This window comes from Bos mutus, chromosome 10, assembly GCF_027580195.1.
Source record: "Bos mutus isolate GX-2022 chromosome 10, NWIPB_WYAK_1.1, whole genome shotgun sequence".
Classification (NCBI taxonomy): Eukaryota; Metazoa; Chordata; class Mammalia; order Artiodactyla; family Bovidae; genus Bos; species Bos mutus.
In genome coordinates, this window is record NC_091626.1 from 56,289,999 (window position 1) to 56,552,214 (window position 262,216).

Consider the following 262,216-nt stretch of genomic DNA (forward strand, 5'->3'; position numbering starts at 1 on the left):
TTACTGACTCCCCTCCTACCCCTCACTGTAATGTTAATCTCTAAGAGGATAGACATTTTTGCCTGTTTTATTCACAGCTAATCTCCTGTACCAGGCAAATAGCCAGAACTCAGCAACTTTGTTTAAAAATGATAAATCTCACATGCCACTCTGTGATCATTTGGTTATGGCTACCTGAAGTCCTGTGTTAGTAAAAAGATTGTCTGAGTTGAGTAGGAAGAAGGCTGCAATCAATTAGTGATGCCTGCTAAGTGTGTAAAGAGTCGTGGAGGCAACATGTTCACCATGCATTTGCCATCCTTGCTCTACCCCTGCATCTTTTCTCCAGGCACAGTTCATACCCAGTTAGCCAGTATCAATGATAACAAAGTTTATGTGTTCTCAGTGCATTCAGAGAAAGCAACTTGCTCTACAATTTAACATCCATAATGTTTAGGAAAATTATTTCTCTCCTAACTCTCCATACAAATGCCAAGATTCAGTCTGTCTGCTGGCTCTTGACTACCTTCTGGGGAGGCAAAGAATAATCTGCTACCATTATCTTTCAACAAACTCTACAAAAAACATAGAATATAACCACTAAGAAATGAAAATTATATGACTTACTGTGGGGGAATTTTAACCTTGAAAACTGTCCAACAATAGAATTCAGAGTTTATACAGGAGTTTGAGAGCAATTTTCAAAATGGATAAAATATTTATGTAGCCCACAAAAATACCACCAACTCTGTTATGAATCGGAGGATGGAATGCCATCTTCGTGAAAACCAAATCTGCAGCATTTATTACGGACCTAATGAACCTCTTTGACATTACTCTCCTATATTCAGTCAAAAATATCTTCTAACCTCTTATTATGTTCTTGATATGGCTTTATGTAAGGTGAATTAAACAGAGTCCCTGCCTCAAACATTTCACATTCTCTTCCTCAAGTAGCATAATTTTCTGACTGGCCCTGTTGACTCCAGTTAGATAGTCAGAACTCAAGGGCCTAAGAGATCACTATGTTTAGCATCAGCTCTTTGTTCCTTATCACATGGAATGCAAGACATTAGTGTTTGCATTAATGCACAGATGCAGGGCTAGAGCAAGGATGGCACATACATGGTGAACATGTTGCCACCACTACTCTTAACACACTTAGCAGGCGTCACTAATTGATTGCAGCCTTCTTCCTACTCAACTCAGTGTCTTTATCACATGGAATGCAAGACGTTAGTGAAACTCCCCCTGGAGTTGCACTCAGCCTGCCCATTTTTAGTTAGTTATCCTCAAATCCAGAACCTTTTTTCTTTCATGAGGCAGAATTTCAGTTCCATCTTCTTAAGTCCAAGTATCACTCTGAAAGGATTCTGGGTACTTTTAAGATAATGACTGTCCAGGTTCCTTCTGGGAAGAGGAGAGAAGTCTGGTATGGGAGGCATCATGGACACTAGGTCTGGTCAAGACCCATCCGCCAGACTGTACCTTGCATGCATCACAGGCATGTGAGGTAGGTCTGGGTAGGGGTTGTGGGTAATGCAATGGACTTCCAACTTATTGGCTGTAAGATAACTTTGGAAGATCCAAGCAGACAGACCTGTTAGGTAGTAAAAAATACAGCCAATAAATTAGTCACTCGGCAGTCCATCATTGTATTGGTGACAGCTTACATGCAGGGACTACAGAACAAGAGAAGAGGATTGCGGATGGAGTTCTAGGGCACATCAACATTTTACATACCTTATCTCATTTGATACTCACTGTAACCACTGTGGTAGGGAGAATGCAGATTGTTTTGATTTTATTTTATAGATGAGAGGTGAGAAGCTCTGGAAGATCGGGTTTCACTCAAGATCTCATGGAAGAAAGGGCCTTGTGGGGCCCCTTCTGCAATATCATGACTCTGTGACATGGCCTTCCAGAGAGAAAGTATTAGTATTATTCAAATCATGTAGTTTTTTCACTTTTGATGATCACTCCGCCATTCCCTCCTTATATATGGGAAAGCAAGAAAAGGTTGCAACAGTTTGATTTCCTTTACATGCTGCAGATGGAACACAGGACTAGAGTCGAAGGATCTTAGATGATTCCCATCACCCTGCCTGTAGCTGACTGCTTTCCATCTCCAAACATATCTCTTTTTTTCCACTAAAATGAGCCAAAGAAATGTAGCTGGAACTCTGATAATTTTTATATTTTTTTGTAACTCAGTTGTTTAGACAAAGATGAACAGATTTAAGCAAAACAAGTTAAAAGTAATTTCTTCTTTGCAAATGCCAAACTTCACCTTTATGTGCCTTGAAATTCCTTGGCAAAACATTGAATTCTGGGGAATCTGAGTTTATTTGAGGAATGTTAGGAGGAAGCAGGATACCTACCCTCCCAGCTCATTGTTAGATTTAGCCATGAGAGGGTTTGCTCTGATTCGCTTGAGGTGCTGTAACTATGAGACACAGCGATGGTTTGAAACCCTCCCTTGTCTACCTGCTGGGAGGAGTAGGGTGTTTGCTTGGCTCTGTTTTAGAGCAACAACCAGGCAGTGGACAAGCAGGTCCTGAATTACAGTGCTTTCTGAGAACCGCATGAGCTTATCCTATCCTCCCAACCTCTAACAAATCTCCAGGAACTTTAAGGAAACAAGACAAGCCTCGGAATGCCCAGTGGGCTGGGTCTTCTTGATGGGGCAATTCCCATGGAAGTGTGATTTAAAAAAGAAAGAGACCTCACGAGCAGAGTAATAAGAACTGTTCTTACCATTACATCAAGCAATTTACCTGGGCACTGTGCTAGCAATGTTATTGCATCATCTCATTGAATATTTGCATTGTTCTAGTAGGAGGTATCATTTCCTCCATTTTACAGATGAATAAACTGATTCTCAGAGATATCATATAGCTTGCTAAGGATCACAAAGATGTTAGGAGGTGGGGCAATGAGCGCCTGACTCCAATATCGGAAGTATGATATGACACCTCTTCTACCCAGGTAGGGACTTTGTCCCTTGGGTAGGGAGTTTATTCCTCATCTACCTGGCTGCTTTCTGGGTCACCCTTCTCTCCTGGACAGGGCTCACACAGTCCTAGATCACACCGTGGTGCTGTGAGGCTGGAGGGCTAGCAACAAACGGAGGCAGGGTCGCCAAATTTAGCAAACAAAAAAACAAGATGCCCAGTTAGGACTGAATTTCAGATAAACAAAAGCAAATATTGCATGGGACATACCTATACTAAAGTTTTTGGGTGGTTCATTTGAAACTGAAGTTTAACTGGGTGCCCTGTGCTGAGTTTGGTAATGTCAGATGGGAGGAGACCATTCCAGGCTTCAACCAGCACAGTGCTGGTCTCTGCACTCCTTCCCAAGCTGGTTCTTCAAACAAACATCCTTCTCCCAAATTTCCCAAATCTCCAGAGACTCAGCCCACTTTTCTTTTTATGGATCCCTCTGCCCAGTCTTGGAGCTTCCCTAATGGCTCATTAGGTAACGAATCCACTTGCAATGCAAGAGACATAGGAGATGTGAGTTCGATCCCTGGGTTAGGAATATCCCCTGGAGGAGGAAATGGCAACCCACTCCAGTATTCTTGCCTGAAGAATCCCGTGGACAGAGGACCCTGGCAGGCTAGGGTCCAGGGGGTTGCAAAGAGCTGGAAATGACTGAAGCAACTGAGCCCTCGCTGCCCAGTCCCAAAGGAAAAAGTTACCTAGAGTTCTCATGGTTCCCAGCTTCCTTTTCTGATCCCCAAAATAAACATGCATGCCCTCTCTTTTTTATGGGTGTTTCATCTAACCATTACAAGAACATGGACAGGGGTGGTAACAGGATTAATAAGCACAGAGACATCATGACGCTTCCAAAATGATTACAAAGCTCTGTTGGTATTTATTTCCTGCTTTCTTGCAGCAACCCTCCCCCCAACTCTTTCTTAGTGGGTTCTAGAAGTCGCCTCGGAGTGGTGCTGGAAATCCCTCAGCCCCACAGCCTCCAGGCTGTATCCTTTCATTTGAAGGGTGAGGCTCATTCATCTGTCACCTCCCTCCCCTGCCCCTTAACCTAAAAAGGGCCACGTTCGGCCTTTGCCCCACATCACTGCACCGAATGGAACTGTAGCCAGAGGGCAGAGGTGCCTACTGCATTGACCTGCCTTCACACCTGAAAATCAGCTGTCTCAGAAAACACTCCTTCCTCTACCTTATTGAGTCCTTCCCTCATGGCTCAGATGGTAAAGAATCCGCCTGCAACGCGGGGGTCCTGGGTTTGATCCCTGGGTCAGGTAGATCCCCTGGAGAAGTGAATGGCTACACACTGCAGTATTCTTACCTGGGAAATCCCATGGACAGAGGAGCCTAGTGGGCTAATAGTCCATGGGTTTCAAAGAGTTGGACACAAATAAGCAACTTCCATTTTCATTTTTCTCTTTAAATCCAGGTAACAGCAAATATGCTCTGCCTTTAAACTTTTCATTCTCTGTGCACCATCATGAGCCTGACTCCCAGCACAGCCAGTATTATTATTACAATGGTTCTGTTTCTCTTGATTTCTAGTGCTCTGGCTCCTCACACTGCTGCCCAGCTGCCATCACCCAGCTGCCTACTGGCTGACTCTGGACCGTAGACTGGGGAGTGAGGAGCTAAGGGGAGATTGTACAATGATTAAAAATTAGCTAAAAAAATTAGCTGGATTTCCCTGGTATTCCACTGGTTAAGAATCTTATTGTCAATGCAGGGGACACGGTTGAATCCTTGGTCTGGGAAGATCCCACATGCTGAGGGATGACTAAGTCCATGCCGCACAAGTACTTAAGCCTACGCATCTAGACCCCAAGCTCTGCAAGAAGAGAAGCCACCGCAATGAGAAGCCTGAGCACCGCGAGAGCAGCCCCTGTTCACCATAACTAGAGAAAGCCTGCAGTGGCAATGAAAACCTAGCATGAAATAAAGTGAAGTGAAGTGAAGTGAAGTAAAGTAAAAGGCGCTCAGTGGTGTCCGATGCTTTGTGACCCCATGGACTACACAGTGCATGGAATTCTCCAGGCCAGAATACTGGAGTGGGTAGCCTTTCCCTTCTCCGGGGGATCTTCCTAACCCAGGATGGAACCCAGGTCTCCACATTGCAGGCGAATTCTTTACCCACTGAGCCACAAGGGAAGCCCCAGAATACTGGAGTGGGTAGCCTATCCCTTCTCCAGAAGATCCCTGACCCAGGGATCTAACCGGGGTCTCCCTCATCATAGGCGGATTCTTTACCAACTGAGCTATCAGGGAAGCCAAACCTAGCATAACCAATAATAATAATAATAATGAAATACAAAATAAATAATTAGCTGACCATAAATTTTTCTCCTTCTCATGCTTCTGGCTTCTCTTTACACTTGAAAGGCTCAGAGCCACTAGGCCCTCATTCCTGCACATCTACGGTGTCTGCAAGTCTGGGTCCCCACCTGACTCCTCTAGTTTCCAACCAGGCCCTGTCGGGATTGACAGCCAGCCCCTCACTGGAGAATACAGGCCTCCCTACGAGAAAGGCAGACGATGAATGGACTCCCGATAAACATATTGCATAAGTAACATATTTATATTACTATAAATTACAGTGTTTAAAAAATGGGTAGTTAAAACAGCTCTACAGGAAATAATTTATTTTTGCTTATGACTGTATATGCCAATCTGAGGAATACTGAAGTATATACATATGGTTATGTTGATGATTCTTACAGGTTGAGAACTGATTTGATTTAGTACTGTAAAATATATAGACATAGTAAAATTGTGTCTTATTAAATTTAAAGGAAATGTTTATTGTTAAATAACCATAAATTTGCTTATTGAATTTAGCTCAAAGTACTTTTAATGTGGTTGCAAATGGACCTACAACCTACCAAATTCTACAGAATCCAGTGTCTCTTCACTTTTGCCAATATATGAGTATACAGGCAAGAAACGTTGACAAATGAACAGAATATGAAACTCTCTCCATCTGCTAAGACTCAGAAGAAAGGAACATGTTTACTAGAATCTAGGTTAAAACACCACAAGCAAAGATAATACTGGTTCTCCTCAATACTCCTAGAAGCAGACTTTTGAGAAAAGTATTGCTTGTGCTCGGAGTTAAGGAGTTGAATCAACATTTGATATCATTGATTATTTTACCTAAAAAGCTATCTTATTGAATAATTTAAGAAATAGCTTTTCTTTCACACCTTTGATAGTCACTTTGGGAAATAAAGCTCCCTAATATATTTATCACAGAAAGATACACGAAATATCAACATGTCCATCAAATAATTATTATATTCATCACATTATAAAGTACATCTTAATGCAGAAAACTTTTCTTTCTTCTTATTTTTGTCAGAAAAATCAGAGAATTTTTGCTCCACTTGACCAAATTTGGCTCGTGTACTTAGAAGCAAACCACAAAACTATGGAGTCACAGATTTTTAAATTTCAAAGTGTCTTGGTGCCATGAGGGATACAGTTCAATCTTTTTACATCATCAGATTTAATTGGAGGAAATGCAGAACAATATTAGCTCACAGAGAGGGTGCTGGAAGCGGGTCACACCTGGCAGAACGTATGTCTAAATTTTGTCTGAATTTGCACGTGAAGAAGCTGAGACCAAAGAGGGGAAATGATCAGGAAAGTCTCCTGGCTGGTGAGTAGAATGGAGGAAGGGAGGGAGGGAGGGAAGAAGGGAGGAAGAAAGGACGGACCTGGGGCAAGATCTTCTGGTTTAGTGTTCTTTCCAGCACTCTCTCCTTACAAAGTGCAAAATGACTGTGAGGGTCCTCTGTATAAGAAGTCCAGAGGGTGCATTAACATATTTTCATGAAAATGATGAAATACGCAATGTTTTTACTTAAAGAAAGAAAAATATATCCATATATGTGACTAGAAGAATATATACCCTGATGTTGATGTTTGGCAGAAATCAACACAATATTGTAAAGCAATTATCCTTCAATTAAAAATAAACTTAATTATAAAAAAAGAAGAATATATACCCTGATGTTAGCTGTAGTCAATATTAACACTAGAATATAAACTACACAAGAGCAGAGTTTTGCCTTTTTGCTCTCTGCTATCTTCATGGAACCCATAACAATTTAGGGCGCAGTTGTTAAGCCTGTTAGGCTACAGTCCATGGGGTCGAAAGAGTCGGACACGACTTTGCAACTAAGGAGAGAGGAGAGAGCTGTTTGATGAATAAGGTGGCTATGTATGCTGGTTAGCTCAGGACAGCCCCATTTATGCCTACCGTCTGGGAGTTGACCCCTTAGTGCTTCTTTCTAAAGTGTCACTCTAAATATTACTAAGTAATATAAATATATTTTTGAATAAGTGATTTATGAAAGATGGAAATATAGATTTGTTATTTTCTTCTATTGGTTTATCTGTATTTTCTAAACATTGTATAATGAACATGTATATTTGTGTAACAGGAAAAACAGATTTTTTTTTAGATTAAAAAAATTTGACTTGATCAAACCAGCTCAACTGTTCAAATACTTAATTATATGAATCATCCTGATAATAGAATAAATATTATAATAAACCTCCAGAACAGAATAAAAACACACAAATATGATTTATATACATAAAGTTAAAATACTCTGAAACACTGGACAAAACTGAAAATTACAATTTTTTTAAACTTCCATCATAGCAGAGTATGGTTTTCAAATCAAGCCATATCTCTGTAAAACTATTTGGCTACTGGGCCCTATAATTGATAAGAGGTTCTTTAAATGTGTTAATTTGCTTAGGTTCTGAAAAATAATGTTTTGTTACTTTTTCTCCAGCGATGTTTTGTCACTATACTGTATTAAGTATGCCCACTTATCTCCATTTTCATGAAAAGGTATGCATTCATAAAAATGTACTGAATAGTTTTAAGAAAACTATGTTAACTCTTTCTTATTCTATCCAACTGAGGAGATAAACATTTTTAAAAAAACAATAAACTTGATATTGCAGGAATACACTTCAAAATTTGGGTGGGGAGTAGAAAAGAATAGGGGATGGGGAATGCTGAGGAAAATAAAAGAGGAAAAGAGGAAGAGCCCACCTCACCCTCTTCCAACAGAGAAACTAAACAGAGCTGGGGAGTAAGAGCTGCAGGTCTTCTCACAGCAAGAAAGACGCCTTTGAGCACTGATGCCCACAACAGTCCTTCCTTCCTGACACTCCCACTTCTTGGCTCCCAGGGTACCATACTCTGACTCTAAAACTCTTCCCACTGGGCTTCTCTTTCACCATCCTTGGGGCTCAGTCCTTAGTATTCTGCTGTGGCTCCCTTCAAAGGCACCTCCCTCACCGTGGTGTTGGCCTCCCACTATATCAAGAAATCTCCATCTCATCGAGCTTCACCCTAAGATTGCCACAAGTTCACTGGCTTTCTGATTCCTTTCCTTGAGATGCACTGCCATCTCTGAAATATAAATGAATAAGCAACTACTATGTGCAAACCGCCATGGGGATGCATTTTAATCTTTTTACATCATCAGAGTTAATTGGAAGAAATGCAGAACAATATCGGCTCACAGAGAAGGAGCTGGAGGTGGACCCCACCTGGGCAGAACGTATGTGCATGGGACCTATTTACTGCTTTCATCACTTGCCTTCATGGGACGGAGCCACATCTGGATCCCATTACAATTATGAAAGGTGCAGGCTTCATGCTTGCTCCAAAGCCCAGCTCTGATTTCACAACCAGCCTGGAGAAGCAGGAGGCAAGTAAATACTTCCTGTTCCATTTGTAATCAACATGCACTTGACATCAATAAACTGGGATAATTACATTATCATTATCATTACCATCATTATTATTGGACACAATTGAGGAGACGTTAATAGAGGTTTCTGCAGGATCCCCTTGGGATAGATAGGGCTAACATTGGAGTAGAGGATGAAGGCGGTGCCATTTGTCTCTTTCCTTAACCAAGGAGATGAGACAATTCTTTAGATGCTCTCAAAAGATTTGAAGGTTTGACCAATGGAATAGTAATTGATCACTTCCATTGTTTCTTCCACACAAAACATCAAGATATCTAGGCCTTGAGCATTTTCTGAGACCCTAGAACATTATAGTAAAGATAAGCAAGTCCAGTCTTTCTCTCTCCCTCTCTTTATTTTATCTTCTATTTGCTATTGAGAAAATGGAAGCCAACAGACTCGTGAGCATGTTACTTCGTGGAACTCAAACTAGAACCCTGGCCTGTCCACTTCCTTAAGAAGAGTTTAACCAGGGGTCCTTCACGTTCAAAGGGCAATTTCCTAACCAGGAATTAGGCTTTCTAATGGCTCAAGGGTCTTCACTTTAGCCCTTAGGCCTTCTATAGTCCATTATCTAATGTAATATAAATATTTGGAAAACAGCTACTTGGCCTCTCCCCTGAATACAGAATTGGGAGGAGTGAACTTTACAGCAGATTAGTTCTGCTATAAACCCTCTGGGTAGTGTGGGCTGTTAGACATTGGCAAGAATTGTGGAGAGACAATTCTTTTGGGAAAAAGAGACAATTCTCTTTTGGGAAAAAAACTCTATATTGGAGAATTATATATAGTTCCTTCTTTTTTTGGATTGTTTCTTTATCATCAGATGAAATCCAAGGGAGTAGGGAGGGTGGTGGAGAGAGACAAGCAGATAATTTTGTGTTCTCCATTATTTTGCATGATACCATGCCTACAATCCTGCTGTGTTTTGGAAATTATTCATTTGAACAGTCAGTAAGTCACCTAGTTAGTGAAAGTACCTGGTATGTCCTCACTCACAAATGTGCATAAGTGTACACAGACACACACTACTTTCTCATCTTCATTACTTTTTGCTCCATCACCAAAAATGTGCAAAGAGAAACAAAACCACCCAGGTTGTGTATACACACAGCAGTCCCAGTGTGTGAATGGGAACCATGCAATGGGGTCATCCCTGAATCTGTCTCCAGCCCTTGGAGTCTCAATTAATACACAAAGTTGATACTAAAATTATTTTAATTGTCATTTTATAATATATAAATAATAAGTAAGTATTTACCCACAAGTGCCTCTTAAGTCACTTCTTCAATGAGCATTTTAAAAGAGATAAATTATGGGACATATCTTAGCAGCAATCACCAATCATCTCACAGGGACCCTTGTTTAAGGCAGCTTTACTGTGAAGAAAAAGGGGCAATGGAGCCCGTCCAGGGTGGCTGTTGTGAAGAACTGGGTGGGCAAATGCAGAGAGGTGTCCTCCTCCAAATTTGGCTCTGGCTCATTTCCTTCAATTTGCTCACCTTTCTTGTATGAAATGACCTGATTTTCCTCAACATCTCGATGATTTATTGTACATAAGGGTTATTTATAAGAAATCTTCCTGGAGGAATAGCAGAATTATGTAATGGCTTCCCAGGAGGCCAGTTGAGCACTGTAACACCCCTTCCTCCAATTCAGGGCAGAAATGAGAAAATAAAACCTCGTTTAACTGTTTATTCAACCAAAACAAACCTAACTCCAGGGCTTGCCAAGATTTTACTGTGCCAGAGGCAAGGGGGCGAGAAACCAGAACGGGAATGGAGGAAAGATCTGTAAAGCATGGGCAAGTCAGGGAAGAAAACAACTCACGCAGCATGAGTTTCCTGCCTCCTCAGACCCTGTTTATGAAATTTGAGCTGCTGCACCCCCGGCATATGGAGCCAGGATACAGAACGGATGGAAAATGAGAAAACTTCAAGCCATTTCCTGACTTCTCCAGTGTGTTCTCACCTTTTACCAGTTGGGCCCCAGACTGGACAGGTGCAGACAACATTTCCCTCACACTATGTTCTCATTCTCCAGTCCTTGTTCCTGGGAGTTCAGAGGGGCTGTGTGCTGGAAGGGACCTCTAAAGGTCATGTAGTTAATCCTGCTGCCGTCAGACAACAATGGCTCACTGGTGAAGACCACATACTTTATTCTGAAATATTCCACTATCCCTACTGGTCATCTGTTTCAAGGTTGAACCATTCTATTTCCAAAATGCTTTCTACTTAGAAGTAAGGGAGAAGGGAGAACTTTGTGAAAAACAAACTCTGTCTTATAGTCCTTCCCCAGGTCTGAAAATGACTTCTTGAGCTCCCACAACTTTTGACCAGCATGACTGAAGCCAGAAACCAGGCCATGTGATTCTAAGAACAATTCTCTATGTCATCAAAGTATTGAAAATGGATGGAAGGTTAAAATGCACAAACAGGGGGTACAGAGAACAAGTTTCAAAATACTAACTGAGAAGGGAGGCACATTCCATGAAAAGATGTTCAAGAACCAAGAGAGGCTCTTTATTTACTTAATTTTGACATAGAAGATACATGACTGTGTTTACAGGGTAAGAAAGTGGAGACAGTGAAGAGGGTGAGGCAGAATAAATAGGACGAAATTTTAAATAGAGGAAGTGATAAAGCAAGAACCTGGAGGAGGTAGGAGGTTTTGTGGTACACAATTCAGGTGGAGAAATTAACCCTGAATGTCAGAAGGACATTGCCTCCTCTGAGACTGAAGGAAAGAGGTGAAGGTCGTGGTGGATTCACAGAGATTCTAGATGGAAATATAGAGAACCTACCTGATAGGTCAAAGTCATCTGCTAAGTGAGAGGGGCAAGGCTTAGTAGGAAGTTTGAGGAAGACAGTGAGGATTTTAGTGGCCACTGTAGGAATGGGAGAGAGCATTACTAGGGAATGAGAAGCTTTGTAGAGCAGAGGGTAAGGCAGTAAACGAGAAGTGACTTCCAGTCAAAGCCAAGAGATGTCTTTCTAGCATCACTCATAAGCTCAGGTTCAGGAAAGGAATCCAGGGTGGTTGGGATAACCCAGAGTTGGAGGTCTGTTGAAAGGAGTGTAGAAGGATGAGGTGAAAAAGTTGAAGTTACTCATAATAATGATCTTGACTAGGGGAGGAAGAAACAGAGCTAGGAGGAGACTGAACGATGGGGATGGGGAGAAGTGCAGGAACAGGGAAGCTGGATGTCAAGAACAAGTTGAAGAGTCAAAGGCCTGGAAGTGTGGATGCTGGGATCAGAAACTGAGATCTTAGAGGTAGAACAGTCGACCAGGTAGAGAAGTGGCTTTGAAAATGGGTAGCTAGAGATGAGAATAATATGAGACCAAAGGATCATACTCTGTTCTTTGGGTAGGGAAACTGGGGACCCTTCTCAGATACCCATTTGGTGGTGGTAGGGAACATAATGCCTTGACTCCTTATTCCTCTTTTCTGACCATAATTCAAACTCAAAACTTCTATCATGAATGTTATCCTGAAGGTCCTAAGAAATAAGCTGACAGTTAACACAGCTACTGCAAGTACTATATTTACCATATTCCTGGATTAGCTCTGCATGGAGTGTTGACCCAGGCCCCATCCAACCATACTAGATTGAGCCTTTTCCAGCCAACCCTCTTCTCTGACAGAGGCACTGACAAAGTTTCTTTGTTCAGTCAAGCTTTAGTCAGGCTCCTGAACATTCTCCTAGGTCCATCTGTGTACTTTCTTATAAAATCCAGTTCTAGTAAGAATCATGCTAAGTCAATAACCAGAACCTCCCACCCTTGATACCTGATTAAGTTCCACATCCTCTGCCCTCTCTCAGGTGTCTGACCACCCTGGCCTGTCTTCAGCAAGAATCCTGTTAGGTCAGTTTAGTCAGAATCCCCGTAACTCCTGATGTTTCCTCTTAGTCATCTCCCATCCAGACACTGCTACACTGTTCCTTGGCTATAAATTTCCACTTGCCTGTGCAATATTCAGAGTTGAGCCTGGTTCAAGTCTGGGGTCTCCTATCCCCTATTGCAACAGTCCTAAATAAAATCTGTTTTTACCACTTTAACTACTGTCCAGCTCTGGATTTTCTTTGTAGCACTAAGGGGTTTTGAAGAATCTTCTTGATTTTAACCTTGAAAACTTAGGGGTATGACTCAAAGAGTTGTAGTATCTCTTAATGACTATTATCTGTCATTTAATTGTCTGTAATTTAATGTCAGTTTTTTGGAACCCATTTATGTTTTCAGTGTGTACCACACCCTGGGATAATGTGTTACATAATTACCATTCATTCATAAAGTAATAGTTTCTTACTTGCCTTGAATTTATCCTTTTAAGCATCAAAAAATAAAGTGTTTGGATTCACCTACTTTATAACTTTAGAGACTGTTTTTTCCCCAACCTTTGTAAGGTTGAGTTCTAATCTGTTTGTTTATATCTAGTCCCACTTCCTTCACCATATATCCTTCTCTAAGAGTCTTGTTGGTCAAGATAGTGATGACTATTTGATTAGCTTTATAGCTTTCAAGTGGAGAGTGAAAAAGTTGGCTTAAAGCTCAACATTCAGAAAACGAAGATCATGGCATCCGGTCCCATCACTTCATGGGAAATAGATGGGGAAACAGTGAAAACAGTGTCAGACTTTATTTTTCTGGGCTCCAAAATCACTGCAGATGGTGACTGCAGCCATGAAATTAAAAGACGCTTACTCCTTGGAAGGAAAATTATGACCAACCTAGATAGCATATTGAAAAGCAGAGACATTACTTTGCCAACAAAGGTCCATCTAGTCAAGGCTGTGGTTTTTCCTGTGGTCATGTATGGATGTGAGAATTGGACTGTGAAGAAGGCTGAGTGCCAAAGAATTGATGCTTTTGAAGTGTGGTGTTGGAGAAGACTCTTGAGAGTCCCTTGGACTGCAAGGAGGTCCAACCAGTCCATTCTGAAGGAGATCAGCCTTGGGATTTCTTTGGAAGGAATGATGCTAAAGCTGAAACTCCCATACTTTGGCCACCTCATGCGAAGAGTTGACTCATTGGAAAAGACTCTGATGCTGGGAGGGATTGAGGGCAGGAGGAGAAGGGGACGACAGAGGATGAGATGGCTGGATGGCATCACTGACTCGATGGACGTGAGTCTGAGTGAACTCCCGGAGTTGGTGATGGACAGGGAGGCCTGGTGTGCTGCGATTCATGGGGTCGCAAACAGTCGGACATGACTGAGCGACTAATCTGATCTGATCTGATGGCTTTCAAAGTAGTGTCTCATAACTCATCTCATTTGATCCCCACTGTAATCATAAGAGTAGGGAAGAACATCTTTCCCATCACACAAATCAAAGAGAGGTTGACTTGTCCAAGGACACACTTGACTTATCACTCCAAATTCTGGGCTTTCTCCCTACTAGAGGCAATATAGGAGCATGACTTTTCAGGTTCTAGGTTCAAATTTTCACCTGTCACTTTCTATGAACTTGGACAAATTATTTAATTTCTGCAAGTCTGAATATTTTTGTAATTAAAACCAAGATAGATGTTCTTATCCTGAAAGACTGTCAAGTGGAATAAATGAGATAATATCTATGAGCACTCAGTCTATGGTAACTACAATTCCAAATGCTTTATGTCTTTCTTGAGAATAAAATTCCTGGTCCTTTTCCTGAATCATAACAGAGATCTTGACATTCACAATTTATAATTATAGTTTGGAAATTTCTTCCATTATTACACTACTTAATATTTTGCCAGACATAAACTCATATGTCACTGAAACCGTCCCACAACAGCAGAATACACATTCTTTCTAAGTGCATATGGACTATTCACCAAGATAGACCATATTTTGGGCCATGAATCAAGTTTCCATCAATTTGAAAAGATTAAAGTCATACAAAGTTTATCCACTGACCACAATGAAATTAATGAGAAATAACAAATATTTATTCCTGTAAATCAATGTTTATAGGAAATTTGCATGCTAATATTTTAAGCTAACATTCATACACTGTAAGAAAAAAAAGGTCTCAAACAAATGACCTAAACTTCTATATTAAGAAACTAAAAATAATAAAGAATAGAAATCAATTATACAGAAAAGAGAAAAATCAATAAAGCAAAAACTGGTTCCTTAAGAAGATCAATAAAATTACTAAATGTCTACTCTGATTGATTAAAATAAAAACATTATGTCATAGAATATCAGGAATGAAGAAATTAAGAATAATAGGAATGAAGGAGGCATCATCACTACTGGTACTAATGACATTGTAAGGATAGGAAGATAACTTGAACAAATTTACATTAACACATTTAACGACTTCGAAGAAATGGACAAATTTCTTGAAGAACACAACCAAAGCTCACTCGAGAAGCAGAGAGCTTGGAAATCCCAATACATACATTAAAGAGGCAGAATCTGAAGTTATAAACCTTCCTATCACATGAACAGACAAATACATCAAGTCCCAGATGGATTTACTGCTGAATTCTATGAAATATGTAAGGATGAAATAATACAAATTCTATGTATGTTTTTCAAGAAAATTGAAGAGGAGGGACCATTTTCCAACTTAATCTATTAGAACAGCATTATTATGATGTGAAAGCTAGATGAAGACAGTGAAAAATTACAGACTAAACTCATAAACACAGATGTAAAATCCTTAACAAAATTTTAACAGATTGAATCCAAGAAAAAAGATAATGGATCATGAATAAAATAAGGTTTATTTTAAGAATGCAAGACTGGTTTAAAATTTAAAAATCAATGTAATTAAGCATAGTGACAAAGTAAAAAAGAAAAATATGATCATGTCAAAAGATCAAAAAAATGGACAAAATACAATATTCATTTATGATTAAATAAAAACTACCAGAGAACTAGGAACAGAAGGTAACTTATTCCACCTGATGAAGGCCATTGATGGAAAACCAACAGCTAATATCTTACTTAGTAGTAAAAGAATGCTTTCCCCCTAAGATTAGGAACAAGACGTGTATATCGGCTTCTAACACCTCATTCAAATTGTCCTGGAGGTGCCCTAAGGCAAAAAAATAAATAAAAGGAATCTAGATACAAAACTGTCTTTATTTTAAGATGACATAATTGTTTACTTAGAAGATGCTAAGAAAGTTTTTAAAAGCCAGGAGAGCTAATGAGGGGGCTTTATAGTAGTATAAAACACATGAACTATTTATGTATAAATCTTACAAAATATGTGTAATATTTTTATTACAAACATACCAAAAAAAGTTATAAACCATATCAAAAAAGAACTACAAAATACTGATGAAGAAAATCAAAGATCTAAAAAATAATGGAGAGATGGTAATATGATATTCTTGGATTAGATGCTAAGTTATTACAGATAAATCTATAGGTTCAATATAATTCTTCAATTTAAGTCTGAATCCTGCAATAAGGAGTTCATGATCTGAGACACAGTCAGCTCCTGGTCTTGTTTTTGCTGACTGTATACAGCTTCTCCATCTTCAACTGCAAAGAATATAATCAACCCAATTTCAATAGTGACCATCTGGTGATTTCCAGGTGTAGAGTCATCTCTTATATTGTTGGAAGAGGGTGTTTGCTATGACCAGAGTGTTCTCTTGGAAAAATTCTGTTAGTCTTTGCCCTGCTTCATTGTACTCCAAGGCCAAAGTTGCCTGTCACTCCAGGTATCTCTTGACTTCCTGCTTTTGCATTTCAGTCCGCTATGATGAAAAGGACATCTTTTTTTTTTTTTTTTTTTTTGGTGTTGGTTCTAGAAGGTCTTGTAGATCATCATAGAACCGATCAACTTCAGCTTCTTCAGCATTAGTGGTTGGGGCATAGACTTGGATTACTGTGATACTGAATGGTTTGTCTTGGAATCAAACAGAGATCATTCAGTCATTGTTTGAGACTGCATTTTGGACTCTTTTGTTGACTATGAGGGCTACTCCATTTCTTCTAAGGGATTCTTGCCCACAGTAGTAGATATAATAGTCATCTGAATTAAAATCAACTCATCTCACACTCTAGCAAAGTAATGATCAAAATTCTCCAAGCTAGGCTTCAACAATACATGAATCGAGAATGTCCAGATGTTCAAACTGAATTTAGAAAAGGCAGAGGAACCAGAGATCAAATTGCCACCATCCATTGGATCATAGCAAAAGCAAGAGCATTACAGAAAACATCTACTTCTGCTTTATTGACTACGCCAAAGCCTTTGACTGTGTGGATCACAAAAACATTGTGGAAAATTCTTCAAGAGATGGGAACACCAGACCACCTTATCTGTCTCCTCAGAAATCTGTATGCAGGTCAAGAAGCAACAAAACTGGACATGGAACGATGGACTGGTTCCAAATTTGGAAAGGAATATGACAAGGCTGTATATTGTCACTCTGCTTATTTAACCTTTATGCAGAGTATATCATGAGAAATGCCAGGCTGGATGAAGCACAAGCTGGGATCAAGATGGCTGGGAGAAATATCAATAACCACAGATTTGCAGATGATACCATTCTATGGCAGAAAGTGAAGAGGAACTAAAGAGCCTCTTGATGAAAGAGAAAGAGGAGAGTGAAAAAGCTGGCTTAAAGCTCAACACTCTAAAAACAAAGATCATAGAATCTGGTCCCAACACCTCATGGCAAATAGATGGGGAAACAATGGAAACAGTGACAGACTTTATTTCCTTGGGCTCCAAAATCACTGCAGATGGTGACTGCAGCCATGAAATTAAAAGATGTTTGCTCCTTGGAAGAAAAGCTATGACAAAGAAGAAGAATTGATACTTTTGAATTGTGGTGCTGGGGAAGACTCTCTAGAGTCTCTTGGACTGCAAGGAGATCAAACCAGTCAATCCTAAAGGAAATCAGTCCTAAATATTCATTGGAAGGACTGATGCTGAAGCTGAAACTCCAGTACTTTGGTCACCTGATATGAAGAACTGACTCATTGGAAAAGACCCTGATGCTGGGAAAGATTGAAGGCAGGAGGAGAAGGGGACGACAGAGGATGAGATGGCTGGATGGCATCACCAACTCGATGGACATGAGTTTGAGCAAACTCTGGGAGTTGGCGATGGACAGAGAAGCCTGGAGTGCTGCAGTCCATGGGGTCATAAAGAATCAGACACAACTGAGAGACTGAACTGGACTGAATATAATCTAATAAAAATCTATCTCACCAAAAAAACTTTTGTGAAAATCTACAAGTTCATTAAAAAAAAATTTATGAACAAAGGAACAATTTTTAAATAGAAAAACAATGTTGGATACTCACACTGATTTTGAGACTTTCCAAAAAGATACAATAATCAATAGTATGGTGGTATTGATGTAAGAATAGACATAGACCAGTGGAACAGAACAAATAAACCATAAACAGATGCACACATTTACATCAACTGATTTTTGTTAAAAGTGCAAAGGCAATTTAATTGGCAAAGAAGGCAATTCAATGTTTTCAACAAATAGTACTGAACCAAATGGATAGCTATATGGAAAGCTAAAAGCTAAAAACTCAGACCTATTAAAAGATACAAAAATTAGCTCAAAATTGTTGTCATAAATATAACACTTAAAACTATAAAACTTTTAGAAGAAAACTTAGAATAAAACATTTGCTAGGTTTAACTTCCTCAAAACATCAGCAATAGCATGATTTACCTAAGGAAAAAAAACTGATATACTGAAATTCAGTAACAGGAGAATGAAAATACAAGTCAAAAGTTGAAAGAAAATATTTGTAAATCACATATTCGATAAAGAACTTGAATCCACATATATAGAGAACTCTCAAAAATTAATGAGAAAAGAAACAAAGTAAAGGTTTAAACAGACACTTCACTAAGAAATCCAGTGACAATAAGCACATAAAAAGATGCTCAGCATCATAAATTACTTTGGGAAATATTGAAACCATAATGTGATAGAATTACTCACATATTCAACAGACAACTAGACAGCAAAAAACCCCGTTAATTACTAAGCCTGAAATTCTCATACATTTCTCATGGGAATGCAAAATGGTATGGCCCCTTTGAAAAACAGTTCGGCAATTTCTGTTAATGGCAGATATATACTTGAGTTACCCAGCAATCTGTCTCCTAGATATTTACCCAAGTGAAATGATAGCTCACATTCACACAATAATCTGTACACAAACGTTTACAGCCATTTTACACATAATTGGCAAAACTGGAACCGAATGTCCCTCAATTGATGAATGGGTAAACTGTGGTGCATCCATACAAAGGAACACTACTCAGCAATAAAAAGTAATACGCTACTAATGCATATAAAGACGTGGAAGGATCTCAGGTACGTTAAGCTAAGTCAGACTCAAATTCTATGTATTGTATTATTCCATTTAAATGACCTTCTTACAAAGGCAAACTATAAAGACAGGAAACAGATCAGTGGTAATTAGAAGCTGGATTAGGAGATGTCAACTACAACATGAAATGGAGGTTTTGGTGAGGGGGCTGGGAATGGTTGTGAAACTGTTCCATTTTTAAATTGCAGTGGTAGTTATCCAGCTATACTTATTTACTGAAACTTACAGAACTGTACACTAAATAAGGTTAATTAATTATGTGTGTGTGTGTATATATGTGTATATGCTGCTAAGTTGCGTCAGTCGTGTCTGACTCTGTGTGACCCCATAGACAGCAGCCCACCAGGCCCCCCCATCCCTGGGATTCTCCAGGCAAGAACACTGGAGTGGGTTGCCATTTCCTTCTCCAGTGCATGAAAGTGAAAAGTGAAAGTGAAGTCGCTCAGTCGTGTCTGACCCTCAGCAACCCCATGGACTGTAGCCTACCAGGCTCCTCCACCCATGGGATTTTCCAGGCAAGAGTACTGGAGTGGGGTGCCAATTGCCTTCTCCGATTATATATATATAATTCATAACAACTGTAGCAGAGACAGGGCATTCACATGCCCAATTCCTCAGTCTTTCCCTTGTTATGATAGCTAAGGAGACTATGTGTATTCCACATGATCCACCACAAAACAATGGAGCCTCTATGACTATTTGAAATATAAGTTTTTGCTGTTAACACACAGATGGTGGAGCTGTTTGTTACTACAGCATGACATGTCCTGTTCTGACTTGTACAACCACTGACTGATAGAACCACTATGCCACACTCCCCAGTAGCTTCCTTTTGCAAGACCTGAGGATCTGTGTAAGAATGTTAGGTTATATCCCGGAAACGGCAGAGAGCAGAAAGCTGTTGAGGGTCTTGAATCCCAAACATAGAATATAGACTCTACTGAATAGGTGACTAGATCTCCCACATAGCTGAACATCCTGGATTCAATCTTAAACAAGAGTAGTATGAAAGAGTAGTGGCCTGGCTGCAGAGCTCTGCTAACTCTGACTTGGCCTTCTATGGCTCTGCCGAGGAGCCATTTTCCTTGGTATTAAAAAGCTAAGTTTCTCACTGGCAGTCTCTCCAAAGACTGAACCCCTTGGGCACCAAGAGTGTCCAGAGCCTTCCTGTTTGGGGATCTAGTGCCCTGGCCGGCTCCTGCACTTACAGGCAATGTTTTCCTGTTCAGGTTGCAATGTTCTGTGGAAAATGTGAAGCAGAAATTGTTGTGATAAGCCCGGAGCTGAGGGGCCTCTGGGGAGCAGCCCTAGTGAGCTGGGTCACCTCATTTCGTGAGGGCCAGCCCTGGGGGAGGCTCCACAGACTTAATTAAAGCCAGCAGGAGCATATTTGAAGCAAGAGAAGCAAAAGAGTAAGGGCAGGAAAGAGCAGGCTAAGCCAAACCCACCTCTTCCCACTAGACCCTAACCTGGGAGTTCTGTAGGCTGGAGCCCAGGTCAAAACCAAGGCACAGGATGTGTGAGGGGCAGCACCAGGGGGAGGGGGAGAGGACTGGAGCAAGAAGGCAAAGTGATCTGAGGAGGCTCAGGGGCGATCACAGCTTTTTTTGGAAAACCAGTTCTCAGGGCTAAGCTGCTCGTGATCACCAGAGTAACCAGCTAGGGTGTAGGGGCTGGAGGACACAGGGATCCCAAACAAAAAGCGCTCATCAAAGGTTCAGGGACGCATTTTAAAGCCAGATCCTGCTACTATACTTTCTTTTGGAAGGTCTACTCACCTGTCCCAGCCCGAGAAACCTCTTCCTCCTGTGGAGGGTCTCCTTTTCTGCCGTTCATGGATCCCTGTGTGGGTAAGTGTGTAGGCAGCAGGAGCTCTGGCTTCTACCCCTAACCACAGCTGCCCCGCAGACCTAACGGGGGCTGCCTCTAGCTTCCGGGGCTACCGGCCCCATATCATGCTTTGGGCTGGAGATGAATGGATTTCTTTTTTATTCCATGCTTTGGAAGTGCTTTTGAGAGGGTAAGGAGATCCAACCAGTCCATTCTGAAGGATATCAGCCTTGGGATTTCTTTGGAAGGAATGATGCTAAAGCTGAAACTCCAGTACTTTGGCCACCTCATGTGAAGAGTTGACTCATTGGAAAAGACTCTGATGCTGGGAGGGATTGAGGGCAGAAGGAGAAGGGGATGACAGAGGATGAGATGGCTGGATGGCATCACTGACTCAATGGACGTGAGTCTGAGTGGACTCCAGGAGTTGGTGATGGACAGGGAGGCCTGGCGTACTGTGATTCATGGGGTCGCAAAGAGTCGGACACGACTGAGCGACTGAACTGAACTGACTGACTTCTAAATAATAAAGGGTTGTCAACAAGCCTGAATGTGAATTTACACAGCAATTTAGAGTTTGCAAAGCCCTTTCACATATCTTGTCTCATTTTCCCTCTGATTAACTGTGAGGTCATTAAAGCAGGAATTTTTATTCCCATGGTACAGATGAGGGAATAGAGGCCCAGGAAAAATTAAATAATTCACCAGTCACAGGGATAGACTCAGGAGCTTTTCCTGCAGCATAAACCAGAATAGTTTTGAGGTCTTTTTCTGTCATATTTGAGACACTGGTAAAATATTTCTCTTGTAAATAAATAGCCATGTGTGTGCATGCTCAGTCACTTCAGTCATGTCTGACTTTGCAATCCCATGGACTGTAGCCTGCCATGCTCCTCTGTTCATGGGATTCTCCAAGCAAGGACATTGGAGTGGGTTGCCATGTCCTCCTCCAGGGGATCTTCCCGACCCAGGGATTGAACCCTTGGCTCCTGAAATTTCTGTATTGCAGGTAGATTCTTTACCCACTGAGCCACCTGGGTTGCCCAATAAATAGCCATAAAAATAAATATATAGCCATCAAAATTTGAAGATTAATACTCTGATTTTTTCTGTTGAAGAAACAAAGACCCAAAGAGGTAAAATTATTTTCCCAAGTAGGCAATGGCACCCCACTCCAGTACTCCTGCCTGGAAAATCCCATGGACAGAGGAGCCTGGTAGGCTGCGGTCCATGGGGTCACTAAGTCGAAGACTGAGCGACTTCACTTTCACTTTTCACTTTCATACATTGGAGAAGGAAATGGCAACCCACTCCAGTGTTCTTGCCTGGAGAATCCCAGGGAAGGTGGAGCCTGATGAGCTGTCGTCTTTGGGGTCGCACAGAGTCAGACACGACTGAAGCGACTTAGCAGCAGCAGCAGCAGCAATGCTAAGTAAGGGTTCAAGGTGAGGCCTGAACCCATTTCTCTTGCTTCCAGGTCAGTTCCCCCAACACTGTTATTTAAAAAAACAGTAAAGCAAATTATGGTTCTGGGTCAGAATTGTGCATGTGTCCTTACTCTCTCCTAAGTCTTTCTTGCCAGGATCCAGACAAAACCTCAGAATTGAGGGCAGAAAGGAGCCTGAGTCCCTGTCTGAGGCACGGGGTCTTACATTCCACTAACAAGGACACCAAGGCCACACAGAAGTGACTTTCTCACATCCTACAGTAAGTTAGAGGCAGAAACAGGAGGAACCAAGACCTCCTGGGTCTCCAGGGCAGCGTTCTTCCACTGTCTCCTCAGGTTGCCCTGACTTCCTACCTCAAAAAATTTCTGACTCTTTAATCACTGACATCCAATTACCTCCCAGCTCCTCATAACCAGGTGAGGACTCTTCTCAACCCACTCCACGTTGATATTAATAGCAGTGGTTTTCCTTCTGCATCCCTGCCCTAGCACTGGGTACAAGACAACTGGGTACAATAAGACCATCTGTGCCCAAGAGGGACTTCCTGGTGTCTCAGATGGTAAAGAATCTGCCTGCAATGCGGGAGACCGGGTTTGAATGCTGGGTCAGGAAGATCCCCTAGAAAAGGAAATGACAACGCACTCCAGCATTCTTGCCTGGAGAATCCCATGGACAGAGGAGCCTAGTGGGCTAAAGTTTGTGGGGTCACAAAGAGTTCGACATGACTGAGCATAGAGTCACAACCTACTGCAGGGTAGAGATGGTGGAGGTGAAGGAGGGAGGTGTCTTTCTGTCTACTTCCCTAATTCTGGAAAGCTTTTCATGCTTTCTCCCTTGGTAGCCCTTGATGTCATCATACTGTTGGCATAGGACTTCAAATCAGCCAACATGGGGGACTGTCAGACCACATCAAGGGAGGCTGATGGTGGGCTTATCTGCTCTCCTCCTGCTCTGGATATCTGACTCTCAACTCTAGTCAACCCTGTCTCTGAGGGTTCATCAGAGACATCCATCCAGCTTCGCATTCCCAACATATATACACAGTACCAGGGACAATGCTGCACCAGATATTTGATATTTATTATATATTATTCTAATATATTATCATATTTATTAATGCAACATATTTGTTATATTTATTTATGTTATATTTATTTATATGATCATATAATATTTATATATAAATGTATGTTTATTAGCACCATATTATATGAATCATTATTATATATAGTATATAATGTATCAGTTCAGTTCAGTTCAGTTTAGTCACTCAGTTGTGTCCAACTCTTTGCTACCCCATGAATCGCAGCACGCCAGGCCTCCCTGTCCATCACCAACTCCCAGAGTTCACTCAAACTCATGTCCATTAAGTCAGTGATGCCATCCAGCCATCTCATCCTCTGTCATCCCTTTCTCCTCCTGCCCCCAATCCCTCCCAGTATCAGAGTCTTTTCCAATGAGTCAACTCTTCACATGAGGTGGCCAAAGTATTGGAGTTTCAGCTTTAGCATCATTCCTTCCAAAGAACACCCAGGACTGATCTCCTTTAGAATGGACTGGTTAGTAATATAAAATATACTGCCATATTATATATTGCATACAATAGTATAATATATGGCATTAACATAATATATAACATAAATGTTATTTAATGCTAATTGATCCATTAATAATTAATACATCCCTGTATACTCATGCAGTACTGAACCCCAAGGGAGACAGAAAGATCCTGAGCAATGTATTTTATTAGTTACAAGAGTGAGAACTAAACCCCAAGTGTGCTTCCCCAAATATTTATCTTACACATTTGCAGTATCTTTAAAGATTTCTTAGGACCCTTGTTCTCATAAGTTTCCGTCTCCCAAACTACTAGTTTTCTAATGCTGAAATGTACTAGCTTCACTTATGCTCCTGACATGCTGTAAAATTACTAAACAGTTATCAACAGAATGCTATGTCCTGGCCAAACCACGCAGCTGCCTGTCTGATGGTCTGGGGTTAGTTGGAAGCATGCAATCTGTGAGTTCTGTAAGATTCTAGATTTGGAAAAGGCCGACAAGTGTCTGAGGGTAGGGAGGATGGATCCATGGTTGTTTCTGCATCTCACATCACCCTTGTCACGTGCCTCAGTTTACTCACCTGCCACAGGGTTGAGTGAGGTCACTGGAATAATTGTCCCTCACAATGGGGCTGTGAGAAACAATTAGAGAAACATTGCAATGTGTTTGAATGAACAAATTCAAATGAAAAGCTACTTGAATGGGTCTCTGGAGAACAACAAACAGACTTTTACAAGTTCACAGTTACTTAGCTAAGATCAGGTGATGATATTTTGTTTGAGAAAAAAGAAAACATTATGTGCTAGCAGAGTTGCCCATGCTTGGGCCAAGAGAGGGCCATCTGTGGGAAGAGAGGGGGTGCTGCCTGCTTTGGGGGCCCATGGGGAATAGTCACCCTTTCCGGTCACACGCTGGCAGAGTCGTCCCTATCGCTTTGGTCCTGCCATCTCCCTGCCCGGATGTTTGGCTTTCCCTGACATCCCTTCCATGGCAGGCTTTCCGCTTTATGTTTTCTTCCTGGGTTTTCATTTTCTCAGCTTTTGTCTTGTTTTAGAAAATTATCAGATAAAAATGCCCCCCTCCAAAGCCCAAGATCTAGCTGTGACATATGGTAGTATCTGTCTTTATCTCCCATTTTCCAGATTATGCTTCAGGAATAAGAGGGTCATAAGTCCTCTCTGGCAAAGATATTTTTTCTTTTTTCCATGTTTATATAGTTATATCTTTTCTTATTTCTTTTCCTTCCTTCCCCTATTTTCTTCTCTCTTTCCTTTAAAAAAAAAGATTTTCAGGATTCTTAGTTCAGTATATAGATGTAGATATCCGTGGGGTGGCATAAGCAGCTTTGTCCATTCCAACAGCTCAGCAGGAAACACTCATGATGCTTTATCTCAAAACTCATATAGACTGCTCTGCTCTAGTACTGAAAAATCACACCTTCATTCTCTTTGGAATGTAAGGGGTCTCTGGGCCTCAATTCCCACATGGAGTAACAGTAGCTCTGAGTCTGGAAGGATAGAGAGAAGCAAATTTACTCCCATCAGCCTCATCTGAGCTGTGGCCCTGCTCCTCCACCTTTGAGGTGGTTCAGTCCCCAGGAAAATTAGCTGGTAGGAGGCTCATAGCTGGGCCGGCTATGCAGTAACTACTGTAGTATTTTGACTCATCACACAATTTCTCTGGAACTCATTTATTTATAAGTAAACAGGAGAAAAGTGAAAGTGAAAGCCACTCAGTGGTGTCCGACTCTTTGTGACCCCATGACTATACAGTCCACAGAATTCTCCAGGCCAGAATACTGGAGTGGGTAGCCATTCCCTTCTCCAGGGGATCTTCCCAAACCAGGGATTGGGAACCTGGGTCTCCTGCATTGCAGGTGGATTCTTTACCAGATGAGCTACTAGGGATGCTTGGACTGAATCAGTGGATTTCAAAATTTTACATTTTTCAGCAGTGGAATGCTTTTCTCAAAATCTTGCATAGGTCCTCATTATAGGAAACAGATAAAAGTGGAGCTACCCTGACTGAAGGTGGATAGAGGGCTCAGTCACTGAATCCAGGGCCCAGGCTGGGGAGCAGCTGAGGAGATGTCCACTGTGGGCCCTTCCAGTTCCAATATGTGATGATTCTTGTGCCATAGCCTCTGACTCCTGCTGAGGATGCAGGAGAGGAGTAAGGAACTACAGTATCCCCCTCTCTCCCTTGTGTCCCAGCATCCCTGCCCACCTTCCTTATTCCACAATAACTGGTTGAAAACAGAATCCTTTGGTTGTGGCCTGACATTAAGGAAAAAACATCCAGGCCCCTCCCAGCCCCCACTCCCAGCCCCCACAGCCTACTGTCGTTTTTCCTTAGCTCCCCAGTTTCCAAGGCCCTGGCAGATGTGAAGGCTGACCTGGGATGAGACCTTGAGAGGAGCTGGTGACCTCACAGAGGAGGAGATCAAAGGAGGCTGAGCTCATTTGACCCACGCTGCAGAGTCCAGGGCCAGGGCCAGCTGTGAGAGCGGAGGGAGGGCACAGGAGCCTTCCAGGCGGGGAGCAGGGAGGATCCTGAACCTTCGCCGACGTCCAGGTGGTACCTGCTCTCCCTCACAGTCATTTTTGTGGCAGAGAGTTGGAGATAGAGAGGGGGCCAGTAGAATCTCTGGTTGTTTTGTTTCTTTTAACTAATTCTTCATCCTCTACTTCCTCCCACCTCTTTAGACTTTATAGGAATTTTTGGTTGTTCAACACACCCTCCTTCCTGTCAGACGATATTTCATTTCTCACATTCCACCCCCGAGGCCTAGGTTAGCAAAGCCCAGCTGCCCCTGTTAACCTAGGTGAGATATTAAACCCCACCCGCCCTGGGAGTCACCCGTCAGCATACCCAAGCCGTGGGTCCTCTCCGTGGTGAAACGGAGGTGATAACAGTTCTCATGGTATTTTCAATTAAAAATTCCTGAAATGTTTCCAACATCAGCCAGCCAGAAAGGAGGGTGATAGAGAACAAATGGTGACAAGGAGAGAAAGAGAGAGGAGAGTGAGAGGGCGGCGGGTGGGGGAGGGGAGCAAATATGCAGGAGCCCGGAGTCAGTGAGGAGGCCAAGGAGGGTGAAACCAGCAACAGAGGCAGGAAAGAAGACGAAGGGCACAAATCAAGCTGCTAAAGTAGACCAGGAGGCCTAAGAGAGGAGCAGAACCTGCCTGTGGAAAAGCTGAAACAAACGAAAGATAAAGTGCTTTGGCTACAAGTCAAAAAACTGCAATCAAGTTAGCTGGCGTTTAGTTGCATTCGTTAGCCAAGTTTTATGTAATGTCTTTAATTATTCTTTAGTATTATTTTTTGCCATGTCCTATATTAAGCTAACCAGAGAACCCATCCCCAAAATGTGCCTGAGGTCACAAGGAAGGGAACTACAGAGATCTAAGCCTTTTCAGGAAGGAGTACAACTTTTGTCCCCAAGTCTCTGGTTATCTTTTGAGCGGTTAGAGAACTCAGCCCAGCCTGACCGCCACGGCAGGTACTTGGCAAACTCTTGTTGAAACCAATGTGGTCACCCATCCTGTTGGGGAGGGAGGTCCACAGACAAAGATAAATATGAGATGGGGAAAGGCCGTTATGTAACATTCCCAAACACACCACTTCAGGGAGTGTGTGGAGGAGGAAATGAGAACCAGTCATTCATTTCAAAAGCATTAAAGCAAAGTAAAAGCCCCATAGGCACCCAGTTCACACAAAGCTGTAAAGCAAAAGCCTCATAGGGACCCAGTCCACACGGAGCTGTGCAGACAAGGGGGATCACTGGATCTACAGGAACCACTGCACTCCAGGAAGCTGCCCGTGAATTCTCTTGAAGAAATAGCCACATAATGCTTTTCTCAAGAGTGTGGGATTCCCCTCCAGGGCCTCTCAGCCCAGGCAGTGGTGTCCCCTGCGATCCAGTCTGTCCATGTCAGAAACCCTGTCCAGTCTACCTCCTCCCCCTCCACTATCATCTATCCCACATCCTGGAAGCTGTAACCACAGCTCAGGCCAGCAGCCCATCTCAGCTGGGGTAGCTCCCCATGGCCTCCCTGCAGCCGCTCTTGCTCCCTCTAATCCACTGTCCACCCTGTAGCCACAATGATCTAAAAAGTGCTGCTTTCGTGGTAGCCTGCATATGGCTTCTCATGGCCCTCAAATCAAGTCCAACTGATGCAGCCTGGGTGACAACATCTGCTGGCATTGGTCTCTGCATCTCTCTAGCACCTCCCTGTAACTCTCCCCAACTACACTGCTGGACACCCCCCCTCCCGACCCCCCGCAGCCTTCTTCCTGTCCTGTGAATACACAAAATTCTTTTCTGCCACAAGGGTTAGCACCTGTAATCTATATGTTGGGGCCTTTCCTTTCTGTGGTACAGGCATTCTCCCTTAGAAAGGGAAGAGAAATATCAACAGAAGGAGTTGTATGGTCTCCCTGGCTTCTAGGGTCCTCTGCTGGTCTGTACTCTCTGTCCCTTTAGTAACTGTAGGATGTGACGAGAGGTCTGGGGAAATTCCCCAGGAACTCCCCTGTCTCCTTACCTGCAACACCACCACATCTGTTCCCACTGACAGACCACATACTAACTCCAAATTAGTCATTAGTAGCTGTTTTCCTGACAGTTTAAAAGAACATCCCTATCTGTACCACCTGGAAGAACAGGGAGTTCTGACCTATCAGGCTAACTTGTCCCTTGGGCTGAGCACGGGTGTAAAGCCTGACCTTTGTCTTTAAATAGATAGTATCCCTATTTCTCCCCCCTTGCTATGCATCTTTGTACCTACTTTTGAGGTCCTCTTTGAACTATCCACATCCAAAACTGTTATGGACTGAATATTTGGGGATCCCAAAAATTCATATGTTGAAGCCCTAACCTCCTAGGGGGTGGTATTAGGAGATGGGGGCCTTTGGGAGATAATTAGATATAGATGAGGTCATGAGGGTGGAGTCCTCACAATCGGAGTAGTGTCCTTAGAAGAGGGAAAAACACCAGAACTTCCTTTCCACATGCACACACAAGAAAGGCCATATGTAGACACAGTGAGAAGATGGCTGACTGATCCAACAAGTTGGCGCTCAGTTCAGTTCACTTAGTCATATCCAACTCTTTGCAACCCCATGGACTGCAGCACACCAGGCTTCTCTGTCCATCACCAACTCCCAAAGCTTGCTCAAACTCATGTCCATCGAGTCAGTGATATCATCCAACCATCTCATCCTCTGTCATCCCCTTCTCCTCCTGCCTTCAATCTTTTCCAGCATCAGTTTTTTTCCAGTGAGTTAGTCCTTCACATCAGGTGGCCAAAGTATTGGAGTTTCAGCTTCAGCATCAGTCCTTCCAATGAATATTCAGGACTGATTTCCTTTATGATTGACTGGTTTGATCTCCTTGCAGTCCAAGGGACTCTCAAGAGTCTTCTTCAACACCACAGTTCAAAAGCATCAATTTTTCAGTGCTCAGCTTTCTTTATGGTCCAACTCTCACATCCATACATGACTACTGGAAAAACCATAGCTTTGACTAGATGGACCTTTGTTGGCAAAGTAATGTCTCTGCTTTTTAATATGCTGTCATGGCCCAGCCCATCAGAACAAGACTCAGATTCCCCCATAGTCAGGAAGCTTCCACAAGCCTCTTATCCTTTTCCATTGGAGGGCAGACAGAATAAAAACCACAATCACAGAAAAATAACCAAACTGATCATATGGATCACTGCCTTGTCTAACTCAATGAAACTATGAGCCATGCCGTGTAGGGCCACCCAAGATGGATGGGTCATGGTGGAGAGTTCTGACAAAATGTGGTCCACTGGAGAAGGGAATGGCAAAGGCACTTCAGTATTCTTGCCTTAAGAACCCCACGAACAGTATGACGTGGCAAAAAGGAGGCACTCACCAGACACTGAATCTCCCAGCAATTTGATCTTGGACTTTTAGCCTCTAGAACTATAAGAAATAAATATCTGTTGTGTAAGCTACTCAGTCTATGGTATTTTGTTATAGCAGCCTGAGCTAAGACACGCCTCAGGATTCTCACCACTTTCAAGAGAAAAGCACAGTGCCCCTGGCTCAAGTGCTGGGAGATGTTAATGGGCCATTTCTCCTCCCAGGCTTCTCCCTTCCTGGAGGGGCAGAGTCCCAGCAATTGCTTCATCTGCATTTTTGTCTTTCTCCCGTGGGGGGAAGCCTATCACTGGTTTCTTCTTGAAACCTACAAGCATATGCCATTGTGGAAACCAACTTTTTTGGGAAGAAAACCCTTTTTTTTTTTCCTATTTACATGACTCTGCCCTTGTGAAATAATCTTTGTCTTTTTATGCCATATGTATATTTGTCTCCTTCCTAAAATAAACTCATTACAAAAAGCCCCTCACCTCAACTTCCATCCCCACATTAACTACATTTCTCTACCCCCATTCAGGATGCAGGGCATGATATTTATACAGTTTCCCCCTGGAAAGTGAAAGAGGGCTCATTTCAGTTCCTCTGCATAGGCATGCTTTACCTTCAGACTAGAATGTTCCTCCCTCTCCAGTTTCTTTATCTGATTGGCTTCTGCTTGTCTTTCACTTCTCAGCTCAAAGTTCCTAAGGGAGTTCATTTGTTCTTTCATTAATTCATTTATTCCTTATTTCCTTGCTCTGTACCAGACCCTGGACCAGATGTTGGTACAATGATGAGCCAAGACCAGCATGCCCCTTATGGATGCTCACAGTCTTGTGGGAGCAGACGGTCCAGTGGGAAGGCATAAGAGTGCCACTGTGGTAAGCTCCAGGAATGCGTCACTGGACAAACTGGACCTATTTAGAGAGAGAAATGAGGGAGCCATATGAGCATTCCAAACAGGGGAACAGCCTGTGGAAAGGTCGTTCATGGGGAGGGAGCAAAGCATGTATTAGGAATTAAAAGAGGCATGAGGTGGCTGGGGCAGAGTGTAGACTGTGTTTCAGTATGAATTTGGGAAAAGAGAAAATGGCAGAATATCAGGACTTTATGGGGTATGCTCTGGAGTTTGTCTTGATCCTAAGAACAAGGAGACATTGAGGTTTTCAGTGTGGGGTTCGGGTAGGGGTGTGGAAGGAACGGGGGTAAGGGTAAGAGTGACATGATCAGGTTTTCCTTGCCGAAGATCACTGTGGCTGTATTGTATAGAATGGCTTGCAAGGGCCCCGGGGATGGGGTCAGATCCAGGAGGTGTACTGTAGGCGAGAGATAACAGTGCTAGAGGAGACAATGCAGTGAGGATACAGACAGGGACAAGATTCTGGAAGACACTGGAGCACAATCAAGGGGATGTGGTGAGGGACTGGGAGTGGGGAGTAGGAGGGTATGAGGGTGATTCCTGGGTTATTGGCTCCACACAGGGCTTGGGAACAGGAGTCCTGATTTCCCAGATAGATGGGACTAAAATAGGACCTGTTTGGGGAGGGCAGATCATGAGTTCTATTATGCCCTCACTGTACAAACTCACACAGCACTCAGCAGTGTTGTCATTAATCATTATCTAGGTAGTTGTGTGTTTATTATATGAATTTCCTACACAATTATTAGTTCCATGAGGGTGGGACTTGGTCTTATTCACCAGGAAATTCACAGGGCCTGACTTGTTGGCTTTCAGCAAATGTTTGCTGAATGGATTAGTGACCATCTGCCTCAGTCTGTCTGCCTATGGGAAATCTCCATTTGAAATATTTGCCATTTCTGTAGCCTCCAAGTACCCTAGCCTGAATTTGTTATTAATGTTACATGTTGGAGTTGAAAAGCACTGGGCCTACAGTCAAAAGATCTGGGTTGAAGTCCCACAAGTTATGTGCTATGCTAGCAAAAGGTCTACAGATGAGTCAGAAATATTCAGAAGGAAGTTCCCTCCGGAATAGAGCAACCTGGAAGCCAAACCAATCAGAATACAAACACGGCAAACAGAGAAGTGGTGAGTATCATTCTGAAGGGGCTAGTTTTAACACATCCTATAATAGCTTATTTTATCATTTCCTTTTTATTATTCTTAAATAGTGGGATCGGAGTAAATCAAGGGTCTCTAAAAAGGGATTGAGATTTCCCCCAACAGTGGGGCTTCCCCAAAAAGAATCTCTTCTGGAGACACTTCTCTAAGAGACCTTGCCTCTTTCATCATTCTTTTCTTGGGAAGAAATCAGAAGTCAGAGGGCTTAGGGTGTAGGCTCTGAGTCACAGGAGGAGGTGGGGACTGAGCCTCAGGAGTCCTGGCTCCAGACCCAATCTGCCATGTGATGATAGATAAGCTAGCCCCACCCCAGAGAGAGCCTGAGTTTCTGCATGTAGAGCATAAAGACCTTGTACTAATTTAATGCCAGTTCCCAGGGTGGCACTAGGTACTGGGGGCATTGTTGCAGAGGCAGGAGAGGTAGTGGCTTACAAGGCTAAAATCAAGGAGACCAGAGTTGGTGGGATGAGGCTGCTGACCTGATACCAGGAGGCACAAGTTCAGATCTCCAGGAGCTGGAGTCAATTCTGTTGGCTCATCATCAGAACCCCAGTCTAAAGTGGGATCCCCATTATTTTCCACCACAGTGCCCTATTTTTGAACTATACAAATTATGCAACTTTAAATATTGTGTGATTATGTTTTAAACATGTCCCTGCCACTGGGCTATAAGTTCTATTAAAAGCCCATTCTGTATGAATAGAACTTAGCACAGTGCCTGACAGGCACAGAGTAAATGGAGATCTTCTGAATGAATGGATGGATGGATGGGTGAATAGATGGGAGGAGGAGTGTATGAGTAAGTGAATATGGAAACAGTGGTTTCTAAGCTTCAACATTCCCTGTTGTGCTGGGACTTCTGCCCTGTTTTTTTTTTTTTTTTAATAAGCTCACTTCCTCTTCCCCAATGACTGCTCCCATCCCCAAACTTAGCAGAGCTCATACTACTGTCCCTGGCCCCAGGAGAAGACCTAGATCTCTTCAGCTCACTTGCCAGGCTCAGCAGTAGGACTCTCTTTACTTCTTCTGTGATTGCTATCCTGGTAATCATTGCTTCTATGACTAGAAGGGTTAGAAATTAGCCCAGTTCTGAAGATTGCTTCACAGAGATTAGCTGCCATTTAATTTCTGGTTTGCCAAGAGTTTACCAATACCTCCAAGATGACTGTGGTTCGGACAATGACAGCAGCTCCATCACTGTGTTCTTATTACTTGGCAAGTTGTGCTGAGTACTTCCTAAACATCATCATTCATTCTCCCAGCAACCCAGTGACACAGATGCTATTCTTACCTCCATTTCAGAGATGGGGGCATGGAGGCACTGGGGTGGGGTGGGGGCTATCCATCATCATGCAAGTAGTAATGGGCTGAGTTTGCTCTTGGATTCAGGCAGTCTGAGTGCAGAGACCATGCCTGTAGTCATACAATAACTTCTTCTTGTTCTAAAAGTGTGTTCCCTTCATCTGAGTTCAGCTCCAGCTGTGAGATTACTATTCTGGGGTTCATATTGGGTCTCCAAGTAATGCCCAATTGCAAAGTGGGCTGGTGTGGAGAGGGCCGCTGTGTCCCTGGGAGAGGAAATATTTTTATTTTGGCATGTCAGTGGTGCATACAAGTTCTGCAGATTGTCCTCCAGGGGCTGCAGGCTGTGCTTTCAGGAAATGCTTGTGTCCACTCTGGATGTGATCAGCTCAGGGAGGAGGGCCAGGTGCCCAGACTCTGAATGCCAAGTGTGGGCCTAGGACAGTAATGATTCTCACACCTTGACTTCCTGATGGCAGGATGCAGAAACTCTGCTGCAGCAGAGCTCATCTTTTTCTCACTGCATTTATTTCCATTTTAAACCACAAGGATTTAAAAAAATCAAATTTTGGAATTAAATCCCGAAGTGTGCCAAATAGCAGACTATAACACATGGAGGATCAATGAGTATTTTGTAAAGCACCATCTTAATGTAACAGAAATGCTCCCAAATTAGTGCTTTTAACCTTTTTTTTTTAATTGCTTGGATTAAAATCAACTCTTAAACAAGCCTGGAACCAATATGCTGTTGTTTCTTCTGTTTGTATCAGTCTTACAGCTGTTGCCTTGCTAGGATTAATTTGTCTCCAAGGGGTTTCAACACTATCCTCCCTAGTGTATTTTCAGAGCCCATAATGTCATATAATCGGGACCATGTTATTTTTGTCTGAATCTCTGGGAGTGATGTAAGAGGAAAAAGGAAACCAGCTAACTCCCAACCATTTGACCAAAGGTTAAATTAGTCTTGGCCTTTCCCCAGCTGGACAGAATGCTGCTCAGTCAAACATTTATTCCACCCTGCAGAATGGAAGTCCTCTTCCTTTCTTCTTGAATTATTTTCCTTATGATATTCTTCCCCTTCATGCCCCCAAATAATGCACCAATGCTCATTTCCCCCTCCTGGGCCCCTACCATCTTTACACTGTTCATTATGGGTCATTAGTGTCAGGTAGAAACATGTAGAAAAAGTCTTATGAGACAGGCAAAGATCCTGACGTGGGAACTGGAGCCATGTTTTCCTGAAGAAAGACTTCAAGCTGCTAAGTGACTGGAATGAGAACACCCTGAGTGGTCCCTTGGTCTTTTCACCAGTGCAGACGCACAGTGCTGCCAGCATCTTGGGAACACCCTGATGGCTCTGAGAGCAGCTTCTTCTGAAGCCAAGCAGGACAAGCCAAAACCCCTGGATGAGCTAGTAGCTGGTCATCTTGTAAGACCCATAGACGTATTGATTTTCACTCCATCAAACTTCTACTTCCTGTAAGTGCAAGATGGAACCTGAGAGCAGGTCTTGAAAAATTAACATCTCTCCATTGACACTCTTTTATATGTGAAGAAACTTCAGGGTGTGAGTTGTGACTATCGAATGAGGTAGCAGGCCTAGTGAAATAGTCCTGTTTCCTTTGGGTGTTTTTCTTCTGTCAGCAAGCAGGTTTACCCACTGGTAAACTAGAGTTTTCTGGGGAAAAAAAAGTGCCCCCCCCTCCCAGGAGTGGGGGACACTGAGGTAGAGGGGAATGAGCTGAGACTTTGGAACTAGAAGGAAAAAAAAAGCAACAGCTGACATCCACGGAAACTTTACCAGGTGTGTGCCAAGCACTCTACGTGGATGATTTCCTTCCGCCTGTGCAGTGATTCCAAGAGGCAGGTATTTTTGTTGTCCCCGTTTTCCAAGAAGGAAACTGAGATTTTGAGAGTTTGGGTAAAAGGCCTAAAGTCACAAAGACAAGAAGTAGGAGCTCAGTCGGATTGTTGGGACAGGTTTCCTAGGCTGCTCCATACTGCTTCCCTGGGAGTGGGCTGTGCATGCAACCTCGGCATCTTCTTCCTTGAAATGGAAACAATAAGACTTGTCTTTCCTACAGACAGGGTGGTTATAAGAGTCTAGGGAGCTACAGATGTGGAAAAATGTGGGCCTGTGAAACCATGTGCAAATGTTTGTTATTTTATGGCTGAGAAGTGAGGAACCCCAGGGACCGGCTGCCTCATGAGCCTCTGTTCATAGCCTGAGCTCTTGTAATTTGTAGAATAGTTTGGGGCAATGGGGATCTATGTGAATGGTGGTGGTGATATTTCAACTCTTAATGGATGATATGTGAAGACAAACAGAAGCAAGAGAACAGGAAAGGGATCCCAGATAACAAGGGCAACACCATGTCACAGAGAGAGGAGAGGAGACCAGATGTTACAATATCAATCCTCGGGTCAGTTACTTTCCGTCTTGCCTCCTAGCCTGAGGTCCATTGGTCTTCACCCAATCAGATTCTGTCAAAGGCACCCTGCAAAGAGCTCTCACATCTGACTTCTCTCTCTGCTCTATATCACTCTTTTGGTTCAAGTGCCCATCACTACTCACCTTGACTTTGTCATAGCCTCTACATGCTTCTCCATGCCTCTACTCTCATCCCCTTCCTCCACCGTGCCATCAGAAATCTTACCCTTCAAAGGCTACACAATTCCTTGAAGAATCATGTATAAATTCTGAGCGTGAGTTACTACCCTTTAGGACCTGGGCATGTAGCCTCAGGTGAACCACATCTCACAGTCCTATATTCCAGCCACATCCAACCGCTGGTCACTACCAATGCATGACATTTCCTCGGTCAACCTTTGTGCTTTTACTACTTCGGAGTCAGGGAAATGCCCTTCCCTTCCTCACCTAGAGAACTCCTATGCAAGGTCCAGCTCATGAATTGTCATTCTGTATATTCTGATTGTATTCACATTATCCAATAGTATTGTTCACCACCTGATGTGAAGAGCCGACTCATTGGAAAAGACCCTGATGCCGGGAAAGATTGAGGCCAGGAGGTGAAGGAGGCAACAGAGGCTGAGACGGTTGGATGGCATCGTTGACTCAATGAATGTGAGTTTGAGTAAACTCCAGGAGATACTGAAGGACAGGGAAGCCTGGTGTGCTGCAGTCCGTGGGGTCACAGAGTGAGACATGACTGAGCAACTGAACAACGACAAATAGTATTGTAATTATTTAATACCTGTCATTCTCACTCAGGGGTTCTCAGCTCTAGGAACTATGTGTTAGTCCCTAGATCTATAATCCCCAGTGTTGCTGGCGGGCACACAGAAGGCACTTGAGAGAGGTTGTATGAAACAACGAATGAGCCTCTAAATTTGGGATTGGGCTCATATGCAAGAAGGGTCTTCTTCTCTTTGTTCAGTTCACCGGCTGTGTTCTACCACAAACTTTCATGTATTTTTCAACAACTGTAGAGACTGTATTCAGGCCTTATGATGTGATATGGCTACTTCTGATTATTCCTGAATTGGGGAGTGGGTGGCATGTAAAATATCTTAAAGCAAATAGGCCCTCCCATAAAAGCTCTTCTTAATTGGAAGAAGAAAAGATTTAGGTTCAGTGCAAGGTTTGAACAAAATCTTTGCCTGTCAATTAATCCAGGAAAATGACCTCCCACACCTCCCTTATCTGCTCTTCTCACTGATTTAACAAAAAGAACTGGAATGTCGCTGACACCACCATGCTATCCAAAGGAGCAAGACTCAGAGCTGTTTTTTCCATCAAAAGGAAGTTATGTAAAGTCTGCAAGCTGAGGCATGTTTCGGTTAGTTTTTCATGAAAACCTATTCTAATTCAGTGGGTTAACCATAGCTATTTTGGAGAAACGCTGTATTAGGTGGATAGTCTCAAAGCCAAAATGTCAGACATTTTAATTAGTCTAGTTGACTAATATTAATTATTTATATATATATATAAATGAATTTATATATGTATAAATTCTGTTCTGAATTTTCCCCACCAACAAGCATATATAATAGCCTAAAAGTAGAAATATATTTCACTTTTAACTGTTGCTAGTCTGATTACAAATGAGAAATCCTCTGTGGTTAAAAGAAACAACTTCAGGCAAATAAAAATGCATAATGACCACAGAAAATCTTTCCTTAGAAATATTTCTTGGGTTTAGCCAGAGTTCTAAATTAAACCAATTTATTTTCTAGGAAGTTGCTATACTGGGAACAGTAATCTGGTTCAGTGGTTCACAAATACTAACCCAATGATGAGTGAAAGGCAGGTGGCAGATGGAACTTGAAGGAGATTTTTAAAGTGCTATTTCTAGATCCCCCTAGATAGATTGATTGACTTCCCTGGTGGCTCAGCTGGTAAAGAATCCACCTGCAATGCGGGTTCAATCCCTGGGTTGGGAAGATTCCCTGGAGGAGGGAATAGCTACCCACTCTAGTATTCTGGCCTGGAGAATTCCATGACCTGTATAGTCCAGGGGGTGGCAAAGAGTTGGACACGACTGAATGACTTTCACTTTTTGGGGCTTCCCTGGTAGCTCAGCTGGTAAAGAATCCACCTGCAATGTGGGAGACTTGGGTTTGATTCAGGGAATGGCTACCCACTCCAGTATTCTGGCCTGGAGAATTCCATGGACTATATAGTCCTTAGGGTCACAAAGAGTTGGACACGACTGAGCAACTTTAACTTCACTAGATAGATAGTGATTTGGTGTGTCTGGGAAGGGGAGCAAAACCCCAGCTAATCTGATGCAAAGCTGGGTTTGGGGTCCACTCCCATTCCATCCTTTACCTTGCATGGGTGCAACTTAAGACAGCACCTTGGTACTTTTTTAAGTGGCACATCTATCTGGAACCTAAACTGTGTGTGGCAGTGCCCTGCATGCTGGTGTTCTATAGCAAGGGCCACAGGCTACATGAAAATGTGTTCACCACTCAAAGAGCCAGAGTTTGGTGTTCCTGGGCAGTCAACAGCCTCTTTATATGTAAGTGATTTGTCACAGATTATTCTGGACTTACTCTATTGTGCAAGAGAAGTGGAATGGCCTAAGTAAAACCACTCCTCAGCAGCCTCTGCTCTCACGAATTCTGAAGTTTTCCTCAGATCAGGATGGGAGGGACCGAATCTTTCAAGCTAGACTCTCCTCTTCACCTGGTACAGATGTGTCCCATGCATCTAAAGGCAAGGGCCTTCCTTCTGAGGTCAACGAAAACCAGATACCTCAGCCTGTTCTCCAAACGGTAGATCAGAGGCCTGACTGAGGGATAAACATTGTGAGGAAGCTTCTCAACGATGTACGGGGGTGCAACTACATGAGAACACCCAGTAATTCTTGGACTCTCTTACCTTGAAAACTGATTATGCAGAAACATAGTGGGTTATTGGAAGATGGCTCATATACAAGGCAGTAGGTGACCACAGGATATCAAACTTCTTTCTTTAATATGAACCACTAAGCATTCTAGACTTCCTTGTCATATTATATATAGCAATGGCACCCCACTCCAGTACTCTTGCCTGGAAAATCCCATGGACGGAGGAGCCTAGTAGGCTGCAGTCCATGGGGTCGAGAAGAGTCAGACATGACTGAGCGACTTCACTTTCACTTTTCACTTTCATGCATTGGAGAAGGAAATGGCAACCCACTCCAGTGTTCTTGCCTGGAGAATCCCAGGGACGGGGGAGCCTGGTGGGCTGCCGTCTATGGGGTCGCACAGAGTCGGACACGACTGAAGCGACTAAGCAGCATATATATATATATACATATATATATATACACACATATATATATACATATATATGTATGTATAAATGAAGTCAAGTGGGCTTTAGAAAGCATCACTGTGAACAAAGTTAGTGGAAGTGATGGAATTCCAGTTGAGCTATTTCAAATCCTGAAAGATGATGCTGTGAAAGTGCTACACTCAATATGCCAGCAAATTTGGAAAACTCAGCAGTGGCCACAGGACTGGAAAAGGTCAGTTTTCATTCCAATCCCAAAGAAAGGCAATGCCAAAGAATGCTCGAACTACTGCACGATTGCACTCATCTCACACACTAGTAAAATAATGCTCAAAATTCTCCAAGCCAGGCTTCAGCAATATGTGAACCGTGAACTTCCTGATGTTCAAGCTGGTTTTAGAAAAGGCAGAGGAACCAGAGATCAAATTGCCAACATCCGCTGGATCATGGAAAAAGCAAGAGAGTTCCAGAAAAACATCTATTTCTGCTTTATTGACTATGCCAAAGCCTTTGACTGTGTGAATCACAATAAACTGTGGAAAATTCTGAAAGAGATGGGAATCCCAGACCACCTGACCTGCCTCTTGAGAAACCTATATGCAGGTCAGGAAGCAACAGTTAGAACTGGACATGGAACAACAGACTGGTTCCAAATAGGAAAAGGAGTATGTCAAGGCTGTATATTGTCACCCTGCTTATTTAACTTATATGCAGAGTACATCATGAGAAATGCTGGGCTGGAAGAAGCACAAGCTGGAATCAAGATTGCCAGGAGAAATATCAATAACCTCAGATATGCAGATGACACCACCCTTAGGGCAGAAAGTGAAGAGGAACTAAAAAGCCTCTTGAGGAAAGTGAAAGACGAGAGTGAAAAAGTTGGCTTAAAGCTCAACATTCAGAAAACGAAGATCATGGCATCTGGTCCCATCACTTCATGGGAAATAGATGGGGAAACAGTGGAAACAGTGTCAGACTTTATTTTTGGAGGCTCCAAAATTACTGCAGATGGTGATTGCAGCCATGAAATTAAAAGATGCTTATTCCTTGGAAGGAAAGTTATGTCCAACCTAGATAGCATATTCAAAAGCAGAGACATTACTTTGCCAACAAAGGTCCATCTAGCAAGGCTTTGGTTTTTCCAGTGGTCATGTATGAATGTGAGAGTTGGACTGTGAAGAAAGCTGTGTGCCAAAGAATTGATGCTTTTGAATTGTGGTGTTGGAGAAGACTCTTGACAGTCCTTTGGACTGAAAGGAGATCTAACCAGTCCATTCTAAAGGAGATCAGTCCTGGGTGTTCTTTGGAAGGAATGATGCTAAAGCTGAAACTCCAGTACTTTGGCCACCTCATGTGAAGAGTTGACTCACTGGAAAAGACTCTGATGCTGAAAGGGATTGGGGGCAGGAGGAGAAGGGGACGAGAGAGGATGAGATGGCTGGATGGCATCACTGACTCGATGGACATGAGTTTGGGTGAACTCTGGGAGTTGGTGATGGACAGGGAGGCCTGGAGTGCTGTAATTCATGGGGTTGCAAAGAGTTGGATGTGACTGAGTGACTGAACTGAACTGAAAATAGATTTTAAAGAATATTTTATATATTTAAATGATGTCCATAAATATGGGAAAAAAAAATTTTAGAAATGACTCCAGCCAACTGTACTATTCCATCTAGGCAAAGAGAGTCATTTACCTTTGGAGAAAGGAGTTGAATCTTCATTTTTCTTTCAGTTAGAAGTTGGAATGAATAGATTTGAATTTCTTAGTTTGATTTTTCTTAGTTTCTTGATTTCTTGTTATAAAATAAATTTCTTCAAAGGAAAGACAATTATCTAAGACAACAGCAGACAAAAGTGTGTTGAGAGAGAATTGTTTTGTATTCTTTTTATTATCTTTGTCTGATATTAACATTTTAACTTTTATGATTTTAAGAGAAAGAGTATTAAGTAACATGGGTCCAAGTGTTCAGGAGATTATCACTAGTAGCAGGGGCTTCCCAGGTGGCAATACTGGTAAAGAATCTGCCTTCCAATGCAGGAGATATAAGGGACGCAGATTCCATCCCTGGGTCAAGAAGATCCCCTGGAGGAGGGCCTGGCAACTCACTCCAGTATTCTTGCCTGGTGAATCCTACGGACAGAGGAGCCTGGGGTCAGTGGACTCACAGAGTTGGACATGACTGAAGTGACTTAGCACGCACCCAGCTCACAAAAGTGGTCATTTCAAAACTCAACACATTTTAAATGTTTCAACCTAAAGGCTGTTCAGTTCAGTTCAGTTCGGTCACACAGTCATGTCCGACTCTGCAACCTCATGGACTGAAGCATGCCAGGCCTCCCTCTCCATTACCAACTCCAAGAGTTTACTCAAACTCATGTCCATTGAGTCGGTGATGCCATCCAGCCATCTCATCCTCTGTCATCCCCTTTTCCTCCTGCCTTCAATCTTTCCCATCATGAAGGTGTTTTCAAATGAGTCAATTATTTGCATCAGGTGGCCAAGTTATTGGAGTTTCAGCTTCAGCATCAGTCCTTTCAGTGAATATTCAGGACTGATTTCCTTTAGGATGGACTGGTTGGATCTCCTTGCAGTCCAAGGGACTCTCAAGAGTCTTCTCCAACACCACAGTTCAAAAGCATCAATTTTTCAGTGCTCAGCTTTCTTTATAGTCCAACTCTCACATCTATACATGACTACTGAAAAACCATAGCTTTGGCTAGATGGGCCTTTGTTGACAAAGTAACATCTCTGCTTTTGAATATGCTGTCTAGGTTGGTCATAACTTTTCTTCCAAGGAGCAAGCATCTTTTAATTTCATGGCTTCAGTGATTTTGGAGCCCCCCAAAATAAAGTCTGTCACCATTTTCATTGTTTCCCCATCTATTTGCCATGCAGTGATGGGACCAGATGCTGTGATCTTAGTTTTCCGAATGTTTAGTTTTAAGCCAACTTTTTCACTTTCTTCTTTCATTTTCATCAAGAGGCTTTTTAGTTCTTCTTCACTTTCTGCCATAAGTGTGGTATCATCTGCATCAGTTCAATTCAGTTGCTCAGTCAGGTCTGACTCTTTGTGATCCCATGAATCGCAGCACGCCAGGCCTCCTTGTCATCATCAACTCCCAGAGTTCACTCAGACTCACGTCCATTGAGTCAGTGATGCCATCTAGCCATCTCATCCTCTGTCGTCCCCTTCTCCTCCTGCCCTCAATCCCTCCCAGCATCAGAGTCTTTTCCAATGAGTCAACTCTTCACATGAGGTGGCCAAAATACTGGAGTTTCAGCTTTAGCATCATTCCTTCCAAAGAAATCCCAAGGCTGATCTCCTTCAGAATGGACTGGTTGGATCTCCTTGCAGTCCAAGGGACTCATAAGAGTCTTCTCCAACACCACAATTCAAAAGCATCAATTCTTTGGCGCTCAGCCTTCTTCACAGTCCAACTCTCACATCCATACATGACCACAGGAAAAACCATAGCCTTGACTAGATGGACCTTTGTTGGCAAGGTAATGTCTCTGCTTTTGAATATGCTATCTAGGTTGGACATAACTTTCCTTCCAAGGAGTAAGCGTCTTTTAATTTCATGGCTGCAATCACCATCTGCAGTAATTTTGGAGCCTCCAAAAATAAAGTCTGACACTGTTTCCACTGTTTCCCCATCTATTTCCCATGAAGTGATGGGACCAGATGCCATGATCTTCGTTTTCTGAATGTTGAGCTTTAAGCCAACTTTTTCACTCTCGTCTTTCACTTTCATCAAGAGGCTTTTTAGTTCCTCTTCACTTTCTGCCCTAAGGGTGGTGTCATCTGCATATCTGAGGTTATTGATATTTCTCCTGGCAATCTTGATTCCAGCTTGTGCTTCTTCCAGCCCAGCATTTCTCATGATGTATTCTGCATGTAAGTTAAATAAGCAGGGTGACAATATACAGCCTTGACATACTCCTTTTCCTATTTGGAACCAGTCTGTTGTTCCATGTCCAGTTCTAACTGTTGCTTCCTGACCTGCATATAGGTTTCTCAAGAGACAGGTCAGGTGGTCTGGGATTCCAATCTCTTTCAGAATTTTCCACAGTTTATTGTGATTCACACAGTCAAAGGCTTTGGCATAGTCAATAAAGCAGAAATAGATGTTTTTCTGGAACTCTCTTGCTTTTTCCATGATCCAGCGGATGTTGGCAATTTGATCTCTGGTTCCTCTGCCTTTTCTAAAACCAGCTTGAACATCAGGAAGTTCACGGTTCACATATTGCTGAAGCCTGGCTTGGAGAATTTTGAGCGTTACTTTACTAGCGTGTGAGATGAGTGCAATTGTGCAGTAGTTCGAGCATTCTTTGGCATTGCCTTTCTTTGGGATTGGAATGAAAACTGACCTTTTCCAGTCCTGTGGCCACTGCTGAGTTTTCCAAATTTGCTGGCATATTGAGTGTAGCACTTTCACAGCATCATCTTTCAGGATTTGAAATAGCTCAACTGGAATTCCATCACCTCCACTAGCTTTGTTTGTAGTGATTCTTCCTAAGGCCCACTTGACTTCACATTCCAGGATGTCTGGCTCTAGGTCAGTGATCACACCATCGTGATTATCTGGTCATGGTGGAGAGATCTGACAGAATGTGGTCCACTGGAGAAGGGAATGGCAAACCACTTCAGTATTCTTGCCTTGAGAACCACATGAACTGTATGAAAAGGCAAAATGATAGGATACTGAAAGAGGAACTCCCCAGGTCCGTAGGTGCCCAATATGCTACTGGAGATCAGTGGAGAAATAACTCCAGAAAGAATGAAGATATGGAGCCAAAGCAAAAACAATACCCAGCTGTGGATGTGACTGGTGATAGAAACAAGGTTCGATGCTGTAAAGAGCAATCATCTGCATATCTGAGGTTACTGATATTTCTCCTGGAAATCTTGACAATTTAAAGGCTTAGCACTGAAGAATTGATGCTTTTGAACTGTGGTGCTGGAGAAGACTCTTGAGAGTCCCTTGGACTGCAAGGAGATCCAACCAGTCCATTCTGAAGGAAATCAACCCTAAATATTCATTGAAAGGACTGATGCTGAAGCTCCAATACTTTGGCCACCTAATATGAAGGGCCGACTCACTGGAAAAGACCATGATGCTGGGAAAGACTGAAGCCAAAAGGATAAGAGGGTGGCAGAGGATAAGATGCTTAGACAGCATCACCAACTCAATGGATATGAGTCTGAGCAAGTTCCGGGAGATGGTGAAGGACAGAGAAGCTGGAGTGCTGCTGCAGTCCATAGAGTTGCAAAGAGTTGGATATGACTTAGCAACGGAAAGAAAACAATAAAACCCAGTTACTTGTTAACTCTAGAATTGTGTAGAGGTGAATTCTAGAATTTTTGGTCCTTCAAAGGTGACATGAACACAGTAAGACCCTTATCCAGTCCTGTGTTTACAGACACAGCATTTAAACCCAGATCAACTGTTCTTGTCTCAGGCCATAGACATGTGGCCATGCCAGCTCTGAAACCTGGGGTTGTGATAAACAGCCAGGCCATAGCCCTTCCTTTCCTGATTCCTGGGATGAGGGATTAAGACCTTGACCAAAGGAAACAATTGTGCTGCTAATATGTGTTTCCTTAATGATGTCAATTGACTCTGTTATTGCGCATTCCTGTTTACAGCATCTCCAGTTTCTCCCCCAAAATAAAAAATCAGCTCTGTTAAAAATCAAAACTGTTCAAAAATCAGCAGTGTTAACATAAGTCCTTTCCCTGTATTATGTTCGAGTATCTGAATGACCAACACATGCTCCATCTTTCTCTTTGGTAGGTGTCAAGAACAGTGTCTGTGAGGATTCATTACCTCTACTTAGCCACTGCTGCCTCTACTGAAGGCTCTACTTGTCCTTCAGATCAGACCAGCTCCTCTGCAGCAGAAAGCATGGTTCTATTGTTTGGCTCTGTGGCAACCCCATGGACTCCTGCAGAGGGGCTGCTACAAAGTGCATGAAAACAAAGTCTCTCATTTCCTCCTCCCTCCTTCCTTTTTTCTTTTTTTATAATTTAACCTAGTCCCAGGTATTAGAAACCTAGGGTGTGCTGAATGAGTCCCATGCCACATGTTAGCAGCTGAAGACTTCTCTCACATTCCCCCATATCGAGTACATTTGCAGTAGAGTCTACACAACCACCAAAAGCAGACTTTGCCATCTGAGTTTCTTTTCTGTTTTAGTAACTTTCAATGCTAATTTGATAAACATTCTACTAACAGTATATTTCCTATTTCTGCAGGATTTGAGATTGATAAGCATAATTTCCCCCTCAAAGCTATTGGTACTACATCCTTTCTTTTCTTTCTTAGCCATCTATCTGTGAGGGCTCCTCTGATGGACATTATCTTGGTATTAGGATCACAGACTCGACAACAATGTGTGTGTAGGTTCTCTCTGCTCAGTGTTATCTGGCAGTCGGAGCGGAAGGGGAGTTTGGGAGAGAATGGATACATGTATATGTATGGCTGAATTGCTCTGCTGTCCACCTGCAGCTACAACGTTGTTAGCTGGCTATGATACAGTATTAAACAAAAGTTGAAAACAAAACAATGTGCAGGTTCTCCACCAACCCCAAAGAGAATTCATTTCATCAACAAGCTTTTAAAATATTAGTTCTTGTTGGTGGCATTCACTGGTGACTATTACAAATTACAGTGGAAGTGAGAAATAGATTTAAGGGATTAGATGGAGGTTCATGACATTGTACAGGAGACAGGGATCAAGACCAACCCCAAGAAAAAAGAAATGCAAAAGCAAAATGGCTGTGTGAGGAGGCCATAAAAATAGCTGTTAAAAGAAGAGAAGTGAAAAGCAAAGAAGAAAAGGAAAGATATAACCATTTTAATGCAGAGTTCCAAAGAATAGCAAGGAGAGATAAGAAAGCCTTCCTCAGTGATTAGTGCAAAGAAATAGAGGAAAACAATAGAATGGGTGTGACTAGAGATCTCTTCAAGAAAATTAGAGATACCAAGCAAATATTTCATGTAAAGATGGGCACAATAAAGGACAGAAATGGTATGGGCTTAACACAAGCAGAAGACATTAAGAAGAACTGGCAAGAATACACAGAACCATACAAAAAAGATCTTCACGACCCAGATAATCATGATGATCACTCATCTAGAAACAGACATCCTGGAATGTGAAGTCAAGTGGGCCTTAGGAAGAATCACTACAAAGCTAGTGGAGGTGATGGAATTCCAGTTGAGCTATTTCAAATCCTGAAAGATGATGCTGTGAAAATGCTACACTCAATATGCCAGCAAATTTGGAAAACTCAGCAGTGGCCACAGGACTGGAAAAGGTCAGTTTTCATTCCAATCCCAAAGAAAGGCAATGCCAAAAATGCTCAAACTACTGCACAATTGCACTCATCTCACACGCTAGTAAAGTAATGCTCAAAGTTCTCCAAGCCAGGCTTCAGCAATATGTGAACCATGAACTTCCTGATGTTCAAGCGGGTTTTAGAAAAGGCAGAGGAACCAGAGATCAAATTGCCAACATCCGCTGGATCATGGAAAAAGCAAGAGAGTTCCAGAAGAACATCTATTTCTGCTTTATTGACTATGCCAAAGCCTTTGACTGTGTGAATCACAATAAACTGTGGAAAATTCTGAAAGAGATGGGAATACCAGACCACCAGACCTGCCTCTTGAGAAACCTATATGCAGGTCAGGAAGCAACAGTTAGAACTGGACATGGAACAATAGACTGGTTCCAAATAGGAAAAGGAGTATGTCAAGGCTGTATATTGTCACCCTGCTTATTTAACTTACATGCAGAGTACATCATGAGAAGCGCTGGACTGGAAGAAGCACAAGCTGGAATCAAGATTGCCGGGGAAAATATCAATAACCTCAGATATGCAGATGACACCACCCTTAGGGCAGAAAGTGAAGAGAAACTCAAAAGCCTCTTGATGAAAGTGAAAGACGAGAGTGAAAAAGTTGGCTTAAAGCTCAACATTCAGAAAACGAAGATCATGGCATCTGGTCCCATCACTTCATGGGAAATAGATGGGGAAACAGTGGAAACAGTGACAGACTTTATTTTTGGGGGCTCCAAAATTACTGCAGATGGTGACTGCAGACATGAAATTAAAAGACACTTACTGCTTGGAAGAAAAGTTATGACCACCTAGATAGCATATTAAAAAGCAGAGACATTACTTTCCCAACAAAGGTCTGTCTAGTCAAAGCTATGGTTTTTCCAGAGACGGCAGCCCACCAGGCTCCTCTGTCCCTGGGATTCTCCAGGCAAGAACACTGGAGTGGGTTGCCATTTCCTTCTCCAGTGCATGAAAATAAAAAGTGAAAGTGAAGTCGCTCAGTCGTGTCCGACCCTCAGCGACCCTATGGACTGTAGCCTACCAGGCTCTTCCATCCATGGGATTTTCCAGGCAAGAGTACTGGAGTGGGGTGCCATTGCCTTCTCCGGTAGTCATGTATAGATGTGAGAGTTCAACTATAAAGAAAGCTGAGAGGTGAAGAACTGATGCTTTTGAACTGTGGTGTTGAAGAAGACTCTTGAGAGTCCCTTGGACTGCAAGGAGATCCAACCAATCCATCTTAAAGGAAATCAGTCCTGAATATTCATTGGAAGGATTGATGCTGAATCTGAAACTCCAATAATTTGGCCATCTGATGTGAAGAACTGACTCATTTGAAAAGACCCCGATCCTGGGAAAGATTGAAGGCAGGAGGTGAAGGGGACAACAGAGGAAGAGATGGTTGGATGGTATCACCGACTCAATGGACATGAGTTTGAGTATACTCTTGGAGTTGGTGATGGACAGGGAGGCCTGGTGTGCTGCAGACCATGGGGTCACAAAGAGTCAGACATGACTGAGTGACTGAACTGAACTGAGTTACAAATTTGTTTAAGTTATTCCTTAGGGTGAAGACCTTTTAAAAAATCTTTTGGCAAGCAGAGAGATATTCACTGACAACTCCTTGCGTAATCAACAAGCACTGAAAATTAAGACCCGACACATAGGAGAAACTTCTGCTGATCAGTAGGTGTATTTCCTACAGTGACAGTGAGAAGAGCAAGCCAGGAGCTGTGAGCCCCATGCCACATACTAGAAAGGACAACCTGGGGACAAAAGGGCTGGATGACCACAACAGGGACAGCAGCTCCTCCCAGGCTCCCAACGCTTAGGGGAGAGAAGCTGAAAGTAAACCCCATGTACTGAGGAGTGTGCTCAATTGCTACAGACATTGGAAAAGGAAGATGAGCCACTAACACCCTCCAGGCTGCATATAAAATATGGTAGGTCTGTATCATAAAAGCAAAGATTCTCAGATGCTACTGTGAGAATCTCATCACCAGAGTGGTCCAGGGGACAGTTGGAGTCTGAAAGCTGGCTAGGCGGAGTACCCATGCTCCATCCATCACCTTCAAAGCAGCAGCCTACTAAGCACTTAGTAGGGTAGGCTCTGCTGAGCAAACAAGTGTCCCATTTGCATTTCTTTGTTGCACTGTTTGCATTTTGCACTTCACCACTTGTCAGTACCCAAAGGTAGAAGTTCATTAAAACACCCTCCAGACTGCACAATGCTTCTTCTCAAGAGATAGGGTTTCCCTTCCCCACAGGAAAAGGTCTTACTTCAGGGAAGTCCAAGGACACCCTTTTTCTTCAAGATAAAGGAACTTGGTGCAAACCCCTTCCTCTTCTCATTTATATCTATAGGGCATGCCTCCATAGATACATCTCTCCCACTCTGATAAGCCTCTCTTGATTAAATTTGCAGGTTAGAGAGAGTTAAGTGCTTGACTCTTATTCACATAAAGTTTCAGATGGACAGTGGGTCTGACTGGATGGAATGGGATCAACCAATACATCTATGCAGACACATGCCCTGTGTTTAAGAACTGAGTATCTTTGTTCCCAAAAGCATCTTCTGGAAGTGATGAGCGCTGATTCCCACAGAGAGTATTTGTCTTTAATATTTCTATGTCATCTCCAGCTACTCTGGATCTGTTGAAAGTTGGCACCTCATGAAGAGGGGGGACCTCACATGGTTCTTGGCATGTTTTGATGAGTTTTTGAAACTTTTCTTAAAAGGTTACTTGGCTCTACTCATGCTTATTTGCCATCCAAAACTAAAAGTGTAACATTAGAAAGTATGATCACTGTTTCATAATTATACTTTTGACCCTTAGTGAATCTTGAGTGAAAATATTGTTTCACTGGATTGGTAACTACTTTTTCTCAGATGGACATCAGTGTGCAAATTCTGTCAATATGGCAAGATATTTGAGTTCTGTTAGAGAATATCTATACAAATATATGTTCTCATGGACTGTGTTTTAACATGTTTATCCCAGCTCTGCAAAAATGACAAAAAAAACCCATATTCCAAAACTTTTTCATTGCTTAGATTAAAAAAAAATTAATTTAAAACATGCCATTTAATTTAGTAGAAAGTTAAATCTTCTTTAAAACTCTTGAGCACACTACTTAAATGCTCTGCATCTCGATTTCCCCCTCTTTAATTGGTGAATAATAACAATACCTGCCTCACTGACTCTTGGAGACCAAATGAGATAATACATGTGAATGTGCTTTGAAATTCAAAGACTAATTAGTGACTTATTTCCCTGGAGCATTGATTTGGAACAGGAGAGTCACCACAACCAGGATGTGTTTCACCTCTGCCCTCAAGCAAAATACTCAGGCCACGAGTTAGGCTTTTACTGGAGTTACATTTTTCCTAAGGAAGTCTGGTAAGATGTCTATAAAAGAAAAAGACATTAACATTTTACAGGCACAGAAATGAAGCTGAGTCCGGGTGTTTTTATGCCTTGGAGAATTTAATTTTGTATTATTAGAGCACTAAGACTTGGGAACCAGAATCTGAATCGGGAGTGTAAAGCTTACTGTATCACTTGGACAAGTCATTGAATCTCTCTGGTCTTAGTTCCCATGTCTATAGAAGGTCACTGGGCTAAATGTGGGCCTTCCTGTCTCCCATATGGGATGACTTTTGCTGCCCCATTATAGGAAGGAGAGCAATGATAGTAAAAACTATATTATTAAGCGTTTCTACATGCCAGGCACTAAGTTGTTCACATGTATTGATTCATCTATCTGCATAACAACTGCCCTTGGCAAATTCTACTATTATGCTTACATCAAGAATGAGGAAACTCAGGCAGGAGACGTTAGACGACTTGGCTAAGCTCAGAGTAAATGGTGGATCCAAGGTATGCATGGGACAGTCCAGGTTCTGAGCTGGAAATGTTAACCATACCTCATGCTGAGATAAATTCTTATATAGATCCTAAATTTTTACTCACTTAATGTACCTATTTAATGTATCCATTGTGAGAGTTGTACTGTAAAGAAGGCTGAACACCGAAGAATTGATGTTTTTGAATTGTGTGCTACAGAAGACTCTTGAGAGTCCTTTGGACTGCAAGGAGATCAAACCAGTCAATTCTAAAGGAAATCAATCCTGAATATTCACTGGAAGGACTGATGCTGAAGCTGAAATTCCAATACTTTGGCAACTTGATGTGACCAGCTGACTCATTGAAAAGACCCTGAGGCTGGGAGGGCAGGAGGAGAAGAAGGTGACAGAGGATGAGATGGTTGGATGGCATCATTGACTCAATGGACATGACTTTGAGCAAATTCCAGGAGATAGTGGAAGACAGAGGAGCCTTGCATGCTGCAGCCCATGGGGTCACAAGAGTTAAACATGACTTAGTGACTTAACAACAACAAGGACTCATTTAAACTAATCTATGAACACATTCTTATAAGAAATTGAAACTTTCCTGATATAGCTAAAGCACCCTTTGACAGTTCCCACTAACCAACCATGGCGGGCCCCTCCATTGAGGTAGCCACTGATAAACATTTGGTGGGAATGTTTTTCAGTCTTTTTCTAGACATTTACAAGAATACAAGTGCACTATGGACTTACAGAGTATGTTTGTGTATGTTTCAATCTGCCTTATATCATGCTTTATGCATTATTCTGCAATAAATTTTCTTCACTTAACATTATGCTTAAAAACACATTATTTTCCCTCTGCCCAGCAGTGGAAAGGAGTCAATAAGTGTAATATATTTTATGGGAAAGCTACACAAAAGTATATTTAACCAATATTAATGGCATCTCATCATTGGGAATCTGCACTGCTGAGATTTCTGCTAAAAATGAGGATATTTTCATATGCTAACTGAACTGGCCTTTATGTTTATTCTTCTATAGAAGAAAACATATTTTTTGGAAGGGGTGATATTGAGTTTATTGAATTAGATTTTTCTATTTACAACTGAGATCACATCTACTTACTATTTTGCGAGTCTACATTGTTTCTAACGTGTTCACACTTATGAATGGGCTCAATCATACAAAAACACACCCAAGTGCTCACATTGTTTTAAAAGAGCAGTGCACACATTATACTCCTCATACAAAGCAACCTTTGATTAAAAACCACTAGTTTCAAAGATCAGTCTGATTTTGAACATGAACCAAGATATATACTGTATGATCCAAAAATCTATTTTAGCTGTTTTGTATAGTTGCTGTCTTACTGCACTATATATAGATATAGATATATATATATTTTTTTTAATAAGGGACACTGATGAGGAACACCATATGGTATTAACTTTAATTAGACAGCTGACTGTCGCCCCCTCCCCTAAAAAATCTTTGGCCAAGAGTGCTCCATTGTGAAGACTGAAAGTATCTGGTGATACTTTAGCAGCAGTCTATTGGCCTGTCTTTTTCTTATTGATTTCCAGAAGCTCTTTATATATTCTGAATACTGATAATTTGACTGTTACATATGTTGCAAATATTTTCTCCTAGTTTGTTGGGTGCATACTTTATAAATCCTCACAGCACTGCAAACTATTTATTATTCTCTCTCCTCAGTTTTATAGGAAAGGAACAGGAGATATAGAGGATATGCATCTTGCCTCAAGTCACAACAGACAGCAGAGCCAGAATTTGAAGGCTACCTGCTTCCACACTCAGTCTTACTATTACTTTTGACTTTGTCTATTCTAACAATCCCACTTGCCTAAGTGCAAGGATTCTTGTAATAGACAATGAATATAAACTCTTTAATTCAAATAGTAAGTTCTCATCCATTTGCATTAATGTCATTTGGTGTGACAATGTGCAAGCAGATCCAAAAAGCATAAATCAAACCAAACCTCTGGAAGGCGGGAGCCAAGTCTGGCTGGTGGTGCTACAGCAGAGCCCACTGCAGTGCCTGGCATGTGGAAGTGCTGGGCACCCATGAGATGAAAGGTCCTGTCTCTAGCAGGTAGGGTTCTACTTGCCTGGTGTTACTGCCCATGGGAGGATTTGTGTTCTTCAGAATACCCTTGGGGTTGATTACATGTTCTTTGGGTTTTCTTTTGTTTGCTTTTATCTGTACTCTTTCTCCCCTAGAAGTCAATGTCCCAGAGTCAGTAAGAAGTTAAGTAAGATTCTGAGCTTTGGATATGCCTCTGAAACTCCTTGCGATGTGCTACTGGGCAAGTAAGAAGTGCCTGATATGTAGTAGGCTATATGATAATTCATCATGTTCTCATTTCTTGATCTCTACCCAGTATTCATCCTTCTAAAATACTTTTGGTAGTAGGGAGGTATTTTAAAAAACTCAAATGTCACCTTCTCTATAAAATATCCCCCCAAAACTCACCCTAGTTCCTGCTCAAATAAAAATGTATCCCTTTCTTCCTCTGCCTTCCCATTGCAACTTTTCTTCTTCCTAGAACAGTATTTATGATATTATGGTGATTTATTTACTTCTCTGTCTCTCACATTAGACTGTGAGCTCCAGATAACCAACACATCTCACTGGCTAGGTATTCCCAGCACCTAGTATACACCTGACATGGAGCACAAGGCAGTCATTCTGCTGAAATGTGTAAGTAAATGACAGAAAGAGAGAGGAAGTCAAGGGATGTGGGGTCGAGTTCTGGGTGGGCGGGGAGTGATCGTCAGTGAGCAGAGTGGGAACAATAACCAAAGGGTGAGCTGGGGTTGGAGGAGGAGAGGAAGGGGAGGATGTGGTGATGGAGACGTGTGGCTGGGCAGAGGCTGGGGGTTAGGGTCCCATCACTTCTCCTGATGCATGGAACAATGCCTGGAACACTAGTCCATACACTGATGCTCACAAGTTCCTCTCAAATCTCATTGCCATCAATCAAACAGAACTCATGTGCCCTCTTCTCAGGGCAGTGATGAGACTAAAGTGGAATGATGAAACATGCGGAAACTGCATGGACGAGAGGCGCTAAGCATGTGCAGAGCAGGAAGCTGGCCCCAAGGGTGTGGAGTCAGCACACAGCTGGGACCAGAACCCAGGTGCCTGGACAGCTAGTCAGGGCCCCTCCCACTGCATAGGGCCGCCCCCCGGGAGCTCTAGAGAGGGGAATGTTGGATTTTAAGTAATGCAAAGGAATTCTTCGTATGCTTGCACACAAAGCCTATACTCACAGCCAGCTCCAAGGCGAGCCAATTGGATGCTGAGAAACAGGAAACAACCAAGCTATGAAGTAAACCGATCCAAGTGTTGAAAAGATAATTTGTCCAAAACCAGACCCCTGGTGAAGCTTCACTGTGTTATTTATTAGCTAAGGGCAGGAGTATGTGGAAACGAAGGGTTGCTGGGACCATTGCTGGAAGATCCTTAAGGCCATTACTAAGTTAAATATCAGGAGTGAAGGCTCTTTACTCTCTAGAATTTCCAGCTCCTTTTCTGGGAAGATTTTCCAGTTATGAAATCAGTCAATCTGGAGAAACATTTCCTGCATTTAACTTTTTGATGCCACCAAAGACAGAGAGAGGAGGGAAAGAGGTGGTGCCTGTAGTGGAGTGCTCATCTTCCCAGGGGCGTGGGAAGGAGATGCATTTTTTCACCTTGCCAGGCTTCCTTCTGAGGCAGCGCCTGGGGGGTCCCATAGTTGTTCATACAGCAATTCTGAAGCCCAGCCTGGTGTTTGGCTCTAAGTGTGGGAGACCTATCCTGGCAAAGTTCCATGCTCGGAGGCAGACACCATAGCCCTTCAGCCCCACACAGCAGTGGCCCTCAGCAAGATAATGACAATAGCAAGCAGAGGCCTTAAGACATGCCAAGCACAGATTCAAGACCACCAGACCTCAGCAGTGCTGTCAGTTCCCAAACACTCCACGAGGAGTGATATTTTAATGTCTCCAAGCTTTATTTCCTTCATCTGCAGTAGGGAAACTCTAGAGCAGACATCCCAAATGCCTGTCTTCAAACCAGCTGTACCATAATCACCTGGGTTACATGTTAAAACCATCAATGACATCTTTGGAAAGATACCAAGAAACTGATATCAAGTCTATTTCAAGAGGGATGGTATATGAGGGCAGAGCATTGGAAAGGAACTTTCCAGTATAGAAATACTTTGTTTTTTTTTTTAACTTTTGAATCCACTGCATGTAATAATTCAAAAACAACAAAATAACTCACTTTTAAAATAAGATGAACCACAAATATAGATTTCCAGGTCCTACCTGAGTCCAGAAAAAATGGGGCAGTGCTTTTAACCCAGTCTCCAAAATGAGTGTGAAACCAGATTCAAGGACTCCTATCCTCCAGGATGACTCCTCCCTCCTGATGGAAGACCCTGTTTTACAGATAAAACTGAGTTCTGAGAATGGTGGGAATGGGGCCAAGTCACACCGTTACTTACCGAACAGTAAGTAAAATTGGGTTTTTCAGTGCCAAGTCTTCAACCTGCTGTTTTTTATGCTCACCCCGCCGTGGCCCCAGCATCTTCTCCTCTCAATTTTACTTCTCTGCACAAGAAAGACTTTTCTTGTCTCAGATCCCTTTCCCTTCAAACCCTGCTTTCTTCAAGGTAATCTGGTAAACGGAGTGATGATGTGTTTAGTGGGTACTAATGGGCCAATGCCCTCTATTAAAAGACACTCATGAACCCTTCTGGAAACATTTGCAATCAATGACTGCATTTCACTTCTGTAAAGTAATATGGGGGATTCAGTATAATGATTTTTCTAAAATTCTATCCCAGGAGGCAGGGGAGAAAAAGCAGCAGACTCAAGTCCTAAGACCTGGGTTGAAAGGTTTACCATGTGGAAGTCATCTCTCTTTTTGGCTCATTTTCTACATGTGTAAAATGAGGGCATTAGATTGAATAATCTCAAAGGTCCTCTTTAATGCTTAACATTCTATTATATAATCCCTGGCTAAATCTGTCCTTTCTGTTTAAATCTGCATGTTCAACCATAGGCTCTAGATGATATAATTGTGCTTTTGGAAAACGAGTTCTCAGTAACTGAGTATTTTGTAACTGAGCTTGAGTAGCATGGTTTTAGCCATTTCAGGATTAAGTGGGTGGCAAGGGGGACCTTGGGGCTTCCCAGGTGGCACAGTGTTGAAGAATCTGTCTGCCAATGCAGGAGACACAGTAGATGCATGTTGGATCCCTTGGTTGAGAAGATCCCCTGGAGGAGCAAACGGCAACCCACTTCAGTGTTCTTGCCTGGGAAATCTCATGGACAGAGGAGCCTGGCAGGCTACAGTCTATGAGGTTGCAAGGAGTCAGACGTGACTGAGCAACTGAGCATTCACACATGCAAAAGGGACCTTTCAGTGCAAATTCAGTCTTAATCACAAAAAAGAGGAATAGCTTGGGATTCATTAAAAAGAAACTGAAACCAAATAAAAGTTAAAGATGGAAAATAGCCTATTAGAATTGGAGAAGACCCAACACGGGAAGTTGCATGTCAGCACAGATACGCTTGACCTCTAGCGATTTCTGCTTCTGCTGAGGGAAGAAAGCCAGGTATGTGTCTGAGAAAGAATGTTCAAGAAGAGATGCTGTCGTTGGCAATGCCTTAAGCTCCCCCTGTACCAGCTGGGATAAAGAGCCTTGATCTAAGGTTTCTTTCCTGCTAAAATGCAAGTGTATTGAGACAATACTACCCACCCCAAGTATATATGAATTTTTTATTAGGCTGCATAGGGTCTTAGTTGCAGCATGTGGGATCTTTCTTTGTGGCACATGGGCTCCAGAGTGTACAGGCTCAGTAGCTGCAACACACGGGCTTAGTTGCTCTGCGGCCACAGGGATTTTAGCTCCCTGTGCGTGCATGCGTGCTCACTGAGCTGTGTCCTACTCTGTGATTGCATGGACTGTAGCCCACTATGCTCTTTCTGTCCATGGAATTTCCCAGGCAATTCCATGGGTTGCCATTTCCTCCTCCAGGGGATCTTCCCTGACCCAGGGATCAAACCCTCATCTCCTGTGTCTCCTGCTCTAGCAGACAGATTCTTTACCACTGAGTCACTTGCTGCTGCTGCTGCTAAGTCGCTTCAGTTGTGTCCGACCTTATGCGACCCCATAGACGGCAGGCCACCAGGTTCCCCCTTCCCTGGGATTCTCCAGGCAAGAACACTGGAGTGGGTTGCCATTTCCTTCTCCAATGCATGAAAGTGAAAAGTGAAAGTGAAGTTGCTCAGTCGTGTCCGACTCTCAGCGACCCCATGGACTGCAGACTACCAGGCTCCTCCGCCCATGGGATTTTCCAAGCAAGAGTACTGGAGTGGGGTGCCATTGCTTCTCTGCTGAGCCACTGGGGGGCCCTTAGTTCCCTGACCAGAAATCAAACCCTGTGCCCTACATTGCCAGGCAGATTCTTAACCACCAGACCACCAGGGAAGTCTCATATATAGGAAGTTATCAAATCTTTTTATAAATAGGGTCTTTTAAATTGTGATAAAATATACATAAAATGTACCATTTTAACCATTTTAAAGTGTATAGTTTTGTGGCAATACATTCATCATTGTGCAACCAACACCATCATTCATCTCCAGAACGTTTTCATCCTTTTCAGCTGAAACTCCACACCGATTAAATAGTAACTCCCCACTTCCTCCTCCCCCACTGCCAGGAACCACTCTTCTACTTTCCATCTCTGTGGATTTGACAATTCTGGTACCTCTTATAAGTGGAATCATGCAATATTTTTCTTTTGTGACTGGCTGATTCACTTAATAAAATGTCTTTAAGTTTCATCTGTGTTGTAGCATATGTCAGAGCATCCTTCCTTTAAGCCTGGGTAAAATTGCATTGTATGTATTGCTGTTGTTCAGTCACTAAGTCCTATCCAACTCTTTGCGACCCTATGGACTGCAGCATGCCAGGCTTGCCTGTCCTTCATTATCTCCCACAGTTTACTCAAACTCACGTCCATTGAGTTTGTGATGCTATCCAACCATCTCATGTTCTGTCCCCCCCTTCTCCTCCTGCCTTCAATCTTTTCCAGCCTCAAGTCCCTTTCCAGTGAGTTGCCTCTTAGTATCAGGTGGCCAAAGTATTGGAGCCTCAGCATCAGTCCTTCCAATGAATATTTAGGGTTTTATAGCACATTTTGTTTATCCATTCAAGGTCACTTGGATTGCTTCTGTTTCTACTGTAAATAACACTACTGTGAACGTAGGTGTACAAATACCTGAGTCCCTGTTACAACCAGGTTTCCGTGGAGTGGGAGGATCAAGCCCCTCCCCTTCAGAGTTTCTCATAACCTTCCCATGGAGTGGGTCCCCCACCCTCATTACTTTAGGTCTGGTCACACCCTGGCATCGACCACAGCAGATGAAGCCCCCCCTCATCAGTGAGCCCTTGCTAGTAGGCAGCTGTGTCCAGCACCCCCAGGCTCCCCTTCCTGACCAGCGAGGCCCTGGAACAGCACAGTTTGGTGGAACGTTTCCTCACAAGCGTGGACCTTCCTGCCTCTTCAGCTGAGGACACGGACTCATGACTCAAAGTCACGTATAAGAATACCTTCCAAAGTCTTAATGACCTTCAAAATAGGAAAAAACTTAATTGAAGGGTATGGGAAACTCTCTCCTAGAGTAGGACTTTAAAGGTTACCAAAACATTTCTGAACAATGTGTTGAATAGACAAGACTAAAATTGTGGTCGAGTTTCCTGAAAAGAACTCCTGACAAACTTATTTATCACAAAGCCCTCGATATCGCTGAGGGTATGTGGAAAAAGAGACAAGCCTTTCCAATATGGATGTGGCTTTCCGCATTAATTTATTTGTTATCTTTGAGAAGGAAAAGGAAAAAAAAAAAGCCAAATCAGAATCCTGGGTCATGATGCCCCAAGCCAGGGTGGTTTTATTTTCCCCAGGTTTTTTAAGGTTATCGATTCTTCTTGTGGGTGAGACTTGTATCCAGTTCATAAGAACAACCGTTTCTTGTGGGAAAGAAACAGAACAAACAGGCAGCAGAAGAATGTGTTCTGGGCGTTTTTCAGGTTTGCCCTCTGCAGTCCTTTGGGTTGAGCTGATTTGATGTAGCTAAACCCTTGGCAGAGGGCTCCTGTTTTCCAGCATCTGGGCCTGAGCTCCGTGGAAAGGGCCAAGAGCTGGTGGAGAGTTCATACTCTGTAACTTTGCGAGAGATCTTTGAGAATGCTATTCCTCCACGGATGACACCGTCCCCTTCCTGAGAATCTCTGCTGGGCTCCCATTTAAATATTCAAACTAGACCAGTGATTCCCCTTCCAGGCAAAAAAAAAAAAAAAAAAAAAAAGCCGCCAAGTTCCTTGAATTAGAGAACAATGATAACAACAATAATAACAATAATATTCTATTATCTTCTTATACATAAAATAGGAAAATAACATCAACACAACTCACATTTATTCAGTACAAGGTGGCAAAACTCTCTTCTACTGACTTCTCTGGTGATTCAGGGGCTTCGACCCCACATTCCCAATGCAGGGGGCCTGGGTTCAATGCGCGGTCAGGGAACTAGCTCCCGCATGCTGCTCCCGTATGCTGCAATGAAGGCTGAAGATCCCATGTGCAGCAACTAAGACCCGGTGTAGCCAATTATTAAAAACAAAGAAACAAAAAACCCTTCTTCTAAATTAACATTGGCTTCCCTAACCCATGTGCCCCTTCTTGCTACCTGTGCTTTTAAACAAATGGGCACCAGGACATCTTCTGGGTAAGAAATTCCTGGATCTTGGTGATTCAGCAAAACTGACTGGGCACAGGTATGGTTTTACATGAGTATTATCCTCTGACCGCCTCGCATGCACCAAGATTCCTGGTGCCCACACCACCCTTGAAGGCCTCCCTCACACAGGTGTCCTCCGCCTGTCCTCTGCATCGGAGACCAGGGCCTCGATGTGCTAGACCAAGGAAGGTAATGTGAGATCAACAGCTCCTCTGGGACTGTGGCTTGCGTGAATACTTACATATTTGTTCATTTCCATCAGTTGCTACCTTTTTTCCAAGCTCTTACAATGCAAATGATTATGTACATGCACTTTCTGGTTCCACACTTCTGACAACGATGAGAGAGGTAGATGATTATATCACCCTTTTTTCCACCTGAGGAAACTTAAGGGTTAGGATGGCAAACTGATTTTCCAAGGGCCCACAGCTGGTGATGCATGAAACACTTTAGGATTCTCTGCCTTTGCCCAGTAGAGAAGTTCTTTATATTACTAACAGGCTTCCCTTTCCAAAATTAGCATGTCAGATCTGAATTTAAAAGACGAACACATGGTGGATGGGCAATTTTCTATACACACACACACACACACACACAAACACACCCCTGGTCCCGTCTTTGCCTGACAAGCTCCTGTCCCCCCCTCCACCCCCTGCCCTTGGCATTTCATTTAGCACACACAATTACGAGATGGAAGAGGATATGACCGCAGGCTCTGAGAGTGTTTTGGGCATTACACCTCCTTCAGGGCCACCAGGGAACATGAGCTAATTGTATTAACAAGTGGCATCTGGAATTTATTCAATTTTACACGAACACTGTGTTGTTTATGAATGAACCTCACTTGGGAAATGGAGACTAGGATCCCAGCTGTTTAACAAACAGACTCTTCCCTTGGGTTTGCCAAACTCTGGCAAACTAACCAACCGCTTGGGTTCACGTTTACTGCTATCCATTGGGTACCCCATGGGAGTCCTGAGAGTTTTTACTCCAGGTTATCAACCAAAAGGACTTGGGCAAAGCTCCTACATTATCCTTCCATAAACTGGATGCATCTGCCTGGAGTCAGAAAGAGAGCAGTCTTCCCAGGGTCCTAGAATCAACATGTTTGGCTCCAGAAGGGGTAGGGATAGGAGGCGTCCCTATTCTTTGCCACTCAGGGGCACCTGGGTTGGTGTGCTTTTTATCCTACTCAGAATATAAAATATGAAACCAGGTGTGCATTTCTGAAAAACAGGCTGGGGAAATGGCCACCATCGAAGCTCACTGGGGTCCCTGGGATAAATAAGATGGAGTCTGGGTGATAAGATAAAGGCTACAATGATCTCCTGCTGCCTTAAATTGTCTGGTATCCTCACTCTCCAAGAGGTTAGAAACCTGGTGGTTGCTCAGGGATGCGAATGGTCAGGGCCAAGGCCTGGGACAGTCAAGCGTACCTGAAGGGGATGGGGAGAAGTCTTGCTCCTCCCCCCGGGGTTCTGATGATGCCCCCAAATCAGCAGGAAATGTTTACAGACTAGGACCTGCGCCCTTGAAAATGAGGATCAGGATAAAAGAAGAGGGAGTTGTCACCAGCAAAGCCCATTAACCATCGCAGGAAAGAAAAACAGGGTGTGGTTAATGAAACAAAGTCTAACTGTTCTTCTCTTCCTTGGTGCTTAGTCTGGTTTCACTTGCTCACAGGCCCCAAGGACAGAGGCCTTGCACCCAGACTTTCAGACCAGAGTTCTGAGTTGAAAGGGCTGCCCAGTATCTCAGCACCAAGCACAGCACTGCTATTCAAGATGGCAGCAGCTAACGAGAGACGCTGCCCGAGGCATTGTGGTCCAGAGCCGGGAACTGGGCCCCAACCCCGCCCGCTCCCAGCTGGCAGGATCTATAAAGCAGCCCCACCTGTCTGAGAGACCGTGGACTCTAGATCCAGAGCTCACATCTTTTGGTTTTTTGATCAAAGAATAGTTTTTTCTTTGCTTCTAAACCAAACTCAGTCTCATTCTGTTGGCTCTAATGACACCAGTCAGGAGGATCCTTATTGGGGACTGACTTGGGAGGGCTGGCAACAAAACTGTGTTATAAAAGAAATTAGTCAGCGCAAGCAGACTTGGTCAGTAACATTTTATTTCCTGATAAGGAGGACGGGGACCTGCTCTTGAGAAACACACTAAAAAAGCTGGGCCAAAAGACCCTGAAGCCATTCAGAGGCGTTCACGCTCCAGCAGGAGTGGGGCCCGGGCCATGCTGGTTTCAAGTTCCTCATTGCTACATAAATGGCCAAAGGAAACATTATCCAAGTTTCACATCAAAGGCTAATGGCAGGCTGATTTTCCTTTTAATCTGTCCAATAAGCAAGTGGGGATTAGACAATGTACATGCTTAGGAAGACGACTTCATGCTGCTCCAGAGTGGACTTGCCCATGCTCTCGTCTCCAGCCTGTCCGCACTAAGGAGCAGGTGTGTGTGAACAGGGTGGCACAGAAAATCTCTATAGAATGTCTGAACAACATACTAAATAAATGGAGCTGAAACCTGGGGAACAGTTGGAGCTGCAATCATCCCCTTTACTCCCAGCTGGCTTTAGGAATTCAGATGAGGTCCACCTCTGGGAAAGGAGGCCTCCCAGAAACCACAGGAAACCTGTCCTAAATACCCAGGGTCTACATGATGGCTCAACACTGCATGAGAAATGATGGCTTCTGACGTCCTGGATTGATCTGCAAAGCAGTGAAGTCTTTTTTTTTTTTTGAGTTTTAGAGTTGTGTGTGTGCAGCCTAGTGTCTCAGACCAGTGGAAGAGATCCATCATCCGTGATGTTTAATTCTCACGCAGTATCGTGTGGTGTGCAGGGCAGGACTGGTCATTTGGATCCTACACAGGAGGAAGTGGAGGCCCGCAGAAGTTATATGACTTACCCCAAGACACACGAATGCAGACTGGCCAGGCTGGGACCCCAGCTGAGGACTTTTGGTCACTTCTCTGACCCTCTGATGCCATGTGCTTTTCACTCTGCCGTGTTGCTAATGGGCTATTTCTCTGTGCAAAGTTGTCACTCTGGGTTACCTAAAGGACCTGGAGAAGGTCTGTTATCCTTCCATAAATTGAAGGTACATGCCTGGCAAGGAGTTACAGTGAGACAGCAGAGAAAACTATCAGCTCTTGGCTGAGTTGCCATATTAGACCGTGAGCTTCACGACGGCAGTTACCAGGCCTGGCTCGCTCTGTATCCCAGGACCTGGCATAGTAAACACCTGCAGAGGGAGGGAAGGGGAGAGAATGGGAGGGACGAAGGGAGGTTAATTTCTTAGGATCACTGGCCTGCTGTGTTGGCTCCTCTCATTAGATTATCACAGGTGCTCGAGATGAGTCCTAGGATAGGACTTTGCATAATATGATTTTTCTGGTCTCATTCTGGCTACATTAGTTTCTCACTTTTTTCTTTACTTCTGCTTTTAACTCATGTGATTTTGTTGTTTTCATTTTTCCTGCTATACTTTAAGCATTCTTGTGGCTGATTAAATATTTCTGGGACATTAGTCCACCAAAAAATTAAAAAAAAAAAACCTAGAAAAGCAAATGAATAGCTATACACACACATAAATGGCAGTGAACATTTCTATTTGTGCCCCCCCAACCAAGAATGCAACCCATTCAATATTAACAAATTCCGGATTTTTTTCCCCAGCAGTGTTGCTATCCTTCCTTTTCATCTTTCCAAATTCTACTCACTCTTTAATACCTATTCCATCAACAGTTTCCTCCCTGACCTCTGCCAGCTAGTCCAGCTCTAGAATCTTCTAACAGAAAGTGGCATGTGCTACTTGTGAGCTCTGAGGTTGGCAGGAGTCTGGGGCAGTGGCAGTGCCATGAAACTCACTGGCCAACCCCCCAACCCCTCGCAATCTGACCGAGTTCCAGCATGTGGTAACTGCTCTTGCCAGTCCATCCCCTACCACAAGAGCATGCCTTGGCCTCCCTCACCTCTGCTGACTCTGAAGGTTTACTGAAATTACTTTCCTACCTCAAGCCTTGTTTAAAATCCATCTCTTCCAACAACTTGTCTCTGTCCTCTTGAATGCCTTCCTATATTAACATTCCAGTAGATCCACTGTTTCTGTTTTTTACTTCCTACATTATATTTTGTCCTTTATTATCTAAAATGTCATGAAAAAGAATATTATCCCTACAAATGCACTGAGGATGATTTGGAGGAAAAGGTACAATGGAAATCTCTGGGGTGAACAAGAAGACTGTAATTATGTAGTGCTGATGACAAAGGACCAATGGGTGTCTCTGTGTTGGTTTCATTAATGACCCCGGTAATGCCATCTGTCTTTGTTTCCTTTATGTCAGGATCATAAACAGATGAGGTTTGAAGGGCTTTATGCTTTGAAGAACTATCAAATTATGTCTTACCTTATTCTGGATTCCTCTTATCTGTAACCTCTACTTGGCATTTAACAAAGCACTTTTACACGACTATTCTGTGTCCATCTTGTTCTCATTTTCTTCTCGACATCTCTAAGTATTGAACACGAGGTAGACTCACAGAGAGCCTACAGCCTACATTTGAGAGTTCACCCCACGCCCGGGGATGGCATTCTCCCATGCTCAATTTGTTCCTCTGAGGAACAAGACGCCAGCAGTCCGAGCATGCAATCCCAGTCCAAGCAACATGTCTCTCCCCGGGACCCACTTCCTTTGTGTCCACGTCATCGGTTTTGGTTTTTGTTGCACTTGTCCAGGACTTGGGTTGGGAAGTGGGGCTGGAGGAGGGGATGTGCTGGTCTGAAGGGTGGAAACCACTCTCCTAAAGCACCACCCTGAGAACACACGGAAAGCAAACAAGCTCTGGCTGGTCCTACAGTCACCATTTACAGCTTCCTTTCTACAGCTGCAAAAATATTGCATCAGGCTGTCAGTTTCTGACTTTTAGTTCAGTAAATAAAAATAAAGCTACTGATAAATGCCATTAGGAAATGTGAGCTCTCGTCCCGTAGTCCACGTTTGTGAGAACAAGGCCTGAAGATTCCTCTACACGTTAACTCTCCCGGAGGCTACTCTGAATGAAAACTGTCATTTCCTATGTTTCATGCAGGATTGGACTGGTTTGCCACACAGAACCGTACGTATACCTGGCTTTATTTATATAGAGTCAGAAATAAGGGTTTCATTTACCTTATGGAAAGAATACCCTCCCAGACTGCTCAGTAACCAGAGCAGGCAACGTGCCTGAAAAGTCCAGCTGCTGAGCCAAAGGCCTAGATGGACTCAGTAAGACAGGAAGACACTGATAAACATAGCCAGAAGATCCCAAGAAGTACACAATATAAATGCTTTATTGCTAGCACAGAGGTTTCTTTTTAAGTAAATTAAAAGAAATAAATCTTCATTTTCACATTCTATATTGCAGTTCAAGGTAACTAGCTGGTTAGTGGATATGTTCATGGGGGACACAGGCTATAGGAGGAGAGCATGACATTCATACGCAAGAACTCAGAAATGTGGCATCTCTCAAGGCATCCAGCCACTGTCCTTTGTCAATAACAGCAAGTAGAGATTTCTTTAAAATATCATGAGTAGACACAAGGGTTATAAATAGACAACCGGCAACGTTAGAAAGCAGAAAACCCTTAAATACAGAAGGCTATATATGTGTCGCCCATCTTTCATACACTCTAGGTTAGGTTTGGTACTTTTAAATACGTGATCTTCATCTAGGTTAGAGATGAATTGGATTCGGCAGCTGGAAGGGAAGCTGACACTGCCCACGTCATGGAGCCTTCACTGGGAAGCAGCAGTGTGGTGCTCAGCTGGGAGGAGAGGGGGAGAGGGGCCGGCCTGTTTCACGCCATGCCCCCCACCCTGCCAGGAGGCCAAGAGGCAAGAAAGGTGTGTGGATGGGCCACGAGCATGACAAGTGGAGCTCTGGTGGGGCGTGGCAATCATGGCACACTGCAACACTACAAATGGAGAAGGAAACCTCCAGGCCTGGCCAGCTCTTCCAAGGTTACCGCCAGCAGATCTAGGGCATGGGAGCCAGAAGTAACACTTGCTGCACCAGGACTAGCAGGTGGTGGGCACAGGGGACTGGGGGGCAGAAGAGGTTGTGGATTCCAACTGCAGGGAGAATTCACTTCATATGAATTGTCTGCAGAACAAGGCACCCAGCCCTACCTTCTTTCCAAATTCTCAAGTCCACTCAGATCACTTTTTGGTTGATTTGAAACATAAACTTTGGAAAAGATCTTACCAATCTATGAAAAACAACCCAGCCCCTGACTTATTCCAGAATAATCAAGAAGGAATTAAATGCATACATGCACGTGTATGCACAAACACACAAACAAACACACACACACACACCCACACACACACACACACACACACCCACCCAAACCATGCAGTGAGCTCCGAGGCTGTGAACTACACAGAATGGTCTCTGGAGCTCCATCTCCTGATCTTTCACTCAAGTTATTTATGGATGTAAGAAAACCAGACTGGGTCAGAAACTTCCTAAGTTCTTTCTCCTTAGTACATCTGCAGTGTACCAGCTCCTGGCATTTTCAATCTGGTCTGGCTCTAACTAAAACCATTTCATGTTTTGCTTTGAAGAAATGGATAACATGAAACGGTAATTTGGCTGCAAAACCTTGGAAAATTGTTCCCGGCCCAAACATCTGCCCCAAATGAGCTCAGCTGAGATCTCCTTGGAGGAGCAGGAGGGGAGCGTGAAGAGAGAGAGCCTGGAAGAGGGAAACGAAGACAATGGAAAGGCTATCTTTGCTCATGAGTGAGGTCCTCTGTGACAGGCATCACACAGTACAGCTCCCTTACTCAGCCCCTCACCCCAGAAAGACACACTGGATGTGCCCACAGCTGCTCCCCAGGCCTTTATCCCATTTCCAATATTTGGTATTATTAAGGTGATCCCTCACAGAGTGCCAAGAAACCACGCCCACTGGCTTGCATTCATTTCACCCAGCGAATGGTCTACATGCTGTCATTTGAATTGTTAAATAAGGACTGAGTATTGGGGATTCCTGAGAGCTGGGCCCCACAGGGAAAGCAGAGAAGGGAATCGTGCAGGCTGGTCTTCACCTTCCTTCTTGGCCATCTTAAGAGTTCTTCTGGGGGATTTTTACTGTCACAGTCTTAACTTCAGAGTACTCTCGCAAACCAAATTCTCCCCTGAAAAATAGAAAAGGGCAGAATCAGGCACCTGAGGCCAAAACATTCCAACGTGGGCTTTCCCCTTGAGGAAATGGGGTAGAAACCCCACTCCTACCACTGGACACCCGGGAGGTGTCTGTGCTCTCTTGGGTCTCCTGGAGATCTACTCCACTTCAACTGAAAGAAAACCATGAGGTTTCCAGGTAACAGTCCTCTCGGCTCGGGATTCTACATTCCTTCTTGTTAGTCCTTGGGTTTAATGTGTGTGTTCAGTCGCTGAGTCCTGTCTCTTTGCGACTCCCTGGACTGCAGCCAGCCAGGATCCTCTGTCAGTGGGATTTCCCAGGCAAGAATACTGGAGTAGGTTGTCATTCCCTTCTCCAGAGGATCTACCTGACCCAGGGATCAAACCCAGGTCTCTTCCATCTCCTGCATTCTTTACCATTGAGCCACCTGGGAGAGTGGAAACAAATACCTAAAGGCCTCCCATGGAGGAGTACAAATCACCTATAATGTCTTAAAGACAGAATCCTAAATAAATACTGTCCACAGTTCTCCACAGAGTTGGGGGAAAGAGTCAAGAAATCAAAATAACTGACTGAAGAGGAACTGGGATGTGGTAGTAAGCTGTTCCCTAAGACCTGCCTTTGGTCACTTCCCCTCCTGGCTCATGGCACTCTCTGGGATCTTGGCCATGGACCAAGGAGTCTGTGTCATTTGGTAGACAAACACTGATGGCACTGCTACCACGGGCAGCACTGGGCTGGGTGCAAGAGAAACGACATAACTGGTCCCAGCCTCTGAGGAGCCCGCAGGTGGTCCGGCCTGAGAGGGAGGGTGGGTGCCAGGTCACCTGCCTAGGTGGCCACAGGAGACAAAGCCCCGCAACCGCTGCTCTAAGGATGCTGGGGTGAGGACAAGCCTCCTTGACACCATGCTCCTTTTCTTCACCTCTTTTCTCAAGTTAACCTTCTCATTTTACCTCTCTTGAAATGCCTCTTTTTCTCTCCTCTATTTCATTGTTATATCAAGTATGTTCTCTTAATTTTTTTCTATAAAATACTCAAACTTTTGTCTTCTTTTCAAGGTCACTCCTCTGTGAAGCTTCTCCTTGTGCTCTCAGGAGTGCGCCCTACTCCTCTGTGTTCAGAGCACCTGTGCCCCCCTCCACTACTGATCGCGCCAGGGGGCAGGGTGCAGGAGGGAGGTGGCCGCTCTGCCTCCCCCACCAACCTGTATCTTACTGATACAGCTTTCCATTCTCCCCCACCTAGTGTGTGGCCCACAGCACCAGGCTCAAAGAAGCCACCTGATAACTCTGGGAGTTATCTGATAGCTTTCCTGGCACCACATAAGGCTCCTCATGCATTTCCAGCAGCTCCTCTGAGCACCAGGACACCTGAGTGGTCATGACCCCCTCCCCCCAGCCCCCAGGACATCAGAGATTGGGGCAGGCATGCTGTCCTCTCATCTGCATTGGCCATCTTGCTCCAGGGATGAGAATAAACTTGGGATTGCCCCACTTGGTATATGGTTCCCTCACTGGCTCCAACCAGGCTGTCTCTTTATTACCAGCTCAGCTCTGGCTCTCAGTGGACTTTTTCCTGCCCTTGGGCAATTGTGCATGTGTCTCTTCATCACGGACATCATCTGCCTCCTGTTTGAAGCGTGGTTACTCCCTTTTTGTTCCCTTGCTTGTGCACGCACTTGGGGCAGACCCTGAACCACTCTCCTCAGATCTCTAACTAGGCTGTGAGAAACGTAAGAAAGCCTTCAGAGACAGGAACTTGCATTCCAGTGTGACTGTCAGATCCCAAACCTCTGGGTGCTCAAAGCAATGGAAAGCCCTGCTGGACTGCGGGTGCTCCTCTCCTGGATCCCAGGCAGCCAGCTGCTGTAAGCGTTCAGACTGCTCTAAGATGGAGAACTGGGTTCATATCTGCCACAAGAGGAAATAATGCCCATGGGCCCAGACCGCAAGGAAAGCCAGTGAGAGGTCTTAGGGCAGTGAGTGGAGCAGAACACTGGGGCAGGGGGTCAGCAGACAGCAGTGCCACCTCGGCTCTGTGTTAACTGGCTGTGTGACTCCAGCCAACTCATCCCCATCTCCTGGTACCCAGCTGTCTTTCTGACATCAGTTCCTGAATGTTAGTATACATATCACTCATGAAGCTTGCTTAAAGTGTAGGTTCCTGACCAATCCCCTCCTAAGACTCTGTTCCAGTAGGTCTGGGGAAAAGCCCAAGAGACCATGAGATGGGTGGTTATTGGACCCAGACTTTGAGCAATACTGCTGTAAGGTCTCTGAAAGCCTTGACATTTTGGTTCTTCAGCTATTTTGCCATCTCCTTCCAGGGTCTTTCTCTCAAATCTACTGAAATTTTTCTTAATCCAGTTAAATTCTGTGGCACAGACAGTTTCACAGTTAAGGAAGAAGCTCACTGCTGCACAAAAGGCAGATGCACCGTTACTGACACGCCCCAATACCTCTACATGGTCATCTGTCCAGCTGGGTCACGGGTCAGGGCACAGGACATTCAGAAGCCTGTATTCCTGCTTCTTGACCAGACTAGGTCAAAGATGAACCAAACTCGGCGTACATATGAGGTAAAGTAAGATGTTGAATTTTGGTGTCTCTCAATCAGCCATTTTAGGAAATCACTCAGACTCACGCATAAAACAAACAAGGGTTTCTGCCTAGGGTGTCTGTTTCCCTGCCCTTTCCTTTGGCTTACAGCAGCATTTCTCAGAGCAGGGTCCCTAGATCACCTGTATCAGAATTATTCCAGAAATTTGTTAAAAATGCAATCCTGGGCCCTAGCCCAGATATACTAAATCAGAACCTCTGAGAGGGGTGTCACCAGATAGGTGTGCTTGGCAAGCCTCTCTCCCAGCCTGCAGGTGACTTTCCCATGCACCCGCCTTCTGTACACACACACACACACACACACACACACACACACACAGAGACTCAGGGCATCCAAACAGCGCTTCTTGTCTTCAAAGCCTGTGTCCTTAGTTTTTAAAATTCTGAGGTTCACAGCTTTCTTTCCATCTTCTAGGTTTGTGACACATATTTTATACCTTGGGCTTTATGACCTCTTGTCTCAGGAGAGCTTAATGAGATGGGAAAAGACAGGAAGACTGAAATAGATGGAACTAGCTGAACAGGCAGAATTGAGAGAAACTCAGCACAAGTCTCTGACCCTAGGAATTAAAGGCCAACCCACTAGGTGAAAAACCAACTCTGAATATTCATTGGAAGAACTGGTGCTGAAGCTGAAGCTCTAATACTTTGGCCACCTGATGCCAAGAGCCGACTCACTGGAGAAGAGCCTGATGCTGGAAAAAACTGAGGTCAGCAGGAGAAGGGGGTGACAGAGGATGAGATGGTTGGATGGCGTCACCAATTCAATGGACATGAGTTTGAGCAAGCTCTGGGAGATAGTGTAGGACAGGTATACCTGGCGTGCTGCAGTCCATGGGGCTGCAAAGAGCTGGAGACAACTTAATGACTGAACAACAGCAATCACCAGGTAACCTGCAGAGGGCAGCCCTCTCCACAGCTCTCTGTAGGGGAGCGATCAGAGGCTCAGACAGCCCTCAGAAAGTGCTACCTCCCTTCTCTGTGCCTCTTAGACGCGGGCAAGGCGATGCCAGGAACCAAAGTTGCATGGAGCCTGCAGGCCTTAAGAGAAACAATTCTGTCTGGCTGGAAGGTGAAGCAGAGTTTCTGGGACTGTATTAAATAAGAAGGAAGAGGGAAGGACCAGGGCAGGGCAGGTTCTTCTATTTGAAGCAGTTCCTACCACTCAGGGTCATTTAAGGAAGAGAAAACATGTTTTGGGGGCAAACAGGGACAAAGACTCATATAATTTGGACAAGATGAAGTGAGTCTCATCAAAGAGCACTGTTTCCTAATTGTTTTTTAACTGCATGGAGAAGGCCAAATCACTGTTAGTGCCCATGAGATGAGTAGAGAGAGAGGCCTCTAGTCTGTGTGGTTCTGACACAGCCAAACTGTTCCCTGGACCTTCCTTCTAGGCAAGGGCACTGTTTCCGACAGAAAGTTCTGCACTGGACAATGTCACAGGCTTGAATCCTGGTAGAAGGCTTGCCCCGTGATGAGCGTCCAGGGCTAGCCTGGGATGAGAAACTGCTAACCAGTGGTTACATATGACATCTATTTTATGCCCATGACACGCAGCCTATTAATGACCTGTAACAGTCTATGTGACTGGCATTTCCAGAGCCAGTGACGGCCCTGACATTTCAGAGGCCAGGAGAGCACAAACACAGGGGCAGGAAATGAAAGAGGTTGAATGCATCTTGAAAAGCAGGAACAGAAAGTTAAGGCAAGTTAAGAAGAGATGAGTACATGGAGACTTTATAAAAGCTGAAGGAATACTAATGACAACAAATACTAATAACAACGAATGGGTTCTGGCTGTAGAGCAAGTGGGAGGTCCTGAAGGCCAGAAGCAAAGGTTCAAGCAAGAGCAGCTTCTCGCTGGTGTCACCACAGACGAAAAGCAGGTCGATGATGATACTAGCTGAAATTTAGGAAAACTTGTGCTGCATTTCTAAAGTAATGCATTTATTAAGAGAAAAATGGATTGTCTACTTGGCAGTCATTTAGTTGATCAATAATGACGATAGTAGCTCACATTTTCTGAAGGTTTGTCAGACACCCTGATGGATATTTGGCATACTTGATTCTCACATTTAATCCTCACAGCAACCCTGTGGGGGAAGTACAATAACAATTCCCATTTTATAGATGAGGAGACTGAAGATTAATGAGATTAAGTAATTTGTCCAAGGTGGCACAGGAATTAAGCAGTAGAGCCAGGGTACATATCTGAGCTGTGTGATTCTAGAAACTCTGCTCTTAGCCTCAAAGCTAAATCTCAAAGCTAAACTTCATTTTCATGGTTTAATGGCTCAGGAGTAGAAATTATTAGCTACAGTATGTACAGATGTAAATCTTCTGTGCTGGTCATGGGGTCTCCTCTTCTCCCTGAACACCACACCTCTCTCCCACGGTGCCTTTGCTCACCCTCCCCTCACTGCCACCTTGTTTTGCCCACCAACCCTAAAAATTATTCCTCTCTCTTCATCTGCTTAAATGTTCCTCTTCCTTCAAGGCCAATTCAAATCCCTGTACATCTAAAGTTGTCATGGACTTCTCTGGCTCACGCCATCTCTATCACCCTTGAATTCCTCTATCACTTCACAGGCTGTTCTGGAATTCTTTTGATTCTTTAAGTGTTGTATATTTAATTTATCCAACAAAATTTTAAGTAATTCAATGAGCTGGACCTTTCCCCACAGACCAAGGATCATGCTTTGCATGAAGTATATGCTCAACAGTTGTTAGCAGATTAATTGTGAGCTGAACATTTGTTTTAAAAAAGGATATATTCAGTAATGCCAGGAAGAGTGGGCATAGAAGATATTTCCTCTTAAGAGTCACAGGATTTAGAAAACATGGATCCAGCTCTTTTCAAAATGAGTGAAAATTCAAGTTTTGGGGATGAGGGGAGGTATCAGCTCAGGAAGACCCTAGCTACCGTTCCTTCTTCAAAGCCATTCTAAGAATCCATCTATATATGAAACTGCAAATACAACCCTTCTAGTGTTCCTCTGCCACAGTCCCATTTTTCACATCCTTAGCATCACAAGAGGGCAGTCCAGCTCTGATCCTGACCCGGAAGAGTCCTTATTAAACCTGATACCCACACTTCCTTGGCCAGACATCACAGAAACTAAGCCACCAAAATTTTGGTTCTAAGCTCAGATCTGCTCTTTACTGGCTGTGTAACTTGGGCAAGCTACTTAACCACTCCAACCCTTAGTTTCTCATCTGAACCATCTATGAGATAAACATAAATGTATCTATTACATAGAATTACTGTGAAAAGCAAATGAGACAAAATCAGACAATGTTAGGTAAGAAGGGAGAATAAAGCTACATGCAGAGCAGGCATCTGATTAATACCTATTACTGTTATTGCAAAATCCTCATAATGGGTCATCTTCCTATAATCTCTACCAAAACATCCTCTCTACACCAAGAATGCTGCCCTTAAAATCTCTGGTATCTTCTCAGCTCCCACATCTGCCCTCTAAAGAGCTTTCAGACTGGGTTTAAAGCAACGTCTCCACTTGCATCTTCAGCAAATCCCCTCCATTCACCCCATGTCCAAGCTCTACAGCCCCAGACTCAAAAGATCCAACAGGCACCGAGCAGGTGACAATGAGCAAACTGGGTATGTGTAAAAATAACAGCAACCAATATTAAGTTCCGTGAACTGCAGAACTCACAGCCGCAACAACTCCACCGTGGGCGAATGAAATAAGCAAGAAATTTAGATTTTATGGAAAGCCTCCTCTTTTTGGATGTCAGGTAAAGATTTTTAAATGTTATGAGGGGAAAAAAAAAAAAAAAAAACCAAAACATTTCTCTAGGCCAGATTTGTCCCTGAGTAGGCAGTTGGTGACCTGTTTTAAATACACCAAATTCTGTCTTCTGTCTGGACTATTCTGTACTTTCTGTGACTTCATGCACAGGGAATGTTCTTGCTATTCCCTCTGCCTGGAATATCTTCTTCTAGAAAAACTGAAATGTTATTCCTTCTGAAACTTCATAGGCAAAATTAATTGATTTTTTCTCTGTATTTAACAAGATATTTAACCTACTTCTATAATAGCACCTATTACATGAGATTATTGGTGCATGAATTTTTCTCCATTCCCACTTAAGGTAAGGGAATTGTTGTGTTTTAGTTATCCTTGTAATGTGTGCTTTGTTTATAGACATGTGTTTTCAACATAGTGTTTGTTTATTGAATGGATGAGAGTAAGAGAATCCACTGATGTGAGTACACTCTATGCTGCTATTTGTAACTCTGTTTCTCTTTGGGCACCAGCAACTTGGGACACTTACATTTCTCTCCCATTTCCAGACATCTTGAATCCCCCAAAGGGGCTCTGGGCATTTAAGGCATTGTAACAATTGATCCTAAAAGAATAAGACATGTACTGTTAGTGTGAGTTCTGTTTACATAGAAATAATCCCACTGGCATGATATTTCTTTTGCAAGTTCTATTTTTAAATTCCTTTTCCCACATGAAAATTTTATAATTTAAGATTTTGTGTTTTTTTAAATTGTTATTGGAGGATAATTGCTTTACACTGTTGTATTCGTTTCTGCTGTACAACAAAGTGAATCAGCTATATGTATACATATATTCCTCTCTTGAGTCTCCCTCCCACACTGTAGATTTCCTGATTTAGCCAATAGGAAGTGTCTCTTCTCAGGATGAAGTCTTTGGTCGGTCTCTCCCATCTTTCCAGAGCTTATGTGCTTATTTCACACAGGCTCTGAAGAATTACAAGGCCCCGCGCCACCCCCAACCCCTGCCCCACAGAATGTGTTATGGCCAGAATGAGACTGGCCCTGATCTTACCAAACAGTCCCGGCTTGCATTGCAGAAGATACTGTGAGGGCCTTGTTGATGTCATTGGTAAAGACAGCTGCTACAAGCCCGAAGTCCGAGTTGTTGGCTCTTTCAATAACTTCATCCATAGTCTTAAACCTCAAAATTTCCTGAACAGGGCCAAAGATCTGCAGCAGAACAGATGGATCCAACATAGGTGCTTTTCCATCCTTTTACCTGTTCTCCAAACTTCTGCCTTCATCATTTAAATGATGTTTAAGTTTAGCAGAACATAACTGTAAAATATCCCAAACTCTCCCAGAGTAAGATTGCGTACATCTACCCTTAGAGTTTAACACCTCCACTCCCCAGCCCTGCCTGGCACCCCTTGATTTCACTGTTTGTTCTAAAGCTGTGTTCTCCACAAGCTCCCAGGCACTGCTCCAGAACTGAGAGCTACTGCTCTGGGCTGCTGGTTGATCTGCAACTGGTCGTTTCCTGCGGAAGTGTGATGATGCTTGTGTGCTTTCTCTTTCCTGGTTAACAGCCTAATGACCCACATTGGGGGGAACTTAACTGTTATCAATGTATTACTGAGACTAGTGATTGATTTTTATGATGAGTCTGTTGGCTGATAACAACTACAATCATAAAGTGCCATCACCTGGCCTCCATCTAGCTCGCTTGCCTTTTTGTCTAGCTTTTTTCTTGAGAAAGTGGGATGTCCACAGCCATGTTTATTGCTATTGTATAATGTATATAAAGTACAAAGAACTAAACCTCTAATACTGTCTACTAGAAATGCCCTGGAAACAACCCCGGGGAAGAAGTGGCTGCTGTTGAGGTCTATGAGCTACCTCCTCCTTGGCAATCCGCATGTCGTCAGTGACATTGGAAAACACTGTGGGCTCGATGAAGAATCCCTTTCGGCCCAGCCCCTTGCCTCCGCACTCGAGCTTGGCGCCCTCAGCCACGCCGCTCTGGATGAGCTCCAGGATCTTGTTGTACTGCTTCTTGTCAATCTATGGAAGAAAGCATCTAATGACTCCAAGTGAAATCTCTGAAAATGGAACAAAATACACTCAAGAATCTCTCATTTGTGATTTTTTTTTCAAAGTTTCAATATACCTAGTCAGATCACATGGAACTGCTGTTAATTAGCCATTTTTGATCTACATAAAGGGAAATTTTATATGGTTCAACCTAAGACATCAAGAATTCCAATAAATGCACTGCTCTGCTGTTACTGACAAATCGTAACTACCAGTTCAAGATTTAAGCAATGTTTCTCAATGATGGAGATATTGGTTGATTGACTATTGACTTTTTACAGAAGTAAAAATTAGCCTTATAGACAGATGAAGAGTGTAGTGACTTGTACTGATACTAAACAGGTGAAACAACAGAGGAGCTAACACACAGCCCCTGCACATGGTGCTGCACATCAAATCCTACTGGGGCAGTATTGTTATGGAACTACAGTCACACCACCAGAGGAAAGGGTTAAGTTTAAAGAGTGAGAGCTAGCATCCTAGTCCATAAAATAAGGCCATTCTTGCCTCCCCCACGAGGCTCCAAGTTATAGAGTTATTGCTCAATTGCTATTGTAAATAAAATAAAAACCTACACTCACCTGGGTTTCAACTGCTGCTAGAATTTTAGTCTTCTCTCAAATGGCCCCCAAACTAAGGAGATGTTGTTTCTTATCAGGAAACCCATGCTCTCATGAGCCAGATGAGATCTGGTCTACACATTCCTTTAAATACTCTCAGTTCAAAACTAGAATTCATCTGGAAATACACATAGATGAGTGGGGAGGACCTGCAGAGCTCAGTCTGCACGGGGTCTGTGGGCCTCCTCCTTCACCACAGTGCATGAAGCATTCAGACTAAGAGAGAACCACATGGCAGAGGAAAAAGCAGACAGCTCTTGTTCCCTACACATTTACAAGCTGCAAGTGGTTTCCCCAGAGTGGGTCAGCTTGGTGGAAAAGAAACCTTGGCAGCCGGTAAAAGGACAAATGGTTTCTGGGAAGGAGAGATACCTGCCCTCCTTGACTGTGGCACCTGTGGGGATGTCTTGAATCCAACAGTTAAGAACTGGGTTCTAGTTAAGATCCATCTTGCCATGCCTTCTTTATAGCCAAGAGACTCCAACTTACCCCCAAAGTTGATGATACCCTTAAGGCAGTCCTAATCCCTTAGTTTTTCAGAGATAAAATTTAGAAACGAAAAGAGAAGTATAAGACACAAGCTAGTAATGCCTTGATGGCTATATTTTCAGCCATGAGACAACTGAGGAGGAAGAATAAGGAGGTTGGTGCTTTGTTGGGTTCTATTACAGTGTCCTATTTCTGTGCTCACCAGGGATTAAGAAAGGACATGTCTATGATTTCTCTACCTGGGGTCCCTGCTCGGTGGTGGGGTCAAAGGGACTCCCCACTATGCGCCTCTTAGCCCGCTCCACACTTCTTCTCACAAATTCTTCATAGATGGACTCCTCCACAAAGATTCGAGACCCTGCAGTGCAGCACTGGCCTTGGTTGAAGAACACACCCTGGTGAGCCTGCTCCACAGCATAGTCCACTACAAGAGGAAACAGCCATGTTCTCAACACCAATCTATGGGACTGCCTCCCTCCCATCCCCAAAGAACCAGGCATAATGTCATGCTCACTGCAGAGCAGAACCGTGAGCAGCCCAGTGAAAAGCACTGGACTGAGAACACAGCTTTTTTCTAGTTCTAACCAGACCCTGACACTATTGGCTATATTAAGCTTGGCAATCTACTCTTGGAATCCCTTTCTTGTTCTATAGAAAAGAGGAAGCAGACCACATTATCTATAAAAGGAGTCTCAAACCCCAATAATCCAAGGGGCTGGGCAAATAATGCAATGGTAGTAAAGCAGTGTGACAGAGACTCAGAACCCCTATGCACAGACATAGCCCAGGGTTGGCAGATTCCAAGTTTTAAGAAAAAACAGAAATCAATATATTTTGTGTAATATTTAGAAGTAAACATAGCTATGGGGCTTCTTAGGTGGTTCTAGTATTAGAAAACAAACCTGCCAATGCAGGAGATGCAGGAGACATGGGTACACTCCCTGGGTCAGGAAGATCCCCTAGAGGAGGGCATGGCAACCCACTCCAGTATTCTTGCCTGGAGAATCCCATGGACAGAGGAGTCTTGTGGGCTATGGCCCATAGGGTTATAAAGAGTCGGACATGACTGAAGCGACTTAGCACACACAGCACAAACATAGCCATACCCTGCATTTGGCCTATAGACTGCCAATTTGCAATCCCTAATCTATAAGACCTTGCAGTTGTGCTTTTAATTAGTGTTTTGGTGAATTAAACTGTAACAGCAATGATTGTCTTTGAAGACACTAAATTTCCTCTATATTTACATGGACTTATATTATAGCATGTGGTAACTCATTTTCTTCTCTTATGTCTTATACTTGAAAACAGTATTAATAAACCTGGTGTCTGCGTGCTTAGTCATATCTGACTCTCCGAGACTCTATGGACTGTAGCCTGCCAGGCTTCTCTGTCCTTGGGATTTCCCAGGCAAGAATACTGGAGTGGGTTGCCATGCCCTCCTCCAGGGATCTTCCCAACCCAGGGATCGAACCTGCATCTCCTACGGCTCCTCCACTGCAGGCAGACTCTTTACCTCTGAGTCACAAGGGAAGCCGGTGTCTGCTAGTTGCTAAATGACTGACTCAATGAATCAATCAATGTACTGTCAGTGGAGTGCCTACTTCTTAATAGGAATTTAGTTATAGAATTCTGATCTCTTTGACAACTAGTATAAAGCTGAATTCTTTGCAAATTCCAAGCTAGGGCTGAAATTCAGGCAATCTGCTTTCTGTTTTCTGACATCTCTAATAGTGAAATTGAGGGAATAGAGCTGTCTGGCAGGACGTGAAAAATAAAAAGGATGCTTGAGAGAAGTTTTGTAATTTCATTCCCTGGGAAGTTTTCCCAAACAGAAGGACCACTCCCATGCAGAGTGGACTACAGAGCAGCCTATCAGGAGACATGGGGTTTCCTAGATTGTAGCTCCAAGCCTCTGTATAGTCTTACTGCCAAGGTGTGATCATCTCCGATTTAGGTCTATTCATACAGAACTGTGGAGAAGGGAATGGTAATCCACTCCAGTATTCTTGCCTGGAGAATTCCATGGACAGAGGAGTCTGGCAGGCTACAGTCCATGGGGTCCCAAAGAGTCGGACATGACTAAGGGACTAACACAACACACAACACACATACAGAACTGACCATAGTGTGTGACCAACCTTACTGAAAGCCACGGGAGCAACACAAAGGGGAGTGGGCAGCTAAACAGAGAAGAGGGTGTGGGTTTGGGACAACGTTGGCAGGGCTGGTGAACTAAAAAATTTTAATGATCTACAAAGCTACCAGGCATACATGAGACGTTTCAGATTTCTTGAATCTGGGCGGAGGCTATATTTCCAGTGTTGAGAGGCTTAAACCACACTGTTCTTTCCACTGTGCAACACTGGCCAAGCCTTCACCTCTTCTATTATATTCTACAACATCGCAAAATCAAAATGGCTTATGATGTCTAGAAAACAAGCTCTATCTGATTATAAGTGGTCCTTCCCAAAAGTGGGGAGAGGTTTTTCTCCTTAGAATGAAGGGTATAGACTTTTCTCCTTGAATGCCACTTAGCTTCAAAGACCTTTCTCTGCATGTTCTGTCTAAAGTGGAGATAACAAAAGTGAGCACCACAGGGTGTGCCAGGACAAGGCAGCACATATGTGGTGGACTTACAGTCAGCATCTGCAAAAATAATGTTGGGACTTTTTCCTCCAAGTTCCAGGGTTACTCGCTTCAAATTGCTTCTTCCAGCTGCTTCTTGGATAAGCTTTCCGACCTGAAAGAAGGGCAATGGAGAGAGGTTTTGCAGGTCTTGCAGTTGAGACCATAAGTGGCCAGAGGCAGCTGTACGCAACAGTGGGACAGGGTAGTAGTGGATCCTGCAGGGCAAAGCACCCGCTGGATACACAGGATCAGCTCCTGTGGTCACCTTGTGTGGACAAGACATGCAGTTTGGGATTCAGTTTCATGTCTGTGCTGAAGGGAGTTGGAAGACAGCTTTAGTTTCATGATGGAAGGAGCAAGGAAAAGGGGGTTAAACCTGATTCTTAATCACTGAACCATTTCTCTAAAGACAACTGGCAAGCAAAATGTAACTAGAGATTTTCCACCACTGCACTGTGGCTTTTAGCTTTGGACTCTGGCCTCTAGAAAAAAGCCAACTGGCTCCACTTGAAAGACTTTTATGAGTATAAAACAAACTCTTCATGTGTCTCCAAAAATGCCAGGTATGACTTTAATCACATGGTCCAAATATGTATATATATATATATATATATATATATATATATATATATACACACACACACACACACACACATATGTAAATACATATAGATAGATAGATAGATAGATAGATAGATGTGATACCTCTGCTTCTGCCTAGGGCTATAGTAAAAGGATTCCAGAAAGCTGAGGACCTGTCTTTATTTGTGCAATTCCCATTAACCTAGAATCCAAGCAAGCGAGAGGTGAGTTTGAAGAAAGCACTTCCCATTGTGTAGACTCACACTGTTAACAACATTGAAAGTATCAAGATAGAAGCATGGATGCAGCACCTAGAGCCTCCATTCAAGAAAGAATGCCTTGCCTCAGTGATAAGGAATGCTGTCAGCTCATTCTGAAAAGAGCCTCCTCACCCAAAGAGACCCCTCCTCAGGGGTCCCACATCCACTGCCTGTCAGTGGCAGTGGTTCCGCCACTAGACAGCTCTGCTTCACCACACCCACGTGCTTGGCTGAGGCCATCAGACCTAAACTGCAGCTACACTTCCCCTGACTCCACTGCCCTTCAGCTGGGATTCCCAATGACATATAACCTGCATGGCAAACTCTACCTCAGCAACTCCTTCCAGGGCACCTGGTCTGCGACAGGTGCTGCTCTACTGGAGGACAGAGGTCACTCCGTGGAAAGCACTGAGCCACCGTATAGTCCTTATAGGCAGTGTGTCCTTGTTGAGATGAAAACAGTTACTCATGACCTGGAATCCTACTGAAAATAATGCATTTTAAAAGTCTAGGGGAAGATAAATACTAAATATATGTTGGACTCCTCTAGTCTCTGATTGAGATCCTGACTGATAACTCCTCAAGCAGGATAGAACAGTTAAAAGGCCCTGGAGCCTGGATTTTTTTTAACTGATTATAACACTTAACAACTGTTTGAGCTTGGGATTTTAAAAAATCTTTTCTGAGCCTCCATTCCCTCCCCCATAAATGGAGCCATTCCCTCCTCCGTAAACACTACCTACATCAGAACTTCACAGCAAACAGAAGGGGAAAAGAATGGAAACAGTGACAGATTTTATTTTCTTGGTCTCCCAAATCACTGCAGACGGTGACTGCAGCCATGAATTTAAAACACACTTGCTTCTTGGAAGAAAAGCTATGACAAACCTAGAAAGCATATTAAATAGAGCAGAGACATCATCACTTTGCCAACAAAGGTCCATATAGTCAAGCTAAGGTTTTTCTAGTAGTCAAGTATGAATGTGAGAGCTGGACCATGAAGAAGGCTGAACACCAAAGACTTGATGCTCTCAAATTGTGGTGCTGGAAAAGACTCTTGACAGTCTCTTGGACAGCAAGGAAATCAAACCAGTCAATCCTAAAGGAAATCAACCCTGAATATCATTGGAAGGGCTGATGATGAAGCTGAAGATCCAATACTTTGGCCACCTGATGTGAAGAGCTGACTCACTGGAAAAAACCTTGATGCTGGGAAAGACCAAAGGCAGGAAGAGAAGGGGATGACAAAGGATGAGATGGTTGGATGGCATCACCGACTCAATGGATATGAGTTTGAGCAAACTATGTGAGATAGTGAAACAGAGCGAAGCCTGGGCGTGGGCACAAAGAGTTGGACACGACTTAGCAACTGAATAACAACAACAACAACAACAACATCCGAACTTACTTGTCTTGAGGATGCAGTGATCTAAGATTGATGGCCCTCAGAACCCAGGCTGGCACACTGTAAGTGCCCATATGAGTTACCCACATCCAGGTGCGAGAGGCCAGCCACCACCTCGCCCCAGAAGAGAAACTGAGATGGTCCGTAAGGGGTGGGGCCTTCCAAAGCCAGTCTCCTCCCAGGGCTCCCAACTATGTATGCATATCAATTACCTTACAAAAACACCAAGGAAACTCTCTGTCATGCCACCAATCTCCAATACTGCTCATTAGCTGGATTAAATGCTTTCTATGTTTTTATTGTTACTCTACCTCCTGGCAAGAAAAATTCAGAAAATATACTCCCATTCTGAGGAAATCTAACCTTGGTAAAAGAGGTAAAATTAAGAGTCTCTCAGATGCAGAACACTATTGCTCATCGAAGATGTAGGAAACTAACATCTGATCCTAAGGATTAATGTGCAGACTAGTCCATGGCCAGACTGCCCTTACCCACTTACTGGCGTGTCTCTCTTCTACTTCCTAGGAATATGGGCTAACAAAGCCCTCATTCTCAAGCAAATGTGCTCTTTCTCTTGCATGAGGGAAGTATGGATACACAAAAGAAAGGAGGGTATGGGCCTCTATGCTGGTCAGAGAACAGCAGGTGGGTGAGATCAGGACTGAAGCCTGAGAGCCCAGTAGAGGTGAACCCACACGAGGGCGATAGGGCTTGGCTCTCTCTGCCCCGAGGAATCCATATTAACCGATGGGGATTCATTTCAAAGTCCAGGAAGATAAAGAGAGAAGAGCTTTCTCAAAGAAGATAATCACTATCACTAGAAGTCATAAACAGTGCTCACTTCGGCAGCACATATACTAAAATTGGAACGATACAGAGTAGATTAGCATGGCCCTTGCACAAGGATGACACGCAAATTCGTGAAGCCTTCCATATTTTTAGAAATCAAAGAGGACACTAATAGATGGAGAAATATACCATGTTCATGGATTGGAAGAATCAATATAGTGAAAATGAGTATACTACCCAAAGCAATTTATAGATTCAATGCAATCCCTATCAAGCTACCAACGGTATTCTTCACAGAGCTAGAACAAATAATTTCACAATTTGTATGGAAATACAAAAAACCTCAAATAGCCAAATCTATCTTGAGAAAGAAGAATGGAACTGGAGGAATCAACCTACCTGACTTCAGGCTCTACTACAAAGCCACAGTCATCAAGACAGTATGGTACTGGCACAAAGACAGAAATATAGATCAACGGAACAAAACAGAAAGCCCAGAGATAAAGCCATGCACATATGGACACCTTATCTTTGACAAAGGAGGCAAGAATATACAATGAATTAAAGACAATCTCTTTAACAAGTGGTGCTGGGAAAACTGGTCAACCACTTGTAAAAGAATGAAACTAGAACACTCTCTAACACCATACACAAAAATAAACTCAAAATGGATTAAATTGCCGGTGCCAGCCGGCAAAGTCAATCAGGTCCCGAGAACGTGCACGGTGAGGCTAAGAAAGAAACTAAAGCAAGAGACTACAACAAAGATGGGGTCGAGAGGTTCAGACACGTCTCCACGAAGGGACGCAGTCTGACACCAACTTTATTCAGCATCTTATATTTATACAGAAAAGCGTGAGAAAGACAAGACAGTTGAGTTTTTTTCTTGGTTGGCCTATACATCTTACAAAAAGTCACAAGAAATCTTGAGAGCATGGGAATGGCACCCTGTTATTATTTCTTACACCAGATAACATTTCTCTGTGTGTGAGAAGTTTGCACAGAACTCCAGGTGCCTGCAGTAAATAAGCGCCTCATCTCTGGGGTGGCGGGACAGAGAGCTATGTTTGCAAGCAAACCCTCAAGGACTGAGGCAGCTCCCAGAGCTGTGTCCTTTGGACGAAGGACCCCATTCTCACGGGCAGCTCCCTGCATTAAATATCTAAACGTAAGACCAGAAACTATAAAACTCCTAGAGGAGAACATAGGCAAAATACTCTCCGACATACATCACAGCAGGATCCTCTATGACCCACTTCCAAGAATATTGGAAATAAAAGCAAAAATAAACAAATGGGACCTAATTAAACTTAAAAGCTTCTGCACAACAAAGGAAACTATTAGCAAGGTGAAAAGGCAGCCTTCAGAATGGGAGAAAATAATAGCAAATGAAGCAACTGACAAACAACTAATCTCAAAAATATACAAGCAATTCCTACAGCTCAATTCCAGAAAAATAAATGACCCAATCAAAAAATGGGCCAAAGAACTAAATAGACATTTCTCCAAAGAAGACATACAGATGGCTAACAAACACATGAAAAGATGCTCAACATCACTCATTATCAGAGAAATGCAAATCAAAACCACTATGAGGTACCATTTCACTCCAGTCAGAATGGCTGCGATCCAAAAGTCTACAAGCAATAAATGCTGGAGAGGGTGTGGAGAAAAGGGAACCCTCTTACACTGTTGGTGGGAATGCAAACTAGTACAGCCACTATGGAGAACAGTGTGGAGATTCCTTAAAAAACTGGAAATAGAACTGCCTTATGATCCAGCAATCCCACTGCTGGGCATATACACTGAGGAAACCAGAAGGGAAAGAGACACATGTATCCCAATGTTCATTGCAGCACTGTTAATAATAGCCAGGACATGGAAGCAACCTAGATGTCCATCAGCAGATGAATGGATAAGAAAGCTGTGGTACATATACACAATGGAGTATGACTCAGCCATTAAAAAGAATACATTTGAATCAGTTCTAATGAGGTGGATGAAACTGGAGCCTATTATACAGAGTGAAGTAAGCCAGAAAGAAAAACACCAATATAGTATACTAACACATATATATGGAATTTAGAAAGATGGTAACAATAACCCTGTATACAAGACAGCAAAAGAGACACTGATGTATAGAACAGTCTTATGGACTCTGTGGGATAGGGAGAGGGTGGGAAGATTTGGGAGAATGGCATTGAAACATGTATACTATCATGTATGAAATGAGTCGCCAGTCCAGGTTCAATGCACGATGCTGGATGCTTGGGGCTGGTGCACTGGGATGACCCAGAGGGATGGCAAGGGGAGGGAGGAGGGAGGGGGGTTCAGGATGGGGAACACGTGTATACCTGTGGTGGATTCATTTCGATGTTTGGCAAAAACAATACAATATTGTAAAGTTTAAAAATAAAATAAAATTAAAAAAAAAGAAGTCATAAACATTATTATTAATTATATTAAAAAAACTAGCATTTACTGAGTGGATTTATATGAGACATTTACATGTATTCATTCATTTAGGCTGGCCTCTCAAAACCCCTACAAGGTAGGTATTATCTCATTTTAAAGAACAGTAAGCTCAAGTTAGAAATCAATGGCTGTTACCAGGTTACCTGGATGGTTACTGCAGAGCCTGTTGGGCTCTGTGCAGGCTGACTTCATGGTCCAAGTGTGGACCACTTCCTCTCCTTCCCTTAACCTCCTCCCAGCACTCTGTCTTCCTTTACATATTTGCTGAACACCTAACACATGCCACATACCACCAAAACCTTGTCCTTGAACTTAGAAGAGAGGAGGAATATCACTTTTTACAGACACAAATAATGATCACAGTTCATCAGCTACAAAACTTATATTTTGCCTTCAGACTGACTTTTGAAAACCAAGCAAAAGGAAGCAGAAACCACAGCTTTTACACACAGGAAGATGCTGAATAAATGTTTGGCATTGGTGAAGAGAGTGCTGGCCTGCTTGCATGACACTTCTGTTAGCTCTGTTCCCTGACAATTCATCAAAGTGCTCTATGGCTTGGTATCTGTTGCACTAAGAATGCTGTCCAATGATTAGTACTTTCATGGCTACAGTAACTATACAAAAATCTTGCTCAGTCAATGGTCATCAGAGAAGAATACCTAAGAGTAATTTTTCCTGTGTCAATGCTTTGCCAACCTTTCCTTAGAAACCAAATTTGTACTAAACACTGCAAGGCAAATCTCAGATTAATAACGCTTTTCCTTTTCATCTTTGGAAGAAGCTCATATTGCAGCCCAGCCTCAAGAAAGAACTGGATGTGTTACCTACACTAAAGGAGAACCACGGCCATCTAGAGTGGCCTCATGACACAATACTCTGAAAAATCCCAGTTTCTCATCAATCCCCTTCATTCAACATGTACTCCTGGTTCTCCTACTATGTGTCAAGCACAATGCTAGGTACTGCTCCTCATCCACAAGGAACTCACAGCTAAGAGGATTCCCATGTAAACCTAACAGGTGTTCAGTAAGTACAAAAAATCTGGGCCTGACTTAATATTAGATCTGAACAGTGGAATTATGATTGTGCAGCATTTTGTTATAATCCAGGGTCAGGCTCCTTTGACCCTCACCCAGAGAAGTGGGTTAGGATGAAACCTTCATTAATTACAGGATTGGGTATCATAAGCCTTCCCATTTTACTCTCAGTTTCCAGGTCAGACTGTCTCTGGAGAATACATTACTACTCAGGAATTCTCCCCACAAATGAAATGAAATTAAGTGACCCTGAAGGGAGGCACTCCTCACTACGCTCAACGGGAAAGAGACAACAGGAAGAATAGATGTGACTCCAAAACAGGGAATTCTTAGCAGGAAAGAGTAATGTTTAAAAATGAAGAGTTCACGTGAGAACTGACTCTTACAAAATATGACACGTCCTGTGCAAAGCAACCTAATATATTACTTGTCCGAATCCCATGCAAAGATTTCCGAAGTTAAAATCTCTGGGATTGGAAAGTCCAGGAAGAAGTGAAATACAGACATCAAATGAAGTACAGACCTGGGATTAAGTAGCTCATGTTAGAAAAGTTCCGTGGGGATATTTATGTGCCACACCAGTCATGTTTATACATGAACAGAAGGGAAAACATACGATGAGCTAAATGAGGCTGCCAGGATGGACAGGCCTTCTGAGTTGTTCAAGTCAAGGCAATGGGGTGGACTTCGTAAAACTAAACCCTATTCTGATAAATAGCCAATCTGTGAGATAAAACAGAGAAATAAACAGTTTGAGAAACTAAATCCTGTATGTGAATACGGATAAAATAGAATAAAGGCACAGAGACCAGATTTTGACCAAATTTATCATCTTTTTTTTTTTTTTTCAAATAAGATTTTCCAATATGAATTGATGCTTTTGAACTGTGGTGTTCGAGAAGACTCTTGAGAGTCCCTTGGACTGCAAGGAGATCCAAGCAGTCCATTCTGAAGGAGATCAGCCCTGGGATTTCTTTGGAAGGACTGATGCTAAAGCTGAAACTCCTGTACTTTGGCCACCTCATGCAAAGAGTTGACTCATTGGAAAGGACCCTGATGCTGGGAGGGATTGGGTGCAGGAGGAGAAGGGGACGACAGAAGAAGAGATGGCTGGATGGCATCAGATGGACGTGAATCTGAGTTGGTGATGAACAGGGAGGCCTGGCGTGCTGCGATTCATGGGGTCGCAAAGAGTCGGACACGACTGAGCGACTGATCTGATCTGATACATTCTGTCCTATTTTTTGACAACCTAGCTAATTATAACCATGACCAGGCTGCTGCTGCTAAGTCACTTCAGTCGTGTCTGACTTTGTGCGACCCCACAGATGGCAGCCCACCAGGCTCCCCCGTCCCTGGGATTCTCCAGGCAGGAACAGTGGAGTGGGGTGCCATTGCCTTCTCTGATGACCAGGCTAACAGACTACAATTTTGCCCACAGGAGTGAGAAGACCTATTCACTGCAAGCTCTGGCTTGGTTTCTAACTAACCTTTGATTTGGGAAAGTCACTTCACCTCCTTGGGCCTCAGTTTCTTCATCTGATGAATGAAGACACCCACCAAGCAGTTAACCTGGCCCTTAGTGCCCCAGTACTGGGCCTCCCCAGTGGCTCAGCAGTAAAGAATCTGCCAGCAATGCAGGAGACCCAGGTTCGATCCCTGGGTTGGGAAGATCACCTGCAGGAGGGCATGGCAACCCACTCCAGTATTCTTGCTGGGAAAATCCCACGGACAGATGAGCCTCGTGGGTTACAGTCCATGGGGTCCCAAAGAGTTGGACACGACAGAGCAACTGAACCCATACACATACAAAGACCCAGTAAGTTGGAAGAGTTAAAAAAGACTCAGGGCCCCTGTTCATTCTGAGGGTCTGTCTACAGTTCTCCTGGATTCTTCTTGTCTTTGAGCAGAACTCAACTTTCATAGAGGTATCACAGCTGCACTGAATGGGAAATAAGCCTGATCTTTTTCAGTTTCCCACAAAGAGTTCATTATGAAAGAGTAAGTGATCTTGTTTCTATCATGTGGTGTCTTAACTTGGCGCTCCCTGCAGAGTCTCTCAGCTGTATCTGTGTCCCCTGAACAGGCAAGGGCGGGGACCTGGGGCTCACCCACACATAATGGAACTGGGCTAACTCTCAGCAGGAATGTTGGCACAAGTCAACTCTGACTCCCATCCTCATTTCAAACAGTCTTCAAGATTGATATCAGGAGTATCCTTGGAAGAGCCACAGTGTACCAGAACCATGCTCATGGCAATGCAGTAGGGTAGGAAATGCAATTTGGAGCTTTGCATGGAAAATAATTTGTTATACAGGACAAAAAAGACCATGAAAGGCTTCCCGTGCCCTCTTTATTTAAGGTTGTTGCTTCCTGAACAGATCTAAAGTCTGGTAACATTTTTTTTTATTCATTTGTTAATCATCCATATTTCTAGGATGGGTTTCTTTTCAGAGATACTTTTTCTTGATTAGTTAAGTACACATGTTGGAGTGGATTCCTTTTAGAGATATGCCACCTTTTTTAAGAAATGGAAAAATCTCTACTAGAGACATCAATAAACAGATTGAAGATGAATGATTTTTACAATATATTTCATTTATTAAACCCCAAACAAACTGTCTCTCTGGTTCATCCCACCTCTCCTTTCTTGATGTTCATTGTGCTCTAGGTTCTGTCAGGATAGAAACAGAAATGCCCCAAATGTGTGTGTACTGTAGTGTTAGTTGCTAAGTTGTGTCTGACTCTTTTGCGACCCCGTGGACTGTAAACTCACGAGGCTCCTCTGTCCATGGGATTCTCCAGGCAGGAATAATGGGGTGGGTTGCCATGCCCAATCCTCCCAACCCAGGGACTGAACCCATGAGTCTTATGTTTCCTGCACTGGCAAGTGGTTCTTTACCACTAGCACCACCAATATGTGTAATTGGACATCTCTTGTCTCTTGGAAATATCCAGAAATAACAGACCAAATCAACCTGTTTGGATCTGTACCAGAAAGTAACAGGACCAAGGCATTAAAGAAGCTCCTTCAATTTAAGGGATAAAAGAATTTCAAAACTTTGTGAAATTCAGACTGTGAAGACCAGTGCAGCCACTGCTCGTGCCTCCAGCCCCTCTCTTCCACCACCGTTCTCACCACACTTATCACTCCAGCACATGAACCACTTGCCCTTCCTGGCATGTGGCTGTGTACCTCTATCAGCTCTCTCCTCTGTTTGAAATGCCTTTCCTCTCCTTGCCTACTCATTTTTCCGGCCCTACCTTTGCTACCTCCTCTGAGAAGCTAGCTTTCTGGATCTGCCCTCACTACAGTGTTTGGTTTTCCCACTTTTCTGATCCCACATAACTCTCATACTCTTCTTGTTGAACTGTTGTCTTCCCTACCAGACTGACAGTAAGCAGAGGGACTCCCGTGCGTGTGCACATGCACGCACGCGTGAGCACACACAGACATTTTCAACAACATCTGATGAGTCAACGGGCCAGACATTACAGTTGCTCTTCAAGTCTCTGGAAATTGGAGAATACGAAGTCTTTAAGGAAATGGAAGTGAGAGACTGGCAGACAGGATGCCTGTGTCCAAGGCTCTGCTTTGCCACCACTGCCACCACTGTCCTTATCTTTGGCTGAAATTTCCACATCTTTAATAAAGGGAATGGCTTCATGGTTCTAACACTGAATGCACATCTATTTTCCTGGAGCTCTTAAAAACTTTTTCTTTGTCTGGGCTCTGACTCCAGAGATTTTGATCATGGTGTCTGCAGTGGAGCCTACAGGCATGGGTATTTTTAATGTGCTGCTAGGGTTAAAAACCATGGGATTAAAGAATCTTTAAGGGCACCTCTCTCATACTGTCTCTAATCTTCCCCTGTTGGTTCTATTTTTCAGTTGTTGAACATTCTCATTTATTGAGCACCTATTCTGAACTGCTTGTTCTTATAAACATTATTTAATCCTCATGGTGATCCTGTGAGGCAAGAATTATTACCTATTTTAGGTTTGAAAGAAAAAACATGACTCAGGTCAAGCAAGCCTGAGTTGCTGACAGGCACCCACTGAGTGGCAGGGCCAGTACAGCTGCTCTTCTCCACATGTTCTCCTGGGATTGGATACCTTCTGCTCTGAGAAGAACCCTGATGGCTAAACACACTCTCCACAACTAACAGCTATTCTAGAGTGACTGTCTTGAACATTCAGCCTCCTTCTGTTACATAAGGCTCTCCTTTTTTAATTTCAAATACATTTTAAAAATTAAGACTTTGGGGAGGTCTCCTTTGATAGGAAGAAGCCACAATCCTCAAGTCAAAGGTTCCCCAAGTCCCACGAACCAGGTGATCTAAAGAGATGGGCTTCTTAGGATCGGTTCCTACTCAGCCTGAGCTCTTGAGGTGAGAGACCTGCTGCAGAATGAATCACGGCATTGCAGGATGGCAGGCAGAGGCTACAGCACACTCTTTTTCTTCAGTAATCATATTTTTCTTCAAGTGTTAAACAAGAAAGGTAATAACTTAAAATCTGTACATCCAAAGGTTTAAAATGCTGGATAGTTTACTAATGGACTCATACAAGCTTAGAAAGATGCTTATAAGCTGTTTTTAAAAAATAACTAAAACTCTGGCAGGCCACTTCCTCCCACCTACAAAGAGGGGTGAGGTTACCCAGAGGGGAGAGCTGACCCAATTCATTACTCAAGCAGCAGAGAGGGTGTCCGTACCATGTACGATGACATTCATCTCACTTAGGAAATGAAAGGAGAACCCTGGCTGCGTAAATTAGAATCAGTGATAATACAGCTGTTAGCTCCAAACATTTGTTTGGCACGAATCAATCTGGACTCTCCTGTAGTTTGCTTTGATGGTCTCTCTGTTATCTTGTTGACTAATGATGAGATCATGGTTTGTTAACCTAACTGAATAAAGAAAACATCATACTAAGCAAAATGCAAACTGTTTTCCTATATTTTACTGAGGTTGTTTATTGCCTCTGTGTTTATAAGAGCCCTTTCATAGTCACATATTAAATATTTACATTCATTGCTTAAGTATTTAGCTGCATAAGGAGAAATTAATCCTATCTTTGAGTAACTTGTTTTCTTTTTAAAGGCCTTTTTCTAAAGTAAAATGGAAAGCAGCCACCTCAAATAAGCTTCTTATTGCTGACTGTTCCAAACGTTTTGTGATACTAGGAAAATCGTTAGTGGAGCCACATTCAAATCCATATTTAAGTGACATGTACCCTCTAGAAGAATCTATACAATTTCTCAAGCAGCCTACAAAATTAAGAGAGGATAGGTAAATAAAGAAGTAAAAAACTACAAGCTGTAAAGGGGTTGGGGATTATGTGATTATTCGACTTGCCTATGAAAGTTCTCCACTTGCCACCATTAATATAATTATAAGCTGGCTTTCATATTCTAGTCAAATACTCTGGTCTTCTATTGGGCTTCCCTTGGTGGCTCACTGGTAAAGAACCCGCCTACCAATGCAAGAGATGTGGGTTCGATCCCTGGATTGGGAAGATCCCCTAGTCCAGTATTCCTGCCTGGGAAAGCCCATGGACAGAGGAGCCTGGTGGGCTGCAGTCCATGAGGTCACAAAAGAGTGGGGCATGACTTAGTGAGTAAACAACTTGGTCTTCTATTACCCATTGATTATATCATCCCAGAGAAGAAACTGGGAGATACTTCAGATGCACAGGGTTGGTTTCCCTCCTAGTGAATACAAATCCCTCCAGAGAAGTATCAATAGACACCACCAGAAAACTTTGGGGGAAACTAGTTAATGCACCCAGCTATACGCTATCTCACTGCATGAATGTTCCTAACAGCAAAATGGTTCATGGGGCCATCTTGTATCTTATTCTCTTCCCCAAACTCTCTATTCTCTCTCAGTTCTCCCTTCGGATATCTGCACTGATGAAGATAACATATTTAGTTTTTAATGTTCTTCCTGTGAAGATAAAGTTTATTGTGTTATATAAAGCAACAGTGAGATAGCACTGTACCCCTATTAGAAAGGTAAAATTATAAAGACTGATTGTACCAAGTGCTAGTGAGGATGTGAAGGAGCTAGAAGTCTTATACATTGCTGGTAAGATGATGCACCCACCTTGAAAAAAAAATTTAGCAGTTTCTGAACCTAATATGATTCAGCCATTCCATTGCTAGACATCTCCCCAAGAGAAAAAAAAAAGAATCAACCAATCTACACACACACACACACACACACACACACATATGAACTGGTGCAGAAAATGTTCATAGGAGCTTTTATCTGTAGTAGTTCCCAAATGAAAACAACCTAAATGTCCTAAATGTACAACAGGCAAACTGTGATGTATCCATACAATTGAATATTACTCAGTAATAAAAAGGTTTTTGATATGTATATGCAAAAATGTGTATGGATCTCAAATAATCATGTTGATTACAAATGGACAACAGAGTATATACTGTATGCTTTTATTCATATAAAATTCTAGAAAATGCAAATGACCTATAACGGCAAAAAGCAGATCAGTGCCTGGGAATGGGAATGGAGGGGAGGGGAAAGAAGGGAGAGAGGTTACAAAGGGGCAGCAGAAAAGGCCTGAGGGTGATGGATGTGTGCACTACCTGAGCTGTAGTGATGGCTTCACAGGTGGATACATCCGTCAAAACTACCAAACTGTACACTTTACATATGTGAAATCCATTGCATATCAATTATACCTCAATAAAGCTGTTAATAAAGACATATTAAGAAGTAAAAATGTTATTTTATTAGAGTAATTATACCATACATCTTTTCATTGTCCTCTGTGAACTGCTGGTAGGGAAATGATATTGAATCCACATGACTATTTCAAATGTGATTTAGTGGTATTAATTAAAGTCAAATGTATTAGAATGAATTAATTAAATTTTAAAATAATTAAAGCCCAAAAGGGAAAAAGAAAAAGTGAAGAGGAAAAAATATATACACTTAAAGGAAAGCAAAAGGTGGTGAAAATAAAGAACAGATTAAAGGCTAATAAAAGAAATTACTAGAAGTAGAAGGGTGACAATTTTTGAGATTATGAATCTAAATAAAAATAAAGCATCATACTCATTATATAAGTTGACCAGTTCTCATTTAACTGCACAGCTGATAGAACAGAATCATTGAGCTAGGAACTCATTGAGTAGATGATGGAAGGGTGGTCATTTCTGTCAGAAAAAAAGGCATGTGCATGGTTACAGTTGAACTGTGAAAGGCAAATCACATTTGAAGATTTGCAAGCAGTCTGGTGAGGCTAGAGAACATGGGAAGGTGCAGGGTTCAGGTCATGAATCAACCTGTTACCTGAAGCAGATTAAATATCCAGGTAGAAGTGTCCACTCCAGAGCTACAAATAGAAGTCTGGAGCTCAAAAGAGAGGTTCATAACTATAAGTGACTTATTTCAGGGAAATATTCCACATGAAATACTGTACCGACTGACTGACTGGATTACTTTCACATTGGTAAATAAAAAACTTAATGAACCAATTAGGTTGCTATGGTAGAAAATCTTTTATACTGATGATCTTATAGGGAAGGAAGAGAGTTGGAGTGGGAAATGGTGGTGAATTTCCATGTTCAGAAACCAACAATTATGACTGAAATAAACCTTGGACCTTCCGTTAGGAATACCGATTTTCTGCAGATAAGGGCTAAATCAACAAAAATTTCTCAAGAAGAAAATCTAACCAGCTAAGCCTATAGGGTAAAGTTTTCTATGAACCCATCAGTTGATTTCTCTGGGCTTCCGTGAGCAACATAAAATTCCTCTTTCATCCAATAAGCGATTGCAGTCTCTCGCATGTCTGCTGCTGCTGCTAAGTCACTTCAGTCATGTCCGACTCTGTGTGACCCCATAGATGGCAGGCCACCAGGCTCCCCCGTCCCTGGGATTCTCCAGGCAAGAACACTGGAGTGGGTTGCCATTTCCTTCTCCAATGCATGAAAGTGAAAAGTGACAGTGAAATCGCTCTTAGCAACCCCATGGACTACAGCCTACCAGGCTTCTCCGTCCATGGGATTTTCCAGGCAAGAGTACTGGAGTGGGGTGCCATTGCCTTTTCCATCTCCCATGTCAGGCACTGGTAAATATTCCCTTAATTCACTCCTTATCTTACAAATGAGGGAATTCTGGGGTTCACCTGGCATACAGAGCATTGAACTGACTCTTGGTAAAATCACCTTAATTCTTTCTGAACTTAATCCTCCCCATCTTCTCTAGTTCTCCTGTGCTCTGGGCATGTTTCCCCAGAGGATGTTGTAAGGTTAGCACAGCTCCAATGCCACCACACAGTATCATTTCACCCCAGGATCATCATGGGCACCTCTTTGTAGGCTGCTTCAAAATATGTGTAAACTAGTGATTCTTGAATGTTAATAGACATAAAAATCACTAGGAAAGCTTATTAAAATAAGAATTCCTGGACCCACTTGAAAGTTTCTAATTTAGAAGATCTTGGGTGGTGCTCAAGAATCTGAATTTAAACAAATTACTCCTCTCTTCCCCAGAGCTCACCTCCCCATTACTATAGGGAAGGTAGTGATACTACTGAAAACAATCGTAACTACATGACAACGAACAACAATGGTAATTACATTATAGTTTGCGACAAAGACATTTCTCCCTACACCAGAACCTAATTCTGGCAGACTTTGGTTGTAGGATTGGCCCCTCATCTAGGCCATAGTAAAATCGTGAGTTCCTTAATAGGTACCAAGTGTCCTCTGACAACACCACTGTCTAAATGGAGTATACTATTCCATTTAAAAAAATAAAAGAAGAATTCATAATCAGTTTATTTAAGCAAGCACCCAGGCGCCCTTCCAAAAAAGTGAACTAGAACAGCAAAACAAACAAAATAAACATTTATTAGAAGACAAAAATATTTGTAAAATATTTATAAAAGCCATAAAACAAACAAAAGGAAAGTAAAATTTCTAGAGCAAAGCAGAGATTAGTTTTTGACAGACATTATCTGCAAATAGATTCAACTAGAATCAATCAGATTTAACTAGTATTCACTGAATTCTCACAGTATGCCAACAACAGGACTGGAACACTAGCTCCATTAATCCAAAAATAAACACGTAAGGAGTTCTTCCTAACCGTCTTAACAGATGAAGAAATGAGAGATGAGAGCCGGGATTTGATCCAAGGTTGGCTGAATCCAGCCCCCTTCTCTATTACACATTTTCCCAAGACTATATTGTTATATAAATTTCATTTAAAAATAAATATAAAACAATAACAGCTAATATTTATCGACACCTTACTAAGAGCCAGACCCTGTGTTAAAAACTTTAGATATACTAGCTTACTTCAACCTTAAAATCGATGAATTAGGTACAATCATCCTTTACCTACAGACATGCATCTGAGCATGGGGAAGATTAAATATTAACATGTACTGTGAACAAAGGCACACCACCATTCAGTTTAGTTCAGTCAGTCGCTCAGTTGTGGCCAACTCTTTGCGACCCCATGAATCGCAGCACGCCAGGCCTCCCTGTCCATCACCAACTCCCGGAGTTCACCCAGACTCACGTCCATCGAGTCAGTGATGCCATCCAGCCATCTCATCCTCTGTCATCCCCTTCTCCTCCTGCCCCCAATCCCTCCCAGCATCAGAGTCTTTTCCAATGAGTCAACTCTTCGCATGAGGTGGCCAAAGTACTGGAGTTTCAGCTTCAGCATCATTCCTTCCAAAGAAATCCCAGGGCTGATCTCCTTTAGAATGGACTGGTTGGATCTCCTTGCACTCCAAGGGACTCTCAAGAGTCTTCTCCAACACCACAGGTCAAAAGCATCAATTCTTCGGCACTCAGCCTTCTTCACAGTCCAACTCTCACATCCATATATGACCACAGGAAAAACCATAGCCTTGACTAGATGAAACTTTGTTGGCAAAGTAATGTCTCTGCTTTTGAATATGCTATCTAGGTTGGTCATAACTTTCCTTCCACCATTAGAGAGGCTTAAATTATGTCTAGTTTTCTAATATAGATCTGATATTTAATCTTGATTGCTTTTGGAATGATTTGAAGACTGTGTTTGGCATACCTTACTGAAAAAAATACCTTCCTCTAGTTTTTTAAGAGGTGGAATGATGCAACATTCTTTCCAGTTTTCATTTCAGCAAAGCCATGAAGAGTATTTTTTTAAGAGACTCTAAAGAAAGGAGTGAAATAAATACACTCAAGGTGAACTACATTAAAGCTCAAAACTCCCTAAATTAATGTAAAATTCTGTGAGGAGGTCTTCTTTGATCACGAGATCGATCAAACAGATTATTAACCTATCAGCTCAGTTACTACGTTTGCTTATTTAGCATAAAACACTGGATAGTTCTGTAGATGGAAATTAACTTGGCCTGAATTTAGGTAAGAGTAATATAATCTGAGAATTAGAAAGATGATTTATGGAAAATGGGTATAGAAGAAAACCTAATATTTTACTTAAGTTTTACACACTTTCGTGTCCCTTAAATATAAAAATAATTCCACTAGAACACTGGAAAATGTGTTCAGCAGTCACTGAACATCTGGTGTCCAGCACTGTCTCACTCTCCCAAGTGTGTTCAAGGCACAAGGAAATCAGACACACACTAACTCCTCAATCTGTCATGATTTAGATTTACAGGGCTATTTTTTCCCCATCTCTATCAGGCTTCTCACTTTAGAAGAGATTTTAATTCCAGAACATTTCATATCCATTAGTAGTCCTTTCCCATTCTCCCCTCTTTTCTGCGCCTGGAAGCTACTAACCTATTTTCTGTCTACAGATCTGCCTATTATTGACACTTTATAGAAACAGTATCACACAATATGTAGCCTTTTGTGACTGGCTTCTTTCATTTAGCATGTTGGTAAGAATCACCCATGGCAAAGCATACATTGGTATTTCCTTTTTTGAGACTGAATAATATTCCACTGGGATGGCTGGCTGGCATCACTGATTCAATGGACCTAAGTTTGCGCAAACTCCAGGAGACAGTGACGAACAGGGAAGCCTGGCATGCTGCCTGTTTGCATGGGGTTGCAAAGAGGCAGACACGACTGAGCAACTGAACAACAACAACATTCCATTGTATGGATATGGACACACCCGCAATTTGCTCATCAACTCATCATCTAATGGATACTCTGACTGTTCCCATTTTTGGCAATTAGGAATAATATTTTTGTATGCTTCTATGTGGTGTTAGATTTTGTCAAATGCTTTTTTCTCTCTACACAGATGACTGTATGGTTTTGTCCTTTGTTCTATCAATGTGGAATATTACACTGACTGATTTTTTGGGTATTAAACTGACCTTCCATTGCTGGGATAAATCCTATTTGGTCATACTATATAATCCTTTAATTTGCTGATTTCTGTTTGATAGTATTTCATTGAGGATTCTTGGGTCTATATTCATAGAGAACATTGGTGTATGATTTTTATATGATGTCTTTTTCTGAGAAGTCTTGTACACTCTGGCCTCAAGTTTTAAACTGAGAATTATTTTCAATGGCTTGATTTGCAACATTACTTTCTAGTTCATCTGCCTCCCAACATTTCTCCCTAAGCCCTCTCTCAATCCCTATTCTCTTCACTAAGACTTTCTGTACTCTTCAGCCTCTAGTTGTTGAAATACTGCTAAGCTAAGTCGATTCAGTCGTATCCGACTCTGTGCGACCCCACTGACGGCAGCCCACCAGGCTCCCCTGTCCCTGAGATTCTCTAGGCAAGAACACTGGAGTGGGTTGCCATTTCCTTCTCCAGTGCATGAAAGTGAAAAGTGAAAGTGAATTTGCTCAGTTGTGTCCGACTCCTAGCGACCCCATGGACTGCAGCGCACCAGGCTCCTCCGTCCATGGGATTTTCCAGGCAAGAGGACTGCAGTGGGGTGCCATTGAACTATTTCTTCCCAATTTACTCTACTTACTCATATCCTACAAGACTAATATTAAATCTCTCTTTCTCTTGAAGCCTTGACAGACCATCCAACCTACAGAACTCTCTCATTTTTTTAGGATGCTAATAACATATTACAAACTAACATGTGCTTGTTGCTTACAACTTATAAAAACTCATTGTGCATTTAATTCTCACAACTCTGAAAAATGTATGCTTACTATTAAGCAAATTTTGTACAGAATTAAGTGGTTCATAATTATATAGCTACAAAGTAAAATATTAATCCCTAAGCTATTAGTGGCGTTCTGAAGAAAGAAAGTGTTCATCACCTTCTAGTTCTGGGATCAAGCTTTTATTTCTCAAATTTAATCTTTCCTCCTTTGTATACCTAACAAATACTTAAAATGATTGCTGACTACACATCAGATGCTACTTGGGGTAGTGAGAATAATGACTAAAGGACAGTGAAAAATAATGCAGCCCCCCAAATCTATGTATATGACCAGAAACTGTAATATTCAAAAATTAAAGCTTAAAAAATCAATACTAAACTAATAATCAAATTATCTCACCCCAGAAGATTAGAAATTAGTTATTTGTAGGATTATAATCCTTTAAGAATATCCTACACCAAAGAAACCAAGGACTTCTAAATCCAAACATCATTAGGATTGTATTCTTATGACTTTAGTTGTATAAACAGAAGTATATAAATTTGTAACCTCATTGAGTATAATATATCTAATTTGAGACAATGGTAAACTGAAAATTTGCCTGAAACCTACCTAACCAAAGGCAATTTAGAATATCCATGGCGATTATGGGAAACTTTTGAAATCCTCAAACTTGAATAGCTCTAAAATTTCCCAAACTGAATGAAACACATATTTCAATTGGTAGTTTGAAGTTTCCATTGTCAGGAGCCTAAAACTGCCTTTCTGCAAAGTAACATTTTAAAATTAAATGCAAAGATAAAATAGGAGAAGTGGCCAAGATGGTGGAGTGGGAAGACATTGAACTCACCCACCTCCCTCAGGCACACCAAAATTATAACTATTTAAAGAGTAATTACTGGTAAGAATGACTGGAAGACTAGCAGAAAAGATCTTCTGTAAGTACATATACAAAGAAGGAACCACAATGAGGTGGATTAGAGAGGCTGAGATGCAATATAATCAAGGCCCATGTTCCTAGACAGGTGACCTGCAAGCAGGAGAATAAGAACAATTGTGGAGATGCTCCCCCAAGGAGCCGGGGTCTGAGCTCCACACCATGCTTCCCAGCCTGGGGACTCTGTACCAGGAAGAGAAGCCCCCAGAACATTTATCTTTGAAGGCCAGTGGGGCTTACCTTCAGGAGACCCAAAGAGCTGTGGGAAATTCCATTCTTAAGGGCACACACAGAACATGTTCTGAGACCCAAGGCAGGAACACTAATTTGAAAGAAGCCTGGGTCATACCCACCAGCTGATCTTAGAGAGTCTATCAAAGAGGAAGGGGGCCACTGGGGCTCCCTCAAAATGAGGTGGCAAAGGAATATGCTCCAAATGCAAGAACAAGATAAAGTACCAGAAGAACTAAGTAAACTGGAGATAGGCAATCTACCACATAAAGTGTTCAAGGTAATAATCATAAATGTGCTCAAAGAACTTGAGAGAAGAACAAATGAACACAATGAGAATTTTAACAAAGAGTTAGAAAATATAAAAACCAAACAGAGCTGAAGAATACAATAACTGAAATAGAAAATACACTGGGAGGCATCAACAGTAGATTGTATGATCCAGAGGAACATTTTAGTGAACCAGTAGACAGAGTAGGGGAAATCATCCAAGCTGAACAAAAAAAATAATTTTTCTAAAATGAGGGCAGTTTAACAGACCTCTGTGACAATATCAGATGTGCTAATATTCACATTATAGGGGTCCCAGAAGAAGAAAGAAAGGGGCAGAGAACACATTTGAAGACATAAGGGCTGAAGACTTGCCTAATTAGGGAAAGGAAATGCAATGTCCCATATAGGGTTAACTCAAAGAGGAATATACCAAAGCATATTGTAATTAAAAAGACAAAAATTGAAGTTAAAGAGAGAATATTAAAAATAGCAAAGGGAAAGCAACTAGTTATATACAAGGGAACTCCCATAAGACTATGAGCTGACATTTTAGCACAAACTCTGCAGGTCATAAGGGAGTAGCATGACACATTTAAAATGATGAAAGGAAGAAAAGCTACAATCAAAAATACCCAGCAAGACTATCATTAATAGTTGAAGGGAAAATCAAGAGTTTCACAGGTAAGTAAAAGCTAAAAGAGTTCAGCAGCACAAAATAGTTTTTACAAGAAATGTTAAAGGGACTTGTCTAAGCAGAAAAGACCACAATTAGAAATATGAAAATTATGAAAGGAGGAATCTCATTGGGAAAGGCAAGTATATGATAAAGATAGTAAATCAACCACCTATAAAGCTAGCAGTGGCACCCCACTCCAGTACTCTTGCCTGGAAAATCCCATGGATGGAGGAGCCTGGTGGGCTGCCGTCTATGGGGTCGCACAGAGTCGGACACGACAGAAGCGACTTAGCAGCAGTAGCAGCAGCATAAAGCTAGCAGGAAAGTTAAAAGACAAAAGTAGTTAAGTTATCTACATCCACAATGAGTAGTTAAGGGATACATAAAACAAAACTTATCAACCTGGTTTCTCTGGTTTACATCTGCTAGTTCATATCCTTCCTGGTGAAGGCCAGGCCCAGTACTGGATGAAAACTGCTAACAAGGAGAATCCTGAAAGGTGTCTAGAATTAAAGCTGGAGATGAGCCCACTAAGTTTTTATATGATCAGACTCAGGCAACTGCTACACAACTTCATCAAGCAATTTCTGGACTTTTCCAAAGCCTGTTGACTGGGACATAATTCAAGCTTGCACACAAAAATCTGCTGAACCTGTTCATGACAATTATATTTGACTTCAGATTGTTAAGGAAAATTTTGGTCTTCCTTCAAATGTTGATCCCACGTGGGGAGCTTTTGATTTTGTGTTTATCAGTGGGCTGAACTGGGACCTTTCCCTTCTAGTAAAAAGGACCAGGATGGGATGGGTAACCCATGGGATGTCCAGTTCAGATGCAGTTAATCTGGTATACCAGCTCTCTCCCACTTTAGAGGAGTCATCTAAAAGGAAGATCAACAAAATTCTTAATCTTCAACTCAAGCAAATGAAGACCCTTAAAACAAAACAAAACACACAAAAAAACCCTCCTAGTTGTTATTACCTTTGCAAAACAGCCAGGACATTGGAAAAGAGACTGTTACAAATACAAACTTCTGGCACCTTCAGGTCTCTTAACTAGTTTTTCCACTGTCCTAATCCTCAAGGAAGTGGCTCTGAGGAACTACAGGGGGCTCCTCCCAACCCTCCCTCTTACTCATCTTAGAGAAATGTTTCTCCAGACTGGGGCTGAATCTCTTCCAGTCCTAACATTAGAGCCACATCTCAGTGCTCAACCCTACTACTATAAAGCAGCACTCTTTCAGAGTCCTGAGACAGTTCAAACAGTGAGGCTCTCTAGTGAACTTCACGAGTTTCTTTCTCTGAATCTATTCCCTTTGGTTTAGACCCTTTGAGAGATAAATACTCTTTTCTTCTCAGCTCCTCCATCCATATCCATTTTCACCTGAGATTTCTTAGGGAAATATAATTCCAGAATTCCTCCAAGAAAGAGGGGGAAATTAATTACTTTTCCCTTCTTTAGTTAAAAAACTGCCACTGCCCTTTTGGTGAAGGCCACCAAAAAAAAAAAAAAACAAAACTGTTATGGGATCCCCTTTAACCACTTTTGTACCTCATGTAGGAAAAGCTCACCTGAATTCTCATCATAGTCAACATTTCTCAGACCCTGCCTCACCTCCTGTAAGTCTTTATGTTAACTGCTCTTCATAGAACTCTTTCACAGAGTAAAGGTAACCCTGCTGCTCTTCTCCCCTCTGTCACTGATGAAGTCCCTCATGACTGCTTAACACTGACAGGTCTCCGCTTGACTCCTTGAGATGATATGCAGGAAAATGCTTTAGGAAACACTGACTTCTCATGGTTCTCTGATGGTTTCTTTTTAAAAAGTGACAATGACAAATACTGTGCTGGGCATGATATTACAACTCCTTTTAATACTGTTGCAGCAGCATCTTTACTTATGGCTACTTGGGCTAAACAGGCTGAATTATATACTCTTACACAGGCTTGTCCTTCAAAGTGCCACTGATAGTAGACATGCTTTCAGAGTAGCTCATGATTTTGGAATGTTGTAGGAGCAACATGGCTTCCTTACATGTGTGCTTAGTCACTCAGTCACGTCTGACTCTTTGCCACCCCATGGGCTGTAGCCCGCCAAGCTCCTCTGTCCATGGGGATTCTCCAGGTAAGAATACTGGAGTGGGTTGCCATGCCCTCCTCCAGGGGATCTTCCCAACTTAGGGATCAAACCTGGGTCTCCCACATTACAGGTGGTTTTTTTACTGTCTGAGTCACCAGGGAAGCCCAAGAATACTGGAGTGGATAGCCTATCCCTTCTCCAGGGGATCTTTCCAACCCAGGAATTGAACTGGGGTCTCCTGCATTGCAGGCAGATTCTTTACCAGTTGAGCTACCAGGGAAGCCAAAATTTTAAATGACCCTTATATTCAAGAATTATTGGATGCAATACTTTTTACCTGCTGCTTTTATTAAGATTTCAGGATATTCTAAACTTTACTTTCTGTAAGCTAAAAGAAATCACCGTGTTGACATTTCCAGAAAGAATGCTGCCCTTAAAGAAATCAACAACAACCAAACCTCTGGCATGGTCCAAAGAGATATTTCCCCAAATGGTGACTTTTAGAAAAAGTATAGAAGCCAAACACTGTTGGCCTCAAAGAAGGGAAAACAAGACTAGAAATTCAACAATTGTTGGTTTGACAAAAAGAGGAAGCTCTGGTTTGGACCAAATAACAACTCAGTCCTAGTGGAGATTCTAAAATTCTCACTCCTAACCACTGTTGGTCTACTGACAAACCATTGGTCTACTGACAAAATGATAGCATTCATGAATCAGCATTGGTGAGGCAACATTACGGCTCCAAGAAGTTATCACTTAACCCATTTGTCTGAAATATATACCCCAAATAAGCCTGTCTGCACTGCTCCTGGACATTTCAAACTGCCTAATGACCATGTGAGGTCTGGAAAAGGATTTCATACAACTTCCTCCATCTCATGAATATAAATATGTTTTAGTTCTGGTCTGTATGTTTTTACACTGGGCTGAAGCCACCTCCTGCAGACAGGCTACTGCCTCTTCTGTGACTAAAGTCCCTTTGAAAAAGATTATCACTACCTGGACAACTCTTTAACTTCATAGTGATCAAGGAACTCATCTTACTAGTCAGTAAGACAACTGTGCACTGTTTGGCCAGTTTCACAAGACTTTGACCATACTTACCACTGTCAACCCTCTAGTTTAGTCAAATGCACTAATGATATTGTTAAGATTCAACAGGAAATTTGTAGAGTCCCTAAAAAACCTTGGCCAAAAGCATCACCACAGCGGTACTTCTAGATCTTAGATCGATATCTTTTGGAACTCATAAACTCTCACACTTTGAAATAGTCATTGAATGCCCAGTGCACTTGGCTCCTGCCTCTTGACTCACTGGTAAGAAAGATTCTGCAATATTGCAAAGGCCAAATTGCTTCTATTAAAAACAATCATGTATACCTATGGCGGATTCATTTTGATATTTGGCAAAACTAATACAATTATGTAAAGTTTAAAAATAAAATAAAATTAAAAAAAAATGAAAGCAATCATGTTTTGGTACAGCAATCTTTTTACAGTGTGCTCTTGGGAGACAAAGACATTGAGCAGCACACCTTACGCTCTGTGAAGATTCTATCTACTGGAAAAAACTTACAGAAAGACTTCCTTCAACCTTGCTGGAAAGATCCCTCTATCTAGTACTGCTAACCAACCCATGTGTCACTGAACTCCAGGGAACAGACTTTGGATTTATGTGATACAGTGAAAGAAAGCACCAAACTCTGGCTGGGCCTGCACGTCATTGGGGACCTGAAAGTAAAGATTCCCTGGAATTGAAGCAGACAATACCTGATGAGACAGCCTTCCCAAGATAATCTGGACCAGGTCTGTTGGAAACTTGCCTGCCAGACCTTTAATGATGACATGATACTTCAGAAGATCTCAGATGTCTATGATCTTGATAACACAAGGGTTTTACATAAAAATGGCCTAAAAGAGTTCTCCCTCCTACACTTCCTTGTTAGTAGAATATGACCTCAATAGGTTTTCAATCTGCATGCTTTCCCTCTGATGTGAGAAACTACACCAAAGGTCCTTCTTGGCACTGAGAGATAAAATGCTGCTGAAACCAGAAAACTGGACTCCTTACCAGCAATGCTTTCAGAGAAAGGTCTTGATCAAAAGGAGAAAATATAAAAAATTAATGAACACAAACCTCAATCAAAATAGACTTGGGAGATCAGAAAAGGGAGCTCTACCACTTATGACAGTAGCAGAGCCCAACAGAAAAAAGAAAAACTTCTTCTTACCTGGCAAGAGTTCACGCAATGAGAGGAGACTGTCACAAGTTAGGCAACAAAAAGCAACTATACTTCAAACTCTCAATTTCTCCAGTGGACTCTGTTTACTACAGCTCTCCAATTTCCTTTTCCCTTCTTTAAAAGAGTACTCTCCTTGCTGTGGAAGGATGTGCATGGGGTTTGCCATGTCTGTAGACCCCAAACTGCAATTCTTTGCTGATTCTGAATAAACTCATTTTGGCTGTAGGAATAACTGGCAGTCTATTTCTCAAAAACTGTCACTGAACTTGCCCTCGCACTGTAAACAACTAGAAAAGTACATGAAATTGCCTCCTTTAAATGGAATATCATGCAGTATGGGACTGTGATTCTAGAGATAAAAGAAACAAGGGAATGAAACCATCACAATATTGTAAAGCAATTATCCTCCAATTAAAAATAAAATTTTTTAAAAATTTAAAAAAAAGAAAAGAAACAAGGGAAGACCTTTTGCATCATGGGATGTTAAGACCAAAGTAGAACGTGCTGATCTCACTGAAATGATGAAATAGATTAGAGTTTAGAGAGAATGAGGTGGTTAAAAAGTAAAAGGCTTAGTACCAGAGAGTACTGACAATGCAGTCAAGGAAACTTATGGGGGTCCCATCAGTTCTCGGGCTGTATACCTGTGGTGACTGGTATACTTCACGAGACGGGATAAAGAACAAAGATCACGGAATTTGTATGCTGAATAATCCTCAGAGCTCATACAGGGTTGGGGACGTCTGAGTTTTGACTAACCAGAGTAGAAAGACCTAGTTGAACACTGAGAATATTCACTACAAAATCCAGAAGGATCCCAACTTAGTAATCTTAATATATTTTATTATCTTAGTAAAAGATAAACTAGTCCTTAATGAAGCTTAAAATTAAGTGTCAAAAGGGTCAACCTGTACTGCAAGTGATTTAATTACCTAACAGAAAAAAGTCCAGCACTCTTAAAAGAAAGAAAACAAAATCTACATGGTCCATAATGTAATGGGCCCAATGTTCAGCATCCTTTCAAAAATTAATAGATAGGAAAAGCATACATATTTGAAAAAACATTATATATAGTAGAACAAAGATAAGAATGACTGCTAACTTATAAAAAACAGAGCAAGTCATTAAAAAAAACAGAATGACATCTTTAAAGTGTTGAAGCAAAATAAAACAAAATAAAAACTGTTGAATCAGAATTTTATATTCACAAAAAATCATAAAAAATGAAAACAAAATAAATATTCAGATAAACAGAAGCTGAGAGAATTTGTCACTAACAGATCCACACTATAAGAAATGCTAAAGAAAGCTCTCTATACAGAAGAAAAATTATATCAGAAAGAAACATAGGCAAAAAAAAAGAGAGAGGGCTAGAAACAGTAAGTATGTGAGTAAATGTAAAATAATTTTGTTTTCTCATGATGGCTCAGATGGTAAAGAATCTGCCTGCAATGCTGGAGATCCAGGTTTGATCCCTGGGTTGGGAAGATACCCTGGAAAAGGGAATGCCTACCCACTCCGATATTCTTGCCTGGAGAATTCCATGGACAGAGGAGCCTGGTGGGCTACAGTCCATGGGGTTGCAAAAAACCAGACACAACTGAGCAACTAACACTTTCACTTTGAAGAGACAGTTGAATTTTTAAAACAAGAAGTGTAGCAATGTACTATGGGCTACATACATACGTTACAGTGAATTCTAGAACAGCTGCAGCATGAAGGATGCAATGAAAAACAGAAGAATTCCGTTGTACTGTTATTACATTACAGTATAACATAATACTTTTAAATAGTAGACTGTGATTAAAACACACATTGTAATTACTAAAGCAACCACTTTAAAAAGAGGCTTAGCTGATAATCCAAAATGAAAGATAAAATGGAGTACTCAATTCATCCGAAATGTGGCAGAAAACGAGGAGAAAGGGGACAAAAAGCAGATGGGACAAGTAGAAAATAAAAGTGAAAATGGGAGATTCAAATCCAATCATATCAATAATTGATTAAATACTGAACAACAAACCCCTCACCAAAAAAACCACCACCACCACCACTAGGCACGGGAGAGTACATATTGTATATTCCATTTATATAAAGGAAGGAAAGAGAGGAAGGAAAATTAACAAAGAGGGTCACTGATTGCCTGGGGCCAATGGTATGAGAAATGTTTCAGGGTATGGAAATATTCTATATCTTAGTTTGGGTGATGGTTATGTGACAGTGTGTATTTGGTACTTAAATGAATGCATTTTATTGTATGTAAATTATACTTCAGTCTTTTTAAAAGTTTAAAAAACTTTTTGAATGGCAAAACAGAGACTTAAACCCAGGCAACTTGGAAACAAGCACTTATGTTCTTATTGATCCACTATGTCACTTCTTGTCTGGCCTAAAAGATTAGGTCATCCTCTCAACATGACTTTCCAACACATAGTATTGGGACTTTAAAAAAAGTGCTCAGTTTTTAAATTGAAATATCCTCGGAAGAAAAAAAAAATCCCTAGAAATTAATTTATCAAGACAAGCCTAAGATGTAAATGATGACATCAGTGAAGAACACTGTAGGGCAGATAACTGAAGAGCTTTACACCATGTTCCTGGATGAGATGTCAGTCTTCTAGAAAGAACACTCATCTTCAATTTAATACAGACAGGTAATGGGATGCCAATCAAAATTCCAATGAGAGATGTGTGGAGGAAGGTAAGGTACTTGGAAAACCAAACTGAAATTTTATCTGAAAGAATGTACAAGAACAGCCTAAAGGTTTTGAAAAACCATATAGGAGGGTATATTGCCTGCCATACTCCAACACATCTTTTAAAATCTTATAATTAAAGCAATCTGGTACTAGTGAAAATACTGAGGAGTGATGTTACCAAGATGGCAACACAGACTGCTCCAGACTTTGCTTTCCTTCACAAGAAGCGTAAGGAACAATTGTTAAAGGACCCTAGAACACAAGGTTAAGCGGGAAGCACTCCCCTGTACCAGAGACCCATGAGAAGGGTTAAGAAAAGCAGCTACATTGTGACTATACTGCCCTCCCAGAGGCCACTGCAGCATCATGGGGAGACATTTCTCTTGACCCTCTGGCTTCTCCAGTGGGAAAGGAGAACTCAGAACTGTGAGCTGACCTGTGGGAGCCACTACTCTGATCTCACACCATGGGAACTGCAGGGGAATCTGCAGAGCTCAACCACCACAGAAATGAGACTGCAACAGAGAGAGGGGGAGGGGTTGCAACACACAAATCCTGGCAGACTGAATTCACATCTGCAGTGACCAAGCAATAATCCCAACCAGTGGCTCTGCTTATCAACAGAACCAAACTAGGGGCACACTCTGACCAGGGAACACAGATGGGTGCAGATCGGCCTGATTCATCTCCTCAAATGAGGACTTCTGCCAGCCCTAGGGCCCAGTCTGCCCTGCCCAAACAAGAAGCTGAACCACAGCACCATTCACTGAAGAGTGTCTTCTAGTCGCATCTGACCAGAATGACTGATAACTCCTGAAAGACATGTGGCCCAGTAGTGCTTGAGCCAAGAAGTGGACAGGCAGGCAGAGCCCACTGACCCCAGAGCAAGGTCAGTATAGGACATGCAGTGCTCGCCTGCAGCTGGGTTCAGTTCATACTATATTACCTATGGCTACTTTGTGCTCCAGGGGCAGAGTTAAGTAGTTTCAATAGAGACCATATTGCCAGGAAAGTCCATAACATTTGCTATCTGGCTGTGTTTTGCAGAAAAAAATTGCTGATCTCTACTCTCTATGACCTTTTAATGCTCATGGTCATAGTTAGCTGCAAATAGCATCTACAGGAGTTGGGGATATATGATAAGACAAAGCTGTGTTTCCATTTTCATCTTGACCAGAGATTAATTTACATCTCCAGTTCTTAATTTGTGTTTTTGATTCAAGAAAGTGTTCAGAACCCCAGCTTCTGGGATAGACTCTTTTGGGACAGTTTGTTAGTTTGTTTTGCCTCTGATATATGTTCCTTTTATTTCAAAATATAATATGGTTTTGTTTTTCTGGGACAGGTCTCATACAAATGGAACACACAAGAATCCAGAGATTTGAGACACAAATAGTCAATGTCCAGCTTTACTTTGTCACCCATCAGTCTTCTAGCTATGATAAGACCTTGTTAAGGTCTTATCTGCTTGTTAAGACCTTGAGTAGCCACTGCTCTTTGGGTGTTCAGTCCATGGGTAACATTTTCAATTTTCTCTCAAACCCTCTACTCATTTGCAGAACTGTTCTTTAAGCTGTGGTTTCTCAGGCACCTACCTCAGTAGACCCTGTGAACGCAATCTTGTCTATGCCAACGTGAGAAGCTATTGCTGCCCCGGCCGTTGGCCCGTATCCTGGCAAAATATTGATGACTCCTGGTGGAAAGCCAGCCTAACAAAACAGAATTGGAGGAAACGTGGCTTGTGAAAGCTGATGAAGCACATTAAATCGGATATGCTCCAGTAGGCCCCAACTGTAAGGAGGGTGGGAGCCACTCCTGAGGTCGGTTTCTCTTACCTCCTTGATGAGGGCTCCCATGTAGAGCGCGCTGAGTGGTGTTTGTTCTGCTGGTTTAATAACTACTGTATTGCCACAGCACAGAGCTGGAGCAATTTTCCAAGCAAACATCAGCAGGGGGAAGTTCCACTGAAAGGCAAAAACTCAGGGTTGATAGATGGAAAAATATTCCTCCATTACTTTGTTTTCAAGCTGTGACTTCTCAGATTTCTCAGACTGGTCCTCAACATAAATCTTGTCCCACCACAGAGTATAGATGTTTGGATTTTTTAATTACTTCATTAAGAAGAGAACAGGATTGACCTTGAAAATCTCCCCTATTCTCTCTCTGGTCAGCAAATTACTATTTTCCAGCTACCCACAAAAAGAAATCTTATCGTAAAAAGGGAGTCTTTGTTTTGTTTCAGCTTTTCATTGTTGTCATTTTATATGTTTTTAAAATTAGCTTTTGGTTCCAGTAAGTTCTTGTGTATGAAAACTTTTTCTTGCATTTGTGATTTTTTATACCAGGGTTTCAGACTGGTATAAAAGCTCTTCAGAGAGGAAGACCTAGAAGTCAGCGTGTATTTCACGGCAGTACCTTTTTCTTTACCTACGTGTATTGTCACAAAACACACAATTACAAAAAATAAAGTACATCTACTGATGAGGATGCAAAAATCTTAGTTCATCTCCTGGCCACTGCAAAATAAACTAATGGAGACTAAAAAATATATGTGTGTATCTGAGACTGGGGCCTAAGATGGTTTAAACCAATTTTAAAAAGGATATTAAGCTTGTATTGTTATAAGTGCAGGCATGAGCCTCAGTACTATCAGGTGTCGTTGATAATTTCATTAAGAAAGAAAACAGAGACCCTGGTGCCCTGGCTCCAGCCCCTGAGCACAATGTGTTTCTGCCTGAAGCATCTCAGCTGCCATCCTTGAAGGATTCTCACTGGCCCTGGCAAGCTTGCAAAAATATACAAGTGTCGTGCCTTCACCAAACACCCAATTTCTTTCCCCCTTAGTTGTTTATAAACTTGGGAGTACACAGTGATGTTTTAATTCCATCTACAGTATATAAATCTTGGGAGCGCAGTAATTGAGCTGAGCTGGCTGACAAGCGGCTCTTGTCCTGTCAGTGAAAGCTGCAGCTAACTGAGTCTGAGGAAGGCAGGAAAAGCAGGTTTGAGTTCCTGCAATTAAGGTGACAGACCTCAACCCGGCTCTGATCTGAGTGGGATTTCCCTAGGTGGTTTAGGGGCAGAAGAACTTAAACCAAATCTCTCATCTTCTCCTTTCATTCTCGAATAAATTTCACAGTAACCCAGGGTTTGGGGACCTTTAAAATAATTCATTAATATGTCTCCCAAATCTTTGGCTCCCAAAGCTGAAGATTATCTTGAGTTATTCTCCTATATTTTGAGAAAACTTCTTGTCTGTACTTTAAGAATTTAAATTGAGGCTCCCCTGAAATCCTTGCCAGAATGATTAGCTAGACTCTCCTGCTGGAAGACTCGATGATGTTTTGTATAGTGCCAAGGCTATGTATGAGGCAGAGGGGGGAAAAAAAGACAATGTTTAATGTTCCAATCCAAACACTAAGCACTACATCCATTTCCCTGTACAAGACACACAACAGCACGGCATGGTTTCAATTATGACTGTGACGTTAATTGTACTGCTGTGTCTTCTGTAGGGTCTTCTATCTAGATTCTTGTGAAAAGAAACAGTGGGAAAGAATGGGATTAAAAGACCATATCAAACAATATGCCTGGAAAAATGGTGAGTCACAGTTCTAAAAAATAAACAAGCAAATATAACAAAGCATTAATTTTCCATAAGCTGAATGGACATCCATAACTGAAGGCAGGTTATTAATACACTGGGCTTTGCTTTGCTTATTTTAATCATGAGAATTCCATAACTTGAGAATTCAACTCCTGGTAACGAAGCTGAAACCCTATTAACCTGTTCAAATAAGCATTTGCAGGGAGGCTGTTAAAGATATGTCAACAACATGAGCTCAGTTTTTTTCTCCCAGTAATGGAAAACACACATTGCTGAAGTCCATGTTTTATGTATCTTTAAGAGAACTGGTTCAAATGAAAATAAATACGGGGCGTGAGGAGATACACTCACCGGGATGATCTGTCCACAAACACCAATGGGTTCATGTCTTGTAAAGGTAAAATAATCTCCATCTGAAAGAAACGAGCACAGTCACTGCCACAGAGTTCAGATGAGAAGAACTGCAGAGGGAGAACACAAGTGGCAGCAAAAAGCAGAAATACAGTTGGAAACACTTTTGGTCATGGTTCCCACTCCACTGTGTGTTAAAGCGAGTAGAAGCTATCACTTGGCAAAGGGTTTCTCCACAGCCGGTTCCCAGACACCCAAACAGAGTACTGGTAGAGGGCCCTGAAGGCAAAATAAAGGATGAGTTTATCACACCAGATGCTGTCCTGGGGGTGGGCAGTGGGGAAGGGACAGAGCGGGGAGTGGCTGGAAACTGGAAAATATTAAATATTATATTAACTATCAAAATGATACTTATATATGGAATAGTTACTTGAGTTAAAAACTGAGGTTCCTCAAAATTTTAAATAGCTTTCTGAAAATATTAAAAAAAAAAAAAAAAGAAACTAAGTAAAATGCTATTGGGTAAATTTAAAATGCCAGGCAACTGGAAAAGGCAAGATTTAAAAGTAAGATCTGTTTTATAACTCAGTCTAGGTGTCCAAATGCACTTCTGGGCACTGGGGGAACCCAGGCATGTCAAGGCCTATTTCAAGAAGGCAAGAGTCCACTTCAAAGAAGATTTCATCAACAACCCAAAGCCTCCACCTTCAAACCAGCCATAAAAATGAGGATGATTTAATGACCTTGTTTTCCCTATAGGAGCAAGCGGCAGTTGGAACAAATACCCAGGAAATCCAAACCAAATTCTTCTTTAGGAAAGTACCATTATGTTTATCTGAATTATTTTAAGTGGCTAAAGGAAAAAAACAAAGAACGTCTGTTTTTAGCATAAAGCTTTTCATTTTTGGTATTGGGTCTTCCCCGCACCCCACCCCCATTAATTGTCAACTCTTTGGCCACTTCACTGACACTTGTTTTCTCTCTCAAAAGACGTTCACTGGGGAAAGTGGAGACCCTCTGTTAATACTCAGGAAGAGCATTACTATTAGAGATGTGGACAAAAGTGGGGACAGGAGGAGATGTTAATTCTTCCCAGAATTAACAGCTATCTGTTGCTGGCACATCTTTTCAAAGAACTTTCCCCCCGACATACATTAGCATCCTTTTATGCATCCTTTTATCCTCTCTCTTTTTCAAAAGAATACAAATGGGACTATATTATACACAGGCTTCTACACTTTGGTTTTTCCCACTTTTTTTCATATAAATCTAACACACTTTTTAAGCTGCTGAATGTTTTGCCACTGGCTCAATAAATAATGGCACTGCTGTAAACTGTCCTGAGGGACTAAAGAGACCGCTTTCAGTGCAAGCTATTACAAATAATGCTGTAACACTATTTTATATATCTCTGCATATTGGTGAAATTTCACAGTCAGAATGTACATGCATTTCACATTTTGATAAATAGTGCCAAATCACCCTTCAGAAAAATTATTCAGTTTATAATTCCAACATGTTTTTTTCCTCCCTATCCTTTAACACTGGGGTTTTTCAAACATTTAAATTTTGGTCAACCTGAAAGAAAATGACAACTTGTTTTGATTTGTGCTTGATGATATATGGATTGAATATGTTTTCATGTTTAATAGCCATTAAAATTTTTTTCTTCAGGTTTATATCCTCTCCCATTTTTCTACCGGTTTATTCTTCTTTTTCCGTCATTTAGAGAACTCTGTATATATTAAGGACATTAGGCCTTTGTCATGTGTATACGCAAAGTTTTCCCCTTTGTCTGCTACTTGTCTCCTAATTTTGTTTGATGTATATACTTTAAATTAAAGACTTTAGGAAGTAGGTAAACTCAGTAACTGTAGGAAAGAAATTATTTTAGAATGTATCTCCACTAAAACAACAAAAAAGAGCCCAAATATGGAAACCATCCACAGGAGGACAATAATAAGTCTAAGTAATATTTAAAAAATCAAGTTAACTATCTCAGCTTTGTATGCAGACAATTCAAGAATTTTCATAGATATCTTTATTTCCAATAGTGCCAGTTACCACCTTTCTTCAATTTATAAATCTCTGAAAAAGTTTTTTTTCCTATTAATACTTTTCACATTTTTTCCTTTAGAAGATATAAATGTTTGTTTCTTCTCCCTGGGAAGATTTTTCATGGGGAGAAAAAAAAATGATCAAGAGGCTAAAGAGTATCATTTGCAAGGAAATTCTCCCCAAATAAATGCTATAATATGGGTAAGGTGATGGATTCAAGTATTAATCACAGACTATAGAAAGAGAGTGTAATGTCAATATGGAGTGCAAAGGGCTAAGAAAAAAACTGGAAGATGAACTGAAGAGCAACACAGGTGTTTATTTTAGCAGCACTAGAATGGTTCAGAAGAATTCACAGGGCACTTGCACAAGCACAGCATGGTAATTCATAAAGCATTGCCCCTCTCTCCATTCTAAATGCTGAAGAATTTAGTTGTACTACGTATATAATTCTGAAAGTTATTGAAGAAACTAGAGAAAAAAAAAATGTAGGGCAATCTTTAAAAGCTGACCTCAAAAGGAAATGAACTTAACTCCATAACTATATCCAAAGGGAAACTGAGTTATGTGGAATAAGAACTTTCCTGGATAAATATTCACAGAATCAAAATTTAGCTAAAGCAGGCACAAGGAAAGAAACTGAAGATTCTTCTAAGTTCCTCTAAACAGTAAATAAATAAAGGGTATTTTGGTGCTTGAGCTCTTCCCAAAAGAGCACTGAATGAGAGAGATAAGGGTCCCAGACCTTTGAGTTCAGTCTGTATTCTAGGATGGTTGGTGGAAGAGGATTCTGAACACCCTTAGTCTGAGCAGGATACCTGGCACATAAGAACTATACCTCCTACATGTAACCCCTGACCAGGGCTGGAGGCATGCCAGAGGTCCCACACAACTAGTATGACACAGCTCTGACTCTCACCAGCTTCTAGACCAGGGTTCCCCAAAGGCCAATCACGTAAGAGCCACCTTCCTGAAATCCAAAACAGAGGGGATATGCATACGTATAGCTGGTTCACTTTGCTGTACAGCAGAAACTAATAAAACATTGTAAAAATACTACATTCCAATACAAATTTTCAAATTGCAAAAAAAGAGCCATCTTAATTTTTACTATATCCAAGTATCACCTACCCTACTACTTTTAATATCTTAAATTAACTCATCTTTTAATGTAAAGTTTAAAAATAAAATAAAATTTTTAAAAAAATTAAAAAATTAAATAAATAAATAAAAGCTATTTGATAGCCTCACCTTCAGGAAAATCTAAGAAATAAAAGATTTCATGAGCTAGCAATATTTTCTTCTAATATTCTTCAAGCCTAATAATTAAAATAAACATGGATTCAGTTCAGTTCAGTTACTCAGTCATCTCCGATTCTTTGCCACCCCATGGACTGCAGCTCACCAGGCCTCCCTGTCCATCACCAACTCCCAAAGTTTACCCAAACTCATGTCCATTGAGTCAGTGATGCCATCCAACCATTTCATCCTCTGTCGTCCCCTTCTCCTCCTGCCTTCAATCTTTCCAGGCACCAGGGTCTTTTCAAATAAGTCAGTTCTTCGCATCAGGTGGCCAAAGTAGTGGAGTTTCAGCTTCAACACCAGTCCTTCCAATGAACACTCAGGACTGATCATCTTTAGGATGGACTGGTTTGATCTCCTTGCAGTCCAAGGGACTCTCAGGAGTCTTCTCCAACACCACAGTTCAAAAATATCAATTCTTTGGCACTTAGCTTTCTTTATAGTCCAACTCTCACATCCATACGTGAGTACTGGAAAAACCATAGCCTTGACTAGACGGACCTTTGCTGGCAAAGTAACGTCTCTGCTTTTGAATATGCTGTCTAGGTCGGTCCTTCCAAGGAGTAAGAGTCTTTTAATTTCATGGCTTCAGTCACCATCTGCAGTGATTTTGGAGCCCAGAAAAATAAAGTCAGCCACTGTTTCTACTGTTTCTCCATCTATTTGCCATGAAGTGATGGGACTGGATGCCATGATCTTAGTTTTCTGAATGTTGAGTTTTAGGCCAACTTTTTCACTCTCCTCTTTGACTTTCATCAAGAGGCTCTTTAGTTCTTCTTCACTTTCTGCCATAAAGGTGATGTCATCTGCATATCTGAGGTTACTGATGTATCTGCCCGCAACCTTGAGTCCAACTGTGCTTCATCCAGTCCAGCGTTTCTCATGATGTATTCTGCATATAAATTAAACAAGCAGGGTGACAATATACAGCTTTGACGTACTTATTTTCCTATTTGGAACTAGTCTGTTGTTCCATGTCCAGTTCTAACTCTTGCTTCCTACCTGCACACAGATTTCTCAAGAGGCAAGTCAGGTGGTCTGGTATTCCCATCTCTTTCAGAATTTTCCACAGTTTATTGTGATCCACACAGTCAAAGGCTTTGGCATAGTCAATAAAGCAGAAATAGATGTTTCCTGGAACTCTCTTGCTTTTTCAATGATCCAGTGGATGTTGGCAATTTGATCTCTGGTTCCTCTACCTTTTCTAAAACCAGCTTGAACATCTGGAAATTCACAGTTCATGTATTGCTGAAAACTGGCTTGGAGAATTTTGAGCATTACTTTGCTAGGGTGTAAGATGAGTACAATTGTGCAGTAGTTTGGGCATTCTTTGGCATTGCCTTTCTTAGGGATTGGAATGAAAACTGACCTTTTCCAGTCCTGTGGCCACTGCTGAGTTTTCCAAATTTGCTAGCATATTGAGTGCAGCACTTTCACAGCATCATCTTCCAGGATTTGAACTAGCTCAACTGGAATTCCATCACCTCCACTAACTTTGTTCGTAGTGATGCTTCCTAAGGCCCACTTGGCTTCACATTCCACATTCCTGGCTCTAGGTGAGTGATCACACCATCATGATTATCTGGGTCATGAAGATCTTTTTTGTATAGTTCTTCAGTGTATTCTTGCCACCTCTTCTTAATATTTTCTGCTTCTGTTATGTCCATACCATTTCTGTCCTTTACTGAGCCCATCTTTGCATGAAACGTTCCCTGGGAATCTCTAATTTTCTTGATGAGATCTCTAATCTTTCCCATTCTATTGTTTTCTTCTATTTCTTTTTTTTTTATTTTATTTTTTAACTTTACAATATTGTATTGGTTTTGCCATATATCAACATGAACCTGCCACAGGTATACATGTGTTCCCCATCCTGAACCCTCCTCCCTCCTCCCTCCCCGTATCATCCCTCTGGGTCGTCCCAGTGCACCAGCCCCAAGCATCCAGTATCGTGCATCGAACCTGAACTGGTGGCTCGTTTCATATATGATATACATGTTTCAATGCCATTCTCCCAAATCATCCCACTCTCTCCCTCTCCCAAAGAGTCCAAAAGAGTCCAAAAGACTGTTCTATACATCAGTGTCTCTTTTGCTGTCTCGTATACAGGGTTATTGTTACCATCTTTCTAAATTCCATATATATGCGTTAGTATACTGTATTGGTGTTTTTCTTTCTGTCTTACTTCACTCTGTATAATAGGCTCCAGTTTCATCCACCTCATTAGAACTGATTCAAATGTATTCTTTTTAATGGCTGGGGGCAGGAGGAGAAGGGGACGACAGAGGATGAGATGGCTGGATGGCATCACTGACTCGATGGACGTGAGTCTCAGTGAACTCCAGGAGTTGGTGATGGACAGGGAGGCCTGGCGTGCTGCAATTCATGGGGTCACAAAGAGTCGGACATGACTGAGTGACTGATCTGATCTGATCTAATACAGGAATATATCTACCTAAAGAAACTAAGGATCTATATATAGAAAACTATAAAACACTGGTGAAAGAAATCAAAGAGGACACTAATAGATGGAGAAATATACCATGTTCATGGATTGGAAGAATCAGTATAGTGAAAATGAGTATACTACCCAAAGCAATTTATAGATTCAATGCAATCCCTATCAAGCTACCAACAGTATTCTTCACAGAGCTAGAACAAATAATTTCACAATTTGTATGGAAATACAAAAAACCTCGAATAGCCAAAGCAATCTTGAGAAAGAAGAATGGAACTGGAGGAATCAACCTGCCTGACTTCAGGCTCTACTACAAAGCCACAGTCATCAAGACACTATGGTACTGGCACAAAGACAGAAATATAGATCAATGGAACAAAATAGAAAGCCCAGAGATAAATCCACACACCTATGGACACCTTATCTTTGACAAAGGAGGCAAAACTATACAATGGATTAAAGACAATCTCTTTAACAAGTGGTGCTGGGAAAACTGGTCAACCACTTGTAAAAGAATGAAACTAGAACACTTTCTAACACCATACACAAAAATAAACTCAAAATGGATGAAAGATCTAAACCTAAGACCAGAAACTATAAAACTAGAGGAGAACATAGGCAAAACACTCTCTGACATACATCACAGCAGGATCCTCTATGACCCACCTCCCAGAATATTGGAAATAAAAGCAAAAATAAACAAATGGGACCTAATGAAACTTAAAAGCTTCTGCACAACAAAGGAAACTATAAGCAAGGTGAAAAGACAGTCTCCTATTTCTTTGCATTGATCATTTAGGAAGGCTTTCTTATCTCTCCTTGCTATTCTCTGGAACTCTGCATGCAGATGGGTATATCTTTCCTTTTCTTCTTTGCCTTTCTTTCACCTCTCTTTTCTCAGCTACCTGTAAGACCTCCCGAGACAACCATTTTGCCTTTTGCATTTATTATATTAAATACAGTTCCTTGTGCTATACAGTAGGTCCTTGCTGTTTATTTGTTTTATATATAGTATTCTACATCTGTTAATCCAAAATCCCAAATTTATCCCTCCCTTACCTTCTCACTTTAGTAACTGTAAGTTTGTTTTCCATGTCTGTGAGTCTATTATGTAAATAAGTTCATTTTTATCATCTTTTAAAGATTCCACATATTAATGATACCATATGATAATTATCCTTGTCTAACTTAATACTCTTAGTATGATAATTTCTAGGTCCATCCATGTTAGTGCAAATGACATTATTTCATTCTTTATATGGCTGAATAATAATACTCCATTATGTGTATACATACACACACATATCTTCTTTATCCACTCATCCATCAAGGGATATTTAGGTTGTTTCCATGTCTTGGCTATTGTAAATAGTGCTGCTATGAACACTGGGTGCATGATTTTTGAGTTAAGAGTTTTCTCCAGATATATGCCCAGGTGTGGACTTGCTGGATCATATGACAACTCTATTTTTAGTTTTTTGTGGAACCTCCATACTGTTCTCATCTGGTTGCACCAATTTATTTTCCCACCATTAGTGTAGGAGGGTTCCCTTTTCTCTACACTCTCTCCAGGATTTACTGTTTATAGACTTTTTGATGATAGCCAGTCTGACCAGGGTGAGGTGATACCTCATTGTGGTTCTGATTTTCATCGTGCCACATAATATGCCACACTGTGCTTCTCAAATTTCAATGTGTACACAAAGCATCTGGAGTTATTAAAATGCAGATTCTGAACCTGTAAATCTAGGGTGGAACCCAAGAGTCTGCATTTCTACGAGCTCTCAGGTTACACCAATGCTTCTGATCCACAGACCACACTCCAAGTACCCGGGTTCAGAGGAACCAAGTGGATAAAGGGAAGTCCCCAGGTATTGCGATGATCTACAGTTGTTGACTTCATTTCTATTTACTTTTGGCCTCTCTGATAACTACTAATTTGCCTGAAAGGAATCTGAAGTGTAGAAGAATCTAAGCAATGTTTTTAACACTTTTAAATTACAATAATAAAAACAAAAACATATATAACTTTTACAAAATATTTTCATATTCTTGCCTCATTTCATGCTCAAAACAATGTATGGAAAAATTAAGGCAAGTATTATTATTTGAAATTTACAAGTAGTGAAAATATGCCACAGAGAGGTTAAGTCTAAAGTAGTATCACTGGTTAAGTTGTGGCTCCTGAACTTGAAACTGGGTGATCAGACTTCAAGTTCACTTCCCTTAGAAACATACCAAAGGCTCTTCTGTGAATAAGGTTTGGATTTGGGTGGATATCACAAACCACAGAATCAGAATGTAATGTCAAGGAATGCAGATGGGGGAAAAAAGGGTGAAGATGATTCTTCAAGGATGTGGTGTGTGGAGAGAGAACTCACATAGACTCCTGTATCTCAAGCTATAAAGGGAATGCTACAGAGCACAGGCTTCCTCTCAGGTTGGGAAGTCTAAGGCTGAGTGCCTCTCTGCATCTGGGAGAAGTGGACTCCAGTGGGCGGCAGTGTTACTTCTCCCTCCTTCTCTTCTGTACCTAAGACGAAGTATGAGTACTCCTCTCTGCCTAGAATAAAAATCACAGCCCATTTCCCATCTTTCATGTTAATATGTTCAGTCACTCAGTCGTGTCTGACTCTTTGTGACTCCATGGACCATAGCCCGCTAGGTTTCTCTATCCATGGCATTTCCCAGGCAAGAATACTGGAGAGGGTTGCCATTTCCTCCTTGAGGAGATCTTTCCAACCCAGAGATAGAACCCACATCTCCTGTATTGGCAGGCAGATTTTTTTTTTTTTTTAAACCACTGAGCCACGCCGGGAAGCCCAAAGTGAAAGGGTTAGTTGCTCAGTCATGTCCTCATGGACATGAACTATATAGCCTCATGGACTATAGCCTGTCAAACTCCTCTGTCCATGGAATTCTCCAGGCAAGAATACTGGAGTATATAGCCATTCCCTTCTCTAGGGAATCTTCTTGACCCAGGATTAGAACCTGGGTCTCCTGCTTTGCAGGCAGATTCTTTACCATCTGAAACACCTTTAGTCTTTTTGCTGTAACACTATTTAAATACAGTAAGATGATTAAAAAGATTGTTTCCATCATTTCTCTAGCTTTGCACTATAAAGCACATCAGCTTGACAGAGGAAAAATTCTCCATCCAAACTCAGATACTCCACTTTAGGCTACAATCATCTTAGGTCTTCTTACAAAATATAAGGCATTACAGAGAGAGCTCAGACTCAGAAAGAATGGACTGCGTTTGATGAAAATAACAAATAAATGTTCTGAATACCATATTCCAAGCCAGGAAGTTAGCACACAACCGTGGTAGAGAAAACTAAAAAAGAGATGAGACACCAAGATGGAAATACTAAATCTCGTGTTTAGAACTTTTTAGCTCTTAGCCTCTTTTCCATTTCATTCAAGAAAGTAAAAACTACTGTTCTTAGAAGGAGTTTAAGACACACCCAGAGACAACATTTCTGATGTGTTTTTACACATCAGTGTTATATACCTTGATGAAGAATTACAATTAAAAGCTTAATCATGAATTTAGTTGAACTACGGATCAAATTTTACCAAGCATGTATAGATTAGGCCATTTCTTAGTTTACAGTTAAACTAAGAAGAGTCTTTGTCCCTAGAGATGAGTAACAGAAAAACTTCTTCCGTATCTGTGAATGTTAAGCCACTGTTCTGTGTTATTTAATGGACATGAGTTATTTAATGGACATGAGTTTGAGCGAGCTCTGGGAGTTGGATAGACAGGGAAGCCTGGCATGCTGCAGACCATGGGGTCACCAAGAGTCAGACATGACGAAGTGACTGAACTGACTGACAGCAAATTACACAGGAAAGATAGAAATTACTTAATTAGAACAACTATGTGGATTATTCCTTCAGGATAAATATTACTCCTTAAAGCAGATTTTACAGCTGCTTAAAAAAAATTAACAAAATTATTATTCTCATAAGAATATTGGACATTGAAACACTCTATACATAAACTAGAATATGATTAGGTAATATGTATGGTAAATAAAATCAGAAGAATCTGAAATGTGCCAGAAATTGAGGAGAAATTTATTAAATATGGACCTCAAGAAGTGGCTCCCAACTACAATACTAAGAGCATTTCAAGAACTGCTACAAAAAAAAAAAAAAGAACTGCTACAATTTTTAGATACCTGCTAACTCTAAAAATGAGTTTATTTAATAGCATCAAAATCGGTTAAATAATTCAACAAATGGATGGCCATCTTCCAATCTCTAATTTGTGTAGGAATTGCCTTTCAAGGAACTAGCAATGACCTTTTGGTGACCCCAGTAATGAACAATTAGACCAACTACACTGAACTAGTTCATTATGTCCTCTAGCAGATTCCTATGTATTCTGAGACTGAGCAGATCTCACTGGACATTTCACAGCTGTAATGATAAACTCCATAGATACCTATACAGACACTGGAGATTCTATAATAATATACAGTGAAGATGACACTATTTCCCCCAGGTGTCAAGTGGTAGCATCTCAGAAGTTTAACCACATGCTCCTGAGTCAATTATAAACATATTTTAGCTCTACCACTACACATTATATGATCTTGGGGAAAAAGCTACTTTACTTCTCTGGACCTTAGTTTCTTTGAAAAATGAGGAGGATGGCCTTAGGGATCCCTGAGTTTTCTTCAACCTGCCTCTCAAAGAGGTTACATGTGAAGCAGACTCCATGATCTGTCACCACCAATTCAGGTAACTCTACCTGCTTTGGGTTTCCCTGATAGCTCAGCTGGTAAAGAATCTGCCTGAAATGCAGGAGACACTGGGTCGGGAAGATCCACTAGAGAAGGTATAGGCTACCCACTCCAGTATTCTTGGGCTTCCCCTGTGCCTCAGCTGGTAAAGAATCTGTCTGCAACGGGAGACCTGGGTTCAATCTCTGGGCTGGGAAGATCCCCTGGAGAAGGGAAAGGCTACCCACTCCAGTATTCTGGCCTGGAGAATTCCATGGGGTCACAAAGAGTCAGACACTTTGTTTGTTTCTATCTGTATACTGGGTTCTGCTTAGGTGAGTAGAGCAAACAGCTCCTCATTCTCATTGATTGAACAAGATCTCACCATATGAGTTCTCCATTGACAACATTAAATCAGATTGAGCTGTTGAAGGCAGAACCTTAGGATTCAAGACAATTTCTGCACATTTTTAGCCTATCCTTTAACTTAACAGGTAAAACTGAAAGAAGGTGAACTGGATAAATAATTACAGGTGGCCTGTGTAGCTTTTTAACCTTTTGATATCATAATGTATCGTAAACTCATTTTTATGTCAGAATTTAGCTAAAGCATGAACTACATTTTCTCTGCTTACATATCACAAAACAACACTGTTACAGAGAAAAATCATCAGTAATGTAAACCAAAACCTCGACTTCTCCCTCAGTGAACTAAAGATAATCTTTGTTCCTTCCTCCAGCACTAAGATTTTGTGGCCATGGGAGGAGCAGAGAATTTTGGCACAGGTTAAAAATGATCAAAATGGAGATAAAACTACTTCCCCTGGAGGGCTGCTATGAGATTAGAGATACTATAATAGGCACTAGGAAACTGTACAATAAATCATAATAATGATTATTATTTATCATCATAATTAGCAGATGTTATAGCAGAAGGGTCAAAGCACAGGATTTATGGTCAGAAAGAATGGTTCCATTGAGTACCATGGCCAGAAATTATAGATAATATTGTAAAGACAAGAACATTAAGACCATTGTGAGTCAAACTAATACTGCATGATTCTGTGAAAACATCCAACTGTGGGCCTTGGTTGGGATGTAACAGAGAGGGATGAGGGAATCTCTCAGTTCAGAGGGCGAAATGGCTGTCCAGTGGAGGCTCAGCAGTGGTCATGCTGTAACCCTTTTCTCCTCCTCCCAGATATTCTAGAGGGAGGCTGCCCTTCTGGGGGAGGGGGGAAAAGTACTTACTTGCTCTCTGCAACTGATTATCCATTATGTCATCAAAATCTCTTTCTAAAACCAATTTTGATCAAGACACTTATTTACTTAAAATAATTCAGTGACTCACCATTACTGTGGGAAAAAACTCGTAGCAGCTTCCCCAGGCCCAGGGCCCCACTGTCTGCTAAAACTGGCCACACTAGCACACATCAGTCTGCTCCCTCTATGCTCTGCAGACTGCTAGCACTGCTGGTGGTCGCCCTGGCTACATCTTCACATACCAGCCCTTGCACAGGTATCAACTGTGTATCTCACTTCCTTCTCCAGGAAGCCTTAATGCTGAGTGATATGCCTTTCCTACAGAGTACCCAGTGAACTTTGTATGTCCATATGTGAACAAGCCACTCTATATTGCACTCGGCTGTCTACCTGCTTGTTTCCCTTACTATTCTATGGGCATCTTACTTGTTTACCTTTGTAACCCCAGTGTTTAACACAGGTGGTTAAAAAATCTGTTGAATGAACGTATGAATGAGGGGATGCCTGAGAGACTGAGGCTGACGCATGGTAGAAGAGGTAAAGGAAGAGCCTGTCCCATTATGAGGCAGAGTGCCCAGCCTTCCTAAATGGGAAGGAGTCCAAGAGACAACAGCATAATTCTTCCCACTCTTTCTGGGTCTTATCCTTCAGTGTCAGGGATACTAAGTTGGATGAACCATGGAGTATGATTCAATGTAATAAAGCAGTCATATATTTAAAAAAAAAACTTTCAGATTTATTTTTACGACTGCTTTCTACCCTTGTATTTCCTCTAGGAACAATGGTTAATGTTAATCTAAAAATCTGCAGAGGATTCAAGACTTCACCAGGTTGACTGGCCTCTTCTTTTCCCACTCCGCTGATAGGTCTCTACCAGAGGGTCTACAATGGCTTACGCAGAGAGAGACCTGGGTTTGAATCTCAGGCCTGCCACTTACTCACATGTGACCTTGTTCAAGTCACTAAACTCTTGCTGTCTCATTTTCTTACCTGCAAAATGTGTACAATACCTTTTAAAAACTGACTTGTTTCATAGGATCACACAGAATCTCACAGATCCTATATGCAAAAGACCTTTTACATGCTCAAACATAAAATACATTATTTCTTTACACTTATCATTTCAAACAAAATTAGGCTGTTTCACAGGAAAATGTGACTCAGCAGTAAAGAATCTGCCTGCAATGCAGGAGCCACAGGAGACCTGGGTTCAATCCCTGGGTTGGGAAGATTCCTTGGAGGAGGAAATGACAACCCACTCCAGTACTCTTGCCTGGAGAATCCCATGGACAGAGAAGCCTAGCAGGCTACAGTCCACAGGATCATGAAGAGTTGGACATGACTGAAGAGATTTGGCACATGGAAACGTATATAACACAATAAAGACAGAGATTTCATTGAAAAAAGCCAAGAACACAGAGACAAAAATCAAGCTGATACTAAATTATAAAGTTACACATGACAATAAAGCACAGATGGACTGACTGAACAAATGTGAGAATAAGTAAATGAACAATAATGACCCTCCCTTTCCCTGGTCTTCTACTATGACCCCCCAGTAGCCTATAGGCATGCCAAAATGTATCCAAAACTGGAACAGAAAGGAAAGTGGCCAACTTCATGTCTGTCTTCATCCTTCCTTCACCTGCCTGAGGCACCACAGTGAAATATCTTATGTCCCAGACCCACAGCTTCTCAGGACCTCTGCCTAACAACCTGAATCCCTGGAGAGTTCTTCATCCTAGTATCCCTCTAAATGCACGTTAGGGGAAATCAGGGAAACAAAAATTACTTAGCATTTTACAGAATTCCTCCTCTTTTTTCCTTCACAGGCTGGACACCAGTTTATGAGTAAAGGTGGGAGAGACTACTGTGCATGCCTTTTCTAAGCCCTGTACTTCTAACTCAGAATCTCTAAAGAGCATCAGATGAAAACAGTGAGGCTTATAAACCAACTACCTCTATTGCCAGATAAAATTATAGTACAGTATCAAATACGATCAAAAATTCCAACAAATCTTTATCTAATCAATCAAGGACTTCTCTCCTAAGGAGGCAAAAGAAAATCAAGACATTGTTAGGCCAAGTAGGCATTTATGTATACATATAGCCTTCGATCTCCGTATATCATTTGAAAAGATGTTGAAATATCCGAAACATTAAAATGGCAGTTGGGGTGGGATGCAAAAAACTGGAGCCTTTGATCCTGATAATTTCCTTTCTGCATTGAAACAGCACAGGTCAGCCTGAAAAGGCTGATGCATGTCCTGTCCTTGACAAGGGTTTTAATTCCCAGGCCCTCCCTTCCCTCCAGGAAGCCTTAATGCTGAGTGATATGCCTTTCCTACAGAGTACCCACTGAATTTTGTATGTCCATATGTGAACAAGCCACTCTATATTACACTCGGCTGTCTACCTGCTTGTTTTCCTTACTATTCTATGGGCATCACATACCAAACTGTGACTCTGTCTCACTTAGGCCATTCTTCAACCCTACATATCCTACAAAGAACAGTGGTCCATAATATCTGAGAGCCAGGACTAAACTAAGATTCTGGCATTCCTTTATCTTCTCCATCCTTCTGAGTCTGAACTTGGGAAATTTCTGAATGGCAGGGAAGAGTCTCTATAACCAGAAAGGCATTTTCTAAAACCAGCATTCCACATGTCACCATCATTCATGGAGATAATTTTAAAATAGTCCTTTGAAGTCTTGTCTCTCTTCTTTGTCACTGTGACTCCTCACTACTTGAGGCAGAGAACCAGCAGCACAGGCATCGCCTGGCAGCTGGTTAGGAACACAGATTCTCAGACCCCATCCTAGACCTGCACTTGAAGACGATTCCAGGTAATACATATGCACATTCAGGTTTGAGAGGCACTGCTCTAAGCCAGCTACCCTATCAGCCATCGGTTTCCTTTTCTGGGAAACCAATTCTCTTCCATTGAGGAAGGCCCACACTGGCACTTGAAGGTCCCCAGCATCACTCTCTACTCTCCCCAATGTGCACACGGAAAGCTGGCTCTTCTCCAAAGAACACAGGTAGAGCACCTGGCACACTGCTTAGCCCATCCAGGAGCCACTCAAACACACGTATTTTGTTTCTGTATACCTATTCACCACTGCCAATATCCTCACCTCTCTTCCAGTTGGCCCCTTTCCTGTCACAATCTTTCTTCCTCCCAGTTTCTAAAACAGATTCTCTAGTGAAGTGATTCACCAGGCTCTAACGCCAAAGTTTTGGCCCTGCAGTTTATTTACTGGGTGAATCAGGAAGACAATTTAACATTTCTAGGCCTCAGTTTTTCCCTCTGGTAATAACAGTGTCTACCCCTCGGGGCTGCTGTGAAAGCACTTTATTTCATATCACTGCAGCACAGTACTCACGCTTGGCCTCCCAGGTGGCACTGGTGGTGAAGCCTGACGATGCAGGAGATGTAAGAGGTGCAGGTTCGATCCCTGGGTCAGAAAGATCCCCTGGAGAAGGAAACGGCAACCCCCTCCAGTATTCTTGCCTGGAAGATCCCTATGGACAGAGAAGCCTGGCGGGCTTGTGTTCATGCTCAGACTGAGACCTTTCCACTGACTTAGTTTGGATGCCTTCCCACTGCTTTAAGGGCCACAGCACTGACAGGCCAAGCCACATGGCTTAGCACCTAATTGCAACTCTCCTGTAGAGATCTTTGTTTTGTCTTACTGGTTTTGTCTCCAAAACTGGATCTTAAAAGACAATGTGTCAGGATGGTGGTTGTTTTTACAGATGGTAAAAGTAGTTCATGGTCTTTATAGGAAATACAGAAAATATAGAGAAATATGAAAAAGAAATAATAAACAATCCATAATCTCACCACTCAGAGAAAACAACTGTTAACATTTTAGAGGATTTCCTTCTAAACAAGAAAATCTTAGGTTTCAGGAGACCAAGGGCCAAGTCTTAATCTTCTCAGAGTTTTCCCTGGCTTTCCCACACCCAATGCTTGTCCCGCCCCCAGCACCTAAGCTAGCACAGTGCAAGGAACTCTGCAGCAGACACACGCTTGTTCCTTAGCTGACTGACGCACTGATGTGGCTTTCTCTGCACCTATGTATGGACTGGCTACATACTGAAATAGGGATACTGTCAGAAGCAGTGACAAAATCTGTTTTGTTCTTTGTTCAGTTCAAGCTGCTGCAAAAGTGTGCTCAGATCTGTACTCCACGTGACTGCTGTCTGTGTTTGGTGACTGCTGTCTGTGTTTGGTGGTGACAGTGTGTTTCTGCTGAGGTCTCATGTTTCCCTTTTCAACGTACTCAGGTCTCACATACCTACAGGAATGGTCATCCCGTGAATTTTATCAGCCCAGCCTGCATAATACCGAAGGGTTTTGATGACTCCTTGCAAATCGACATAAAATGCTTGCAGGAACGGTTTGCCACCATTGAGGGATTCCATGGTCTGTGGGAAAAGAAACAGAGAGAACTTCCCAGTGATACACTAAGTGATTGCTGGAGCAAACAAAGAAAGGAATGGAAAAAATACAAATGAATCTGAATAATGACGCATACCTGGTCAACTCTGATTTCCCAAATGAAAAGATTTTAGTACTGCTTGTCGAGTTTAGTTTCCAGTAAAAGCCACCATGAGTATGTATGTGCGTGTTCTTGTGCTTGGGTATGTGCTTCCAGTAACCACTATTCCAATATATAAACACTACTGGTGATAAAGAAAGTGTTCTGCTTGTCAACCAGCTTCTGTTATATTAATGATCAGAGCTGCGTGGGGATTTTTCAGAGTCTACATCAGTAATCTGAATCCATAAAGAGGAGCAGGGACATGGGCTTTTATGCACTTGATGAGAATATAAAACGTTCTCCACAGCTGCCAAGACCCCTGCTGAGAAATGGAATGGCCACGGTGCACAGCGAGTTTATTTATTACCACCAAATAAACAAGATCTCCTCTAGGGAAGCTCATACTGTAACAACATGAGGGCTGGTTTTCTGTAAATATTTAGCTTAACAACCATTATCTATTAAGAGTGAAGTACTCGGTCCATTTAATAAAAATAGAGTTAGAGTTATTAAGCAGTTTTAGATTATAAATGTTATTATTTTAATGACACATTCCTAAATAGGATAAGTCTGTAATGTAAAGAATTTAAGAAGAATTCACTGGAATGAGAAGAGTATTTTGACTTGAGAAAGAGTAGGTGTTTTTACACATTTAACAAATAATATAAACAAAAACATATGTTTGCAATCTCATGTCCTCTTTCTCAAGGACATTTTACAATATATACTAGTACTAAAATTATCTGAGTACTAACAAAACTAAAATTGAAATACTCTCCATTCAATGACATAAAAATAGTATTTACAGTGTAATTTATTCACATATTATGTGTATAAGATGGAACTCATTTAAAAATATTATGTGACCTATTCACTGTATATTACAAATATACAGCAAAACAAGGTATTTCCCAGTTCTTTTTAGAATATTTATAGGTCTGTGAGATAAGCATTATATTCTCCACACAGAGGGCATAGAGCCAAGGTCTAGACTACACAGACTAAAGTAGAGCTATTCATCAGATTCTAGGCCACCTACGTAGTCCATCCCTATGAGCTGTTGATCACCTGAGAGTTGCCAGCCCTGGGTTTATTCTCAATTGTGTTTACCTGGATGCAATATTAACTTCAGTATTCTGGTCAGGAGCTTCCCTATATTCAAGAGGCTGCTGCTGCTGCTGCTGCTAAGTTGCTTCAGTTGTGTCCGACTCTGTGTAACCCCACAGACAGCAGCCCACCAGGATCCCCCATCCCTGGGATTCTCCAGGCAAGAACACTGGAGTGGGTTGCCATTTCCTTCTCCAACGCATGAAAGTGAAAAGTGAAAATGAAGTCGCTCAGTTGTGTCTGACTCTTAGCGACCCCATGGACTGTAGCCTTCCAGGCTCCTCTGTCCATGGGATTTTCCAGGCAAGAGTACCGGAGTGGGGTGCCATTGCCTTCTCCATTCAAGAGGCTACCTCTTAATAAAATTCATTTGTCACATGGCTTAGGAGTGTTTAAAAGTAGGACTCTCAGTTAAGTGTGATGGGAAAAAGGACTTGACCACAGTGAGACATGTCAGAGAAAGGATGGCATTTGAATGTTATGACATGAAAAGATAACTGCAGAAATGATCTACATCTTCATCTAGTAAGTACTGCTAAGCTAATGTTATGAATACTGTATGGATTTAACTGAAATAGATACTTAGCCATCAATGTGCCCCCATCACACTATTTATGTGCCAAGAACTATACTCGGATTACAACATAAGGAAGTAAAACACACTTTTTACTCTCAAAGAAATCAAAATCCAGTAAAAAGACAGCATACAGACCAGCATTCCCCCAAGGTACGCCAAAGAACTGTTTTGTACGATATTGACAGGTTAGCCAGAAAATTAGTGTTGAGGCTCCAAGAGGGTTGAGACACACTGAGTAGGGCTTGTCAGTCTTTAATATGCCAAGTGTCTTATGAATCTCCATGAAACACCTTTTCCCAATATGTAGAAACATCTCATTGGAAACAGCATTCCTTGAAGTACCAAACCAGAAAATGCTTTTATGGACAAATATGTGTTATGCACAGCAGGAGTTCCAAACCATCTCCATAAAGCATCCATTTTTGTTTCCACACTAGAAACAGATCCATGAAGGGGATGGAAGAAGGGAGCGTGATGGTAGAAGTGACAATGCTGAAGGGACTGATGCTCCCCCAACAAAGGAAACCCAACAGTGATGTGACTTTCCAAGCAGAGGGGAGACCATAGTATTCATGACCTTAATGCACTGACTCGACAAGGATGCCCTCAATATTAAATGATCAACTATGGGTCATGCAGGTGGAGACTACAGGCATTCCAAAATGGTTCCAGTGTCCAAAAGAGTTTGTATTCTCAAAGAAACTGACTTCTATTTTTAAAACAGCATCAACAACAACAAACCACTAGGAAAGGAATGTCCCTTATGTGAGAAAATGATCGTTGTAGCAAAAGAAAGTTGCTGTCTCCTGTCTCTCCTTTCTATTAATTCTACAACGTGACAAAAGAACAAAGGGAGCAGAGGTGTATGAGAGGTCTGCATCACGCCTTCTGCTTCTGAAGGATTCTCTTTGGTCAAGAGGGGCTCACACTGGAGAGGCAAAACTCTTCTGAAAGCCAACAGAGTGGTTTGGCTTCCTGCAGGCAACATGGTCACTTTCCCATGCTGGACTGTTTCTGTTCTTTTTGTTGAGGGTGGGAGGGAGAGGGACAAGGAAAGCAGCAAGGTCTGTACCAGTCATGGGAAGCTATGGGTTTGTTCTTAAAAATTCAGTAAGAAAAGACACTCAGCTGGTCCCCAAAAGCCAAACCTCTCCCCTTTTTCATGAGTTATTATGTACTCCTTCACTTGTTCCCCAGATCTGCATCATATCATGCTTTCAGAAAGACTGAGGAATCTATATTTCAATGGATGGTAAGTTTGGTGGTAAAGACGATGTTTGGTGGTAAAGATGTTTTCTTAGGTTACTTACCGCAAGGACTGCCCTGTCTCGTTCCACCAAATCTGCAAGCTTATCCAACAGACGGCCTCTTTCTGAAGCATCCATCCTTCTCCACACTGAACCCAGAGAGAAAGCCAGGCGGGCTGCCTGCACTGCTTTGTCTATGTCTGCCTGTTATAGACGAAAAGAGAGAATGATACAATAAAGGAAGAAACATTTGCTTTCACACACACGCAAAAAAAAAAAAAAAAAGGTGATAAATAAACATTAGTGGTGATGTCTGGAGAGCATAAGTTTAGTGTTTTGCTGTCTGAAGGTAGTTATTTCATAGCAATTTTTCTTCTCAGATGAACATACCTTGTCTGCTTCTTGAACTTCACACACCTGTTCTCCTGTGGCTGGATTATAGACAGGGAACACTCGCCCACTCTCTGAATTCTGCCACTCGTTGTTAATAAAAATCTAAGGGAATAGACAACAGAATGGCCTCCATGAGACAAGTGACAGAAAGTCAGTCAATGGTGCTGTATTATACAAAAGTACTATAGTAATAATACTTGGTCTGCCAGTATTCTTGGGCTTCCCTGGTGACTCAGACGGTAAAGAATCCACCTGCAATGTGGGAGACCTGGGTTCAGTCCCTGGGTTACCTCCAGGGTTCAATCCCTGGAGGAGGGCATGGTAACCCACTCCACTATTCTTGCCTGGAGAATCCCCATGGACAGAGGAGCCTGGCGGGCTACAGTCCATAGGGTTGCAGAGTTGGACACGACAGTAACTGAGCATAGCACAGCATACTTGCTGGTATATAACTAAAGTACAGAATCTGAAGAGTTACAAGAAAACCTTGATCATTATGCAGTCTAGCCTTACCCTCAATTCATAAATTTCCTTTATGGTATTTTTACCTCAATGTCATCCAAAGATTAAATATAATGCTTACCTTTAGTAAATCTGTCAATTACTAAGACAGTCAAACAAGGAAGGAAGGACAGTCTCACCTACATAGAGAGCATATACTGAGGCTGAGAAAGTATTTATTATAGTCCAGGCTCTGGCCAATACCCCAAAAGGGGTAAATCATGGATCAAACTGACAGTCATCCAGCTTAAGCTACTAGTTTCTCTGTCAGAGGCCTTAAGTGAGTTCACAAGGAAATCTGAATGGTGCTGGAACAAGTATTTGCCTAATTTATAGTCAGAACCAGAACACAGCAATGACTTTGACCAAACCAACTGGTGAGTTGAACAACTTACGCGTGTAAACCCCAGTTAGATCTCTTTCCTTTTGCTGGGTAGGCAAAGGGAAAAGGCCTGTAACTTTCCAATTGGTCTCTCCAGGATTTTTCTTAAGAGCCTTGGTTTCTTTATATAGGAAATGAAGGCTATCTTAAAATGGCAAAGAGACTAATGGTTTAAGAAATTATGCTTTTACCATGTCCCACAGGTTTTGGGTTGTTGTGTTTTCATTTTCATTCGTTTCTATGCAAATTTTGATTTCTTTCTTGATTTCTTCTGTGATTTGTTGGTTATTCAGCAGTGTGTTGTTCAGCCTCCATATGTTGGAATTTTTCATAGTTTTTCTCCTGTAGTTGAGATCTAATCTTACTGCATTGTGGTCAGAAAAGATGCTTGGAATGATTTCTATTCTTTTGAATTTACCAAGGCTAGCTGTATGGCCCAGGATGTGATCTATCCTGGAGAAGGTTCCATGTGCGCTTGAGAAAAAGGTGAAATTCATTGTTTTGGGATGAAATGTCCTATAGATATCAATTAGGTCTAACTGGTCTATTGTATCATTTAAAGTTTGTGTTTCCTTGTTAATTTTCTGTTTAGTTGATCTATCCATAGGTGTGAGTGGGGTAATAAAGTCTCCCATTATTATTGTGTTATTGTTAATGTCTCCTTTCATACTTGTTAGCATTTGTCTTACATACTGTGGTGCTCCCGTGTTGGGTGCATATATATTTATAATTGTTATATCTTCTTCTTGGATTGATCCTTTGATCATTATGTAGTGACCATCTTTGTCTCTTTTCACAGCCTTTGTTTTAAAGTCTATACGGGGAAAGTTCATAGCAATACAGGCACACCTCAAGAAACAAGAAAAAAGTAAAATAAATAACCTAACTCTACACCTAAAGCAACTAGAAAAGGAAGAAATGAAGAACCCCAGGGTTAGTAGAAGGAAAGAAATCTTAAAAATTAGAGCAGAAATAAATGCAAAAGAAACAAAAGAGACCATAGCAAAAATCAACAAAACCAAAAGCTGGTTCTTTGAAAGGATAAATAAAATTGACAAACCACTAGCCAGACTCATCAAGAAACAAAGGAGAAAAATCAAATCAATAAAATTAGAAACGAAAATGGAGAGATCACAACAGACAACACAGAAATACAAAGAATCATAAGAGACTACTATCAACAATTATATGCCAATAAAATGGACAGCGTGGAAGAAATGGACAAATTCTTAGAAAAGTACAACTTTCCAAAACTTGACCAGGAAGAAATAGAAAATCTTAACAGACCCATCACAAGCACGGAAATTGAAACTGTAATCAAAAATCTTACAGCAAGCAAAAGCCCGGTCCAGACGGCTACAGCTGAATTCTACCAAAAATTTAGAGAAGAGCTAACACCTATCCTGCTCAAACTCTTCCAGAAAATTGCAGAGGAAGGTAAACTTCCAAACTCATTCTATGAGGTCACCATCACCCTAATACCAAAACCTGAGAAAGATCCCACAAAAAAAGAAAACTACAGGCCAATATCACTGATGAACATAGATGCAAAAATCCTTAACAAAATTCTAGCAATCAGAATCCAACAACACATTAAAAAGATCATACACCATGATCAAGTGGGCTTTATCCCAGGGATGCAAGGATTCTTCAATATCCGCAAATCAATCAATGTAATACACCACATTAACAAATTGAAAAATAAAAACCATATGATTATCTCAATAGATGCAGAGAAAGCCTTTGACAAAATTCAACACCCATTTATGATAAAAACTCTCAAGAAAGCAGGAATAGAAGGAACATACCTGAACATAATAAAAGCTATATATGACAAACCCACAGCAAACATTATCCTCAATGGTGAAAAATTGAAAGCATTTCCCCTAAAGTCAGGAACAAGACAAGGGTGCCCACTTTCACCATTACTATTCAACATAGTTTTGGAAGTTTTGGCCACAGCAATCAGAGCAGAAAAAGAAATAAAAGGAATCCAAATTGGAAAAGAAGAAGTAAAACTCTCACTATTTGCAGATGACATGATCCTCTACATAGAAAACCCTAAAGACTCCACCAGAAAATTACTAGAGCTAATCAATGACTATAGTAAAGTTGCAGGATATAAAATCAACACACAGAAGTCCCTTGCATTCCTATACACTAATAATGAGAAAACAGAAAGAGAAATTAAGGAAACAATTCCATTCACCATTGCAATGGAAAGAATAAAATACTTAGGAATATATCTACCTAAAGAAACTAAAGACCTATATATAGAAAACTATAAAACACTGGTGAAAGAAATCAAAGAGGACACTAATAGATGGAGAAATATACCATGTTCATGGATCAGAAGAATCAATATAGTGAAAATGAGTATACTACCCAAAGCAATTTACAGATTCAATGCAATCCCTATCAAGCTACCAACAGTATTCTTCACAGAGCTAGAACAAATAATTTCACAATTTGTATGGAAAAACAAAAAACCTCGAATAGCCAAAGCTATCTTGAGAAAGAAGAATGGAACTGGAGGAATCAACCTACCTGACTTCAGGCTCTACTACAAAGCCACAGTTATCAAGACAGTATGGTACTGGCACAAAGACAGAAATATAGATCAATGGAACAAAATAGAAAGCCCAGAGATAAATCCACGCACCTATGGACACCTTATCTTTGACAAAGGAGGCAAGAATATACAATGGATTAAAGACAATCTCTTTAACAAGTGGTGCTGGGAAATCTGGTCAACCACTTGTAAAAGAATGAAACTAGAACACTTTCTAACACCATACACAAAAATAAACTCAAAATGGATTAAAGATCTAAACATAAGACCAGAAACTATAAAACTCCTAGAGGAGAACATAGGCAAAACACTCTCTGACATACATCACAGCAGGATCCTCTATGACCCACCTCCCAGAATATTGGAAATAAAAGCAAAAATAAACAAATGGGACCTAATTAACCTTAAAAGCTTCTGCACATCAAAGGAAACTATAAGCAAGGTGAAAAGACAGCCTTCAGAATGGGAGAAAATAATAGCAAATGAAGCAACTGACAAAACAACTAATCTCAAAAATATACAAGCAACTCCTACAGCTCAACTCCAGAAAAATAAATGACCCAATCAAAAAATGGGCCAAAGAACTAAATAGACATTTCTCCAAAGAAGACATACAGATGGCTAACAAACACATGAAAAGATGCTCAACATCACTCATTATCAGAGAAATGCAAATCAAAACCACTATGAGGTACCATTTCACACCAGTCAGAATGGCTGTGATCCAAAAGTCTACAAATAATAAATGCTGGAGAGGGTGTGGAGAAAAGGGAACTCTCTTACACTGTTGGTGGGAATGCAAACTAGTACAGCCACTATGGAGAACAGTGTGGAGATTCCTTAAAAAACTGGAAATAGAACTGCCTTATGATCCAGCAATCCCACTGCTGGGCATACACACTGAAGAAACCAGAAGGGAAAGAGACACGTGTACCCCAATGTTCATCGCAGCACTGTTTATAATAGCCAGGACATGGAAGCAACCTAGATGTCCATCAGCAGATGAATGGATAAGAAAGCTGTGGTACATATACACAATGGAGTATTACTCAGCCATTAAAAAGAATACATTTGAATCAGTTCTAATGAGGTGGATGAAACTGGAGCCTATTATACAGAGTGAAGTAAGCCAGAAGGAAAAACACCAATACAGTTTACTAACGCATATATATGGAATTTAGAAAGACTGTAACAATAACCCTGTGTACAAGACAGCAAAAGAGACACTGATGTATAGAACAGTCTTATGGACTCTGTGGGATAGGGAGAGGGTGGGAAGATTTGGGAGAATGGCATTGAAACATGTAAAATATCATGTATGAAACGAGATGCCAGTCCAGGTTCGATGCACGATGCTGGATGCTTGGGGCTAGTGCACTGGGACGACCCAGAGGGATAGTATGGGGAGGGAGGAGGGTTCAGGATGGGGAACGCGGGTATACCTGTGGCGGATTCATTTTGATATTTGGGAAAACTAATACAATTATGTAAAGTTTAAAAATAAAATAAAACTAAAACAATTAAAAAAAAAGAAATTATGCAAGTCAATTTCTAAGGAGATTTGTAAGAGATGAGTTAAAGGAGGAGGGAAAATATGGGCAAAAACATTAAATTTTTATTGACATTAAGAAAAAATTCAAACTAATATTTTGGACTATGAAAGCTCAAAGAATACATAAAGATATTTTGCTTCATAAAATTTATGGCACAACAACAAACATTTCTGAACTTATGAACCATTTAGTAGCCAGTCAATTTAGAACAAACACAATGATGAGCTGATTTGCTACTGCCTGGCATTTTAATAATTACAGATGAAGCTAAGTGAGTGTATATCTACAATTTTAAATATTAAGTTCTAGATTATGTCAGATCTTTGCTTTTTCCTTGATTTGATAAAACAATGAGCCTGTGTTAAAGGAGTCTTCTTTTACTGAAGGCTTTTTAAGATAAAAGGAGGGAAAAAATGCCTTAAGCCTATAAACGCACTTAATACAAATGTATTGAGCACAAACACAATGACTTTGTAACAAATTTTAAGTTTTTACTATGAATGTGTAAACATGCTTAATATGCTGTATTCATTTGTATAATGTATTTAATAAATGCAAGGTATTTCTAGACACAGGAGAGGCAAGGATGATTAACAGTTTCAGTCTTTCAGGGTCAACAGTCCCTAGTAGTTTATTAAATACTTACAACAACCCTAATGGCAGGATTTTATTATTTCAACTAAAGATGAAAACATTAAGAGAGGTTAATAGTCAGAAAAAGCAGGTCATCTCTGGGGCTCTGATTTAGTCTGCTGCTCTTCCCACTATACCCTGGTTTCCAGATTTGATCAGACCAAAGAAACACAACTATTTGATAGTTATAAGACTCTTTTCACTCCATTTAACAAATTTCCTAACATTTTACAGCTCATCGAATCTGTATACCCCTTTGAAATGCAGTATGATCTTAAAGGTAACCAAAGAAAAACATTTATTAGAGGTTAGTTTCATTAAACATTCACTTCTAGACTTTATCAGGTTTAAGGGAGAATGCAATGGGTCGTGACAATACTCTTTTTATTCACTGTTTGACTAAAACCTCTTAAATCTTGATGTATCATCAGATCCAATTACAGTTTTTAAGCTTTATTGAACAGTTCTAAATGTATGTGCTGTGGTGGTGGTGGTTTAGTCGCTCAGTCATGTCTGACTGCATGGACTATAGCCCGCCAGGCTGCTCTGTCCATGGAATTCTCCAGGCAAGAATACTGGAGTGGGTTGGCATTTCCTCCTCCAGGGGATCTTCCTGACCCAGGGATCAAACCTGCGTCTCCTGCATTGCAGACATATTCTTTACTGACTGAGTCACCAGGAATGTATGTAAAGATTGATATTCCATGACCTTTTATTGTTTCTCAGAGGTCTACCAAAGATCAAACAGAAAAACTACTTATTTTTTAATAGAATAAAATTCATCCTCTTACTGTTATTTAAGCCCACGGATCATTTTCCCAGTATAAAATATAGTATGGGATCTTTTTTAAAAAATTAATTAATTCATTTTAATTGGAAGCTAGTTACCCTACAATATTGTGGTGGTTTTTGCCATACATTGACATGAATCAGTCACGGGGGTACATGTGTTTCCCCGTCCCAAACCCCCCTCCCACCTCTCTCCCCATCCCATCCCTCTGGGTTGTCCCAGTGCACGAGCTTTGAGTGCCCTGTTTCATGCATCAAGCTTGAACTGGTCATCTATCTCACATATGGTAATATACATGTTTCAATGTTACTCTCTTCCTATTTGGAGCCAGTCTGTTGTTTCATGTCCAGTTCTAACTGTTGCTTCCTGACCTGCATACAGATTTCTCAAGAGGCAGGTCAGGTGGTCTGATATTCCCATCTCTTTCAGAATTTTCCACAGTTTATTGTGATCCACACAAAGGCTTTGGCATAGTCAATAAAGCAGAAACAGATGTTTTTCTGGAACTCTCTTGCTTTTTTGATGATTCAGCAGATGTTGGCAATTTGATCTCTGGTTCTTTTGCCTTTTCCAAAACCAGCTTGAACATCTGAAAGTTCACAGTTCACGTACTGTTGAAGTCTGGCTTGGAGAATTTTGAGCATTACTTTACAAGCATGTGAAAGTGAAGTCACTCAGTCATGTCCAACTCTTTGCGACCCCATGGACTATAGCCCACCAGGCTCCTCCATCCATGAGATTCTCCAGGCAAGAGTACTGGAGTGGGTTGCCATTTCCTTCTCCAACAAGCATGTGAGATGAGTACAACTGTGTGGTAGTTTGAGCATTCTTTGGCATTGCCTTTCTTAGTGATTGGAATGAAAACTGATCTTTTCCAGTCCTGTGGCCACTGCCGAGTTTTCCAAATTTGCTGGAACAACAGACTTGTTCCAAATAGGGAAAGGAGTATGTCAAGGCTGTATATTGTCACTGTGCTTATTTAACTTATATGCAGAGTACATCATGAAAAATGCTGGGCTGGATGAAGCACAAGCTGGAACCAATATTACCAGGAGAAATATCAATAACCTCAGATATGCGGATGACACCACCCTTATGGCAGAAAGCAAGGAAGAACTAAAGAGCCTCTTCATGAAAGTGAAAGAGGAGAGTGAAAAAGTTGGCTTAAAGCTCAACATTCAGAAAACTAAGATCATGGCATCTAGTCCCATCACTTCATGGCAAATAGATGGGGAAACAGTGGAAACAGTGGATGACTATTTTGGGGGGGCTCCAAAATTACTGCAGATGGTGATTGCAGCCATGAAATTAAAGGACGCTTGCTCCTTGGAAGGAAAGTTATGACCAACCTAGACAGCATATTCAAAAGCAGAGACATTACTTTGCCAACAAAGGTCCGTCTAGTCAAGGCTATGGTTTTTACAGTAGTCATGTATGGATGTGAGAGTTGGACTTTAAAGAAAGCTGAGCACCGAAGAATTGATGCTTTTGAACTGTGGTGTTGGAGAAGACTCTTGAGAGTCCCTTGGACTGCAAGGAGATCCAACCAGTCAATCCCAAAGGAAATCAGTCCTGAGTGTTCATTGGAAGGACTGATGCTGAAGCTGAAACTCCAATACTTTGGCCACCTGATGTGAAGAACTGACTCATTTGAAAAGACCCTGATGCTGGGAAAGATTGAAGGCAGGAGGAGAAGGGGATGACAGAGGATGAGATGGTTGGATGGCTGCACCGACTCAATGGACATGAGTTTGTGTAAACTCTGGGAGTTGGTGATGGACAGGGAGGGCTGGCATGCTGCAGTCCATGGGGTCCCAAAGAGTTGGGCATGACTGAGCGACTGAACTGAACTGAATGTTATTCTCTCAAATCATCCCACCCTTGCCTTCTCCCACAGAGTCCAAAAATCTGTTCTTTATATCTGTGTCTCTTTTGCTGTCTCACATATAGGGTCATCGTTACCATCTTTTTAAATTCCATATATATGCATTAATATACTGTTAGTGTTTTTTTCTCTGACTTACTTCACTCTGTATAATAGGCTCCAGTTTCATCCACTGCATAAGAACTGATTCAAAAGTGTTCTTTCTAATAGCTGAGTAATATTCCATTGTGTATACATACCACCACTTTCTTTTTATTTTTTTAACTTATTTTTTTATTGAAGGATGATTGCTTTACAGAATTTTGTTTTCTGAAATTTTATTTTCTGAGGTTTTCTGCAACCTCAACATGAATCAGCTATAAGGTATATATATATCCCCTCCCTTTTGAACCAACCTCCCAACTCCCTCCCCATCCCACCCCTCTAGGTTGATAGAAAGACCTTGTTTGAGTTTCCTGAGCCATACAGCAAATTCCCGTTGGGTAATTTACATACGGCATTTTACATATTGCAATGTAATTTTCCATGTTACTCTTTCCATACATCTCACCCTCTCCTCCCCTCTCCGCATGTCCGTAAGTCTATTCTCTATGTCTGTTTCTCCACTGCTGCCCTTTAAATAAGTTCTTCAGGACCATTCTTCCAGATTCCATATATATGTGTTAGAATACGATATTTATCTTTCTCTGACTCACTTCACTCTGTGTAATAGGTTCTAGGTCCATCCACCTCATCGGACGGACTCAAATACATTCCTTTTTATGGCTGAGTATTCCACTGTGTATATGTACCACAATTTCTTTATCCATTCACCTGTCGATGGACATCTAGGTTGCTTCCATGTCTTAGCTATTGTAAATAGTGCTGCAGTGAACAATGGGATACATGTGTCTTTTTAAATTCTGGTTTCCTCAGGGTATATGCCTAGGAGTGGGATTGTTGGGTCATATGGTGGTTTTAGTCCTAGTTTTTTAAGGAATCTCCATACCATCTTCCATAGTGGCTGTATCAATTTACATTCCCACCAACAGTGCAAGCATTCCCTTTTCTCCACACCCTCTCCAGCATTTATTGTTTGTAGATTTTTTGATGATGGCCATTCTGACCGATGTGGGGTGATATCTCATTGTAGTTTTGATTTGCATTTCTTTAATAATGAGTGATGTTGAGCATCTTGTCATGTGTTTGTTAGCCATCTGTATGTCTTCTTTGGAGAAATGTCTGTTTAGGTCTTTTTCCCACTTTTTGATTGGGTTGTTTGTTTTTCCAGCACTGAGTTGTATGAGCTGCTTGTATATTTTGGAAATTAATCCTTTGTCAGTTGTTTCATTTGCTATTATTTTCTCCCATTCTGAGGGTTGTCTTTTCACCTTGCTTATAGTTTCTTTTGCTGTACAAAAGCTTTTAAGTTTAATCAGGTCCCACTTGTTTACTTTTGTTTATATTTCCATTACTCTAGGAGGTGGGTCATAGAGGATCTTGCTTTGATTTATGTCATCTAGTGTTCTGCCTTTGTTTATCTCTAAGAGTTTTATAGTTTCTGGTCTTACATTTAGGTCTTTAATCCATTTTGAGTTTATCTTTGTGTATGGTGTTAGGAAGTGTTCTAATTTCATTCTTGTGCATGTAGCTGTCCAGTTTTCCCAGCACCATTTATTGAAGAGGCTGTCTTTGCCCCACTGTATATTCTTGCCTCCTTTGTCAAAAATAAGGTACCCATTGGTGCAAGAGTTTATTTCTGGGCTTTCTATCTTGTTCCATTGGTCTATATTTCTGTCTTTGTTCCAGTACCATACAGTCTTGATGACTGTAGCTTTGTAGTATAATCTAAAGTCAGGAAGGTTGATTCCTTCAGCTCCATTCTTCTTTATCAAGACTGCTTTGGCTATTCGGGGTCTTTTGTGTTTCTATATGAATTGTGAATTTTTTTGTTCTAGTTCTGTGAAAAATGCCATTGGTAATTTGATAGGGGTCACATTGAATTTGTAGATTGTGTTTGGTAGTATAATCATTTTCACAATATTGTCTTCCTACCCAGGAACATGGACTATCTCTCCATCTGTTTATGTCATCTTTGATTTCCTTCTTCAGTGTCTTATAATTTTCTGTGTACAGTTCTTTTGTCTCCTTCAGTTCAGTTCACTCAGTTGTGTCCAACTCTTTGTGACCCCATGAATTGCAGCATGCCAGGCCTTCCTGTCCATCACCAACTCCTGGAGTTCACTCAAACTCACGTCCATCGAGTCGGTGATGCCATCCACCCATCTCATCCTCTGTCATCCCCTTCTCCTCCTGCCCCCAATCCCTCCCAGCATCAGAGTCTTTTCCAATGAGTCAACTCTTCGCATGAGGTGGCCAAAGTATTGCAGTTTCAGCTTTAGCATCATTCCTTCCAAAGAAATCCCAGGGCTGATCTCCTTCAGAATGGACTGGTTGGATCTTCTTGCAGTCCAAGGGACTCTCAAGACTCTTTTCCAACACCACACTTCAAAAGCATCAATTCTTTGGTGCTCAGCTTTCTTCACAGTCCAACTCTCACATCTATACATGACCATTGGAAAACCCAGAGCCTTGACTAGACAGACCTTTGTTGGCAAAGTAATGTCTCTGCTTTTGAATATGCTCTCTAGATTGGTCATAACTTTCCTTCCAAGGAGTAAGCGTCTTTTAATTTCATGGCTGCAGTCACCATCCGCAGTGATTTTGGAGCCCCCAAAAATAAAGTCTGACACTGTTTCCACTGTTTCCCCATCTATTTGCCATGAAGTGATGGGACCAGATGCCATGATCTTAGTTTTCTGAATGTTTATTCCTAGATATTTAATTCTTTGGTTGCAATGGTGAATGGGATTGATTCCTTAATTTCTTTTTCTGATTTTTCATTGTTAGTATATTGAAATGCAAATGATTTCTGTATATTGATTTTGTATCCTGCAACTTTGCTAACTGATTAGCTCTATTAATTTTCTGATACTATCTTTAGGGTTTTCTATGTACAGTATCATGTCATCTGCAAACAGTGAGAGTTTTACTTCTTCTTTTCCAACCTGGATTCCTTTTATTTTTCTTCTGTGATTGCTGTAGCTAGGACTTCCAGAACTATGTTGATAATAGTGTGAAAGTGGACACCCTTGTCTTGTTCCTGATCTTAGGGGGAATGCTTTCAGTTTTTTCACCATTGAGAATAATGCTTTCTGTAGGCTTATCATATATGGCCTTTACTATGTTGAGGTATGTTCCTTCTTTGCCCATTTTTAAAAGAATTTTTATCATAAATGGGTGCTGAATTTTGTCAAAGGCTTTTTCTGCATGTATTGAGATTATCATATGATTTTTATCTTTCATATCTTTTAATATGTATATCACATTGATTCGCGTATATTGAAGAATCCTTCCATTCCTGGAATAAACCCAACTTAATCATGGTGTATGAGCTTTTTGATGTATTGCTGAATTCTGTTTGCTAAAATTTTGTTGAGGATTTTTGCATCTATGTTCATCAGTGATACTGGTCTGTAGTTTTCTTTTTTTGTGTTGTCTTTGTCTGGTTTTGGTATCAGGGTGATGGTGGCCTCATAGCATGAGTCTGCAAGTGTTCCTTCCTCTTCAGTTTTTTCGAAGAGTTTTAGAAGGACAGGCACTAGCTCTTCTCTAAATGTTTAACAGAATTCTCCTGCGAAGCCATCTGTTCCTGGGCTTTTGTATTTTGGGAGATTTTTTTAATCACAGCATCAATTTCAGTGCTTGTTTTTGGGCTGTTCATAATTTCTATTTCTTCTTGGTTCAGTCTTGAAAGATTGAACTTTTCTAAGAATCTGTCCATTTCTTCCAGGTTACCCATTTTATTGCCATACAGTTGTTCATAATAGTCTCTCATAATCCTTTGTAGTTCTGCACTGTCTGTTGTTAACTTCTCCTTTTTACTTTCTAATTTTGTTCATTTGATTTTTTTTTTTTTTTGATGACTCTAGCTAAAGGTTTGTCAATTGTGTTTACCTTTTCAAAGAATTAGCTTTTAGTTTTATTAATCTTTACTACTGTTTCTATCATTTCTTTTTCATTTATTTCTGCTCAGATCTTTATGATTTCTTTCCTTCTACTAATTTGGGAGGTTTTTTTGTTCTTCTTTTTCCAGTTGTTTTAGGTGTAAAGTTAGGTTGTCTATTTGATATTTTTCTTGTTTCTTGAGGTAGGATTGTATTGCTATAAACTTCCCTCTTAGAACTGCTTTTGCTACTACATCCCATAGGTTTTGAGTTGTTGTGTTTTAATTGTCATTTGTTTCTAAAAATTTTTTAATTTCCTTTTTGATTTCTTCAGTAACCTGTTGGTTATTTAGAAATGTGTTGTTTAATCTCCATGTGTTTGTGTTTCTTACAGCTTTTTTTATTATAATTGATATCTAGTCTCATAGCATTGTGGTCAGAGAAGATGCTTGATATGATTTCAACTTTCTTATATTTACTGAGGTTTGATTTGTGACCCAAGATGTGGTCTATTCTGGAGAGTGTTCATGTGCATTTAAGAAGGTGTATTCTTCTGCATTTGGACGGAATGTCTTGAAGATATCAATAAGATCCATAAGATTCATAAGAATCCATAAGAATCAATAAGATTCCTTATTAATTTTCTGTTTTGATGATCTGTTCATTGGTGTGACTGGGATGTTAAAGTCTCCTACTATTATTGTGTTACTGTCAGTTTCTCCTTTTATGTCTATTAGTTGTCTTATGTATTGAGGTGTTCCTATGTTGGGTGCAAAGATATTTACAACTGTTATGTCTTCCTCTTGGATTGATCCCTTGATCATTATATTGTGTGCTTCCTTATCTTTTGTAATCTTCTTTAAGATCTATTTTATCTGATATGAGGATTGCTACTCCAGCTTTCTTTTGCTTCCCATTTGCATGGAATATGTTTTTCCATCCTCTCACTTTCATATGTCTATATGTGTCTTGAGGTCTGAAGTGGGTTTCTTGTAGACAGCACATATATGGGTCTTGTTTTTGTAACCAGTCAGTCTGTGTCTTTTGGTTGGAGCATTTAATCCATTTACATTTAAAGTAATTATTGACATATATGTTCCTGTTGCCATTTTCTTAATTGTTTGGGGTTGATTCTGTAGATCTTTTTTCTTCTCTTGTATTTCTTGACTATATAAGTCTCTTTAACATTTGTTATAAAATTGGTTTGGCCATTGCAGCACTGTTTATAATAGCCAGGACATGGAAGCAACCTAGATGTCCATCAGCAGATGAATGGATAAGAAAGCTGTGGTACATATACACAATGGAGTATTACTCAGCCATTAAAAGAATACATTTGAATCAGTTCTAATGAGGTGGATGAAACTGGAGCCTATTACACAGAGTGAAGTAAGCCAGAAAGAAAAACACCAATACAGTATACTAACGCATATATATGGAATTTAGAAAGATGCTAACAATAACCCTGTATACGAGACAGCAAAAGAGACACTGATGTATAGAACAGTCTTATGGACTCTGTTGCAGAGGGAGAGGGTGGGAAGATTTGGGAGAATAGCATTGAAACATGTATACTATCATGTATGAGACGAGTCGCCAGTCCAGGTTCGATGCACGATACTGGATGCTTGGGGCTGGTGCACTGGGACGACCCAGAGGGATGGTATGGGGAGGGAGGAGGGAGGAAGGTTCAGGATGGAGAACACATGTATACCTGTGGCGGATTCATTTTGATATTTGGCAAAACTAATACAATGTGTAAAGTTTAAAAATAAAATAAAACAAACAAACAAACAAAAAAATTGGTTTGGTGGTACTGAATTCTCTTAACTTGCTTGTCTGAAAAGCTTTTGATTTCCCCATCAATGCTGAATGAGATCCTTGCTGGGTACAGAAATCTTGGTTGTAGAATTTTCCCTTTCAGTACTTTAAATATATCCTGCCATTCTCTTCTGGCCTGCAGAGTTTCTGCTGAAAGATCAGCTGTTAAGCACATGGGGTTTCCCTTGTATGTTACTTGTTGCTTCTCCCTTGCTGCTTTTAATATTCTTTCTTTGTGTTTAATCTTTGTTAGTTTGATTAATATTGTCTTGGTGTGTTTCTCCTTGGGTTTATCCTGTATGGGACTCTTTGCACCTCTTGGACTTGACTATATCCTTTTCCATGTTGGGGGAATTTTCAATTATAATCTCTTCAAAAACTTTCTCATACCTTTTCTTTTTCTCTTCTTCTGGGACCCCTATAATTCGAATGTTGGTGCATTTGATATTGTCCCAGAGGTCTCTGAGACTATCCTCAGTTCTTTTCATTCTTTTTACTTTTTTCTGCTCTTCCGAAGTTATTTCCACCATTTTATCTTCCAGCTCACTGATTCGTTCTACTGCTTCAGCTATTCTGTTATTGATTCCTTCTAGAGTATTTTTAATTTCGGTAATTGTGTTGTTTGTCTCTGTAGGTTTATTCTTTAATTCTTCTAGGTCTTTTTTCATTGATTCTTGCATTTTCTCCATTTTGTTTTCAAGGTTTTTGATCATCTTTACTCATTTTTCTGAATTCTTTTTCAGGTAGCTTGCCCATTTCCTCTTCATTTATTTGGACTTCTGTGTTTCTAGTTTGTTCCTTCATTTATGTAGTATTTCTCTGACTTTTCATCATTATTTTTTTAACTTATTGTGTTTGAGGTCTCCATTTCCCAGACTTCAAGGTTGAATTCTTTCTTCCTTTTGGTTTCTGCCCTCCTAAGGTTGGTCCAGTGCTTTGTGTAAGCTTTGTATAGGGTGAGATTTGTGCCGAGTTTTTGTTTGTTTTTCCTCTGATGTGTAAGGCTGAGTGAGGTGGTAATCCTGTCTGCTGATGATTGGGTCCATATTTTTGTTTTGTTTGTTGTTTAGATGAGGCATCTTACACAGGGTGCTACTGGTGGTTGGGTGATGCCAGATTTTGTATTCAAGTGGTTTCCTTTGTGTGAGTTCTCACTAACTGATACTCCCTAAGGTTAGTTCTCTGGTAGTCTGGGGTCTTGGAGTCAGTGATTCCACTCCAAAGGTTCAGGGCTTGATCTCTGGTCAGGAGTGAAGATTCCACAAGTGGTTTGTTATGGCATTAAGTGAGATTAAAATAAATATCCAAAAATGAGAAACCAAAGATGAACCCCAGACAAATGGCAGTTATAAAATCAGGCAAATAATAATTAAAATAATGGAATATATACATATCACCCATGAGCAAAATCAAAACAGTCCAACAAAAATAAAGTACAGTAGACGGACCTGGCAAACAAAGGAAATCAAAAAATTATATTTACCAGTTAAGAACAAAACTAACTAAAGCACAACTGGAAAACAACTAAAGCAAGGTGCCAAGTGGGGAATAAAGCAATGAAAACAAAACTAACAAATATGTTGGGAGGAAGGAAAAGAAAGAAAGAAATAGATATGCAAAGTTAAATAGAGGTAGATGAAGATTTATATACACTAAAGATTATTTGCAAGGGGAAAAGAACAGTAGGAAAGGCAAACAAAGGAATAAATGTAGAAAAAATATAATAGGCTTTAAAAATTAAAATTATAAAAAACAAAATAAGAAAAAAAAAAAAAAAAAAGAAGTAAAAAAGGAAAAAGAAAATGCCACAGAATTGCAAAAGCCCAACATAGAGACAGAAGTTTATAACAACAATAAAAAGTGTGACTGAATATACACATATACATATACACCTATAAGCAAAATCAAAACGGTCCAACAAAAATAAATTACAATAGGTTGACCTGGTGAACGAAGGAAACCAAAAATTATATCTACCGGAACAAAACTAACTAAAGCACAAACTGGAAAACAAAACTAAAGCAAGGTACCAACTGGGGAAGAAAGTAATGAAAATAAAGCTAACAAATACGTTAAGAGGAAAGGAAAGAAAGAACAGATATGCAAAGTTAATAGAGATAAAGAATATTTATATACATTAAAGATTAACTGCAAGGGGAAAAGAATAGTAGGAAAAACAAAAGAATAAATGTAGAAAAAATAATAATAGGTTTTAAAAATTAAAACTGAAATTAAAAAAGAGAAAAGAAAAAAAAGGAAAACTCCACAGAACTGCAAAAGCCCAGAGGTTTATAACAACTATAAAAAATGTGACTGAGGAAAAAAAAAAAAAAGCTCAAAAGCTTAACTATATTTCACATTGCCAATAAAATCGACAACTACAACAGAGGGAAGAAAAAAAAAAAAAATCCAAAAGAATCTACAGAACAAGTCAAGATGTAAGAATAACAAATGTTTTTCTTGAGTCACTGCTGTCAGGGTCCTTTCCCTCACTGGGAGTCACCGTCCACCTCACCTCCCTAGGATGCCCTCCAACACCGTGCTGACCTCTGGACCTGTTGTGGGGGCAGCTCAGATTTTAATCTGCTCCTACTCCTCTGTGTTCTTGCCCCCAGTGTCCACAGCTATCAGAACTAGTGCGTTTTCTTTTGTGGAAGCTCTCAATGACCTTTTATATATTCCATAGACACAGTCTGCCTAGTTGATCATGTGGATTTAATCTGCAGCTTGTACAGCTAGTGGGAAGGTTTTGGGTCTTCCTCCTTAGACACACTGCCCCTGGGTTTCAACTGTGGTTTTATTTCCACCTCTGCATGTGGGTCGTCCACTGGGATTTGCTTGCTGCCCTGGAGGACTTGGGTTTGCCCCTGTGAGGGCCAGGTGTGGAGATGGTGCAGCTGCTTGGGTTGCAGGGGTTCTAGCAGCACCAGGTACTCAGAGGGGTCAGCGGCTAGGGCAGCAGGATATATATTGCTCTATAAGTGTATGGCAACCAATATTGTCCCATACGCTCCAGTATTCTTGCCTGGAGAACCCCCCATCCCTGACCAAGAAGCCTGGCAAGCAACAGTCTATAGGGTTGCAAAGAATCGGACACTATCGAAGCAATCCTGCATGCATAGGCACAAGACTTTTTTTGTCTGTGGCAGCACTGCCCCAGTGAAGAGTTGAGTGTGAAGGTGGCACAGCTGCTTGGCTTGCCAGAACCCTGTCTGCACAAGTGTGCAGGGACATGGACTGCCTCCACCGCAGAGTTATGGCCCTATCAGAATCTTTTTTCCAGCTTCTTGTAGCTGGTGATCAGAAGGCCTCTTTGGCCAGTCTATCTCCGTAGCTCCGCTGTTCAGACACTTAGAGGGCTCCCTTGCCTGGGGTCCTTCTCTGTTGTTTGGCACATCAGGCACATAGAGGGGCCCCCATCTGGGGTCCTACTCTGTAAATGGGCACATCAGACACATAAAAGGGCACCCTGAATGGGGTCCTACTCTGTAGTTCAGCGCGACAGGCGTTTGTTTGATGGACCAGCCTTTCTATTGTTCAGCTACCCACACTGGTGTGTGGAGAGAAAGGCCATGGTGATGGCTCCGCCCCCTGTGCATGACTCAGCAGCATCGCCTTGCTTCCATGGCTGTTGGGCTTTCCTCCACAGGCATTTCCCAGCACAATCTTCTCCCTCACATTCCCTGGAACCGTCTCTCCATAGTCAACAGCAGCCCTCACCCTGGATTGCTCCACAGTCCCCAAACTCCAGCTCCCAGCCACTGCACCCTCCAGGGTACCTGCGTTCCTGTCCAGGGTATGTATGGCTGCAGCAGGGACTGTCTCTCATTCCATTTAGGCTGCCACAGATAAGCTGTTTCAGCCTTAAATGTTTCTCCTCTGACTCAGTTACCCTGATGTGGGGATCGGACCCCTGCTTCAGTTCCCCCACCAGCCAAGGCAGGTCCAGTCCTATTAACACTCCTGTTTTTCCCTCTAGTTCCTTCGTCCTACCAAGTTCTGCGTGGTTCTATATGTTATCTTCCACTGGTCGGGTACTCCTGTCCACTCTCAGCTGATGTTCTGCAGGCACTTCTGTGTCTGAAGGTGTATTCCTGATGTATCCATGAAGAGAGATGTACTCCACGTCCACCTCCTCCTCTGCCGTCTAGATCTCTCCTGTACCACAGCTTTCTTATCCATTCGTCTGCCAATGGACATCTAGGCTGCTTCCATGTCCTAGCTATTGTAAACAGTGCTGCAACGAACACTGGGGTACACGTGTCTCTTTCAATTCTGGTTTCCTTGGTGTATATGCCCAGCAGTGGGATTGCTGAGTCATATGGCAGTTCTATTTCCAGATTTTTAAGGAATCTCCACACTGTTCTCCATAGTGGCTGTAGTAGTTTGCATTCCCACCAACAGTGTAAGAGTTTTCCCTTTTCTCCACACCCTCTCCAGCATTTATTGTTTTAAAATACAGTATGGGGTCTTATGGAGTAGGCAATGGCAACCCACTCCAGTACTCTTGCCTGGAAAATCTCATGGATGGAGGAGCCTGGTAGGCTGCAGTCCATGGGGTCACGAAGAGTCGGACACGACTGAGCGACTTCCCTTTCACTTTTCACTTTCATGCATTGGAGAAGGAAATGGCAACCCACTCCAGTGTTCTTGCCTGGAGAATCCCAGGGGCAGTGGAGCCTGGTGGGCTGCCGTCTATGGGGTCGCACAGAGTCGGACACGACTGAAGCGACTTAGCAACAGTAGCAACAGCATGGGGTCTTAACAAGCTTTTTCTATATCTTGCAAATTTCTTCATTCTAGGAAATATTTCATCATCACTCATCAATTATTTCCAACTATGCCAAAAAAATTTAAAATAATAAGGAACAGAAAACATTATGAAACTATCTAGAAATGACTAAACATATCACCAGCAGGAGGAGAAGGGGACAACATAGGATGCGATGGACAGATGGCATCACCAACTCAACGAACATAAGTTTGAGCAAGCTCCGGGAGATGGTGAAGGACAGGGAAGCCTGGCGTGCTGCAGTCCATGGGGTCACAAAGAGTCAGACATAACTGAGCAACAGAACAATTCCATCATCCTTTGGTTTTATTAATGCATTATCCAAAGTAATGCATTATTATGTCTCAAAATGATATAAATAAAAGATGTATGATGATACCAACTTTGTCATATTCTTTTTTCCTTTCATTGAACACAGTTATGAATTCAAAATTTTTCATTTCTGTTCATTATGAGAAAAAGAAGAAATCTAATAGAAAAAGACATTTCATAACTGCTAGATGAGTCAGCAGCTGAAAGCAAAGAGACAGAAACACTAGAGACACTGTTGATGAGGGTGAAATTGACTGTGTAAGCAAAATCTTGGACTATGAGCCCTTAGGATAAATAAATGCACTTTCTCCAAATTAGTAATCAGACAGCAAACAAGATAATTATAAACATAAAAAAGGAAATATGACAGTCTAACCTAGCTGCTGCTGCTAAGTCACTTCAGTCGTGTCCAACTCTGTGCGACCCCATAGACGACAGGCCACCAGGCTCCCCCATCCCTGGGATTCTCCAGGCAAGAACACTGGAGTGGGCTGCCATTTCCCCTAGCTAGCTATTCAATAGGAAGAACTTAGTAATTTAAAACCATCTTGTTTTGATTTTAAAAAATGTAAGAATTCTTTCATCTTTTAAGATATTTGTGGGCAAAAATTTAGTTGATATGATTCATAAATGGACAAATGCTAAAAGTATGTGTATATACAAAGGTGACTGAGAAGGACAGATGTTATGTAGAAATAAGAAGTTCATTGGAATGATCAATCTAATTTACATTTATAAACTAAAATGAAAATCTTTTAGTATTTATGGAACAAAGATGGTCATGCTCTTTTCTACCTAATTAGGAGCCTTCAAACTTTTAAATACTATTACATTATGATAAGGCAAATGCAAGAAGAACCAGAACAATAAGATATAACCTATTAGAAACGTGTTTAAATATGCAATCAGTATTTATGACATATATGTTTCCAGTTTAAAACATGATGGCTGATGAGCAGATGTATATGTGTTCAGTCATTCATTCATGTCCAACTCTTTGCAAACTCATGGACTATAGCCCGCCAAGGCTCCTCTGTCCATGGAATTTTTCAGGCAAGAATATTGAAGTGCATTGCCATTTTCTGTTTCAGGGATCTTCTCGACACGGAGATCAAACCCATGTCTCCTGCATTGGCAGGCAGATTCTTTACCACTATGCCACCTGGGTAGTTGCATTCAAAGGCCATTGCTCATTTCATGTACATATATCTCCAATACCAGGAAAATATGGAAGAAACATTGGTGTGGTTTTGTTTAAATTCTTTTTCTATTGCTTTCACTATCTCTGTACTTTCACTTTTCTAAATTTTTCATAAAATAACTTGAAGTTTTAAAATTATATAGCCTCCATTGGACCCAGATGGCAAATACGATGACTATTTTTCCTGGTACACTAAAAGTTAAAATGTTTGATATTCTTACTATGCTGTTATTTTTATAGACTGAGCTTCCGTGGTGGCTCAGAGAGTAAAGAATCTGCCTGCAATGCAGGAGACCTGGGTTCAAACCCTGGGTTGGGAAGATGCCCTGGAGAAGAGAATGGCAACCCCCTCCAGTATTCTTGCCTGGAGAATTCAATGGACAAAGGAGCCTGCCAGGCTCTAGTCCATGGGGTCACAAAGAGTCGGACATGACTGAGTGATTAACACTTTCACTTTTTTTCAGTCTTACGACAAAAAACAAAGGAAAACAAATTCCTCCAAAATACTTGAAGGTTTTCAGATTTTCTGAGCATTTTCAAAAGTTTGGAATGCTGTCGACAGTGTTCCCCTCTAATAAAGGCTCCCTGAAGAAATACTGTATCTTAAGGCTGTAGAGGAAAAGGACAAGATGATCTTGGAATATTGTGGTGCAGGAAATTAAGTTATGCTCAAGACTTGATGGGGACATATCAAAGGGACACAAGAGACAACATGAAGGGGGTCCCAGTGGCCAATACTGGGATAATTCAAGCAACAAAACAAGTGAGATAGTGATGGATTATTACCCAAAGAACAAAAAGGCATCCAAAAGTCCATAATGATATAAATTTTTTATGGATAAATAAATGAAGAATAAGGAAAAGCTGTTTTTAACAGAAGAACTCAAATTAATAGCTATCAAGGAATGATGGGATTAGATTATCACCAGGTGTCAAACCCCACACTAGTAATTGCTTCAAGCAAATATCATTAAATGGATGGTAAAAGTATAATGAAAAGTTGGACGTTTATGTAATCTCAGTGTATCTCCTTTCAAGATACTTATTAATTACAAAGTAAAAAATAGTAACTTATCATTGGAGAAATGTGGCAGACAGTACCTCAATCAAGTTATCAAAGTCAGTATCACCAGTAATGGGACAAACTGATCTTAATTTATTAAGTGTTCATCTGCTTGTCCCACTGATAATTAGAAAGCTATGTTGAAATCTCCCACTTTGGTGTCAGACCTGTCAAAATATCCCTTAGCTCTATCATTTTTACATTTATAAATTTTGTTATTTTATTACTGAATTAAATAGAACTATTAGATTCTCTGATAAAACCAATTCTCAATATGCAGTGACCCTCTTTATTACTAATAAAGCTCTGTGTCTTAAAGACTATTTTAATACTAGTAAAGCCACCTAAGCTTTTCTTTAGTATTTTCTTGATGTATCTTTCCCATCACATTACTCTCAATTACATCTTTATTATTTTGATGTGCCCCTTTAAGTGATGTATGAATGACTATATTCTATTCAATATGAAAATCTCTGTCTTTTAACTGGCAAGTTTAATACATTTGTATTTACTGTGATCATATTTTGTGTTAAATTATGTGTTTTGTGATATTTGGACTTAACGTTTCCTATTTGTCTTGCTTTACTTCCTGTTTTCTCCTTTCTTGATTAATGCTTGTTGTTTGCTTTACAATTTAATTTCCCTCTTTCATCAGTTTTGAAGCTGTGTATGATCTTTCTATTTTTTCATTGGTTGTCCATGATATTTTATCATGCATATCTAACAAAATTAAGTCTAAAGTTAATACATATTTTAACATTTCCCCCAAATAATTACAAGGGCCTTAGAACACAAAATCTAATCACTCTTCTCCAGGGGTTTATTTGTTATAAAGTCATTATTTTATGCAGAAAAGGATTTCCTACATTTAGTAAGCTTGAAAATTTTTTATTCTCAAGATTTCTTAAAATTCAATTTAATAAATTTATTGGGGGTAAAGTCTCAATTCCTAACATATATTTATTGCATCCTCATACTCAAAAGATATCACAATACTTTGAGACTATTATTCCAGTATTTTCTATCTTGTAATGGTGCTTACAAGAAATCTCTGCTGCAAGTCTGGTTATCATTTCTTTGTTGATGACTTGCCTCTTCTATCTGGGGTTTTTCATATCTTGTCTTTGTCTTGGTGTTTTAAGTTTCAAATTAATATGTCTAGGTGTTAATTTTTTTATTTTGATAGTTAAGCATTGTGCTTGTAGCCTCTATGAATTTTTGTCTTGTAATTTCAGGATATTCTTAATCATTATCATCATTTCCTTAAATATCATTATTTATATTCTCTGCTCTGGATTTCCAACTATACCTTTTTAGTCTATCTTCAGTGTCTTTTAACCATTCATATTTTCCATCTCTTTTAAAAACATTTTATGTAAATATAACTTTGTTGTGTTTGTAAATGTGTGAAAAATACTCTTCTAAATAATTCAAACTATACAAGAAAGCAAAGAAAAGGTAAAAAATCACCTCGAATTTCATAATCCAGAAATATATAAAGTTCACATGTTCCTGACCATCCTTCTAGACATATCTCTGTGTATATATACATATATACACACACACACACACAATTTTCCAAAACAAGATCAATTTTACATGAGCTTCACAATTTGCTTTTTTTTAAGTTAATATATGCTACAGACATTTTAAATAGTTTCCTTGGACTCCAGTGTGTATTTTTATTTGTATGTATACAGGTATGTTGGAGAAGGAAATGGCAACCCACTCCAGTATTCTTGCCTGGAGAATTCCATGGAAGAGACTGCTGGGCTGCGGTCCATGGGGTCGCAAAGAGTCAGACACGACTGAGCGACTAACACACATATAGATACGTGTGTGCACGCATGCATGTGTGTGCATGGGTATAGATTAATTTAGTCAATCAGCCCTAAACTGAAAGACATTCAAGTTGTTTCTATTCTCCTTTTTTCTCTGTCCTGCAGTTGAATAATTTCTTCAGATCTATTATCCAGTTATCTTTATCAAGGTCTAATCTGCTAATTTCAACTTTTATTCCTAAAAGTTCTGCTTTATTTTTTTTTCAAATCTGCTTGTTTTTTTTGTTTTTGTATTAAAAATTAATATCTTAATTTTTAGAACACTTTTAGGTTTATAGAAAATTGAGCATAGAGGACCCATATCTCTGCTATTCCCCTCCCCAGTGTCTTCTGCTTTTAGTATCTTGCTTTAGTGCTGTACATTTGTTACAAATGATGGACCAGTATTGATAACATCTATAGATTGTATCAGGCTTCACTATTTCTTTGTGTAATAAAGTTCTCTGGGTTTTGCATGTGTCCACCATCACTTAGCATAGAATAGTTTCTTCACTGCCCTAAATGTCCTGGGCTCCACCTATTTATCTCTTCCTCTTCCCCCTAAAGCCCTGACAAACACTTACCTTTTTACTGTCTCCTTTACTGCACCTTTCCCAGAATTTCACAGAGCTGGAATAATACAGTTGTGGTTGTTCAGTTGCTCAGTCCTGTCTGACTTTTTGCAACCCCATGAACTGCAGCATACCAGGGTTCCCTGTCCTTCACCATCTCCTAGAGTTTACTCAAACTCAAGTCAACTGAGTTGATGATTCCATCCAACCATCTCATCTTCTGTCATCCTCTTCTCCTTCTACCTTCAAATCTTTTCCATCATCGGAGTCTTTTCCAATGCATCAGTTTTATGCATCAGGTGGCCAAAGTATTGGAGCTTCAGCTTCAGCATCAGTCCTTCCAATGAATATTCAGGACTGATTTCCTTTAGGATTGACTGGTTTGATCTCTTTGCTGTCCAAGGGACTCTCAAGAGTCTTCTACAACACCCCAGTTCAAAAACATCAATTCTTCTATGCTCAGCCCTTCTTTCTAGTCCAACTCTCACATCTGGAAAGTGAAGAGAAATCAACGAGCCTCTTGATGAAAGTGAAAAGATATCTGGAAAAACCATAGCTTTGACTAGATGGACCTTTGTTGGCAAAATGATGTCTTTGCTTTTTAATATGCTGTCTAGGTTGGTCATAGTTTTTCTTCCAAGGAGAAAGCATCTTTTAATTTAATGACTGCAGACACCATCTGCAGTGATTTTGGAGCCCAAGAAAATAAAGTCTCTCACTCTTTCCATTGTTTCCCTACCTATTTGCCATGAAGTGATGGGGCCTGATGCCATGATCTTAATATTCTGAATGCTGACTTTTAAGCTAGCTTTTTCACTATCCTCTTTCACTTTCATCAAGAGACTCGTTGATTTCTCTTCACTTCTGCCATAAGGGTGGTGTCATCTGTGTATCTGAGGTTGTTGATATTTCTCCCCCCAATCTTGATTCCAGCTTGTGCTTCATCCAGCCCAGTATTTTTCATGATGTACTTTGCATATAAGTTAAATAATCAGGGTGACAATATACAGCCTTGACATACTCCTTTCCCAATTTTGAACCAGTCCATCATTCCATGTCCAGTTCTAACCGTTGCTTCTTGATCTGGATACAGGTTTCCCAGGAAGCAGGTAGGGCAGGTAAGATATGGTCTGGTATTCCCGTATCTTTCAGAATTTTCCACAGTTTGTTGTGATCTACACAATCAAAGGCTTTAGTGTACTAAATGAAGCAGAAATAGATGTCTTTTCTGGAATTCTCTAGCTTTTTCTATTATCCAGTGGATGTTGTCAGTTTGATTTTTTTAAATTTTATTTTTAAACTTTACAATATTGTATTAGTTTTGCCAAATATCAAAATGAATCCGCCACAGGTATACCCGCGTTCCCCATCCTGAACCCTCCTCCCTCCTCCCTCCCCTACCCTCCCTCTGGGTCGTCCCAGTGCACCAGCCCCAAGCATCCAGTACCGTGCATCGAACCTGGACTGGCGACTCGTTTCATACATGATAGTATACATGTTTCAATGCTATTCTCCCAAATCTCCCCACCCTCTCCCTCTCCCACAGAGTCCATAAGACTGTTCTATACATCGGTGTCTCTTTTGCTGTCTCGTACACAGGGTTATTGTTATCATTTTTCTAAATTCCATATATATGCGTTAGTATACTGTATTGGTGTTTTTCTTTCTGGCTTACTTCACTCTGTATAATAGGCTCCAGTTTCATCCATCTCATTAGAACTGATTCAAATGTATTCTTTTTAATGGCTGAGTAATACTCCATTGTGTATATGTACCACAGCTTTCTTATCCATTCATCTGCTGATGGGCATCTAGGTTGCTTCCATGTCCTGGCTATTATAAACAGTGCTTCGATGAACATTGGGGTACACGTGTCTCTTTCCCTTCTGGTTTCCTCAGTGTGTATGCCCAGCAGTGGGATTGCTGGATCATAAGGCAGTTCTATTTCCAGTTTTTTAAGGAATCTCCACACTGTTCTCCATAGTGGCTGTACTAGATTGCATTCCCACCAACAGTGTAAGAGAGTTCCCTTTTCTCCAGTTTGATTTTTGGTTCCTCTGCCTTTTCTAAATCCAGCTTGTACATCTGGAAGTTCTTGGTTCGCATACTATTGAAGCCTAGCTTGAAGGATTTTAAGCATTACTTTGCTAGCATGTGAAATGAGCACAATTTTGCAGTAGTTTGAACATTCTTTGGCATTGCCCTTCATTGGGATTGAAATGAAAACTGACCTTTTCCAGTCCTGTGGCCACTGCTCAGTCTTCCAAATTTGCTGGCATATTGAGTACAGCACTTTCACAGCATCATCTTTCAGGATTTGAAATAGCACAGCTGGAATGCCATCACCTTCATTAGCTTTGTTCATAGTGATACTTCCTAAGGCCCACTTGACTTCACACTCCAGGATGTCTGGCTCTAGGTGAGTGATCACACCATCATGGTTATCCGAGTCATTAAGTAAGACCTTTTCCGTATAGTTCTGTGTATTCTTGCCACCTCTTCTTAATGTCTTCTTCTTCTGTTAGGTCCATACAGTTTCTGTCCTTTATTGTGGTGATCTTTGTATGAAATATTCCCTAGGTATCTCTAATTTCCTTGAAGAGATCTCTAGTCTTTCCCATCCTACTGTTTTCCTCTATTTCTTTGCATCGTTCACTTAAAAGGGCTTTCTTATCTCTCCTTGCCATTCTCTGGAACTCTGCATTCAGATGGGTATATCTTTCCTTTTCTCCTTTGCCTTTCACATCTCTTCTCTCAGCTATACAGGCCTCATCAGACAAACATTTTGCCTTTCTTTTTGGGGGGATGTTTTTGATCACCGCCTCCTGTACAATGTTACAAACCTCTGGCCACTGTTCTTCAAGCACTCTATCAGATGTAATCCCTTGAATCTATGTGTCACTTCCACTCTATAATCATAAGGGATTTGATTTAGGTCATACTTGAATGGCCTCGTGGATTCATACGAGTGTAGCCTTTGCAGACTGGCTTCTTTCACACAGTAATTTGCACTTAGTATACAGTGCATAAAGACGTTGCCTCCTTGATGGTTTTTACACAGCTAACTAGTTAATTATTTCTTAACGCTGAATAATATTCCGTTTATGGATGTGCCACAGTTTATTGATTCACTTCTTAAAAAATTTCTTTGGCTGCTCAACGTCTTAATTGCAGTATGTGAAATCTTCCATTTTTGTTGCAGCATGGGGGCTCTTTTATTCAGTTGCAGTATGTGGGATCTAGTTCCCTGATTGGGGATCAAACCTGGGCCCCCTGCATTGGGAGCACAGAGTCTTAGCCACTGGACCACCACAGAAGTCTGTGCTTTTTAAAGGACATCTTAGCTGCTTCCAGTTTGGAGAAATTATCAATAAAGTTGCTGTTAACAGTTGTATGCAAGTGTCTGTATGAATATAAATTATTAACCCATTTGGGTAAATGCCTAGGAGAGTGATTGCTGGGTCACATAAGCAACATTATTAGCTCTGTAAGAAACTGCCAAACTGTCTTCCAAAGTGAGTGTAGGTTGTGCATTCCCAGCAGCGAGGAATGCGAGTTTTTGCTGCTTCACATCTTTGTCAGTGTTTGGTGATGCCAAGTTTGTTGTTTTGTCTGGATCTTAGCCATTTTAATAGGTAATGGCACCTCATTTTAGTCTGAAATTCCCCAATGATACATGGTGTGGAGGATTTTATCATATTCTTATTTGCAGCCTGTGTATCTTCTCTTCCCTTTGCCCTTTATTTAATGAGTTGTTTTCTTAGTGCTGAATTTTAGAGTTCTTGGTCTATTTTGGATATAAGCCCTTCATCGAACACATTTGGCAAATATTTTCTGTCAGCTGTGGCTTGTCTCGTCATTCTCTGTTGCAGTATCTTTTCTGCAGATCAGAGGTTTTTTACTTGAAGGAAGTCCAAATTATCAACTTTTTCTTCCATGGATCATGCCTTTTGGTATTTTATCTAAAAACTCATTGCTGAACCCAAGGTCATCTATATTTTCTCCTACGCTATCTTCTAAGAGTTTTCTAGTTCTGCATTTTACATTATTAGGTCTATGATCCATTTTACATTAATTTTTGTGAAAGGTGCAACGTCAGTGTTTAGATTCATTTATGCATGTGGATGTCCAGTTGCCCCAACACCATGTCAAAGACTGTCCTTTCTTAATTATAGCCTTTACTCCTTTGTCAGAGATCACTGACTATACTTGTGTGGGTTTATTTCTGGGCTCTCTCTTCTAGTCTTCTGACCTATTTGTTCTTTTACTAACAGTACACTGTCTTGATTACTGTAGCTTCACAGTAAGTATTGAGGTTGGGTACTGCTGATTTTTTCTTCTCCTTCAATATTATTGGCTCTTTTGCCTTTCCATATCAACTCAGAATTTATTAATATCTAAAAAATAACTTATCAGGATTGTACTTGGGATTGCACTGAATTTACAGATCCAGTTGGAAAGAACTGACATATTGACAATATTGAGTTTTCCTATCCCTGGGTTATCTTCCCATTTATTTAGATTTCCTTTGGTTAATTCCATCAGGGTTCTATATTTTTCCTCACAGAGAGCTTGTACATATTTTGTTAGGTCTGTACCTATGTATTTTTCTTTTTGTGGCAGCGAAAATGGCATTGTATTTCTTATTTTAAATTTCAGTTGTTCATTGCTGGTGTATAGGGAAACTAAATGACTTTTGTATATTAACCCTGTGTTAGTTCCAGAGGTTTTCTGTTCTTCTTCTTCTTTTTTTTTTTTTTTTGGTCAATTCTAGGGATTTTCAACATAGAAATCATACCATAAGCAAAGACAGTTTTATTCCTTCCTTCCCAATCTGTATACCTTTTCTTTTTTCTTAACTGTATTAGCTAGAACTTCAGTACAATGTTGAATAGGAATTCAACACTGAAGAGAGAATATTTTGCCTTGTTTACAATCATAGAGGAAGAGCATCTAGTTCCTCACCACTAAGTATGATATTGGCTATAGGGTTTGTATAGATGTTCTTCATCAAGTTGAGGAAGTTTCTTTCTATTCCTGGTTTGCTGAGGGTTTTTACCATGAATGGGTGTTGGATTTTGTCAAGCACCATTTTTGTATGTACTGATATCGTCACATGATTTTTCTTCATTAGCCTGTTGAAGTGACAGATTATGATAACTGATTTTTGAACACTGAACCAATCTTGTATACCTGAAATAAATTTCACTGGGTTGTGGTATATAATACTTGTTTAAACATTGTTAAGATTTTATTTGCTAATATTTTGAGGATTTTGCTTTTATGAAATGGCAACCCACTCCAGTATTCTTGCCTAGAGAATTCCATGGACAGAGGAGCCTGGCAGGCAACAGTCCATAGGGTTGCAAAGAGTTGAACATGACTAAGCAACTATCACTAATGAGAGATATCAGTTTGTAGCTTTCGTTCCCTATAATATCTTCCTGGTTTTAATATTAGAGGAATGCTAAGCTTATAACATAGGAAGTGTTCTTTCTATTTTCTGGAAGAAATTATAGGAATTTGTATGCTTGGTAGAAGTCATCACCAAAGCTATGTGGACTGATACATTTTTAATGGGGGATGTTATTAACTACTGATTCAATTTTTTATTTTATTTTTTATTTTTATTTTTTTAACCCATATAATTTTATTTACTTATTTTTTTAAATTTTATTTTATTTTTAAACTTTATAATATTGTATTAGTTTTGCCAAATATCGATATGAATCCGCCACAGGTATACCTGTGTTCCCCATCTGAACCCTCCTCCCTCCCCATACCCTCCCTCTGGGTCGTCCCTGTGCACCAGCCCTAAGCATCCAGTATCGTGCATCGAACCTGGACTGGCGACTTGTTTCATATATGATATTATGCATGTTTCAATTTCTTAACAGATATAGGTCAGGTCTATCCAGGCTTAGACAGTATGAGTCTCCATCCTCAGCTCCCACCAGCAACTATTCTATCCTTTTGGGTCTCTAGGTCAATCTCAGGAGAAGGGGAGTTGATTGGGTTCCAGTACATCCTTTCAAGTCAGGCTTCAGATGTAAATTAAATCACTGCCCTTGGATGCAAACACCTGTAACCAGGATGCAAAAAGTCATACAGGACAGTTTAAGGCCATTTAAACCCCAAGTCCTAGGTCAGGATAATCTACAATCAAAAAAAATGTGGAAGGGCAGGCAAGAAGTGATGACTATTTCAAGGACTACGTGCACTCTGTGGTGTCTGATTCTTTGTGATCCCACGGACTGTAGCCAGTCAGGGTCCTCTGTCCAGGGAATTTCCCAGGCAAGAATACTGGAGCAGGTTGCCATTTCCTACTCCAGGGCATCTTCCTGACCCAGGGATTGAACCTGCATCTCCTGCATGGCAGGCAGATTCTTTACCACTGAGCCACCTGGAAAGCCCTGACTATTTCAAGATTAGGTGCCAATCTGTTAGGTGTTGGGATTTTAAAAATATATTTGTAATGTCTTTGGTTTTGATGTCAGGATACTGCTGGTCTCAAATAATAGGTAGGCAAGTATTCTCTCCTGTTTAATTTTCTGAAATTTATGTAGAAGTGGCATTATTTTTTCCTATTTTATTTTTAAATATTTGCTAGAATTCACCAGCAAAGGCATCTGGGCCTGAAGCTTTCTCTGTGAGAAAGTTTTTTAGCAACAAATTTAATTTCTTTAATAAATACAGAGTGATTCAAATTATCTATTTCTCCTTATGTGAGCTTTAGTAGAATGTCTTTTTAAAAAATTTTCCCATTAGTTATCAAATTTGTGAGCACAGAGTTGCTCATAATATTCCTCTGTTATCCTTTTAATGTCCATGATGACTTCTCTGTCATTTCTGATATTAGTAATTTGTGTCTCCTCTCTTTTTATCTTTGTTAGTCGGGCTGGATGTTTATCAATTTTATTGATCTTTTCAAAGAACCAGCCTATGGTTTCATTTATTTTTGCTATTGTTTCCCAGTTTTCACTTTCACTGATTTCTGGTATAATTTATTATTATTTTTCTTCTGCTTAACCTATGTTTATGTTGTTCTTTTTTTATGTTTCCTAAGGTAGAAGCTTAGACTATTTATTTTCTAATATACATACTCAATGACATATATTTCCCTCTAAACACTGCTTTCAATGCATCCCACCAATTTTGATAAGTTGTCTTTTCATTTAGTTCAGAATATTTTTAATTTATCTTCAGACTTATTCTTTGATCCAAGTGTTGTTTAATGTCCAAATATTTGGGGATTTTCCAGGTTATCTTTTGGTTATTAATTTATGATTTAATTTCACTGTAATCTGAGAGTGTATTTTTATATGATTTCTACACTTTCAATTTTGCCAAAGTGTGTCTTATGGCACAGGATGTGATCTAATTTGGTTGAATGTGCCACGTGAACTTGAAAAGAATATGTATACTGCTGTTGCTGGACAGAAATTTATTTTACTATTCCTAGAACTAGTATTGGCATTTGCTTCTAGAAAAAAACCCAGCTTTTGCATTTTCCCTCAGCCCTTTGATTAGTTTTCAGATCATTGTTCTTCTAATTAAGCAATATATTAAAAATAATATATGCAAGGATAGCTGTTCCCACTATTTAATACTGCAATAATATCTGATGTTATTAGGCCAAAAACTTGAAAGTAAAATTGGTAATATTTTCTTTATTTTCAGAAGACATGATTGTATAGAGATTTCTGATAAATGTACCAAAAATTACAGGAAGTATAATTTAGCACATTCTCAGGATACAAGATCAGTAGGCTATCAACAAATCATTGGAAAATGAAATTCAGTACATATAATTACATACACATTAATTCGTACAAGAGCTAGTTGCATTCGGACTGAAGGACCCTTTAGAGTATGACAGTTTAAAGCCAGAAGCAGAAATCCTGGATAGCAGCTATTACTCTTTTAACTGATATAAATTTTAAAATAATAATCTAAAACAGTTATGGCTCTCAGTTGCAATGCAACCACTTCATAAAACTGAGAGAGCTGCTAAATCCTCTCAATTCTCCTCTGTGAAACAGGTTTGTTAGAACAAAAACAGAATGAGTTCAAACTACAAGGGAAAGGAATAGCTGAGTAGAAATTTGACTTCACAGAAAAAACTGCAAAATGTTTATTAAAGGCCTATTCTAAACATGGAGATGTTTGTAGGTACCACTGAAAATCTACAGAAAACGTGTGCTCTGCTGTCCTGGAGCGTAAAATCGTGTTTCAAAGACAAGATTACTTTCAGGAAAGTTAAATAATGTAAGGCACTCTATGATTTAGTGCCAAGATGAATGGTAGAGATAAGCACTGCAGGAGTTCGCTTCAGAGAAGGGAGATATCGGTGTGGGCTGACATGTTAGAAGAACACTTCAGGGAAACAAGAAATAATGAGGGAGTATGACCTGGGGTAGGGCATGAAAAAGGTAGAAGAAAGAAATTCTATCCCTCATAAAATTATTCAGCTGGCCTCAATAGCCCCTCTTCTCAAACGTCAGCTCCTCTCAAAGATTATCTGATACCCAGGTTGAAGATATGTGACAGATGGAAGAAACCCAGGTTTAGCTTCTCATCTTCCTACCTACAGGTCACAAGTCCTCAGACCCTACCACTAGCTCCAGTGGTTGAGCGACACCGGGGTTCTCAGCATCGCCCTCCACCATAGCATTGTCTTCAGAATAAGCAAGGTGCCTTCAGGCAAGCACTCACGAAAATGCAGAGTCAGTAATTAGGTCAGAAACTCACAAACCTGACTAGTGAAATAGAATCATATAAAGAAGGCAGTCATGAGAAAAGAGAGAAGAATTTTAAAAGTATAAATTAATCACATTTAAGAAGAGCAGCAATTAAAAGGAGTGAAAAATACTGTGGAAGAAATAGGATGGGGAGACTTTTAAAAATAAGGCCATGAATATTAAAAAAGTGTTAGAAAACATATGTTTATTTTAAAAATACAGTTCTCTTTGAAAAAAAGAGACTGAGACAAATAAGCCTTGACTTCATACTGACAAACGGTGCCCTGAGAAGGGAAACAGGATGAAGGGAGAGGAAACAAGGGGCAGGGAGAGGACCCGACAGGGAAAACAGAGGGGAGCTCACCTGCCATGAAAGCTCAGGTATCAACACTTGAACTGTTCAGTGCAGAATGACTAGCTTTCTTTTCTTTTTGCACCATGAAAATACTGGTAGAAAAAGCACTTAAAGCAAGACCAGCTACAAAACATGCACAGTCTGGGGCATGAAAACAAGCTGATAGCCATACACTTGTGTCATCAGAAGCCTGCTGTTTGCAGACATATACCATGCTTGTGGTTCTGGCCAATTTCTGCATTGTGCTAGTATCCCACACAATGGAAAAGGAATTATACTATATGGGAGGTATGGGATTCCCTGGGTAGCAGAATCCAGATACTCATAACTATGTGTATTTGGTCCAAAAGGTTCTCAGAAGCCATGCAAAGAAATGCAGAAATAAAGACAAGGAGTCCCTGGCAATCAATAGGGACTTTTTTGTTTTAAAAAGTCTAGTCTAAACACAGCTGAACTCATGAGGATATGTCTCTTAAAATATGGGTTCCCATGCTCCCTTCCTATTAATCACCCTCCCTTCCCTTCTTCCCTTCCTATCTCCTCCAACAATTTTTATTGAGTGCTTACTCTAGGCATTGTGTTCACTGGTGCCTCCTTAGATTTCTATATTTTCTTTCTTTTCCAGGCTGAGCAAATTATGTCTTTCAGGCTAAATATATCTGCCAGTATATGATCTCAAGAGTATGAGAGGGCTAAAGGGGTTCCTGTTTCAGTTATCCTAAAAGACAAAAGCCAATGCTTCCATGCAGAGCACCAAAACACATCCAGATAATTTTTTAGGAGAAAATACATGACTCCCAGTACTGATTTGCTTGTAGAAAACAGATCTGGCTAAAATAAACTCAGTTTTGTGTAATCAGGGTACCTACCTACTCTACTGTCCCCTGATTCCCATATCTAAGAATACTGTTCTTATCTGTTTTAGGAAAAAGAGTAGGAAACAGTCAACTGGTCTGAGCAGCCTTCTCAGAGCCATATTGAATTACAGCATTTGTTACTCTGTTATGTGTTGTAGCGACATGGCATTGGAGCCACATACACATCAATGTCAGTTGTGACATAGTCTCAAATTGGAAGAAACTGTGCTTGCCATCAGTGATGTGGCAGAAGGCAATGGGAATTGCTACTGGTAATGGTTAATGTTCATGTCTTCCTGTTCCACTTTCTATAAACAAGGTAATGCCTATACAAGCTCATTACTGTAAACTGAGCACATTTAAATTGGCAGTAAAACCAGAGTATTTACTCTAGCGCACATATAAAGTGCCTCATCCAATGTTTTGGAAATGTTTCAAGTTTTGAAACCAAGCAGCTGGCAGCTTTACAAGCCAAACCTTACACTTAAATCACTCACTCTGGAAAGTTTTTTGGTGTCCCGTGTCAGGTAGTACCATTCAGCAGACATTCATTTCCCACCCCTTGGATTCTTTTGCAATAAATTTGCATTCATGGGGCTCTTATAACTGTTCCAGCACCACAGACTCCAATGGCTGTTGATTAAATGTATATATCCTGTGCATTTAATCTGACTTTCATTATGGCCACTTCATAAAAATGCCACAGACTGGACAAGTGATGACACATAGCAAGAACCTGGAACCCCTGCAAAGCCTCAGATTAGCTTTTTTTCTCTGTCTTTATTAATAGTGACCATTTTGCGGCCCAGCTCTAAATCAGCAAAAGTATTTGACAGCAAATGTTCCTATCTATGGATTATATATAACCCGTCCTAAACACCAGATGAAAAAGGGATAACCCCAGGAAAGGAAGGGCTGGCTTCCATGTAAATCATGTTACAAATTGGACAACACCCAGAGAGTTCATTGTCCAGCCTCAATTGTGAAGGGCCATTCCCATTTACTATTCCCCTAGAATCAATGTTAATTAAGGCAGACTGAGATCATAAATCAGTGCGGGAGTTTAGAATGCAATTCAGCATTGAGCATATATATTTAAATTAAAAGTAACTGATTAACCACAGAGTTTTTCCAAAATTGGCTGAAGTAATTTCTTCACGTGAAGACATGTCACCTTCCATTTTTGTGAAAAGGGGAAATGACAGAAATATCTTCTAAAAAGGTGAATTAAGGCTAGTAAATGACTCATGACACTAGTTATTGGGAGGAAGGGAGAAGCTGAAAAGAAAGGGAAGAGAAGAAAAAGAAAAGACAGTCATGTACGAAGGTGAATGCCTTTGTTCTATCTCCCTTGAAGTTATTAATGTTTCCATGTTCACAAGCACTTATTATGAACCTACTGCATGGAAGGCACTTGCTAGGCACTGGAGATACAGAAATAAATAGTTAGCCCTCGCTCTTGAGATGAGTGTTCAGCAATGCAGTGGAGAAGACCAACACAACAACAGCTCCAGTGATATGATGTGGTAACAACATTCAAAAGTAGTACTGAATACTTACCATATGCTTTAAGGATAAGATAATTTATATTTTAATTTTATAAAACACTGCACTGGACAAGTAATTTGTGTGCCAAAGAGAAATCCAACCAAAGAGCCATGCCTGCCTGACAGAAGCCAAGAGAACATCCTTCTAAAGAGAGCACTTGGGCTTCATCAAAGAAAGCACCAGATCATCAAACCCTCAGCTGAAAAAGCAGGATTGTTTGATAAATAAGTCCTTTTCCAAGAGCTGTGCTAACAGAGCACATCTACACTGGCCCAGCTATATCATGAAGACCAAAACATCCTGCAGAGATCAACAGAGGGGAAGTCACTTTAACTCAAAGTATATGGACAATATACATTCAAAAAATAACTCAGATGATGAACATTATTAGATAGCCACTGTTTACTGAGCATCTTCACTACTTCACTTAATCTATTTAACAAATCTATGATGTAGGTATTTTCCTTCCAGAAAAGTAAACTAAGATTTATGTCCAAGTAAATACTGCAAATAACTCACAGGGCAAAAATTTGAACCTAAGTCTCCTGAAGTTAAGTACAGGGCTTTTTTATGCCTGTTAACATTACTGGTTTTTCCCCCATCCTCTCTGCTAAACTATAACTTTAAGTTAAAGAGCTGTCTTCTGTTAGGCCAGAGGCAGTAGAACGAACATAATTAGGAAATTTACTGTAAAGTCAGAACTGAAAACCAAATGGATCAAGAGAATAATAATCAAAGTTAAATGTGAGTGCTTATATGTTCCAGGCACTGTTTCAGACACTTTACATGTAGTAACTCATTTAATCCTCAAAAATATCACATGAGGTAGGCAATGCCATCATTCCCATTTCATAGATGAGGAAGTAGAAGCTCAGAGATGTAAAGGAACTGGCGCACAGTAAGGGATGCAGTGGAGTCGGGATCCAAAACTGATGCAGTCTGGTACCTACTTGTATATAACAGACTAGAGCTCTGGGGCAGTTTCCTTACTGCTGCATAACCTTTAAGTGGCCAAGTGAACTGTTTAAAAATAAATTATTTAAAAATGTTTCTTCCCAAGAGGTAGCTTCCTTCATAACTTGGTCCTGACCAATCTTTCTGGTCTCATCTCTGGCCATTCCTCACTAAGGATCTAAGCCAGAATAATATCCATAGCACAGTACCATTTACATAAATGAAAAACAGACAAAATAATACTATTTCCCCATCAAGGATATATCTGTATCTAAACATAGGTTGGAATGGATGCTTGTGGGCAAACAGGAGGAGTCTTGCACAGACCAGTGTCTTACGGTGTGCCATCTAATGAGGAGTATAATAATTGAAAATCTGTGGATCTAAGTTCCTCCCTAGTGACTCTCTAGACTAAAACCACACCTAATTCTAAATATGCTATGAACTTTTATAAGGATCTTTCAATACAAACATACTTTTTCACCTGATAAAACATTAGAATCTTAGTCATCCTTCAAAACTCAATTCAAATATGACCTCTTGGTAAAACCTTCCCAAATCCCTTCAGACAGAGCTAAATGCAGACCTCTGGCTTCTACCTAGTATCTGTTGCTGCTGCTGCTGCTAAGTCGCTTCAGTCGTGTCCGACTCTGTGTGACCCCATAGACGGAAGCCCACCAGGCTCCCCCGTCCCTGGGATTCTCCAGGCAAGAACACTGGAGTGGGTTGCCATTTCCTTCTCCAATGCATGAAAGTGAAAAGTGAAAGGGAAGTCGTTCAGTCGTGTCGGACTCTTAGCGACCCCATGGACTACAGCCTACCAGGCTCCTCCATCCATGGGATTTTCCAGGCAAGAGTACTGGAGTGGGGTGCCATTGCCTTCTCCAGCCTAGTATCATAACATCCTAAAATATTTTATCTCTGGTCAAAGGTATCTGTCCACTACTAAACTGTTCCCTCCTTAAGGACAAATACTATGTCACTATGTCATCTTTATTTTTGTATCTCCAGTACCTAGAAAAGGAACAGTGAAATAGTAGTTGCTCAATAAGTGTTAGGTATGTATATGTATCATATGAGAAAGAAGTACTTTCTTAAAACAAAAAGTAAAACAATATATGTTTTGAATTCCAGGAGTCAAAATTCTTGCAACTCAAGAATCATTTTCATCTATCCAGGGAAGTTGGTCCCTCAACTGACACTGAGCAGCGTCTCACTAACACCATATGCTTCCCACTCTTTCTTGTTTGAACTGAGGTTACGATAATCAACCTTCATCCAGAATATGGTTTTGGATACACACTGTGACCACTGAGACAATGGAGTTATTAACTTACCTAGGAAGACTGCTGTACCACAGTACCCTGCCAGTCAAAGTGGTTCAGAAGGAACTACTTTCCTCTGGGGCCTGGGGCCATAACACTGGAATTCTCTTGACTGATCTGACACCTGCAGAACCAAACTGGAATTTCAGTCTCCTCCTTTGACCACTACCAATTAAGTAGTGTGGCCATTTTATAGCTCATTATTTAGGCTGACTACACCTAGAGGCTATTTATAAGAGGACACTACTTTAACAGTCCTATTTTCTTCCACAGTGAAAGAAGGAAGAATAGGTGAAGTGCTTGTATTCTGGTCCTAGTTTCACACTAAACTTTCAGCATGTCTCACACCTTCCCCAGCCTTCTTTCATCTAGAACACCAGACTTGGTAACCAAAGACAGGCTCATCCATGGCGCCTGTGATACAAATCTTCCACCCAGCCCCTTAACAGACATTCATAATTGACTGTGACACTTTCCAGCTGAACTCCTGAATACTTTTCAGCATGGCACATTAGAAAGCTAATACTAACTGAATGGAAGATGCCACCTCTAAGGACTTCCCAGTTCGGATACTCTGCCTATCTGAGGTACACACATGTGTCCACTAGTGGGCGCTCAATAAGAGAGTTTATCAGAGGTTCTGCGACTGCAGATTTGTCTTACTCCTTCTCTAAGTGCATGCTGGTGTTTCATAACTACTTGAATAATAGTTAATAGATCTCCATGCCCATAAAAGAGTCCATCCTCCAGGTTAAAAGTTACTTCCTTTTCCAATTATGTCTAATACTCGAATATGCAACTAATGTACTAGAAAGATGTCATTTGAAAAAAAGTAAATTTAGATGGGAAAAAGTTCTATAACAAACATTTTTAAACTCATGCAAAGTGACCACCAAGAACAACTGGAAATAGCCCGCTCACCCCCAACTGATGTTAAGTTTCTTACTGTGAAATTATGCAGCATGCCAAGCTCATACTTTTGATATCCAAGTCTCATAAAAGCACTATTTTTAAATGCACTAATGAATTAACACTCTTTATTTTTTGGTCTAAATATAGCAGAGGCTGCTCTAATGAGGAAGAGAGAGATTCAAGGAACCGAAAGGGCCTTACATACAATCTATACTGAAGGAAATTGTTATATTGTCAAAAAGGAGTCCAATGACTGGCCCATGGTCATACAGCCCGTTAGTGGCTGAACGGGGACTGGAATCCAATATCCTGATTTCCAGCCCAAGGCTTTTGCTAAATTTAAATTTTGTTTAGAAAGCAGATTTGATGGTTGACCAGGAAATATAAGCATCTCTTCCACAATGCCTCTTCAAAATGATTCAGCACAAGGAACTTTGTTTGAGTCTTTTTTCCTTCAGCACAATCAACAAGGTGACAGCGAAACACTTTTTCATTTTCCTTCTTGAAGGCAAATGTGTTAGGGAAACAATGGTGGTTTACATCCCTAGTGGACTCCACTCGGAGGTGAGATCCTGGGGAGATTCTGCATTCTCCTCACCTGCAGAAGCAGCAACTTCTGCCAGAGGACAGCAGCCACGCTACTGTAATCCTCAGATAGAAAATTATTTTCCCGAGGCTTCTTAAAGAAGAGTTTGTGCAATTTTACAACCATAGGGCTATATCTGAGGGTCCAGGAAGGGGACTTCAAAACCCATCCCTATCCTAATGACTTCCCACAGAATGGCTAATTTTGGATATGCAGATGAAAAAGGAAATGGCCAACGTTGCCTGATTTAGGGGCTGGTTACAAGTTCACTACATCAAAACAATTCCTTTTTCATATGTTCCTTTCTCTGCCAAGTCTAGGTATCAAAACAGGCATCAAAATGCCAGTCTTTATGAAATGGTCACACCTATCTCTCAGTTACCTCACCAGCTAAGGGAATTAAAAGTAAATTCATAATGGCAGTTTATTAGGGACATGCCACACAGGCAGTTGGACAAAACCTGTAAGTACAATTTCCTTCTGTAATTATTTCATAGCATCCTAGAATTCTGGAAACCTGGTCAGGAAATGTCATCTATTTCCCCATCTCACAAATTTTACTCCCTGGTGGAATGCTTTTAAGAATTCTAAAACGGACAATTCTCCACAGGTCTTCTGCCAGACAGAAGTGCCCCTTCCCAAACCAGAAAGGAACAGACATCTCCTGGCATTCAAGAGAAGTGGCCTGAAATACGAACGAAATATCTGGTTGTGTCCTTGGCTTTAAACAGTAAAGTTTATAAAGGCAGGCTTTTTGAAAAGGCAGGCCAGTTCAAATTATTGGGTTGAATTTATATGATTTTTTTCAAAAGACACCCTCAGGATAACAACATAATATGCAAGTCTCTTCTCCCCAGGACAAGTGTAGAGACTGAAGTTGCTTAATTAAATCAACAGTAATTAAATGCCATAAGGGTCATGTCTCTGTATGTGAAAAAAAAAAGTAGGAAATTTACTGAGGACTGAGGTGACTAGCCTTGCATGTACGTCTTTATCTTCCTTATAGAACAAACTAGAATGGAAGTACTAGAGTTGAAAGGTCTCCAGTTAAAATCAACCTGCCCTTTACCACTTGTCTAAGCCTGAAGAAGTAAAGTGAAAGTCGATCAGTCGTGTCCGACTCCCTGCGACCTCGTGGACTATACAATCCATGGAATTCTCCAGGCCAGCATACTGGAGTGGGTAGCCTTTCCCTTCTCCAGGGGATCTTCCCAACCCAGGAATTGAACCCAGGCCTCCTGCATTGCAGGTGGATTCTTTCCCTTGTGGAGCCACAAGGGAAACCCTGTGTAAGCCTGCTGCTGCTGCTGCTGCTGCTGCTGCTAAGTCGTTTCAGTCGTGTCCGACTCTATGCGACCCCATAGACGGAAGCCCACCAGGCTCCCCCGTCCCTGGGATTCTCCAGGCAAGAACACTGGAGTGGGTTGCCATTTCTTTCTCCAATGCATGAAAGTGAAAAGTGAAAGTGAAGTCGCTTAGTTGTGTCCGACTCCTAGCGACACCATGGACTGCAGCCTACCAGGCTCTTCTGTCCATGGGATTTTCCAGGCAAGAGTCCTGCAGTGGGTTGCCATTGCCTTCTCCGGAGTGTAAGCCTGAGCCATCTTAAATAAGACTTTCAAACTCTTTGAGCTTTGTTTCCTTTCCAGAAAAAGCAGTAGGCCTAGTCTTTGCAAAGCTACTGCACAATCAGGTGAGCTAAAATGTGAATGTGCCTAAGGATTAGCTGGCTACAATGGAAGTTTCTCCCTTTCCTAAGTTCCTTGAAGAAAGGTCTCCCAGCAATATTTGGAGTCCCCCATGTTCTACAGGTTCTAACACACCATCTAACATGCAGTCAGTATTCAGAAGATTTCATAAATCAAGTTACTGGGGAAAAAAGCAAAGATGGGATAAGGGATTCAGACTGGTTGTCAACAGGAATTTGATTCTTTCACAAGCTCTAATTTGTTTTATAAATCTCAGCAGTTTCTTGGATAAAGATTCAGAACAGTGCACCTCAACCACATAAGCCAAGCCATATCACTTGGCCACTTCTGCAGCAGGAGGTTAATGGAGGACAAATCGGGTTTACCACACTTTCAGCCCACAGCAAAGTGGCCGTGACAACACAGAGAGGCTGCCATGGATTTTCTAATTGTAGGATCTAATCCCAGGGACAGAGGAGCCTAGTGGGCTGCCATCTATGGGGTCGCACAGAGTCAGACACGACTGAAGCGACTTACCAGCAGCAGCAGCAGCAGCAAACCCCTGAGGAGTTCTCAAAGCAGCAGGTATTAATAGGAGTTAGGTGTAAATAATTTCCTATCCTCAATGAATCTTTGACATAAAGCTGCCATAGTTTTATTTCAGTAATAAAAGGTTTTGTTTTTTTAATAGTAAATGCTTCAAATGATCTGTATTAAATCCTGCAGTAGATTATGTTTTGGAGAGTTGAATTTTACTCAACTTGCCACTACACTGCTTTTGGTTCATCAAAGGAGAGTACCAAATAGCAAATCAATAACCAGACTGATCTATTTATAGGGAAAAGTTCAATTACTTTTAATTAAGAGTAGAAAGAAGTAGTCTGAGGACTTGTCATACGTTAGTTATCTCCATTTACATGATTGTTTCTTCTGACATACTTCAAAGAGATTTCGGTCAATAGGGTACAGACAGCACTATCACTGAACTATATGAAATTAAATTTCTATTGCTATAAAAAATTATATTGATGATCACCTCAGGATACTACCTTGCAAAGCTGGTAGCCTTTGAATATTTTAATCTAAGGTAATAAAGGTATTTTTAACTTAAAGGAAAAAAACCCTGACCTTATTTACTTGCAATTAAGAGGCCATCTATATAAAATAAAACAAGTAAATGTCCAGATCACTTATGGGGTGAGGTGAGAAGTTTCCTATTGAAATATCTAGGTAGTCAGAGCAAAAGTGGTTCTCCTGTCTTCCATTCTTTGCTTTGCTTCACGCCAAAACATCTGGCTAAAAAGTGAAAAAACACCCAAATGGCATTGTATAGGAAAACACCTAGATGATTGATTACATTTTTCACTTTAAAGTCAATGTTTTGATATTATAAAGACATGGCTTTTGTTCAATAGGTGTAATCGTTTACTGGCAAAAAGCATGGTTTTACAAAGCCTGTCTAACAAGGACTAGTTTATCAATCTTAATTTTAATCAATTAACAGTTTTAAATAATAGACCCAATATTGTATGCCCTGAACCCCACTTATTCTGAGTCCTAGGCTGAAAGGCAGGAAAAAGGAAAAGTCTTCATTAGAAAAGACTACAAACTACACTTTCAAAGTATGCAGAAAGAGCAAGGTCAAAGAAATGAGAAATCAGAGGCAACATTTTAAAATAGCTTTAAAATGTTAATCTAAATTGATTGTGCCAGAGTATTTTAAAATAAATGCTATATGCCCAACATATTACACTAATATGCAATGATTACACAAATTGTGTTAATGCTATAAAGAGAAATAAGTTAGGGCATTAGCAGAATTCGGCAGCCAAGATCCACCCAGCTTCTCACGTATCCGTCTAACCTCAAGATCTGTTTCTGAAAGTGAAAGGACACTGATGAGAGTAGAGACAAAAGATCATCAGTCATGTTCCCCAGAGAGCAGTTCCGTTTGGGCAGCCTTCAGGACACAAGGCCAGAACCACATGAACTGGGAGGCGAGATATGGGGGTGGGGGGCTCCTTCTTTCCCGGGATGAAGCCACTTGGATCATTTAAAGGGCTCTGGGGGTAATTCCAAGACCCTGTGATACAAACTAGGGTGGACCCAGTATTCTAGTTGATTCAGGACCCCAAGGGTTATGGCAAGGTTTCTCTTCCACACACCTAAACTGCCTAATTTCCCCAGGCTCCCTTAGTAATACCACCAGCTTTGACTAGCACCTATATTGAATCTCATGGGGGTTTTTTTGGTCGTCTTAGGTGTCCTAAGATCAAATTCTGCCTCCCCACTGCTTTCAAACTATTTCTTTATGGATCAAATTTCTACATGTATAAAGACTGCTAAATGGTGTGACTTAGGTGTGTCATTTGATCTTTCTATGGCTCAATTTTCTCATCTCTAAAAGGAGAAAATCAGCTCATCCAGTGGTTGGAAAGATTAAGTATTGGATGGCTGAAAACCTGATACAGTGCACACTCAAATTTTTAATTGATTCTGATTCTGAATGCAAATCATCAATTCAAGGCAATTTATTAATGCTCTTAAAAAGTTACTCACTCCTTGTTCTGTGTTTATCTGTTCATTTATTCTTCTGTTGCCAGTAAGTAAGACCCTTTGTCCAACCATGGGACACACAGGGCAAAAGGATGGGAAAAGAAGGTAAGGACGGTGAAGGCCGTCCAGCACACTGACTGCTCAGAATTTCTGACTGAGACCCTTTCCAGATTCAGCCACGAAGACAGTCTAATGCTGGAATGTTAAGCCTGGCCCTGGCAGGGTCTGAGCAGTGGTGTGGGACATATGCTCAGAGAAGAAACTTCAGGAAAGGCTTTAAGGCTTTCTGTCATCTTGAGAAAGCAGAATGTGACTTGATTTCTTTTTGTTTCTGCTTGGAAACAAATGTTCCTTTGCCTATCTTTCCTAGGTTTAATTAGTCTTCTGTCTTTCTCAGAATTCAGCCTGTTCATTTGCAAATGGAAGACATCAGAAAGGCTAGTGAGTGTGGGTGTTGGGGTGGGAAGGAGACTGAAGTGTTTATTTTCAAAGCCACGGGGGTCCCCATTTGAAAAAGCACCCAGCTTATCTCAATGTTTTTGTTTGTATGATTTTGAATTAAAAGGTTGGAGCAATTCATTTAGGAGATTAAGCTGTCTTACAATGGGCCTAGTTGCCCTATTTATTTACTAGTATTGCTAGGGTTAAAAAAAGGTATTTCTACTATACTCATTTTCATTATTCAAGTACAACAATTTTAAAGGATTCCTTTGGTCTTTGATTTTATTGCCAAGTCATTTTACATTAAAATCATATTCATCTGTTGGTCACAGATAAAAATCACAAGCCATGTATGTAACAGTTTAGGGTTGTCAATCGGTTAAATATCAATTTCAGAAAAATAACAAATTAAATTTCAGTATAATAATGTCCCCAAATCATGGGGCATAGTTGTATTTAAAAAGTATTCATTATATATCAAAAATTCAAATTTAACTAGATGCCCTATATTTTACCTGGTGACCCTACCAGGTTTTCATGGATGTTGTACACATTCCAAGGATGAAAACTGGGAGACAGTCCATGTTATTATTATTTATTATATTTAAACTTGCTTCCTGCAGATCTGAAGTACTTCATCAGTCAGAATAATAATTCCTAGCTAATAAACAGATATACTGATACCTCAGGAAATCAACTGAATTCTGACTACAGGATGAGACCTAGTTCTAACCATTAAAGCCCATTCCATTTATGGTAATTTTTCTCATTTAGAAAAAGTAAAACACAAAAGGGACAAATGATATCTTCAGTTGAATTAGAAGTTAATGTCACAACCTACTACATTTAACGACCAATAAATATCATCTTTCATTACGTTATAAAGCAAACATTCTGTGCAAAGAGGAGCTTGAAACGTCCCAGTGTATATCCTAAGGTTGACGAGGTCTTTGATCCAATAAATGAGTGTTTTCTCCACAAGAGACTAAACATTTGCTTGTGACGGTAAACAAACAACAAGCTGAATTTTATATTGCACAACTATTTTCATGTGTCTGTTGATAAAAATAAATAAACAGTGCATAGTTACTAGATTTTTTTCTTTCAGTTAAAATATTTGTCCACAATTTAAATGTCAGCAAATATTTTCAAACATAATTATATCTATTTTGTATTTAAGTAATTAAATTCTTCTTCTTTGCTCTTGGTCATTACAAATATACAGAAAGGTCTGTATGCCTGATGCCTTCCCTACTCCGAGAATTAAATTGTCATATTTGTAGTAATTCATTCCTAAAAGTCCTGAGTTAATAAGATGTGATGAATTAATGAGCCTAGTTGAGCATAGCTTATAGAGTCAATTTCATGATCTTAAAGTCACATCTAATATTTAAAAAGCAATTTTTTTTAATAGACCTAAAATCACCTTAAATTTTCTTTTCTTTCTTTTTTCTTTTTCAAAATAGTTACCATCCCAGAAAAGGGGTGGAGGGAGGAGACATCAAATGAAAAGCTCAAATTAACCTTCAATATTTGGTGAAAAAATTCCTTTTTGCTATTTACATAAAATATAAGAAAAGTCTTGCTAGGATGTGATTTTGAAATAAATCTCATGTTGGGGTTAAGGCTTGCTAAGAAATGCCACTGAAAGCTGCCACTTGACCCGGAATTCCTCTACAAGAAAAACTAGCCACAACTACATGTGAGACTTATAAGAGAAACTGCCGGAATGTCAACTTCATTTGCAGCAGCCCCATATGGCCTGATCACTCTCCCTGGCATGATAAATCACTGGCAGAATCCTTACCTTCCTACGTTTGATCTCTGCTCAGCAAGATGTGGTTTTGATGTGAAGAACTCCAGATCTCTTGGGTCAGAGACAAATAGCAGTGGCACTGACCTGCAAAGTGCTAAGTCTCTATTAGACTCAAGTGAAAAGCCGTAAGCTTCTGACAAGTTCCCTTTCCACAGAGTTTACCCGACCCACTGTGGTTTTCATGAGCTGAGGTTGACAGAGAAACTGCCAAAATCCTTCGGCAGAAAAGTGCCAACAAGCCCTTTTTTCCTACCACCATTACCAAGTATTAAAATCAATGTTCCCTAAGACTTTAAGGAAGAATTCTCTTGGGAGTTACTAATCGAATTTCTAGTACTCTGAGTGTTTAGTAAACACAACAATTTTTTATTTCCAGTGGATCTTTATGACACCGCTAATCACTCATTTATATAACTAGAGTCATTAACAGAGATTTCTATGGACTACTTTTTGGTAATTATAAGGACATCCTTGGGAAAATATTTTTTAAAACCACTGTTTTGAGTGAAAATCTGGGGTCCCGGAAAGCCTTGTAACTAGATGTACAAACAAGTTTGGTATTTTCCTTCTGATCTCATAATCCCATATTGGGATCCAGGAAATTAAAGAGTTCTGAAGAGTCAGGGTGGGATGAAGAAATCTTACAACTCATCTAGTCATGTTTGTAAGTACTAGGTGGGTTAGTAAACAGGCATCTCATTCTGTCCTATCACTTCATAAGTAATAAAAGTTAGGTCCAAGGAATTTAAGTAACTTAATCAGTATCACAAAGCATTTTCAGAGTGTGGTGTAGAAGGAAGCACTCAATAAGTGATTGAGTAATTTGTTCATTCAGTAATTCAGTGCGTATTTACTGTGTGCCTACATATACAAGAAACTGCTAAACGAGCACACATCCCTGGCAGAGCTGGCACCAGAACCCAGATCTTCTAGTGCAGAGTCCCCTGTCTTGTTCAGTACTCTACAGCACACCCTGAGGGGCTTCTATTTCAAAGAAAGGGACAAGTAAGTGGGAGTGGAGGAGGGATTTTTCCATGAGAGAAAGAGAGACGGAAGGAGGGAGGGAGAGAGAGGGAATATGAATATGTTTTCTCTAAAGAGAGAAAGCTATTTATTTCAAAACACTTTACCCTGGAATTCACTTTCTAGTCCCAGATTTTGTCTATTAGTAACTCTGCAAACGGATCAGACAATATAATTTTCTATTAACAGTATTCATCCATTTACGCATTTGTTCAAACACAAAGATGTGTTGGACCATACTTTGTGCAAAAGCTGTAATGATAACAGTTTTCATGAAAATTTGAATCCAAGAAGTAGCCTAGGCAATAAGCAATAGTCAGATCCCTTGATGTGACATTATCAAACACACAAGTTACACAGCAGTAATAATAAAGATCTGAAATAAATCTTAAAAAACACATATGAAAGGTTTCTCCCTTTGTGTTCAGAAGTCATTTATGACCATAAAAATAAAAGACAGAATCACTTCAAAAACTGTAAGACAAAAAATGATGTGAGATTTTAGCTGGCTGTAATGATGAGGAGTTCTGAGAAAGCAAAAACTATCATTTTAGCTATCATTTTAGCAGCTGTATTATTTCAATAGCTATCCCACTACACTCTCACAATTGAAGACACTCATAAATAAGCCCTTCTTTAGCTCTCTGTAGAACCAAGTCACTGACTTTACCAAGTGTTCATAAAAGCAGAATGTTGGTTTCTATTTTAGCTAAATGTAGTTTATGTACTCATATTTGTACATACATGTCTATGCTTAATGTTGAGCAACCATCTCTCTCCTTAATTTGGATCATCAGGAGTTCCAAAAATCACTGCATTTTATGTACTTTTCTTTATTCCTTCTCTGTTGGAATTCCCGGTAATGATACCAGAATGTGGGCAAACCTCATTAGTCTTCCTGCTGTTTACAAGACAGGATTTATGCTCAATGTGCTGAACACAACGACACATATCACTAAGTGGTTACAACTACCACCCAGGCTTTCATCTGAGAAATTTTTCACAGGGTACAAATACCTATCAGCATGGAGAGACATGGAAGAGCAATTACAGCCAACACGTGTAGTCTTTTAAGAGTACCTAATAAATACCCATTTGTGAAGGTTAATTTAATGCAACCTAGGCTGTTATCTGGAATAGTATATGTCACCAATTCAATCCATTAAGTAATTACTAAATTCTCAAGAGGGCTCACAGAAGTCAAATGTGGTTATTCCAGGTTCATTGCTTCTGGTCTCCCTAGGGACCATTCAGGCCAACAGCTGGAAGAGCTGACTACAAAGGTTCCCAGGCACAACTAACAATTTTTATGAAAACAGGTAAATGAGTCTAACCAAGGAATGAGGGTCATCAAGGGCTTGTCTGAGAGGAATACTTTGGGAAGGAGAAGAGAAGCACAAGGGTGTAAAAAATTTTAAAGGAGATGAAAACGGTAAGAAGAAGGGGTGTCTGGCTGGGAAGTAGTGGATAAAGAGAAATGCTTTCTCTCTAAAAGTGAAGACAGAAGTCTGGAGATTATAACCTGGCTTAAGGGCAATAACTTGACAGTTGTTTCTTTAGATAGGATTTCTGAGCCATTTCCAACGAAACATTAATTGTGTATCCCAATCACTACCAATTTCTGTCACCGAAACTCTGTTGAAATTTGAAAACTGCACTTTATTTCTCTATTCTGCATCCCTGCTGAAGTGACATGGAAGAGATGGATCCAAACAAGTCAAGTCTTAGCGAGAAATGGTTGCTCATAAAAGGCAAGATACAAATATCCACCCAGCTCTTTCTAAGTCAAGTGCCTCTCCCACACCATTTACAGTCAAGTAACATAAAATGATGGCTTATGCATAGTGGGAGAGAAAGATTTGAAAGATTGTGAAATATATTCACTTTCTACAGTCTCATTAATCCTCACTCCCAAATGGATCTGAAGTAACCATACCAAAGAAAAGCACTTTTTGACTGAAAAAACAAACAAGCAGGTGTTATTAAGGGCCCTATGTGACTTAGCCAACCAGTGAGAATCCAAAAATACAATTCTTTCCCATAGCCTATGGAATCACATCTACCCAGGTGACTCATACCCCAAACGCTGATTGCATCGACTGTTTTTTTGTTTGAACATACTCTGTCGTGTGTGTTTTATGTCAGGCAGAAATTGTGGCTGATGATAGCTATGGCAACACCAACTGGACTTAAGGTTGGGATTTACAGTCAGAGAATTGGGTTTGGGATTATCTTGTAAATCATTTAGCAGAGCTTTAGGCTAATAATTCAATTATTATTATTTTTTGGTCTTTGTTGTGGTTTCTGTGCTTGTTCTTGTCGCTATGAGGAGGGAAGGAAAATGATTATTTGAGGCTTAGAAGAGCCACCTACAGCTGTTGATCCTGGAAAAATTAATTAACGTTAATATGCTTGATTGTACCACTTATAAAATGGGGATGTTAATAGAATATTCACATAATAGGACTGCCACAATTATTAAAAGTAATCAATGTGAAAAGTACTTTGGAAACTGTAGTATTAATAATGAAAGGATAATATGTTAATTAAGAAAGTATTAGTCAAAAGATAATTAATTGCTATTAGTAGCTATCAGTGATAAAATATAACAAGTATTCACTCAACAAATACTTCCTAAGCAGTTATACTGTAAGATACTAAATAGAGACTTCCACGTACCAACATGAATAAAAGTTTATAATCTAGTACAGATTAAGAGTAGAAGAGTACACAGAAAAATATAATACAAGGCAAAAATTGCACATTTTAGTAGCAGTACAAACAAGTAACAAGGACTTTCAGAGATCATATTCACGCTAAAAAAATACGTGTGGAGTCAACTCCGTGAGGTATTACATAAGTAAAATGCCTGGAAGGACTAGATCAGTTTTAAGGTTGGAGAATTTCATTCTTCAGTTGGTTCTTTAGAATTAGAGGCACACATGCATGGATCAAACAACTTACGAAATCCAAATACAACAGTGAATGTGTAACACCAGCTTTGAGTTTAAAACACAATGAGTTCAAATATTAACAAAAAATAAAGTGATGTAATTTTCAAGCTCAGCACGAAGGAATAATTTAAATTCTCTAAACTAACAGGATGAAGCACAGTACTGATTCAGTTAATCAAGAAAAAAGTCTATTAGATGTTAGATTTCACGTTACAGTAATCGTCACCGTTCCATTTTTCTCCAGTCCCAAACACAAAGGGCACATAGTGAAGAATTCTGGACCTCTTAATCTTGGTCCAAAATTGCACAGAATACAGTTTTAACTTTCTTCATACAGTAATATTGTTTGATTTTCCTCTGTGTTACATTGTTCATCCTTAACATTTATCTGTATCATTATATACAAACAGATAGCAATTATAGATGAATTAAGACACAAATGAAAAAGGTAAAACTTGTAATAATAAAAATAAACTTTCAGAAACTATATAGAAGAATGTCTTGAAAAACTTGGAATAAGTTTCTTAAAGAGCAAGTTCAAAATTACGAAGCATAATGGGAGAAAGACAGAAAATCCCTAATCATACCAAAAAAAAGAAAAAGGAAGAATAAGCACAAAGGGGAAGAAAATGTTCACAGAGTATGTAACTGCCAAAGGATTATAATCGGGTATATATAAAAATTGCTAAAAATCAATAACAAACACACATATATAGAAATAGAAATGAGCAAATGATATACTAGCCAATTCACAAAGGTGGAAAGCCAAATGGCCAACAAACATATGAAAAGATGTTCAACTTCACAAGAAATCAATGAAATGCAAATGAGAACAGCAATGAGATAACATTTCACACTCAGGTTGGCAGAATTCAGGAAGTATGGGAACTCCAAGTATAAGTGAGGATATTGAGTAATGGGGACTTTGATATACTGCTGATGGCAATGGCAACTAGTATAATGTGTTGGACAAATATTTGTCAATCGCTGATGAAGCTGCAGATATATCCATGAGTCAACAATAGCACTCTAAGAATATATCCTAGAATATATCTCACCCAGGCAGATAAGGAGATATGCTTAAGAATGTTTACTGGAATCGCAAAATGCTGGCAGTATCTTACATGTTAATAGTAGAATAAATTAAAAATTGGGTATACTCAAAGAATGGAGTACTATGCAACAATGACAATGAATGAATTACAGGTATATCCAACAACATGAATGAATCTTGAAAACACTAAGCCAATAAAGCAAACTGCAAAGAATATATATGGCATGGTTCAGTTCAGTTCAGTCGCTCAGTCACGCCCAACTCTTTGGGACCCCACGGACTGCAGCATGCCAGGCCTCCCTGTCCATCACCAACTCCCAGAGTTTACACAAACTCATGTCCATTGAGTCGGTGCAGCCATCCAACCATCTCATCCTCTGTTGTCCCCTTCTCCTCCTGCCTTCAATCTTTCCCAGCACCAGGGTCTTTTCAAATGAGTCAGTTCTTCACATCAGGTGGCCAAAGTATTGGAGTTACAGCTTCAACATCAGTCCTTCCAATGAATATTCAGGACTGATCTCCTTTAGGATGGACTGGTTGGATCTCCCTGCAGTCCAAGGGACTCTCAAGAGTCTTCTCCAACACCACAGTTCAAAAGCATCAATTCTTTGGCGCTCAACTTTCTTTATACATCCATACATGACTACTAGAAAAACCACAGCCTTGACTAGACAGACCTTTGTTGGCAAAGTAATGTCTCTGCTTTTTAATATTCTGTCTAGGTTGGTCATAACTTTGGCATAGTATGGTACCATTTACATTAAAAGGTTTAGAATGCGAGACAACAGTACACATCATTTATGAATATGTGTATATGAACATATATCAGTGGGAAAGATAAATGCCAAATACCTCTGAGGAAGAAAGGAAAGGAGAGAGGTGACTGGGAGAAGTTCACAGGTAGAGAGCATCAATGTATTTCTTTAAAAAGATCAGAAGCAAATAGTGCAAACAGTTAAGAACAAACAAACCTGCGTAAATGTATACACGTTTGTTATATTGTCTACACTCTCCTGTATGACTAAAGTATCTGATCTCCTCTCAAGTATGTCTAAGAATACAAAGTGCTGCTGATGTGCTGAGCCTGAAACATCCCTTCTTTTGAATCATCATGGTGCTTCAAATGCACTCCTGTCAAGAATTCAGCATCTTCTATCATGTGCCACAGTCATTGGTGTGCATGTCCTCATCACACACCCAAGCAGGAATCCTCTCTAGCCTCTTCAGGACATTGCACACATCTATGTATCTTTTCATGCCAGACAGTGACTAACAATGCTTTGGACACAAGAGGCTCTAGTAAATGTCTGATGAATAAATGATGATAAGTAAATAAATTCAGGAAAGCAAAAGGGTGAGCTCTGGCTGCAGTTAAAAATAAAAATAACCCTGAGTAATGCAATTAGATAACCTTCCCTGTGAAAATCAAGTTATATTGGTACATTGGTTATCAGACTCTAAAATATAGAGAATTCACTGGTTTCATGTTCAGCCAATCAGTCTCATACTATTTCCTGATTTCCACCCAAAAAGGATTCAGTGAAGGAGTCCATTTTTCGCACCTCATGAAATAAGACTTTACGTTATCCTCTGTTGATCTGTAGAGATAGTTCATAATTCTGTCTTCCCAGTCAAGGTCTTCTTACTTCCCCCTCTTTTTTCCTTTAAACCCTCCAGCACTACACGTACCTCAGTCCATGTTTGGTGTTAGTCAATGATAGGGGCTGCAGGAGGAGGGAAACAGGTGATTTCTGCCTCGTAGTGAGTTTATTAAATTCACACTACTATGGCAGATCTACTCACATGGAGGTAGCCTCCATCCTTTCTGTGGGAAGAGACATATTGCTTACACCATTTTTTGACCAAGCTTAATCTCTTAGAAATCCCTAGAAATGACCTGGGGCAAAATCCTAAGAGTCACTGGACTTGAAATCCAAAGACAGGTTAGAAAAACTAAAATCATATAGAAGAAAGTATATAAAATATAATCTTTAATTATTTTTACTTTTTCTCCATAATTTATAATCAATATTGGAAACTGTTTTGGTACCCATGATACCCTCAATTCTGTCTAAATAAGGTGTTTTCCTTTCAACTGGACAATAGGTTTTATCTTTCCAGAGATCTAGAAATAAAGAAATTGCAACTCTGGCTCTCCAAAGGTCAGACTGTGGTAAGGAAAGGAAACAGAGCAGATATCTACTTCTGGAGGCAACAGAGCTGAACTGCAGTAAAAGGAAAGCTTCCTTCCATAATAAAAAATTAGAATGTTCACTCACAGATATTCTAATTTTTAACCACATTCTACAGAATTCAATAAACCCCTGTGTTTAGCCCCAGGCTAGTTTGTTCTGAGCCCAGCTAAAGTCTAGATGGTGAAAGCACTCAATTATTATTCCAACTGGAATTTTCAAAGGCTGGAAGTGTTTTCAAATTATGCGATAAAACAGAAAGTTGTTGTAAATAAACCATTAAGATTTGGAAGGGAAACAATTTAAACATAACTCTACCATCTTACAAGCAGACAAATTAGCAATTGAGAAATGCCAGAGATAAGAAATTCACAATTTGGGTTATCTCACATATCTGAAAGGTAAAATGGAATAAAGCACAAAGACATGTCTGAAAGGCAATTAAAAATTAACCAAGGTGGCATTATGGCAATCATTTCTATGCATTGGTTTGGGGTCTAAGGGGAAATGACTGGCTTTGAAATTAATTGTCACATTTTAGGAAGACTTTCAAAATAGTCCCTATGTGGTGCTTTTATTGTTTGGAGGGTGAAGTGCCCCCAAACTGGGAAATCAGGACCACTGAAAGGCTCTTTAATTTTAAAATGTATAAACTAAGATTATTTTCCATTTCAAAAGGCATCTACCTACTGAGAATGTCCTCCTATGCTATCATACTTCCCAGATTTATGAACCAACAACTTGACATGATCTTTAAGCTACTCAAACACCAGAAATGACTCTTTGCCATCTGACATTCAGGACTGGGTATAAAAGGCATGTTGATGCAGAGTTTTGGCACATACGTCAGATAACTAATTTGATTACTAAAATCCTGGCTGGAAATTGTTTGATTCAGTAACTTTTTAGTAAAGAGAAGTCCTTGATAGGGAAACCTCCAAGGGGTCCCATCTGATAAAAATCCAGTGTAAACATATAATGATTCCACAGCTACCGAGAATATTAAACCCTTATGACTAATTAGAAAACAATGGACTGTTTCAGAAAACAGCTATTGACTATACAATTCCAATCTTCCTTAAAAGGGACATCCATCAATCTGAAGCAAAAATATATTCATCACTTCCCAAAAATGAAATGGAACTAGACTTTGGCTGACTGTCATTATATGCCACTTACTTTTACATACTTGCTCAGTCCTGACAACAACCATCATGTAAGGTAGGTACTACTATTACCTCAGTTTTGACAGATGTAGAAATTGACACTCAGTGAAGAAACTCCCTGAAAGGAGACACCATTCATACGTTGCATATTAATCCGTCTCCAGAATCTGGCACCGTATTTGGCGCTATGTGGTGAATAAATGCTAAATGCGCACAGCACTAAGAATTACAAATCTGACCTAGATTTGAACAAGCGCCTATTTTTAACCGAGAGCCTTTCTTTTTTCTAAGTAAGTCAAGGGCTTATAAACTTATTGTGGGCCATACAGTCCTGTTGTAACTACCTGACTCTGACATTGTAGTAACAGCCACAGATAATATGTAAATAAATGGTTGTGGATGTGTTCCAATAAAACTTTATTTACAAAATCAAGCAGAAAGTCTATAGTGTGCTGACCCCAACAAGCTGTCACTAACTAAAAGATAAAAAATAGACATCAATATTTGTATTCCATTATCCAACTGAGAAAGACTAGAGAGAAAACTGTATATGTTGATATTTGAGATATTTTTGTTTTGGTCATGGATTGCTCATCAGGTTAATCATCGTCTAACATGAAAGAGAACTCACTATGCATGCCTGGCTGCAAGAAAATCAGACCTCACAGAACACGTTCTCAGAAGACTTTTTACCCTCATACAGAAAAACTAATTTCTCTTTTTATAGAAATAAAGGACAGAAGCACCTCAGCAAATGATTCCATATGATTCCTGCGTATTTAACAGAAGGCATCAGGCAGAATCCAGAAAAATTATCTAATTCAAGTCCTACAATTAAGTTGTTTAGCTTCCCTGGGTTAAATGGAGATGATACAAACATAAGAAAGCTGTCCAATTGTGAAAAAGTATATTTTTGAAAACCCGAGGTCTCCTATAAACATGAAATTTGATTAACAACTTAGGATCAAAAAGACAATCTTGATTAGAGGTTTAGAAATAACCAAACCTTAAAGAGATAATCCCTGGGATAGATAAGAACCCTGCCCTAGACCTAAAAAAAATCCCCCACAAACTCATAGAAATAGCAAAAATAGTAATTTAAAGTCAGGAAATCAGAGGTCACAAAAAGGAGTTCCTTCTTAAGAGGAGTTGACCAGTTCATATTCTCTCCATGTTTCCAACAGAAGCAACACATAAAAATAAAGACTTAAACTTTTTCTCAAAAAAAAAAAAAAAAAAAAAAGTATGAGACTGTTAGGAAAAACAAAGTGTACGGTGAGGCAAGCTCTATAAATTTTTCATAAGTCTAGGCCAAGGTCTTCCTTATCAATTATTCCTATTTCTTCCTACTCTGTGTCCTTCAAAAGGTTTTGCAAGGATCTAAGATACATATGAAAGTGCTAGGTAAGCCGTTAGGCTCCATCACAATGTAAGTGGCATTATAAATGTTATCATTATTGTTATTATTACATCAATCTACTGAACTACTGCCATGCTGATAACCAAAATTTGGCATTCCATCTTTCTAAAAAGACCCTAAGCTCCTAGGAGTTCGATGTTTCTTCCAGAGCCCAACCAGTGTAATGAAAAGCACTATTACAGGAAGACAGCCACTTAAAAATTCTTTGAACTGAATTGAAATTGATCCCAGAAAACATTAGATGTTCAAGAAAAGGTTGCTAAATGAATAAATAAAAGAATAAATAATAGTTGCCCAAAGCACATTAGCTCTAATTTTCAGTTTATTGCCTTCTATTTTTTTTTTCCTTTTCTAGTTCAGTGGGTCAGTTCTCCATAACCCTCTTCTTCCCTATGTCCTAGCTCTCCACAGTATCAAATCCTGAAGGAAAATAAAACTACTACTAAAACAAAACACTACTCTTTATGGTAGTGTTCGTTATGGGCATAAACTTTCATCGAAAAAGTGATCAACAGAGAGATGGCATAATGATTGTGTGTGTGTGTAGTGGGGAGTTGGGGGAAGGAAGGACTAGTACAGCCAGAAAAGATGATAGAGACAATAGAGAAGGTAGGGGTGGGATACAGTCCGAAAATTTCCAAAGATCTGGGAATCTGGAAGAGATCTCCCCTGAAGTTAGGGGCAGTCACCAAAGTGCAAGCCTTGATTTTATCATATGTATACTCCTACAATATATTCATATATACAAAAATTTAACAATCAGACTGATAAAACAGGAACAACTCAGAAAAATCTTTAATCCATAAAGGCACAGCTAAAAACAATCACGCTCACTCCTGTGCAAGCCATTAAGCAATCTTCTCAGGATACAAGGAAAAGAGTGCACATTTTCCTGGCCCCAAAGTGGTCCCTTTGCTACTTCATGTTGGTGGAGTTATCAGTCTTTCTTGACTAACAGTCTGCAGGTTTGTTTTTTTTTTTTTTGGTTTTAACATATTCCTTTAAAACGAATCAGTTTTAAAACTTGTTGGGGGTCTAGCTTGCTATATTAGGGAAATAAAATTAGACATATTCCCAAAATGGTATTATTGATCATTAGTCCTAAATGGGTGTTCAAATTTCAGAGAGATAGGCTTATTTTAAAAATTAGATGTAATTGCCTGAAATTCAACACAAAACCACGAGTTTAGCCCTTTCAGCATTCTTGGGGATTGAACTTTAATTTTGGAGCATTTTCACTGGATAGACAACAGCCGTAACTTTTATTTCTTATGGTCTCCTTTACTCCCCTTTTATAAAAAATGTAAAATACTTTTAGAAGAAGAAAGAAATGGTGAAAAATATATAAAAAAATAACATCACAAGTGCAAGTTTTCTGAATGCATGGTACTTAAAATTCTCAAAATATAACCATTTACATGTAAGTATGACTCTACTGGTCCTCAGACAATATTTTAAAATCCTATTGTTACATATCCTTCACTAAAATTATTCATTTAACAAGACATAAATTATTAAGGATCCATCTATATCTATCTGGTACCATTTTCTGATATAAATACTGTATTTCTTTCCTATGTGTTATTCAACAAGCTCTCTAGCATAATATTTTAGCTAGTGCCCTTTTAAAAATTCCTATGAATGTGGTATCACTATTCTAAAGGACCAACTGCTGCACCTTGTTCATTCTTCTGCTTAAAATCACTAGTATAACTTCCCTCACTTCTGATAAGTGAATTTTAAAAAACCTCTCCATTAATCTTATTTTCCTTTTAAGTAAAAAATCATGGCCCAGTACCCTCGGCTATCAAAAGAGCAGCTTGTGCTCTCTGTGTTAAAGATGCTGCTTGCCCATACCACTTGTCTCAGAAAATTCAGAAGTCTCACTAAGGGCCAAGGAGCAAAGCTGCTGGGAATGTTCACAGATACCTGATTTTACAAGATTTTGTGAAAAGAGATTGCCTTTAGATTAGTTTTGCTCAATGTTTATGAGGGTTGTTTGTCAAGCCTAAAATAAGGTGCCTCCTCCTCACAAATTAAAGAATCAAGTTACGATCCATTATTTCATTTCTGATTGTTTTTCTTTGTTATAAGTGGGAAAGTGGATACTGGATAAAAGTCTCCCCTGAGCTAAAGGACTCCACATTAAAGGCTTCAATTAGCTATAAATCAGTTGTCTTTCCTACTGGGGCACAACAAGAGAAAAAAGGAAGCGGGGGTTGTCAGAGAAAAAGAGAGCTGGAAAAGCTTCCAAATTAAATTCCTAGATACCTACTACAAACCTAAAACTCCATTCAGGGGCTGTGAGGAAAATTCAATCCAAAGTAAGACTAAATCAAACCCTCCCAAATCTGAGGTCCCCTCTCCAGCACAGCTCTTACATCCCGAAACCTTTTAAAGAGAACCTGAAGAGGTTAGGGACCCTCATAAAACAAAACTCTTATGCTATTCGCTTTCCTTGCTGGTTCCTAAACCCGGAGAAGTGTCACACATTGGCACCATTGTTATGCAAACAATGCCTAAATGGTTGTAACCATTAACGACCTCTCATTAAAAAGGCTTTCAAAAATTTGTCACACCATCTAAAAAGCTAACAGGTACATTAAATCCATCTAAATTGGCATTCAAAACACGAGCCACCCTGGTTTTTATCTTAAAATTCAGCGGGTAAAATTTCAAATTCTGATGGGTTTTTAAAAATATTTCTCTTTCAGTCCTTAAGACAAAACCAAACAATTCGTTCCTGGACAAAATTCAGTTTATCTTGTAATAAGCATGATGGCAAACAACTTTAACCGTGTTGCGCGAGCGCAGTATGCGTTTAGGTTGAATGGGCGATGTCTGGAGTAGAAATCAACGGAAAGGAATAGAAAATCAAGACAACTGTAAAAGGAACTCCAAGAAACATTATTTTGAATTGCATCTATTTCTCTCTCACACCCCAATGGCATAACATAACCTCCCCTGTATGTGTAATCAATACATTTATTCTATGTCCAATTTGTGGCAAGTAAATTCTATTTACATTAAGGTAGCGAACGCATTTCCTTTTTATGTTGTGGTGCAACAAAAATTAATTTCTGCCTGGGTAACCCGAGACGTCAGAGTTCGTTATAAAAAGCATTTTTTTTTTTTTCAGTTCAAAAGCGAACCCGTTAATATGCACGAATTTAAAGACTTCTCAAGTTTTCCAGGAAAACTGCCACTACCTACAAAATTCGAATAAAACGCTGATATTGGATCTACTGTACTCAGAGGGCAGGTTTCCATGAAATCTGCAAAGGCGGCCGCAGCGCTGTGAGCCTGGACGATCCTATGCGACAGTCGCTGGCCGTGCCCCGCTAGGGCTGCGGGGTACCCGAGACGGTCCCCTGAAGGTGGACGGCCGAGAAGGCGGCCGAGAAGAGACTGCCAGGCTGCTCGGCCAACCCGGCGGGGAACCCTTCGAGGAGTGGAAGCGGTGCCGACGCCTTCTCCGCAGCAGTCGGGGCCCGGAGAACCGGACGAGGAGGCAGCGGCAGACGCGGTTTGGAAAGCAGCCGTTGACGGCGACTCTCAGGGCCGCGCGGCAGGCTGGCGGAGGCGAGTCCCCGACGCGTCCCAAGACCCCGGCGGGACTTGAGTAGCCCCAACGCCGAGGACCCGGTGTCCCTCTGCTGCGCGGGCTCGACGGGCTGGCCCGGAAAACCCCAGCCCCACACCCCGTCCTCACCCCCTAACAGTCCACGGAGAGGAAAGAAGGTTCTGGAAAGTCTCCGTGGACGGCCGGCCCCCCGTGGCGCCTTACCTTGGTGTACTTGATCTCGAGGTTGGGCGTGGGCGACGGCAGGAGGTGCAGGGACGCCATGAGGGCGGCGGGGTCGGCCTTCACCTCGCCGGGCATCTCGATCTCACTGGAAGTCATGGGGGCGGGCCGAGGTCTCGCTCGCCCGCGGCGTGGGCAGTGCGGGCTGTGCGCGCGGTTCGAGAGCCGGGGGCGCGCTCGCCTGTATATAGGCAGGTGTCAAGCTGGGGCTCTTCTTATTGGACGTGAGGGCCGAGGCGCGGGGGGCTGGTCCATCCTACCTAGGACGCCCCGGCGCAGCCCCGATTTACATAAAGCCCGCCGCCCAGCGCCGCGCGGCTCGAACGCTTGAGACCCACGGTCAAGTGCGCCCGCCGCACGCTCTCGCCCTGAGCACCCGCGACCGCGGGGAGCAGCCCACGCGGCCGCCGCAGTCCTCGACGGCAGGAGCGCAAACCTGCGCCGCGGCCACTCGGGGCTCAGCCGCCGGGACTGGCCTCTCTCCAGCCGGGACAGCGTCGGCGGGAAGCACACCTTGGCCGATGTCGGGCGCCCGTCCCGGCCGTGGAAGCGGAGCGGGGGGCTGGCGAGGGGACCGGAGCGGCCCGGCGCTTACTCTGCCCCGAGAGCAGGACGCGGTGTCGGTGGGAGAAGCCCGGGCCCCGAGGGGTCCGGCCAAGGAAGGGGCAACCGACGCTGCGGCCGGCACACAGATCCCCTCCCGCCCCGGACCCGCGGAAGCCCGGCTCCCTTTCTCTCCCGGGGACTCGCGGGACTCCCTCCGGTCTCCTTCTTCCGCCAAGGGCGCCAGGCCCTCCGCAGCTACCGGGTGCCCGCGCAACCCACTTCCCGTGCGCCGTGGCCACAGGGTCGGGGACGGGTAGTGGTGAGCGAGTTTCTCGCCCTACTACTCAAAAAGAGTGTCCCCGCGAGCCTGTCGACGCCGCGCGGCCCTCGCCGGGACTCTCCCGCCCAGCTGCTGCCCTCTGCTGGCCTGGACCATCCCGGGCGGTCTGGGCTGCGCCGGGAGGATGGGGCCTTGGGGAAGACAGGGCTGCTCCGCGGAGTTGCAAGCTGCGTTGGCTTTTCTGGTCCTTCCTGATCCCTCTTTCTAGCGGGAAACAGGGACTCTCCTCGTCCCAAAACACACAAGGATACAACTAGTTTTGTTTTTCTGTAGTTCTCCACGCTAACAGCTGTCATGTTGCCAGACATTGGGCTTCTCACTTAACTGCCCCGTTTAGAGATGAGCTCCCTAATTTAAGCCCTTTCCAAGCTCCAACAGATCTAGTTCTCGGAACTCTAGAGGTCAGCATGTAGGTCTACGTCAAGAACACAGAGACCCCCATCTCAGAATGGGCTTTGGGGTCCGTGGTCTAAATCTAGAGTCCAGATCAAAAGACCTTTGTAGGTCACTTGCACTCTCAATGTAAGCCTGACAGAGGTCTACAGATTGTTTAGATGTTAAGTGTCTGCCAGAAAAGATCCTGACTTAGATACTTTCAGTAACTAAAACAGCTCTATATTTATTGCTTGGTTCTTAACAGCAGTAGAAATAGACTTAAATATATCATTTCAGTATTAGGTCTGAAGAAATAACTTCCAGCCTCTCAGAACCCAACATATCTACATTAAGTTACCAGAGCAAATTTGGGTGTGTGTGTGTGTGTGTGTTTTGTTTGTTTGGAGAAATTATGGACCTTAGCTGAGGTTCCGAGAAAGCGGTGAGATTTCAGTTCACAGGGGATCTCAATGGCTAAAGATTATGCCTTAATAATAACAGTATATGTTCATGAAATAGATGAAAACCTTAGAGGGTTAGAGATACAACTGAGAGATTAAAAAGTTAAGGTTAGTTGAGAGAGGGAGAAGTCTGTAGCGAAGGAAATCAGTGATGCCTGTGGAACAATTCTACAAACATGTTTTGAGTGCTTTCTGATGCAAGGCATGGTGTAGAGACTGGGTTACAAATAAGACAGCTCTGGACTCTAGTGAGCTTAAACCCCTCCCCGCCCCCCCCAGAGAGGGAGATGACTATGAGAGGCTGTGGGGGAAAGTTACGGAAAGAGCATCCGCAACACCATCTGGGTGCCCCACCAAGGAAGAGGCCAGCTCTCTGGGGAAACTGACCTTGGAGGTTGGCCTTAAAAGGAAGGTCAGCCTTCAGCATGGAGAGGAGGACAGAATAGGCAGAAGAGTCCACAAGAGCAAAGGCATGGAAATGTGTGAATGCTTTTTAGGGACATCAGTGGTGCTGGAGAAGCAGCAGATGAGGCTGGCAAGGCAGTTGCCTCAAGGTTGTAAGGGCCTTAACTCGAGACACTGAGAAGGACAAGTCATCAAAAGATTCTGAGGAAGAGAAAAGGGAAAACTGTATAAATTAAGCTGATGAATGAATATTATCAAGAAAGACTGTTGCAAACCAGAAACCACTGATTTATATTCTCCTCAAAGTATAAGACAGGGATATTCACCCTTGACCCCACTCTGGTGTGCTAACTCCAGTTCCATCACTGTGGCTGGAAGGAATGACATGTTAGAGTTATCAGCATTTGTTACACAGTGCATGCATGCTAAGTCACTTCAGTCGTGTCCAACTCTGTGTGACCCTGTGGACTGCAGTCAGCCAGGCTCCTCTGTCCATGGGTTTCTCCAGGCAAGAATACTGGAGTGGATTGCCATGACCTCCTCTGGAGGATCTTCCCGACCCAGGAATTGAACCCATATCTCATTATATCTCGTGCATTGGCAGGCAGGTTCTTGACCACTAGCACCACCTGGGAATCCTAGTGAGGAAGAGCAAAAAACAGATTCCCTTATTATTTGGGCCAGAAAGGATCTCTTGGCTTCTCCTAAACATTTTCAAAACATTTCTTCTCCTAAACAGTTCCATTTCCGCTGACTAGTTCAACTGTAAAATGAAGCTCTCTGATTAAGGGACATTTTCTCTTCCTGATCTTACATTTTGTTTTACATTTCCCCATCTTTTACTATAAATTTATCTTTTAATAGGTTTCTAAGAGTTTTTTGTTGTTGTTTGTACAGTCATTCTCTTCCCCCCCTATCTTCAGCTCATGATTGTGGCCATTTTTTGTGCAAATTCTTTAAATCAAGATGGGGGACAAGATTTAGCAGAAAAGAATAGTGAATTGCAACTACTTCAGTCTTGTTTGTTTCTATTAGTAGAATTTATTCTTCTGTTACTTACTTTTAAAGCTGCCTTAGCAACTCTTCTCATATTCCTGTTCTTTTCTCTTGTTTTATTGTCCTCTTATTTTCTCCACGGATCGCACAGTGGTTGAAGTAGCAGTCTTTATCTTCAGGTTTAACATTTTGAATGTAAGTCTTTTTCCTGGTTTAGCTAAGAAACATTTTTTCCCAACCTTATAATGTTTCCTTCTCCCACCCTCCCCCATCTGTAATTATTTATTGTTTAGGATACATCTTGGTTAAAGCCCCCTGCACAGGGGAACGTACACTACAGCATGCTCTATTTATTTCCTTGTGAAAACAATTTATTAGGCCTGGTGGAGCCAATATCCTGGAGTCGTAGAGGAGAAAAATAAATTCTTGCCTCATATTTCCTCACCTAAATAGTAGAATGCAAAGTTGTAATTTTCAGGCATCAACTTTATGTGAAGCTTGACTTTAGGTATGAAACCCTAGCAACTTAGGCTTCTTTTCAGATTACAATTAAGGTGGGGAAAGTATCAGTTAAATCGAGAAACATCTTTTAGAAGTCAACGAGGGAGACTAAGTAGAGCACAAATATTCCTTCCAACGAAGGAACACTTCTGGTTTTGGCAATAACTGAATGTCCAGCTTGCATGTCACGCTTCCATGTGTAGGCGCTATTTCAGCCTCAGGTGGCCCTGCTTAATTGCCTCCCTGTTCCCATCACTAACCACACTGACAGCCTACCTTTTCTAACAGATACACTTGCATTTTAATTTATCTGCAAAAATAAATCACACATTATAGCATTTCCTTCTTCTGGGTTAATTGAATCAGTTCCTTAAATGTCTCTAAGTCTAATGATTTGAAAGGAGCATGGTGTTTGAAATATTTAAAAAATTAGGGCCCTTGGGTTGTATGCAGAATGATCTCAGTGCTTATTTCAGATATAAGTGTTTCCTAATGATCTCATTCATCTCAAATGGGATATGTCTGGCTACTTTATTTGAAATGTTTCCTGAAAACTCTTAACAGGAAAGCTTAATGTAAGGAATATTTACAGAGAAATGGTATTTAATATACTAACAAAAGCTTATAAAGAGCTTTACATATTTTTATCCAGAAATGCTTAATGAAGTATTTTGGACCCATTATGAAAACTTCTATAAAATAAATTCACTTACATTTTTTTAGTTAACGTGAATATTAACTTTTTATTTGGGATCTAAATGCTCACTTAATTATTCTTTTCCTTCCAATATCTAGAGGAAAAAAGGCTGAGATTGTGGCACTTATTAACCATAAAAATTCTCTACATATTAATTCCCTATGCCCAGTGTGGCCTCTGGTCACTATATTCTATGAAAAAGAGTATTTATGATCGCAGGGAATAGATTCCTAATTGGTCATGACTCCAAAAATCATGTTTTGATACAAAACACAATTCTTTCCTTTTAAAATATATCTTCCAGCTTTTGAGAACCTCAGGAGACCATTTTAAAAGTGGAAACTAGATTCCTCTTTGTTGTAAAGCCCAGTTCCACCTCATATATATTTTAGAGGCTTAAATTTGGTTGCAGAGATGAGCTCAGTACTTTATCAATAATCACACGTAACAGGCGCAGAGAAAAATTAAAATCTCAGCTATGGAGTCTCCTGATGGCCCTGAGGAAAAAAAAAGGCATTAGCTCCCTCTGCAGTTGATGGTATGTAGGTGCAAGTAAATATTGTCATTTAAAAAGCAATAGCTTGGATTCAATGTATGCATCTGACACTGGTAAGAACTCTTTTATTAGATGTTTCAGTTTTTTTTTTTTTAATTTTTCAGCACTTTATTATTTTTTTTATTTGATAAATTTAACGCCTTTTATTGCCATACCTCATTTTACTGTGCTTTGCTTTAGTGAGCTTTATAGATACATGTTTTTGTTTTTGTTTTTTTTCCTTGTTAATTTTCTGTTTAGTTGATCTATCCATAAGTGTGAGTGGGGTATTAAAGTCTCCCACTATTATTGTGTTATTGTTAATTTCTCCTTTCATACTTGTTAGGATTTGTCTTACATACTGCGGTGCTCCCATGTTGGGTGGATATATATTTATAATTGTTATATCTTCTTCTTGGATTGATCCTTTGATCATTATGTAGTGACCATCTTTGTCTCTTTTCACAGCCTTTGTTTTAAAGTCTAATTTATCTGATACGAGTATTGTGACTCCTGCTTTCTTTTGGTCCCAATTTGCATGGAAAATCTTTTTCCAGCCCTTCACTTTCAGTCTGTATGTGTCCCCTGTTTTGAGGTGGGTCTCTTGTAGACAACATATGTAGGGGTCTTGTTTTTGTATCCATTCAGCCAGTCTTTGTCTTTTGGTTGGGGCATTCAACCCATTTACGTTTAAGGTAATTACTAATAAGTATGATTAGATGTTTCAGTTTTAATCTGAATTACTTTAGAGGAAAAAAAATACTTGAGATTCAGACAAATTTTACACTGCAGTTAGACTATCATCAAAAGATCTTTTGTGACCCTTAAGAAAAGAACAATAGGGTTCATCAGCCAAATTTACCATAAAAGGTGCAGTACTTAGAACCTACAGTTCGTTCACATGCTAGATAAGAGAAGGTAATATCCCAGAGCAAGTCACATGGGTGTGTGGCAGACTGGAAACAAGTATTGCTTCCAATTCCTCATTGTGGGTGAGGAAGAGTTACTAATGGGCAAGCCCCTGCATTTTTATGTTTTCCTTCACCCAGATAAGTGCTTGGCATGTAACTAAGCTAAATGTGCTCTTCTGTTCAATCCCTGGGCTGGGAAGATCCCCTGGAGGAGGGCATGGCAACCTACTCCAATATTCTTGCCTGAAGAATTCTATGGTCAGAGGAGCCCGGTGGGCTACAGCCCATAAGGTTGCAAAGAGTCAGACACAACTGAAGAGACTGAGCATGATGCATTTTTAAATATATACTTCTTTCCCAAGTCTTTCTTTGCTTATACAGTCATTTAACAAGAGGGGCTTTGGGCATAAGTAATCCTCATATGAACTTTGGTGATATTTGGGACAGGGATCCATGTTCATGGTCATTAGAATACAAGGTTAAATGAATAGTAATTATTCTCCTTTACATGGTGGAATGAGCCATTGACAAGATAATGAAGAACATGTTAGATAGACAACAGAGGGGGAATGCCAGCCTCTTTCTTCTCAACTACACAGTTCAGTCTAAAAGCACAGGTCAAGAGTGTGAGGCATTCAGAGCCAGGACTGCTGCTGCTGCTAAGTCACATCACTCGTGTCCGACTCTGTGCGACCCCATAGATGGCAGCCCACTGGGCTCCCCCATACCTGGTTTTCTCCAGGCAAGAATATTGGAGGGGGTTGCCATTTTCTTCTCCAATGCATGAAAGTGAAAAGTGAAAGCGAAGTCACTCAGTCGTGTCTGACTCCAGCGACCCCATGGACTGCAGCCTACCAGGCTCCTCTGTCCATGGGATTTTCCAGGCAAGAGTACTGGAGTGGGTTGCCATTGCCTTCTCCAAGAGCCAGGACACAGACATCCAATTTGGACATCCAGTCCTAGGTTACAAAGGAAGCGTTTCTTGATTCAGACATACATATTCCCCATTTCAGAGCATCTGTGACTCCTTGACTACATTGCTAAACCTGGATTTTTTTCTCGTCTATCAATCAAATAGCTTCAACCGAACAAATATTCATTGATGATACATTATGAGCCAAGCATCAGCATAGAGTCTACGAAGAACAAAAAAGAAGTGTGTGGGATGACAGTAAGTATATATGTGGAACAATTCAAGGAGCATATGAGACAGGAAAGAAGTTAGAATACGCAGGGCAGAATGAGAGTGAAAGAGGATATCAGAAAGGAGACAACGTATTACAAATGCTTTTGTTGGGGTTTCCATAAGTCTTAAACTCTTGCAGGTGCTATGGAGGACAGAAGACACAAGTGATGAGGGAACATTTTCCAAAACATGACCCAACAAAGAACTCCTTTGACATTTTTTAGTGTGAAGGTAACTAATGTTATCCAGTAAGTTAACTATTTGCAAAACTGAAACTCCCAAAAGCAAACACCTGGGCCTGGGATTTCCTCCCATTTCCCAAATCCTAGTTAAATATTCTCAAGTAATAGACTCTTTATAGGCTTCCTTGGTGGCTCCCTGGTAAAGAATCTACCTGCCAGTGCAGGAGATTCAGGTTCATACACTGGGTCAGGAAGATCCCCTGGAGGAGGAAATGGCAACCCACTTCAGTATTTTTGCCTGGGGAATCCCATGGACAGAGGAGCGTAGTGGGCTATAATCCATGAGGTCGCAAAAGAGTTGGGACAGGACCTCATAACCAAACAACAATAACAGTAGACTCTTCGACACAGACATAGCCAGAAGAGTAAACACAATAAGGACCAAGGGCAGTTTATTTTCCCCCCTCTTAGTAATGAAAGAGAGCATTAAGTTTGACACTACTAATGCTTGCATACCAGCCATTGACTGATGTTGCTGTTTTACTCCTCCTATTACATTCATGGAATAGTCCAATGGTTTTTAGCCTAGTTTCCTATTATAATAATTTAGGGAGCTTTTATGGCTTCTCTGTTGATGGATCAACAGGTAAAGAACCCGTCTTCCAGTGCAGGAGACATAAGAGATGCAGGTTTGATCCCTGGGTCAGGAAGATCCTTTGGAGGAGGAAATGGCAACCTGCTCCAGTATTCTTGCCTAAAAAATCCCATGGACAGAGGAACCTGGTGGGCTACAGTCCAAAGGGTCACAAAAGAGTCAGACATGACTGAGCAACTAAACACACAACACACACACATAGGAAGCTTTAAAAATTACAGATACCTGTCCCACCTTCAGAGATTTCAATCAGTTTAAGTTGGGGCCCTAGTCATTGATAATTTTCCCTGGTGTCTATAAGACACAGCCCAGCTTGAGAGCCACTGGTTAACCCATAGAATGTTAACTCTGTGGGGTTACTTGAGTCCATACTGCTGTCTCTGGATTGGAAAAGTGGACTTCATGCTTCTCACTTTCTAGTGTTCTTTGATTTGCTATTTTTAATTTACTATTTGAAAAACACATCAAGCTTCAAATGGATTGACCTTTCTGCTAATGTATTTCACCTAAATTAACAGAGGCAATTAACTAATTTATATTGGAATTGTGCACTTTCCAGGCCACATTTATCAACCCTTAAATGCTTGATCTGGTGTTTCAGTTTAAATTTTTTATTATTACCCTTTAAATCTGAAGACATGTCTTACATCTAATTAGCCAAACTTACATATTCAATTAATAGATTCATTACAGGCTAATGAATATGGAGACAGCACCAGGGTAACATCTGCTTGCAGGTTGAAAAGACTCGAACTTTTCTAGTATGAAAAAAAGAAAAGTGTCTGTTGTATATATAACTAAAACAGCTTGAGCTTTCAGTTTTTGGCATTTCTGCATACTGTGATGTTCTCAAATGGGCCGGCTAACCTGGGAAAACCAAAATATTGTCCAGTGATAGCTGCCTTCCCAGAAAAATATAGAAATCAGAATTGCAAAACAAATACACACCTGAAGACACTTTTCAATATGAAAATGTATATGTTGAGACTGTCATCTCAAATTATTAAGTTTTTCTAACCTGAGTTTTTTTATTAAAATGCCTAAGATAATAAACTTAGTAAGGAAATTAATACCATAAATTAAACAAAACCTTTAATTTACTATAGTAGAAGGCAATGGCACCCCACTCCAGTACTCTTGCCTGGAAAATCCCATGGACGGAGAAGCCTGGTAGGCTGCAGTCCATGGGGTCGCTAAGAGTTGGATATGACTGAGCGACTTCACTTTCACTTTTCACTGTCATGCATTGGAGAAGGAAATGGCAACCCACTCCAGTGTTCTTGCCTAGAGAATCCCAGGGATGGTGGAGCCTGGTGCACTGCCGTCTATGGGGTTGCACAGAGTCGGACACAACTGAAGCGACTTAGCAGCAGCACCAGCAGCATGTTAGGATCATCCCCAAATTCATGTGATTTTATGTGTTTAAAAATACGGCCAGACACTATTTTGGAAACTAGATGTTCCAATAGTCAATTATATTTGGATTCTAGAAAATTCAAAAATCTGAAATGAATTTCCACAATATTTTCAATTATTAAAATTCTGGGGTTTCCTTTCTTTGGCTATGTAAAACAGGCAATTTTAATAATTATGAAAAAGCCGTGAGTTTCAGGAAAGGTGGGTGAGAGCTAGAATTCACTTGAATTAGAGGTGGCAAGAATGTGAGGGAAATCTTCAGAAATCACTTTTAAAGCACATAATATCTGCCATGTAACTGTCACTAAACAAGTGACTTTGGACCAAAGTCTACAGGGAAGAGTAATTCAGGGCATGTGCATGATACTCTATTAGGGCGTTGAAAGTCTTTTTCCTCCATTTTACTCCTTACATTCAAGCTGACACTTCTACTATTAAAAGACCAATATTTCTTGCTTTCAATTATACAAGCGCAAAGTCCCAATATCCTTGTTAGAGTATCAATTGCACACTAATCAAATATTCTAAAAACGAATCACTGCAATATTTGTGTGCCTCGTATTGATGGACTCTTATGTACCTAGCACTGGTAAGACTTCCTGGGAGTATGTAAAAGAAAACTATGAGATCTAGTAATACCCCAAGAAATTCACAACTTGATTCTTGTGAGGAAAATCTTCATAACTGATAGCAAATACTTAGGCCCACAAGGTTTAATGTGTTTTAAGGGCAGTTAATGCTCTTCAGTATCTGAAAAATAGTGCCAGGGTGAGTAAGTGGTAAAGAATCTGCCTGCCAATGCAGGAAGCACAAGAGATGCAGGTTCAATCCCTGAGTGAGGAAGATCCCCTGGAGAAGGAAATGGCAACCCACTCCAGTATTTTTCCCAAACTTTGCATGATGGCTCAGATGGTAAAGAATCTGCCTGCAATGCAGGAGACCCGGGTTCAATCCCTGAATCTGGAAGATTCCCTGAAGAAGGAAATAGCTACCCACTCCAGTATTTTTGCCTGGAGAATTCCATGGACACAGGAGCCTGACAGGCTACAGTCCATGGGGTTGCAAAGAGTCGGACACGACTGAACATACATTTTGCAACATTAAACAATTTATAATACTCTGAAATCTGTATTGTATACATGTAGGTCTAGACATAACTTGCATTAATTGTGATAAGACTGATACTTTATGTCAGCAGTTAGACAGACATTAAACTCTAGATTTTCTAATAGTTTTTATAAAAATATTTTATGAGATATAATTACATTTTTTTAAAAAGTAAGTTTATTAAGTTTGACACTCATCAATTTTAATTTCTATTTTGCCTTTTAACTTTAATTAAAATTTTTAAATATTTTAGGAAAAATAACTTTTTTAAAATATAAGAAATACTTCAATGTTTCTACTTTCATTTAATTAACATTTCTGATGAAATATATTCAAGTGTGTACACTTCAAATTATTTTTTAAAAGAAACTTTTAAATTATTACTGTCAAAATCACCAAATTATGTGAAAATCTTGGTTATAACAATACAGTGATCTTGATGAAATAAAGTCAAAAGGTGCATTTTGTGGAATAAGTTTATAATTTATGAGTCATACATGTCTTTATTACTTACCCCAACATTGCTGGCACATCAACAGAACATTAAGACATACTCAATAATAACAAAATTCAGTAGTCTTGATAATTTACTGTTTTTCAGTCAAATAAAAAGTAGAGCTTTACAAATTTAAACATTTTGCCACCATGAAGTTCTACTTGTTAAAGCGGAAGAGAACCCTATATTTAAGAATTTAAAAGTCTAGTTAAAAACTGTAAAATATTCAAAAGTATGGTAATGGGGTCTTCATTTGTCTCCTTTATCTGGACCCCACAAATGTTAGAGGTGGACCTAGGTACGTAGGACTTCCCTTGCGGCTCAGTTGGTAAAGAATCTGCCTGAAATGCAGGATACGCAGGTTTGATCCCTGGGTCAGGAAGATCCCCTGGAGAAGTAAATGGGAACCTACTCCAGTATTCTTGCCTGGAGAATCCCATGGACAGAGGAGCCTGGTGGGCTACAATCCGTAGGGTTGTAAAGAGTTGGACAGGACTGAGCGACTAACACTTTTGCTTTCTCTTCAGATACAAAGAGTTGTTCTTCTCTATGGGCTTAAGAGATCACTGTTTCTTTATGTTCTGGTTCTATGGGACTTTCCAGAGACCCTCAATTAGTTTGCATTGATTTTGTTGTCGTTGATCGTCCTGTGATAATCCTCCTGCATATTTTTAAAGTTTTCTCTGAAAAAACATGTAAAGTATCTCCAGAAACACTACTTTAATTTGAACTCAATACATTAATTGGCTTCTCATTGTAAAGTGGTATTCATGTATCATTAACAGGTTGAGTCAGTGTTGTCAGGGTTTTCTCTATGCTGTAATAATTTTTTATTTGGTTACCTTATTTCAATATGGAAAAGGCACTGGATCTGAATTTAGTGGTGGTTTAGTTGTTTAGTCGTGTCCTAGTCTTTGCGACCTCCTGGACTGTAATAGCCCAATAGGCTTCTCTGCCCATGGGAGTTCTCAGGCAAGAATATTAGAGTGGGCTGCCCTCTCCTTCTCCAGGGGATCTTCTCAACCCAGGGATCAAACCGTCATCTCCTGCATTGGCAGGGAGATTCTTTGCCACTGAGCTACCATGGATTTAGGAAACCTAAATTTTAGTCTGGACTCTTCCCTTATTCACTGTGTTGAGCCACTTAAGTGTTCCCAGTGGAAAATGTTCATGCTAATGTGACTGTACCCTCATGAAGACTGCCAAAGTTTATATTAGGAAATCTGCATTATTTTTTTTAACTACAAAAGGAAAACAATTCCAATTTTTTACCTACGTCAGAAAGTTATTCTCAAAACTGTGGAATAAAGAATTAGGGCACGGTTGAGCTAAACAGGTTGTGGTTTAAGTAAAATATGATCATTACATCTTCATAATTCAACCAAATAACCACAGCATTCTTAAGAACTAAAAAAGTACATAACCATCATCTCACAACAGGAGCTCCGAGTTCAGGCCAGCAGGGAGCATAGTTGTAGCATCGTGCTCTACAGAGCTACAGAGATCAGAAGAGAAAGTGGTTTTGTCTCCATGGGAATCAAAAAGATGGCATTTGAGCTGTACCTACGTAATAGGAAGGAAGGCATGAAGGCATGGACCAGCATGGAGGCAGGAAGAATGGAACAAACTGGAAAAGTGTAACTACCATAAAGGAATACTTAGGACGTAGCCAAGATGATAAGCTAAGAAATTGATTTAGTAGAATGGTGAGCTAGGGTAAATCAACTCTCTTGCTCATCTTTTTACTCTGGAATATTATATGGCTTAGGTGGTAGCAAGTCCTAGAAAAGTGGGATGTGTAAGTTATGGCCATTAAACATGGCAAATAGCCAAGCAAAAGCAGAAGAAGGTCCAAAAGGTCTATGCATGCATCAAAGGATTATCAGGTGTGAGAGAAATTCCTAGGGCAGTTGGAGGAGACCACAAGATGATGAAAAAGAAAGGGTTGTGAGATACCTGGGGTGCCACAGACTACAAGACCTTACAAGGCCCAGCCTCGTCTCGGTGTTAACCCTTTCCTCACCCAGTTCTGCATCTTCTATCTTATTCTTATTCCCCTGTGCTGCCCCTCCTTTTACCTCCAGTGCTACTGCTTTGCTCCTCAGCTCTCTTTAAATTATTATTAACTAATTAATTAATTTGCCTATACTGGGTCTTAGTTGCAGCATGTGGGATCTAGCTCCCTGACCAGGAATCACATCTGGGCCCCCTGCATTGGGACCATGGAGTCTCAGCCACTGGATCACCAGGGGAGTCCCGGTCCTGGTCTCTTGAATAGCGTTTGTAATTATGTATGATGACAATGAATTTCAGTTAAGTGATACCAGATGAGTTCCTGCAGTATATGGGAAGAAGGCTTGCTCCAAGACACTAATGAGAAAAGAGGATTTCTGTACTATAGTAAAAATTTTTTCTATAATGGCTTTCTCTTCTGTACCACTCTTTACACTACCGATAGACTGGCCTTGTAACATCTTAAACATGATCATGCTACTCTTCTCTGTAGTGGCTTCCCGTTACTTACAGGATGATCAGAGCTGTGATTCTGGAGGGTAAATCATAATACCATGTGTTACAGAAGAGAAAATTTAGATGAAGATCATTTATTCAAGCCCAACAAGGGAATCGGAGGCTTTCTTCAACTGTCCTCATCACTTGTAAATATAAGAGATTTCTATGCTCCTCCCAAGCTTGCTGGAACATTTCCCGGTGAAGGGTTCAGAGTCTGTGGGCTTAATAACCTGAGCATTCTCATTTTCAGGTGGTTTGGGGGACCTGATGAAGAAACTCAAGTCCAAAGAGACACGTTGGTCGCAGAATCTAGAAAATGAGGGCCAGAGCCAGAATGGAAGGAGTAGAAAGGAGGGTGGCTGTGAATGGGGCTGCAGACCTCATGGCATTCTCACCAAGGGATCAATGCCAGAGCCTGATCGAAAGGCCACTTTGGGGCTCCTGGGAGTAAGTGATCCATGCAGGGAGGGCCTCCCTCCTACCCTTGCCAGCCCTGAGGGCACAACAGCAGGCCTGGAGGAGGCAGTAGGAGGGTAAGGGAGGATGAAACATCCTGGGCTGTGTTCCTGTTAAGGAACCGGGCAGAACATGGGGTACTTTTGCCTCAAGCATCTAGCCCTCCAGAAACAGCTGAAGATAAGCAAGATTTGCCTAGAGGGAAAATCATGAGCAAGGCAGAATTTGTTCCTGGTATTCACGATCTTCCCTTTTTTTTTTTTTTTTGTCTTTCCTTCCTTGTTGGTGTCCTCACTCCTCATCCCCCGAATGTGTCTTTATTCTCAACTTTTTCTTTTCTAGAAGCATAGAAATGGCTTTGACTGAGGCAGTGTTTTGCCTTGACCAGCGTTGTCTACTCAGCTTTCTTTACTTTCTGCTTTCTCCTCTACTTCCTCCCTCTCCTTCTTCCTCCCCTTCCTTCCCTCCTTCTACCCTCCTCCCTTCCCTCCTACTTCTTCTTCTTCTCTTTCTCTCTCATTCACAAATGTAAGGCTTAAAAAGTACAGTAATTCATCACCAGGCAACTTTTAGCAACCTGTGGCTTTTTGTCTTCATAAGCCCCTGATTGTTTCTGTTCCCCCAAACACTCCTTTGGGGTTTCCCAAATCTGTCTTCTGAATTGGAATTCCTAAGACCTCATGAATAAACTATTTTGTTACTGTAAAAAAAAAAAAGTATTTCAGGCAATAATAGAAGTGGAAAAAAATGTTTGCAATAGAGGGTGAAGGGAGACACCCTACCCTTGAAATGATAATTTTCCAAAGTTTGCCTTAAAGTTTTATTCGGCCGTTCAGGTCACATTTAATGAGTGAGGACTTAATGTTATGCACCATGTAAATATTTGGCATTCAGGAGGCAATAGGGAAACGTGAGGGTGGAAACAAAGAACAGCAACAAAAGAACAAGTCTTAGTCCTTTTCTTTGAGTTGCTCGTAGTTTGTTAAGGATAAAAATTCAACCAGATAATACTGTAAGACAGAGATGTGCATACTCTAAAGCCTAGGCAAAAGAATAGTTAACCTTCTTTGGGTGGGACAAGAAGGCTTTGCAGTGATGTGGCTTAAATTGGACTTGAGGCATGAGAAGGTTTTCACTAGGGAGTTAACAGAGAAAAGAAAGGGTATTCCAAGCATAAGGAGTAGCATATAAAAGGGTTCAGAGGTGCAGAAAAGTTTGTCATTGTATAAGGAAAAAACTAAACTAGATCAGTATGGAAAGTGTAGAGTGAGTGGTGAGGCGTAGAAGGAAATGATGCTGGTGGAGGTGAAGGGTCAGCTTAAGTCACCTGGCAGGCTGTGTTTTTCAAAGATGACCTCACAATTACATATCCCATCCCCCAGGATCTTGCTTTCCTCTGTCTAGAGGTGGGCTTGGTTCCCTCTCTGTGACCCTGGGCTCCTGTGGCCTCCATGACCCATAGGACATGGCGAGAGTGATGCTGCATGGTTCCCAAGGCTGGGTCATAAAAGACAGGCAGCTTCTGCTCAGAGTGCCTCCTCCTCTTCCTCTCCTCCTGCCTCTCTCCTTCTCTCTGGATCCTTGTCTTTGGAAGTCAGCATGTTGTGAGGAAGCCCAGGCCAAAGGAGAGCGCTGGTATAAATGTTCTATATCTTGGCCCCAGCCGGGCCCCAGCCAGCATCAGCCATCAGATGTGGGATGCATAGGCCTTCAGATGATTTTACCCAGTGAGTCTCTCTGCTGGGCCCTGGACACCACAGAACAGAAACAATCCACTCTTGCTATATTCTGCCTGGATTTCTACCCACAGTAACCATGGGAGACAATAAGTGATTATTGTTTTAAGCCATTAGGTTTGGGGGTAATTTTTTTAAGTTAATGTATTTTTTAATTGAAGGATAATTGCTTTACAGAATTTTGTTGTTTTCTGTCAAACATCAACATGAATCAGCCATAGGTATACATATATCCCCTCCCTTTTGAACTTCCCTCCCATCTCCCTCCTCATCCTACCCCTCTAGATTGATACAGAGACCCTGTTTGAGTTTCCTGAGCCATATAGCAAATTCCTATTGGCTGTCTATTTTACATATGGTAATGTAAGTTTCCACGTTACTCTTTCCATACATCTCACCCTCTCCTCTCCTCTCCCATGTCCATAAGTCTATTCTCTATGTTTATGCAGCAATAGATAATGGATTCAGTCATGCCAAAGAGTTGCACTCTCTCTTGAAAACACCAGGGAACCGGTGAAGGTGTTTTCATCAGAGAAGTGGCATAAGACTTTTGAATTAGAAAGATAGCCCTGGTGTCAATTTGGAAGTGGGATGGTGGGGGAAGGGTGACTTAGAGGCTGGGAAAACAAAACTATGTTAGTTACCCAGGCTAGTGGGAACCATAAAGCTGGAAAATATTTGTGATTTTTTGGGAAAACTTTTAGTTTAGTTTAGGAACTACTTTTCTGAATCCAAAAGGTGAGATACAGTAAGAACAGCAAAATTCTTGAGCTGGTTCTTTCCCACCCTCCCCGACCACGCTCTTCCTCTGCTCCCTTACATCAAGATGCTGAACCTTTAGAGTCCCTTTCATGGTGCCCTCATCCTTCCCTGGTGATGTCTACTAGCTAATGGTACTCCTCTCAGCTAGGCTCTTCTCCTTGCCTTCTCTCCAAGGATGAAGGTCATGGTGCCAGTCTTATGACCTAGAATTTCTGTTGTCTCTAGCTCATTGACATCTGAGGTCTTGTAGGGGATGTGGGAGGACATGTCTGAGGGAAAGAGGACCTTAAACTGTTGGGGATGCTGGCTTTTTTAACATAGGTGAGAGAAATAATGATAATCATGAAGCTTATATGACTTACACTGTTTTGTACTATTTTAACTCCAAAGATGATTGTAAATACTGAAAAAGTAGCACCATGTTTATTAATATAGATGATTTGATCATATAATGTTACACCTTAATATTAACTTACTTTGTAGAGCAAGATTCATTAATTGGAATATATGCTATGATGTAAAAGTCTAAGAGTCTAGGAAAGCAATGCAGGCCAAAAATAGAGTGGATTAAATCTTTTCCTTCACTTCATCTAGGCTTCATTCTTCCTACTAAATATTAGGCTCATCTCTAGATTTATCCAGTAGGAGTAGTTGGCACTAATATCTTACAAGCACTGTCATGCATTTTCATTCACCTAGGTAAGATTTTTGACTCAGTTTTTCCTGAACTACTTTATTGAGCAATTTATATCAGGATTTTTCATATTCATTATTTTACTCAATCATCACATAAACCTCCAAAGCAGTATTTTACCGTTATTTCTACAGTTAGGAAAAAATTTCTGAATTGATAAACAGAAGGTTAAATAGCTCACAGTGATAAAGCAGGGCCTTGAAGCTTGGTATTTTGATAGTCTCAAGGTTAAACAGTTCACAGTGATAAAACAGGACCTTGAGGGTAGGCATTTTGACTCTTAAACGCAGAATCTTCTCTTTTCACTGTGGACCAGAAAGTATGGAGCGCTCAAACCATATCTTTACAATAGCAATAACTGAAGGCAAATTGCATTTGTCAGTTATAACCATATAGTTTGTTTTTATCCACATAGTGACAGATTGACAGATGATACTCACAAGGGTGTGTGGATGCTCTGATCTGAGCTGTTAAGCCTTTGCATATGTAGAAGTTTTGACTAGCCTTGTGTGAACATCTGCCCCAGCATCACACTGTCAGTCTGGCAGTGAGTCCTGGTGCTTAAAAATTCAGATTCTGGACAACTATTTGGATTCAGATCCTAACTTGGCCTCTTGTGAGTTCTGTGATCTCAGTCAATTTTTCAACCTCTCTGGGTCTTAGTTCCTTTGCCTTTGAAATAGAGGTAATAACAGTGTCTATCTTGTGAGTTTGTTGTTAGGATTAAATGGCTAATATAGATTGAGAAGTGAAAAGCAAAGGAAAAAGGAAAGATATAAGCATCTGAATGCAGACTTCCAAAGAAGAGCAAGAAGAGATAAGAAAGCCTTCCTCAGCGATCAATGCAAAGAAATAGAGGAAAACAACAGAATGGGAAAGACTAGAGATCTCTTCAAGAAAATTAGAGATACCAAGGGAACATTTCATGCAAAGGTGGGCTCGATAAAGGACAGAAATGGTATGGACCTAACAGAAGCAGAAGATATCAAGAAGAGGTGGCAAGAATACGCAGAAGAACTGTATAAAAAAGATCTTCATGACCCAGATAATCACGATGGTGTGATCACTCAACCAGAGCCAGACATCCTGGAATGTGAAGTCAAGCAGGCCTTAGAAAGCATCACTATGAACAAAGCTAGTGGAGGTGATGGAATTCCAGTTGAGCTATTTCAAATCCTGAAAGATGATGCTGTGAAAGTGCTGCACTCAATATGCCGAAAATTTGGAAAACTCAGCAGTGGCCACAGGACTGGAAAAGGTCAGTTTTCATTCCGATCCTAAAGAAAGGCAATGCCAAAGATGCTCAAACTACTGCACAATTGCATTCATCTCACACGCTAGTAAAGTAATGCTCAAAATTCTCCAAGCCAGGCTTCAGCAATACGTGAACCGTGAACTTCCAGATGTTCAAGCTGGTTTTAGAAAAGGCAGAGGAACCAGAGATCAAATTGCCAACATCCGCTGGATCATCAAAAAAGCAAGAGAGTTCCAGAAAACATCTATTTCTGCTTTATTGACTGTGCCAAATCCTTTGACTGTGTGGATCACAATAAACTGTGGACAATTCTGAAAGAGATGGGAATACCAGACCACCTGACCTGCCTCCTGAGAAATCTGTATGCAGGTCAGGAAGCAACAGTTAGAACTGGACATGGAACAACAGACTGGTTCCAAATAGGAAAAGGAGTACATCAAGGCTATATATTGTCACCCTGCTTATTTAACTTTTGTGCAGAGTACATCATGAGAAACGCTGGGCTGGAAGAAGCACAAGCTGGAATCAAGATTGCCAGGAGAAATTTCAATAACCTCAGATATGCAGATGACACCACCCTTATGGCAGAAAGTGAAGAGGAACTAAAAAGCCTCTTGATGAAAGTGAAAGTGGAGAGTGAAAAAGTTGGCTTAAAGCTCAACATTCAGAAAACAAAGATCATGGCATCTGGTCCCATCACTTCATGGGAAATAGATGGGGAAACAGTGGAAACAGTGTCAGACATTATTTTTTGGGGCTCCAAAATCACTGCAGATGGTGATTGCAGCCATGAAATTAAAAGACACTTACTCCTTGGAAGAAAAGTTATGACCAACCTAGATAGCATATTCAAAAGCAGAGACATTACTTTGCAACAAAGGTCTGTCTAGTCAAGGCTATGGTTTTTCCTGTGGTCATGTGTGGATGTGAGAGTTAGACTGTGAAGAAAGCTGAGCGCCAAAGAATTGATGCTTTTGAAGTGTGGTGTTGGAGAAGACTCTTGAGAGTCCCTTGGACTGCAAGGAGATCCCACCAGTCCATTCTGAAGGAGATCAGCCTTGGGATTTCTTTGGAAGGAATGATGCTAAAGCTGAAACTCCAGTACTTTGGCCACCTCATGTGAAGAGTTGACTCATTGGAAAAGCCTCTGATGCTGGGAGGGATTGGGGGCAGGAGGAGAAGGGGACGACAGAGGATGAGATGGCTGGATGGCATCACTGACTCGATGGACGTGAGTCTGAGTGAACTCCAGGAGTTGGTGATGGACAGGGAGGCCTGGCGTGCTGCGATTTATGGGGTCGCAAAGAGTCAGACACGACTGAGTGAATGAACTGAACTGAACTGAATAGATTAAATACTTAAAACATTGCCTGCAACATTCTAAATACTAGGTAAGCATTACAGAACCACAGGTGGTGCTAGTGGTAAAGAACATACCTGCAATGCAGGAGACACAATGAGAAGTGAATTTGATCCCTGGGTTGGGACGATTCCGTGGAGGAGGCTGTGGCAACCCACTTCAGTATTACTGCCTGGAGAATTCCATGGAGAGAGGAACCTGGCAGGCTATAGGCCATAGGTTCGCAAAGGGTCAGACACAACTTAGCAACTTTCAGTTCAGTCAGTTCAGTCACTCAGTCATGTCCGACTCTTTGAGACCCCATGAATCGCAGCAGGCCAGGCCTCCCTGTCCATCACCAACTCCCGGAGTTCACTCAGACTCATGTCCATCGAGTCAGTGATGCCATCCAACCATCTCATCCTCTGTCAATCCCTTCTCCTCCTGCCCCCAATCCCTCCCAGCATCAGAGGCTTTTCCAATGAGTCAACTCTTCACATGAGGTGGCCAAAGTATTGGAGTTTCAGCTTTACCATCAGTCCTTCCAATGAACACCCAGGACTGATCTCCTTTAGAATGGACTGGTTAGATCTCCTTGCAGTCCAAGGGACTCTCAAGAGTCTTCTCCAACACCACAGTTCAAAAGTATCAGTTCTTCAGCACTCAGCTTTCTTCAGAGTCCAACTCTCACATCCATACATAACCACTGGAAAAACCATACCCTTGACTAGATGGACCTTTGTTGGCACAGTAATGTCTCTGCTTTTCAATATGCTATCTAGGTTGGTCATAACTTTCCTTCCAAAGGAGTAAACGTCTTTTAATTTCATGGCTGCAATCACCATCAGCAGTGATTTTGGAGCCCCCAAAAATAATGTCTGACACTGTTTCCACTGTTTCCCCATCTATTTCCCATGAAGTGATGGGACCAGATGCCATGATCTTTGTTTTCTGAATGTTGAGTTTTAAGCCAACTTTTTCACTCTCCACTTTCACTTTCATCAAGAGGCTTTTTAGTTCCTCTTCACTTTCTGCCATAAGGATGGTGTCATCTGCATATCTGAGGTTATTGATATTTCTCCTGGCAATCTTGATTCCAGCTTGTGCTTCTTCCAGCCCAGCGTTTCTCATGATGTACTCTGCACAAAAGTTAAATAAGCAGGGTGACAATATATAGCCTTGATGTACTCCTTTTCCTATTTGGAACCAGTCTGTTGTTCCATGTCCAGTTCTAACTGTTGCTTCCTGACCTGCATACAGATTTCTCAGGAGGCAGGTCAGGTGGTCTGGTATTCCCATCTCTTTCAGAATTGTCCACAGTTTATTGTGATCCACACAGTCAAAGGCTTTGGCATAGTCAATAAAGCAGAAATAGATGTTTTCTGGAACTCTCTTGCTTTTTTGATGATCCAGCAGATGTTGGCAATTTGATCTCTGGTTCCTCTGCCTTTTCTAAAACCAGCTTGAACATCTGGAAGTTCACGGTTCACGTATTGCTGAAGCCTGGCTTGGAGAATTTTGAGCATTACTTTACTAGCGTGTGAGATGAATGCAATTGTGCAGTAGTTTGAGCATCTTTGGCATTGCCTTTCTTTAGGATCGGAATGAAAACTGACCTTTTCCAGTCCTGTGGCCACTGCTGAGTTTTCCAAATTTTCGGCATATTGAGTGCAGCACTTTCACAGCATCATCTTTCAGGATTTGAAATAGCTCAACTGGAATTCCATCACCTCCACTAGCTTTGTTCATAGTGATGCTTTCTAAGGCCTGCTTGACTTCACATTCCAGGATGTCTGGCTCTGGTTGAGTGATCACACCATCGTGATTATCTGGGTCATGAAGATCTTTTTTATACAGTTCTTCTGCGTATTCTTGCCACCTCTTCTTGATATCTTCTGCTTCTGTTAGGTCCATACCATTTCTGTCCTTTATCGAGCCCACCTTTGCATGAAATGTTCCCTTGGTATCTCTAATTTTCTTGAAGAGATCTCTAGTCTTTCCCATTCTGTTGTTTTCCTCTATTTCTTTGCATTGATCGCTGAGGAAGGCTTTCTTATCTCTTCTTGCTCTTCTTTGGAAGTCTGCATTCAGATGCTTATATCTTTCCTTTTCTCTTTTGCTTTTCACTTCTCTTCTTTTCACAGCTGTTTGTCAGGCCTCCCCAGACAGCCATTTTACTTTTTTGCATTTCTTTTCCATGGGGATGGTCTTGATCCCTGTCTCCTGTACAATGTCACAAACCTCATTCCATAGTTCATCATGTACTCTATCTATCAGATCTAGGCCCTTAAATCTATTTCTCACTTCCACTGTATAATCATAAGGGATTTGATTTAGGTCATACCTGAATGGTCTAGTGGTTTTCCCTACTTTCTTCAATTTAAGTCTGCATTTGGTAATAAGGAGTTCATGATCTGAGCCACAGTCAGCTCCTGGTCTTGTTTTTGTTGACTGTATGGAGCTTCTCCATCTTTGGCTGCAAAGAATATAATCAATCTGATTTCGGTGTTGACCATCTGGTGATGTCCATTTGTAGAGTCTTCTCTTCTGTTGTTGGAAGGGGATGTTTGCTATGACCAGTGCATTTTCTTGGCAAAACACTATTAGTCTTTGCCCTGCTTCATTCTGTATTCCAAGGCCAAATTTGCCTGTTCCTCCAGGTGTTTTTTGACTGCCTACTTTTGCATTCCAGTCCCCTATAATGAAAAGAACATCTTTTTTGGGTGTTAGTTCTAAAAGGTCTTGTAGGTCTTCATAGAACCGTTCAACATCAGCTTCTTCAGCGTCACTGGTTGGGGCATAGGCTTGGATTACTGTGATACTGAATGGTTTGCCTTGGAAATGAACAGAGATCATTCTGTCGTTTTTGAGATTGCATCCAAGTACTGCATTTCGGACTCTTTTGTTGACCATGATGGCTACTCCATTTCTTCTGAGGGATTCCTGCCCGCAGTAGTAGATATAATGGTCATCTGAGTTAAATTCACCCATTCCAGTCCATTTTAGTTTGCTGATTCCTAGAATGTCGACATTCACTCTTGCCATCTCTTGTTTGACCACTTCCAATTTGCCTTGATTCATGGACCTGACATTCCAGGTTCCCATGCAATATTGCTCTTTACAGCAATCGGACCTTGCTTCTATCACCAGTCACATCCACAGCTGGGTATTGTTTTTGCTTTGGCTCCATATCTTCATTCTTTCTGGAGTTATTTCTCTACTGATCTCCAGTAGCATGTTGGGCACCTACTAACCTGGGGGGTTCCTCTTTCAGTATCCTATCATTTTGCCTTTTCATACACTTAATGGGGTTCTCAAGGAAAGAATACTGAAGTGGTTTGCCATTCCCTTCTCCAGTGGACCACATTCTGTCAGATCTCTCCACCATGACCAGCCCATCTTGGGTTGCCCCACGGGCATGGCTTAGTTTCATTGAGTTAGACAAGGCTGTGGTCCTCATACATTAGACTTTTCATTATCCTCATCATTACTACAATTTCAGGAACCTAAAGGCAATCAAGAAATAATTATGAAATCAGTATGTCATTTTAACAATACACATTTTTGTGTATATATAATGTATTAAAAAGCAGAGACATCACTTTGCCGACAAAGGCCTGTATAATCAAAGCTATGGTTTTTCCATTAGTCATGTAAGTATATGAGAGTTGGAACAAAAAGAAGGCTGAGCACCAAAGAATTAATGCTTTGAATTGTGGTGCTGGAGAGGACTCTTGAGAGTCCCTTGGACTGCAAAAGATCAAACTAGTCGATCCTAAAGGAAATTAACCCAGAATATTCATTGGAAGGACTTATGCTGAAGCTAAAGCTCCAATACTTTGGCCACCTGATGAGAAGAGCTGACTCATTAGAAAAGACCTTGAGGCTGGGAAAGATCAAAGGCAAAAAGAGAAGGGGGTGGCAGAGGATAAGATGGTTAGACAACATCATCGACTCAATCGATATGAATTTCAGCTAACTTCAGAAGATAGTAAAGGACAGGGAACCCTGGCATGCTGCAGTCCATGGGGTCACAAAGAGTCAGACACAGCTTAGTGACTGAACAACAACAATAACAAAACATGTGGATATGTGTGTAGCTACTTTTGTTTTTCCCTAACTGTTCCATTTTTAAGCCAAAACTTAAGAGTTCCAAGTGTCTGGTACTTGAAAAATCTCTATCTTTGGTCATTATGATAGCTTAACAAACTAAGTGATGTCTTGCATTAGTTTACTAGAGATGCCATAGGAAAGTATCACAGACTGAGGGGCTCACACAACAGAAATTTATTTATTTTTCAAACAATTCTGGAGGCCAGAAGTTCAAGATCAAATTGTCAGTTTTAACTTAATCATTTCCTTTAGAGGCCTTATCTCCAAAAACTGGCTACATTCTGAGGGAGGTGGGCTAGCTCTAAAACTTAATTTGTAGGGGACACAATTCAGCCCTTCACGTGATTATTTAGTTGGTATTGACATGTCTACTGGGTAGAGGCTGTGGTTCCTCACTAGAGTTATGTAAATCCTTACAATTTCCCAAGGATATTGTCCCAGGTAGTAGGAGACATATATAGACACTTGGTTGAAAAATAGTGGCTTGTAAAACCCTCTTGGGCTTTCAACTGGCTTGCTGAATTCTAGGCAAAGGTACATGAGAAATAAAACCACCCCTGAAGGTCCCCTGTGCAACCAATCATCAATCAGCCAGGGGCTGGTATGCTTATATGTAATATAAGAATATGTAAAAACAGAATATTTGCAACACAGACCCTGTGGGACCCAGAAAGTGGATCTGCTGGAAAATGCCAATGTTGATTAGAACATTTTCTGTGGATTAACTGTAAAAATTTTTTGATAAACTTGATAATAAAGTTAAAACTTGAAAATAGCTATAACATGGCCTTTTCCAAGAAATCAATAGAGGGCCTGAAAATAAAGAAAAGGAAGGAGTTTGGTCAGCAAGATGTCAGAGTAGAAAGATGAACTCAACCCTTCTTACAAAAACAGCAAAATCACAACTAACAGCTGAATAACCATTAACAACAACAACAACAAAAACCCCACTGGAACCTACCAAAAATACCCTACACCCAAAGACAAAGAAGAAGCCATAATGAGACAGTAGGAGGGGCACAATCATGATAAAATCAAATCCTGTACATGCCTGCTGGGCAACTCACAAACTGGAAAAAATTATACCACAGAAGTTCTCCTACAGGAGTGAAAATCCTGAGCCTCACGTCAGGCTCCCCAGCCTGAGGGTCTGGCAATAGGAGTCAGAGCCCCCAGAGAAGCTGGCTTTAAAGGCCAGTGGGGTTTGATTACAGAAATTCCACAGGAGTGGGGGAAACAGAAATTCCACTCTTAGAGTGTGTACACAAGTTCCCATTTGCATCAGGAGTATACTGAGAATTATGTAAGCTATAGTTTATAAGTGTTAAGCCTAACACAGGACTTTACCCATAGAAACTACATATTTTGCTTAAATCCAAATTTGTCCTATTCATAACTTTTTAAGAAAATTTATAACGGAAATTTTCAAACATACACACAAGAAGAATTCTAACAAACCCTAACATATCCATTACCTACTGTTCAACACGTGTCAACAATTTTTCAAACTCACCCTTTCTCTCAACACTTTTTTTCCTGGATATTTTAAAGCAAAACCTATACGTTATGTTATATAACATGTAATACTTTATTATGCATCTCAAGCTTACCATTATAACATTATTATCCATAACAAAATTGAATGATTCCTTAATATCATCTATAACCCAGTTGGTATGCAAGTGCTTTTGATTTTATTTTATTTTTATTTATTTTTTAAATTTTATTTTATTTTTAAACTTTACATAATTGTATTAGTTTTGCCAAATATCAAAATGAATCCACCACAGGTATACATGTGTTCCCCATCCTGAACCCTCCTCCCTCCTCCCTCCCCATACCATCCCTCTGGGTCGTCCCAGTGCACTAGCCCCAAGCATCCAGTATCGTGCATCGAACCTGGACTGGCATCTCGTTTCATACATGATATTTTACATGTTTCAATGCCATTCTCCCAAATCTTCCCACCCTCTCCCTCTCCCACAGAGTCCATAAGACTGTTCTATACATCAGTGTCTCTTTTGCTGTCTCGTACACAGGGTTATTGTTACCATCTTTCTAAATTCCATATATATGCATTATTATACTGTATTGGTGTTTTTCCTTCTGGCTTACTTCACTCTGTATAATAGGCTCCAGTTTCATCCACCTCATTAGAACTGATTCAAATGTTTTCTTTTTAATGGCTGAGTAATACTCCATTGTGTATATGAACCATAGCTTTCTTATCCATTCATCTGCTGATGGACATAGAGGTTACTTCCATGTCCTGGCTATTATAAACAGTGCTGTGATGAACATTGGGGTACATGTGTCTCTTTCCCTTCTGGTTTCCTCAGTGTGTATGCCCGGCAGTGGGATTGCTGGATCATAAGGCAGTTCTATTGCCAGTTTTTTAAGGAATCTCCACACTGTTCTCCACAGTGGCTGTACTAGTTTGCATTCCCACCAACAGTGTAAGAGGGTTCCCTTTTCTCCACACCCTCTCCAGCATTTATTATTTGTAGACTTTTGGATCACAGCCATTCTGACTGGCGTGAAATGGTACCTCATAGTGGTTTTGATTTGCATTTCTCTGATAATGAGTGATGTTGAGCATCCTTTCATGTGTTTGTTAGCCCTCTGTATGTATTCTTTGGAGAAATGTCTATTTAGTTCTTTGGCCCATTTTTTGATTGGGTCATTTATTTTTCTGGAGTTGAGCTGTAGGAGTTGCTTGTATATTTTTGAGATTAGTTGTTTGTCAGTTGCTTCATTTGCTATTATTTTCTCCCATTCTGAAGGCTGTCTTTTCACCTTGCTAAGAGTTTCCTTTGATGTGCAGAAGCTTTTAAGGTTAATTAGGTCCCATTTGTTTATTTTTGCTTTTATTTCCAATATTCTGGGAGGTGGGTCATAGAGGATCCTGCTGTGATGTATGTCAGAGAGTGTTTTGCCTATGTTCTCCTCTAGAGTTTTATAGTTTCTGGTCTTACCTTTAGATCTTTAATCCATTTTGAGTTTATTTTTGTGTATGGTGTTAGAAAGTGTTCTAGTTTCATTCTTTTACACGTGGTTGACCAGATTTCCCAGCACCACTTGTTAAAGAGATTGTCTTTAATCCATTGTATATTCTTGCCTCCTTTGTCAAAGATAAGGTGTCCATATGTGTGTGGATTTATCTCTGGGCTTTCTATTTTGTTCCATTGATCAATATTTCTGTCTTTGTGCCAGTACCATACTGTCTTGATAACTGTGGCTTTGTAGTAGAGCCTGAAGTCAGGTAGGTTGATTCCTCCAGTTCCATTCTTCTTTCTCAAGATAGCTTTGGCTATTTGAGGTTTTTTGTATTTCCATACAAATTGTGAAATTATTTGTTCTAGCTCTGTGAAGAATACTGTTGGTAGCTTGATAGGGATTGCATTGAATCTGTAAATTGCTTTGGGTAGTATACTCATTTTCACTATATTGATTCTTCTGATCCATGAACATGGTATATTTCTGCATCTATTAGTGTCCTCTTTGATTTCTTTCACCAGTGTTTTATAGTTTTTTCTATATATAGGTCTTTAGTTTCTTTAGGTAGATATATTCCTAAGTATTTTATTCTTTCCATTGCAATGGTGAATGGAATTGTTTCCTTAATTTCTCTTTCTGTTTTCTCATTATTAGTGTATAGGAATGCAAGGGATTTCTGTGTGTTGATTTTATATCCTGCAACTTTACTACAGTCATTGATTAGTTCTAGTAATTTTCTAGTGGAGTCTTTAGGGTTTTCTATGTAGAGGATCATGTCATCTGCAAATAGTGAGAGTTTTACTTCTTCTTTTCCAATTTGGATTCCTTTTATTTCTTTTTCTGCTCTGATTGCTGTGGCCAAAACTTCCAAAACTATGTTGAATAGTAATGGTGAAAGTGGGCACCCTTGTCTTGTTCCTGACTTTAGAGGAAATGCTTTCAATTTTTCACCATTGAGGATAATGTTTGCTGTGGGTTTGTCATATATAGCTTTTATTATGTTCAGGTATGTTCCTTCTATTCCTGCTTTCTGGAGAGTTTTTATCATAAATGGGTGTTGAATTTTGTCAAAGGTTTTCTCTGCATCTATTGAGATAATCATATGGTTTTTATTTTTCAATTTGTTAATGTGGTGTATTACATTGATTGATTTGCGGATATTGAAGAATCCTTGCATCCCTGGGATAAAGCCCACTTGGTCATGGTGTATGATCTTTTTAATGTGTTGTTGGATTCTGATTGCTAGAATTTTGTTAAGGATTTTTGCATCTATGTTCATCAGTGATATTGGCCTGTAGTTTTTTTTTGTGGGATCTTTGTCAGGTTTTGGTATTAGGGTGATGGTGGCCTCATAGAATGAGTTTGGAAGTTTACCTTCCTCTGCAATTTTCTGGAAGAGTTTGAGCAGGATAGGTGTTAGCTCTTCTCTAAATTTTTGGTAGAATTCAGCTGTGAAGCCGTCTGGACCGGGGCTTTTGCTTGCTGTAAGATTTTTGATTACAGTTTCAATTTCCGTGCTTGTGATGGGTCTGTTAAGATTTTCTATTTCTTCCTGGTCAAGTTTTGGAAAGTTGTACTTTTCTAAGAATTTGTCCATTTCTTCCACGCTGTCCATTTTATTGGCATATAATTGTTGATAGTAGTCTCTTATGATTCTTTGTATTTCTGTGTTGTCTGTTGTGATCTCTCCATTTTCGTTTCTAATTTTATTGATTTGATTTTTCTCCCTTTGTTTCTTGATGAGTCTGGCTAATGGTTTGTCAATTTTATTTATCCTTTCAAAGAACCAGCTTTTGATTTTGTTGATTTTTGCTATGGTCTCTTTTGTTTCTTTTGCATTTATTTCTGCTCTAATTTTTAAGATTTCTTTCCTTCTACTAACCCTGGGGTTCTTCATTTCTTCCTTTTCTAGTTGCTTTATGTGTAGAGTTAGGTTATTTATTTTACTTTTTTCTTGTTTCTTGAGGTGTGTCTGTATTGCTATGAACTTTCCCCTTAGGACTGCTTTTACCGTGTCCCACAGGTTTTGGGTTGTTGTGTTTTCATTTTCATTCATTTCTATGCAAATTTTAATTTCTTTCTTGATTTCTTCTGTGATTTGTTGGTTATTCAGCAGCGTGTTGTTCAGCCTCCATATGTTGGAATTTTTAATAGTTTTTCTCCTGTAGTTGAGATCTAATCTTACTGCATTGTGGTCAGAAAAGATGCTTGAATGATTTCTATTTTTTGAATTTACCAAGGCTAGCTTTATGGCCCAGGATGTGATCTATCCTGGAGAAGGTTCCATGTGCGCTTGAGAAAAAGGTGAAATTCATTGTTTTGGGATGAAATGTCCTATAGATATCAATTAGGTCTAACTGGTCTATTGTATCATCATTTAAAGTTTGTGTTTCCTTGTTAATTTTCTGTTTAGTTGATCTATCCATAGGTGTGAGTGGGGTATTAAAGTCTCCCACTATTATTGTGTTATTGTTAATGTCTCCTTTCATACTTGTTAGCATTTGTCTTACATACTGCGGTGCTCCCGTGTTGGGTGCATATATATTTATAATTGTTATATCTTCTTCTTGGATTGATCCTTTGATCATTATGTAGTGACCATCTTTGTCTCTTTTCACAGCCTTTGTTTTAAAGTCTATTTTATCTGATATGAGTATTGCTACTCCTGCTTTCTTTTGGTCCCTATTTGCATGGAAAATCTTTTTCCAGCCCTTCACTTTCAGTCTGTATGTGTCCCCTGTTTTGAGGTGGGTCTCTTGTAGACAACATATGTAGGGGTCTTATTTTTGTATCCATTCAGCCAGTCTTTGTCTTTTGGTTGGGGCATTCAACCCATTTACGTTTAAGGTAATTACTGATAAGTATGATCCTGTTGCCATTTACTTTATTGTTTTGGGTTCAATTTTATACATTTTTGTGTTTCCTGTCTAGAGAATATCCTTTAGTATTTGTTGGAGAGCTGGTTTGGTGGTGCAGAATTCTCTCAGCTTTTGCTTGTCTGAAAAGCTTTTGATTTCTCCTTCATACTTGAATGAGATCCTTGCTGGGTACAATAATCTGGGCTGTAGGTTATTTTCTTTCATCATTTTAAGTATGTCTTGCCATTCCCTCCTGGCTTGAAGAGTTTCTATTGAAAGATCAGCTGTTATCCTTATGGGAATTCCTTGTGTGTTATTTGTTGTTTTTCCCTTGCTGCTTTTAATATTTGTTCTTTGTGTTTGATCTTTGTTAATTTGATTAATATGTGTCTTGGGGTGTTTTGCCTTGGGTTTATCCTGTTTGGGACTCTCTGGGTTTCTTGGACTTGGGTGATTATTTCCTTCCCCATTTTAGGGAAGTTTTCAACTATTATCTCCTCAAGTATTTTCTCATGGTCTTTCTTTTTGTCTTCTTCTTCTGGAACCCTATGATTCAATGTTGTAGCGTTTAATATTGTCCTGGAGGTCTCTGAGATTGTCCTCATTTCTTTTAATTCGTTTTTCTTTTATCCTCTCTGATCCATTTATTTCTACCATTCTATCTTCTAATTCACTAATCCTATCTTCTGCCTCTGTTATTCTACTATTTGTTGCCTCCAGAGTGTTTTTAATTTCATTTATTGCATTATTCATTATATATTGACTCTTTTTTATTTCTTCTAGGTCCTTGTTAAACCTTTCTTGCATCTTCTCAATCCTTGTCTCCAGCCTATTTATCTGTGATTCCATTTTAATTTCAAGATTTTGGATCAATTTCACTATCATTATTTGGAATTCTTTATCAGGTAGATTCCCTATCTCTTCCTCTTTTGTTTGGTTTGGTGGGCATTTATCCTGTTCCTTTATCTGCTGGGTATTCCTCTGTCTCTTCATCTTGTTTAAATTGCTGAGTTTAGGGTGTCCTTTCTGTATTCTGGCAGTTTGTGGAGTTCTCTTTATTGTGGCGTTTCCTCGCTGTGTGTGGGTTTGTACAGGTGGCTTGTCAAGGTTTCCTGGTTAGGGAAGCTTGTGTCGGTGTTCTGGTGGGTGGAGCTGTATTTCTTCTCTCTGGAGTGCAATGAAATGTCCAGTAATGAGTTATGAGATGTCTATGGTGTTGGGGTGACTTTGGGCAGCCTGTATCTTGAAGCTCAGGGCTGGGTTCCTTTGTTGCTGGACAATTTGCTTGGTATGTCTTGCCCTGGAACTTGTTGGCCCTTGTGGGGTGCTTGGTTTCAGTGTCAGTATGGAGGCGTTTGATGTGCTCCTGTCCATTAATGTTCCTTGGAGTCAGGAGTTCCCTGGAGTCAGGGTTAGGACGTAAGCCTCCTGCTTCCAGTTATCGGTCTTATTTTTACAGTAGTTTCAAAACTTCTCCTTCTATACAGCACCATTGATAAAACATCTACATTAAAGATGAAAAGTTTCTCTACTGTGAGGGTCACTCAGAGAGGTTCACAGCGTTACATGGAGAAGAGAAGAGGGAGGAGGGAGTTAGAGGTGACCCAAATGAGATGAGGTGGAATCAATAGTGGAGAGAGTGGGCTAGCCAGTAGTCACTTCCTTATGTGCACTCCACATTTGGACCGCTCAGAGATGTTCATGGAGTTATACAGAGAAGAGAAGAAGGAGGAAGGAGACAGAGGTGGCCAGAAGGATAAAAGGGGGGAATGAAAAGGAGGGAGACAGATCCAGCCAGTAATCAGTTCCCTAAGTGTTCTCCACCGTCTGGAACACACAGAAATTCACAGAGTTGGGTAGAGTAGAGAGGGGTTAGGGAGGAGACACAGGCGACCTGGTGGAGAAAAAGGAGAGCCCAAAGGGAGAGAGAGCAGTCAAGCCAGTAATCTCACTCCCTAGTGAAAAATGGGTCCTGAAGATTGGGTTCTTAAAGGTACAAAATTGGTAACAAATACATAGAAGCAAAAATTAAAAATCTAGAGTAGAGTTTGGAATTTCAAAAATACGATGTTGAAGAAAAGAAGAAGGAAAAGAAAGAGAGAAAAAATGAACAAAGAAAAACAAACAAGGTCGTGAAAATTATAAAGAAAATACAGGTACAAAATTGATAACTAATACCAAAAAGAAAAAATTAAAAATCTAGAGTAGAGTTTGGAATTTCAAAAATACAATGTTAAAAAAAGGAAGGAGAAAAATAAAGAGAGAAAACAAACAAACAAACAAAAACAAACAATGTCACAAAAATTATAAAGAAAATACAGGTACAAAATTGATATCAAATACCAAAAAGTATAAATTAAAAATCTAGAGTAGAGTTTGGAATTTCAGATATACAATGTTATATAAAAGAAGAAGAGAAAGAAACAGAGGAAAAAAAAAAAAAAGTCACAGAAATTATAAAAAAACTATAGGTACAAAATTGATAACATATACCAAAAAGCTAAAATTAAAAATCTAGAGTAGAGTTTGGAATTTCAAAAAATACAATGTTAAAGAAAAAGAAAAAAAAAAAAGCAAGGTCAAAAAAATTATAAAATATATATATATATGAAGTTTGCTGAAGAAGAAAAAAATAGGGTTTTTTTTTTTTTTTGCAAAGTAATAGGTTATAAAAGTGAAAATTAAAGGAACAATAGAGGACTTAAACTTTTTTTTTTAATTTAAAAAACAAAAAGAAAGAAAGAATGATCGTAAAAATAGTAAAAATATATCTAGGACTTTCTCTGATTTTGTTGTGAGTATTGTGGGTTCAGTTCATTTTTGGCTAGTTCCTTGGTCTGACTTATATTTCTCAAGATCTATAGGCCCCTTCCTATGTAGTCAGTAGTAACCACAGGGTTTTAATCTCCGAGGCGTTTCCCTCTGTTATAACTTCTTCTGTTTGCTGGTCTCTTCAGTGTCTGGTTTCCCCCCTGACACAAAGGGGACGGTGGAGGACACTTTTTTTTTTTTTTGGCTCACTTTTTCAGTCGCGCTGTGGGGAGGGAGGGAGGGGATGCTGCAAACAAATAACACTGGCGTGCGCTCGCAGTACCTCAGCCACACTGGGTCTGCGCATGCCCACACTGCTCGGGCTCTAGGTTGTTCCACCGGGAACAATCCGAGGCCGGCCCTGGGCTGCATGCACCTCCCAGGTCCAAGCCGCTCAGGTTCAGGCACTCGGGTAGTCCTCAGAGGCGCAGACTCAGTTGGGCCTGCGTTTTGTGCTCTTCCCAGATCTGAGCAGCTCAGGTGATGAGGTGTTTGGTGAGCGCCAATGCTGCGACTTATCGCCTCCCCGCCACTCAGTTATCTGGGTGTAAAACCGGCGCACCTTCTCAGGCAGATGTTGACTGTCCAGACCCCCAAGAAGTTTTGGTTAGCAAAGAAGCCTGCTTACAGTTTTATAGATAATGTTTCTCTGGGGCTGCGATTGCCCCCGTCCGGCTCTGGCTGCCTGTCACCGGAGGGGGAAGGTCTGCAGCCGGCTATCTCTGTTCAGTCCTTTGTTCCATGCGCGGGCCTGGTGGTGTCTTAGGTTAGGGCTGGCTTTTCGCGTGGTAGATATCCCACAGTCTGGTTTGCTAGCCCAAATTATTTCGCTCAGATAGCACTCAGGGTATTCAGGCCAGATTCTTACTCTAAGCAATGCAGCCCGCGCCGCGCCTCCCTACCCAGCCCCTGCTTGCCAATGGCGTGTGCAGGCGTCTGCGCTGCTTCTCCACTGGGGGAGTTACCATAGGGCTCGCAATCTGCGAGTTTTAATTGTTTATTTATTTTTTCTCCCTGTTAAGTTGCCCTCTGTGCTTCCAAAGCTCGGCACAGATTCGGCAGTGAGAAGGTTTCCTGGTGTTTGGAAACTTCTCTGTTTTTAAGACTCCCTTCCCGGGACAGAACTCTGTCCCTCCCTCTTTTGTCTCTTTTTTTGTCTTTTATATTTTTTCCTACCTCCTTTCGAAGAGTTGGGTTGCTTTTCTGGGTGCCTGATGTCCTCTGCCGGCATTCAGAAGTTGTTTTGTGGAATTTACTCAATGTTTAAATGCTCTTTTGATGAATTTGTGGGGGAGAAAGTGTTCTCCCCGTCCTACTCCTCCGCCATCTTGGCTCCTCCTCTCGCTTTTGATTTTATTAAAGGTATTTTTTATCTACAGTCATTCATTGAAATAAGGATCCAGACAAGGCCCACATGTTGCCTTTATTGTGTATCTTAAGTTTATTTTAAAATAGTCTCCAATTGCTTTGTTGTTGTTTTACTTTATGGCATCTATTTATTAAAATCAAATAAACATGTTATTTGTATCATGGAATGGTTTATGCTCTAGATTCAGCTGTTCTGGATTCATGGTGTTGTTTAACCTGTTCCTCTATCTCCCACATTTCCTGTAAATTGGTTGTAAATTGGTTTCCTAATACTAGACCACATTCATGTCCAAATTTTATAGATAAGAACACTCATAAAGTGGTGCTAGAGTTAAGTCTTTTGAGGATGACTAATGATGTATGTTTAACTATTTTAAAACCCATCTCAGAAATCTTTGCCTCAAACCCAGGTACATCATGACCTGGGTGGTTAGTTCCATTTGGTTGACTACAGAACTCCCTTAACTTATGTTGCCATGGGATGTGGCTGTGTTGTTTTGAGTTTTTTGGTGTGTATGTGTGTTTAAAGACTATGATCAGTATTGTTTTGGAAACTATGATGCCCCTAACTCTAGTGAATAAGCTATTTTTTAAAGTCACTCATTATTTGATTCAAATACACAGATATTTAGTTAGAATTAGTATTGAGTCAAGTATATTTAAAAACAGTGAGCCATTGTCTCAAATAGAATATGACAGGAATTATTCAGAGGACAATAATCATCTTCTCTGTGTTCATGCCTAAAACTAAAGATAACTGAAGATTTTGATTCAGGATAACTCAGAATCTCCACATAATTCTCCCTCAACTATCTAGATATTCTTTTGAAATGTTGAGTCAATTCACATGGTTCCACTCAAGTAGTTTCGCAAATAAGTATTTATTGTACCACCACTTTGAATAGGTCGCGTTTGGGAGGTGCTACAAACATACCAAGATAAGACATAGTGCATGCCAAGTCACTTCAGTCGTGTCCCACTCTTTGTGACGCTATGGACTGTAGCCCACCAGGTCCCTCTGTCCATGAGATTCTCCAGGCAAGAATACTGGAGGAGGTTGCCATTTCTGACTCCATGGGAATCTTCCCAACCTACTGATCAAAGCCTCAATGGGAGGAAGGTTCTTTACCACTAGCACCACCTGGGAAGCCCCTAAGACATAGTACCTGCCCTCAAAGACTAACTTTGATATGGATGATAAGATATAGTACCTGTCCTCAACGACTAAGTTTGGTTGGGAAGAGTGAATACATAAATAGTTTTAGCATAAAGTACGTGACATAATAGTGGCAAAAATAAAGCACTAAAAGTTTAGAAGAGTTATGGAAAAGCTTTTGGTGGCATTTGAGATGAAACTTGATTTGGTAGAAGTTTTATGTTTCTTGAAAGATGGGGAAGGGTGGCTTTGGCAGGAATGAATAAACAAAAAAATACCTAAAAAGCCAGGCTTGATATCACTGGCTATAGTTTGCCTCTAGATGAAGAGATGAGATAAATGATAGAATGTTTTTGTTCAATTGCCAAGTTGTGTCCAACCCTTTGCAATCTCATGAACTTTAGCCTGCCAGGCCCCTCTGTCCATGGGGTTTCCCAGGCAAGAATACTGGAGTGGGCTGCCATTTCCTTCTCCAGGGGATCTTCCTAGATCAGGGATCAAATTCATGTTTCCTGCATTGGCAGGCTGATTCTTTATCAGTGAGCTACCAGGAAAGCCCTTAGGAGATACAGACAGAAAAGCAAGTTGATATCATGGAAATTACTGAACATCAAGCTGGTCCTTCGTTTCTCCTTCCCTCCCTCCCTCCCTCCCTCCCTCCCTCCCTCCCTTCCTTTCTCCTTTCCTTTCCTCCTTTCTTTCCTCTCTCTGTCTTTCTCTCTTTCCTTCCTTCTTTACTTCTTACCTTTTTAATTCAAAAGGTAACAGAAAACTATTAAAATAAGATGACATAAGTGATATCAAAGCCCAAAGAAGGAGAGTTTTAAAAAGGAAAGCAACATTATTCACAATAACTTGTAAAGTAGAAACAATTTAAATGTGCATTAACTAATGAAAGGATAAACAGGTGTGGTAAATCCATACAATGGAATATTATTTAACCATAAAAAGTAATGAAGTTCTGAAACACATTACAATATGGATGAACCTTGAAAACATCATGCTCAGTTAGATAAGTCACTCACAAAGGACTGCATATAAGATTCTATTTATATGAAATATCCCACATAGACACATCCATAGAGACAGAAAGTAGATTAGTGGTTGGAAATGGCAACCCACTCCAGTATTCTTGCCTGGGAAATCCCATGGACAGAGGAACCTGATAGGCTACAGTCTATGGGGTTGCAAAGAGTCAGACACGACTGCCCCTTTTATGGCAGAGGGGCAGATGTGGGAATTATGGGATGACAACTAAGTTCAGTGGGTTTCTTTTTGGGGTAATGACATGTTCTAAAATGAACTGTGGGAGCTTCCCTGGTGGCTCAGTGGTAAAGAATCTGCTTGCCAATGGAGGAGACACAAGTTTGATCCCTGGTCTGGGAAGATTCCATATGCAGTGAAACAACTAAGCCCGTGTGTCACAACTACTGAGCCTGTGCTCAGGACTAGAGCCTGGGAGCTGCAACTACTAGAGCCTGGGAGCTGCGACTACTCAGTCCACACGCCTTAGGACCAGTGCTCCACAACAAGAGAAGCCACCACAGTGAGAAGCCCTTGCACTGCTACCAGAGAGTAGCCCCTGCTCACTGCAACTAGAGAAAAGCCCATGCAGCAACAAATTTTGATGATCAGTGCACAATTCTGTGAATATATTAAAAGCCATTGGTTTAAATGCTTTGGGTGAATTGTATATGTTATATTTCAATCTGTTTAAGAAAAAATGGTGAAAGGAGTGGTCTGTAGTATAAGTTTTAGCAGGAAGATCAAGAAGGATGGGGGCTTCCTGGGTGGCGCTAGTCGTAAAGAACCTGTCTGCCAATGCAGAAGACGTAAGAGACATGGGTTTGATCCCTGGGTTGGGAAGATCCCCTGGAGGAGGGCATGACAACCCACTCCAGTATTCTTGCCTGGAGAATCCCCATGACAGAGGAGCCTGGCAGGCCACAGTCCATAGGGTCACAAAGAGTCAGATATGACTGAAGCACCTTAGCTCACGCACATGCAAGAATGAAGATTACCAAAAAAGGGCTATAGGATTTTAAGTTCACTGGTGACCTTTGAAAAGGAAATTTCTTCCCTGAAATGATGGGAGCAGACTTGAGTTGGTGGAGAGGAAATTTGGTAATGAAGTGTAAACCATAGGACATGAACTCTCACAACTTCCCCCTACTCCGCCTCAACATTTACTTTAAAAAATTTTCTTATTAACATTAATTATTTCTGAAGAAAGGCATTCTTTGGGGCTAGGGTTTGACTCTTCACCTGAGCTTATGTTCTGCTCTCAGTCTCAGAATCTTGCCTGATGTATTGTGTTCTTTCTCCATTGAATCATGAAGAAATATCAAATAGTCTTGAAGGTGAATGAGATAGGAGGACTTGCTCTACCACACAACAAGATTTATTCCAAAGCTATAGTAATTCAGTTAGTGTGATATTTGTTTGGGGGTAAAGAAATAGATCTCTAGAATGAATAGACCTCTAACGTCTGGAAGCAGATCTGTGCGAGGCCTGACTGGGGGTCACTGCAGAACAAAGAGGGAAAAGAAAGATTTTTTAAACAAATGAGGCTAGAATGACTGCCAAGTGAGAAAAAATGAAATCAGACTCCTACCCTGTACCAGACAGAAAAATAAATACCTGCTGATTAAAAATCAAATGCAGGAAGTAGAATTAGTCATCCCTAAGATTATATAAAGAATATCTTCATGACCTTAGGATTTGGTAAGAATTTCTCAAAAAAGACATTAAAAAATGTAAAGGCAAAGACTGATAAGTTGAATCCCACTTAAAGTTAAAAGTTATCAGTCATTAGTTTTGTATATAAATTTTGTATTCTTTTACTAAGAAAACATCCAAATTGTAAACCGACAGGGACCTAAAGCCTGGATTCACATCTAGTCTTTTCAAACAATACCTTCTTTATTTTCTAAGCAAACTTTATTCCCAAAGATGGTATTGTAGATACAGGCTTTTTCTATTTATTTCTTAATTTTTAGGTTTGCAAGAATTTCACTGAAATATTTCTCTTCTTCAACCCAAGAAAGATGTCATAATCTCTGTATAATAAAGGCTTCTATTCCTTTTAATTGGTTCATGAATAAAATTGGGCTTCCCACATGGTGCTAGTGGTAAAGAATCCACCTGTCAATGCCAGATGTAAGAGACACGAGTTTGATCCCTGAGTTGGGAATATCCTCTGGAGGAGGAAATGGCATCCCACTCCAGTATTCTTGCTGGAGTATATCATGGACAGAGGAGCCTGGCGAGCTACAGCCTATGAGGTTGCAAAGAGATGGACATGACTGAGTGAGCACACACACGTGAATAAAATCATCCACCATCTTGAGGTATAAGCCAGACCTCAAACCACAGTCATAATTAATACAGCCAATGAAGCCAAATTAAGATCACTTGAGCCTCCAAACTATGTGATTCCAAGAGTCTAGGCCACTGACCTCTACTTCTCTTGGTCCTGGGACCATGTCAAACACAAAGAGGCTTCTCTGGTTCCTCCTAACTAGGCCTGGCAAGAAACTAATATATGAGTGCTCCATAGCCCCCATAGAACTGATCTCACTATCTTTCTAATTTAAAATCATGGTTACTAACCTCACCAATAAATCAAGTAAAGACAATTTAAATTGCTCTTTAAAGCCTAAACACTCATATTTTGAAGCTCTATCTATCTTCAGGTAAAATTTCCATGGGACTATAAGACCTGTTTCCCAATAATTTAATCCTTATACCAGGCTGAAGCTAAACTGAATCTGTTTAGGCCAAAGTTACACTGACCTAGATCACATCCAAGTCCACCATAAAGGACCATATACCAAATATACTTTTGAAGGCTGGGTTGGCCTTCTCCAGTCATAAACAGCCACATAGCTGTAAAAATGTGCCAACTTATAAATTCTTTCAGACTGTCAAAGTTGAAAACCCATGCACCCTCAAACATGAAGTCCTAAGGTGCCTCACGTGGATACCCCCAAAGCCTCAACTATTGCATAATATTTTAGACTCTATAGTGTCAGTCCTTGTTTGTCTATTTAAGATTTCTAGCTAAGCTGGAAACCAGGGATTTTAGGAGGTCAAGTTCAGAACCAGTTGAAAGACACAGGAGTTTTCTCGGCAGATTTTTTAAAATCTATTTTTTTGATAAATTGAGGAACGTGGCTTGAATTTGCAGCTGCAAAGGTATCTTGATATGTCTCCCATGAATTGAAAAGTCCCAAACTATAGGATTCCTCTTAGCTGAAACAGAGTCCATTCATGAGTTTCCACGTGAAAATGGACACAGGGCCTGCACCTCACATTTAGTCAGACCTGAAAAAGACTCCAGAAGGGGATTCACCGTGCAGCTATTTCTCCCAGACTCACCAGTAAGATGTCTCTTCTCATGCAGTAAGATGTGCATAAGGAAAGGGGGAGATGCCAGGATGGTCCTCAAGCGAACAATCATTCAAGAAAACATGAGAAGTGGTGGTGATGTGCTCTGAAAATGAAGGGCCTAGAAGCCAAGGACTGCAGGTGGCCTTTAGATACAGGAAAAGATGCAGTAAACACAGCGCCCTCTGGAGAGTCCAGAAGAAACTGTTAAATTCATTAAACAAGGAGGCCATTAGACTGAGGTGTCCTAAGGCCATGGCAGCCTACCTAACTAAACCAAAATCTAAACCTGTAATTGCCTCAAGATTGTGAAATAGAAACCTAGGACACCGAAACACAAACAGTCAACTAGGTCTTAAGCTAAAACCAATCAAATAATTTCCTTTTTCTGCTTCTGCCTCTTCTGTATACAGGTTTCACCTCAGCTGCCTTCACTGGAGTGCTTCTAACCACTTCTGTTTTGATACTGCCCATTTGAATCAATTTTTTACTCAAATTCTTAAGATTTTAATATGTTTCAGTTTATCTTTGAACAGAACACAGTTCTGAAGACACCTTGATTTTAACTCAAGAAGACGCACGTTCAACTTCTGATCTCTAGAACTATAATATAATAGCTTTGGGTTGTTTTAAGCCATTAAGCTTATGAGTAACTGGTGCTAGTAGCTGTGGGAAGTGAGTACACACATCCTCTATCAGGACCATCTTCATGACCGTGGGTAAGCACTGCTTCTGTGGATACTAGCTGAGTCCTTCAACCTAGCAACGGGTACTAGAAGATGGCAAGTCCTTCAGCCCTTCCAACCTCTGCTAAGCTCCATGGTGACATGAATGGAACATCCACTTCCAGCGCTTCTGCTTAGCTTTTTCAAAGGCTACTGACTTGTTGCTACAGTATACTTCTTACAAATTGGAGAGCCTTTGTAAGGATTCTCAGGATTGGGGTCACTCTCCTTCTCGCTTCACTAGCTTCTGAGAGGTGAGGGAAGGGTTAGGGGCCATTCTGGACTGCCTCAGACTCAAATCTCCATGTTTTGTTCATTACCTTTTTTGACAGTTGTCCCCCTTTCCTTGACTGGTTGCTGCTTATGAATCTCTGACCCTCTCTTTCCTATTTTTAGTTAATTTCCAAGGACTTGGAGGTGAAAAAAAATCAGTTATCTTGCTTCAATCTACCATCCTTACCTACAAGTCTTCCATTACAGATTTTTTTAAATTCTCAGATAATTTTGGCTTTCGTTCTTTCGTCTTGAAGCCATTAATTAGAAATTATTCAGAATTATCTTTTTAAATATAAGAAGTAAAATTTTTCATAAGAAACATTTGCTCCCATTACACAAAATGCCTTTTATCTTTTTTTTAAAGCAAAATATTTTTGTATGCCTGATGATTTTATTTTGATTGCTTTCCATTTACTTATTTTTAAAGAGGCCTATATTGGTCCAAACTATTAAGATGTGATATGTTGGGAAGAAATTGATATAGGTTCCCAAGCAAATGTTCAAGGCCCAGTAAAGAGTAAAAAATTTTTAAATGTTCATATTTCCTCTTTATGACTCTAAATATACAGCAGCATGGGGAAGAAGGGAGGCACCTAGTATCTGGTGCCTTGCAGAAGAAAGCTTTGCTGTGGTAGCCAGGAGTTAACCAGTCCAGGGCCTCTGCAGGGTAACCTTAGAAAAATGTCTGCTACCTACTCCTCCCAGATGTTTCCTTGTATCAGAAGATAGATAATCTTCTGTTTTTCAAGTTGATCTCTAGTATATCCTCACCTACAGCTCTCACTGCTGAATGAGTATTTGATGGATTTCCATCAAAGTGTCCTTTTCTGTCTAGTAATTTATCTTCTTGAGAAACTCAGAAGTTTCCTGCACCTTGAAGATCAAGTAGAACTTCTGTAAAAACAGGACCACAAAGCAACGAGAAACAATGAAAAGTGAGTGCCCATAGTACTTTTCAGTTCTTTTCCCATTAGCCTCTCAAAGTTGCTTATAGATGTCATTCATTCATTTGCTCATTCATTTATTCATTCAACATTTATAGGCCTAAGAGCTTGGCTTTATGCAGGGCAAAAGGAATACAAAGATAAGTAAAATGAACTCCTGACAAGATGCTGATTAGATCATCAATGTGATATAAACATTAAAAAAACAAATCTGAAGCAGTGCCAAAAACTTGTAAAGGGTGACATTCAAATGTTAGTTATTGTAGAGGAATTTCTCCCAATCATAGTTTATATAGAATTGGATTAAAGCAGGGGCCAACCTCTGGCTTCCCTCATGTAAAACAGCAGTGAACTCTCAGGTCATTCAAAGGTTTGACAGTCTAAAATTGGTCAAAAGAGTTGTAATCACTTGGCAGAGACAATTCTACTCTAGTTCAGAGAAGCAGAGTCCCCAAGAAGTGTCTCCATTGACAGCAGTGACAGCAGCAAGGAGATAGGGCTTTTATATTCAGTATAAAGCAGAAGATAATAAAATTAGGTTCTTGATTATTCTTTGGACAATTTTTTGTGTGTTGCTAATTAAATGCATTGTATTTCTTTTACTTAGAAAGCAGGTTTAATTTGTTTTTATTTATTAGTGGTCAGTAGATTCCTTTTTCAATGTGGTGTATTTGTATATATATACACACACATATATATGAGGAGGGGCATAGCAACCCACTCCAGTATTCTTGCCTGGAGAATCCCATGGACAGAAGAGCCTAGTGGGCTGCAGTCAAGTGGGTGGCAAAGAGCTGGACACAACTGAAGCAACTTAGCAAGCACGCATACATACACACACACACATACACATATATATGAGCGTGTTAGTCACTCAGTCGTGTCTGACTCCTTGTGATCCCATGCACTGTAGCCTGCCAGGCTCCTCTGTCCATGGAATTCTCCAGCAAGAATACTGGAGTGGGTAGCCATTCCCTTCTCCAGGGGATTTTCCCAACCCAGGGATTGAACCTGGGTCTCCGGCATTGCAGGCAGGTTCTTTATCATCTGAGCCACCAGGGAAGCACACACATATGTGTGTGTATATATATACACACACATAAATATATACACAATAGAATACACACACACAGATATATACACACACAATAGAATATTACTCAGCTATCAAAAGGAATGAAATAATTCCATTTGCAACAACAAGAATGGGCTTAGAGGTTATCATACTAGGTGAAGTAAAACAGAAGAGAAAGATGAATACCATATGATATTACTTATATGTGGAATCTAAAACATGATACAAATTAACATATGTGTGGAACAAATAAAGACTCACCAATACAGAGAACAGACTTGTGGTTGCCAAGGGGAAGCAGGGTGGAAGAGGGGAAAATTGGGAGTTTGGGACTAGGAGTTTGGAATTAGCAGATGGAAACTATTATATAGATGATGAATACATAACAAGGTCCTACTGTATAGCACAGGGAACTGTATTCAATTTCCTGTGAGAAACCATAATAGAAAAGAGTATAAAACAGAATATTATATATATATATATATATATATACACATATACATACAGTTATACCTGTATAACTGAGTTACTTTGCTGTGTAGAAGAAATTCATGCAACATTGTAAATCAACTATATGTCAATAAAATTTTTCAAATTTAAAAATTTTGAAAAACTCTTAAAACAATCTGGAGTCTTATCTAGCTGTTGGGAAAAACGGATCAAAGGCTAAGTAAATCATGCCAATATTTACTATTCAAGTGGCATTACCAAATACAAGGTTCAAAAAACAGAAGGGCAAAAGGACAATTTATGTATTTAGTTGAATATTATTTTTCCTTAGAGAAATTAGCTAGTGGAGCCAAAAGTAGTATCTTGTTGCTATTAAAGTCACTCTTCTAATATAAAACTTAGCTTTTCAAAACTTTGTATCTGTGAATCTGGGTAAAGAATAAAATTATTATATATTTTTAAAAGTGTAACGTTTAGCCCTTGTCTAATCTGACATTTAACAGTTATTACATATGAGCCCAGTTAATAAGAATGGATTATTTGATGAAAATAGTAAACAGTTAATGCTTACTATGTGCCAGGCATTATATTATATTATATATATTATATTATATATAAGTGCGTAGCATAATACTTATATATAATCGTCACAACATCCCTCTTAGATAGATACCATGATTATCTCCATTTTACAGATAAAGAAACTGAGGCACAGCAAGTATAAATTATTTGCCCAAAGTCATGCAATTGCTAAGTGTTGAGATGGGATTTGAACTCACAAGATCAATCTGTAGAACCTGACCTCTTAACCATTTCACCTTTAATTTGATATCAAGGAAGGATATCCTATTACAAAAGCAACTACTGCTATCACAGCATCTCAGCACAGCATCTTAGCATAGCAAGGTTAAGTTTTGAGATCTGCTAGCCCTGAATTCAAGCCAATTACCTTTGGGCAAGTTATATACCCTTTAAGCCTGACTCTTATGAAGATTCAATGACAACATATACAAAACAGTTAGCACTTGGTAAGTAAGTAATTAACACTACCAACAAAACTAGTGGAGATGATGGAATTCCAGCTAAGCTATTTCAAATCCTAAAAGATGATGCTGTTAAAGTGCTGCACTCAATATGTCCACAAATTTGGAAAATCCAGCAGTGGCCACAGGACTGGAAGAAGTCAGTCTTTCATCCCAATTCCAAAGAAGAGCAGGCTAAAGAATGTTAATTGCACTCACTTCCCATTCTAGTAAGGTTATGCTCAAAATCCTTCAAGCTAGGCTTCAGCAGTATGTGAACCAAGAACTTCCAGATGTACAAGTTGGATTTATAAAAGGCAGAGGAACCAGAGATCAAATTGTCAACATTTGTTGGATCATAAAAGAAACCAAGGGAATTCCAGAAAAATGTCTAATACTGTTTCATTGACTATGCAAAAACCTTTGACTGTGTGGAAACATAACAAACTGTGGAAAATTCCTAAAGAGATGGGAATACCAGATCATCTTACCCGTCTCCTGAGAAACCTGTATGCAGGTCAAGAAGCAACAGTTAGAACCTTATATGGAACAACAGACAAGTCCCAAATTGGGAAAGGAGTATGTCAAGGCTGTATATTGTCACCCTGTTTATTCAACTTACATGCAGAGTACATCAAGCAAAATGCCAAGCTGGATGAACTACAAGCTGGAATCAAGACTGCTGAAAGAAATATCAACAACCTCAGATACGCAGATGATACCACTCTAATGGCAGAAAACAAAGAAGAACTAAATATCCTCTTGATGAAGGTGAAAGGGAAGAGTGAAAAAGCTGGCTTTAAAACTCATCATTCAAAAAACTGAGATCACGATATCCAGTCCCATCACTTCATGGCAAACAGAAGGGGGAAAAGTAAGTAGTGACACATTTTCTCTTCTTGGGCTTCAAAATAACTGTGGATGGTGACTGCAGCCAGGAAATTAGAAGATGCTTGCTTCTTGGAAGGAAAGTTATGACAAACTTAGTGTACTAAAATGCAAAGACATCATTTTGCTGACAAAGGTCCATATAGTCAAATTTATGGTTTGTCCAGCAGTCATACATGGATGTGAGAGTTGGACCATAAAGAAGGCTGAGTGCTAAAGAACTGATGCTTTTGAACTGTGGTGCTGGAGAAGACTCTTGAGAGTCCCTTGGATAGCAAGGAGATCAAACCAGTTAATCCTAAAGGAAATCAACCCTGAATATTCATTGGAAGGACTGATACTGAAGCTGAAGCTCCAATACTTGGGCCACCTGATGTAAAGAGCCAACTCATTTGAAAAGATGCTGATGCTGGGAAAGATTGAAGGCAAAAGGAGAAGAAGGCAGAAGAGGATGAGATGGTTGGATAGTATCACCGATTCAATGGTCAAAATCACCATCAAGATTCAGCAAAGGGGCCAGGGAGCTACAGCCCGAGAGCCCATCAGCAGCAGCGAGGTGCAGAAACAGCTGATGCTCTACTATCACAGAAGATAGGAGGAGCTCAAGGAACTGGAAGAAAATGATGATGATTCCTGTTTAAATTCTCCATGGGCGGTAACACTGCTTTGAAAAGACATTTTCATGGAGTAAAAGACATAAAGTGGAGACCCAGATGAAGTTGGCCCATTGATGAAGCTTTCCAAAATATTAGCTCACCTTTCTTTAGGCAAAATAATAAAAATCATAACTTAAAAGAAGACAGCTGCCACCCTTTGTGAACGTTGTTGAAATTTCTAGTTTTTCTTTCAGTTTGATTTTTTTTTTCCAGTTTGAACTTGGGCAAACTCCAGGAGATAGTGAGGGACAGGGAGGCCTGGCATGCTATAGTCCATGGGGTTGCAAAGGGTTGGACATGAGTTAGCAAACAACAACAAAATAATCAACAGACGTTTGCTATTAGAAGCATTAGTTATTGAAGTGACAGAATTGGAAGGGTCTCAAGTTTATTGTTTAAGCAATTCATTTCACAAATCTGGGAACCAAAGCTCAAAAAAAAAGAAAGCTATTCTCAGGGCCTCATGACTTGTTAGGCTTTTCATTTGTTCATTCACGCAAGCATTCTTACATTCATTCACTGAAATGAACATTTTGAATGTTTTCAGTTCAGTTCAGTCATTCAGTCATGTCTGACTCTTTTCAACCTCAAGGACTGCAGCACGCCAGCTGGTTTACTTTTTAACAATTAAAAGAAAGCCACACAGGCATAGAACAGAAAGTACAGAACACTTTTTAAACTAAGTCCAGGTCAAGAAAGAGAACTTTTGCAGCCACTTTCAGTTTAGTTCAGTCACTCAGTTGTGTCCGACTCTTTGCGACCCCATGAATCACAGCACACCAGGCCTCCCTGTCCATCACCAACTCCCGGGTTCACTCAGACTCACGTCCATCGAGTCAGTGATGCCATCCAGCCATCTCATCCTCTGTCGTCCCCTTCTCCTCCTGCCCCCAATCCCTCCCAGCATCAGAGTCTTTTCCAATGAGTCAACTCTTTGCATGAGGTGGCCAAAGTACTGGAGTTTCAGCTTTAGCATCATTCCTTCCAAAGAAATCCCAAGGCTGATCTCCTTCAGAATGGACTGGTTGGATCTCCTTGCAGTCCAAGGGACTCTCAAGAGTCTTCTCCAACACCACACTTCAAAAGCATCAATTCTTTGGTGCTCAGCCTTCTTCACAGTCCAACTCTCACATCCATACATGACCACAGGAAAAACCATAGCCTTGACTAGACGGACCTTTGTTGGCAAAGTAATGTCTCTGCTTTTGAATATGCTATCTAGTTTGGTCATAACTTTCCTTCCAAGGAGTAAGTGTCTTTTAATTTCATGGCTGCAGTCACAATCTGCAGTGATTTTGGAGCCCCAAAAAATAAAGTCTGACACTGTTTCCACTGCAGCCACTCTAGAAGCCCCTTCAGATATCCATCCTGAAGACAGCCTGCCCATTTCTCTATCCTGATTTTTATAAGTGATCTCTACCTTGTGTTTGCTCAAGATTTTGTGATGACTCATGTGTGCTTCTAGATAGTACCATATAATCTTGCTCATTTTGTAACACCTGATATCTCCTTTAGGTGTCTTTTAATCCATAGATTCTCCCTCAACTCCTTCCTTTCCCTTATAATTTATCTTTTAAAGAACATGGGTCATTCAACCCGCAGTTTCACAAAGTCTGGATTTTACTAATCTTGTCCTCACTGTGCAGTTCAGCTTGTTTCCCTGTCCTCTGTGTTTTCTGCCAGTTGGCAGCTGGATCCAGAGACTTGAATCAGACCCAAGTTTAATCTCTTTGGTAAAGTTATATGTGACATTGTGTTCTCTTATTCAATTCAGTCACTCAGTCGTGTCCAACTCTTTACGACCTCATGGGCTGCAGCATGCCAGGCTTCCTTGTTCGTCACCAACTCCCAGAGCTCACACAAACTCATGTTTATCGAGTTAGTGATGCTATCCAAAGATCTCATCCTCTGTTGTCCCCTTCTCCTCCTACCTTCAATCCAGCATCAGGGTCTTTTCAAAAGAGTCAGTTCTTTGCATCAGGTGGCCAAAGTATTGGAGTTTCAGCTTCAGCATCAGTCCTTCCAATGAATATTCAGGACTGCTTTTCTTTAGGATGGACTGGTTGGATCTCCTTGCAGTGACTGGTTGGATCTCCTTGCAGTCCAAGGGACTCTCAAGAGTCTTCTCCAACACCACAGTTCAAAGCATCAATTCTTCAGTGCTCAGCTTTCTTTACAGTCCAACTCTCACATCCATACATGACTACTGGAAAAAACATAGCTTTGATTAGATGGACCCTTGTTGATAAGTAATGTCTCTGCTTTTTAATATGCTGTCTAGGTTGGTCATAGCTTTTCTTCCAAGGAGCAAGTGTCTTTTAATTTCATGGCTGCAGTCACCATCTGCAGTGATTTTGGAGCCCAAGAAAATGAAGTCTGTCACTGTTTCCCATCTATTTGCCATTAAGTGATGGGACTGGAGGCCATGATCTTAGTATTTTGACTGTTGAGTTTTAAGCCAGCTTTTTCACTCTCCTCTTTCACTTTCATCAAGAGGCTACTTAGCTCTTCTTCGCTTTCTGCCATAAGGATGGTATCATCTGCATATCTGAATTTATTGATATTTCTCCCGGCAATCTTTATTCCAGCTTGTGCTTCATCCAGCCTGGCATTTTGCATGATGTACTCTGCATATAAGTTAAATAAACCTTGATGTACTCCTTTCCCAATTTAGAACCAGTCTGTTCTTCCATGTCTGGTTCTAACTGTTGCTTCTTGACCTGCATACAGATTCCTCAGGAGGCAGGTAAGATGGTCTGGTAATCCCATCTCTTGAAAAACTTTCCACAGTTTGTTGTGATCCACACAGTTAAAGGCTTTGGCATAGTCAATAAAGCAGAAATAGATGTTTTTCTGAAACTCTCTTGCTTTTTCCATGATCCAGTGGATGTTGGCAATTTGATCTCTGGTTCCTCTGCCTTTTCCAAATCCAGCTTGAACATCTGGAAGTTCACCGTTCATGTACTATTGAAGCCTGGCTTGGAGAATTTTGAGCATTACTTTGCTAGCGTGTGAGTTGAGTGCAATTGTGCAGTAGTGTGAGCATTCTTTGGCATTGCCTTTCTTTGGTATTGGAATGAAAACTGACCTTTTCCAGTCCTGGGCCACTGCTGAGTTTTCCAGATTTTCTGGCATATTGAGTGCAGCACTTTTACAGCATCATCTTTTAGGATTTGAAATAGCTAAAAAAAAAAAAAAATAGCCATTTTGTGTGTGTGTGTGTGTGTGTGTGTGTGTGTACTAACTGGATTAAGTTTGTAGGAAGACATTCACCTCATGTATTATTTACCTGGTGGGGTAGTTTATATAGGTGAGAAGGACAAATTCTTGGATTTTTATTATTTCATTTTCCCAAGTTCTGGGTGACTCAGTGGTAAAGAATCTGCTTGCAATGCAGGAGACACAGGTTTGATCCCTGGGTCAGGAAGATATCCTGGAGAAGGAAATGGCAACCCATTCTAGTATTCTTGCCTGGGAAAACCCATGGAGAGAGGAGTCCATGGGATCTCAAAGAGTCAGACACTACTTAGTAACTAAACAATAGCAGCAACAATAATGGACAATTCAGAAGACAGTACTTTCATTCCTGTTCCAAATCTGCAATCAGCCTCTTCTCCAAGAAACATTTATTCTTTTAATGTAGAACAGTTTTCAAAGCCTCATATTATTAAGTTGGTCATTATTTCTAGGCTTTTCAGTGCAGAGAGAGAATATATACACATACATACATACATACATACTGAAGTTTCCAATTCAGATTCAAGTCTACAAAATTTTTACATAACGCCTTTCTATTTCATCTGTTTCCACTTTCTTTCACACTGAGAATCTTAATTTTCAAGGACACAAGGGATGATAGAATCAGAATCACAATATCCCATAAGCACTTATTCGCTTTGTCTTGACTTAGAACAGTATAGTCTAATACTACCATGACTAATTATGATTACTGAAAATAGTTCCCAAAAAATGGTGGGCATATGCTATCTCCATTCTTTCCCCAGTTTTATGATTTTATGTAGATATATGTTGTATACTGAAATATCATATATCTCTTATATGCTAGCATTTCATCCTTATAATCCCGATTAATCTTAGTTCCTTGGAAGAAAAGTTATGACCAACCTAGACAGCATATTAAAAAGCAGAGACATTACTTTGCCAACAAAGGTCTGTCTAGTCAAAGCTATGATTTTTCCAGTAGTCGTGTATGGTTGTGAGAGTTGGACCATAAAAAAAGCTGAGCACCGAAGAATTGATGCTTTTGAACTGTGGTGTTGGAGAAGACTCTTGAGAGTCCCTTGGACTGCAAGGAGACCCAACCAGTCCATCCTAAAGGAGATCAGTCCTGAATATTCATTGGAAGGACTGATGCTGAAGCTGAAGCTCCAACACTTTGGCCACCTGATGTGAAGAACTGAGTCATTTGAAAAGACCCTGATGCTGGGAAAGATTGAAAGCAGGAGGAGAAGGGGATGACAGAGGATGAGATGGTTGGATGGCATCACTGATTCAATGGACATGAGTTTGAGTAACTCCAGGAGTTGGTGATGGACAAGGAGGCCTGGCGTGCTGCAGTCCATGGGGTTACAGAATCGGACATGACTGAGCAACTAAACTGAACTGAACTGAATCTCAGTTCTATGAGAACTATATATTTAACACTTACCAAAATTCCTTATGCTGATGTCTCCATAATTACTTTGGTTGTCTGAAGCTTATTCTTGAGTACATTCCTTAAGAAGGGCTCATGGGACCTTTATTTCCTGAGTTCTTGCATATGAATGTGTTCTTTATATTTTATGGTCAGTTTTACTAAGGATATAAAATCTTTGTTGCACACTTGCTTTCCTTTAGTGTCTTAAATGTTACTCCATCTCTTCCTGGCATTAAGCATTGTTGTTAAAAAAATCTGTGATAATTGCATTTCATTTTCCTTATAAGTTAAATGCAATTTTTTAAACTGAACAATAGTCGATGTACAATATTATATGTTACAGGTGTACAATATAGTGATTCATAGTTTTAAAGGTTATATGTCATTTATATTATTATGAAATATATTCTCTGTGTTGTACAATTTATCCTTGTAGCTTACTTCCAACATAGTAGTTTGTATCTCTTATTCCCCTACCCCTGTGTTGCCCTTTCCTTCTTCGCACTGGCATAACATACAGTTTTTAAAACACTTTTGGGGAAACAATTTTCAACTTGTAGAAAAGTTACAATAGTACAGAGAGTTCCAGTTATACCCCTCACTCAGCTTCCTCTGAGTTATACCCCTCATTCACCTTACAAACTGTAGTATTACTACAGAAACCAGGAAATTGACACTAGTGTGGTATTGTTAACCAGTAATACAGACCTTAAATTCTGCTAGCATTCTCTCTAATGCCATTTGCTGGGCCAAGATCTACTTCATGATCCCATATTGCATTTTGTTGTCTTCTCTCCCTTGTCTCCTCCATCACTCTTGCATGTTTTCCATGACTTTGACACTTTTTAAGAGATAGCTATTTTGTAGTTTCCCTCAATCTGGGTTAGCCTGATACTCTCTCAACTTAAACTGAGCTTATGCATTTTGGGAAAGAATATCAGAGAAGTGACAGTGTGTCCTTCCTAGTGCATCATGCCAGGGAATGTATGCTATTGATACATCTTATGATTAGTGATGTTAACTTGAATCACTTGATTCAAAACAGATTTGTCCATTGCAGGGCTATTATCTTCTTTGTAATAAACAGGCATCTCTTTATCTTACAGTCATTTTGTGTGGAATTTGACCTTGGTAGTTTTCTATTATAATACTAATTCTCCTATGAGAATATTGTTTTCCAACTTTGTTTTCCTGAATTTTTAGAAGGAAGCTTGATTCAGATGTTCAGATAGCTCTTCAAACTCCACTGAGTGCCCTCTTCCATTGTCTTCAGTCAGTGTTAAAAGGTAAGGATTCAAATGTATTCTTTTTAATGGCTGAGTAATACTCCATTGTGTATATGTACCACAGCTTTCTTATGCATTCATCTGCTGATGGACATCTAGGTTGCTTCCATGTCCTGGCTATTATAAACAGTGCTGCGATGAACATTGGGGTACATGGGTCTCTTTCAATTCTGGTTTCCTCAGTGTGTATGCCCAGCAGTGGGATTGCTGGATCATAAGGCAGTTCTATTTGAATCAGTTCTAATGAGGTGGATGAAACTGGAGCCTATTATACAGAGTGAAGTAAGCCAGAAAGAAAAACACCAATAGAGTATACTAATGCATATATATGGAATTTAGAAAGACGGTAACAATAACCCTGTGTATGAGACAGCAAAAGAGACACTGATGTATAAAACAGTCTTCTGGACTCTGTGGGAGACGGACAGGGTGGGATGATTTGGGAGAATGGCATTGAAACATGTATAATATCATATATAAACAAGTCACCAGTCCAGGTTCGATGCACGATACTGGATGCTTGGGGCTGGTGCACTAGGACGACCCAGAGGGAGGGTATGGGGAGGGAGGAGGGAGGAGGGTTCAGGATGGGGAACACAGGTATACCTGTGGCGGATTCATTTTGATATATGGCAAAACCAATACAATATTGTAAAGTTAAAAATAAAATAAAATTTAAAAATAAATAAATAAATGAAATGAAAAAAAAAAAGGTAAGGAGATTTACGTTCTGAGATATTGGCTCTGTTCCCCTCCCCCACTCTCAGCTGGACATTCTCTTCCCTTCTCCCTTTTGATTCCACTCCTCGGAGTCCGCCCTTGAACAGAAAGGGAGCTCTGGTGGGTCAGTTTGGAGTGTTTGGGACCATGGTCCCTTTGCACTGACCTGCTATTAGAGATGGCCAGAGCTCTCCAAGTGTCAGCTGTTGTTTTCACAGTGCTCATCCCTCCCTCTGCCCTGACTATCTGTTTGCTGTTTCAGAGTTTTTCTGTTTTCACTCCTTCTTGCTTCTTCTCCCTTTGCAGAAGCCCATAGAACTCAGGTTGTAAAGCTATCAGTGGTTTGCTCTCAGCTGTTTGTATTTTGGAAGTGACGGTGGGACTATGTCACTTATTTTTGTTATATCTGTTGATTGTGGATTTTTGACTTCACTATCTAGTCACAGCTTTAATGGGGGTAGGTTGGGGAGATAAAAGTTATAGTGCTTTAAATGTGCTAGATTTTGTGTCAGGGTCCCAAGAAAGGGGTGGGTATCAAGAGGAGTAAGTTGCGGTTTCTAGTTCAAAGAGTACACAGTTCAATAAAGGAGACCGAGGAGCCAAAGTCACCAGGATGTGTGGTGCTGATGGCTTTGTGCACATTTATTATGTGTGCAAGAAGAGTCACCTAGCTTTGTGGAGAAGTGGTGTTAGGGGAAACACACTGACTGAAACCATGCACCCTGGCCAGGCACCATGGTAACTATTTGCATGAGTTGTTTTACAACAGGAGGTCCTAGTAAGGAACACAGAACTAATAAGCCACCGCCAACCAGAACTCGTGCACCACCAGGAAGGACTCTGAGTCAGAATGACTGGCTAAAGACAACCCGGAAACTAAGCCCATCACCATAAAACCCGAGACTGCAAGCCACGAGGCAGAGCAGTTCTCCTGGGTTCCCTTACCCTACTGCTCTCCACCCGGGTGCCCTTTCCCAATAAAATCTCTTGCTTTGTCAGCACATATGTCTCCCTGGACAATTCATTTCCAAGTGTTAGACAAGAGCCCAGTTTCGGGCCCTGGAAGTGCTCCCCCTTCCTGCAATAGTGGGGTCAGTGACCAGGGTAATCTTCTAAAGAGGTCATATTAGAACTGAACTTTGATGGACAAATGGAAGTTAACTAGGATGATGAAGTCAGAGAAGCTGTTCTATACCAAGGAAATTGCACATGTAAAGGTGTGGAAGCTGGAGACGACACGGCATAGATGAGTACCACATGTTAAATTACGGATGTATAAAAATAGAGAGCAGGTTCTCAGGGGAAAATAATGAGATCTGAACTCAGATGAATAAGTGGGACTAGTTTGTGAAAACTGAGGCTGTAGGCTGCAGGAAAGGATTCTGAGAATATAGTGATGGATTGCAAATAGGATTTTCAGGAGAGAGAGAGTTGAAGGGTGTTTCCAGATTAAGTGACTGGGTAAATGGTAATACCATTCATGGATATAGGGACACCAGACAGAGAAAAGACTTTATGGAAAGAGACTGAACTCAGTTTGGGGCATGAACAGCTTGACACTCTTGGGAGAATGCAAGTATGGATGTGACCAAAGGATGACAAAAACAAACAAACAGGAAAACAGTGGAAGACAGTGTGACCCCAACAATTTGGAGCTGAAAGCAAATAGTGAAGACTCAGGGGCACTGGTCTCTTTCCCTTGTCTCAGAGATGCAGGCAGGAAATGGAATGTAGAAGAATGAGCCATTGGAAATAGAGTCACAAAGGAAAATGGGCTCTTAGAGGAAAGACAATTTGCAGTTAAAGCCAAGAGAAGTTGAGAAGGTAGGAGTGGAGGAGTCCTAGTGTGATCCAGGGGCTTTGCCCAGAGTTCTAAAGAGAATCTTGTAAGAAGTTCTCCAGGATCTTTGACTAAACCCACCTCCCCACCCCCAGTGGATGGGACAGGTTGCAGGTATCTCTAACTCACTATAGATAAACAACAAATTCCAATTGTATTATAGGTAAAGTAATCCTCTACTTCCAGATTTTCTAAATTGTGCCTTTTCTCTATCCCTGATGGTGGGTGGTAGGGGGGGATCTGAAAAATACCTCTCAGACTTTTAAATACCAGAGGTTGAAATAAAGATAGTTTTCCTTAAAAATTGAACATTTAAAAAATTCTGGTCCATGAAAGTTTTTTCTTTGTGTGACTGACTTGATTTCAGAATATTTCAGATTAGCTAATGTTGGATGGTGGAGAAAGGACCAGAATGAAAGACACAGTGCATGTGTGGAGTATAGAATTGTTTTCTGGGTAAACATGGAAGAGAGAAAAGGAACTATTCATTCATAAGCTCCTCTAGGCATTTTGAGAAATGTGAAAGAAACTTTTGTCCTTGGAATATTTATTTATCCTCAGCTAGAGAATGAGTCAAAATAAAACATGATTACAATATTGGTCAACAATGAGTCTAAGCCTTCATAAAGGAAAACATTATGGATGATAAACGATATGAAAGAAAGTCTTTGATCAAAAGGGAGGAAATGACAGTGGCAGAGAGGAGTGAATCAGGAGGTTGTTCTCGGCAATGAACAGTGTGAACAGGGTAGACCTAGACATAATAATGCATTCTCAGGGGAATGACTTAAGTGACCCAGTTGGGGAATGCTGGTGATGAGATTAGAGAGATGAATTCGGGACCATTGGCTAATGGCTTTGAATACTGGATTCTGTAACGTAGGATGTTACGGAAAAACCTGAGCAAACTTTTGGCCAGCCCAATGCTTTGATCTGATAGGTAAGAGTAATCATAAACTTATATAGGAGATAGCAAGATAAGAGTGATGCTTGAGATAATTTCTGGGTTGTTCAATAAGCATATTTGGGGTATTAACTCCATGGTAGGTTGAATAAAGGTCCCCTAAAGATGTCTGCGATTCATGGGGTCGCAAAGAGTTGGACACGACTGAGTGACTGAACTGAAAGATGTCTATTCTAATCCCCAGAGCCTGTGAATGTTACCTTATTTGGTGAAAGAAACTTCTCAAATGTGATTAAATTAAGGATCTTGAGAAGGGGAGAGAATCTTGGGTTACCCGAAAGGATCCAATGAAATCACAGGAGTCCTTATAAGAGGGAAACAGATGATCAGAGTGAATACTAGGAGGTATGACAACAGAGGCAAGATGCTGGAGTGATGCAAGGAAGGAACCACAAGCTACAGAATGCAGGTGGCTCCTAGAGACTGAAAGAGGCACAGACAGAGGAGCCTCCAGAAGGAATGAAGTCCTGCCAACACTTTGAGTTCAGACTTCTGACTTCCACACTTGTAAGAGAATAAATTTGTGCTCTAAGCCACTAAAGTTTCAGTAATTTGTTTCAGTGGTAATTGGAAATCCACACAACCTCTCTAGAGAGATTGATGAAAACTATGATTTTACATAGAAAAATGTATGTATGCATTTGTTTTTGTTTTAGTTGCTAAGTCTTGTCTCAGGCTTTGTGACCCCATGGACTGTACCCCACCAGGCTCCCCTGTCCATGGGATTTCCCAGGCAAGAACAGTCAAGTGGACTGCTATTTTCTTCTTCAGGGGAACTTCCCAACCCAAGGATCAAACCCATGTCTCTTGCATTGGCAGGAGGATTCTTTACCACCAGCACCACCTGGGAAGCCCCTAATGTATGCATACCAGCACTTTAAAAAATAATTTCAGGGGTTTTACATGCCCATTTAAGCTCATCTGTGGCCCATCCAGGGGCTGTTTGTTTTCCAGGTTAAAAACTCTGGAGTTCATAGATTACTTTTAGTACTTCATATACATAATGAAAAGACTTAGGACTGTTAGTGAGATAGGAAAAGATAATGTATACATAAGAGATACTATGACAGAAGGCTGAATATGTAGTATAAGGTCAGAAATATTTTAAAAGTGACTCCAAGATTACAAACCTGGGAGACTTAGGGAATAAAGGTATGGTAGCAGGAAATGGCAAAAGTAGAAGGATAAAAAGTTTGGCTGGAAAAGATAACGGGTCGAGCCTACGATACAGAGCCTGCCATGTGGGGCCAGAGTCAAAATTTCCCAGTTCACCTCAGGATTTAGGGTCTCCAAGAGTAGCACTCGCGTGTGCCTAAACCCAGAAGCGAGACTCAGGCTTGAGGGAGCAGTCAACGATAGAGTCTTTGGGGACTGTTTTCCCAGCCAGGAATCGAAGGTAGCTGGAGAAGGGACATGGAAGCTGTAGAGGTGGACGTGAGGATGCTGCTCTTGACCTACAGTCACCTACAGTCCTCTACCAGTATGATGGATTGGCTTCTATCCGAGTCTAGCCCAGGGCCAATCCTGCCCCTAAAAGGAGAGGAATTTAGGAACTCTAGGTCAAGAATTTATTAACTCTAAATGAGTCTTCAGTCAGAGGGCATTCAGTTGCTGTCCATTCCAAGCAAATGTCCTAATACCAGGAAGTCCAGTTTTCTCACCTTTAGAATGGCAAAAACAATACCACCCTTTATAAGGATGCTGCCAATGTTACATGTGGTAATATTCATAAAGCTATTCATATGGTGCCTGACACATTAAAAGTGCTAAATAAGTGGTGGCTGTTGTCACTGTGATTAAGCAAGTGCTAAGCTGTGTATCCTGGAGATGGTATGCAAGTATGCACGTGCTAACTAATCCTGTCCTGCATCAAATCAAGAGGGTGTTACTCTGAAACTATAACCTACTCAATTGCATTGTGAAATATCTGAGGTCACTGTGCTCTCATAAAGGAAATGAGCCACTTGGAATCCAGAAAAAGTATAGACCAAGAGCAGCAACAGAAACAGTATTGTGTGCCTACTATGTGACATATAGACTGTGTTATATAAAATAATTCATTCACACCTCAGAACCTCTGAGGTATGAACTATTATAATCCCCTTTCTACAAATGAGGAAACTGAGGTGCAAAGCAATTAATAACTTGACCAAGGCACCGTAACTATTAGTGGTGAAGAGAAAATAGAAGGCAAGCTCTCTGACTCTAGGGACTACAAATTCAACCCCACACTGAACTCTCTCAAAAGAAGAAATGGTCTCTAGTACTACTGATGGGGTCACGTCCACTGGACACAATGGTCTCGTTTCTTCTGTGGGCAGATTTATGTAGTAGAAATAGGTACATCACTCATCACGTTACTTTCTGAATCCCCTCCAGGACAAAGTGATGGGGATGGGGATACTAGGCTTTTGGATGGAGACAGATTCTGGTTGCTGAGCTAGATGTGGGACTTGAGCAGGGTCAAGAGTTAACTAAAGAACAGCATTGAGGAGTCAAAGTCAGGTCAAGATCCAGGGACCATCTAAGGAAACACCAACCCCAAAGCAGATGGACTGAAAGGTGAAAACTGAAAAGGTTGATAAAGAGAGAATATGAAAAGGAGCCAAGAAAATGAGGACCAGGAGGACCTGCAGCCTGGAGAGAGAATTCCTGAGTTGGAATGGGAAGCAAAGCCTTCCTGAAGGGTGCCAGCCTGTGGGTGGATGGAGCAGGTGCTGGGGCAGCCAGTTCTCTGTTCTGATCCACGTTTCCAAGCTTTCAAGAACGATTTGGCTTCTGCGAGGACTATTGCTAAAGACACGTTTGTTCATCAGCCAACAGGAGTAACATGGTTGTTTTTCTCATTGTAAATTAACAAACAGACATCCCATTTGTTAGTCAGAGCCTGATGAATTTGGTAACTTGAGTCAGTCCTCCAGGGCTTAGTCACATTTGAGTGACACTATGAAATTAAGTTTTAGACCTGTGGGGCTGCAGACAACCTCCTGGGTCTCAGTAGATTCCATTCAAAGGACAATCTCCTTTCATAAGAGAATCAATCAGCCTCTCTCTTTGATATCCTTTTGGGGCAAAAGTTCTGGGAATTCCATGGACTATGAGTTCACTTGTTTCAACCATTTATACATGTATCAAATTTACCAACTATCTATGTGGTTTCTTAATTAAATTGAGATCATCTTGAAGACCCAGTCTGCTTTTTATTTATCTTCATGTGCCCAGGACCTAGCACAGTCCCAAGCACTCGAATATTCAAGAAATGTTTGTTAAACTGAACTGAATCAATGTGGATAGGAGCATTATACCATAACTACAGCCAATACAAGCAACATGCCCAATATGTTTTCAGAGAGTAAATTAACCCACTTTCAAGATATCACTTTGCCTCTCTCCATGTACCAAATACATTATTTTAAAATTAAAGATCAAATGATCATTTGATAAGTGTAATTGACTGCCCTTTTGTTTCAAGTCAACTAATCTTTTGTTTCAAACTAAACCTTTATTTCAAGGTTTCCTTCATGTCCTTAATAGCACACCAAATTTCATCAGTCAAATCCTTTGATATCACAGAAATAGCAAAACAAAAGTGACCTTCCTTCATTTAGTCAACACACTTTCCCTTAAACGCTCTCTGAGCAAACATTTGGGTAAATAGATGTTCTTTATCTTTGTACTCAGAAGATCAATAAACTGAGATCATAGAGGACATGACAGACAAGGAATCAAAGATTCCCCTGGGCAAGCTCACATTAGCTATTACTACATTCGATTCAGATCAAGTGGAGTCGACTTTAAATTTTTTCTCTACTGTTTATGGGATCATTAATTGATTGGTTACTTTTATCAATTCAACTATTACAATGTACCTCAGCTAGGTGGAGATTCAATCAACTGTTCAGAGATTAATCTGCAAAACGTCTATATGAGCAACCACTATCATAGTCTCCATATTCCTTGTATTAATCCAGATGTTTAGAGGTGTTTTGAGAGCACACTTCCATTGAGAATATGGCACTTCAAAACACACCGCTAACTCACCATCAAGGACAAAGTTTTCACTGCCAGTGTTATAGTCTGCAGTGGATTTCTAGATAATGGTCTGTTTGAACTATATGGTTTTGTTTTAAAATTTCTTGAGGTCACTGTAATATATTTTCCACCGTCTAACAAGTCAAATTTTTTAAAAATTGAAATAATAATAAAACCCTTGGTGGATTCAGGAGGTGAAGGAAGTTTACCTTGCGTGCATGCCTCATTTTCTCACAGGAGTCTCCCAGAAGTCTATGGAGATTTAGGTTAGGATGCCATGTTTTCTCTAAAAGCAAGGTAAAGGTCACCCTTTGCTTTGCCCTTTCCTGAGAAATGGATCAGTGACCAGTGCTGATTCTCCCCATTGTGCTACAATGAATGTGAAGTCTTGTGTGCATGCCTCATTTTCTCACGGGAGTCTCCCAGAAGTCTATGGAGATTTCCAGGGTATTCTTTAGGTTAGGATGCCATGTTTTCTCTAAAAGCAAGGTAAAGGTCACCCTTTGCTTTGGCCTTTCCTGAGAAATGGATCAGTGACCAGTGCTGATTCTCCCCATTGTGCTACAATGAATGTGAAGTTAGAAGAGGGCTACCTTGGAAAGAGCTTTAAAAAGGAGATTTCTGTTCCCTCTATACTTAATGAAACAGTTAGAGTTGTAATTAGTGAAGTAACTTCTGGAAGAAAAGCCTGACTTAGCACTTTTACAGACACAACTGACAATATGACCAACCAAAAGAGTGATAGCTACTTGCTAGAATGAGAAGGAATTCCCAGAGTCTTGGGACTATATGGACAGCATGGTGGGTTACTATATAGAACCAGTAGGCCTTTGGACAGCTCAAGATCAAACCAGTCAATCCTAAAGGAAATCAACCCTGAATATTCAATGGAAGGACTGATGCTGAAGCTCCAATACTTTGGCCACCTGATGCGAAGAACAGACTCATTGGAAAAGACCCTGATTCTGGGAAAGATTGAAGGCAAAAAGAGAAGTGGGTGGCAGATGATGAGATGGTTGGATAGCATCACCAACTCAATGGACATAAATCTGAGCAAACTCTGGGAGATAGCAGAGGACAGAGGAGGGTCCATAGGGTCACAAAGTCCATGGGGTGGCAAACGGTAGGACATGGCTTAGTGACTGAACAACAATAATCAGCAGAGCTCAAAAAGTAGGCACTGGACTCCTATCCCAACTGTTGAGAGGGAGGGGGCAGCGTAGGGATGTGTTTAGTGCCTCTCTTGAGATGTTGGGTCCAGCATCTTCCTGGTGGAGGGAGTGTATGAACTTCCAGGGGAATGGGCGTCCTTGTGGAATTTGTGATCCCTCACCCTGACCCCAAACCTGATGAATTATTTAGGCTCTTGAAATACTAAAGTTGCAGTTATAATACTAGCTTCCCTACACATAGTTGTTGTTGCTAATGTACTATCCACAAGGCACAAGCTTTTGTGTGGTGTTTTTTTTTTTTTTGGTAGTTCTGGAGATGAATTTGCACAAGATCACCCTGGCCTATATGATCAGCTGTGTATAATTTGGAGATGCACATGGCTGGGGCTATGGAGTCATCCAGGCCAAGTAGCACTAGCAAGATCAATCCCTTGGCCTCAGCCTCACTCACAGAGAGCTGCAATTCTATCAAAGGAATCTTTCCCCATCTATAGTGTATTCACTCTACAAAATAGCCTGTTGCTGCTAAGTCACTTCAGTCGTTTCCGACTCTGTGTGACCCCATAGACAGCAGCCCACCAGGCTCCCCCGTCCCTGGGATTCTCCAGGCAAGAACACTGGAGTGGGTTGCCATTGCCTTCTCCAATGCATGAAAGTGAAAAGTGAAAGTGAAGTCGCTCAGTCGTGTCTGACTCTTCGAGACCCCATGGACTGCAGCCTACCAGGCTCCTCCATCCATGGGATTTTCCAGGCAAGAGTACTGGAGTGGGGTGCCATTGCCTTCTCTGACAAAATAGTCTACTCAAAAAGAAACTGAGGAAGGTTGAATAGAAATCTACCCATAAGCCAAAATCTCCTTCACTTTATGACAAAATGAGATTTCTTCACTGTGTCTGAGCAATGGTAGAAGGTACACTGGATCCAGAGTCCAAAGTTTCAGATTTGAATCCTCACTCTCTAACTGCATGGTTTTAGACAGGTTGCTTCTTTGTCTTAGGCTTCAGTTCTCTCAACTGCCAAGGGAGGGCTCTCCTTACTCCCTACTTCAACATATGTTTATTCAAAGATTTTGTGCCATGGACATACCACGTACTGGGTGTCTAATAGTCAACATGGTTTCTAATCCTCTAAACACTCACAGTATAGTATAAGAGAGAAGGAACAATTGCAGTTTATATCTGTTCCTTTTACTTTATACGATTGTTTTGAGATGCAAATAATTTATGCAAATACTTGATACACTGTAAAGAGTTATTTAAAACAAGAAAACAATAGCATTCTGCCCATAGTTGATTTTTTATAAATATTAAGTTGTACTTCTTTGATGATAATTTTATTGTGAGATGATTTGTATGTTTGATAAAGACAGATATAAAGATTTTCTTCATTCATGAAAGTGGAGTACATTAAAAGAAGGTGATATTTCCAGGGCGGACTATTTGACAGGACCACCATGAAGTGGCTCTGTACTCTCTCTCTTATCCTTTCCTGAAAACTTATCTACCTCTTATCAACCCCTAAGACACACTATTCCTTACCTCTCTCCTGAAGCCCCTTGGTCAAGGGTCATAGATAGGTTGAGTCTTTTAGGACACAGGGGAGTGGATAGGATGTAGGGTCTGTTTTTCACATTACTGGCAAATTTTGTTTAAGCTGAACAGTTAAAATTTGTACCTTGGGTCATGTAAAAACATGGGTAAAAATGGCTACATCTGAATGTCAAGTAAGGGAGGATGTTTCTGAAGAGGAAGTACAACTGGAAAATTTGAAAGTCATAGCACATATTATTTCAAAATTAGAACTAATTTTGAAAACTGTTTCCATATTTGATTCGAGTTTAAGGCATTTTCAAAGTATCTCATGCCATTAAAAAATTTTTGAGACAGGATCTTTTGTTATGACAAATGTTTACTGTGCTAAGCCCTTTAGGCTATGCCAAGAATTATAAAGCATAGTCCTTATTTTTGATGAGTTTATCATCTATTTGGGGAGGGACAAAAAGCCACATGTGCACACTCAGACAAAAAAAGATAAGGAGCTGTATATAATTAAGGGTTAAGTGAGTGATACACACCATAAATGGGGCATTGGATTGTAAGACATTTCACCGCTTAGTGGAATTGGGAGTGAAGGCTTCATGAATGAGTTAGAAAGTAGTCATGGCCTTAGGAAGATGAGGTAAGCAAGGTTTGGACAGGAAGAGAGGCAGAGGAAGGGCATTTGAGGTGAATGAAGAGAGCATAAGGAAGAACTTGCAGGCAGAAATGAGCAAGTCACTTTGTGCCACCTACAAGGGCCCTTCCAGAAGAAATGGAGGGCTTCATTTGAGGGATATTGATATACCTATTTGGGCAGGTCAGGAGGAGCCAGATTTCTGGAAGACCTTTAATATCAGCCTAGGAAGACTGGACTTCACTCTTTGGAGAACAGGGAATCACTGAGCTTTAGAAAAGGGGAAATTGTAACTGTATCATGTTTCAGAAAGATTTCTCTTGGAGTTCCCTGATGGCCTCGTGGTTAGGGTTTGGGGCTGTCACTGCCGTGGCCCAGGTTTCATCCCTGGTCAGGGATGAAATTGCGCAAGCCATGCAGCATGGTCAAATTTTTTTTAAAAAACTCAAAAAAAGATTTCTCTCCCAAAGACATACAAGGTGAATCAGTGAGCAGAGAGCTCATTTCTTCTATTATTTTTTCCATGTTTTATTCATTTTTCCTTTTCATTAATAAAACACATGCAAGGTATAAAAATTCATGATATAATGAACACCTGTGAACACATCTCCCAATTTATGATGAGCAATAGGACCATTACCTTACTGTCCCCTGCCTGAGCCATCAAATCCCTTTTTTCTGCTCTCCGGGGACATAGACCCTAATAATTCTGCATCTGTTTGCATTTCTTCATAGATTTACCACCTCGGCTTGGGTCCTAAAAATTGTTTAACAATTTTGTAAGTTTTTTCATTAATGCAAAAGGAATCATTCTTTATAAATTCTTCTGCAACAGCTTTTTTGGGTCAACATTATATTTCTGAGTTTCATTTACGTTGTTTTTTTGTTAACTGTAATTCATTAATTTCTTTATGGTGAAAGTGAAAGAAAGTGAAAGTTGCTCAGTCATGTCTGATTCTTTGTGACCCCATGGGCTATACAGTCCTTGAAATTCTCCAGGCCAGAAAACTGGAGGGGATAGCCTTTCCCTTCTCCAGAGGATCTTCCCAACCCAGGGATCAAACCCAAGTCTCCCGCATTGCAGTGGATTCTTTACCAGCGGAGCCACAAGGGGAGCCCATCCCCTTGTAAAACTTTACTCAGTTTATTTATCCATTTAACTATCGCTTGAGCATCTGTGTTGTTTCCAGTTATTTTACTATTAGAAATAGTGCTGCTAGGAATCGTCTTGTACATTCCTGTAGGTATATTTATGCAATTATTTTCCCAGGGTGTATTTGTTCATGTGTAATTGCTGGGTCATTGGGTATCCACACCTTCAAATTTATTAGATAATGCCAAAATGGGTGTGGTCACAAAATGGATTATATTAATTTATACTGCCACAAGCAATGTACTGGTATTGCAGTGGTTCTAAATCCTGGCCTACACTAGATATTATAATATCTTTTGTTTTTGCTAATCTGATCGGTATGAATTGTGATCTCATTGGGGTTTTAATATGTGTTTGTTCAATTACTAGCACAGGAGAGCATATGTGAGGTCCACATGGCAGGCAGTGAGGAAGAGAACATAGATGAAAAGTGAGGGAGAAGAAGAACAAGCTGGAAACTACCAGCAGTCAGGAGTCCACAAGCACAGACTGACAACTGCTGAAAGCTGTCAGCTCTTATTGGCCCTGACCTTGAAGGTCTGAACATCCTACAGAAGCTAGGATACTTCGGTGACACACACACTTATACAGGCATGCATGCCTGAGCATGCACACGCACACACACACACACACACACACACACACACACACACACACCGCTAATGCAGGAACAGAGAAACTGAAGTAGGAACCAGGGGAAGGCGGAGTCAGTACAACCTGGTTGCTGCCTCACACCAGCAAGGTGAGCCAGTAGACAAGCAGTAACCCGTGTTAGCTACAGAATGGCTACTCTTGTAATTCTGCTGTCCACATCCAGTGAGAAGCTTTTTGGTGGCCCCACCCCAAGAGAAATATACAGAAAGGGGAGTTCTGGGAGATGCATTGAGCCTAGCCATGTGGACACAGTGCAGAGCCACCCCACAAACAATACTGCTTAGTATCAGTTCAGTTTAGTCGCTCAGTTCAGACTCTTTGCAACCCCATGGACTGCAGCATACCAGGCCTCCCTTCTATCTCAAATTCCCAGAGCTTGCTCAAACTCATGTCCATTGCATTGGTGATGCTATCCAACCATCTCATCCTCTGTCGTCCCCTTCTCCTCCTGCCTTCAATCTTTCCCAGCATCAGGGTCTTTTTAAATGAAACAGCTCTTTGCATCAAGTGGCCAAAGTATTGGAGCTTCAGCTTCAGCATCGGTCCTTCCAGTGAATATTCAGGACTGATTTCCTTTAGGATGGACTGGTTGGATCTCCTTGCAGTCCAAGGGACTCTCAAGAGTCTTCTCCAACACCACAGTTCAAAAGCATCAATTCTTCGGTGCTCAGCTTTCTTTATAGTCCAACTCTCACAACCATACACGACTACTAGAAAAACCATAGCTTTGACTAGACAGAACTTTGTTGACAAAGTAATGTCTCTGCTTTTTAATATGCAGTCTAGGTTGGTCATAGCTTTTCTTCCAAGGAGCAAGCGTCTTTTAATTTCATGGCTGCAGTCACCATCTGCAGTGATTTTGGAATGCCCTCCCCCCCCAAGAAAAAACAAATGTCTCTCACTGTTTCCACTGTTTCCCCATCTATTTGCCATGAAGTGATGGGACCAGATGCCATGATCTTACTTTTCTGAATGTTGAGTTTTAAGCTAACTTTTTCACTCTCCTCTTTCATATTCATCAAGAGGCTCTTTAGTTCTTCTTCACTTTCTGCCATAAGGGTGGTATCATCTGCATATCTGAGATTATTGATATTCCTCCCAGCAATCTTGATTCCAGCTTGTGTTTCATCCAGCCCAGCATTTCTCATGATGTACTCAGCTTATAAGTTAAATAAGCAGGGTGACATTATACAGCCTTGATGTATTCCTTTCCCTATTTGGAACCAGTCTGTTGTTCCATGTCCAGTTCTAACTGTTGCTTCCTGACCTGCATACAGATTTCTCAGGAGGCAGGTCAGATGGTCTGGTATTCCCATCTCTTGAAGAATTTTCCACAGTTTGTTGTGATCCACACAGTCAAAGATTCTGGAGTAGTCAATAAAGCAAAAGTAGATGTTTTTCTGGAGCTCTCTTGCTTTTTCAGTGATCCAGTAGATATTGGCAATTTGATCTCTGGTACCTCTGCCTTTTCTAAATCTAGCTTGAACATCTGAAATTTCACAGTTCACATACTGTTGAAGCCTGGCTTGAAGAATTTTGAGCATTACTTTGCTAGAATGTGAGATGAGTTCAATTGTGCAGTAGTTTGAGCATTCTTTGGCATTGCCTTTTTTTGGGGTTGGAATAAAAACTGACCTTTTCCAGTCCTGTGGCCACTGCTGAATTTTCAAAATTTTCTGGCATATTGAGTGCAGCACTTTCATAGCATCATCTTTTAGGACTTGAAATAGCTCTGAAATTCTATCACCTGCACTAGCTTTGTTAATAATGATGCTTCCTAAGGCCCACTTGACTTCACATTCCAGGATGTCTGGCTCTAGGTGAGTGATCACACCATTGTGGTTATCTGGGCCATTAGGATCTTTATTGTATAGTTCTTCTGTGTATTCTTGCCATCTCTTCTTAATACCTTCTGCTTCTGTTAGGTCCACACCATTTCTGTGCTTTATTGTGCATGAGATGTTCCCTTGGTATCTCTAAATTTCTTGACAAGATGTCTAGTCTTTCCCATTCTATTGTCTTCCTCTCTTTCTTTGCATTGATCACTGAGGAAGACTTTCTAATCTCTCCTTGCTATTCTTTGCCTAGTACAGACATATATTAAAGAAAATCTTCCAATAACACAGGAATTTCCTAAAATTATTATCAGGATGAAAGATATGAACATAGTTTTTTCAGGATTTGATAGGTTAAATGTGTTAGACAAAATTCCTAGTTGGTCCCTGTTTCCCACCATTGGTGTATACTCTATGGTGCACTTCCCTTGTGTATGGGCCAGGCTTGAATACAATGGGACATCATTCTTGTGATTGTGTGGTTACACGGCTGAAGGGTTTTGCAACTATAATTTATATCAGTTGGCAACACTAATCAATTGACTTTGAGTTAAACAAAAGAAAGGTTATCCTGGTTGAGATGGATTTAATTAGGGGAACCCTTAAAATGTGGTCTAGGCCATTCCCAAATGAAGAAATTTCTAGATGAGCCTTCAGATAAGGACACTGGCTAATGGCTGGCTAACAGCTTGATTTCAGCCTTGTGAGATTTGAGCAGAGGAACCATCCACACCACCTTGGCCTACAAAATTCTGTCAGATAACAAATCTGTGTTGTGTTAAGATGCTAGGTTTGTGGTAATTTGTTATGCAATAATAAAAAACAAAAATAATAAATATAATAATATAACAATCATTCATCTTGATTATATGAATATATAACTTTGTGTAACATAAAGGACAGAAACGGTAAGGACCTAACAGAAGCAGGAGAGATTAAGAAGGGGTGGCAAGAATACACAGAAGAACTGTACAAAAAGATCTTAATGGCCCAGATAACCACGATGGTGTGGTCACTCACCTAGAGCCAGAAATCCTGGAGTGTGAGCTCAGGTGGGCTTTAGGAAGCATTACTATGAACAAAACTAGTGGAGGTGACAGAATTCCAGCTGAGCTATTTCAAATCTCAAGACATGATGATGTTAAAGTGCTGCATTCAATATGTCAGTCAGTAAACCTGGAAAACTCAGCAGTGGCCACAGGACTAGAAGAGATCGGTTTTCGTTCCAATCCTGAAGAAGTGTAACGCCAAACAATGTTCAAATTACCATGTAATTTCACGTGCTAGCAAGATTATGCTCAAAATCTCTCAAATTAGGCTTCAGCAGTATGTGAACTGAGAACTTCCAGATATACAAGTTGGATTTAGAAAAGGTAGAGGAACCAGAGATCAAATTGCCTACATCCATTGGATCAAAGAGAAAGCAAGGGAATTCCAGAAAAACATCTACCTCTGCTTCACTGACTAAGCTACAGTATTTAACTGTGTGGATCACAACAAACTGTGGAAAATTCTTAAAGAAATGGGAGTATCAGACCACCTTACTTGTCTCCTGAGAAAGCTGTATGCAGGTCAAGAAGCAACAGTAAGAACCGAACATGGAAGAGTATTAGAAAACTTAGATTATATATTAGGCCACAAGAACTTTTACAATATAGCCCACAAATTTGAAACCTTATGAGACATTCTCTGAATATTCTACAATCAAGTTAGATACCAATAATAAAACTTCCTTGGATAGTACGTTTAAAAAAATCACACCAACAAATATCTATTTGGTAAAAGGGAAATCAAACAGAAATAACAGATTTTTCTAAGAATTAACAATAGTTGAACACAAGCAGTTCTCAGAGGAAAATTCATAACCTTAATTACTTCTACAAGAAAGAATATAAATGAATTAATCAGTAAACTTAAAGACATAAGAACAATGAAAGAAATTAAACTAAATCAGGAGAAATATAAACTTACAAATAAAATCAGTACATTGTTCTTCAGAAATAACTATGAAAGAGATATCTGTCTGGTAGGGATCAAGGCAAAAAGAGAGGAAAACATAAGTAAATAAGTTTTGAAATGAAAAAGGATGCTTTAAAATTGTTTGGTACATCAGGATTACTAATTTTAAAAATCTATGGCAAATAAAATAATTTTTAGAAAAGAGTAACTGACCAAAAATCACTTATGTGTGTTAGTTACTCAGTCGTGTTCAACTGTTTACGACCCCATGGTCTGTCCATGGAATTCTCTAGGCAAGAATACTGGAGTGGATTGCCATTCTCTTCTCCAGGGGATATTCTCAACACAGGGATCAAACCCAGGTCTTCTGCACTGCTGGCAGATTCTTTACCCTCTGAACTACAAGGGAAGCCGAAAAATCACTTAAGACACATAAATAACAGTAACTATTTAGTAGGTACTGGAATGGCAATCCACTCCAGTATTCTTGCCTGGAAAATTCCATGGACAAAGGAGACTGGGGGACTACAGTCCATAGGATCAGAAAGAGTTGGACATGACTGAGCAACTAACCGGAGAAGGAATGGCACCCTACTCAGTACTCTTGCCTGGAAAATCCCATGGATAGAGGAGCCTCGTAGGTTCCAGTCCATGGGGTTGCTAAGAGTCAGGCACGACTGAGTGACTTCACTTTCACTTTCATGCATTGGAGAAGGAAATGGCAACCCACTCCAGTATTCTTGCCTGGAGAATCCCAGGGACAGAGGAGCCTAGTGGGCTGCCCTCTATGGGGTCGCACAGAGTCAGACACAACTGAAGCGACTTAGCAGCAGCAGCAGCAGCAGCAAAATCTTCTCAAAGATATGCTAGTCAAAGAGGAGATTGGCTCATGGTTGCGTGCATGCATGGTAAGTTACCTCAGTTGTGTCTGTTTTCAACCCTATGGACTGTAGCCCTCCAGGCTCCTCTGTCCATGGGATTCTCCAGGCAAGAAGACTAGAATGGGTTGCCACGCCCTCCTCCAGAGGATCTTCCCAACCCAGGGATCAAACCCATGTCTCTTATGTCTCCTGCATTGGCAGGCAGGTTCTTTACCACCAGCACCAGCTGGGAAGCCCAGATTAGTCCACATTTGTGTATAAACGGAACCCATTATTTTTAAGGAACAAAACATTCTTAGGTTATTTAAATTGTTCTATAGGATAGAGAAATATGGAAAACTTTCCAGCTTTTTTGCTCATAAATAGTATGTCTGATATCAAACTGGACAAATAAAACACAAATCACCTACTTATAATTTCCAAGCCAAAAGAAAATAAAAAACTATATATTCAAAAATTAAACCTAGCAGTATTTGTGTATGTGTATCATGACTAAATAGGGATCTTTTCAGGAATATAAGAACATTTAAAATATAGTATAATTAAGTAATAACATAAGAAATAGAAGAATTTTTTGAAATGTAATAGCCTCAGTAAATATTCAACAGACATTTTAATAGATTCCAACATTCATCCCTGTTTTTAAAATCACATTGCTTACATTAAAAAAAAAAATCTCATGATTAAACAAGAAACATGAAACTTAACAGTTCACTAAAGGCATTGTCTCTAAATTAATGAACAGAACAAGGATGCTTGTTTTTATAATTATGATTCAATATTTTTGTAATGATTTCTACCCATATACTAAGGCAAGAAAAATAAATATAAAGATTAAAAAGAAAAAAGAGAGAGCAAACGATGATCATTTATAGTTCATTATATTCTATCTTAAAAATTTAAGATAATGAAAAAATTTAGGTTTTTTAATATTGAAATGAACGGAAATCTCATTCAAACTGGTTTTGAAAATATTAAACATTATTGGTTTACATAACTACAAGTCCAGAAATGGCATGGGCCTCAGTGTTGGTTGATCCAGTAATTCAGTGATATCACTAAGGACTCAGCTGCATTCTGGTCCCTGTGTCAGCTTAATTGGAAGGCTGCTGCTGCTGCTAAGTCGCTTCAGTCGTGCCCGACTCTGTGCGACCCCATAGATGGCAGCCCACCAGGCTCCCCGGTCCCTGGGATTCTTCAGGCAAGAACCCTGGAGTGGATTGCCATTTCCTTCTCCAATGCATGAAAGTGAAAAGTGAAAGGGAAGTCACTCAGTCGAATTGGAAGGCTAGCTCCCCTCAAAGTTATGGGATGGGTGTCTACAATAGTTGGAGCTACAAGCTCCCTTGTTCATGTCCAGGGAATGACAGAGAACCGGTTTCTTACAGCTTTCAGAGAGCTGAGGAATTTCTTTCCAAAGCCTCAGAAAGTTTCTTCTCAAATTTCATTGGCCCCACTTAAACCACATTATTATTTCTGAACCAGGCATGGTTTCAAGGGTGGGAAAATGATTCTCATAGGTTAAACTAGTCTATTTTTACCCTTCAACCTTAGACTAGTGTTTACCCTTAATCAGTGTTCTACCTAAAGCCTATAGTTGCTCAGAAAAAGTAGTGGATATCCAAATAAAAATCTAGTACTATTTGAAAGAGGGCTTAAAAGATGCCAAGTAGGACACTAATGCTGTTCACTACAATGTCAACTAGATAACTATTTAAAACTGTAATAAAGCTTATTAGGATGTGAATATTAAAGACATACATGCAGAAATTTGCTTGTAATGATCAGTCAGATTTATAAAGAAGATCTCATTCTAATTCCCCAAATAGAGACAACTAAATATCAAATGCCTAGAAATAAGAATTTAAGAATTTGCAAGACCCAGTGGAGAAAATAATGTAAACTTACTTAAGGACATAAAAAAAGACTTGAATAAATGGAGAGATAAGAAGCATATTTCTGAAGGGAATATTCAATATTATAACTTTATCCATAAAGTTAATGCTCTTTCATTAATTAGAGTTGGGAGGATATGAGACTTTTTAAATGATTTTAAAGTTCACTTACCTAATAAATATTTGAAAATAGTAATAAGGAGGGATCTATTCTACCAGAAAGACATCAAAATGTCTTGCAAGACTACAGTAACTAAAATCACTATTTTACTTCCAGGATTTTTTTTATACAGGAAAGATGGAATTCCAAACCAAATAGTGTTGAAAAACTTGCCAAAATATTTTGGAATAATGTTAGAGTTCTGCCTTACACTATATATCATAATATATCTAAAAAAAATTAAAAATTAAGTGTGTAAAGTAAAATCATGGAATAAAATATAAAACAAAGCTTAATATGTTTGTAATTTGGCATAATTTTAGCCAAATTAAATAAATTTAAATAAATTAAATAAATTTTAGCCAGATCTTTTACCATAAATATCAAATTTAGTAACCATACAGAAAAATATTTATAGACTTAAGTTTACAAATTTTATAAATTTCTATATGGCAGCCACACATCATCATTATAAATAAAACATAAAGGATTAAACAGAAAATTATTTGCCATGTATAATAGATAAAAGATTTATATTTTTATATTGTAAAGAGTGACAAAAGTTATTAAAAATGAACCTGATGAAAGGGGGTAGAGGACATAAATTCGAACATATAAAAGGACACAAATAGTTAGCACATGAAAGATACCCAATCTCAATCAGTCAGTTCAGTCACTCAGTCGTGTCTGACTCTTTGCGACCCCATGGACTGTAGCACACCAGGCCTCCCTGTCCATCACCAACTACCAGAGTTTACTCAAACTCATGCCCATTGAGTCGGTGATGACATCCAACCATTTCATCCTCTTTCTTCCCCTTCTCCTCCCACCTTCAATCTTTCCCAGCATCAGGGTCTTTTCAAATGAGTCAGTTCTTCGCATCAGGTGGCCAAAGTATTGGAGTTTCAGCTTCAGCATCAGTCATTCCAATGAATATTCAGGACTGATTTCCTTTAGGATGGACTAATTGAATCTCCTTGCAGTCCAAGGGACTCTTGAGAGTCTTCTCCAACACCACAGTTCAAAAGCATCAATTCTTTGGTGCTCAGCTTTATTTATAGCCCAACTCTTACATCCATACATGACTACTGGAAAAACCATAGCCTTGAATAGACAGACCTTTGTTGGTAAAGTAATGTCTCTGCTTTTTAATATGCTGTCTAGGTTGGTCATAGCTTTTCTTCCAAGGAGCGTCTTTTAATTTCATGGCTGCAGTCACTATCTGCAGTGATTTGGGAGCCCAAGAAAATAAAGTCTGCCATTGTTTCCACTGTTTCCTCATCTATTTGCCATGAAGTGATGGGACCAGATGTCATGATCTTAGTTTTCTGAATGTTGAGTTTTGCTAACTTTTTCACTTTCCTCTTTCACTTTCATCAAGAGGCTCTTTAGTTCTTCGCTTTCTGCCATAAGGGTGATGTCATCTGCATATCTGAGGTTATTGATATTTCTCCTGGCAATCTAGATTCCAGCTTGTGCTTCATCCAGCCCAGCATTTCTCAAGATGTACTCTGCATATAAGTTAAATAAGCAGCGTGACATTATACAGCCTTGACATACTCCTTTCCCGATTTGGAAACAGTCTGTTCTTCCATGTCCAGTTCTAACTGTTGTTTTCTGACCTGCATACAGGTTTCTTAAAGACAGGTCAGGTGGTCTGGTATTCCCATCTCTTGAAGAATTTTCCACAGTTTGTTGTGATCCACAGTCAAAGGCTTTGGCATAGTCAATAAAGCAGAAGTACATGTTTTTTTGGAGCTCTCTTGCTTTTTCAATGATCTAATGGATGTTGGCAATTTGATCTCTGGTTCCTCTGCCTTTTCTAAATCTAGCTTGAACATCTGGAAGTTCACAGTTCACGTATTGCTGAAGCCTGGCTTGGAGAATTTTGAGAATTACTTTACTAGCATGTGAGATGAGTACAATTGGCTGTAGTCTGAGCATTCTTTGACATTGCCTTTCTTTTGTGTTGGAATGAAAAGTGACCTTTTCCAGTCCTGTGGCCACTTCTGGGTTTTCCAAATTTGCTGGCATGTTGAGTGCAGCACTTTCACAGCAACATCTTTCAGGACTTGAAAGAGCTCAACTGGAAGTCCATCACCTCCACTAGCTGTGTTTGTAGTTATGCTTCCTAAGGCCCACTAGGCTTCGCATTCCAGGATGTCTGGCTCTAGGTGAGTGATCATACCATCGTGATTATCTGGGTCATGAAGATGGTTTTTGTATAGTTCTTCTGTGTATTCTTGCCACCTCTTCTTAATATCTTCTGCTTCTGTTAGGTCCATATCATTTCTGTCCTTTATTGTGCTCATCTTTGCATGAAATGTTCCCTTGGTATCTCTAATTTTCTTGAAGGTAGTCTTTCCCATTCTGTGTTTCCCTCTATTTTTTTGCATTGATCACTGAAGAAGGCTTTCTTATCTATCTCTTTTGCTATTCTTTGGAACTCTGCATTCAGATGCTTATATCTTT

The 262,216-nt window shown here is 40.6% G+C and overlaps 1 protein-coding gene and 1 non-coding gene across 2 annotated transcripts; one reads left to right on the plus strand and one right to left on the minus strand.

Annotated features, from left to right (window-relative positions):
• Positions 1-64,280: 64,280 nt before the first annotated feature.
• On the minus strand, positions 64,281-189,979 carry ALDH1A2 (aldehyde dehydrogenase 1 family member A2). The gene is made up of 13 exons (XM_005910439.3): positions 189,057-189,979; positions 129,796-129,900; positions 129,469-129,609; positions 126,229-126,358; positions 110,109-110,170; positions 107,986-108,114; positions 107,746-107,859; positions 78,377-78,479; positions 75,976-76,160; positions 74,433-74,597; positions 73,606-73,763; positions 73,082-73,156; positions 64,281-66,150 (listed from the first exon to the last, which is right to left on the minus strand). The coding sequence occupies exons 1-13, from the start codon at positions 189,171-189,173 to the stop codon at positions 66,078-66,080; spliced, it is 1,557 nt and encodes a 518-aa protein (XP_005910501.1). The 5' UTR covers positions 189,174-189,979; the 3' UTR covers positions 64,281-66,077.
• Positions 81,448-81,554, plus strand: LOC138989661 (U6 spliceosomal RNA). Its single transcript, XR_011465908.1, has one exon. It is a non-coding gene; the product is annotated as a U6 spliceosomal RNA (small nuclear RNA).
• Positions 189,980-262,216: the final 72,237 nt, after the last annotated feature.

Bases quoted from the DNA above. Each gene is read 5' to 3' on its own strand.
- ALDH1A2 (XM_005910439.3), bottom strand. From the start codon at position 189,173: ATGACTTCCAGTGAGATCGAGATGCCCGGCGAGGTGAAGGCCGACCCC. The intron at 107,860-107,985 runs GTAAGAGAAACC...CTGTTTTGTTAG, and splicing joins TGGGAGCCCTCATCAAGGAG to GCTGGCTTTCCACCAGGAGT. The intron at 74,598-75,975 runs GTAGAGAAATCA...TTTCTTCCATAG, and splicing joins CCACCGAGCAGGGACCCCAG to ATTGACAAGAAGCAGTACAA.